General features: G+C 34.0%; 8 protein-coding genes and 3 long non-coding RNA genes across 24 annotated transcripts; 6 read left to right on the top strand and 5 right to left on the bottom strand.

The window, feature by feature from the left end:
- The first annotated feature begins 347 nt into the window (after nt 1–347).
- On the top strand, nt 348–1,129 carry LOC117781571. Its single transcript, XR_004617180.1, has 2 exons — nt 348–645; nt 759–1,129. It is a non-coding gene; the product is annotated as an uncharacterized LOC117781571 (long non-coding RNA).
- A 42,081-nt stretch (nt 1,130–43,210) lies between these two features.
- Nucleotides 43,211–54,815, bottom strand: LOC117779909 (protein nubbin-like). The gene is given in 5 exon segments (XM_034616253.1): nt 43,211–43,697; nt 44,104–44,965; nt 44,968–45,812; nt 49,213–49,257; nt 53,795–54,815. Coding segments are annotated over 4 exon segments (1,803 nt in total). The 5' UTR covers nt 53,943–54,815; the 3' UTR covers nt 43,211–43,697; nt 44,104–44,200.
- A 29,853-nt stretch (nt 54,816–84,668) lies between these two features.
- LOC117779910 (basic-leucine zipper transcription factor A-like) lies at nt 84,669–95,041 on the bottom strand. The gene is made up of 2 exons (XM_034616254.1): nt 94,842–95,041; nt 84,669–85,809 (listed from the first exon to the last, which is right to left on the bottom strand). The coding sequence occupies exon 2, from the start codon at nt 85,679–85,681 to the stop codon at nt 84,698–84,700; it is 984 nt and encodes a 327-aa protein (XP_034472145.1). The 5' UTR covers nt 85,682–85,809; nt 94,842–95,041; the 3' UTR covers nt 84,669–84,697.
- Nucleotides 95,042–138,327: 43,286 nt separating this feature from the next.
- On the bottom strand, nt 138,328–140,661 carry LOC117780549 (glycerophosphocholine phosphodiesterase GPCPD1). The gene has a single exon (XM_034617115.1). The coding sequence runs from the start codon at nt 140,659–140,661 to the stop codon at nt 138,478–138,480; it is 2,184 nt and encodes a 727-aa protein (XP_034473006.1). The 3' UTR covers nt 138,328–138,477.
- Nucleotides 140,662–145,095: 4,434 nt separating this feature from the next.
- LOC117780371 lies at nt 145,096–153,060 on the top strand. The gene is made up of 2 exons (XR_004617075.1): nt 145,096–145,167; nt 152,960–153,060. It is a non-coding gene; the product is annotated as an uncharacterized LOC117780371 (long non-coding RNA).
- A 434-nt stretch (nt 153,061–153,494) lies between these two features.
- On the top strand, nt 153,495–273,362 carry LOC117780358 (protein bunched, class 2/F/G isoform). 9 transcript variants are annotated; one of them, XM_034616859.1, is made up of 5 exons: nt 153,513–154,360; nt 154,922–157,060; nt 188,435–189,217; nt 247,859–247,910; nt 272,773–273,362. In XM_034616859.1, the coding sequence occupies exons 1-5, from the start codon at nt 154,068–154,070 to the stop codon at nt 273,247–273,249; spliced, it is 3,744 nt and encodes a 1,247-aa protein (XP_034472750.1). In that variant the 5' UTR covers nt 153,513–154,067; the 3' UTR covers nt 273,250–273,362. The 9 variants fall into 9 exon arrangements, with proteins under 9 accessions (XP_034472747.1, XP_034472749.1, XP_034472748.1 ...); XM_034616856.1 differs by lacking the exon at nt 272,773–273,362 and adding an exon at nt 261,591–262,602 and having other exon boundaries at nt 153,495–157,060; XM_034616855.1 differs by having other exon boundaries at nt 153,512–157,060.
- Nucleotides 175,125–177,160, top strand: LOC117780364 (salivary glue protein Sgs-3-like). 6 transcript variants are annotated; one of them, XM_034616875.1, is made up of 5 exons: nt 175,125–175,155; nt 175,218–175,835; nt 176,201–176,331; nt 176,516–176,629; nt 176,666–177,160. In XM_034616875.1, exons 1-5 carry the CDS (start codon nt 175,140–175,142, stop codon nt 177,005–177,007), a joined length of 1,221 nt encoding a protein of 406 aa, XP_034472766.1. In that variant the 5' UTR covers nt 175,125–175,139; the 3' UTR covers nt 177,008–177,160. The 6 variants fall into 6 exon arrangements, with proteins under 6 accessions (XP_034472766.1, XP_034472767.1, XP_034472768.1 ...); XM_034616876.1 differs by having other exon boundaries at nt 176,516–176,731; nt 176,768–177,160; XM_034616877.1 differs by having other exon boundaries at nt 176,201–176,229; nt 176,516–177,160.
- LOC117780372 lies at nt 190,289–203,214 on the bottom strand. The gene is made up of 3 exons (XR_004617076.1): nt 202,839–203,214; nt 192,414–192,424; nt 190,289–190,301 (listed from the first exon to the last, which is right to left on the bottom strand). It is a non-coding gene; the product is annotated as an uncharacterized LOC117780372 (long non-coding RNA).
- LOC117780369 (membrane steroid-binding protein 2) lies at nt 217,587–218,357 on the top strand. The gene has a single exon (XM_034616884.1). The coding sequence runs from the start codon at nt 217,720–217,722 to the stop codon at nt 218,269–218,271; it is 552 nt and encodes a 183-aa protein (XP_034472775.1). The 5' UTR covers nt 217,587–217,719; the 3' UTR covers nt 218,272–218,357.
- A 2,566-nt stretch (nt 273,363–275,928) lies between the features above and the next one.
- On the bottom strand, nt 275,929–280,986 carry LOC117780359 (solute carrier organic anion transporter family member 1A1-like). Its single transcript, XM_034616864.1, has 5 exons — nt 280,764–280,986; nt 280,508–280,696; nt 279,421–279,577; nt 278,064–279,361; nt 275,929–276,939 (listed from the first exon to the last, which is right to left on the bottom strand). Exons 1-5 carry the CDS (start codon nt 280,828–280,830, stop codon nt 276,203–276,205), a joined length of 2,448 nt encoding a protein of 815 aa, XP_034472755.1. The 5' UTR covers nt 280,831–280,986; the 3' UTR covers nt 275,929–276,202.
- A 1,396-nt stretch (nt 280,987–282,382) lies between these two features.
- On the top strand, nt 282,383–284,314 carry LOC117780366 (V-type proton ATPase subunit S1-like). Its single transcript, XM_034616879.1, has 5 exons — nt 282,383–282,465; nt 282,518–282,623; nt 282,682–282,907; nt 283,111–283,680; nt 283,836–284,314. Exons 1-5 carry the CDS (start codon nt 282,401–282,403, stop codon nt 284,051–284,053), a joined length of 1,185 nt encoding a protein of 394 aa, XP_034472770.1. The 5' UTR covers nt 282,383–282,400; the 3' UTR covers nt 284,054–284,314.
- The last annotated feature ends 4,044 nt before the right edge of the window (nt 284,315–288,358 follow it).

Genomic DNA, 288,358 nt, shown 5'->3' with positions numbered 1-288,358 from the left:
TTGATTTTGACAACTTTCATTTTCTTGTCAAAAATCATGGGAAATCGGACAAAAATGTTGACTTGTTGAGTTGCTAGGTCAAAGGTCTGACTAACTTCAAACATTCATAACTTGGTTAAAACTAAACTGATTTTCAAACGGAATTTCATTTTGATCATAGCTTGACATTTAAATTCATTCTGCATTCAAATTAAATTTAATTAAAAAAATGACAAATCTCTCAAAATTTTGGATCTGTAATGTGGATAATTTTAAGGTGTGACTTTTTGTTTTTTTTAGTTTTTTTCGACTATAAAATTGATTAAGTTGATAGAAAAGAGAATTTCAATAATTTTAAATGCGAGTTTTGTGCAGAGTAAAAGCTCGTGAGGCACAACCAACAAGTTCATGTTGCATTGCAATGTAATAAAAATGTTGTTGCTGTTGCCACAACGGAGGCAAGTTCGCGTTGCATTGCCACAAGCTGCACAAAACGATAACAAGAGGAAAACCTTTGCAAATAAAAGCAAAGAAGTAAAAAAATAAATATATATAAATAAAATAAATAAACTAAACCAAAAGCAGGCAGAGACTGGGAGACTGGACGACTGGGAGACTTGGAGGCTGGGAGACTGGGAGTCTGAGAGTCTGCGAGTCGAAGCCTGGGTAAGTGCTGCTAAATGGGTTCCCCATTAAAGCTCATTTGAAATCAGACACGTCCGATTAAAATCTCATTTCTCACCTTGTGGCTGCTGCTGCTGCTCAAATTGGCGTTGCAGGCGTGGGGCATGTGGCACGGACTTTTGTGGCAAGCGAAAAGGCAAAAGGGAAAAGGGAAACGACAACAAACAGCTGCAAAAATCATATTTACAGGCAGCCGTATCGAACTCGGCAACATTGCAACTGCAACAACGCGGCAACTGACAACTTGCAACTAGAAGCAACAAAAAACAAAAACAACTGCAAGCAACCATTGATAGTTGCCACAGCGATAGAGGAACAGCAGCACCACCATGAGTATTTCACGCCTTTAACCACTTATTAAAATAGGCAAAATGTCTATTAGCCTGCTCTGTTAACGTGGCCACCAACAGTTTGTTTGCAACACTGAACAAAAAACCAACTGCTAAAATCAATAACATTCATCTTACATATTTTGTTCTAAAAAAAAAAACACATTTTAAGACGTGTCTTTTTTTTCACTTAATAAAATCAAGATGTGTTTTTTAACTTTAAGAATTTTATTATTTAAATAAAGAAAAACATTTTTAGTTCTGAGAGCTAATTCTTGACGTAACACCCTTTTTTTTTTATCAGTGCAGTTGCTTTAGAGTTGGCTCAATGTGTGGGTTCAAGTTGGTTAACCATCTGCAGACCCACTAGAAGCTTGTCAATGCTTTGGCTCAGTGGTTGTGGTTGCAGGCATTCGTAATAATAATTTGGTTGGCCCATTATGATGATCGGTAGCTCGACATTATCTCTGATGTGATATCAATAGTATAGTCTTTTTGTGTTCTCAGAGCAGCTCGACCTTAACTTTAAGAAAACAGAATAGAAAATATTCAGAGATTAGTCAGATTTACATGATTCCATTGTCACTTGACTCTTACAACAGGAAACTGAGATAAACAACTTATGAATTGCAATGTATGATAGATATAAAATATTAAATCAACTGTCAATTTGACTTATATGTTTTATAATTTATATAATATTATTTATATAATATTATATATACATTTTAATGAAAAGTACATATCCTTCACACCGCTTTTATATAATTAATAAATTATTTGTTTTTTCAGCTTTGATTCGTCTTCCCACAAAAATACTATTTTAGTTTAGACCTAATCGATTGTTTAGTTTTAGGGCAACTTGATTAACTACACGCTTAATCTTAGGTAAGTATCTAAGAGATATAGCCGATATCTGTAATTTAAGCTGCCTTCTTCTTCATTGACTGACCGTTTTTTAATTAACTCCCCCGCAGTTGGGTACAAATTCTAATCAAAACTTATTAGGTGCGTGTTTAAAAGGAGCTTCAAGGCATAAGATGGGAAGAAGGAAGAAGAGGAAGCAAGCATGAATGAATGAGTATAAAGAAAAAAAAGAACGCACACACGCGAATGCAGCCTGGGGCAGAAAGAGAGAGAGAGAGAGGGAGAGTGTTGAGGAGGGAAGAAAGAGTGAGGGGGAAAGAAGGCGACGGTCGCGCGCATGACTCGTAAATAAAATTGTAGCCACGAGCAGTTGTTGTTGTTGTTTTAGCCATTGGAGGCTAAGCGGAAGCTGCGACCAGTTAGCCAAAGTCTTGGGCCAAGTCAAGTCTTGGCCAAGATCAAGTCTCAGCGAAAAACAAAAAAAAATTAAAAAAAGACCGCACAGCAGCTGGCCAAATGGATTGTGTAAGGTTATGGAACGGTTGCAATGCAGTACACCACCGTTTTTAGGCTGTAAATTGCTGGTCTGCTCTCTGTTATCAGTGCTGCCAGATCGCATAACCAAACAGACCAACAACAACAACAACAACAGGCTGGCAATCCTGGCAAGTGCTGCTCTACTTTGTCTGTGTGTGTGTGTGTGTGTGTGTGTGTGTTCTGTGCGTGTTCCCATAATATTTAAAAATCACAAAATTGCCCAAGTTAATTGCATTTTTTTTTTTTTTTTTTTTTGGTGCCTCTCATTGCGTGCTGGATGTGTGAACTGATAAGCAAGTTGGCCAAAAGCAGTCAGGAAGTAGCTGAAAAAATACATGTATACTAATAACATCTGTTGGGATTATAGTTTTATAGTTTATCTTGGCTTTCTACAACACATTCAACAAATGTTGGATTCCTTATTAATTTTTTAAATTTCTCCAGACTTTTTTTTTTACACATTTCTTATGGTAACATTTTTTTTTTTAATTTGGGGAACATTAATTTTGAAAATTAATTTTTGATGATAAGATTATTTAAATATGTATCAGATATTGTTGTACCAAGATAAGCTGAATCAAATAAAATTTTAAATGGATAAGCGGTCATTCAATTTACGAGCTGAAGATTTTAAGGATCAGTTTCTAATTGAGAACAGGCCATTTCTCTGAAAAATCGGAGTAAATTAAATTCGCAAATATTCCTTTAAATATACTACTTAAAATATTTTAAATAAATAAGTAAATAAATAAATTTTTTTCATTTCGAAATTTATCGATATTTTCGGTAGATAATATTAACAAGGCTGCAAGCCGGTTCAGAGCCGAGCCTCGCTGAACCGGTTCGGTTCGGGCTTTAAAGCAGCCGGATCATGAACCAACCCCTTGAAATTATTTACTTTGCGAGCCCGAACCTAAACCGAACCACTTTCCTTATTAAGAGGTTCGGCTCGAAAAAAAAATATTTACATACTATTTATGCTTTTCTAATATAACTTAACTATTTGAGACTTCGGATAGAAATAAGACGTATTAAAATCTTCAAATAAGCTTAGATAATTAGTAATATTCGTTTTTTCTTTTATTTTAAAAATTTAATTGGTCAAAAAAAAAATTTAATCAATAAAAATAAACGTGTATGTTTGCATTAAATTGAATTGGGTTCAGGGGGCACATAAACCAGTTCGCGATCCGAACCCATGTCTTGGTCTATAGTTCGAACCGACGAACCGAACCTTTATTCAAATTGTTGTGGTTTGCAGCCTTGAATATTACAAAACAATATATAATAGATAGTTTGTAAACCGTTGAAAAATGAAAGCTCAAGCTATAAATTTAAACTGTATTTGCCGTCGGTAAATGGGAAATTGAACTGCAATTGGCGACCTTCAGAATGCACAGCCACAGTGGGTCATTCATCTGTGTTGTTGTGGTGGTGATGTGTGGTGCTTTTGGCCAGAACTTGATTGTTTCACTTTCACCAGAAAGTTGATTATATTTTCGCGCGATTTTTGCGCTGAACTTTGACTTCCATTGACCTCTAGCAACAAATGCGATCTGCGAGCAAATCCAACAGCCTCAATGTCCAGACTGTGTTTGGATCTAGGTCGGAGACGGTTGTAGACTGGGTTGGAGATGGGGTTAGAGAAGAGGTTGGCAATTGCAGTGCAGGATTTGCGCCATGTCCTTGACTGAGTCCTTGTCCATTGTATCGTGTTTCCTTTTCACATTTCGCTCTGGCTCATAAAATTGAAAGTATTTAACAGTCTCGCAATGTATCTATGTATTTACTAGAGCATGTATCTATGTATCTATGTATCTGCGACTACAACAAGCTATGTGCGTGAGTTCATTGGCTGTTTTGGCATCTTGATTTTGGCCATAAGTGTTATGTAAACTGTCTGCCTTCATTTGACGCTTTGCTTTAACGGTTTTCAGTTACATTTAAACGCCGCTTATTGCGTATCTTATGGGGTTAACACACTGCCCGCCAAAAAGTTCTTGACCCTTTGTTATCGCTTTTGGACATTTGACACTGATGCCTGAGTTAATTGCCTAAATTGAATACATTCTATGAACCCAATGAACTCGAGGATTTCAGGTGTCTAAAGAGTTATATAACTGAATACCAAATTAGAAATAATTTCGGCTTATAAAGATGTAAACTGTAAATAATTATTTCATTTATAAATTTGTATAATAATATTTTTATATACATAATATAATCAATAAAGTCAAGCATTTCAGGTGGCTAACAGGTTATAAACCAAATTAGGGATACTTTTAGCTTTTTTTGTTTACTAAATTAATTTAATATTAATTGTATATGCATTTAAATTAGCCACCTTTTTAATTTAAAAGAAAATCTGGTTGATAAACTACTCAATTATTGTATTGTCTGCTATGTTCCATTACCTTCATTCTTGATCGGTTATTCTAAATTTTTACCATATATAATTTGGTGTTGTTTCTAATACGTTGAGACCATTAAAAATGGGTAAGAAGCTATATACTCGTATATAATGTTTTGGAATCTTTAAAGTTAAAAACTTAATTGTTTTTTTACAATTTGTTTTTTATTAAACTAATACATTTTCGACAAAAAATTAAAAGTAAAGCATATTTGGGAAAAACGTGGGTCTTTATTTAAACGTAATTTTTTTAGTGTGTCCTCAATTCCCTTGTTCCCTCTTCTTCCAATGGCCCCTAAGCTCTTCATAGTACTTGTAGTGTATTCTCCAGTGGTATGCTTGTTTTCTCTACACCTTAAACCTCCTGAGTTCTTCTTCTAGCTTGTGCTGCACGTTGATTGGTGACAAGAGCCGGGCTAAAACATTGTCCACTCCAGACTGCGAATGACATGGCCTTAAGGCTTTTGCGTATGCCCCAAAGGCGTTACCCAAAATGTTAAGAAGCCTCAAGTCACAGTCACAGTCACAAACTCCACAGATATATACGATGTGGATCTGTAGACTGTAGACTTGTGAGGATTGTTGTTATTGTTGTTGTTGTCTTCTGGTATGTCTCGTTGTCTTTCATTGTTCCCGGCTGTCTACTTTGATATGCATCCAATCACTGCGCTCCATTTGCTTCATGTCAGAATCTGGTAGAGCTTTAGCTCAGCTCTTGTTATTGTTGTTGTTGGTTTTAGGGATCGTCTTATGAGTACTCGTATACTCGTAGTTTATGCCACTATAACAATTGTACTTTTTCACATACTCAGGCGTTCCCGGACCAGATTCCACCATTTTAGCCGTCAGTTGTCAGCTTGTTTATTTTTCCCTCCTTTAACTTCACGTTCTCTCTTCTTTCTTTTTTTTAATGTACCCTGTGTCGAGGGTATAATAGGTTGGTGAAGACCTTAAAACGTATTTAAAGTATTTATGTTTTTTATGAACATAATGAGCTTACATCATATATAACGCTATAGTACCTTGAAAATCACTTCTGCAAAAACCAAGTTGAAAAAAACGTTTATATAATAGTAATAATTACAAAAAAGAACCATTTATAATAGAAATAAAAATTAATTATTACTCATTTGGAATAAACAAATCTTTGTGAATAGGCATAAGTATTAATATTCTTTAATATTTCTTAAATAATAATATAATTATAAATTATTGACCCTCTTTCAGTTGGAATTTCGCAAAACGCCGTCCTATTACACGTTAAAACTGTGTCAGCTTTGTTGTTTGAAAATATCAGCCCTCTAGGTCTTATGGTTTGTGGTGTGCATTAATGATCAGTAAGTGTGTGAGTAAGTCAGGACAAAGACTTTTATACCATAATAATTGTAGCGCTGGGAATTAATGATATTAGTTAAATTCAAAATGTTTAATGCAGGGTGTCTCTTAGTTGAGCACTCTTAATTCAAGTTTCATACTCGTTTCTTGACTCTTTTTTGTCGTACATTTTTATTGCATTTTTCAAGCAATTACTTTGAATATCACCAGCAGCAGAAGCAGAAGCAACGTCTCCCTTTCTGTCTGCCTGTGGCTCTGTCTGTCTGTCAAACGCACTGTCAACCACACTGTCAACGTGCGCCTCTCCAGGCTTCAGCCAATCTCCAGCAGCCGAGTCGCATTTTGTGCTGATTTAAATCTGCAGCCCGCACTTCTCTCCTCCCTCTCTGACTCCTCACTCTCTCTCTCTCTCCAGTCTCCTCTCTGCAGTCCTGCAAAATTGCGACTCATGGTAATTGCCCTGCAGCCTCAGAAGTTGGAAGTTGGAGCTCTTTGCATTATGGCTGCCGCCTTTTGACTTGAAAGTCGACTGCCGCCTTTGTTGTTGTAGTTGTTGTGGTTGTTGTTGTTACCACTGGCGTCAGCTGAAGCCCCGTCCTGTCTTTGAATGGTCCTGTCTTCGGACCGTCCCAGTCTGTCCTTTTGTCCCCCCGTTTCAACCGTTCTGCAATGGCTTTCGGGCAATTAATGGATGAATACTTTAAGTGAGTGATGGAATGACACTTTTGTGTACTTGTAAAGCATTTTTATACTCGTACTTCTCTTCTCCTCTTTTCTCTTCTCTTCTCTTCTCTTCTCTGCTCTGCTCTCTCTCCTCTACCTTTTCTCTATGCGTAAGAAAAATCCGAAATGTTTGGCTTGTATTAATTGGCGCATAGAGTCGAGCGCCAATTAGACATTGGTCCATTGGTTTTTTAGTTGAATGAATGGATGGATGGATACTATGCTAGAATTTATGAAAATTATCTGAACATGTGGCAAATCGTTTCATATTGAAGCTCTGCAGATAATGACAACTTAAGGGCAATGCCAATGACTTGTTGTTGCAATGATAAAATGGGTTTGAAAAAATTGATCTGGAATCAGGAATTAATGAAAAGAAACTATTAATAATTTAGTTTATAAAAAATAGGAGCAAAAATAAAACTAAATTTTGTAACGTATCAGTGTCATAAAAATTGTTAGTTTTACTATTAAATTTTTATGAAACTGGTTTAACGACTTTTTAGAAAAGAAAAAAAGAGCAACAAATATTTTAATGTGTTTTAAGTTCCATTTGGATTTTTTTTTTTAATTTACACGGCTAAACTATTAAACCAATTTACTCTATGTCTATTTAAGGTACCTGATAACTTGCTGAGAGACATTTTCACATAAAATGTAAAAAAAAATTTGTCAAGATCTGAATAGTCTCTCAGTTAAAATTTAACTTAACTATCATAAAGATCGATTTAAGTGTAATATCATATTTTTATATTTAAGATAAATTTTATATTTAACCAAAAGTAAATACTCCTTTCAACTTCATTATTTTGATAAACTTCTGGAATATCTTACTGTCACCTTTGTATAATTTTAATATTATACAATATTGATACAACATTAATATATTGAAATTATGCCAAAATTAAAGTCGAAGTATTTTACTATATTTTCATATTAATCGCTTTAAAATTTACTTTTATTTTTCAAGTCCTGAGTTCATTGCGTTCTTGTTTTGATAGCCTGCTTTGCATTTTTCACTTTTTGACTATTAAAAAGACAAGACTTTGTCAGTTTACAGCAGCATTCCTTGCACCAGTTTTTGCACCCAAATGGGGTTTACTAAATACGTAGTTGTGAGGAACCAAAACCCATCCCAAGTCAGCGTCATAATCATAATGAGTGCACGAGAAGAAAAAGCGCCAACATTCAATTTGACAGGTCGTGCACGCGTTTCGAAGCAATCGATAGCGATTGCGATCTTGAAAGTAGTAGGAGTGGGAGTTGGAGTGGGAGTGGGAACTGGGAATAGTAGTAGAAGAAGGAGTAAAAGAAGGAGTAGAAGCTGCAGTTGAAGCTGCTGCTCTGCATAGAGAGCCAAGTGCAGCTCAGTTTTGAGTGCTTACCATATCGAGGCTGACAATCTAGCTAGAGTGCTTACACTCGGAGAAATATGCCGTTTTCAAATTTGGTAAGTCCATATTTGAATTTATAAAGTTTTGTTCTTAAAATTTTAAGATTACTGTGTACTAAAATTCTGAAATGAAGTATGAATTGATCCAAAAATTAAATTTTTGACTGATCATTCCTATGACAGCTATGTGATATAATATTAATCCCATTGATGTAATTGATGGGAGTATATAGGATCACGCTAATTATATAATCTGTGAGTTTGGTTTAAATAATAGAGTAAAGTAACATAGTTTTTAAATTCCAAACTATTTTAAGATTTATTCGTACCAAAAATAAATTGTTTCTATCATTGACAGACTTGAATAAATACTAGACAAATCTTATTTTAAGCGTAGAAAACTTGATTTTATATTTATGGGCTTAAGATAATTTGTTTCGATCTTAGACAGACTTGAATCAATCCCAGTAAGATCTCATTTTAAGCTAAGAAAACTTGATGTGAGATTTTTTTGCTTTAAAAATAGTTAACTATGAGTTTTGACAGACTGGAATTAATCCCAGAAAAACTTAATATGAGACTTTTGTGCCCAGTTTTGGATATGGCGAACTTAGTCAGTTTTTGAGATCGTCTGTACGTAAGTATGAGTATTCCCTTATTAAGTAGGGAAATCGTGTTTATTTTTCCGAGTGTTCTTCTGCTTCAACTCCTGTTACCTCATCTTCCTGCTGCCAAGTGTAGCTGTGTCTAGCTGCTGCTATCTCAGCATCTGTGGCCTCATTACAGGCCAAAAGTCTGCCGTCTTTTGGGCCTGTTAATGGCCAACTTTGCGCAGATGTCGCGATAAATATGCGCTGATCAGTGATCACGTATCTGAAGCGATATTCTGGCTACCTTTATTATTTTCTTCTTTTTTTTTTGATACTCTTTTGTGCTTGTTGCGTGTGCCACAACACTTCTCACCCTTCTCTCTTCACTTCCTTTTCAAATTAAATAAAGAATTGTTAACTGATTCATGGCACCTACAAAAAAAAAATAGAAAAAAAAACATTATCATTGCCCAACAACAAGAATTATTAAATTCAAAACTTGAATTTCAGCTGATAAGCTGAGTTTTTGGCTTCCCTTTCCCTGATTCTTCCACTGTTATCAGCGTAAATGTTATTAATGAATTTATGTTGAACATATTTGGGTTGTGTGGTGGCTTGTGAGGAGGGGGAAGAGTTGGAGTTGTGTAAATCTATCTGATTTTGGTACATTTTAACAATTCTAATTTCCACACAAATCCACTTAACTGCACACGTTGTTCCACGTAATTTAATTAAAAGCAAATAATTATATGTACAAAGTTATCAAAGTTATCGAAAACAGTTAACCCAACCCTCCTCTTTCTCCTCCCTTTTCCCACTTATCTAACCATAAGGTGACATCTTTTTCATTTGCTTTTTATTTGATTTTTAATACGTGTTTTAGTTATTGTACGCATTATTGTAAATTTAATGAGTTTACTACACACAAACACACACTTACGTAGAGCTAAAGATACAAATACTTTGTGTGTGTGTGTAGATACAGATACAAAAGTCATTGCTGTTATTAATTTTTGTGTCATGTTGTGTGGCCGTGTTACGGTTTTTGCCTCATTGCCACTTAAATATAGACCTGTTTTTGTTTTTGTTACAAGTTGTTGTTTTTGGTGACACATTTGTCTTGATCGTAAATACATTGGTAATACTCTCTTGCTTATAGGCAAGTGCATACTTGTAGATACAAATACATATACAGATACATACATACATATTTAATCGCTTTGTTGGTCAACAGAGAAAAAAATTAATAAACATTTACGATTACGAGTGCTCACTTGAATTGGAGATCCATTGTCAGTTGTTCGCACTCTTAATTAATTTATGCGTACTGTTTTCGCATTAAAATTATCATAAATGTTTGTCAAATCATTAATGCGAAACTTATCGCTATGCGGCAGGAGGTGCAAAGTGCGTTTCAAGTATCTCAGATATAATATTAAACTAGGAATGGAGACGTGAGTTGAACATGTTCCAAGAAATGCTAAAGTTGCAAGAAAAACAGATAAGGAAGATCGTATAATTATAAAATATTATCATTAGCGGATAGTGGATAACGACACTATTTTTTTGTGAATTTCCGACCATGTAGAACTTTTAAGTCATTTGCACTTGAAAAGCAATTGTTTCATGCAAGCCAAGTAAGATCTATAAGGCACGCTCGACAGTAGGATACCCTGTGCCCAGGTACTATGTACTAAAAGTTAATTTTCAACCGATTGTTCCTATGGCACCAAATTTTTTCAGGATAAATAACACTTAAACTTAAATGCATATTCTATCAGTTTGGTTAAGAAATCTCAAAAAACAGAAAACGTTTTCATACTAAAACTTGATTTTCAACGCATCGTTCCTATGGCAGCTATATGATATAGTGGTCCGATCCAATAATAAAATCAAATCTGATCTGCGTATGGTATCCTGGAACCTACATACCAAGTTTGAAGTCTTTAGCTCTTATGGTTTTTGAGATCGACGCGTTCAAACAGACGGACAGACAGACAGACGGACATGGCTCAATCGACTCGGCCCCCTTCTGCATGTTAAACACATTCTGCCAAAAACATTATGCCCTTTTTACCCATTTTAATTGGAATCAGGGTATTAAAATGTGTTAATGGAGAATCAAATAGAGAATTTTAAATAGCATGAGCATTAAATAGTGGAAAATTATGCAGTAAGTTGGCAACAAATGTGACCATGGTGGATCAATTTGCGTAATAAATCAAATTTAAACCAATTAAATCTCTACGTGAGCATGTAAGATATAGAGTTATTAAACAAATATATTGACAATAGAGACTGTTTAGTTTTAAAATAATATCGGCTTAAATACAGTCCAAAACTTATAGCTTCCATAGCCAGTTGTGCTACCAGTGACAGCTGCGATCTTCCTGGTATGAAATGAAGTCGACTTTCCCAAGATTTCCCAGCTCGTTGTTATAATTTAATTAAAGAGTAACTCGCTGTAATGCAGTTTTAAATGGCTTCAGATCACTATTGCAATTACATTTCCGTTGTTTACTTTAATCAAATTTAAATTTGCAGCCTTACAAGTAGGCGGCAAGTACACTGAAGAAATCGCCAAGCAGTGACAGTACACAAAATTATTCAAAGGGGAAAATATTGGAATATTATAAAAAAAAAAAATGTAATGAAAACTATACAAAAAAGCTTGATTTTTTAAGTAAATAAATTTAAGCTAGTCTCAGGCTTTATAATAATTTAAGTCCCCCTTTGCCTACGCCACTGCTGAGTCGCATTAAACCCCTTTGAGTGCGTTTGGTATCAACAATTAAACATTAAATGAATTTGTTTGACTTTCGTGGGAGCGCCAGTTGCCAAGTGGCCACAGTATCTGTTGTTGTTGTAGATGTTTTTGTAGATGTTATAGTTGTTGTTGTTGCTCCTCCGATCTTTCAATTCGATTATATTGAAATAAATTAAACGTTTTTAATTGAATAATTAGCTTAGGCAACTCAAGTCGCATCCATATCGATTTCGAGTCAGCTCTCTCTCTCTCTCTTTCTTTCCCCTGCCCCCTGTCATTCCCTGTCCCTACCCCTGGTCACTTTAGGTGCCCCCGTTTTCTCCAAGTGTCGCCCGTTTGTCGCCCGATTGTTGTCGAACCTTTTGCGCACATCTGGGCGTCAGTTACAATTAACCATTTAGATTGCATAAAAAAAGAATATAAGAAAATGTTGTGGGAATTATTTGATGGGAGAGGGAAGAGGTAGGGGGACGGGATTACCTCCACTTTGTTGCCTATTGATTTGCTTTGACAAATTCGTCGAGTCGCGGTCATAAATTCTCATTGCATTTCATTTATGTAAAAGCAGTACCCTCTCCAGGGGTTCAGGGGTGTGTGTGGGTGTGTGTGGTTGTGCGACTGTTTAATTAATTAATTGGCTACGTAAAAATTCAGATCCGTTTAATAGAACATTACTGCATTGGCTGCCAATTGAGCGCATAATTGTTATGAGGGTCATTTGAATATTTCCAAATATATCCACAAAGGGCAAAAATTTGTAAATTTTCTAAAATATTTTTTTACAATAGACAGCACGAAATTCAGGAATTCTTCATAAAAAAATTTTATTTTATTTTATCGAATTACGAATAGCTGAAAATACTAAAAATCTATAAACGTTCAATTTATGATTAAATACTATATAACTTTCACATTTTAAAATTAATGCTAAAAAAAATTAGTTTAACTAAATTATTTAATTATGATCAAGTAAATATTCCACCAGCAAATAAATTAATTTTTCAGATATTATGTTAACTTAAAGTCTATGAATGTTTTTACGACTATTTTAATATATTTGCTTCTGTTCCTATCCATTATTTTCGATGTTATATTAAGTATTAAACACATCTTAAATATTTAGGAATGTCCTTATTTATCATTTTCATATCATATATACAAAATTAAAAAAAAAATTATTCTCAGGGTCTTCTTAAACATTTCCAATTGTATATAAGGTATTATACAATTTTCAACATATCATATATAACATATATATCAACACAACACTAACCTCCGCACAATCTCAACAACAGGTGGCGTCTTTCACGCAGTTTACGATAAATAATTGATGCAGAATGAGTTGAGGATAGCTTAAAAAGGAGCTTGGATACAACATTAATTGATGTTTTAATGTTATCGTGGGATAATTTTGCATTTAAAATGTGATTTATGTAATTATGTTTGCTTACATTAGGCATAATAAATATTACAAGATAAACAGCATACCAGGGACAGTCAGCGATAAGTCCACTTGAGGATGGTACTGAGAGTCTCTGACAGAGCAGCTGGGGAATCGGACATGGACGGCAGACTTGTCATTAGAACAACAACGAACAACAACGACGACAACAACAAAATTGCATATCGAGCGCGTAAAACGCATAGACAGCATACTAAAAATCTATAAACGTTCAATTTATGATTAAATACTATATAACTTTCACATTTTAAAATTAATGCTAAAAAAAATTAGTTTAACTAAATTATTTAATTATGATCAAGTAAATATTCCACCAGCAAATAAATTAATTTTTCAGATATTATGTTAACTTAAAGTCTATGAATGTTTTTACGACTATTTTAATATATTTGCTTCTGTTCCTATCCATTATTTTCGATGTTATATTAAGTATTAAACACATCTTAAATATTTAGCAATGTCCTTATTTATCATTTTCATATCATATATACAAAATTAAAAAAAAAAATTATTCTCAGGGTCTTCTTAAACATTTCCAATTGTATATAAGGTATTATACAATTTTCAACATATCATATATAACATATATATCAACACAACACTAACCTCCGCACAATCTCAACAACAGGTGGCGTCTTTCACGCAGTTTACGATAAATAATTGATGCAGAATGAGTTGAGGATAGCTTAAAAAGGAGCTTGGATACAACATTAATTGATGTTTTAATGTTATCGTGGGATAATTTTGCATTTAAAATGTGATTTATGTAATTATGTTTGCTTACATTAGGCATAATAAATATTACAAGATAAACAGCATACCAGGGACAGTCAGCGATAAGTCCACTTGAGGATGGTACTGAGAGTCTCTGACAGAGCAGCTGGGGAATCGGACATGGACGGCAGACTTGTCATTAGAACAACAACGAACAACAACGACGACAACAACAAAATTGCATATCGAGCGCGTAAAACGCATAAATTAAGAAAATGTCAGTCTTCAGACTGAAGATGCTGTGTGGCAAGCAAAAAGTGGCAACTACAGAATGCAGATACATTCACAGCTACAGATACAAACCGATATAGAAACAGAATCGTTGTCCAAGGGAGAGCTTTTGCTGTTGTTGTTGTTGTTGTTGCTGTTGGTTGCCCCGTGTGGCGTACAGTTTGTCAACGCTGTTGCATGCCACGTTTGAGTCTCATTTTACACCTGCACAAGCAGAGAGTACTTTAAATATCTCATTAGATTTGCCACAATCGGCTTAGGTTCTTAGCACAGCGTGTCAAGATATAGACAAATCAAACTAAATAATTTTGAGATCCCAGGTTCGATACCCGCAATAACTGAAAATTTTAGCTTTACGGCAAGCTGTCAGGTTTTTCAGCTTCCAAAGTTGTGTAAAGTAAGTTAAGGGAATCTGAAAGCTGGAAGCCTTGACAGCTAGCTTTGAAGCTGATATTTTATTATTATATCATTATTTAAACATTAAATAAATTTGGAATTTTTATTAATTTATATTCGATTAAAAATTGTACAAATTTTGGATTTTTAATTGGAATTTTGTAAAACAGACCATAACATTACTCGTTTTCTTTTGATATATACAATTTTTTGTAAAAATATGTTTTTAAAAAATTGTTTGAATTTATTTAAAAGCTTTAAAATATACGAAATATATTTGGATAGATACTTTTTATATTTGATCTTTTAACAATATTTTTGAAAGAAATTTTGCAATCTAAAATTAAAATATTTAGTATCTGAATAACTAAAACTCCATATTTAAGATTTGAAAAGCAGAAAATAATTTAAAAATTATTAATATTCTTGATAGTTTACATACTGCTTACATACTATTTAAGTCTGTAAGAAGTAGTTTTGCTTAAAAAAACTTTCAAAAGTATATTCGTTTTTGAGAAAGTGTATATCTAAGTCGTTTAGTTAGAGTTCTATTTGTATGCTCATCGTCTTTTGCACCTTGCAATGTAAATTTGTGCGAGTGTGTGCCTTGGATGTCCAGTTTTTATAGGGTTGAGACTCTTTTTTTTTTATTTATTTGACTTGAGTTGGGGCCTTGCATATTTATGTGGCGATGGAGGACTCCATCTTGTCGGCGCATGCAAAAGCCTCAAAAGTGGAGGCTACAAAAAAACTTGATTGATTGGCCGGCCAAGAGCCAAGGGTCTCTGTGAATGACAATGCCGCAAGGAAGCAAAGGGAAATGAAAGGGAGATAAAAGAGGAGAAGATGTAGAATGCAAAAATCTCAGAGATAAATACAAAATGGCCGAATTGCCGATTCGTACCGACCAGTTGAGACTTTGGACTGTGTCTGTTATGGCATTTCCATTTGGGAATTATCGAATCAGGTGACGTTATGAATGCACTCAACACAGACAATTATTGAGTTGTCTTGCATTCGTAATTTGTCTATAAATCGTTCGTATTGGGGCGCTGCAGTTCCTAGAAATTCAATATTTACCAATTATATCAGTGGGAAAGATAAAGATTCCTTGTCACCTTGTGAAAGGTGTCAGCGTAAACATCCATAAATAAATAAATAACTAAATAAATTTGTTTATGCATTGATAACAAATTACAACTCTCTCCTTCTCTTTCTCTCTGTAACTCGCTATCTCTTTCGAAGAGCGGAAATTTATTAATTGCTTGTTTCCCGTAAAGACATTTGAATTGAATTACGCACCTGATTATTATTACAACTACTATCAGTGGGACTTTTTCTCTATTTATTTAGGGCAATTCTACATTTTTCCCAGTTATTTTCACTTTACTTTCTGGCTTCCTTCTTAATGAAGTCATGTACTTTCTGTTATTTTCTTGATTTTTTATGCATGATATCAACATTCGCTCCCCATTTACAATCGGTCACTTTATATCAGACTTCAGTCAATTCATATTTTTCTAAAGAAATTATGTTAAAATTTAAAAGATAAGCAGACTTTGAATGATGACGACTGTAGAAATTGTTTCTACTTTCCTTGTATCGATGGGGTTGGTTTTTGTTATCGAATTGATTATTTTGCATTGGTAACACAACTCGTTGATTGCTAATTTGTGCATTTATTTCTGAACTCACAAATTCTATTATGAATGAAAGCTTTTTCTTGTCGCTTACCAATAACAAAAGTCGTCATTTAAAGACTAGTGAGTGTAATATCACTTCGGACGGCAGTTCGCGCTAGTGACGAAAGCGGTAATACATACAGCCAACAATGAAAATTTGCTACGACTGTCCGATCAGATCGAGCTATATACCAATCAAAAGGCGTAGTCCTAACTTTCAACATGGCGTACTACAACTTTTGCTAACTCATCTGGTTCATAAGATAAAGGGGTGTGAGTGGGAGAGGAGAAATTTTAATGATTCCAGCCTTTTAATGGTCATAACTATATCAAAACTGAACCGATCTTCAAGCGAAATGTCGTTTTTATTATAGTATAGCCTCTTAATTCGATCTGCACTTAATTTTTATTAAATTCATAAAAAAATAAAAGTATTTTCCCTTAATATCGAGCCGACCTGAAGTCGTATACTTAGTGGGTCAGTGGTCAATGAAATTAATCGGAGACACACCTAGTTTTTGATATGACAGAGCTGTTTCTAACCAAGAGTTATGCAACCTATGCATCGAGTATTTACTTAGCAAATTAACTAAAAAGCAAATGGAATTGATGAAAGCTTTGGATAGGACAGAGAGGGAAAGAGTGGGGGAAAGCAATTTGAAATTGAAATTCAATACGGGGGTGTGACTACGAAAAAGGCAATTCGAATACAAATAAATTGGAGGCGATAAACGTTGCAATCAAAGGTGGACTCAAAAAAAAAAACTGAAATGAGGACGCACCAATAAGGATTCGAGTTCGAGTCCTGGACACGCCATGCGATACTTTGTGACAATTAATACGCTAAACGATGCTTGAAAGGGACAGACGACAGAGTGAGAGAGAGAGAGTGAGAGAGAGACAAGTAGACGACATTCTCACGAGGACAATGATCAAACTGGTAAACCAAAAGGCGACCGCATTGAAACAGGCTGAAAATTGCCGCAGGACACGCGTCGCGCTCGTTTGCGCAACTAAACTGAAATTAGTTGGAAATTATATACCCTGCCTAATATCCTCTATCCCTCACCCCTCACTTTTTGTGGCTAAAGCGCCACGATGATAAAAAGATAAAAAATGGAATGAAATTGAACGCAACCACAGGACTCGCCTCGATAATGACTGTAATAAGGATTCAATGATTGTCGTGGATTTTCTCAGTCCATGCCAAGTAATGTCCCTGCCACCCCTTTCGTCGTAACGTTTTGATAGGGCGCCTCCTCCTTCCCCTTCAGCGGTACTGCTCTGGTACGATTCGGTACTGCTCCTGTTTTGGGGTGGTTTCAACTCGCCTTGTTAGCTGGTCCTCATCATTGGACAGCGGGCGGTTGTTTCAATTTTTTTATCTCCCGTTTTTTATGATGGTATTTATGCGCGTTTTGCATGCAGTTCGTTTGATGATGACTTTTCCGTATTTCTCCCAGTTTCCAATACATTTTCTTTGCTTTCCAGCAATTTGTCTGTTTGCCTTAAATGCTCATGGGAATTATCCATAGTTTTGTCTATCAAAAATGCAAATCATTTGCCTTACTTTGGACATCACATTACATGCCATTTAATGGTAAATTTTACTGATGATTTATGTTATAGATATTATTAGAATTATCATGGGAACTTGAGTATTTTGAATTCACAATAAGAATGTTAGCTTTGAAAATATATATTTATTTCTGTTGAATTAGCTAAAAGTTTATTATTATTATCATCCTTTTCTATATTTTTTATTTATGAATATTATCGGTAATAGTTACGGTATTGAAAACATTTAAAATGTAATAATAATTTTTCATCAATATTCCTCTTATTCAAAGTAATAAATTTAAAATACTTCAAAGGAATTGAAATTAAAATCAATACTTGAATTTCCTTTAAATAATACACAAAATATTCTTTATAATTTTCATGTTTCGTCTCTATTCCTTGGGGGAATTTTCACACTTCCTGTAACGAAAATGCAAATCATGGGTGTGTGTGTGTGTGAGTGATTCCCATTTTTATGTCTTGTCATAGTTCGAATTATATATGCCATTTAATGGTCAATTGCATTTCGAATGCCATGTAAATGTTGTATTTGAAGATTTGATTAATTGCTGCCAGCAAAGCATTTTTGTCATGTCATCTGACAGTCGCTCAGGATGGAAATTCAGTAATATTTTGACAATGCCCATAGAGTTGCCCTGTACGCACTAAACCGACTGTAACCAACGAGATCCGCACTTTAACTTTCTTTGCACTGTTACAGTAATTTGAATACGCACTAATTTGCTTAATTAAATTAACGTCGGATCTCGTTAACATAATTTGAATATGCACATAACCTGGTTTTCATTAATGGCAACTCTGGGCAGCGGCATAGGCTGAAAAGTGCTCATAGCCAACAATCATGAAGCTGTCAACAAATTTGACTTGGCTGAAAGGCCGTCGGTAATTGCAAGTTGTTCGCATGAACTTTTTAAAATATTTTTCATTAATTTTAATATCATTTTTAGTTTATGCATAACTATTTAAAAAATATAGTAATAATAAAAATAAATATAAGAACGAGACTTACAACTTTTTGTATACTTTTTAAATGGTCAACAGTTTTCAAAGAGAATGCTTACCCACAAAAAAAACCTCTAAGCGAGGTAAAAGTCTAGTGACGAAAGCAATTTCTAGACCCAAAATTTCTGATATCCAATTTTGTGACGAACAAAATTCAGTTTAATCTAAAAATTTTAAATAAAATATAAATTAATATAAAAAACGAAAATTGGCATTCGGCACTGTGAGTAAAAGGGTGATCTTCTTTGTACATAAAAATAACTTTTGCGCAGTGCCGAATGCCAATTTTCGTTTTTTATATTAATTATATTTTATTTAAAAAGATTAAACTAATTTTGTTCGTCTAAATGATATCAAAATTTCTAGAAACTTTCGTCACTAGACTTTACCTCGCTTAGAGGTTTTTGTGATATCAGAAATTTTTTGCAATTGCTTTCGCTTTTGACATTGTAACTTTATCATTAATGCAGGCAAATAGTAAAATATAAAAATTTAGTTGTTGAACGTATTTCATATTTAAAAATTTTTTCTTTAATTATAAAGGAAAACTAGGCCCCTGCTCGCTTTGCTCGCGTTGCTACAGCTGAGCATACTATACTGTCGGAGACCTCGTACTTACTATGAAATAAAAGTTTTTCATACTAAGACTTGGATTTCACCCGATCGGTCCTATGACAACTATATGATATAGTGGTTCCGATTAGAACCAACTTTGTTCAGGATATATAAGTCTTAAATAAATGCATATTCTATAAGTTTGGTTACGATATCTAGTAAAATAAAAAAGTTTTTCATACTAAGACTTAATATTGGACCGATCGGTCCTATGACAGCTATATGATATAGTGGTCCGATTTGAACCAACTTTGGTCAGGATATATAAATCCAAGTTAAATGCATATTGTATTAGTTTGGTTAAGACTTCTCATTAAACAAAAAAGTTTTTCATACTAAAACCTAATTTTTACCCGATCGGTCCTATGACAGCTATATGATATAGTGGTCCGATTTTAACCAACTTTGGTCAGAATATATAAAACCAAGTTAAATGCATATTGTATCATTTTGGTTGAGATATCTCATAAAACCAAAAAGTTTTTCGTACTAAAACGTGATTTTCGACCGATAGATAAATGTATTTATTCACTTAACAGGTAATATCTTCCGAACCCCTCAACCAAAATGTATGTTTCAAATACCAAAAAACGCGAAATTGTACGTATGACAACATATTAAAATTTAACATAAATCGTTAGAGCCGTTTTGTCAGAAATCGCCAAAATGTAAGCTAAAAAACTTGATTTCACCTGTAAAATGTTACCTGAGTACTTTAGAAAAAAAGTTTAAAGGTACGCCTAAAAGCCCTCAAGCACACCTTTCTAATGATATATAGAACATATCTGTAGCTTCTATGGTTTGGAAACTCTTGAGGTTTCAATTTTGGCGGGATTTAGCGTTTTCCCGCTAAACTAGCGGGAAATTGAAAAGTCGTAGAACAAACATTTCTAGATTTTTGAAAAGGAATCAATCCCATCATTACATTTAAGCTCCTTTAGCGCTTTGATGCAAACAGACAAACAGACAAACAAACTGACTTTTCATTTCATTTTGAGAAGTCCACTAAAATTTTCAAATTTAATTATCTTTTGAACCAGTTATCGGATTTGGGTGATTGAGGTATCAATCGACGCGTATTTTAAGTAGAATTTTAAAAAATAAAAATTTTACCAAAAGCCCCAACGGCCCCATAAGCTGCAATTATCAAAATTTTTCCCCTCCCACTTACACCCCCGTATCTCATGACCCAGGTTGGTTAGAAAAAGTTTTAGTACGCCATTTTGTAAGTTAGAACTAAACCCGTCGATCGGTATATAACTCGATCTGATCGGACAGTCGTAGCAAATTTTCCAACTTAGCTGTATATATAGTTAGTCGCCTTTCGCACCCTTCGTGCTGCTTTCGTCACTAACGCGAACTGCCGTCCGCAGTGATATCGTCTGCTAGAGCAATACAATAAAAATTAAGTAAAATCTAATTCAAAGTCTAGAAAATGGAAAGTATCATTCGCTAAAGTTTGAACTGCGGACCTCTAGCCGTAGAGCCGTTAGCTCTACCTAAACACCAACATCAAGAATATGAAACCGCTAGCTTTACAACAAAGTAAAAATATTTGCTCGAAAAAAATTTAGAACAGTATTCCCAGCCCTGTTTACAAACATGTAAGCATGCAGCGTAGAGTCTATATATAGACTTTTTCCCAGCAAACGTTTGAAAGATCATTTGAAGAAAAAACCACCAGGTTGAAAAAATCTAATTTGAATGTACGTATATTCAAAATGTGATTTATTTAAGAAAAATATGACTCAAAAATGAGTCGCAACTGATCAGAAAATCGGGTTATTATTAAACGAGGACTTCTACAGAGGATTCCATAGAAAATCGAATGTAATAAATAATTCCATAAAATGCTTGCTGGGTTTATATACGACCGAGTTTATATACGACTTTTGATAACAATGTATTGGGTGTGGCGGTGGTCGAGATCGTTGAAATGCAGTCGACATTTGATTACTGCATTATAATATTTTCTTCCATACTGCAACCATATATTAAAAATATAAAAAATTAAAAAGTTCAATATTCTGATGGGGTTTGAGCCACAGACCTCGCGCTGAAGTTGCCTAACGATCTGCCCTGACGCCAGAAGCTAAATCAACGTCGTGATAGCTAGTTTTACATACATATATAAATGAACACAGCCAATTAATCAGTAAGGTTTAGCATTAAGCTAAATTCAGTACTATGACAGATGAGTCAGATGGTTCTTGGTATCAAAACGGGTTGGGACGTATGCATCGGGGTTGTTGAGGCGGGTTCAGTGGGGGCGGAAAGGGTTGGCTGGGACCTCGTCAGCGGCGATCAAGCAGCGCTTGGCAGCTATTCCCCTGGTTAATATAATAAAAGCTAACATCAAATTGCAAAAATTGCAAATCTTCAGATCTGAAGACGCTATTCGCATTCTTAAAACAAATTGAACAAAGATTAATTATGAACCCTCTACGCGAAGCCGTAGTAAAATATCATTGGCGACCACTCGCCGACAATGGTCGAGTAACTCAATATTTCTATCGTTCCATAAAAAAATTACTGAATTATGAACTTTAACTACCCGAAGCGATATTGATGTGCACTCTGAAAAAGGCGCATATAATGCCCTTACATCTCTTCATATCCATTGAGTACAGTACAGGCAATCGAGGTAGAATGTTGAGATTCTATGGGGTCTCAGACGGAAATGCTATTTCCACGGACGGCTCGCTGATCGGTCGAAATAGTACAAGTTGGGATCGATCGCTTGGAGCGTGTACCCCTGGTAGTTGGAGAATACGATTTAGGGATGCGACTGCATTGAATTGGCAAAAATCTGGTGTTAGTTTGAATGACATAGACGCTGCCTCAAAGCGTTTGAAATTAACCGAGTACGATCCTCAGTTGGTATATGAAAAAGTCACTGATATGCTAATTAACACAAAAAATTCAATCGTATCACATTGTGAAAAGGTTGTTCTAACTGAGACACAACTCGAAGGCATAGATGTGCTTTTGAAGCGTTGCCAGCCACACTTCCACTATAAATTAGTTGGCAACAATTGTCAAAATGTTGCCCACGATATCGTGCATATGATAAAGCAACCGAGTTTCAGACCACATTGGGTTCCACAGCATATACACAATAATTAATTGACAATTGTATTAATAGTTGAAATTATATTTTTTTGATACTTTAAGTTACTGCAAATCAGCTGTGATACTCACCTTAGCGCGAGGTTAAACAACTTAAAATTTCAGTGGCTCACAGCTTATTTGACCCACTACGTACATATTACAAATTTGAAATTAATTTATCTTATTATTGGAATGACATATGAATAAAATTTAAATGCAGACTTTTCTATTAAGGTTTAACATTAATACAAAAATTGTGCATTTAATTTTGTATGTATACTATAACTAAATTAAGCAATTAAAACAAAATGTAGCTTAAAATTTACTGGGTCAAATAAGCTGAGAGCCACATTATATGTGTTTTTTTACGTCTGTTATTTTTAATATATTTTTTTGGATAGGCTTATATAAAGTGGTGGTTAACCAAAAGACTTTCAAATTATTGCATCAAATTATAATTAATTAAATATTTTAATTTGTTCTTTTTTTTACAGATCTGACAAGGAGATGTGATAATTTTAAGTATTTTGTACATATTATTTTTAGCTTGCTTATTTTATTTCATTTTGTGTCACATAGAAATGTTAAGCACAAACTGTGATAGTTGAATTGTAATATTTTTGTAGTATTTACATTTTAAATTATATTTTAGATCAATTAATATGTTTCATTTAATAACGTTTGTCACAATATTCGATAACATAAACTTTGTGGCGTGGAAGTGCTTTTGTTTCTAGACTGTTACCTAGCACAGAGGTTTTTTTTATTAGATAAATATTTTAAAATTCCAGTTAAAACGATAAACTGGTCGCGTGACTTTTGGTAACGGATATAAAGGCCAAGGAAAAACGAATACGACTACGAGTAATCGAAGGAAAGAATTCCCATTCTAAAGTACAGCTGTCAGTTCCGTTTCGATTCAATGGAACAATATGAATAATTGGCACAACCAATAAAAGTTGTTACTAAACACCCCAAAATGATTGACAGCACAAGTAACACTGTCAGTTGTTGCTGTTGTTGTTGTTGTCATTTCGAATGTCAACACGTCATATAGTAAACAGCAGGTGAGGAGGGGAGAAGTATGTTGACTTGCTGGCGGGCAAATTAATTTTCTATCGAATTGAAATAATATGCTATGTTTATGAATTATTTGTTTGTCAATTGTCAATTGTTGGTCAACGAGTGTAGACACCTGATCGATTACAATTATTCGTTTCTTTTGCTGTTCTATTCTGTTCTCTGCTGAATATATACTACATGTATATTTGTATATTATGACATATTGCATGTTTGTACATAATTTTGTGGTTGCGTCGACATGAAAATTATTATTAATATTTCCGTTTCGGGCCAGGAATATAATATGTGATATGGTCAATTGGTGGTGTGGTCAATTGAAATTCAAAAACCAGTTGGGGCGCCACCTTGCTGCCCAATTGAAATGCCAAGCTCTGCCGGCAGTCACGCCCCACTTTGGGGCATGCAACCACAACAATCCACAGACTGCACTCTTAAGAAGAGAGACGCAAACTGCAAACTGAAAACTGAGGCTGCAACAGCTTTCAATACAAATTAATTCTTTGCATATTGTATAAATTAAATTTGCTTACAGTGCCACGCCCCTTGCATGTTGTTTAGCATATAACACGCCCAACGTTTTTCTCGCTGTCTCTGTGTTGGCCAAGTTAGTCGCATCCTTTTTAGCCGCTTAATTATAGCTTATCACATTTCCATAGCCGCGCATCGAGCTCGTTTTTCATCTTTGTCATTCGCTGCGATTCACAGTCCAATAATTGTGGGTTTTGTGACCCAACACATAAATCAATAATGCTCAGTTTTCAGAATATGCCAGCTACACCCTTTTTCACTTGCCATACTCAGAAAAAATCAAGTTTTTGGTACTTCAACAAAGCATACCAAAATATAAACAATATCGAATTCTAAGTTTGAACTATTCAAAACTGTGTACAAAAATTGTATTTCAAATTCGCTTTTCGCCATCCTGAAAGCCTTAAAATTATCTTATTTTAAGTTCGCTTCTCGTAATCCCGAAAGTCTTAAAGTAAGTTTTCTCGATACTTTGAAAAATACTTTAAGTACACAAAAGTCTGGTACCAGTTTTAACATGTACTTGTTTTCTATACAAAACATTCTCATATTTAATTTCATTTCAATTTTGAAAAAAAAAACAATTTCAAGTATAAAGAATTCTTAAACTAGTTTATATATATTTTAAAATCTTTGTCCTGACTCACTCACTAACCGGCTGACTCACTGATCATTGCACAGCCAAAACCATTAGGAGGCTGATATTTTTACACAACATAGCTTTATTTTAATTTAAAAAAAATCTTAAATCAGTTAAGCATAAAAAATATAAATCTAAAAAATTGTACAATGACATATTTTTCTGAGTGCAGTTAACCAGTTAACGAACTTCTCCTTCTCCTTGTGCTCCTCACTCGACCTTGACATTCATTTGAACTCAGTCTGGAGGCGCTTCGGTGTTGGCATTAGCTTTACCGTTAGCTCAGTCCCGCATAACTTGAACGTTTCCTAATTGCATCCAGCTAACCGCACATTCCACAATTCCAGTCGATTTCTTGGCCAACGAAAAAAATGTCGCAGACATAAGGGAATGCAGCGGTATCTTCTCTCTTCCCCTCCTACTCTCTTCTATTCTCATTCCTCTTCTCTGCTTTTTTTTGTGCAGATTCTGGTTGTTTGCTATTTAAATTTTGATGGCATTGTGCACACCGCCAATCGCCGGCTGTTTGTCCGTTCAAAGCGATGCCGATCATCGACTGGGATCTTCAATATGCGAGGGGGAGGGAGGAAGAGAGAAGAGTGAAGAGAGTCTGCTGCGGAATACAGTAGCAAGGCTGCTGGGGGGACTTGTGGACGGAGCATTAGCATCGATCCATTTGATGGGACGCGGATTTGGCATTTCATCATCGCACAGCATAAAAGGCATCGGTTATTTGAACAGGGTTGTCGAGTTTTGCAAAATATCGCATTAAATAAGAGGAAGAGAAGGAAATTTGATATTAATCCTGTTCCGATTCTTTGGAAAGTAATTAAAAATAAAATCTATCATATCATATATAAATTTAAAAAAAAAATCATTTTAAGTTCATAGACAAATTTTATAGTTAGAGCTTAAAAAATGAGGAGTTTGGTTATTTTAGATTTTGATTCTGCTTTAATTTAATTCTGCTTTCGACAGCAACTCCAAAAGCTGTATATTTTTAAAATTTTTTTTTAAATTAATTTTATATACTAAAGTTGACAACCCTACGGAAATATTTGCGCCTAGCGATTTAAATTTTGGCCAAGGCAGTCGGCAACTGGCAACGGCATCTTCCACAGCAACAACCACCACAGTAAAAGAGTCCGAAACAATCGCAACAATCAACAAGCAATTCAATCCAAAATCTATGGGTCAAAACAAACTGAATGCAACAACAGCAACAACAACAACAACAACAGCGAAAAGGCTAAATATTTATGCATTTTGATGCGGCAAAATGAATGATTTGACTTTGACGAAAAGATGTCAATGCCGAAGAACAACTGAAATGGCAGAAAAGAAGAAAAACAACTAAAATAAAAGAAAATCAAAGAGAGAGAAGAAAACAAAGAGAGGAAGCTTGGAATGTTTTGAGGAGCGACAGAGAAGCAGCTTTTTGGTGGATATTAGCGCAAAACGCTTGGATCCTGCCGACAATTTAAATGCGCAAAGCCCCACACTGAAAGAAACGATCAACTTCTAAAATCAGGAACATTTGTCTTACATATTTTGTTCTTAAAAGAAGATCATATTAGGACCAAATTACTAATATTAAGAATATTAATCTAAGAAATCGAAGTTCTGACTACAAGAATAAAAATCTTAAATTTTTGAGAAAAAAAAAATGAATATGTTAGATTTTTATATGAAACCAAAGGTTGTCCCGTGGCGCTCTGGTTAGAGTCGCCGCCTGAGTGTGAAGTGAATCGCGCGTTCGAATCCCTCTGTGGCCAAGGAAAAAAATATTGAAGAAATATTAAAAAGAAAAATATACCAAAACAGAAAACAATGTATGTATATATATATATATATATCTTTTTTATATTTTCTTGAGTCTTTAATTGTTATACCAAGAGTATAGGTGGTCTTTAACTGAGAGTCTATTTGAATCGTTCTTTTTTGTTCTCAACTCATTTTTTAGACCAAAATTTCTTAGTTGTGAGACCAAAATCATAAATTTAGCTGTTTTTTTGTGTCAGTGTAGTGCAAGTCGTGTGTCCCAATCCCAATCGCAATCGCAATCCCATTGCCAATCCCATGGCCAAGAGTCAAGTTGTCCCGGTGCCGGTGCCGGTTCCAGTCCTCGAGTGGCAAACAATAATCAGGGAACATCGTTGCCCCAAGTTGCAAGTTGTGCCATTGTGGCAAATGTCGTCGGGAGGCAGCCGCTTGATGAAAGCGTCAGAAATTGATGGATGTGTGTGCTGGCAGTATAGGAATTGCCACTGTGTGTATGATTCTGTGAGCGTGTGTGTGTGTATGTGTGTGTGTTGGCCTCTTTGGCTTTGTGCCGCAACGCAAATCTTTTGGCTACCGGAATGAAGTTGACGGCCCTTTGAAGTGATTGCGGTAGCAATTTGTGCTTTAATTTCTGTGCTGGTCTGCTTAAAAACTATGCACAACTTGCAGTTCCATTGTTAGGATGCTACTCGTAATTCCCCCCTCCCCAGTGGCCCACTCTGTTCACAATTCCCAGGCACTGCCATTGCCAGTGATTGCTGTTATTTTCATATCAGTTATTAGTATTGTCAGCGCTCAAAGCGCTTAAGCCAAAATGAAAGATAAAGTTAGAATGTAGACGAGTATGCTTTATGAGCAATTACCCTTTACTTTATCTGATATTTATTTATTTAGCAAAAATCATTTTTTTTTTTAGAGATATTAGCTTTATTTAAAAAATTTTTAAGCAAATGAAATCCATTAGAAATCCATTAAACAATCTAAACGATTTTATTAATTGTTCAAAAATAACTGTCATCCAAATCTCTAGACAGTAGTGAGAGATCGTAAACAATATTCCTTGTTAAGGTTTTAAATACTGAATCCTAAAATACTCAATAAAATTTCTCTACTTCTCTCAGATCATTTTCAAGAACTTGTGTTAGACTTAGGCGTAAGAGCTCGCCGGTTCAAGTCCCGGTTCAGGTCTGGTAAGATTTTATTTTTATTTTTAATTTAATATTCAATCAATTTTTACAGCTGCTTCTATCTATATTTTGTAGACCTGACATTTACTAAATTCTATTATAGCAGACCTTATTTCATAAATTTATAGGGTATGCGAAATAGAAATTGTGTAGCAAGTGAAGTTGTCGTTCTACAAGTTGTTGTTCCACGAAGCTGCGAATTGCGAGCTGCCTTATAGCAAACACTCAACGCCCACTTCAACGCCCCATTTATCAATATTCATTTAGTGTCGTCGTCGTTGTATCAGTTGTCGTTGTCGTTGTTGTCGTTGTTGTTGTTGCTCTTCGTTGTTGATGATCATCATTAAAGCTGAAGCAGCAAACGGCAAACGGCAAACAGCATCGTCTAAATTAATTGACGGCTCATAATGACAGTTTATCTGGAAAAAATTGTTTGCCTCGAGTGTTGAGTTTTAATTAAAAATTATTGGATTACGTTTGCTGTGCGAAAAGTCACGCATTGCCATTGGGCCAAAACTCCTTAGCAGAAGTTACCACTTTAGTTACCATTTTAGTTATGCCTAAGCATAAGCCAAAGCATTTAATCATTTTAATGGCACAAAACTTGAACTTCTTTTGCTGTGAAGCGACAATTCTCAATTGTCGATTGTCAGGCAACTCATGCAGCACTTTTCCAACGCAAAACTACAGAAATATCAACAAAGGATCAAATGAATAGCTCTTAATTAACAACCATTAAATACTCTATCCGGCTGTCGATCTGTCTGTTAAAGTATATCTATTATAAGATTTGTAAAAATACATATTTAAAAAACAAAGAAATTTGTAATAGAAAATATATGATATAGGGTTTCATTATTGATCTTACATGGCATATTGATTAGTTAATTATTTGTTTAGTTTTTGTTTACTGACAGTATTTGTAAAAACATCGTAAAGTGCCTAAACAATAATTATAATATGTTAAAACCTGTTACTTTATACTTCCAATGATTATAATTATTTTGTATTTGTATTACAATCTTTATAAAATTTAAAAAAAATTTAAGTTATCTTTAAAAACTCAAATTAAGTGAGTTATCTTCTAAAAAATATTTAATTTTTATTAAAGACAGAATTTTTTTTTCCGTTTTAATTATTATTTAATTAATCTTGCAAACAAAGATTACTTCAATCGTATTATAAATTTTAATATGCATTTTTGAATCGCCTCAATTTCAATTTTAACTTGGATTTTTTAACATTTCAGCTTTGAATTTTAATTGATTATAATATTATTAAATGGTTAGTTTAAAATTAATATTTTATAATTTTTTTTAGACAATTACTAAATATTTTTTTCATTTCGACGACTGTTTATAAATAGATTCACACCATTTACCCAATACAAATCTGTTGCTGCAAGTTTTATTAATTTATCATAAGGACTCTTAGTTTTATAGGGTACATGAAAAACTCATAATTAATATGGAGTTCGCCCATCTTTGACACTGCCTACAAAATTGTCAGCTAAGCTTCCAGTTCGCTTTGCTTCGCTTCGGTTCGGTTCGGTTTGGTTCCACTTATCCAGTTGCAGTTGCAGTTTTCAGTTGCCTGCTGTGTTGACAACCTCATCATGATGGCCAGAGCTTTGCTTCTTGACTTGGTCGGAATGGTTGTCGGTTTGCCTGTTTGTTCATCAGTCTTTTCAGCCTCTTTCTTAACTTGACTTTGAGGGCTTGCCAACAAACTGTCGGCTGTCTGATTTTGATCATGGAGTCTCTACAAGTTTTTCATCTGCTCATCTTGTTGTTGTTGGTGTTGTTGTTGTCGGCTGGCTTTAAGGAAGCCATTACACGCATATATAACATCAACGATACGACAACAATTCACATTCACATTCGAAATCGTATTCACATTCACATACACATTCACATTCACAATCGCATTCGTTGTCGAGTTGCTTTTGCTACGGTTATGAACTGCAATCATTTTTGTTGGCCAACGTCTTTTTGGCCATGGTTAAAACCCTTTTGTTGTACTGCTGCCAATTGTGGTTACGCTTTGTTCTTGTTGCACTTTTGTTGTTGCTTTTATTGTTGTTGTTGTTGTTGCTGCACTCGCAATTTATTACAACAAATTTAAATGTTTGGCTTTGTGTTTGGCATTTTTATGGCGATTTTTCATTGTCATTCAATATGCAGATGGGATGAGATGACGTTGAGAGTATGAAGATGGAAAGAGAAAGTTACTGGGAGAGTGGCAAAAGTCAGAGACAGACAGAGTGGAATGAGGACAGAGAGAGAGAGAGGGAGAGAGAAACAGGGAAATAACTGACGATAAACCTTTAAAATAGATCATTTATAAATTCGAAGCAAGACATAAGAAAAAACTTAAAATATGGCCTTAATGGATTAAAATAAAAATAGAAAATATCGCTAAAATGGAAATTTTTGCTCAAGACCAAATTTATACAATAAATAATTATGATTAATAAATATTTAAGAATGTATTTTAAAACGATGATAGATGACAGTATGATAGTATAATAAATTATTAATTTCCATAGTCTGTATATCTCATAATATATGATAAAAATTTGTTTTATCTTTTAATAACTTTATGAAACGCACTTCTCAAACTACTTGAATACCTTTTAACTAAGAAAGTATGTTCCATCAATTTTAAAATGATATTTCTATGGTTCTAGCTCTCATAATTGATTTATGCCTTTTTATACCCTTTGTATCCCTTAGGAAAAGACTTTTGTTGATCTTGTAAGGGCCTTCCAGTAGATTCAACCAAACCCCATTACCACTTACCACATGTTGTACTCCCAATTCCCCAATCCTCTCTCTCAAACTAATCCGAGTTGTAACACACACAGACACATGGGCAGAGACCGCTTATTAAAACCTTTCAACACGCGCCAAATGTCATAATAAATTTCATTGAGAATATTGAGGGGGACCCTAAAAACACCCTCGCATTTAGTTAAAACGAGGCGAGATCTCATAGAATGACAAAGCACTTTTGATATGATATTACACAATAACAATAAAGGCGATCGCGATAATGATCAAGCAACACACAGAGACGGAGAGAGAGAAAAAGAGAGAGTAATGCAGACAGAGAAAGAAACAGATACATTCCACTATGGGCAAAAACGCTAGAATAGCGGTACACACGACGTAACAAGCGTAATTCTAAAGATATTCGAATAAAATTTGGGGTATATGATCTCTTCATATAGCTGTGTCAGTTTGATTAAAATCGGATCTCTATAACATATAGCTCACAAAGCAACGATTGGCAAAAATAAATATTTTGTATGAAACATTTTTTAAGTTATTTAAACAAATTTATTTAAACATTTTTTTTGATATATAGAAATTTATAATTTTTGTATGTGACCTTTTTTTATAATCTAGCGCGATTGCCCATAATGCGTTGATATTTATTTAAGTCAAACCACTATAACACTATAGCTCTCATCGGCTCAACGATCGGCGGTAGAAAGATTTTATGCCAAATATTTTTTTTTAAAGAAATTTTTAATTATTACAAAATTAAAACATGAAATTAATACAGACAACTTTAATTTAAAAAACTTTTTAGTAACGAAGTTCAGAAATTAAAAAAAATAAATAAATTTGTTGGATAATTTAGCGGGTTTGCCCACTGTGCGCTGAAGACATGCCACTCAAAAAATTTAGAGACGCCTTAAACGCAACGTTTAGCGGACAGCAGTAAGAGTAGGGGTTGTAATTTTGGGGTAGAGAAAGATCAGGGGCAGGAGTAGGAGTAAGGGTAGGAGGAGGGGTAGAAGTAGGGGTTTACCAGCTAACACCCGCGCTAAGATCGGTCACAAAACTGGAACAAAGAAGAATTGTCTGTGTAGGGTTATGGTTATGGTTATACATAGAGATAGGGGCCATGGGAAAGGGAAAGGGAATGGGCACCAGGGGTGGGGGTAAGGGTAAGGCAACCAGGTTTAGGGGCAGGAAGCGTGCCAAAAGTGCGTTGGTCAAACAGACAGCATTGTGCTGGGGGATGATAAAGGTAATAATGCTGATGATGAGCATGAGGATGACCACAGGCCAATGACGATGATGATAATGACGATGATGATGCTGCTTGGAATACTTGGAATACTTGGAAAGGTGTTTGGACCAGCCTCGAGTGTCATTTAGTCCAAGTGCATTGACGCCTACACAATGCACAATCGCGAGCAGTTGGTAACTGCGAGGGTAGCTATATAGTTTTGTTAACAGCCAGAAAAGGGCGACTATCATAAATCACAAGAGACAAAAACGAATTTCAGTTCGAATGTATATATTTTTTTTTGCACCTGGAAACGCTTGTGGGCGACCAGGTCAATTGCAGTTTGAACTCGGCTTCAACTAAATTACTCAACGCAACTATTGATGCTGCCACTGTCGCTGTCACTGCCTCTGCCTCTGCCTCTGTCGCTGCCTCTGCTTCCGTCGCTGCCTCTGCCGTTGCACGCACCATTTGACAATGCACTGTGAAAAGAGAGAATGAAGCAATTTCAAAAATTGTAAATAGACTTGATGACTTTATTTAATTTTTATTGCATTCTCCAATGCATTTTTGGCTTTGTTCATTTTCCATTCCATTGTCTGTCCATTTGGCACACTCGACACACAATTTTGCCAGCCATTGTTACAAAAATAAAATAGTTAAACAATTTCCTTCGCCTTTCACATCTTCAATCTCTCAGCAGCAATTGAATCCGACTAACGCCTGTAATTGCCAAAAGGCCAAATTTCATAAGGAGTTGAATCAGCTGGAAAATTTTATTTTAAACTATAGATAACAGAGATCTAAACTCTAGACTCTAGAGCACAATTTGGTATGTTAATTTACCAATAGCCTGTGAAAAATTTTAATTTTTCTATTGTTTATTTATGAGAATTAATAAACTTGATAAACAACACTTTAAATTTGATTCAGGGACATTTTAATTTTTGGTAAAATATCAGCTTAGTCAATGGCTTGTTCAACTTTAAGCATTCATAATTTGGTAAACGCTGAACTCAAAACTGAACCGATTTTTAAGGGGAGTCATTTTACTTATGGTTTGGCCTCTAAACTCGAACTGCATTTAAATTTTATTAAATTAAAAAAAAATTATTTTCCCTCCTCCTTTAAAATTTTGAAAATTGAAAATTTTAAATCTCAAATTTTCACATTTAATCGACTTCTTATATCGTTATAATTATAAAACAACAACACTTTAAACTTGATTCAAAGGCCTTTTGTTTTCTTGTCAAAAATCATATTAAATTGAACAGAAATTTGTACTTGTAAAGTGTCTAGGTCAAGATCCTGACCAACTTCATACTTTCAAATCTCTGTTAAAACTTGATCTATTTTCAAGCGGAGTGTCATTTTGCATATGATTTGGCTTCTTAATTTGTTCTGCTTTTAAACTTTATTAAATTTAAAAAAATATATATTTGTGTCAGATTTATTCCCTTATTAAGTGTGTAAATTTGCTTTTAAAATAATGCAAATGATGTGTATATTAAATTTATATTTTAGTATTTTCAAATACAAACTAAAAGAGCGAATTATTCTTCAATTGAAGAATATTATATAAATTGCTTAGTTGATTCCTTAAATGAGATCTCACTCGGAACACAGGAAGTAAACCGATGCTCTGTGAATATTGTTGTAACGAATAATGAACACAGAAAGTCATACTCATAACTTGTGTGTGTTGCAAGTCGGCACAATGCCACTTGGCAATTAAAAACGCAAATTTGCCATTGTCTTAATTTAAATAAATTAAATTTTATGACACTTGCAGTTGCAGTTCGATGTGGTTCGTCTTGAAAGCGCCTTTAATTGGCTTCATGTGCACCGCCAGCCTCAGCTTTGTGGTTGAGTTAAGTTCAGTTAATCATTAAATGGCCCCATCAAGTGTGGGAAGAAATTATATATCGCAGATTTTGACCCAAACAAGAAAATACAATTAACATTTAAAAATAACTATTAAAATAATGCTGTTCAGTTACTATTTTTTTTTGTGAGAATTAAAGAATTAAAATGCGCCTATGTAGCTTGCGTGTCAGTTGCAAGAGATTTCCTGCTCTTTTTAAGCCTCTTACTTTTTAAATTCTTAACTCATTTTATGTCTCTGCTTTCGTTTGTAATCCACTTGCAAAATGTTATTCACTAATTAGCACAATACATTATATATTTTATATCCATATCCATACCCATATCCATATCCGAATAATCGCAGTAGCCACTGACCATAACCATTGCTTATAGCCAACAATAATTAAAATAATCGTAACTACGCCCAGTTCGCACTTGGATTGAGAGTCCCTCTTGATTATTGCAATCATAAAATGTATATTTGTTCGCTATGATGATGGAGCTTTCTATTAACACGATTTGGCTGCAGAGATCCCAAAACAGATAGCCAACTTTATCTTAGCCTGGCTATTACACTGCTCTTAACAATTCTTGATCGTTTCTGGCATAATGCAACGCCCCCATCTGCCTAAAGAATTTTACTGTCAGTTTAAGACTTGACTTCCGCACAGTGGTGCGATACCTGATTGATTTCATGGATTAAATAGGAAAATCGTTATAAAACTTTTGTCCTGACTTACTCACTCACTGATCATTGTGGAGACCAAACCGTAAGATCTAGAAATCAGAAATATTTACAGGACGTAGCTAAATCGCATTGATTGTACCATAAGGCGGATTTTTTTAAAATTCATTGCGATTTATTTATAGTTATTATTAATGTTTAGAATTTGGAAATTTAAATTTAAATATTACGATAACAAAAGTTACCTTTTACTTTTGAATTAATATTATTGGTTTATATTTTATAATTCGAAGAATTTATAATTTTTTAAAATTATATTAATGTTATAATTATTATTTGTTTTTATTCCTATTTATTTTAGCAATGGCTTACTTTTATACAGTCTCTAATTTGATTTACCGAATTTATTCAAACACTTATCAATCTCTCTTTTATGAATAACATATCGAAAGAGTTCATAAATTTATGTAACTGTTTTTTTTATAACTATGAAAACTTAAATTTTTTTTTTGGGTACCTTTGGTACCACTGTGCGGCAATAGCATATGACTAAATTACAATAGGCAATGGCATAATGTAGCATTAGCTAGAAAGCCATAATGAAGTAGGTGTTGCTTTTGGTTGCCTCAACATTAACATTCCAACTTGCAACAAGTTGTGGCACATCCACAGATAGAAGGTAGCTGGTTCCGTTGTGGCAATCACAAGCGTCAGGAGACGTCAGAGACATTGGGGCATAATGAGGAGGCCAGAACAGAGCTGTAAATTAAATTCACAAATAATATGCACTGGGAGGCGGGTTGCAGGCACGCCCACAACCTCCACTTGCCTGTTGCCAGTTTTCAGCTGCGATTGCATGTTGCAGTTGCAGTTGCAGTTGCTGCTGTTGCAAGTGGCAGACTCACATGCAAAGTGGTTGGTGGCAGCCACAGCGCCACTTTTGCGCTTCGTCAGTCACAGACACTTCGTTATAAAACAATTAAATTCTCTTAACGTGCAGCAAGAACAAAATCAACAGAAAAAAAATGAAAAAAAAAAAAATAAAAGTTAATGCAACAATGCAAAGAGGCGAGCAAAATATTTACAAAACTAATTTATAATTAGTGTGGCCAAGGCAAACGAGCTTCTTCTTCTCCTTCTACCCACTTCCCTCCCTCTTTGCTGGCTGTATTCCTTGCCAGGAAACGGGAAGTTGCAACTGAATTGTGTTTGCATGCTCGACCTTTTGGTATAATTAACAAATTGGCTCAGCCCCGAGACCGTATCCAGAACCAGACCTCAATAACAATGCGATGAATGCTAATTGGTTCGACGGCTAAAGCATACCCGGTACCACATATGAAAGGTATCAAATATAGGGTATATTCAATTTATAACAATAAATGTGTGTTCAATTTATAAATTAAGTTCAGGTACTGCAATAATTACAAGTTTAATCGTAATAATTACATATAATCATTAAGTTTTAATTAATGTTGAGTTTTTAATTTAAAAATGGATTTTAGCTCTTTTTTTTGTTTACTGACTAGAAAAATACATATATGAATTTTGTCATAGTTAAAATAACAACATGAATTATTCAGTGAATGATTTTTTCAAATAAAAATGAACAAGACTATCACTACATAATGACTCTGGTTTATTCAGCTAAAGGGTATGCCCTAGTTTATCACTCCATTGTCTTCGCTTGTCCACTTTGAAGGGCGACATGAATATTGCATAATGTTGATTCGAGTACCTCTAATACTCGATTTTAATGTGAAACACCTGCATTTATTGACTTATTTATTTAATTTATATTTCTGACGTTTTTGTGGTTTTGTTTTTGTTTTTTTGTCGAGTACTTGCAATTGCATTCATTAAATACACGCAAATGCATTATGAGTATTACTCATGAGTTTTTCATGTAATTTAAGGTCAATATATGAACAGGTCTGTCCATCGATTGGACTTTTCTAATACGAGCACTATGTTAATATCGCATTCCGTTTGAGGGTTCTACTAAATGACTCACTGCGTTATTCCACAATTTTTCATTTTTGCTTGTAATAAATGAAGATTTTTTTACTAAAATAATGTGATAAAATATTATCAAAATACCAGAAATCATAAATTTGTAAGTTATTTTCCTAATAGCATAATTATCCTTAATTCAAATTTTGTAGAGATAATATGTCAGCAAACAGTTAAGATATAATTCGCTGAGAGTATAAAGAGTTTCTCCAGATGAAAGACAAGTGTGGAAAGTAATTAAAAACAGTAGCTTGTTGAAATAAATATTTAGTTTAGATATGCAGCTGAAGCTCAATAATACAATTTATGTGTAGGAATGCCCCTCGTCTGGAGTGAAGCAAAAAGTGGTTCAAGTTGAAGTTGAAGTTGGATTCATTCAGATTTAGTGGTAAAATGTAGGAATGGTATAAGTTAATGCAATCATGCATATTCATGTCGACAGTTGAGATGCCAACTGTGTGCTGAACTGATAAATTAAACAATCCTCAACTCAAATGAAATAAAATTGCAATGCATTGCAAATTTGTGGCAAGAAAACGCGACTAGAAAGTCGCTTGCAAATGCTAAAATGGAAACTGGTAACTGGAAAATGGTAATGGTAATGGAAAATGGGAAATGGCATTGGCAATAGAAATGTAGCTGGTTAAATTTATGCCTCGTACTCGTTAATTTTGATGTCTTTGGTGCCACCTGACATATAGACAGAAAGACGGACAAGATTTAAATGTGAAAATGCCACAATTGCCACCTCAAAGGCTATAATTCTCAGTGTAATTAAATGCAACGCTTGATAACTCAATGAATATTCACAGTTCACAGTTCCTGCAATTCTGACAGAGGCTTAGAAAGTTGCCTCTGGGAATTGCCAATTGGGGGTCGACATGTGAAAGCCCAAAGCGCCCAAAAGATTTATGCCAATTACAATGTAAGTAAGTAGCCTGAGACTAAGACTTGCTATTTACACTCTACACTCTACACTTTACCCTCGTATGCAAATTGTGAAAGACTCATAAAATAAACAGCGAAATTCTTGTGAAATCGTCGTCATTGTCGTTATTACGGGCAATTTTCCATGAATTTATTAACAGCAAACTGTTTAAAAGCTGCTTAAGTGCCTACGATCTCAGCTGATCTTCAGTGAAGCCCTATCAGTTGACTGGCTCTGACTCTGACTCTGACTGACTACAAACAAACAGACCATAAATAGTATAAATTTCCACATGACACGCGATGATTATGCACATTTAATGCAAACAAGTGAGTCCGGAAAATAGGAAAAGGCAACGGGAATAGGGAACAGGGAATAATGAAGGGGGAATGGGGAACAGGGAGCGGGTATCGTCAAGCTGCATCTTCCAACATCATTTGCGTATGCGATCGTGTTTGTCTTGGGGCAACTTGCCAACAACTTGCCACACAGCTGGCAACTTTTAATTGCTCAAAGCTTAAGCGACAATGATGTGAAGGCCAGAGGAACAACCCCTCCAGTCTCAGTTCTAAGTTCTCAGTCAGAGAATTATTCTCATTCTCAAATCGCAGTAAATTCATTTGGCGAATCGTCGGCTTTCTATTGATAGCTAACTGTGGGTCATACACTGAGAGAAAAAGACACGTGCGTAAAAAATGGATAGTGATGGCAAAAAAATTAGTTTTCCAATTTTAATGCAGAATAAAAAAAAAATCAATTAATGATGAAGTTGACAATCCGAAAGGAAATCGGTCAAGATTTGACAAAGTTGTGAAGGTTTGAAGTTCTGAAATAGTGTCTAAGGGAAAGTATGGATAAAATGGACTATGACCGTACCAATGGAGAAAATTGATAGTGAAGGCAAGAAAAAAATATTTTCCAATTTTGATGCAGAATCAAAATATACGTCAATACAACATTAAATTGACATTTCGGAATGAAATCGGTCAAGATTTGACAAAGTTATGAAGGTTTGAAGTTCTGAAATAGTGTCTAAGGGAAAGTAGGGAGAAAATGGACTATGACCATACCAATGGAGAAAATTGAAAGTGAAGGCAAAAATACAATATTTTCCAATTTTGATGCAGAATCAAAATATACGTCAATACAACATTAAATTGACATTTCGGAATGAAATCGGTCAAGATTTGACAAAGTTATGAAGGTTTGAAGTTCTGAAATAGTGTCTAAGGGAAAGTATGGATAAAATGGACTATGACCGTACTAATGGTGAAAATTGATAATGAAGGCAAAAATATAAAATTTTCCAATTTTGATGCAGAAAATAGACATCAATACAACATTAAATTGACATTCCGGAATGAAATCGGTCAAGATTTGACAAAGCTATGAAGGTTTGAAGTTCTGAAATAGTGTCTAAGGGAAAGGAGGGAGAAAATGGAAAGTGCCCATAACCATCGAGAAAATTGATAGTGAAGGCTAAAATATTATATTTTCCAATTTGGATGCAGAATCCAAATAGACGCCAAAACAATATAAAATTGACATTCTTGGTCAAGTTTTGACAAAGTTATGCAGGTTTGAAGTTCTGAAATAGTGTCTAAGGAAAGGAGGAGAAAATGGACCATAATCATGGTAAAATTGATAATGAAGGCAAAAATATAATATTTTCCAATTTTGATGCAGAAACAAAATAGAGGTCAATAAAACATAAAAGTGACATTCCGGAATGAAATCGGTCAAGATTTGACAAAGTTATGAAGGTTTAAAGTTCTAAAATAGTGTCTAAGGAAAGTAGGAGAAAATGGACTATGACCATACCAATGGAGAAAATTGAAAGTGAAGGCAAAGATACAATATTTTCCAATTTTGATGAAGAAACAAAATAGAGGTCAATACAACATTAAATTGACATTCCGGAATGAAATCGGTCAAGATTTGACAAAGTTATGAAGGTTTGAAGTTCTGAAATAGGGTCTAAGGGAAAGTATGGATAAAATGGACTATGACCGTACTAATGGAGAAAATTGATAATGAAGGCAAAAAAAATTTTCCAATTTTGATGCAGAAAATAGACATCAATACAACATTAAATTGACATTCCGGAATGAAATCGGTCAAGATTTGACAAAGTTATGAAGGTTTGAAGTTCTGAAATAGTGTCTAAGGAAAGGAGGAGAAAATGGAAAGTGCCCATAACCATGGAGAAAATTGATAGTGAAGGCTAAAATATTATATTTTCCAATTTGGATGCGGAATCAAAATAGACGCCAAAACAATATAAAATTGACATTCCGGAAGCAAATTGGTCAAGTTTTGACAAAGTTATGCAGGTTTGAAGTTCTGAAATAGTGTCTAAGGGAAAGGAGGGAGAAAATGGACCATAATCATGGTAAAAATTGATAATGAAGGCAAAAATATAATATTTTCCAATTTTGATGCAGAAACAAAATAGAGGTCAATAAAACATAAAAGTGACATTCCGGAATGAAATCGGTCAAGATTTGACAAAGTTATGAAGGTTTAAAGTTCTAAAATAGTGTCTAAGGGAAAGTAGGGAGAAAATGGACTATGACCATACCAATGGAGAAAATTGAAAGTGAAGGCAAAGATACAATATTTTCCAATTTTGATGAAGAAACAAAATAGAGGTCAATACAACATTAAATTGACATTCCGGAATGAAATCGGTCAAGATTTGACAAAGTTATGAAGGTTTGAAGTTCTGAAATAGGGTCTAAGGGAAAGTATGGATAAAATGGACTATGACCGTACTAATGGAGAAAATTGATAATGAAGGCAAAAAAAAATTTTCCAATTTTGATGCAGAAAATAGACATCAATACAACATTAAATTGACATTCCGGAATGAAATCGGTCAAGATTTGACAAAGTTATGAAGGTTTGAAGTTCTGAAATAGTGTCTAAGGGAAAGGAGGGAGAAAATGGAAAGTGCCCATAACCATCGAGAAAATTGATAGTGAAGGCTAAAATATTATATTTTCCAATTTGGATGCAGAATCCAAATAGACGCCAAAACAATATAAAATTGACATTCCGGAAGCAAGTTGGTCAAGTTTTGACAAAGTTATGCAGGTTTGAAGTTCTGAAATAGTGTCTAAGGGAAAGGAGGGAGAAAATGGACCATAATCATGGTAAAAATTGATAATGAAGGCAAAAATATAATATTTTCCAATTTTGATGCAGAAACAAAATAGAGGTCAATACAACATTAAAGTGACATTCCGGAATGAAATCGGTCAAGATTTGACAAAGTTATGAAGGTTTGAAGTTCTAAATAGTGTCTAAGGGAAAGTAGGAGAAAATGGACTATGACCATACCAATGGAGAAAATTGAAAGTGAAGGCAAAATACAATATTTTCCAATTTTGATGCAGAATCAAAATATACGTCAATACAACATTAAATTGACATTTCGGAATGAAATCGGTCAAGATTTGACAAAGTTATGAAGGTTTGAAGTTCTGAAATAGTGTCTAAGGGAAAGTATGGATAAAATGGACTATGACCGTACCAATGGAGAAAATTGATAGTGAAGGCAAAAAAAAATATTTTCCAATTTTGATGCAGAATCAAAATAGACGTCAAAACAATATAAAATTGACATTCCGGAATGAAATCGGTCAAGATTTGACAAAGCTATGAAGGTTTGAAGTTCTGAAATAGTGTCTAAGGGAAAGGAGGGAGAAAATGGAAAGTGCCCATAACCATGGAGAAAATTGATAGTGAAGGCTAAAATATTATATTTTCCAATTTGGATGCAGAATCAAAATAGACGTCAAAACAATATAAAATTGACATTCCGGAATGAAATCGGTCAAGATTTGACAAAGTTATGAAGGTTTGAAGTTCTGAAATAGTGTCTAAGGGAAAGTATGGGTAAAATGGACTATGACCGTACCAATGGAGAAAATTGATAGTGAAGGCAAAAATACAATATTTTCCAATTTTGATGCAGAATCAAAATAGACGTCAATACAACATTAAATTGACATTCCGCAATGAAATCGGTCAAGATTTGACAAAGTTATGAAGGTTTGAAGTTCTGAAATAGTTTCTAAGGGAAAGGAGGGAGAAAATGGAAAGTGCCCATAACCATCCAATTTGGATGCAGAATCAAAATAGACGCCAAAACAATATAAAATTGACATTCCGGAAGCAAGTTGGTCAAGTTTTGACAAAGTTATGCAGGTTTGAAGTTCTGAAATAGTGTCTAAGGGAAAGGAGGGAGAAAATGGACCATAATCATGGTAAAAATTGATAATGAAGGCAAAAATATAATATTTTCCAATTTTGATGCAGAAACAAAATAGAGGTCAATACAACATAAAAGTGACATTCCGGAATGAAATCGGTCAAGATTTGACAAAGTTATGAAGGTTTGAAGTTCTGAAATAGTGTCTAAGGGAAAGTATGGAGAAAATGGACTATGACCATACCAATGGAGAAAATTAATAGTGAAGGCAAAAATATAATATTTTCCAATTTTGATGCAGAAACAAAATAGATGTCAATACAACATAAAAGTGACATTCCGGAATGAAATCGGTCAAGATTTGACAAAGTTATGAAGGTTTGAAGTTCTGAAATAGTGTCTAAGGGAAAGTATGGATAAAATGGACTATGACCATACCCATGGAAAAAATTGATAGTTAAGGCTAAAATATTATATTTTCCAATTTGGATGCAGAATCAAAATAGGAGCCAAATAATGATAAAATTGACAATTCTAAAGGAAATTAATTAAGTTTTGACAAAGTTATGCCAGTTTGAAGTTTTAGATTCAGGGCAAATAAGGCTAGAAAAAGTGTTTAGTTGCAAGGTATGGAAAAAAGGATTGTTAAGCCAAAGAATTAAAGTTTTCTGTAGTAATTTCAATCTTAGTGAGAAATAAATTAATAAATGGAATTTCTCAGTACGAAATTCATGATTATTTCGCTCTGTGTATCTGCCTCTCCTTCTTTCCCTCTTTCTCTCGGCCTTCATTGGTCTTCTGCATTTCGTGTCATGCTTCGGGCTCATCTGCATGCTCATATCTTCGTCATCTTCGGCTACAATGCTCCAGTTGTCCCCTACTCTCATTGTCGGGTGTCTGTTTCTGATTAGCTCGCATTTGCGCTTTGCACGCGCTCCGAGTACTGCCCAACTCAGGGGGTTTGGAAAGGGAAGTGTAAGGGGTATGCTTACTGGGCAATCAGTAGGCAGAAATTCCATGAATTAATTTCAGTTTTGCATGTTGTTATTTATTAAAATTTTATTTTGCGTTTCTCTTTTATAGCTGCCGCTTTTCATGACGCTTCTGCCTCTGCTTCATTTTTTCATACCCTTTGTACGTACATACATATGTGCATGTTGTGCCTCAGACTCACACTCATATGCTGAGCTAGTTATTTTTCATAATTTTTTTCGTGATTCTTATCAGTCGGTTGTCTGTCTGTGAATTGGTTGTCATGGGGGAAGATGAAAGAACTTAAACGTGAATTTCATTCAAGTCGAATCTGAGCTAAAATTTATCATAATACCAACACAACAAATAAAACACTTACTTTTTTTATTTTCTTTAAGAAATTAATTTAAAATAAAAAAATTTTCTTTTAAATTTTGTTTGATATTTATTTAATTCTTTATTAATTTTTGTTAATTTTTCCTTTTTGTTTTTATACATTTTAAAATTCTATTCGTATTAGTATTAGTATTTTTTTTCCTTTTTTTATAATTTACAATTACAAATGTGTTTCTGATAAATTCCAAAAGTGTTTTTTATTAAGTTAATTTAGATTTACATTAAGATTTTTTAATTAGTTTGTTTACTTGCCCATACAACATACAAAGTACTACTAATTATATTATTTTGTTTGTTTGTTAATAGTTTGTTGTTTAATTATAATTAAAAATCATTCATTGATTATCACAGTATTCACGAAGAAATAAATATGCTTAAAAGTTGATCATATGAAAATTTAAAAATATGCCTTTTTGTTTTTCAGTTTTTATGTGAAATTATTCGCTAGAAACTGTTTTACTTGACTTTAAAAAACGACGAACCCTGTGCGCAATTGAGTCACAGGGTGGCAATCGTTTTGGGTTAGACTGTACTTAAATATTAATCATACGCCATGTGTAGAACAAGCGACATTCAAATTCAAATTAAAGCATTTATCTCGTGTATTTGCACACAAGACAAATGTTTTATTTTCTAGGCTCTCAAAATTTTGGTGTTCAAATGAACCTCAGAATTAGTACATATTGGAGTTTATTTGAACAGCTATTTTTGGAGCTATTTCCCTTTGAGTTTTACGTACTTTCATTACAATTAAATACAATAAATACCAATAATAGTTAACATAAACAAACCACGTGGTTGTAGGTGTGTGTGTGTGTATGTGTGTGTATCTAGGTGTGTTTGATTGGTTGTGGGAACCGAATCATAGTGAAGAATTAAGCTACAAATTGATGTGTTTGCGACTTTGAACCTGCAATGAAGAGCAAAATTAAATAGCTAAATTAGTAAAATGTTCAGTAAGGTAACAAAATTTAATAAAATTAATAATATCGATTTATTAATTTATATTTGGAATAAAGTAAACTTAATTTGATTGGAATTTTGAATTTAAAAAAAATTTCTAAATGTATGTATTTAAGGAAATATTTAAACAACTATGTTGTGTGAAAATTTCAGCCTCATACGTCTTATGGTTTGGGTGGACAAAGTGTTTTCTATATAAAGATAATACTAGTTGCAATTTGAAATTTAAAAACGTTTGATTGACACTGTATCTAATTTAAAATTAAGCAACTTTTGATACTAACTTAAAATTTAAAGAAATAAAATTATAGTGGGATTAATTTCTTAATATTTAATGAAAATATTTTACACACCTGCTTTTAGTTAGTTAAAGTGGGCGCCGTTTTGTATCCTGCGCCCATTGCACTGTCTATGTCCCAATTTAAGACTATAACCCGACAAAATTCCCCTCTAGTGCAACATGTAGGGCGACTCCTCGTCATCGGCACCCGTTGGGCTGTCGAGGGAGGGATTGATGCGTTTCTCCTTCTGCCGGCGATTGCAGAACCAGACACGTACCACCTCCTTCTCCATGCCCAGGCGATCGGCCAGTTGGCTGATCTCCTCCGAGGTGGGCTTCTGGTTGGCCATAAAGGCCTTCTCGAGGGCTCCCCGAATAGTTGTCTCAATCGAGGTGCGCTTCTTGCGACGCCTGCCAATGATTTCCGGCGTGCTGACTGTCGCCTGCAATGCGGCCGGATCAAAGACTCCGCCAGTGGCTTGAATTGTGCGATCCGCATCATCCAACCATTTTTGGAGCAGCGGCTTCAGCTTGCACATGTTCTTGAAGCTCAGATTAAGTGCCTCGAAACGAGAGATTGTCGTCTGGGAGAAGTCATTGCCATAGAGTTTTCCCATGGCCAGACCGACATCTCCCTGGGTGAATCCCAGTTTAATGCGACGTTGTTTGAAGGTCTTGGCGAATTGTTCCAGTTCCTCCAGATCGGTGGTCTCCTCCGGCGAGGGTTCACCGGCGGCACGTGCAGCTGCCGCGCTTGCCACCGTCTTGGGCTGCGGTGTTTGAAGTTGCGTGCCACTTGTGGGTGTGCTCGGCGTCAACATGCCACTCAATTTCAAGCTGGCCGCGGAATTTGGTGGCGTTATGTGCAACGGATGTTGCAAGTGTTGTTGTTGCTGCAACGGCGAACTTGCCGGACTGCGCACGCATTGCACGGGTGCGGACTCCGTGTGGCATGTGGCGTGGAGCTGCGTGGCTGCAACAGCGGCGATTTGCAGAGCGAGAGCGAGACGGACTCCTGTTGCTTCTGCAACGCTTGCAACTGCTGTGTGGCCTGGGCGAGTGCTTGCAACTGGCTCTGCATGAGGAACTGTGCGGCTGCCACCTGTGTGGCAAGTGCCGGATCATCCTGTGTCACACCCAGCGTGCCACTGCGCAACAGCTCCATATAACTATTAAACTGCTGTTGCAAGGCCACCTGACGTTGCTGCAACAACTGTTGCAACTGCACAAAGTCTTGCGGCGAAATGGAGCCCGTAAGCAGAGGATTATTCAAGCCCAAGCCTGCGGCGGCGAATTGAGCCTGTGGCGAGGAGAGACCCGGCAGTGCCAGCATTGGTTGCATGCCACTTGCCACTGTGGTGGCAACTGCAGCGGCGGCGGCAGCAGCAGCAATTGAGGTGGGCGTGGCCACACTCGGTGGCAACACTGGCGAAATCACCGGTGAATTCACCGGTGAAATCACTGGTGAAACTGGCGAATTAACCGGCGAATTTACGTGCAACTTGACCGAATTCGCCGGAGATTGTGTGCTGTGTCGCGAGTTGTCGCTGGTCAAGTTGAGTGCCCCACCATTGGCATCATCGTAATCCTCATCGGGTTGCTCCAACTTATACACCTGATGGTTGTGATTGTTGTGATGCTGATGATGCGCCGGATGTGGCTGCATTGACAGCAATTGACGCTTCGCCTGTTGCTGCGTCAACAACAATGCCGGACTCAACGGAGATCGACAACGATCGCTGGAGGTGCCGACACTCGAGTTGTTGTCATCACAATCCGAAGCTGTAATGAAGGAGAAAAGGAAAACAAATGTTGAATATATAGTTGTGATAGATGGAAGTAACCTAAGGGGATCATTAGAGGAGCAAATATTGAAAGAGCCGAAGATAAATAGAAGTAACCTAAAAGGCATAATTTCAGGATGAAATACAGAGAGCATTACAGAAGAGCCACAGGAACAACAGGAAAAATTACAGAGATAGGTCGAAGAAGAGATCCATGTTGATCCTAATAAGATGAAACACCAAGAAGATTCACAGGATAATCAACCTGAAGAGCCACAGAAAAAATCACAGGGAGTAAGAATATGAGAAAGAAATCTTAGGTAGAATCTAATGGAAGGTAGAAATATTTTTTTAAATTATTTTAAAATGTAGCATTCATAGCAATTATCATAAAGGAGCATTTTATATAATTCATTTAATTCTAAATGGGAATTGGATACAAAAAATGAAATGAAATATTTATAGATAGCAAATTAAATTATAATTCAATTCAAATAAAACTCTTTTTTAGTTGCTAAATACTGTCCGAATGTCGGATATCAAAGGCTTATTTCGAAAACTTTCAGCTAATGTTAAATTAAATACCCAGTCCAGCCTGTTAACCTATCATGCTATGTCCTTTGCATAACTTTAGCATGCAGAAGGAATACGTTTGCATAATTTTGTTTCAATTTCATAGTCGGTTGAGTTTTTGGGTGAAAGGCTTTCCACGTGGACCACACAAACACCCAGATAAATGGAGAGTGAGAAAGGGGAGAGAAAGAGACTCGCTTAGCTCATATTATGCCAAAATGTAGCCTTTGTCAAACTGTTAGTTTACATAGTTAGTTGCACCTATGGGTAAAAATATATACAAACAAACAAGCATTCATACATCAAATGGATTTCTCGTGTTTTCTTTTCATTTTGGCTGCTTTTAAGTGCCATTTTAGCATTTCAAATGCTTTTGGCCAACGATTTGTATAAATTTGCTATTTGTATGCATTTTATTTGTACAAAAAAAGAAAGGTGAGCAGTTGAAAAGAAATGAAGAAAAAGGGGGAGTCAATTGATTTGCAATAATATTTAAATGCGTCGCAGTTCATTTTTTTTTTTTTGTGTGCCACCCTCTGAAAATCTGGCAACCAAAAGTTGGGTTGGCATATAACCCTTTTCAAATTCAGGAGTCCCCTTTGAAGTGCTTCCTCCCTCATTCAACTTGAAATCTCAATTGTGCCATTTTCACATTTCCATTTCCCATTTCCCACACATTCTACGAGTATTCGTTTGGTCAGCTGTGTCCGTGGCAGATCCCAGCACAAAATTTTTGCATATGTTTGTTCTGGCTACTTTATGAGTTGTGGTTCAGTTTGAGATTCAGGTTCGATTCTTGGTGGTTGATGCTACGTGAATTTGATGACTTATTCGCCCAAGTGGGTGCCCCACATGGTCCATCCATAGTCATCATCATACGGCTTTTGCAGACTCAAATTTTGTTTTCTCATATGTGCTGGGGCTACGTGCGGCCATTTGGTATTCAGATGATGTGCAAATTCGATTTGTATGTGTTGTGTGATGACCACAAGCCAGGGGCGTAGTCTGAAATTGCTTGCAAATTGTGGGAGTAGTATATGGCACAAATTTCATACAGCTACGGCTAAGAACAGCTGGGTTACAATGGTGTAGCCACAGCTAGGTATAGTACTTTTAGACTGAATATGCAAACAGAGATATTTCATTTAACTTAAGCGTTATTTTGTTCACCTAGCTGAAGTATTTTCCGAGTTACAATAGATATTTTGCTTATAGAGTGGGTGGTAGGCTGAGAATTGATATAATTTCTTGTTTTGAGTGGTAATAACTGGTAAACTGCTAAAATTTAAGTTTTAGCATCTACAGAACTCGAGTTACTATAGTTAGTTTGACAATAGAGGTGGTTTAATCATGACAATTCATATAATTAGCATTGTATGGTTAGGATAAACGAAATACTATTCAGATGTTCGCTATAGTCCCAATAGAAGCTGAGTTACTTGAGGTTATCACACTAAACTCCCCTTTTTTTGACGCCTCTGCTCATTTGGGCAACCAATAAAAAAAGCCAAATGGTCAGTTTGACTTCACATTTGTGTATCCTTGTGCATGTGTGTGTGTGCTCCCACACTCGTGCATAACGGCATAATTTTTGCATAAAATATATGTAAATATGTGTTCAAGGGAGAGTTGAGCTCATGTGAAAGAAATCACAGCAACTGTGTTCGACTGCCCACACACACACACACACATATATAGTCATACACTCGCACATATAAGAATTCAAATCAAGCGAAATGCTGTCAATAATATAAAAGTAGCAAAGAAGGAGGAAAAAAAGGTTCTATTATGGCCAAAAAGGGATACGCTTGGACCAAGTTCTGTCCTGTCCTATTCTGTCCTGGACCAGGCCGTGACTAACGAAGTTCTTGGCACGTGGAACGTGGGCGTTAACATTGGCCCAAAAGTCTATAGACTTGATTATGATGTTGCCATGGAATTTGTAAAGTGTGAATTGCAAATTTTACGCAGTTTCAAGACGGAATAACGAGTTATGAATAATAATGAGTTCCATTTATAATGCAGATAAATAGGAGTGTATATATTCAAGTAATACAGTATAATATTTCAAATATCGATAACTGTTCAGCTCTCACAATTAGAACGCCTCTACAATTTGACTTTGAATTGCACCCTAAAACCTCAATTAGGTACGCCCTTAAATGACACGACAATTGTCACCTAATGCAGTCAAGCAAGAACTACTTAAGAAGCTGTTAAGTCACACACACCACACACACGCACAAGCATTTAATAAGACATCAAAATCAACTTAAAGATACACCCGATTTTCCAGCTTCTTTTTCTTTTCCTTTCCTTCCCTCTTCCCTAAATCATAGGCGATGCGACAAAAGTTTTGACAGCCATTGTACTTTAACCCCTACTATAGTTCTTTACCCCTACCCCATTGATAGCTCTACATTTACCCCCTCTATTTAGCTATAGGCCTTTCCCTATTTCAATCCCTAACCCTTACTCTAAAAACCAGATCGCAGCGCGTGGCCAACGAGTGCGAGACCTCAAATACGATAGCAAGGGTTGCTTCTCTATTTCTGACTTCTCTTTCTCTCTCTCTCCCTATTCACAACTCTCGGTTCGTTGTGAAACTGATGCCACGACACACGGCAGATGTTTCATGGACCCAAAAATATATTATAACAAACTCGTACATCTATTTTTCAAAGTGGACAAATCGTAAATCTAGACAAGGGGTTTTATTTTTCGAGAGTATTCGGACAACAGCTGATGCTTCGGCGTATGTCCTAATGGACCTAATCGGGAGTTGGGGGAGTCACGAGTCAAATATATTATTATGGAGCACTTACCGTTCGATTGCAGCGGCGATGGCGAGCGAGACAGGCGACTGATATCTGTAATAGAATAAACCGAAAGAAATTATTAGCGATGCACTTAAGTAAACTTTAGGATAATGAAAAAATATGAAAATTATGTTATTTATCAATGTTGATCAATAAAATATAACAATATTATTATTAATAAAATAAAATGATAAATATTATATATTGAAAATAAGCATTATAATATGAAATAAAGCTAATTGTACTTAGTTTTGGAATATTTAATATACTTGCAGAAAGGGGTATTAAAGATAAGTTTAACTGGGTTATACTCACTTATCCAGATAATTTATCACGGCTTTGATTTTTATAAATTCAAGTAACTTCTGCATATCATTTAGAAATTCTATAATTCTAAATATTTATCTGTCTATCTATCTGAAATCTATTACATTCATAATGCTCTTCGCTTGGTCAGACATTGTAGAGATAGTTGTAGACATTGTTAAAGAGTCAAAGTTGTTGCCACAAACTCATAAATTAGCCAGAGTCGCCTTGACTTTAGATGAACTCAGTTAAGTTGAGGACGCGCCCAGAAATCGGCTCATAAAATGTGGCCAACAAATGTGCGACGTAAAAATTTCAAATTCAAATTGAAAGCAGAGTCAAAGACGAAGAGGCAGACCAGGAGAGAGAGAGAGAGAGAGAGAGAGAGAGAGGGAAAGAGGTAGACGTTGCAAGGACCAGGTGTTCCCTCTAGCGAGCGACATAAAAATATCCTTTAATGCTGCAGCGTGTCCTGTCCTGTCTGCGGCCATTTGGTCAGTTAGCTAAAATGTATCGATATCGATTTGGGGGCATGCAACCTCCGCGCACTCTTCCTCTTTCAACTTTTACTGCCCATCCCTCTTAAGTTTACCATTTGTAGAGTTCCTGGAATTTTCTGTTTTAAAAACTGCTCAGTTTATGCCTGATACGTGTTGTCGTGTTGCAACTGCTCCCTGTGGCAAGCACTGTGGCAGTTGCAACGGCTACTTGCTTTAAGTGCATTACCATGCACTTAAATTTGGAGGAATATTTCGGTTGACCCTCTCATTTGACTCTCTTGCATTTATATTAAATTAAATGGGAGTTTTACTCTAAAGATGGGTATGCTAAATAAATTTAAATAAATTTCCGATGTGTAGAATTTTGTTTATTACGCTTTCATAATCAAGCGATTATAATTATCATCTTTTCATAATCAACTACTGGGCATAAATCAGTTGGCTTGGCTCAGGGAATACCCATGATTGGGCCTGATAAAGATTACAGACTTTGGAACTATTACATAAAATATGTGTGCTTTTTGCTGAATCATAATAAACGCTAGTTAAATCGGCTATTACTTTGACTGATATATTATTCAAGATACAATTTTAATCAGTTCTTTCTTAAGAAATCATAAATTTGACAATACAGATACAGATACCATCAAAAAGAGTGTGTGCAACTTATGGCACACTTTTAGCCAATTATGCAACAATATGAGGCAGCAACTGTTGTTGCCACACGACAAAACTCAAGTGGTCTTGAAAACTGAAAGATCTCTGCCGACTACAATACATGCAACGTGATGTGGCATATGTGCCGTAGCTGATGCAACTCTGTTAACATTTTGCCTCGTCTGTTGCCACTCGTAACCCAATCATGTTGCATTTCACTCACTTAAGGCGTCGGCGAGGTAAACTAATTTTCGAAAACTGCGCGTTAAAATGCCACATAAATTATGTAACATATTTGTGTGGAAAAGCCACCCCCGCTTGTGGCAAGCAGCGGTGGCAAGCGGCGTGTGCCCAGCACGGGTCAGAAAAGAGCAACGTTTTTATTTTCATTTGATTTAATTCCTATTTTCTCGATTTTCCAAATGAAAATTTCACAAAAATTTTACAATTGCTAGCGAAATGCAAAAACCACAAGCACCCTCTAATTTAAGGGTGGGGAGGGGGTGGAGGGAAAACTCAAACAGCGGGTGGCACAAAGAGCGAGTGTTGCATGCTGCGAGAGACGGGAGAAGGGAAACGGGAGACGTATCCATGAGATACTTTTGCACAATTAGTCAATGACCTCGACAGTTGTGTGTGTGTGTGGAGGGGATATATGTGTGTGTATGTGTGTGTGTTTGTGGCAACATCACGTGCGCAGACTGAGTATCGATTGAGTCGTCGTCGTCTTCGGAAGCTGCGTGTCTCTTGAACTCTTGACCCCCCAAAATAATGTGTGTCTGAGTGTGTGTGCGTGTGTGTGTTTGGATTGTCGTGCCTTTTGTTTCATATACATTTTCGTAGCAAAACAAAGCGCAGAAAGACAGACAGAGAGGGAGAGAGAGAGAGAGGAAGGGGAAAAGCTTAGTCTGCTTATAGACGCTAAAAAGGAATTCGTCCATTTCCGCGTAAATATTTAAGCTGCTTCTATATGTTATTTGATTTGTAGCTAATTATTTAATGACTAACAGCTATTGATGAATCAAAACTAAATATTAAACTTTTTTTCAAGTAAAAAAAAAAAGTGTTAGGTTCTTTAGTAAAAAAAATAAAGCTTGCGATTTTACAATTTTAAGCACAATTAAAGTAAGGAAATGATTTATCGAATAAAATCTAAGGCAAACAAAAACTTCTTGAATTACTAAATATGAAATAAAACTCTTTGTCCTGACTCACTAACTGACTGATCATTGCACAGCCGAAACCATTCGACCTAGAAGTCTGAACTTTTCACACAACATAGCTGAAACAATTTTATAGTGCAATAAGAAGGCGTTTTCTAAAATTCAAATTGTCAAAATTCACACATTTCAAAACAGTTGAAAAAAAGCAAAAGATTTTAAAATTAATACCATTTCAATAGTTAATTAGGCTATTCTGGGAATTGGCCCTAATGCTCATATCAATGTTGCCGTACACACGCCCTCTTTCTTGACCATTTCACACTTGTTGGCCATATCAATAGGCCCGATAAGCAGCAGCCTTCAAGTCATGTTCTTTTTTTTCTAACTCTTATCATAACTCATAATGAGCTCATTGCGAGTTTGACTAAAAATAATCCATGTTCGTACGTTTTTTTGTCGTCAATCGGCCCAGATAAATCGAAGTATATTAATTTAAAACTTATTGTCGTGTTCGAGCGAGCAATCGATTAATTTATTATAATCAACTTGCAACGATATGACGAAATTTGTTTACCCAGAATTTTAGATGGACTTTTTGGTCGTGCAGGTGTCCCAGATAAGAAACTCAGGTATCAAGATGCGATAAGAGTATATGGAAATCATGAGACATTTATACAAGGGTTGACTTATATATGCTTGTATAAAATCAACTCAAGAACTTTAAACCATTAGCTGTAGAGCTCTCGAAATCTCTATCTATCTAATAATTGCAACTATCAAAAGTACAGCTCATTAAAGCAATAAATTATCGGTTATTCAAGACCCCATTAGCCATAATACGCATATACCTTCAGGGTATAGGCCCCTCTCTCAGTGTTTGACAACATTTTACAACCAGTTGATAAGCAACTAAATTGAATACACGGTCATTTTGGATTGTGCAAGAAATGCGTCTTCAATAAATACATTTATTTTATTACGATTATGGACTGCATTTGTAGTTCCTCGTCAACTCTATAACTTACAGTTCCAATTGTAGACGTGGTACGACAAGTATTTAGCTAAGTGGGTCGATATATCTGATATTAATGATGTTTCTGATATGGACACCCGAGTCCAAGAAATTGCCAAACTCACTGGGGGGTTTTTTTTATTATTATATTTATTTTTTGGTTCCATTGGGTACTAAGAACGGAACTAGATGAGTCAGGTAATGCTTAAGTTTGCTAATGATGAAATTTTTTAAATTGCTATAGATTAGAATAAAGTTTCTGATTTTTTATCAAATTTTAATAAGCTGAGTCATTAATTTTTTATAATATGAAAGCAGAACTAATTTTATACTAAACTCTGATAGCCTATTAATGATAATATTCAATATTATAGTGTTAAAATGAATAAATGAATACTAAACTTCAGCTAATATCCTATTGAAGGATTTTTCTGCATACATTTTTTTAATTTAAATTGCTTATTAGTACTAAGGATTTATAAAATTTTTAAGACAATAGTGTAAACCACATGTTCAGTATGTTAATCAGAAAATATAGGTTATTTAAAGATTCATTCTTGAACTTAATTAAGAACAATTCTCAAGCTAATAATGTTATAATATATTTATGATTTAAATCAAAAGTCCCTCAACATTTACTCTAAAGATCTCATAGATCTTGCTTATATTAGACTTACTGTAAGGTATATAGATCTGACGTCTGCATCACATTAAATATTAAATAGAAATTAACACTTTTTTAATAACTATATCAAAATCAATCTTAAGTTCTAAGATTTCTTAGATCTTAGAATATTAAAAAGTTAAGATATATTTTATTGTATAACAATATCATATTGAAAACATAATTCAAATCAGAATTACTTCAACAACTGTCTCTAAAATACTTTTATAACCTAATAGATCATAATTGGTTACATTATAGTACCTATAAAGTATATAAAACTTACATCGATTCTGCATCATGTGGACGGCAGCGTCTCTGGCGCTGTTGTTGTTGTTGTTGTTCATGTTCATGTTCTTTAGCAAATCATGCTTTAAGGAATTGTTATTATCCTCGTTACTAGCAGTGTGCCAACGTAGCTCCGACATAACCATTTTCACAGCACAGGACAGCTCAATGTATATGGTATGTTATGGTATTAAATAGTATGTGTTTGTTTAGGATATGTTTGTCTATGTTTTCTTGCACTTTTTCAATATATTTCGTAATTGTCAAATTGTCATAAAAATCGTTCTACACTTGTCATAACACTTGCGAGAGAGTTTTCTTATTTTCCAACTATTTTCCAACTATATTTCATCAATTTTCATTTAGTTTTGAATTTATTGCGCCGGTCTGCGTCCAAACGCGTTCGTGTTTCGTATGAAACTGACAACGGAAGAAAGAATCCAATGTGTCAGGATAACTCTCTAGATCTATGAGTATGATGATGATGATGATACGAGTAATAACAATGATGATGATGTTGAGGATGTATTGCCGGTAGTACAGCGGGTACCGTCTTTGTCTGTCTTTTACACACTCGTTTCGCTCTCTCTTTCTCTCTCCGTCGTCTCTCTGTCTCAATGCCTTCTACACTCCCTTTTAGCCGGCATTGACTTGTGTTTGAGTGCGTTTTGCGTTTTTGAGTTGAAATTTAGTGTTTTTGCGCCCAAAATTCGGCAGCAGGGGAAGTTTTTTTATGGTAGAGCCACCCCCAAAGCGGTAAGGGTGGTTTTAGACTCGCACTCGTGTATATGTGTTAAAAAAAGAGCGTTAGTGCTTTTTTTATTTTTTTTTATTTCCTATTTTTTTTTTTGGTAGCTTGTTAAAACCCACACGAGCGCTGCACGATGTGCTTCTTAGGAGTCAACGCGTTTAACTGGTTTCCACGTCGGCGCGTCAACTGCACTTGAGCGCCAAAAGCGCCAACTGGCTGTGGATGTGTATGAGTGACTGAGAGTGTATATGTGAGTGTGAGCGAGCGCTAAACGAAGCCAAACAGAGCTTATGGAACGAAAGCACACGAGCACAGATTGGTCTCTCTCGCTCGCGCGCTGCCTAAGAAGGAGTGTGAGTGAGTGTGAGTGAGAATGTGAGAGGCTGAGTGCGAGTGCGAGCGTGAGTTTTTGTGTGTGTGTGTGTTAGAGCGCACGCTCATTTATTTACCGTTTGCCTGTTAGAAACGCGTTCCACAAGGCAATCTCATTCGCTGCAGAGGAGAAATGAGCAAACGTCGTTGCTTTGAGCGTTGAGTGTATTGGTGAATGAGTGAGACTGCGTTTGCATTTGAGTGAGCGCTTGTATGTGTGATTGTGAGTGTGTGTCTGTCTGATTGCTCCAACATTTTATACGTTTTAAAATTTTACTACAATGTCGTTGTTGTTATCTCGGCTCATGTTGGCTCTCGGGGGTTGGGGGCTTCGTACGTTTGTTCGGCTCGCGCTGTCGTTCGTTAAACTCTATTGTGTGCGTGTGTTTGGGTGTGTGTGTGTTTGCTGTATGCGTGCGCTTGTTTGGGGTGTGGCTTAAAATTTAAATTTAGCTTTCAAATGGCGTTGGCGTCGACGTCAACTGCGCTGTGTGTGTGTGTGTATGCATATTATTTTATGATTGGCGCACACGCCTCAAAATACGAGTCAAAACTTGCGAATGTGTGTGTGTGTGTGTGTGAGCTATGTAAAAATATTTTAAAGCTGCGTCGACGTTGACTGCAGCGCCACTCGCTCTCACCCCCACTTTTCAGTCTCCGTGTGCCATTGTCGTCTGCTTGGCGCTTTATTCTTCTGCTGCTGCTTCTGTTTCTCTTCTTCTTCTTCTGCTTTTGCTTGTTGTTGTTCTGTGCGCACTCGCATTTATTTGCCATTCATTTATGCACACATGTGCTGTATGCAGACATCTTCGACCTCCCACTCCCCACCTTTCACTCCCCACCACCCACATACGTTCCACTCGCCATCCACAACAACTGCCACCCACTTTGCTTTAGCTCTTGGGGACTTTTTTTTGTCATTTTTCTTGCCACTTCGTTTATAATTATGATTTGTTTTGGATTTTATTTTATTTATATTATGTTGCAGTGTATTAAAGGCATTATATTTATTGTAATAAAATGCAGCACGTACAAACCATTTATAAAAACAGTAAAAAATCGCCAAGTAAAATGTAAATTCCTAGTCAAGTGCATCTTATCATTATTAAGGAGTTCTATTTTTTATCAAAATAAAAATTAATTTTAATATACGAGTAGAATTTTTTCACTTGTTATTTTTAGAAAAGAACTCAAAAATAATCATTATTATTGATGCAAGTTCTCAAAATTTATCATATAATCATTATTTAGTATTGTTTATCATATAGCTTGCAATAGTTTAATTTCCTGATCAAATCTGATCTCTTTTTCACAACTAAACAATAAATAATTTTATTTGTCGCTTTAAAATTGTTTTTTGACTTTTCAACTCGCATCATAAAAAACAATTTGGGAAAACTGTTTTCCCATTTAGTTGTCAATATTCCCAGAAAACTTCCGACACAAGCAAATTATAACGAAAAGTCAAATTCCAAGGTGACCAAAAAAATAAATGTCTAAATAAAAAAATAAAATCTCTTTCAGATGCATAAACATATCTGTATAAAAAACATGCACTACACGCAGGTAAAAGATGCACAAAAAATCATAAAAAATTGTTACAAAGTCATAAAAAGTCGGTAGTTGTCAGTTGGTCAGGTCAGGTAACTGGTAACTGGCCAAGAAAATTGTACAAATGCATTTGTCCTGGCAAAGCGTTTAACGCCCAAGAGGCGCAACGTTTCCGTTAGCGATAACCACCTATAGAGAAAGGGTCTTGAAATGTTTGGTACTTGAACTGGATGTGTTAGTATACCCTGTAAGTGTAGGAGTGCAGAGAGAGGTGCTTAAATATGTGAAATGTATCTAAAAACATAAATATTTCTCAGTAGTAGCAATTTTTTTTAAATATCAATAGATTTCTTGATTCTTTAGTTATAATCCTAAAAGCTAGTCTATGATAAAATACTACATACTACTATAATATTCCTGTAAATTTCAAAGTGCATTCAGCTAAAATTTGTTAGAAATTATAATTATTTCTCAGTAATAAAATATTTTTTAAATATCCCTAACTTCTTCAAATCTTAAGTTATGTTCCAGAAACTTGGTATAAGTGGGTCATTAATAATTTACTACATATTCTAAAAATTTCAATATGTTTGACTAAGAAATAATAATAAAAATGATCAATAAATAAAGATTCATAAATTTCTCTAGCATGATTAACAATATGAATTGTAGTTATTACAGGGTATGTACGAGTCGACTTATATCTCATTGTTGCATAGTTTTTGCGCTGAATTTTTTTTACGATTCAAGAGCCGCAGCTCTCGGACTGTAAATTGCGGCGATTTCCACGTAAATCATAAAAAATGTAGATACCTTTTGTACAGGCCATACCCTAGAGCCATTCCAACAGCATCCTGCGCTGGGTCCTACATGTTAATTAGAACTGACTGTTTGACCATTTGGCTGTTTGACTGTTTGGCAATTGGCTACTGGTTCTAAACCATTTTCATCTCTCTCACGTTCACAAGGACTTGCTAAAAAGGCTTCACGGGTTTACTTTGACTTACTGACTGAAACATTTGACTTTTTTATATTTGATTTAGGCCTTGGTTCGCATATGGCCATAAAAAATATATATTTGTAACTCTTCGGGTAGAGTTTTGGTAACTGGGAACGTCCTTGCCGCGACCCATCGTAAACATTTCACTCATTGCCGAGAATTACTTAAGTCAATGTACGCAAAAGATCATAAAAGTGTTCTTCCTCTTCGAGCTGAGACTGATTTTTTATTGGGGCAGCCGGAAAATATGAAAAAAGTGGAGAAATACTGAAACTGAAACTAAATAAATTGGAAAGGGTAAAAAAGGGAAATGCGTGTGCACTTGGTAAATAAATAGATTGTTCTTCTATTTACTTCTTCTTGTTCTTTTTCGTGTAAAATTTGTTGGGAAAAACGGTCGTAACTAAAAGTGAAATGCGTAATGAAGTCATAAAATGAGTTAGGATTTGGTACATGCAGGTATTTGGAGTGCTTTGTGGGTTTGTTCTTGTGGCTTTTCATTTTAGTGGCAATAAATGTGGAAAAATTTGGAAAATGAAAACAGAATTCTCATGTGATTTCTTATCAGCGATAGGCACATCCTTATCTTATTTCATTTCAATAAATATAACAAAAAACTAATGAATGTAAGGATGCCAAATTTTTATTATTTTCCCACTAAAATTTCTTTTCTTACTTCAGAAATCAAAATGACTGCCAAAACTAAGGATTAATTCCAAAAACAACAACTCATTATCAAACCATTTTAATCCTCTATATAATCAAGCCAAGATTTGCCAAAAGATTTATATTTTTTACCTTAAAACTCGTGGGAAAAGCAAAACTATGAAAAAATTGCCCATAAATTTTCAAGAGCTGCAAAAATAAATCAAAAACCGTTAGAAAACTCAAAGACGCAATTAAAAAAATGAGAAACGAAATCAAAAGAAAGTTCCCTAAAATAAAATCCACCCCATAAGAAAAAGGTGGCTACAATTTTCATGCTAAAAATTGCATAAAAAAGCGGAAGAAAAACGCTAAAGAAAACTGCCTACCCCCAGGTTGCAATGGAACTGGAACTTGCAACGCATATGCATATGCGATAAGGTCGACTACCTGAGTCCTGAGTCCTCAGTATCCGAGAGAGTCCTGCCCGAGTGTCCTTATAAGGGACATGTCTGGGGTGTCAAATGCACGCAAAATACCGTAAACCGTAACGTGTTTTCCTCTATTTCTTTCACTTTTTTGTGGCTCGTTACCTTTCTTTGTTTTGTACCTAAAGAATATTTCCTTATCGAGAGACAACGCAATTGATTTGAGCAGTTTTTTACCCAAAAAATAATAATAAAAGAGAATTTTTTTGTAAGGACGTAAATAAAACGCTGGATGTCATTGAATGTCACCGATGCTTCATCATGTTACCGAACAAAGCCGAATCAAAATCGACATTGGATATATGCAGGCAGCCTTCGAATTCAGATTCAAGGCTGGAATAAAAAACCCAGTCCGAGAATTGTGAAAAATGAGCTCAGGATCATTCACAATTTACCCAAAAACTAGGAATAAACGCGCATCAAAATAATAAAGAAAAAAGGAATATTTGGCTCGACAAGCTGCATCGGTTTTGAACTTAGGAACCACCCTGCCAACTCCCTAACTACCCAACTAATCAAATGTAACTTGAGTTCTAAATTTTTCGCAAGTTTTCAGCAAAATTGTGACCGGGCTTAAGATGCTTAACTGCCGATTAGAAGGACGGACAAATTTAATTAATACACACAAACAGAAACACTCTGGCACACATAAATAACCGAGGGGTTGGAAAAAAGGGGTGCTTAACACCCCATTGCTAATATTTTGGAGCAAAAATGTGATTTTTATCGCGAAAATTGTTTTCGAAAGAATTTGCAATAGGGAGGGGGTGGTACAAAACGAATTTGAATGTGGAATCTGATATAGAGTTCTGTTGTATACGCTGGTGACGAAAGTGAGTAAATAAGTGAATACGAAATGAGTATTTTAATGTGAGATTGTGTATATTTTATTCTGTTTTAGTTTTATAAGCGAAATATGATATTTATTGAAGTATAAAATAGTTGTTTGAAAATTATTATGTACGCTAGTGATGAAAGACAGTTAAATAGGAATTTAATAGGATAGGATACGAAATTAGAGACTCCTACTCCTATTTTTCTTATTGCTTATTGTTCGGTAATAATTATTAAAATGTAATAATGCAGAAATTTACCAAATTATTTATTATTTGATATAAAAATACTACTATTATTTATTAAAAATTGTATTTAATACTAATTATGCTTAGCTTTTCCTATCTATGTCTTTTCCTATTCTTACTCTTAAGTTTTGGCAATGCTCACCATTTTGGTCCTGCAGCTTTAAGCATCCTTTAACATCCTTGGCACTGGCATTGCTAAAGTGTTTATAGAGTGTCAGCTCCTGTTGCTCCTCTTCTTCTTCCTCCTCCTGTTGCTGCTGTTGCTGAAGTTCGGGTTCAGTTTTCAAGTTGAAAGGCGACAACAGCGTTGCATTAAGTTGTCGTTGTTGTTGTTGCTCGACATATTCGTCAGTTGACTGCAGAAATTCATTGGTATTGTCCGAGTCCGTGTCCTGCTGCTCGTCCTGTTCCTGTTCAATTGCATTGTGTCGGTGATTTGCGCTGACATCGCGAATATTTGTGTCAACATCTTCTTCGTTATCCTCGCAGCTCGTTAGCGCCTCGCTTTTGGCCATCTTCGTCTTGGCCACGTGCTGTTGACTTTTCAATCGAGCAGACAACGTGTTGAATTTCAAATCGCAACCTAAAATGAGGAAGAAACAGAAGGAATCGCAAATACGAATCATTTTAATTAATTTTAAATTAATTTCATATTAAGAAAACTTCAATACGTATTTAAAAATCCTAATTTGACACTTATTATTAACAAAAAAAAATAAAATAAAATAATTTCCAAGTGTGTATTTTGATCCTTCAATTCGAATTTCGCAAAACGGCATCTTATTGAACGATAAAATTCTTTCAGCTATGTTTTGTGAAAATCCCAGGGGTTATGGTTATGATCAGTCAGTGAGTCAGGACAAAGAGTTTTATTAATATAGATTTAAATAAAATGACTTTTTTTTTTAGTATTTTTAGTACAAAAATAATTAGAAATTCTTAATTTTTGTTAATATTATAGCCGTTAGTTTCACTGACAAGTCGCCATTTTGTCCGTAGGCTTTGAATTCAAATGGATTACATAACGCACCAATCAGAGATACCTCGTAAAAGGGTTATCATACACATTTACATAAGCCCCGTTATGAATACCCCCCAAAAAGTCACTCGAAAAATCACAGCAACCCTTTTTTTACGGCTCGTCCGCCATTTGAATAAGCTGCTCATGAAAAACGCCTCCCCTGTGTGTCGTTAACCCACAAACAAAAAAAGGGGTTGATTTACATAATAAAAAAACTCAGTGGATTTCATTTTAATATTTCCCCCGGGTTGAAGAAACCAATCTCCGTGCGCAAACTCCAGCTAAGAGCTCGATAACATGCTGATATAAAAAATACTATAAAAAAAAGACGGTGAGGAACTCTTGAAAAATCAAGGAACCAGGTCAAGGAACCATTTCATTGGCTCAAGTGGCACGGCATGTGTCCTGATATTCCTTTTTTTTTTTGCGAAAGCTGAAAAGTGTGTTCATGCCAAGGCGTTGAAGCTTGAAATAACGGCAGGATACTCCTGCTTGAAGAGGAAAAACTGCTTAAGGAACAGTTCATATGGAAATCATTTTAATATAAACGTTTTTCAAGCGTTAAAAGTTGGGAAGAAAGAACTTTGAAGGGGGGTAAATTCAGAAAAATATATATTAAATACTTAAAGTTTACAAGAAAAGAATCATTTTGAAAATAAATTAAAATTAGAAGTGAATCATAGTCCAATGGATACATCCAATATTATAAAACCTTATATATTTCTATATTTTAGATATACTTTTATGTTTACTTTTATCTTGATAATTTTTTCTACAATAATTGCTTAAATTAATCTCTGATATCTCTTTTTCTAAATTAAGATTTTATACTTTATCGTTTTATATGTATTTCATTAGATATTTATATTTCGAAAAAAATTTGTGATCTACTTTATTAACTATTCTGTATGATAATTTTGTATAAAACTCTCTCATATTTTTTATTATGGTCTTAAGTTCCTAGACTTAATCCTTATCTATTTTGTTTTTTTCCGTCTTAACTGAATTTGCGGTATTTCTGACCAATTTCTCGCTTCACTGACCAAATTCCAAATTCGAACCTCGAGCCTATTGCGCAACCTGAGACCGATGACTTCTAAGAACGCACCGACAAGGATAATGGAAAATGGATAACCGAAACTATCAAGAACCTGTATTTGGCACTAAGCCACTAAGATAGAAAACACACCTATTAAAAACTGCAAACGAATTGCATTGTAATAAGGACGATGAAATTATTCGATGTTCTACCGTTTTGACAGAGGTGCGGGATAAGAAAATAAAGAAAGAGAAGAAGAATAAGAATAGATTTATACGAAAAGTGGCAACAATTACGAGGAAGTGCCACCCAAAAAGATTGCAGTGCAATCCTGGCAGTTGCCATAAATCTGATGTCAGTTTGGGTTTTAATTAAGTGCCAGGCGAAGAATCAAACAGAAGAAACAGGACATCAAAAGGACAACCTGCAACATCAAATATAAAAAGTAATAATAAGAAATAGTGTCCTCTCTCGGCCAGGTGTAAATCCATACAAATCAATGTAGGTGTTTCTGTTCTCCCCTCTCAGTCTGCCCTCGTCCCTCTCCCTCTGCCCGCTCTCGCAGTAGCTGCAGCGTGGGAACAGCAGCTTGCGCAAGGACAAAAAAGAACCAAGTGCAATTTTTGGCATTGTCTCTCAGTCAGTCAGTCAGTTGGACTGCACCCGCTGCGTAACGGGCTCAAAGTGTAACTGTAACACAGAGAGAGAGAGAATGGGAGAGAGCGAGACAGATGATTTGGTTACTACGCAACAAGAAGTGATTATTATTGTTGTTACTCTTTTGTGTTGTGTACAATTTATTGCATGCACATTGATCTTCTTCTCTTTCGCATTCGCTGCTGCTGCGCTGCTGCTGCTGCCTACACTCTTTTGTCACACACACACACACACTCACACACACACCTACGAAGACCGCCCAATGCATGTCGAAGTCGTTAGGCCAAGCATAACATTCATACATTCATACCTGTTACATACAAAGCTCAAGCTTTTGCGTCTGCGCTTATTTAAATAGCTGACAGTGTTGCCTGCTCTTGAGTGGCTAAAAATTATGTATTTGATGAATTTAAGGTTGAAAAACAAATGGATTAAAAGTGTTTGCTTATCAAAATTGTTTTCTTTCATTTTTATTTTCATCCAATATCTTCTTGACAAATGTAAACGAAAATTATTTTATTTTGTTTTATTAATATAAAATTGCAGAGGTTTTTCTAAAATTGTAAGTGCATTAACTGCTTAAATGGTCTATGGGTGATAAGATTGTGTGCAAATTTTCGTTATATTTTATACATACGTACTAAACAGTATTGAATAAACACTTATTAAAAACGCCAAAACTTTCGCTGTTTTAAAAAAAACCTGATTTGACGGCAAATAGCTGTTCTGACAACACTGAAAGCGCTCTTCTCCGCTTTTACTCTGTATGTGTGCTCTGTTTAATGCGCTCCCGACACGCAATCGAAGGCTGCAGCTTTTGCATACGCCAATCAACATTCCCATTTTCAATCCCCACTCTCTAACTCTCCAACTCCCACTCTCCCGCTCGCAGCACAATTAGCGCATTTAATTTGCGATGCGTTGGCGTTGGCGTCGACTGCGCCTGCTATCCACACTCTCTTTGCCGCACGCTCTCTCTGAGCATTACCCGCCTTTCTACACTTCGCTGCTCGTTTGCATAAATTTCGTGCCAGGCACAATTAGTCTGTCCGTCTCTTTTGCGCGTTTTGCATGCGCAGGTGCATCGGCTCGTGACGTTGTTGTTGTTGCTGTTGCTGTTATTATTATTGTTGTTGTTGTTGTTGCGTTCGTTTCATGCGTTTTGTAATTGCAGTTATTTAAAAGCAAACAGCAAATAAAGCAAAAGCCAAAGCATAAGCCAAAGAAATAATTGCGTAAATTAATATTAAATACATATATTTAATTTAATTTTTATTTCTATTTAAATTCAAATTGTTGAAAATTGAGTGAAAATGTGTTAGAGTTAAACAACAATAATTAAGGTGTTTAACCACTATCATTTTTTTAAGGTAACTGAATATATTAAATTTAGATTATATATTATTTTCTTAAGCAGCGCTTAATGCATTGAAATTAATTTTTTGTTCTTTTCTTTTAGTACACAAGCAAGCAAAAAAGCAATAAATGCTTTCACTCTGAGAGAGTGTAAATGCGCGAGAGAGCAAATTTGAATGTGGGTCTTAAAGGAATTTAACTTACAAGGTAAGTGCAATTTCTGTATTAGTAGTACACTAGCAGATGCCCTGCAAACAGTTAAAATATAATAACTATATTATAATATGGGCATTCTTGAAATACATATTTCATAAAATCAAAGCTTATTCACTTATTTTATTGAATTTTTTTTAAAATTCAAAAATTAAATTAAAAAATAAAACCATTTCTAACCATCTAATAATTATCTTATATTAGTAGCAAAATTGCTGCCACCCTTTAAATAAATCTTTCATAAATTCTTTGCTTATTTACTGGCTTTAATTGATTTTTTTTTTAAACTCTCTAGTTAAGGACGTTATTACTGAACAATATAGAATAAATAGTTTTAAAAATCTTCCAACTCTTTTTTTGTAATGAAACAACCCGCAACACATTTATGACTTTAATTTTTTTTTTTGCAATTTTTTACAATTTTCCAACAATTGAAACTGAATTTTTCCCAAGTATAAATTCGATTTTATGCAGGCAGCCATAAATTTTGAAGGTCCCAAAAAATACGTTACAAAAAGAAAAACGCATCAAGAGGTTAAAATGTCACTTAAGCGGATTTCCGATTTTTTTCCATAGATTTTTCATTCAATTAGTTTTCACATTTTGCGCATTTTTTAAGTAAAATTGCGCGCAAAAAAGGAAAAAAAACGAATTTTTTCATTGCAGCTGCTTGAGCAAAATTCTGCCAAAAGGGGTGGAAGCGAGAGGCGCTATAAAATGTGGGCATGGCCAACGCATGAAATTTTCAACCCTGTTTTGCATTTAACAAAACTTTGCTTTAAAAATGATAGGCAAAAAATAAAATAGGAAGAAGAGGAATCGAATGAGAATCGAAGGATGATAGAAAAATGGCAGCAAGGTGAATAATGTGGGCAAAAGGGGTGCGGTCAGAGAGGAGTAAAGAATAGCATAGAATATAGAATATATGTAGAAAACATTTTTTATTATCATTGTGCGCATCACGCAGTTAAAAATCCTGACAGGGGCGAGCCGATAAAAAAGGGAAAAGCAAAAAAGAGTGTTAAAAATAAAATGGAAACTCAGCGCGTGCGCAACGCACCTTTGACATGTTTTCAAGAGTGGCGAGCTAACCCGAAAGGATGCCGAAAGGATGCGATGAGCGTGCTGAGCATGCGCCCTGATTTTTGTTGTTGTTTTTGTAGTTTTTGCCATTCTCGTTGTTGTTGGGTAACCCAATCTCTAACGCCATCTCGCTTGCACACAAATTTTGAAGTGTGACGTCGATTTTCGAAATACTACACTCAGAAAAATACGGCAACATAAATTAATGTCCGTAGTTAAATTTATGACGGCTTATTCTTTTAATTTTATTAATAAAATTATTTTGATTACTAAAACTATTTTATTTTTTGATATATTCATAAATTAATAACTAAATTTCAGTTATTATTTAAAAATTAACATAAAATAAAAACAATAATTTTTTTAATATTTTAATTTTTAACAAAAGTTAAAAGGACATTTAAAAGGAAACGGCAATGTTATGTACTAGAAAAAATTAAATTTTTGGGATAACTTTAAGATTTTCGTGTACTTAATCTAGTCTAAATTTTTTTTCTGAGTGAACAATATTTTGTCGCTAAATGTGGCGGAACTTGAGCGTCGCATTTATCATCATTAAAGGCAGTCCAGAGTCAGATGGAATATAAATTCTCCCACTCCTGCATATCCTGTGCCACATTCTCAGCCTTTCACTTTTCGCTCCTTCATCTCTTTCTCACTTTCTCGCTGTCTGTCTGTCTCTTTCGTTGCCAAAAGGCTTGTGACTGCGGGTCAGGCAGCTGTCTCTATTTGTATAGAAATTTAATTTGACATGCAAACATGTAGAATGAGCGGGGGGACAGTGAGAGGAGCAGTGGGAAAGGAGGAGAGTGAAAGGATTCTGTCAACAAAACGCGACTTCCGATTGCCGCCTGTAATTCAATCTGAGTGAAAGTAATTTGCGACAAATTTTCATTTCTCATTTCCATTTCTCAATTTTCTGTTTTTATTATTATTCCCTCTTTTTATTTCAAAGTGAAAGCCATGCAAATGTTTTTCAGCTGCTTGTGGAATTTCATTTAAATATTAATTTTTTTTCTGCAACTTGTCTGGCAATGTGCAAAAATCGACAAAAATGTGTTAACTGAAAATGTTAACAAGCGAAATTAATGAGCCCTGAAGCATTAGAAATTATAATTTATAAGTTGCAACTGTTGTTGATGAAATTTTTACAAAAAATAAATTTAGATGCTTTTTAAGATATGTGTTAAGTGCATAATTGTAGGTTGTTTAGGAGAGGGTCTTGGAAAATATTAAAACTCTTGGAGAGACTTTACATAATGCTTATAAGCTCTGAATATTAGAAGAGTATTAACTTGGAAATATTCCATGAAAAGGTTTTTACATTTATATGATGGGAAATGTGATTCGATTGAAACTGTACAATATCATCAGCACAGAAATGTTTTGAGTTTTATTTTAAACACAACTGTATATTTTTCAAGTCGGAGATAATGATTACTTTATCATTTATATTAAATTTAATTAATTTTAGTCTTAATTGAATTTAAAAAATTGAAATACTGCTCCAAGTGCACTTTACTTTAAATTGAAATATTTCTAAGTATTTTCCACACATTCCATCCAATAATGCTCAATTTTAAGACCAATTCCACAAATATCTACAGCTGTCTATTCTTCAACAATTTTAAAATGCCCAACAAAAGTCGATTCGCAATTTTTGCGATCTTTTTTTTTAGAATAAATTTTCCAATTACAATTACAAGACTGGAAAAACTGAGTCAGACAACCAAATTATTGGCTCCATATCCGTTCGCAGTAAATGCCAGGACACAACAAATAGCAAAGGACCCACGCAGTTAAAAGAGGTCCTGGTTCTTTCCTGGTTCCTTTTCTTATTGCCTGCCTTTAGACAAAATACAATTAAATTTCGTTTAAATTTTGCCGTTGTGTATACGCTGAGGGAAGGCAAATAATTTTTGGCAAAAAAAAAAATAAAATAAGAAGAATTGAGAAAAAGAAGGTGAAAAGAAAATGCAGAGCAAGCGAGTTGTTTACATTCCCACGTCCCTTGCAGCAAGGTGTATGCTACATGCTGCATATTCAAAGCAATAATCAATAATAATAATGAGTGCTCATCAATGGGATAATGCGAAATGAGTTTCAGGTCCTTTCGTCCTCCGTTCGAGTGCAAGTAATGCCAAACGACAGTAAAAGTAAAAGTCGTCCTTATTTCTTTGTCCTGCATCTTAAATTTCTACCTGCGTTTGCCAATTTCGCTTTTGATTGCAGGTGATTGCCTCAACTGATATTCTTTTTGTCCTGCCCTCTTTGAAATGGCACTTTCCCAGCGTTCTTAGGACTCTTTAGGGCAATCTTATGCAAAATCATTGAGAAATTTGCATGGGAAAGTGTTTTGCAGTGCACTCAATCGAAAGGGAGCTGCTATTCAAGGTCTTTTTTTCTTTGGAATATGTTAAAGAGGAAAGTGCAATTTCCTGCTGACAGGTTATATAAATTTGGGCGAAGGTTGGAAATACTATGGAAGATTGATTAGTCGTGAAATATTTATCAAAATTTCACATGGAATTTACATTAAATGTTCTGTTCTGTCAGGGTTTGTCCAATTTCAAACGTTCATAACTTTATCGAAATTAGACCGATTTTCAAGCGAAATGCTATTTTGTTTGTGGGTGGACTTCAAAATTCATTCTGCATTTAAATTTTATTAAATTCGAAAAAAAAAATATTTTCGCTTCGGATCGTGGTTTTGATTTTATTGCAAAGGGTCCCCCCTTTGAAATTTTGAAAATTGAAAATTTTAAATCTCAAATTTTCCCTTTTATTCAATTCCTTTTATCATAATTAGTACAAAACAACACTTTAAACTTGATTCTGGAACCTTTTATTTTTCTGCCAAAAATCATGCGAAATTGGTAAAAAATTTGGACTTGTAAAGTGGCTTGATCAATGGTTTGCTCAACCCCAGAGTTACACAAATTTTTCGAAACTTTATCGATTTTCAATGGGAGTATAATTTTGAACGTGGTTTGAGCTCTTAAATAATTCTGCGCAAAAATTATTATTAGTTAAAGAAAGAATTTTTGTTGCTCATTATCATGGTTACGATTTTGGATCAAAGTCTCCACCATAGCAATTTTAAAAAGCCTTATAAATGTAATGCAAAAGTTTATTAATAGTTTTATTTAAAACAATTTCTTGTTGGCACTTCACTTTAAAGCCTACTGAGAATTATTTGGAGCGAAACAATGAGATATGCAAATTTAATTGAAATTATTAAAAGTTATCTCACAATTTCCTCAGTCTATCGACGCTCTTTACGAATACAAAATTCAACTCTTGTTTCTACATAAATCTTATTGCACTCGCAATAGTTTTGCAGTTGTTGTTGGAATTGTTGTTATTAATGTTTTTTTTGTTGTCGGAGTCTAACATTTCGTATTATTCATAACATTTTGCCCCACATTAGTCATGGTAATTGCGGCAATATAATTGCAATAACAATTAGTACAATTATTGCAATTTACGTTTGTTTTGTTGTATTGGCAATTTGCAAATTCGCCTCATTATTTTTACACTTTGCATTCACATAAGATATCGATAGAAAAAATTTATGAATTATTAGAAGAAAAAAAGGAAATGTTGAAGAAATAAGAAAATCAATCTAAATTTTAATTTTTAAATCAATTTTAATTAAATTAGAAAGCTTAATATTGTTGGTATTATATTTATTAAAGTTTCTTAAACTATTAAATATTATAAAAAAAATCTCGGTATTTCCTGTTTAAAGCTTTTAATAAATACTCATTTTTAAATTTATAAATAAACATAAAAATGGAGAGACACAATAAAATTTGTCCATGCTATTAAATTTAGCAGCTAACTAAAGTTTGTGTTTTAATTTGTTTTATTTTATTTAATTTTTATTATTATTTTATTTTCTTTCTTAATTTGTATTTAAAATCCTGTTAAAATGTTTCCCTTCTTGCCACCTTGCCACTTTTAGCTGCAAGTTGGTAATTGCAATTTTTCAATTTCGCTTGTAAACTTGCTGCATTTTTCGCACTTGCCGCAAAGTCGGCAATGTTGGCAACACGCAACAGGCGAGTCATAAATTTAATGCTGCCCCACCCTTGCCCCCTCCTCCCTCTCCACCCCCTGTGCCGTTTTTTGCATATTTACGAATGCAAAGCGCGCGCCTCAATTCGTTGCACTTCATAAATTTTTACTAGGCGCTGCATACAGCAGTGGCAGTGGCATAGGGATTGGCGGGGGCAGTGGTAAGGAGTAAGGGAACTGATGCAGGGGCACGGCCTGTTTTTGCAGTCCAATTGTAGCAGCTTTAATTAGCTTTACTGTTTGATGCGTGCAGCTGATCAAAAAAAAAAAAAGAAGGCTTTCAACTATGCCGCATCGTGTGGCAGCTAAAGATCAAAGCCAAGGATCAAAACGATCGACAGAGTCCCAAATCCGTTGTCCGTAGCTTGTTATGATGATTTAGCTACCTCTCTCTCTCTCTCTCTCTCTCTATCTCTGTCTCTCTCTTTGTCATTCATAATAATGCGAAGCAATCGACAACAAAAGTTGCACAAATCAAAGCGACAACAAGACACAAATGTCAAAACGAAAACCCAAAAGCCAAAAAGGCAACAACAACAACAACAACTATAAAAGCCGCTCAACAACTTGGCCGACAGCCAAGGCGATTATTCCCCCCTCCACTTCACTGCACTCCTCTCTTCCCCCAGCTTCATTCTCTGCATTCTTTGCGTTTCTTCCAGCTTCGCAGCTTCTGCCATCATCGCATTGTTTTTGCTTTTGGCCTGGTTAATTCGCTGCCTCGAGTTGGTTAACAAAGCAAATTGACACTGAAATTGTTCAATTTGATAGAAATGTCACTGAGTCGCGTTCCGCCCACTGCCATAATCGTTATTGTTATCGTTATCGACACGCAGTCATCGACAACAGCAACATGCAAATTGCAATTGACCTAAATCGACCTTGAATGGCCTTTTGTTAAGTATATTTAAGTTTATTTGTACATTTATTTGATGGCTTTGTTATGATTTCTTTGGTTGACATTGAAATTGCAACAAAATGTAGCTTTTGTAACTGTAAGAAAAATTGTTTAACCATCTTTATACCATTTATACAAATATTTAATATAAACCCATGCATTGTTTTAATCAAAAAATGTATGATAACATTTAAGTTAGTATACGTTTAATCAATTTTCAAAATATTTTTGATGTTTCATTAAATTTATAAAATATTTTTTACTTAGTCTACCTATTTCTTCTATTGTTTTTTTTTTATTTACTCATTTGTATTCATTTTATTAATTTGTTCAATTTTTTTTTTTCTAAAAGGGCTTATATCTAAAAGTTTCAAGCAATCAAATTTAATAACATCTCTCTTTATGTATTGAAAATTGTTAATTATTACCACTTTTATAATTTCGTGTGTAATTTGTGAGTTTCAGCAATGGTTTTGGTTGCTAATTTAATTGTTTTAAATATTTTTTATTCGTATTGTAATTACTCCACAGACATTGCGATGCATTACAAAAAAAAAAAACAGTTCGATATTAGTAATTAGACGCATTGAAATTACAGTAAGCCAAGCTCTACGCTGATGTAAATTGTAGCAAGGAGCAACAACAATAGTAAAGCAACAGCAACAACAACGGCAACTGAACAAACACGAAATGTACGCAAATAAGCCAAAGGCAAAACAAAAGTTGTAATTTTTCAATTGAATGCACAGCTCATGTTGTTGTTGTTGTTGCACGCATATTTGCAGTCAGGGTTGCAACAACAACAACAAAAAATATTAACAGCAACAGGCGACGGGGGTAATTAGCATGCACTGCGATTAACATATAATTAATTGTAGAAAAATGCCAGCAAAAGGAAAAAATTATATTACGCTGTGCACTCCTACTGAAAATTGTTACAACAACAAAAACAACAAATGTTTATCAGCATTGGCATCGCTATCGCATGCAAAATACATTCTCTGAAATAATTACAGAGCTCACCGAACAGTGCCGAAATATGATTACTCTACATTTGTAACATTTTCTCATATATTATATTATATACGCAATTTCTAGCGATAAAGCTGATAAATGTGTCTTTTATGGAATCTGTTGTTCTTCTTCTTCTTTGACTTTGATTATCTACTTATTTAAAAATATTTATAGTATATTAATATATAGACGTTGTCAATTAATATGTGAGCTTTCTATAAAAAGACGATTTTTTTATTCTTATAATTATATATAATATTTCAGAATATTTAAATAATGTTATGCCATTCATTCGTATGTGACAAGAATAGCATCCTTTCAAAAATTTAAAAGTAAAACAAGATAAACACGGACAATACCTCAATCTACAATATTAACTAACTAAATCTAAATTTTAAGAAGCAAACAGCTTATTAAAAAGAAGACCTCCAACTTGTAGAGTATAGAAAACAACAGCCAGGTGCAGTGTGCACTAATTAGTTGCACAACAGACCGAAAAAACAACAAAAGATACGCAAATATTTTTTGTGCAGCTTTCATAAGTTGGAGCCGCCATGCGGCAGTAATTGAAACTACAAATGCGACGTTGGCAGAGGCAGCGCTGTCAACGTCGACAGAGTTACACGCAGCATTACAGTTTGTCTCGGAGAGTTCAATTAACGCATTTTCCTAGCAAATAACTTGTTGCTGTTGGCCACTTAAGCGCTCAAACAGGCCAGAACGTCTGCAAAAACGAAAGACTCAGGCAACGAACTTGCCGCCTATAGACTATAGTCTGCAATCGATAGAGGAACAGCGAGAGTTGGAATTGCAATTGGATTCGGATTGTGAATCGAAATCGGAATAAGTAATGTTTAGCAATGTTGCATATGCAAATTTTGCTATAAATCAACTAATTCTATGAATAGCCGCAACACTTGCCACAGAGTTGCACTTGCTTCCCGCTGTGTTATCGAAATGAAGTTCTCAACAGTTGGTCGCTCAATTAGCCGCCACTCTCGCGGTGCCCCACTGCTGTAAGTTCTACACTGGAAAAATAACAGACAACTTGATTGATCCGATTTTGACCAAACTTATTCAGGCAGTTGGGTTGAGATAGCTATAAAACTAACAAAGTTTTTCAAAATAGGCAATTATCTTAATGTGTGAACTTTGAATTTGATGCCCTTGCAATTTGAATTTCACAAAACGCCGTCTTATTTTACGATTAAATTGTCTCAGCTACGTTACATTATTCATAAGAACTTGTTTTATTCCAAATGTTCTCAGTGTAGCTTGTCGCTTGCTTGCTTGCTTGCAAGTTGTTGTAGTTGCTGCTGCTGCAAGTTGTCATTGCCAGGGTTGGCGCTGACGCTGCAGTTGCAGTTGGAGGTGGCAATTTATGTGGCAGCTAGGCGCACATTACTGTTGTCCGTTGTGTAATTAGCAAATGCTTAATTATAGTGCACATATCGTCTCCTTTCTTTACTCGTTTCTTGAGCTCCTTTTTGGCTTCTCTTTGCTCTTTTGGCTTAACTAATTGCTCTCGCTGCAAAGACGGCAACTTGCAACTTGACTAACCGACTGACTGACGGTCTGATTCACCAAATGAGTGAATGTTGCTGCCACAGACTGACACAATTGCCTGTCAATTGTAATTAGTTGTGCTTTTTGAACATTGCCTAGTGAAATATGTACGTAGAGTTCTCAGAGCGTTGTTATGCCTAGGGCTAGTTAAGTATTTATTTAATTTTCTTTTATTATCTGAAAATTAAGAGTAACAGTTATACTGCTGCCATTTATGAACTATATGATATATGAATTTTAAACAGTTTTATTTTTTTGGAAAAAAAAATAATTTCCGTCCATAAATTATGATTCTGGGACCTTTCATTTTAATCATATTTTGCATTGAAATTGTATTAAATTAAAGAAAAAACTATATTTCCTTCAAACAAAATATTTTTTAAAATTTCTGAGTCAGCCATTTAACGTTAAGCAGCGACAACTATAAATTAAGATTCGTTTTTGGGGTAGATTTTCTTATAAGCAGATCAATCTGTTTTTGCTTATTAACAGCAAGAATTCAGTTCACTTCCAATCAGAAGAATTAAGAGTGAAAAATATGAGAAGAATAGAAGAGGTGGCATTTTAAAAGATTTAAAAGGTAATAAATAGAGACAAATTTCTTTAAGTGTGAGTCTTTAGCATGTATTTAAACGTATCGCTTTTCATGCTTGTTAAAATATGAGCAGTTAAAAGTAATATCGCACATGAGAAATAACCAACTCAAGACTTGGCCAAAAAGCCGACAGCTTAATGGAAAAATTGTCTGGCCATTTGTCTGCAATTCCATACAGGTGCAAAAATCAGCTAATAACTCTTTATAACGCAGACAAATAGCAACAACAACAACAACAATTTCATGCAGAGACATGATTCATCAGACAAAATAACAACAACAACAGCAACAACAGATTGCCATGAGGTCTCGTGACAGCAATTGCCGACAGCAACATCAGCAATTGACAGCACAGCAGCGACATCTAGTGGCGAATGGAGTGTTAAATAACAATTACAACTTTATGAAGTTATTTGCGTTTATTGTTGTTGTTGTCATTGTGTTTATAGCATTGAATAAAATTTACAACTGCAGAGCAAAACTGACAGTGTAAAGAGAAAAGAAAAGGAGGGGAGAAGGAAGAAGGAGAAAACATAAGATTGTACACTGATAATAAATTGTTTCCAAAATCAAGATTTTGGTCTAAGAAATGCGTCGAGAAAAATATATTCTTAAAGTTAAGAAACACATATTGGCTTAAACATTTTAAATAAGACCAAGTTCTTAATGATTAGATCAAAAATTCTTATTTTTTCAAGACCACACACATTTAAGTGTAAGAATAATTTTTCTAAAATTGACCAATAAATAAATTAAAATAAGACAGGCTTTAAATTTAAAATATTTCTGTTGTTGATTTTATTTTGATATATTTTTTTCTGGCTTGATATTTTATAAACATTGCGTGAATATTTTTTCTCGGCGAGAGTGTTGGGTTTTCAAAGAACAATATATATAGGATATATGTTCTTGATTTTAAATGTTGACGTGTTTTTCAGTGTAGAGAATCTTTTGGCTAATTAGTGCAAAACAGAAGAGCAAAGATCGTACAAAAAGGTTTCCAAAACTAATTTCAGATATGCATCTGCTGTGTTAGTTGTTGCTGTTGCTGTTGTTGTTGTTGTTGGCCAACAGCACGCCCTCCATTGTGGCCAAGACAGAGGTCGCAGCGTACGTTAATACGGGCCAGGCTTCTGTTAGCCAGATCGAGTTGAGACTCAGCTGAATTAAAACCAATCACAGCAACATGCAAAAGAATCTACAGCAACAGCAACATGTTGCTGTTGGTGCTACACCGTTTTTTCTTAGGCAGCGTAAAAGTTATATACAAAAGTAATATTCGTCATAATCATAATGATAGGCTTTCAAAGCGTAAAGCAACGGCAACATCTCTGCAGCAGCAGCAGCAGCATTGCAACAGCAACATCGCAACAACAGCAGCAGCCGCCATGCCAGTTGATTATGATGATGACTCGCGACTCGTCCTCCGTCCTTCGTTCTTGCAACACAGCAACAACAACAACAACAACACGGGCAACAGCAACAGGGGGTGGGGCAGTGTGGCAGCAATGGGGCTGCAATGGGGCACGGCTGTGAATGTGAAGCTGGCCAAGCGAAGCAATTCAAAGTCGTCAGTCTCAACGTACGACGTCCGCACGATCCATGCAAATTAAATGAAACGTACGAAGCTAAAGCCACAAAAAAGTTCCCATGACTCGAGGAGGCAACAACAAATGTTGCTGATGCTGCACAAGAGTCGGGCACAGGTCCAACGTGCGGCCGCCTCTTGTACCTTGTTGCTCTTATACCCTTTCGAAGGGTATAACAATATTATTACACAATTTACTGCTCATTGGTTTAAAATATTAAATAATTTAATAATTGTCCTGACTGACTGACTGATCAGTGCACAGACCAAACCGTAAGACATAGAAGGCTGAAGCTGCCACACAAAATAGCTGAGGAAATTTTGTCGTGCAATTAGACGACGTTTTTCGAAATTCGAATTGCAAGGAGTTCAAATTTGCGGTCATAGTTCACACACTTGGAAAATTTCTTAGTATGAAAAACTTTGTTAGTTTTGGCGCTATCTCAACCAAACTTACAGATTGTGTCTCTTTTGCCATATCTTACACCCTGACCAAATATGATTTAAATCGGATGACTATATCATATAGCTGTCATAGGAATGCCGAATCGAAAATTGAATACAATGCTCTGTAAGGGTATCAAATCTTCATAAACAACTTTTCCTTCTTGTTGTATTTTTTCTTTCTTTTTGCTTGCCTCATTTTCCCATTCATGCATTCAATTCGCTCTCAATATTGTTGTTGTTGCTGTTGTTGCTGCCCGCGTTCAAGTGTCATAAATCCTTTGGCTTAATAATATGCACCTTGCCACATGACTGTGCCTCTTGCTATTGCTGTTGCTTTTGCTGTGACCGTAACTGAAGTTCAACTTTTGCTGCATATGATTCCACATGTTGTGGCTCATCTTTGACTCTGCCACATCGTCAATTATGTGTTTTGTTGTTGTTGTTGCAGCTGCTGTTGTTGGTGGCATTTATGTGGGCCAATTGTGGCACAAATTTATTTACACGTTGTTTAGTTTCAGCCACAAAATGCGGCTAATAAAACACAAATTGGACACGTCAAATACACAGTTAGACAACTAACTGAAAAGAGGATAATGCTGCTGCTACATGTGGCACAGTGAACAACTAACTTGAGTGGTACAAATAAATTTAATTTTAATTTATAAAAAATCTATAATTTAAAATCTCTTAAAAATTTTTTTCTCATTTAATTTTTGATAAATAAATAAGAATTGTGGTCTAAAAGAGGATGTTATTAAAATTATTTTTATGTTAAAATATTATAGTAAAATATTTTAAATTATATATTTTTGGCTATAATTATTTTGCTAGTCCTATCAATTTTTATTTAACTATCTCTTTAATTGAAAGATAGATTTATAATTTCAAGACTATATTTTATAACGCTTATTATTTTTTTAATGACTGAAAATGCTTTTAAAGTGCTTTTGAAAATGTCATAAATATATGTATAATTGATGTAAAAACTGGAAACAGATTTATGCATTTAACATGGTCTTTAGGCCATTTATAAAGCTCCAGTTGGGCCAGTAAATCCGCCCATTTGCTAATGAAATGGTGCAACAGATGATGATGCGATGCGATATTAAATGCATTTGCAATTCCAATGTTAATACCAATGCCAATTCCAATGCCAATGGCAACGTATCGTCACGTTTGGGCAGTTAAATTTGTTGGCCAATGACCAATAACCAATGGCCAATGGTCATTGGTCATGTTGCAGGTTGCAGGTTCGGTGTTTACCATAAAAAATGGTAAATCTGTGCTACGTTTTGTTTATATGAATTAAGAATTTGGCGGGCCATGGCTGGCGCTTATGACTTGTGGTGGTCTCTTGACTTCAGTTAAGTTCACTTCACTTAAGTTCAGTTCCTTTGTGCCGACTCATTTCCAGGTAACTGCAAACATAACTCATACGCGGCATGGGCCGCCTCAATTTAATATTTGCCACAGACTGCAGAGACTCTTGGAGCTGTGAGTCCAATTAGCAATAATAAAGTTGAGACGTGATATTTCATTTTAAGAAAATTTGCCTACGTACCATAAAAACGACCGGCAGTTTCCACAGAAAAGGCAGCTGGCCAAATTATATGCATAAATAATAATTTGAAAGAGCCAAAGAACCCACAAAAAAGAGCAGGAAAAAAAGAACAGAGCAGAGACAATGAAATAAGAACTATAAATTTGTTTGTTATTTTCCTTTTTTTTTTTTGTATTTTGTGGAACGTGAGCCTGGATGCCAGGATATGTTTTATTATATATTTCTTATTTTTGGTAACCCTATCATTACCATTTCCGCTTTTTATTATTATACCACATATATAATACCATATCGTATGGTGCCAAGCTGCGCCAGATGATCATACTTAATCATAATTTAAGAAAGAGTAAGACTAAAAGAGAGAGAGAGAGAGGAAGATAGGCATTCAAATTGCCCCATGTTGTTGCTTGTCATATGAAAATTGCAGCGCCATTATCCAAACTCATCCAGAGATCGAATTTTCGAAGCGGATATGTTGTCTGAAAATTTGCTAAAATTATCAGCGTGTTTTGGCAATTTCAAGCGCTTTGGCCATATTCAAAAATTAATTGACTTTTTGGGCGAAAAGGTTCCGCGTAGGCAAATTAGCTCAAGTTGTGGTTCTGTTTTAGGTTCAGGTTCAGTTTCCTGGGAACACAATTAAGCCCAAAGGCGATAGAGAGCTGCCCCTGTTTTACAGTTAGCTCGGAAATTGAGTTTCGGATTCAAACTCTACCTGAAAACAATTTGCCTGAATCTAGCAAAAAGAAAAAAGCTAAAGGAAAAAAAACAAAATAAAAAAGATTAATGGATTCCACCGATTGCGATTCCTTTTTGGCTACAAAATTCAGTGGCGATTGCTTGGACAGTTCTTGGTATTAATTTCAAATTCATAATACACATGAACATTTCATTTCGGGAGCCACAAAAATGTTGTGTCGGCAAAACTCCTTTTAAAAAGGCCCCCAACAAAAAATATTCTGGACAGCATTTAGTTGCGCCCGATTGACCTTCAGCATTTTAGAAGGCGCCGAGCAGCCCGAGGAGCCTGAGGAACCCTCGGGAACCCTTTTGACTTGGCTATAACCACATGACGTCTGTTGTCTGTCTTTTCCCCCCCTATTCTTTCCTCTCCTCACACTTGCTGTTCTTTTAGGCTTCCTTAACTCTTTGTTCAACTCGCTTTGTGGTTATAAAATTGTGCCAACATTTTTATTACTTTTCAACACATTTCCGAAAGACTTTGCCATGTTGTGTTAACCCTAGCACTTGTTGTTGTTGTTGCTCCTAAGTGTTGTTGCTGTTGTTGTTGGGCGCCAGTTTATTGACTTTATTGCCTGCTGCGTGGCTAATTTTACGTCAAATGATTGATCAGTCAGTTGGCTCGCATATAGCAGGTGATAATCTGTATGTTGAGGTGCCAGCACAGTGTTAACCAACTAAAACGAACTGATCATTGAATGAAATATTTATCTTATCTATTTTCATAAATTTTAAATGTTAACCGATTATACGATCTTATCTGAGTTTTAAATTTAAAGATATTTTGTCTTAGTTAACTGAAATAAATATGAAGACATATGAACCTGAACTTTCTATTTGAGGTGTAAGAAATTCAAGAATTTTTCATTTTATAAAATAAAGAAAAACTTCTTAGAATTAATTAAGCTGTAAGTATCTTAATGATATTAAAGAGTTATGATTTTAACCCATTTTTAGGAAAGACTTTTTAGTTTTGAAGAAAAAAAGATCAATGACTTGCATAAATTTTTTATCAGTGTAAGTTTTTCTTTCTTTAAAGGTTCTTCGATTATAATTCTTAAAGTTTATAGTTAATTGAACTTTTATAGGCAGACTTTTCCAGTTGAGCTTAGACTAGAAAATTGCCCAAGAATAATATTCATCAAGTAACCATTAAGCTTTTAGACAAGTTGCAATCATTAGGCAAAACTATTACCAGCTAAAAGCCTAGTTGAGGGCATTTTGAAGATGCAAGTTGCAAGTTGCAAATTGTTGTTGTGAGGCAAGTTCAATGCTCAAAACCACACAAAACCATAGCACACAAAACCAAGCAGTTCATCAACAGCCATTGCCCCAACACAGCAGCCATTAAGCAAGGAGCAAGGAGGCAAGGTGGCAAGGTGGCAAGGGTGCAACAAGGGGCAAGAAGGGGCAGCAACTACTTAAGCGAAACCTAAGACTGAGACTGAGCTTGAAAGCCTGACAACTGTCAGAATTTAATGGCGGCTTCAATTTTTATAACCAAAGCACGACTACCGTCAGCATTTGTGGCAGCAACAGTTGGCGGCAGTTGCAGCCACGTTCATCAAGTGCAACAACAACAGACAAGTTCAAGTGCTCAACTGGCGCAGAGATTACAGACAACCAATCTGAAGGCAAAGAAATGCAAACGAGTTGAGAAACTTTCAGTTGAGTTGAGTTGAGTTGAGAGCATGCAGCAAAATGCAGATTTCCGCCGCACGATATGGCGGTATATGGGGCAGGACAGGGCGGGGTGTGTTTTTCAAAAGAGAGACAGAGAAACAAAGCGACAGAAACAGAGAGAGAGAGAAAGAGTTGTATGTGTGCAGCATGCAACATGAGTTCCCACAGTCGCGTCTGCTGCTGCGGTTGCTCTTTGGCAACGCCTTCAAAAACTGATGACGTTGTAAGCTACACTCAGGAAAAATATTTTTATTTCTAATTTAGATTTTATAAAATAAATATATAAATAATAGATAGATAATATAGCTTGAAAACTTGTCGTGTGTCACAAGAATCCCTCAAAAATAGTAAATGTTTCTTAAAGCTTGTTTGCTATTATTCCATATTTAGTTATTTTCCCTAAATTTAAGTAAAGTTAGTGAGAGCTCAAAAACCAACAAAGTCTTTCATACTTAATAATTTTCTAAACGTCAAAACACCATATTATTCCACTATAAATTGTCTCATCTATGTTATGTGAAAATTTTAGTCTCCTAGGTCACGTGGTTTGTCATTTTAGGCAGTTTTTTTCTGGGTGTAGTTGATGCCACATCTTCAACTTCAACTTCGACTCCGACTTCAGGTCGAGCTCATATGCATGCCAGCTCTTGGCCATAACCATCAGCATCACCAGCTCTTTTCCTTCTCTTCTTTGCTCCCCCCTTTTATCATCATCTTTTGGGCTGCGTCTGCAGCGTCGCTTATCTCGCAAAATTTGATCAACGTTTTCGCAATTCGGGAGCTCCGCCCCGAAGGTATTTCCATAAATATTGCTCTCTTGCCAACGTATTGCCTTTTTACTTTTATTAGCTGGCCATTTGTTGTTGTTGTGGTTATGCTACAAATAAATTAAAATTATGCATGCTTAGGCATCGGGCCTGGGAACTTTTTTGCTTTTTTCTCTCATCTTTTTATTTTTTTTTTTTTTGCCTCATGGGAAACTTGCTTTATTTTTTGGCAGCAAAAATACAAATAAGACTTAAGCGTTTTTTTTATGTGTGGGAGTTTTATTTAACTGGCTATATAGTTAACTACTTTAAGTACTAGCTGCATTTGAAAAATAATAAATAATAATAGTGTTGGTACTTGTAAATTGTCGGGTATTTGACTGGAAACAGTAAAAACAATTTTTAAATATTTTAAAAGTATTAATTAAGTTGAAAAGATTGATTAATTAATTGTAGTATTATAAAAATTACTCGCATTTTTAGTATAATAATGATGAAGATATACAAATTGCACTTATAATTAAGAAAATTTAATAATTTATATTAATCCTATCCTATTCTTTTAGATTTCTAGCTTAAAGATCTTCATCAAAATTGAGCGGCATTTTATATTAAATATCCTTTGTATCGATATATAACATATTGCTTAAATGTTATAAATTTTATGCTTTATCTCTGTAAGAGGTATCCACAAATTGCTATCTTATAGTTGTCATTATTCATTATTTGTACTTTTCGTCTTTTTCTTAGAGTCTATTCAACTTGGTTGGCAATGTCCGTTACTGACTGAACAACTGAGAATCAGTTCAGGTAGCTCAGAAACCCATCAGTCAGACCTCAAGCTCTGATGATGCCAAATTGCTACTGCACTCTCAAGACGTGGGCTCATCTTCATTTATCATTTTTAATAATAATCAAATCACAAAAGCAAAAGGCGTCAGCCTCAGTCTGTCAGACAGACAATAGCTTCTTGAGAATGGAGAATGGAGACTCGGGACTTGAACCTCAGACTGCAATCAGCGGCAAGTGAGGAACAAAAGACTGAGAAGAGCGCAGAGGGAAGAGAGTTCAAAATCAACTTTGGGTTTGAAAAGTGCGCCAGGGTTATTAAAAAAGAATTTGCATAAGAGACGAGAGAGCACGGCACGAGTTCTCAACTCAAAACCACAAGGATTAAGCAATAAATAACTGAGAGAGAGGCGAAGAAGGAAGAATGCGTTACACTACAAAAAAACAGATCTACTTCTAAAATCAAGAACATTCGTCTTACATATTTATTCTTAAAATAATTCCATTTCAAGAGCAAAATTCTATTGCTTAGAATATTAATCTAAAAAAAAAAAGTTCTTTATAAAAGAATGACAATGATAAATTGTTTAGAAAATATAATAAGCTAGATTATCGTGCGAAATAATAGTTGTCAGGTGGCGCTCTGTTTCCAGTCGCAGCTTCTGTTTGCATAAAAAAAGGGAGGGTTCGAATCCCGCTCTGGCCAAGGGAAAAAATATTATTTTTAATGATTAATTTATAAGAAATGCATTTCTTTTTATCAGTGTAGTCTGTCAGTAATATTCTATGAAATTATATTCAAATTAGTTTGAAGTTTGCCGTCAGAGAGGCCTTTACAAATGCTTTAATTATGGTATAGAGTCAAATACAAAAGCACTTGAAATTATGCTAAATGCCAATGGAAGAGGAGTGTTTAACTGAACTGAACTGAAAAGCTGTAAATGTTGCTGCCACACAATGTTGCTTAGGTGCAGTGGCAGCCACAACGGCGCTCATCAATTATCCACGTGCTTACAGCTTTAGCTATTTGTTAGATGTCTATGTTTGAGAGGGGGAAGGGGAAATGGAGCTTACTTTTGACACCTTTTGCATGCCCCACAGAGGCAACACCTCTGACGAGATTATAACAGTTGTACGCTTAGTTATTAATGATTTGCCTTTTCAATTTGAAGTGTTACAAAGAGGTTTCTCCGACTGCATAATTAACATGGCCTTCATTGGCACATTTTTATATTATGTTTTCAATTTTATTATGGGATTTCTGATTGATTCGGAGAAAGTGCAAAATATTATAAGGAAAAATATATTTATATAAAAAAATTATAATAAAAATGAATTAAATATACAAAAATTTTCGGAATTTATTTTAAAATTGTTCTCTATGGTTTTTAAAACAAGTTGAAAAAAATATATATTTACATCGAATTAAACTGTTTATATAATCAGTTATCAAATATGTGAATTTTTAGTTTAAAATTTGTACTCCCTTTTTTTATATTAACAAATTTTTGTACATAAAACACTTTTTAAAAAAAATATGTTTATGAGAGTTGTTTGAATAGAATGTTTACTACAAAACATCAGTTTTCTTAAGAATTCATTCATTATTTCGTTGTCCATTTTATTTCATTTGGTAAACTGAATAAAAATGGAATAAATTTTAATTGATTGAATGCTCATAAAATGGCACGAATTGTAAATTGTCGGTTAGCCTTAAGGCTAACAAATAAATCTACATAACGACTTTGCCATACGATTGTTATCGCTCTATATAGGGTGTATAACATGCGATATTTATTTAAATGATATCATTTCCTGAGCTGGTTTTCGAAAACACCTCGCGGCATGTTGTGCTATGTAAATTTCTGTAACTGTGTGTGTGTGTGTGTGTGTTGCGGTGTCCGTCAACAATCAAGTCATTTATCAGACCAACAAATATTCAAAACGTGGCCATAGAATGCTCATATTATGCATGACGATTCGGTTTCATGCCATGTCAGGTCTCCTCCGATAGCCCAAAACCAACAAATATTGCGTGCAGACATAAGTAATAATTTCGTGGAGAAACAAAGAGTGGAAAGAAGTGGAAGAATCAGGGCCAAAACGAGAGGAAACAGAAGTCAAGCAGACGATTGGTTGATGAGAGGTCTGGCAATATCGCGTTGGCGGTCATGAATGCTAATAATGATATTTCAGCTGAGACCAGGACGGAAGTGCAGCAACTTGACTCAACCAACAACAACAACAACACCAGCAACAGCAACGTGTCTGCTGATGAGGCTAATGATAAGTATGAAAATGAGTTCAACTCACAGATGACACGACACAGTCCGAATAAGGCCGATTGAATAGAGTATACAGCTGGACGGTGAGGCGGGCTATGGACAGGTTAAAGGGGCCTGAGGAGTAGGTTGTAATTTTATTTATGAATGAAGCAAAAGGCCGCATAATAAATCAAAGACACACACGTTGTCAGAGCAGCTCAAAACAGGAGCGTGACCAGACAGGAAATGGAAATGAGTTTGCAATATTCAAAAAATAAAAGTGAAGGCGATATCAAAGGCTTTAGAAATATGAGCAGTTTTAGTTATAAATTTAAATTATATTAAATGTATTATAAAAAAATTTAAAAAATTTAAAAATTAAAAAAATAAAAAATAAGAAAATTAAAAATAGAAATGGATACAGACTTAAATAAGAGTTCAAATAATGATAAGATTGACACTCCGCAAAAAAAATTGAATAAGATTTGACAAAGCTAAGAAGGTTTGAAGTTCTGAAATAATGTCCAAGGGAAGGATATGAAGAAAATGGACAAAGTGACCATATCCATGGAAAAAATTGATGGTGAAAGCAAAAATATTATATTTTCTAATTTTGATGCAGGATCAAAAAAGACGTCAAAACAATATAAAATTGAAGTTCCGGAAGGAAATCGGTCAAGATTTGACAAAGTTATGAAGGATTGAAGTTCTGGAATAGTGTCCAAGGGAAAGTATGGAGAAAATGGACAGTGACCATACCAATGAAAAAAATTGATGGTGAAAGCAAAAATATTATATTTTCCAATTTTGATGCAGAATCGAAAAAGACGTCAAGGAAGTATAAAATTGACATTCCGGAAGGAAATCGGTCAAGATTTGACAAAGTTATGAAGGTTTGAAGTTCCGAAATAGTGTCTAGGGAAAGTATGGAGAAAATGGACAGTGACCATACCAATGAAAAAAATTGATGGTGAAAGCAAAAATATTATATTTTCCAATTTTGATGCAGAATCGAAAAAGACGTCAAGGAAGTATAAAATTGACATTCCGGAAGGAAATCGGTCAAGATTTGACAAAGCTATGAAGGTTTGAAGTTCTGGAATAGTGTCCAAGGGAAAGTATGGAGAAAATGGATAGTCACCATTCCCATGGAAAAATTGATAGTGAAGGCAAAAATATTATATTTTCCAATTTTGATGCAGAATCCAAATATATGTCAAAACAATATAGAATTGACATTCCGGAAGGAAATCGGTCTAAATTTGACAATGCTATGCAGGTTTAAAGTTCTGAAATAGTGTCTAAGGGAAAGTATGGAGAAAATGGATAGTCACCATTCCCATGGAAAAAATTGATAGTAAAGGCAAAAATATTATATTTTTTCAATTTTAATGCAGAATCAATACATATGTCAAAGCAATATAAAATTGACATTCCGTAAGAAAATCGGTTAAGATTTGACAAAGCTTAGATGGTTTGAAATTCTGAAATAGTGAACAAGGGACCGTATGGAGAAAATGGAGAGTTAATACTGTTGAAAATTGAAACGATTTTAAACTTGTAATAATTGAATAAAATTAAATGATAATATCCACAAAATATAAATTTTCTGAAAATGTGCGCAAACTTTTTAAACAGCCCTCGTTCAAGTCAAACTGTCTGCAGTATTTCTGAAATATATGTATGTATGTATGTAAAGGCAACTTCAAACTTACCGCCAGCATTTTGCATGTTGTTGTCATCATCATTGGCAACGCTTGTTGCTGGCGCCGGCGATGTTGCTGTCGTTGTTGGCGATGTTGCCGCCGGGGCTGCTGTTGTTGCTGTTGTCGCCTCGGGCGCTGCATCATTTTGCTGTAATGCGACTAATGAGGCGGCAAAATTGACGTGTTGCTGTGGCGTGAAGCTGAACACAGATGCAACATCATCTGCCGTTTCGCGTGTTGCGCCTCTCGATGTTGTTGTTGTTGCTGTTGCTGTTGCAATTGTTGTTGGCGTTGGGGATGGCAATGGCGATTGAGTTGTTGGCTCGTTTTTAATTGCTGACAGTGTGGATGTTGCTGAGGGGCAACGCTGCTGTTGCTGCTGCTGCCAATACTCGGCGGTTATCAAATGTTGCAGACTGTGCGTAGGCAAATGTTGGCCAAACAAATTGCTCAGATGTTGCAGAGGCGAGTTGTTAGCCACATGTTGCTGCAACAGCTGCTGTTGCAATAGAAGTTGCTGTTGTTGCAGTTGCTGTTGTTGTTGCTGCTGCTGCTGCTGCTGATGATGATGGTGATGAAGATGATGATGCTGCTGTTGTTGTTGCTGATGATGCGCATGATGATGATGATGGTGATGATGATGATAAAGCAATGTTGCTGCTGCAACGCTGTCTGTGGCATCGCTATTGATTTTATATTTGCTTGTTGTTGTTGGCGTTGACATTGTTAGTGCTTCCGCTTTTGCCAGCTGCTGTCGACGACGATTGCTGCTGTGACTGTTGCTGCTGCGAATGCTGCTGTTGTTGCTTTGATTTGTGTTGAAAAGCGTACAAGCGTTTTTGTATTCAAGTAACATGCTAGCAACCTGCTGTCGATGCTGTCGATGCTGTTGCTGTTGCTGATAGTAGTTTGCTAGCAACAATGGCATAATCAATGTTTACATCAAACCGTGACAGCAGCAGCATACACCCCACCAACATACAACTAGATAGCAACACCAGCTACCACATTCAGTTCTCAATACAAATAATCAACTCCACCTTAGACCGAAGCCACCTGCAATTAGTCAACATCAATTTAATTAATATTTGTGTGTTTGTAGGTGTGTGTGCGAAATTTGACCACGAATTGGACCCCCTTCCAGAGCACATTTCGCAAAAAGCCGACTTATTACACGATGAACTTATCTCAGCTATGTTGTGTCAAAATTTCAGCCTTCTTGGTCTGACCGTTTGCGCAGCATAATGAAACCTGCTTCTCAAGCTTCAACAATATTATTTTAAATGCAAAGATCTCCAAAAATTCCATTCCAGTCTGGTAATCACATTTTCGGCTTAAAATGCCAGGAAAATAATTAAATTTACAATATAATATACAAAACAAAAAAATTAAATACTTATACACCAAATAAAATCCAGCAAACTTCAAGTACTTTCAAGTGATCGGCAAAGAAATACCCTAGAATCAATTTTTTCATATCCGAATAAATAGCCCAAAACGTATAGCTTCATTTATTTATTTAGAGAAGTTAACCGTCAGAAACAAGCTTTATTTTAACTCATAAATTCAAGAACAATTTCAAATCAAAATATGTTGCCTTTAAATATATAAAATAATAAATTTAAATTTAAGTTACAGCAAAAACAAATCAAACACATTTTTAAGCGTCAATCACCACAATAGTACAGTCTTTTAAGCAATTGTTCAAATATTGCAGAGTATATTCATAGAGTAAATATGCAATTTATGCAAACTCATTGGGCGCACAAAGTTTGATGGACATGTGAAATTGCCAATAGCTTTAGTTAATCATCTCAGACGACTTTTTGTCATTTTAATTAGTTCAATTTAAGTTTGTGTGTGTTTTTCGGCCTATGCCTTAACACACAACACCCAACAAACAACTACACATTTCATATTTTCACTTGCCAACAACAACAATTGAAACAACAATGACAACAACGGTAACAAAAACTACAACAACAATAACAACGTCATGATTTGACGGTGAATTATAATCAGAAAACGCCTAATCATTCCTACTTTTGTTCAGCTTATCGAAGCAATCGAAGGCGTTGTACAGTGGAAAGAGAGGGGGAGGGAAAGTGGGGTGTTGGGCAAGAAGAAGAAGCTGAATTTGAGACTGTCGACAAACGATTTGAAGGTAGCTGTGAAGTCAGGCAATTGAACCGAATATACATATTCGGCAACAACACGAAATCTTTTTGATTCTCTCAAAAAAACATTGTGAGAAATTATGAATTTATTGAAAATTAAATTGAAAAAGCAATATTTATTCTAGTATTTTATCAAATTGTGGAAGTACAATCTAATGTTAAATATTTTAAAATATTACTGATTTTATATATTTAGTTTTTTTTTTAGACTTTAACTTTTTCGATTGCTCTTTAAGATAATTTATTTACCAATCAATTATAATGACTACTGTATTTTGAATTTTATTTAGATTACATTTTTCGATAAGATATACCCAAGAAACCAGAATTAAATTATTTTTCTTTTAACTCTAAATTTGCTTTTACTCTAGAATTTCTCTAAGTGCATCAATTGATATGGCAACTACATCTAGAAACGTCGTCGCAATAAATTCCTCGGCTCTAGGCACAAAAGTCGGCTCATAGAGAGGGGCATTATAATTACAAGTCATCTACCTGATGTTTTTGACCATTTAAGCCACAAAACACGAACAAAAAGCTGTCGAACAGTAGCTAAGAGAGAATGGCTGAGAAAGAGAAAGAGATGGAAGACGGGAGAACCGCCAAACTGTAATCATATAAAAATAAACAATAATCACACAATGAATACATACAGAAGATAGCAACAAATTTCCATTCTTGTATCGACATTAGGCCGCATAATTGTTAATACCATTTAAATGTCATGTTCTATTATTACTTGAATCAGTTCACACTTCTATTCAAGGGAAGGAAGAGCAAGAGAAAGAGGTACATAGAGCTGATATCTTACAAGTGCAGCGGAAATGTTGAGAAATGACAAGGCCCATTTCTCTTTTTTATTAGTTTTTTTTTTTTGGTACACGCATATGTATCTCAACTTAACTAAGTTGAGGAACTCTATAATGCGCTTATATGAGACTTGGAAATTTCATTCAATACTAGTAAAAATATTGGGAACGAACTGTTGACGGTTTACAGTTTAAGCAGCGGAAATATTTGGACATATAATTAATGAACTTAAATTTTCAAAATGAAGTCAGTCTTAGACTATGAATCAGCTCTTTAAATTCCTATAAATAAATAACTAAGTCAGCAAACATTGGTTATTTTAATGAGAATGTTAAATATCTCAGGTTTTTATAACATATTCAAAATATTTATTATATGTGTGTCAAGTTTATTTCAAATAAAACTAAATATTTATGCCTACTTTAAAGAGAATTTCAAATAATATTAAATAAACAAAAATTGGAATTTGAACGTATTTAGCAATAATATCAATTTCATATGCCTATGTATAACGCTGTCTATAATTTAGCAAGCCCAATTACAAAATACCAATTACCAATTACTAATGATAATTTACAGGCCTTGTTATCCATTGACTACCGTATGACTTGCATTTGCCTTGAAGATTTACCATAAATTTATAGCGAAAATTGTATAACACACTCGATCCAAGTGTCTATAGTTGTATGTAAATATTGATAAGATGCATGGACAGGTAAAAACTCGTGCTTCGGCATGAAAAAAAGGTGTAAAGTGTGAGGAGCATTTGATTTGTGTGGCGTGACGAAGACCTTCTAACAGCAACGAGGTCTCACAATGTCCAAAAGAGAGTTCAGGGGAAGTACGAGTACTCTGTATATATTTATGTATTTTATTATATTTAATTTTTTTCAGGGTGATACATTTAGTTGGGCTTATAGCGCGTATCTTATTTATTATATAAATAACAATAAACAGAAATACTTGTATTTACTTTGATATTTTTAGCATGCTAATTGAAGTTTAGTTTAAAGTCCACGTACTGCGCATAAATATTAAATATTAATTATATTTAATGCAAAACCAAACAACATTGCTTGGCAGCTAGCGCCAATCGATATATGTCAAATTGTATTAAGCAATTTCAAAATCTCCTCCTCTTATGAATAATGGGACACCCATTTGGCGCCTCATTCGTTAAGTGCCAGAGCTGGGGGATTCCTTTGGCTTATATCGGACTTAGAATGCGATCCACATTAATTGACAAAATTATACAATTTTGACTTAGTAACTAAGACAAATTAACCCATTTACAGTTCATCAGCTTTAGAAAATAATGCTAAACAAATTACTGATTGCCATTTGTCATTGGTAATTGGGAACAAAAATTAAGAAACAATTTTCGATGTGCATAAATTAATATGGTTTGTTTTCTTGCAGAATTGGGAAATGCAGTTAAAAATAGATAGAAATTTTTTAAAATTGCAATAGCTATGAATTGAATTGCATTTCGTTACCATTTGTGTAATATTTTTATTATCTAAAAATAGGAAATTAACGACCAGAAATGAAACTGTATTCATAATTTCATATTTCCAAACTGTCACTTTAATATATATATATATATATATATATATATATATATATATATATATACATATACATATATATATATATATATATATAAGATATATTTTACATCGAGCTTATTTAACTAAATCATTAAATATTATTTTCTGCTCATATAAAATATATCCTACACCGAGCCTATTAATCACAATTTCTCTTATCTGCAACCTTTGTTTAGACCATCCGAACTTTTTTTTTACCTGAACACCTATCAAGAAACTATCTACTTCCTGTTTTCTTATGGACTTACCCTTTTTACAGTATTTCAATTTTCACCTGACACCTGCAACTTCAGCGTCATCACCAATAACATCATCATCATCGATGTTTGACTCATTTCCATGCGATATCTCGACACGTTCCGGCGCCTTGATAACAGACCCACTTAAATGGTGCTAAATATTATTATTATCGTGTCCAGGTCTGGTCAGATTTTACTGCAATTGGTTAATGAATGGCACTCGTTGTTTTCCTGTTGTTTTCTTGTTTTTGTTGTTTCTTCCATGCAACTTGTGACAGTTTTCCAATTGCTATTACTAACTATATTTATTGAAGGCATTTTCCTAGAAAAACACTTTGGGCCAATAAACGATAATCACATGGTACGCTCAGTTATCAAAACAAACTACGTTTGAGTATCATGAATGAGCGAAAACATTTATGAATTGCGAATATACCAACTAAAATAAAATACAATGATCTCAATTAATAATTATGGTATAAAGTTCACGAAATTATGGCAAAGTAGTTACTTGTTATCATCAAAAGGAAATGTGAAAGGAAATGATATCATTTCATGAAGAATCAGAAGTTCTGCTAGAAATTTATGGTAATTTTTAGGATCAAATGATTATGAGGCACTGTAAAACTGTGACACTGGACTGTCACGCAGTGTGAACCTAGCATATATTCTCTATATGTGTATATATTTTGGTTAAAACATTTGTAAATATTCTCTGAAATGTACAAAACCTATTGACAAGATATGAACAAAATACTTTTTTTGAGCACCTATATCTCAGAGACTGTAAGAGCTAGAGACACCAAACTTGGTATGTAGGTTCCTCTATATGGCAAGCAGATAAAATCGAACAGAATTTTGATCGGACAAATATATCAAGTAGCTGCCATAGAAACGATTAGACCTAAATCTAGCTTTAGTATGAAAAACTTTGTTGTTTTTCAAGAAGCCAAATAAATGGCTTATTCATTTTGGTTGGTCTTGTCTCTTCTGACCAAATTAAGTTCAAATCGGTCCACTTTATCATGTAGCCTTCAGAGAAAAGATTGGTCGAAAATTCAGTTATAGTATGAAAAACTTAAGTTTTTGTGAGATCTTAGCCAAGCGGACAACATTTGGCTTGCTCCTATGCATTCTGACTGATCAATTGAATTAAAGAGGACTTTAAAAGGCTGTCTCAACATTGTATAATCATAGTTCGCTTGAATTCTGATCCTAACCTTGCCCAAAACAATTGAACAACTCTTTAGTCCAATCGAGTGTAAACGTTTTCAGGCACCAGCCCCCACAGTACAATCAAAGTAATCGAAAATTTGGACTTTGATCGAATCAACTTCAGCATCAGCCCATATAAGTTTGTTTACCCCCTTGTCAAAACGAAATAACCCAAAAAAAAAAAAAAAAAATGAGTAAATAAAAAATTCCAAGAAAAGTATTAATGTGGAGAGTACAATAAATGAAATCAGGTGTATTTAATAAATTCTAATCATAAGTTTATTAAATTCGCAAATTATATTTTGTTAAAGCATTATCTGCTTCCGATTGTGAGTGTGAATAGGTCGAAGTGAGTGTTCAAAGAGATTAGATGAGTACATACTTACTCCTCAGATACTTAGGTATCTTTTAATGTACTAACGGCGAGGTGAGTTCAAGAAATTTACTTATCTTAAGTCCGAAATCAACGAGGACCTCAACTTGTTTCATATATATTTATGTTTTCATGTTTAGACTCGTGTATCTTATCAAAGTTGTCGCCAAGCTACAAATTAAATGACGACATATCGCTGACAAATCCACGATTATAATGTACTCAACGGAATATTGTGAATCATATTCAAATTACATACCAAACCGTTGATAAGATTTCAACTGCCACGATATGAATGTCTAAAGTTTAACCATGAAATCATTGTCTATACTCACAAGTTAACACTATTTCATTTATTTCAATAAGTGATTTGACTATGCAAAAGTTTTGAGTAGATAAGATATTATTTGAAAAACTAAAATTATGAGTTTAAATGAGTAAAAACATTATTGCAGATTGCATGGGAGTTTTTTATACATGTTTGAGATATAAATTAATATTAGAATATATAATTGAAAATTTTAATATAAATTTATATATTTTATGAAGAAGACTTTCTGAAATTTTTCTCTTTTTTATTTCCTGAAGACGATTAATTAAGAAAATGTTCTTTAAAATTGAGCAGACTTCTCAAGGCTCTGTTAAAAGTAATAAGCAGGAAAATATCACTAATATTTTTCCTATATTCTAGGGTATTCCTGCTTCGGCTTTGCCTATCATAAATATTAATTTTGTTTGATTATTTTGTTTTTCAAGTGTCAATTGGTTTTTTGTTACGAACGTCAGTCGATGATATGCAAAGTGTTTGTTAACGCACTTGGTTCTGGTTGTTGTTCTAATAGGTTCTATTGTTGTTGTAGTGGGTCTTATAGGTGGAGAGCATTATCTGGTATTTTGCCTTCGTCCCCGTCCTTGTTTGGTTGTAGGTGTCGTCTTATCAGCCCATGACAAACAAATTGAACTCATTTCTTAAAACAGCTTCGACGCAGTTGTCTGCTACAGTAACAGCTCTAGATACAGCTATAGACACAGATACATACACTCATAAAAAAAGTCAAGATATCCGTACTTAAACAGGGGATATTCAAGTGCAAACGATATGATTTAATTCAAGTTTTGTAAAAAAATCTTGTACTATTTCCAAATTGTATCTATTTCTAGTACAAAATATTCTTATAATTGAATTGAAGCAAGTTTCAGGTTTAATATATGTTAAATTTCTGTTGTTTCTTGAAGAATCTAAACGAGACTATCATATTTTATTTTTGCCATAATGTTCAACTGTCTGAATATTTAAATGAATATCGATTCATAATTAATTTAAGAATTATAGTACACATCAATTTTAAAAATGTAAGAACAAGACGTTTTAAATTCAAGAACGGGTGCACCTCATTTTGGAGTGGCATATTTTTCAGAGTGTACAGCTACAGATACAGATACTTGTATAAATATTCCAATAAGTCGCAACGTTGTCTTTAACTGTCGTCTGTGGCTAATCAGTTCATGTACATGCAGATACCGAATATGGTAAATGGAAAGCATGCAAGATAAAGAGACGGCACCGTAGAAGTGTAACCTGTACAGTGCAACGTGCAACGTGTGGCATACATATAAAGCACCTGGGGTACCATTTTTATCTAATTAGGCTAAGCAGCAAGCAGGCAACAAATATTTATTATTGTACAAACAACAGGCAGTAAAAAATTCAATCACTTGATCGTTACAGCAAATGGCCTGGTATCTGTATCTGTATATCGGTAAATGTATCTGTATCTCTGTTGGCTGTATCTATATGGCGCATATAGCCAGATAACGGCATTTGAATAAGGTAAGGAAATGCAGTTCACTTCCAACTTGTCGCTACAAGACACATAGACACACTCACACACACACACACACTTGGTGCAGTTGTAGATACAGATACTGACAACGTCTTGCACTCAATGCGTATCTGTATCTTTGACGCGGCGCACAAGTGTTATGCTAATAAAACAAATCGAAGTCAATTTATCAGCAAGACATAAATACATATACAAATATATATACATATTGATATATTTATATATATATATATATGCCATATTTACATTAAACAAGACGATGACGACGACGACAATATTTAAAGTGTAAATCGATCGGTTTTTTTTTTTTGCTTACACTTTATTTTGTTTTGTTTATTGTATTTATTTCAATTTCAATATTATTTATCACCCGTTGTTGTTGTTGTGGTGCTATTGTTGCTGGTGGTGGCGCTGTGCACCACGGCATTTATTGGTGCCACATTGCGAAAGCCACTTCAAAATTTGTGCGCGTAGTGTAAACTTTGCTGCAGGTACACGTAGTTTCGGCTCACACTGTTTACACTAGACTTATAGCACACTATTTACACGCTGTCCCCTTATTTTACCCCCTTGTGGGTTTATTAATTTGATATTTTTCCTTCATTTCTGACATTGGATTTTATTTTTGTTGTGATAAACATTTTGGCACATTTTTTTATCGCTTTAAATGGAAATTCTATGGAAAATTAATATGTGTAATACATAGTTGAGGTTCTTGAGAATTTTCCTAAGATTACAGGCACCAAACATAAACTATCAATAAACTAATATTGTTTATTGTAAGTCATATCAGCTATATAAATATAATTACGCAACTTGATTTGGTTGAGAACGCTAACACATTTATGTATATTCGAAAGCATTTAAGATATTATTTTTTCGCAATTTAAGATTTTTTCTTTTGTTTTTTAATAACTATTATTAATTTCGGAAACACTATTTGAACTATTTCCGCACTGACAAATACATTAAAAAATCTGCAAAAAAGAATTTTCTTCTCAGTAATTTTATTGTAAATATGACAATTTGAAATATTAATAAGGTTCATATAAGAAAAATAAAAAGACAATTTAATGGAAAGCAGGATAGAACAATAAAACAATTGTGCGTCTACAAATTGATATACTCTTTACTTTTACACCATTTGCTTCTCTATGCCAGGACAAAAATCCTAATACTAAATCTGTTGAAGTAAACAAAAATATAGACTATAACCAAATGATGTATTAATATCTCATAAAACTAAAAAGTTTTTCACACTAAAACTTGATTTTTGCCCTATCGGTCTTATGAAAGCTATTTGATATAGTGATCCGATTTAAATCATCAATCGGTCAGGATACATAAAATAAAGTGAAATGCATACTCTATCAGTTTGGTTACGATATTTCTTAATACAACACAAAAAATTTTCATAATTAGAGTTGATTTTCGCCCGATCGGTCCTATGACAGCTATATGACATAGTGGTCCGATTCGAATCAGCTTCAGTCAGAATATATATAGCCCCAAATCAAATGCTTACTACGTAAAATTTGATTCTAGGAATTTCAGAACTAGGAACCAAGCTTATTTCAAGGTGTACTTGAAACTAAATTCTTGAAAAAAAAGAATTACAATAATTTATTTTTTAAAGCCTAGCAAAATTTAAAAAAAAATTTAATATTTCAGAATTCCAGAACTGAAAGCCCAGCTCAGTTCAAGATGTACTTAAAGAATGCATTCTTACTAAATAAACTAGAACAATTTTCTAAAAATGTATTATTCTAACCGTAGCAATGTATTTAAAAATGTTTTACTCTTCATAGCATTTAAATTACCTTTAAAAGATATAATTCCTTAGTTCTGAATTTTATATTTTTTAGTTGACAGTTGTTTAGAATTATTTAACAAACTTTAAGCGCACTTTACATAATTCTTTGCCAATTGGCAGGCAATTATATTCAGTTGTATCTTTGATAGGTATACAACACGAATAGTTAGCACATACAGTTTTAATTTAAGGTTTTCTAAACACACGAGATACTTTAAGCAAAAATGGAAGTTTTCAAAGCACACGAGATACGAGATACAGATACTGTAAGCGATATTCACGTTGGCCGAAAACGCGCAAATGCCGTCGTTAAATCGCAAAACTCAAATTTGATATTAAAGCTGAAACTTCAACTGAATTTGAAGCTACCTCAACTCGATAAAGCGGCAAGTTTTTTGTTGACGTGTTGTAGGCGATGTTGTTGCTTTAGTTTAGTGCAAAAAAATTGAGAACGTAACGCGCGCGCGCACTTGAGTTACAAAACACTGAAACTCAACTGAACGGAGTATCTTAAAGATGCGCAGATCAAAAGCGCAGTCTGGCCAAAACAACGCGGCAACAAGTTTTGCGATACAAAAAAGCAAATAAACAAACGGCGGCAACTGCAGCAACAGGGCGACACAGCAACTACAACAACAGCAACAACAACAACAATAGTAACATTGCCTTGTATCTGTATCTGTATCTGTATCTACACAATGCGTTGGAGCATGCAATACGCGAGCGGAGCAATTGCAACCTGTCCGAGAGAGTGTGATAACACAGGCGCACTCTCTCGCTCTCGCTCTCTTTGCCAATTTGCAGCTGCTCTCACGCAGACCAGTGCAAAAGTTGCGATCACTCGCTCTCTTAGGTTCCACAAAAGCTGCACAAGTGTGCGAAGCTCTCGCTCTCTCGCGTTCACTCTCGCGCGTGACAGAGATAGCAAGTGAGTCGAACGCCCGCACTGATTTACGTTACACACACACACACACACACACTTATGAATTATTCAAATCAGCCAGACATTTGTCTTGCTCGCACTTGCGTTCGTTCGCTTTGTTTTGTTTCGCTTTATTTAAATTTATGATTATCGGCGTTTGTTTTGTGTGTGTTTGTGTATGTGTGTGTGTGTTTAATCCAATTGGAGGTGGAGCAGGCGCTTAGCATGCTGCTGTACTCTTCTAGCCTTTGCTGTGGACTTACCTTTGCGAACGTGCTAAAGTATCTCATAGATACTTTATCTACGCCTGCACATAAGTCTCAATTCTGTCACAGCCGTGCATATTTGTCGCCTTATCCAATTGGATTTGTGTTAACTTTAAACTGGTTCTCCTTAGCTGCCATTGGCACAATTAGATTTGTATTTTTACAATTTATTCAAATTGGAATACCAATTTATTAATTGTAATTGAATATAATGCACTAGCCACATTTACACTTTGTTGCTGAACATTTCACGTTTTGATCCTTATGCTACATATATTTATTAACCTAAAGTTTAGCTTTAATCACACTGATTTGTTACAAAACTTTTAAAATTAAGTTTTTATTAAAGCTACCTTTTACTTGTATTATATGTTGCATTTTTACTATGCAAGGTTATTTTAAAAATGCTGTTAAACCTAATTATTACTAAAAATTAAAAACGTTTTAAATGCTGAGTAAAATGTATGTAAGTTTTGTTACGCATTTCATTTGTATCCACAAAATATTTCAATATGTGTAGTGCAGTGTTGTCCAAAAGTAGGATAAAGTTTAAAAATTAACATATTTTATTAGAAAACAATTTTAAACACTTAAAGTTTAAGGTTAAAAAAAAAACCTAAAAAATTAATTACTTTGTTCTTAATAAATAAAATGAATGGTTTATTTTGATAAAACAAAGATAAATTTTTTTTGAAAAAGGCAGTTCAATCAATATTCTGTATAAATGTATCTCAATGCAATGCAATCCTTTCCATTTATGGTCTTATAGAGACTCTCACAACATACTCAACTTAACTCAGCTTAGTTAGTTGATCTTAAGACAAAGTCAAGTTTTGACTGATGCTCTCACGCTGTTCCTACACTGAACACACACTCAAAAAAAAAATTAATCAACAATTAATCGACATAAATTGCAACAAAGCTGCGGACTCATCTCAGAATTGAAGTTGTGCCAGTTTAACTGCTCAAGCGATCAGTTTGATCAGTTTCGTGGTATAACAAAGACAATGCCTTTGTTGTTGTTGTTATCGTTATTGTTTTTATGTATCTGTATCTGTATCTGTGGGCACGATCTGTGCAGATTTTGCTTTTGATTTTATCCGCTGACACAATTCCGCCAGCAATTAAGTGAATGAGCCAAGCGGTGCTTCGGTGGCTTCAGTGGCTCAACTTTTGACTCAGTCTTCGGTCAATTTGCCGGCTTGTGTTTAAGGAAGCTGTCAACGTGACTGCGTGCATAATAATGTGGCCAACAATTGTTTACCATATGCAGCGATCGATGGCATTCCAAGCTGTCCACTTGGGCTTATTAGCCTGTCTGCCTGTTTGCATTTAACAGTCGGTATTTTCTCTCGCTCTTTGTGCCACCGACGATCAACGACAACCACCGAACATCGACCACTGACCACCAAGAGGGGGCAACATTTGCAAAATTCAATTTCAATTTGAATGCGTCGGCCAAATTCCATACATTGCTAACTTGGCCATTCAAATATTGCCGACATTGTCGTCATGGCTCTTGACTCTTAACTCTCGACTCTTGGGTTCTTCTTTTGGCTTTAAGTCAGGTTTTAAATCAACAGACAAATTGTTGATTATTAAGATGAGAATTAATTTGTTTTCGGTAATCTAAAAAGTGATAATTAGGATTAAGAACCGTCTAGGTATGACCAACTTTAAACATTCATAACTTGAAGAAGCTGAACTCATTGTCAAGCGAAATGTCTTTTTGTATATGGTTTGGCTTCTAAATTCATTCTGCATTTTAAATTTATTTAATTTGAAAAAAACAAATATTTTTCCTCAGTAGCGCGGTTTTGATTTTATTGCAAAGGGTCCCCCCTATGATATTTTGAAAATTGTAAATTTTAAATCTCAAATTTTTCTTCATCAATTCCTTTTATCGAAATTAGTATAAAAGAACACTTTAAAAGTGATTCTGACACCTTTCATTTTTTTGTGAAAAAACATGAAAAATCGGAGAAAAATTTTGACTTGTAAAGTGGCTAGATCAAAGGTTTACCCAACTTCAAACATTCATAACTTGTTAAAAAGTGCACCGATTTTCAAGCGGAATGTCATCATGTTAATGGCATAATCTCTTAATTGATTTTTATTTTAAATTTGATAAAATTCGTCAAAATAACTTTTTCCGTATTGTAACCTGTTACCGAAGTAGTTATTTCGGAACGTACCGATATTTTTTCTGTTTGATAGCCGGATTTAAAGTTATCATTAGTTTAAATTGTTTAGTTTTACACATTTTTCGAGCCTCGTTTGGCGCTTGTTCAGCATAAAATTGCAAACACATTATTGACACATCATTATCAATCAAAGCTATAGTCATGTCTGGCTATGAGGAAAGTGGGGAAAATGCTTCCGCAAGTTTTTCCAATGATGGGGACTCCAAGTACCGCTTGTCTTGTCGTGGGCCTTTTTGCCAGTTCTTCTTCTGTATAGATATTTTTTGTATTTAATGGCCATGATTTATGGCAGAATTCTTCATAGGCGGCCGTTCTGGTTGGCCAAGTGCCACTGCACCATGAAGCAGCCACAGTAGCTGCCACAGCTGAGAGAAGAGAGTGAGAGAGAGAGAGAGAGATGAAGAAGCTACCGCAATTGCAAAGACACAGACAGAGTTGCTGACACGCACAAACCGAGAGATACTCACACTCTCAGATACAGATTCAGATACAGATACAACTGCTTGGCCAACTTATGCTTTATGGCTAATATGCGATGCTAGTTTTGTTTAACATAAACTGACTGATTTGATGATGGCCATTTACATGCCATAGAAAACTCTTAAGAATTTCATTTCAAATTTTTATTTAAGCTTTTACGGCACGCATTTTAATTCGCAATTATTTTCACAATTTTATGCTTTTATTTCACTTGTTAAGCCAAGAAAACTCGTAAATGCAATTAAATATTATAATGGCATTTGGATTTTAAAAAGATTTTATAAATGCAGCTATGATTAATTGATTTTATTTACATTTGTGAGTTAGCAATGGGATTTCTTTCATCATCATAGTTTTTTCGCAAAACTTTTCATTTATCACATACTTTAGGTTGGGATTAAGAAATGTTTACCATGTTTATTACAGATATTTTGAAATTTATATTTTGTATAGAATTTCCACATTTAGGGAAATTTAAAAAAAACGTCAATTCCAACCAAAAACTGAAAATTTATCGAAAACTCACAAAAGATTACAAAAAACTGAAAATATTTGAATCAAATACAAAGTATTAAAAAATGCATATATGAAAAATATTTTAAAATTAGATGCCACAAAATATTTTCTCTGGTCTCGAGTTTTAAGATCTAAGAGTTTTAACTGTTCGCCGTGAAATCAATTTCTGTTTTTGTAGCGTGCGAATGCCTTCGTTTTTTGTAATTTTCTTTAAAATAAACCATTGCGCAAAATCAACCCTAACACTAAATATAGTGTTTATTAATAGTTTCGCACTTGTTTTTTTCACTTTGAATGCGTACGAGTTTCAATTTGGACATTAGAGAATGGCCCATATTTAAATGAAATAAGGGCGACGCTGATTCAAGTTATTCCATCTTTTGAACTATTGTCTTATCTTTAATTTCTCTTAAGCTATTATTGTATACGAACTTCTGAAACTGCTCAACGCTCTCAGCATAAAACTAAGATGGCCAACAAATATTGCAGTTCACACTTTGAACACGCAACTGAGTCGCATTTGAGTCACATTAATCTTGTACGCACTTTAGCTGAAGTCAAAGCCTGGTTAAGAGCACTAAACCAAGTTAAATTTAGCATTTTAATTGAAATTCAAATGAGAGCATTAAGAGGTATTTGAAAGGGGCTGCCAGTTGTCAGTTGTTGGCACTTTTAATGAGTCTCTAGCCCGAGGTGAGTGTTGTCAAATTGCTGGATTATGCAAAAGGCCAGAGAAATAATGTTAACCAACTTTAATTGTCGCAATGCAACTGCAACTGCAAAAAAAAAAAAACGTAGAAAATGTGTAGACATGAAAAATGCATAAGGAAGAGAGGTAAAAACAAAAGAGAGTCTTGGTAATTAGCCTTTTGGTTGGCCAAGTTGTGGAGCATTACAAATGAGGCGTTGGCGTGCGCCTCTCCAGACTTTTGACTAGACTTTTGCTTGATTATTATGATTATTATAATGATAATTTCAATTAGATTCGAGTTCGCATTTTAGTTGTTTTTTTAAGCAAACATTTACAGTCATGTAAAACATTAATCAACACTACCTCAGCCTAGTTCAGAGTGATCTTTATTCAAAATAAATTGCACCTCCAGAAAGTGCTTTTTATTTTTATTTTACTTATTTACTTAATGTCAACTAAGTGCAGTTGAGGTAGAGTAATTTAATATTTAAATAATTAAAATTGGGTTTTCAAATTTAAAATTAATTAATAAAATTAAAAATTAAAACTGAAACTGAAAAGAAAAAATTAAATTTAATATTGAGATGCATACAAATCTGGCATATTCAAAATTATTAAACAGAATCGAAAATGTACACAACTTTCTCATTGAATTAAAAATTTTAACATGTGAATTTTATGTTTTCTCAAAACACTTTCTTGATAAACTGTATGTGATTCGTCGAGCAAATACGTGATAAACATGCTAAGCAATAACAAATACATTTAATTAGCATAAAATACAACTCGTAGCTCGACTCCGCCCCAAAACGAGCTCAAAACGAATCCAATTTCAATTCCAAGTTGCATTGCAAGTGTTGCCCAACTGGCTTCAAGATTTTGATCGTTTCATTGAGATTTAAGCCCGTCCCACTGCCAACAAATTACTTATGCTAGATGATCTGGCAGTATTTAAACATTTACAAACAGTTTTTAGATATGCATCTCAACAGCTCTAATTACTTTCAAAGATTTTCAAACAATTTGGCGCCAGCTTGAGTTTTGGGTTAATTTTCTATATTCATATCTGTTGATCAGAGAATCAGGAAAATTATAAATGTTGTTGGGGTTGCAGTCAATACTCGTAGTTGTTGCTATTGAGGTCCATTTAATAAATAAATAATTGATGAGCCATTTCAACAGTTTAGTTTAAATTGAATGCCTTTTTCAAGTATGAAGATAAATAATCTGCATCAATTGAAATTACTGTAGGGCATATTTGTTCATTTTGTAATTTCAATTTGACAATATCTTTAGAATCAGTAATTAAAAGTTCGCTGTTTATTTTTCGAGTAATCAAAAATTATTTCTGTTTGATTACGAGTGTGAGAAAATAGTTTGAAACAGTATTGTATGAATCTGAAATAACTCAATCCTAACACTCTATTTAACAATCAAAAAATATACATAATTAAATATTCCCTGCAATTTAAAGATTTAAATTTTTTTAAATTCACTCACATCGATCGGTTGTAAAAGTATTTATTTCGAAAATAATATAAAATAATTAATTTTATTTATCTTTTCAGCTGCTTGTGATTTCGATGGGTAAGCTTCCTCAACTTAAGTCTGTTTTAATCATTTAAAGTCAAATTAAATGTGGCAACTAAAATTTAAATAGCCACTCTATTACCACACACACTCTAAGCTTATATAAGTAGACTGACTTTTAGGCTTTGATGATGATACAAATTAGGTGATAGGTAAAATAATCTATGCATTTTGTCGGCAAAGTCTTTTGAATGCTAAATGGACATAGAAATGGCCAAAATTCATGTCTTTGGCGTTGCAGGCCTGCAAAAATGTTGTACGACAAGCGCCAAGTTTGCCACAAATCAAAGACGTTGTTGTTGTCGTCGTTGCCAATGATGTTGCCACTGTTTGTTGCCGTTGCTGTTGTCCGTACCACTTGGACATATATGGCAAAATTAGTGGGATGCTTGAGTTACGTTGCATGCCTGATAAATGGGGAGGAAGGTAAAGAGTTAACAAAAGTGTTGCCGCCAGCTTGGCAACGTCTGAAGCTGGTGTCGCCTCCGTTGAAGGTGTCGTCGTCATTAGCACAATGTTCTGCCAGTTGGCGACAGTTGACACAATTAGTTGGCTTCACATTTCAGTTAACTGCAAAAGATGTTAACTACGAAAATTTTCGAATCATTTTCAATAGTGTTTATGAAATTTTATGCACTCACCTCGCACAGTTTGCAAGTCCTCCCCATGGAGCAGAAGCTGTTAATGCACTGCAAAAAAAAAAAACCGACAAACTTCTAAAATCATATCATATATAAAATCAAATCTTACATATTCTGTTCTTGAAATAAGACCAGTTGAAGTCCAAAGGCAGATTCGAACCTACAACAACACAAATAATACAATTTTTAAATCTTTTAGAACCTATTTTTATCAGTGTGAAACTGAAACATTTCCTCACGCCAATAAACGCACAATTATCATAAAAATAATCACATAGTTGGCCGGAGTGTTAGCTGCATTTGGTCATAACCAGACAGGGGGCCAAGATAGAACCGTTGGCGGGTACAGCTACAGCTAACAGACTCTGGCACTTGGCGATAGTCGTTGTCTGGATTATCGCCTTTTAGACACATCTCAGCTGGCAAGTTTTTCACTCCTTAGCTCTTTTCATATTCCTTTTTTTCTCTGTTTCTCTCATTGTGACGACAATTGCCGAGTAATTGCAGCTGCATAATAATTTTGCTCGCACAACTCGACAACTCTGGCAGTCGGCAATCCACAGTTGCCAAGTCTCTCGCTTGTGCAATTCAAGTTTTTTGCTTAAGTCTTTCGTTTGCTCCTTGGAGGCGGCTCACGTTAATCCATTTAATCCGTTTTTGGCATTAGTTAGACGAGTTGCCTGCGGTCAAATATAAAAAATGAATATCATAATTGATTCCATTCGAAATAGAGCTGTGTGAGACTTGTTCAATACCCAAAAAAATTAATTAAAGCAATAAACATTAAATTAACACAGCGTGCTAATGAAATTGAGAATGTCATTAATATAGAATAAATACTAGTACAAGGTAAAATTCAACTGACTTTACAAGGCGCTTCAAAAACATAAATTGCAAAATATAAATGTATAAAAAAATACTGCTTATATGCAATTAATATTTAAAGAGTTGCTAAATGTGAGAAAAAATAGATAGACCCAATGTCTCCGATAATATAAATAGTTTTTATTTAAAATTATATTATTTTAAAATCATATTTGATCAAATTTAAATTTTCTTCAACTTTCATTATTTGTATTTATGTACATAAGCTTGACTTTTTTTAAAAGCTACTATATATAAATATTAATAATAATGATATTAATTAAAGTAAAACTTAGCTATTTATACTATTTTTCACGGTCAACACATTAAATGCAATCAATATTCAAAAGTGGCCTCCACCAAAATGGCAACAATCTGTCAGATGCTTTTCAAAAAATACAAACAAGAAAACGAGTTGACTAAATGCTAGAGACAATTTATGTTATAAAACGCTATAAAAATTGCTTTATGAACACGTTTCAATTGCCAGTTGCCAGTTGGCAGTTTGTCTGGCATGTTCGATGTCATGTAGAGCCGATTCAAAGCCCGAACCGAACCGTTGTGATCCGTTCCGTTGATGAGGCGAGTGGTCAACTTCAACTTTAAGTTAAACGGCAACTGCATGCAACTCTCCCAAATCGCAGAGCAATGAAATCGATCATTTTCCCACGATCAGTGTGTGTTGGCTGTCAACTCTGCCAGCAGTTTCCCCTCCACCCTCCACCCGCCACCCTCCATATCTAGCCAGTGTCCACTCTTGGCCAACTGACTAACTCCGAGGGAGCAAAAAATATAGCTATAAACTTGCCCAAGTCAGCCAATGGGCAGGCATTGCTTAGTTTGTATGTGCTGCTATGTAAATGCTATAAAAGGATTTTGATTACCAGCCCAGACCGGGACAGAAAGACAGACAGAGAGACAGACAAAGAGACAGAGAGACAGAGAGACAGACAGACAGACGGACAGACAGACAGACAGACGTCTGGCGACGAGGTGTTTGAATTCTATTGGGGCCATAACCTGAAACGGAAGCCACCTTTCACAATCGATGGATCCATCGATCCATCCATCGATCCATCGATCGATCGCCTCGGACCTCGAACATGACTCAACCATTTCCATTTCCATTGTGATTGCGATCAATATCGCGAAGCTGTGAAATTAAACGAATTTAAATGTTTTTATTATTTTCGTTGTACTTTGCCGTCGTCGTCGGTTAATTGTTAATTGCGTTTAAGCCATGAACAAACAGTTTTCATTCAGCTTTCAACACTATTCAACACTGCCTATGAACGCGTCCGCTTTATTCTAATCAGCGCTGTGCCCCACGGGGGCACGAACCTCTACCTCTGGTCTTACGCAGCCAACATGACGTGGCATAGTTGTGTGTCATGTGGTTGACGGTTATACTACGTATTAAACATTAGACATGTGGGGTGAATTGATTTTTGAAAATGTTAGATCAAAGATCAGATCAAGATATGGAAATCTAATAATGTTGAGAAAAGCTAAGAGATTTATAAGAAAATGTTGAAAATCCTAAGATTTTAAAAATTACAATACAAAAACTAACTTTAATACTTAGTTTTCGATTGAAAATATAAATATATTAAAAAAAATTTTAAATTCAAATTTTTTTTTTATCATAAAAAAATCAAAATAAAGACTGGTACTGAAGTTTTCAAGAAATGTTTAAAATAAACTTAATAAAATAAATTATATAAATAATAAATAACGAACATTTCTAACCAGCCTGAGAATTTTAAGATGCTGTAGTTTTAAATTGGAAAATTATTGACTATTGTGGGAAAATGTCAGCCTCTAAGTCTTATGGTTTGGGTTTGCAAAGATCAGATAGTCTGTGAATAAGTGAGTCAGGACAAAGAGTTTTATATATATATCAATAAAGCTCTAACTCTAAAAGTTCTCAATTGTAATAAATCCAAACATATGTTTTTCTCGACTACAGGGTATTTTCAGCGTCTATTTCTCCTGCAAACTGCCAACTGTTAGCTGATCTCAGTTGTAGCGGCTGCTGCTGTTGATGTGCGTCTGTCTGTCTGTCAAGCGGCTTAATTGAGCATGCAGCTCAGTTCTTTGACATGTTTTCTATTTGTCTAATTTGTTAAGTTGCCTTGTCTACAGTCTCGGGTTTTGGAACTGGGATTTTGGAGTGGGACAAAACGGAAATGATATGCCAAAATAATAAAAATTAAACTTAAATCCGCTGCTGGAAGATTTCAAATTTCAAATCAGTCAGAAGCGTGGCCAAAACTAAGTCACTGAGACTCTTAACAAAATATTTAAATTGAACTCTTGAGCGCGTGTTCAAACAATGCACACTTATTAACCAGTACTGGGATTTGTTTTGGACTTGGATCAAGTGTGCCCATTGTTGTTGTTTATGTGGCACCGTTTCGTGGTAGGTAATATTTGTCGTGGCTTTCGAGCTAATTTAAATAATTGAACTGAAAACTTGGCTTATTGAAATAGAAATGGAAATTTTTGATACTGAATTGAAGTTAATAGCAGGGAACAAAATTAGTTGTATCTTTGTCCGAAATAAATATATATTAACAGCTTACTGAAATTGTTAAGCAATGAAACTAAAAAAACATACATAAAAATAAAATCAAAAACCTGTTTATATTAATATTAATACTTTACCAATGATATTCAAAAGTACCTTTTATTAAAAACTATTTTTTTCCTACCTCATGGGGTGGGGAAAATGTATTTTTTTTTTAAATATTTACCAAGATTTAAGAGCCATACTCCTTTAAACTTCATTTTATTATCAAGACCAGTCTTCACCTAAAAAAAACATACTTATTATTATTCAAAGAAAATTATATTGCACAGGTTAAATATAAGCTAAGTGATTTTTTATTGTAGTCCCTCTAAGAATTTTTCCCACAGTTTCCTGTCAATATTGTATTTTTCATCAAAATGTTTTTCCGAGCACTTCCCATTGCCGTAGTTCTCTATTCCATCTGCAATTTGTGACTGAAAGGTAGTGCTAAAAAACGCTTGAACCCCTTAAACAACCCTTCTAAAAAAACAGCGCACTTTTCAACCCTTTCACTTCCAATGGATTTCTACTTTGCATAAATGGAAACATTTGTAACTCTTTAATTTAGAACACTTCCAACCCCAGTTGATATAGGAAATTCATCAGCTGCACACCAGATGGCGCTTGAGTGTGTTACGTTTCGCTGTGACTGGTTAAAAAGAAAATTTCTAGGATTTTGTTATCCGCGCTTTTCCCATCAATTAATCGCAAAACTTTTGAATAATTTATGTAATTAATACCCCGCTAAGTTGGTCACGGCACAGCTGGCATTCGAGAAAGAGATAGATAGAGCAAGCGAGAGAGAGGCTTACAATAAAATATTTTAAATAATTCCGTAATCTAAATGCAGTCATCGTCAGCAGAAGCTGCAGAAGAAGCTGTGACAAACAGGATGCGTACAAAGAAATTCTAAATACCAAAGAGTCGGTCGAGCCAGGCACAAATCACAAATTGTCACGTTAATAGTTGCAACAAACCCCTCCACCCTCTTCCTCGCTACACTCTCTACACTCTTCCTCCCATCGCATCGTTGTCACAATCATCATCTTGAAGATCTTAAAGATCTGCTACCTTGTCGCATCCGTCTAAATGCAATGTAAATTTTTTTGTGCGCGCCATTTCATATGTCAAGACAAGAACAAAAGCGGAGAAATACTCTTCACTCAGAAAAAAAGCTGAACTGCTAAATGCAAGAACATTCATTCTACGTATTTTGTTTTTAAATTTAGACTCTTTTATGAACAAATTACTAATACTACGAGAATTCATCTAAAAAATCGCAGTTCTTACTATAAATAAGAATAATTTAAGAATAAAAATCTTAAATTGTTTGGAAAATATGAATATGTTAGATTTACATGTAAGATTGAAGATTGCCCGAATCCCACTCTGGCCAAGGAAAAATTTATATAAGTGGATATATATTAGTGAATATATAGCTGTCATAGGAAAAGTCAGTTCGAATTTTAAAGTTTAAATCAATTTATACCTAAAATAAGAATTTTAATAGGCTGTCATATTTTTCTGAGTGTAGTTGCAAGCTCAAGTTGCAAGTTGCAGTCGTCTCAGCACGTTTCGCTGATAATTTATGAGACGCCTTATTAACATCAGTCAGTCAACGGGGCAACATTGGCTTTCCTTCTTCTTTTCTTCTTCTTGGAAAGCCTTTGCGGATGCATCTCCGCTTTTTGTTGTTGTTCTTCTTGTTGTTGTTGTTGTTGCTCACATATTTAAGGCTCATTTTAATGTAATTTCTGCTCTTTAATTTGTAAATTATTTTCATGTTTATCATAATTTATCGTTTTTCTTTGCCAAATGCATCACTGCATTCGTCAGATACATTTCTTTTGCCTTACGCATCATTTTCAAACCAATGCAATGCATTCGCAATGCAAATCGAGTTTACCAAGAAAAGAAAAATAAAAGCCCAAACATTCGCGTCATTCTATGCAAATCATCAGGCGTTGCATGTGCCTCGTTTGGTGGCCAGTCCAGAGAATTGGCATTTGCATAAGTATGTTGCCAATTCAATTAAATGCCAAGCTGGCCGCAGTTGTTAAGGCATTCCAAATGTTAATTCTCAAGTGCATTTGCTTATAATTCAATACAAACGACATACAATTTCAAGTAAATATGCATTTCATGACTTTTTAATACACTTAAAAAATTATATAAAATAAATAGAAACAGGTACATAAAGTAACATAACGTTTTTTTATAATGCATAAATAAATAACAAATTTAAAATAAAACATGTTTTTAAAGTTAACTAGAAAATTTTTGAATAGTTTCAATTTTAAGAACAATAAAAATAATTTTCAAAGTCAACTTAATGTATTTATAAGCAAATTAACCATATAATAACAAAATGTTCACACAAAAATTGGTGATTTATGCGAAATTAATAGGAGGAATATTTTAATTAGATTAATTTATCGCTATCAGCATAGTTTATATACCCTTTTTCCTTGTGGTAACATTCAAACAACATTCACATTTAAGTACAAACCGAAACAATCGGTTCAATGACAAGTTGCACAAATATGTTGGTTTTTATATATATATTTGATTGGCTTTGTCATGTGGAATACTGAGACAGAGATGGAGAATGAGACAGAGATGGAGACAAAGACTTCAACTGCGACTGCGAATTGTTTGCATAAATTTGCTTTATCCATAATTGTGCATTAACAATTATCAATTGTGTTTAAGGAGAATTCGAGTAGCTGAGAGCTGACTTGTATTTATAATTGGCTTGAGTGAAGCTTAAAAGGATTTCTAGACAATTAGTGGCATGATTTTTCATAATTCTCAAAACCAAATTAGCCGCATGACGCCATGACGAATCCCTGATAAATTAGCCAAGTCTGGCAAGTTCTCTTTCAGGCCAAATTACTGTATTTAAAAATCTTTAATAAGCGCAAAATATGGCACAGGCACTCGACAGACAGACGGACCGACTCAGATTCACTTTAGATGCACTTTCAATGCCCCAATGAAGAAGAGATGAGAAGGAAGAGATGGAAGAGGTAGAAGAGGCAGTAGAGGCGTCTCCGGGTGTTGCAATCTTGAAAAGTGCCGCCATCAACAGCACATCACTTTTTTCCGCTTCTCCTTCCTCATCTCTGTGCAACACAGTAGCTGCCACTGACTTCTGCCGCATATTTAAATGATGAGTGTCTTTTACCTGATAGCTATGGATTTACCCTAACTTATTGACAGGCCCGCAAATTAATGTCTGACTAAAAAGCATTGGCATTCACATAAGCATTAGCATTATCATCAGGTCAGCGAATGTTGCTCGTAATTGCTCACAGCTGGAAAACTATTTAATTTTTTTTGTTTTTACTTCACTTTAACAATGAATATTTAACTTGGCTCTGAATTCATTTAGCTAACTTAAGCTTACTAACTGGTTAGGTAATAAAATGTTAAATTGTTTTATGTTAACTTTTTTAATTAACAATTACGTGTTTGATTAATATCTGTGGTACTTCATTAGAAATTATCACTGAATATTAAATAGGTGTATGATTGAAATTTGATATAGAGATCAGTGTACACAATTATGAAAACTGTTGAAATGAGCGTTTAAAAAATTAGTGCTACTATTTTCAATCGTTTAGTTAGGATACTAATATGTTCTTTTAATAACACTTAGATTTTATTCTACAATTAAATTAAAATAATTAAATATTAATGAAAATCTTATTAGGTAAGCAAATGTCTGAGAAACTTTAACAAACATTTGTATCAAAATAAAATCGATTTAAGTATTTTTGCACACTTTTAAACTAAAGAAAAGAAACATTTTTTGATGAAAAATAAAATTTTATTTTGAAAAATTCGTTTTATTAACTTTGTTATATTTTATAACTCAAATAACATTATGACACCTCCAAAAGTGAACTTTACGCTTTTCAAATTACAACTGGAATCGTATAATTAATGCCACAATGATAAATAAATACAAAAAAGTGAGTAACAATAACCTCGTGATTTCTAAATAATTATGCAGATTTTTGCGGGCAATTATTACGTTACGTTAATAAACAGCAACAACAACGATTGAAAACAATCTTAGCAATTTATTCAAACACAAAATTGTTTTACTGAATTACAGCTGCACTCGAAATGACACAGAAGCTGGCGACAAAGCGACAAGGCGACAGTCGACTCTCGATTGTGGCAGCCACGTCCTCGGGGCAAGCAGGCAGCTGTCAGTCATTCAGTCAGCCAAACAGTCAGTCAGTCAGTCAGTCAGAAAGTCAGTCAGTCAGTTGGATGTTTTTGACCAAATCGTGTAAAAACCGTTGAAACAACTACGCGACACGTCCCCAATTTTCAGCAGCTGAAGTGCAGCAGTTGCAAGTGCACCGCATCCCCTTCCCCTTCTACCCTTGCCACGACTGTGGCAAGCTGTTATGTTGCGTTTACGCCTTTTCTGTCACCAAACTTAAGGCAGATTTTTGTTCGCCACACTCATAAAAATTTTTTCTAAAATCGAAATTTTGGTCTCACAAAATTCTCAAAGTTAAAAAACATCTTGGTTCTAAAAACATTTTAAATAGGTCCAAGTTCTTATAACAAGGTCAAAAGTTCTTGTATTTTCAAGACCACAAATATAAGTAGAGGAATAAATGTGCCTGGATAAGACAGAATTTTAAATTTATAATATTTTCATTGTTCTTTTAATTTGATATATGCATACACACTTTACTTAATCTGGCTAGGGATTTGTGTAAATAATCTCCTTTAATACATACATTTCTTTGGACACAGCGGGATTCGAACCCGTGCTTCTTTCTTCAATACGAAAATCTAGCATACTAATATCAACAATTTAAGATTATTGTTCTCATATTAAAAACTCTGATATTTTATCGCTATATTTCTAGTATTAATAACTTGGTCCTAAAATGGTCTTATTTTAAGAAAAAAATATTATTGATTTTTGTAGTGAGTAATTTTTTACAGTGTAGTTACCTTACAGCCCGTTTAATTGTGGGCAATGCGAATCGTCAGTTGAGTTTTCTGTGGAAAATGTAAATTTCGAATATGCGCAGTGCATTTTTCCACAGGCTTGGCGCGAATCTTTTTAATGAGGCAACCCTGGCAGCTGAAAACTGAAAACAGGCAACGAGGCATTTGCATTTTGATTGACAGCACTGGAGATTGTTGAAATTGGACAAGCAAATGCAATACTTGAACACGTATTTGGCAAATGTGTTAATGATTGCAACAGCAACAGCAAACAAATCAAAAGTACAAATATCAATTGAGATGACTGTAGTAGACTGTGAGATATCCTTCAATCTCAGATAGGCTCTCAATCTGTTATTATAATCCATTATAATTGCCATTGTATTTAATAATATTCAAATTTTGTCATTTATCGCATTAAGATCTCCAGATTAATAAAGTAAACATTAAATAATCGATTTAGCATATAAAAATATTTGCAGAAAATTTAAAACTATTCAGAACTTCTAGTCCTTCAAAATAAAATTGTATATAATATTTTTTTAAATTTAACATTCTTATTGTTCGTGTGGCAACGCTAAAAAGCTTGTGCTAACATGTGGCAACGCTAAAAAGCTTGTGCTAACATGTGGCAACGCTACGTGCTAAAATCTCTGCACTTCTTCAAGCTGGCAATGTACTAAAAAACACACAATCAAAGGGGTTAACACAGTCTATCAAAAGCAGGGGTAACAGGGCGTAAACTTCATGTCAGCAACTCTTTTTTAACACATTTTTTATATTCACTCAAAGGGTTGTTCAGCACAAGACTTATAGCTGCTGTTCTTCTTATACCATCACTAAAAAACACATTCAGCTTCCAGTTGAACTCTGAGCTGACATTTGTGCGCATATTCAAATTTTTCGTTTAAAATTGGAAACCATTCCAAGGCGAAAGGAAGAGTATAAAAGCAGGCGGGAATTGTGGCACTTGCCTCAAACGGTTGTCGACAGTCCACAAAATCGGTTGCAAGGAAAAATATCTGCATTAATATACATTTGGATTCGCTGACTGGGATTACTTATTGGATATACTTTTAAAATAATATTAACTATTTTTATTATTTTAAAAAAATTATTTAGTACTATGAAAAATTCGTTGGAATTATAAAAAAGGTTTTAGAATAAGGAATCTAATAGAAAATTGCGAAACTTTTGTCATTTCAGAAAATCAAAAATAGCTAATATATTTTAAATTTCGGTGTACTTATGAAATAGTTTAAGGCAGTTTGGCAATCAGGGAATATTATTTGATATGTGTAGAGTAAAATAGTGAGAGATATGTGCATATATTTGCATTGTATAGTATTTGTTATAGTATTGTTGATGTTTATCTGTTGTTATTAGTCGTAATTTGTGCTACAGCAAATTTAATAACCCGCAGCAGCAATAAAATGCAAACGCAGCTCAGTTTCTGCCTCGTTGGCGGCTTTAAGCAAATACAAAGACAAATAGAAATACAAAGACACGTAGGTGTAACATTTATAAGACTTACTCCATATTCGCAAGAAATACTTTAAGTATGAAATAAACTCAACGATTTGCGTGTCAATTTGCCAACAGAGGCGCAACATGGCAAACAGTGAGTGCAACTGCAACTTGCAACTGTTTATGCATTTTGTGCAGGCGAGTGCAACAAATTTAATTGTAGTGATAGCTGCCTGCAAATCAGACATGCATTGGCAGTAAAACACTAAACAAAAAAATACAGAAATACAAAAAAAAAAAAAAAATACAAATAATAATAATAATTTAGAGACTAAGACTAAGTGGCAATAAAAATGCACAACACCGAAAATGCAGTTCAGTTCAGCCAACCCATGCAATGATATCATTTGCTCATTTGCTGGATGCTTTTTAGCCAATTCACCTGCGTGTTGTTAATTAAACTCATTAATTTACCTTACTGTCGTATGCCAGGCACACACAAACACACTCACACCACACATAATATACCAACAATAAGTCACATTCACAGACATAGTTCTTTAAGCAACAAGGAAATAAAGTCGTTAACTAATTCGAAAAAAAAAATACGTAAAAAAAAAATAGTGTGATACGCAAACTGCACTCGAGTATGTTATTCGACTAATTTGCTATTTATATACTAGTAATCAGTTTACTTTTTTTACTTTTTGCTATATTTAATTTTCCTTTATTTTCATTTTTCCAAAACAATTTGTTGCTTTTCAACATAACTCAAATTTTGCAGTTGTAAATGCGTTACAAAAACTCAAATTACAATTATAAACAACAAAAAATAATTATTTAGCAATGAAACTTGTAAATGTAGATACCCTGTAATTCGCAAATTAAACATTTATTATAAAAATTATGGCTCTTTAGTAAAATATTCTTGATTATGAAAATGATAAACGAGAAATAGAATTTGAATACAGATATCACACTACTCCTTGATCAGTTCACAAATATAGGGTATAAATATACACATATTTATGTATACTTTACAATCTTTATAAACTCATTTGATGTTATATTGTTTTGTTTTTTTGGCGCGTTCGTTTCTTAAGTCTTTTGTTGGGCCACTTGCAGTAAACGGCGCATAGAAAAGATTTCATTTGATTTATTTGCAACAGTCATATGATTTTGCCATTCATAATCCGCTTGTAGCTTATTAAAATGCACAACAACTCCAACAAAAATTTGCCATGAAAAATTTGCAATTATGATAGGAAATTCCAGATAAATAAAATTTAACAAACATCTTGGAAAGTGCAATGTTAAGATATAGCCCTTCTTTCAAAGATATATTGTTAGTGCTTCTTATTTGCAATGCTTTGATAGGAATAATAATACCGGAACGAATATCGAAAAATATTCTTTTTCAAGACAATGTACGGTTTCGGTACATTTATCCGTGTATTATTTTTTTTTCTAAAAAACTTAAAACTTTTATAACTTTGTCAAAACTGGACCGATTTACAAGCGGATTGTCATTTTGATTATGGTTTGGTCTCAAAACTTATTCTGCATTTAAATTTTTATTAAATTCGAAAAAAATTATTTTTGCCCCGGATCCAGGTTTTGATTTTATTTCAAAGGGTCCCCCCTTTAAAATTTTGAAAATTAAAAATTTTAAATCTCAAACTTTCACTTTTAATCAACTCCTTAAATCATAATTAGTATAAAACAACACCTAAAACTTGATTCTGGGATCTTTTATTTTCTTGCCAAAAATCATTGTTAATTGAACAAATATTTTGACTTGTAAAGTGGCTAGATCAAAGGTTTGGGCAATTTCAAGCATTCATAACTTGTTTTGTTTTAATTTTCTTCTTTTTGAAAGAAGTTCGAATTCACCAAAAAAAAAATTCAGATCACATCATTTGCCTTTACATAAAAATTTAAAGTGTTTGATTAGAGTAACACTTAAAAATACTCCCATAGGCAAACCCAAAGCAAATTGTGAGTTGGGAAAACGAGTGTTGAACATGAGGTCGATTGTTAAGAAATAAGCTATGCAACTTGCCACTTATTTAAGGCAATTCAATGCATAGCTAAATTGCGGCACAAGTTACAATGGACCCCGTTGAACATTCTGAAAAGAAAACGCTGCGAAACAATGAAGGAAAAAGCTATACAACATGCCATTAGACCGCCCAAGATGCATATCTTAGCGTATATATACTGTACTTAGTTAGTTATATAGAAGGTAATACTAGGCGTATAAAGTAGACATGAAAGAAGACATCAAATTATGCAAACGATCAAAATTGACAGGCACTGTAAGAAGGTCACAAATTAAATTAGCCTTATTTCTTATTAATTTAAATTTTGCATACGCTGATCACGCGACTTAAGATCAAGTTTATTTATATGTAAAGTCTGAACATGTTTTAAATTTACACTCGAGAGGCTTAGCCACGCCTTAAACAGACTAAACCTGGAGCTTATTTGAATACTTAAGAGTCATTCAATCGGTCTTTATGAGCCACAAACATGCAGAATCTCTTCAAGTTAATCTCAGGGGAGTCTGAGTATAAAAGCTGCTACCTTTTGGGTAATAAACACATTAAAACTCAATTTGTTTTTAATAAAATTCATAAAGAAGAAGAGGAAGTAGATGGGGAGAATGAGATTTGAAGGAGGTAGAAAAATTGCATCTTTGTTGCACATGAAGTTTTGCAATTTGCTAGTTTTGCTATTAAACTAAAGCCAACATATTATTAGCTGGCTTAATAACAGCTTGGCGGCATAATTTAATATAAATTTTTGTAGCCCCGTCTAGTTAAGAGTAGTTCACTTCAAGTGGTTCCACCTCTGCCTATTTATTCTCTCACTCCACTTGCCACATCAACAAACTGAGCTGCCGATTCGCCTGGCATCACACTCATGTGAATAAGTATGTGGTCAGGTGCCATATGTACGCGTATTAGCAATTGTTGGATTATAATTTTGTCTGATTTAGTTGTGACTGGGCGTGGCAATTGAGGTAATCACATAGCAGTAGTAGTAGTATTTTTAGTAGTATTACCAGTAGTAGCTGATTTATTTAGTAGCACATATTTTGCATAAAGCCGGAACTTATTATAGTGCGAGCATATCATGCAAGATACTAGAGTAGCTACGAATAAACAAGATTTTCAGCAGATTAATAGATGCACAACTTTAGATGTGTATTTATTGTATGGGCTATAATTAAGAGCAAATATTGTTTACTTAGCTACAAAAATATCTATCATTTGCGGATAGATATGCATCTTCTTAAAACAGAATCCATAGTAGTAGTGGAATTATATATATTTTGTCAAATTAGTTGTAGTTTAAGAATTAGGTTAAGAGAAAATCCTTGAAGAATAGTTAAAAAAAATTAGTTCATCGTGTGATTAATAACAAAAATATTTTCTTAATGAATTCTTAAAAACTGTGCTTTTGCGATAATCTGATATCAAGCTACTTAATATTGTCTTAAAATTAAATCTGATAGAGAACTTTTATATTGTAAAACCAGCTCAAATTCTATATTGGTCTATTAAATAAATGCATATAGATACCATATGCTGTTGCGATAAATATAAAATGCAAATCTGTTGTCTGACTAGGTGCCATTAACATGCGTTCATTGCATAAATTTGTAACACTAATCTTGATATTACATAATTCAATATGTTGCAAACGAATGCAATTAAAAGATAACTCACATCCTGAGACCCAGAGACTCTAAATATTGTAGATCGGAGACGAGATCGGAGACGAGTCGAGACGAGAGGAGACGAGACGAAAGACTCTGAATTCGTTCGTGTGGCGCTGATCATGCAAATTTACTAAAGTGTGAAATATTGCAAATGCATGCAGACAATTCTTTTTTTTGTTGTTGTTGTTGTTGAAACTGTTGCACTGCATGTGGCATCGATGTTGCATCCAGACCAATAAATTAACACTCCATTTCTATACACAACTTGTGGCCTCGCATGCAAACGCTTTTCAATTGTTTTTCCCCTTTATACAATTAGCTATGCATAAATATTTCATATTTGTTACAAATTCCACCTTAACTCGGGGCACGCCATGGCCATGGACTCAACTCAACTTGTGGCTAGAAAATAATATACGTGTATTGAATAGGTAGCACTTTAAGCAAAATAAAGTAAAATAAGCAAGTGTGAATGATATGTTCTGATATGAGATACCCAGTAGCCATATACCAATCATTTTAATTCCTGTATCGAAATACTTTATATGCAATTGATGAATGAATGGCCCAGAATTTGACCCTTTGCCATTCTTGCAAAAATCTTGCAAAACTCTCTCTTATTGCTGACAAAATTGTCTCAGCTACGTTGTGTGAAAATTTCAGCCTTCTGGGTTTTATGGTTTGGGCTGCAATGATCAGTGAGTCAGCGAGTGAGTCAGTGAGTCAGGACAAAGATTTTTTTAAATATAGATTGATGAATGTAGAAAATTATATAAATTGAGATGATCGATATTATTTGTTCATTTGTATATTAAATAAATATCTACATTTATTTTTAAATCTTATTTAGATATTTCTAGTATCTATTTCGATTATTCGTACAGGTTATCTCTGATTGTTTCTTACATTTTCTAAGTATATAATTTCACATCAATTTTTTTACAGATAAAATAAAAATAAATTAAAGAAACAGATTTAAAAGAATTTTGATTGTTAAGCAACATCAACAAAAATACAATAATGAATGAAAAGAAAATACAATTGCAGTTGGAGAAATTAGTGAAGCTTATCGGATGCCAGCATCGACAGATCGACAGATTGACTGAAACTTCCGCAACTCTTGGCTTTCGTCTGCAAAGGATACAAGTAAAATAAGTAAAAGTATCTGAAAGTAACGTTGACAATGGGCAAACAGACAATGAGCATTAGCATTAGACATATGTCTGTCTCTCTGTCTGTGTGTTTGTGTATCTGTGTGCGTGGCGATTTCAATCCCAATCCCCTCATACTCACACTGCCGTAAATAATAAAAGAAATCGTCTTAGGCACGCATTTCAGTCGGCTGATGGACACAGGACACAACAGGACATCACTTTGAATATAAAGCAAGCGAATAAAACACACACACACACACACACACACACACATGGACAACATCAATGGTTGAACGTGTGGCATAAAAAACACTTTTAGGGAAGAGGGAATTGGGAGTAAGAGGCAAATAAAAAAGAATTTCTTATTACACTTATTTTGCTTATCTGCAGCAAAACATTCGTTCACACTTACACACACACATACAAGAGATGATGGCCGGGTGGATTGCCACACATACACACACACACACATACACACACACACACACAAACACACAAACAGACAAACAGAGAGAAAGACACAAATCCGCTTTTATATTTTCAACTGTCAATCGTTGTCGCAATTTCGCCCTCAGTTTTCAGCTCACTTTTGTAGGTGTTGGAATTATAATCAAAGTCTACTTGCCACCGCCTCTCCTTACCCCCCACCCCCTTCCTCCCCACACACTCACACAGCTTTTCCTCGCTCTCGACACTTTATTTTATTTCTGGGCAAATAAACATTCTTCTTTCTTTCATTTTCTTTCTGTTTTATTTTTTTTTATTCTTCACACAAATTCTAAAGTGAAAATTCCATTGGCAGCTACAAAAAATGCTTCTTAATGCCGTTTTCACGTGACTGACAGGCGAGTGAGTCGAGCGGAGGAGGGGAAAGTGGTAGGGGTTGGCAATTTATACTCCTCTTGGTTCCCTTTCTATGACCTGTGAGTTGTCTATTATTTTGTAGCTTTTTGATGTTCTCGAATCAGTTTCTTTGCAATTTGTTGCATACTTTGCGGCGTTTCATTTACTAAATTAGTTTTAGTCTCTGGATTAGATATCAAGATTCAACTAGAATTGAAACTGTGAGTAGAGCGAATTAATCTTCGACTATACAGAGTGTTTTTTACATCAATAGAAGAACTTCTATGGCTAGGTGATGTGACATCAACGTTTTCAATACAACTCTAATTCATTGTGTTGATTGGAGAAATAAGAGTATAGCAAAGAAATAGCTCACAATACTGTTTTATGGAATGGATTTTAAGTCTTTAAGCTTATATTAAGACAATTGACTTGAAAAACATACTGTTGGCTAAAAAGATTTGTAGAATAGAGAAAGAAAATCACATTCCATTAATATTAAAACGAAGTACAGCTAATGAAATGACATTAAACTAGAATTTAAAAAAAAATACTTCTAATATAATAAAGTCCTAATATCATTATCATAGATAATTTTTTTACTTAGAAAGGTAAACTATGTAGCAACTGAGATGTGATTATATTATTATTAATATTTTCATTATAATGAAAATGTAATGATATTGCTAATGGACACAATTCTGTGTGATGAACAATAATCTCCGTACTTCTCCTCAACTTCAACTCTAGACTCTAGAGTTGAACTTAATTCAACAACTAATAAAAACTTAATGAAAAAGTCAATGGAAATACTAATTTCATTACATATTTCATTGTGTAAAATATAATGCTGAGAATTACAGTCACACTCGGACAATTTACTCTGAATTTTCTGGATTCTTAGAAATCTTACACACACATGCACCCCACACACACACACACAAGAACTTATGCAAATTGTGGCATATTTAGTTTTATGGCAACGCAGCAAATAAATCCAACAATAAGCGTAAATCCCAAGCGAACTGAAAGTAAAACAAAGACTAAGGGTAGTTTCATGCTAATGAGCTGAGGGGTGGAGGGTAGAACAGCACATATTATATTGTGAGCTTTACCTTGACTAGAGCTTTTGCCAAGCGCAACAATGAATCATAAGCAGCTCCACGCCCACATCCCCTCGTTCCCCTCAGCCCCTGATCACCCTATCCACCCCTCAGTTCGCACCCTGCTGTGCTCAACCTGCCCAAGCATTATTACTGCCAACTTTGCAGAAAATTCGTTTGGAAACATTTCCTGCTGCTTCTTCTTCTAATTCTAATTTTCTCCTGCATGCATAATAATAACAGTCATAAAAATTGCCAAAAATATTAGAAATCTTAGAAATCAGACGTACGAATTATGCATACAATCATCAACATAATTTTGAGCTGGCAAACTTTTATGAATTTACGACTAATCAAATGCATATAAATTTTACTAGCCAAGATTTATGTGCGCTGATTTGCAGAGTTGCTGCTCACAAAATATGCGTATATATATCGAATGCCTTTCTTATGTAAATAGCTGCCACCCTTAATTTAAATGCAAACGAAGCAGGAGAAGGGGTAAGTCAATGCTCCTACCAAGGGTTGTTCCTCTTATTTTTTAGCCGCTTTCTGTTGAGCCAACCAAAATTCAAAAATCAAAAGAAAAAACTTTACATTTTTCAAATGGCGGCATAAAAAATGGAGCCGAGTTGTTGTCCCTTTCTAGCACATGACGAGAAAAGCAGCAACAGGAGTCGTAAGTAGCTTAAAAAAAGGCAGGACAATACTGGGTATTATTTTTTATTGGTCGTTGCTTTTAAAATGTAGGCGTGTTTACAGATACCAGGTTATTTAATATAAATGTGTGTGTGTGAGTGTGTGTGTGTGTGTGGGTCGGCTCATAATTGTGATGGCCTATGCAGGACAGAGGCGCCCTCAGGATACGGACAGGACTCCAATGAAGACCGAGAACAGTGCAATCGAAGTACGCAAAAGGCAGAGGCAAAAGAAAATCGATTTTGTGTCACTGCCATTGCTTCGTTTTATGTATACAGTTGGTCAAGAATGTGTTTTGACAAATCGAAAAGTTTAGTTAACTAATTTTGCGAAAAATATACATTATTTATGGATTTTCAACAAATATAAAAAAGAAATTTGTCGAAGTCAAAAAACAAACATGTGAATTTTGTAATTTGCCCAAATACCGACTTGACTCACTGTATATGCAGTACAAGCACAAAGGAATAGTCCCTCCCAAACTCTCCTCATTCCTCTTCTCTGCTTACGCTTCTCTGCCTCCTTTGAATGAGGTAAAAGTTTAGCACGAAGCAAAAAGTTTTGCCTGCTTTTGTGCGCTCCTTTTTATATATCGGTTTCTCTTTCTGACTTATTCTCCATCTCGCTCGCTCTCTCTCTCTCTCTGTCGAAAACTTTGCATGTGAGTTCTCTGTCCATTTGGGGGCAGGGTGGAGAGCAGACTGTGCGTGTGCGATAAGAAATAAGAGAAAATAAGGAAAGTCCAAATAACTTTCATACAAAATATTCTCAATTTTCTTGGGGTTGAGTTAAGCTCATGTTGCATTTATACAACATACAAGTGTGTGTGTGTGTTTGATGTCTGCGCTGTTGCAGCAGTATATCCGGTGTCTAACGTAGACAGACTTTGACAGGGGAATAAACTAGAAGGGAAGAAGAATGCGACTAAAGAGATATGTGTATAACTTTTGTCTTCTTATTTCTATGCACAATTTACTTAGAAATCAGAGTCAAAAGGTAAAGATTTATTTAAATCTTTGAATATGTGTTTTATAGTATATTTATAAGTAATTTTAATTATAAATATTTTTCAGATATGTGATTCAACAATATTTAATTAATTTCATAAAAACTGAGTTAAATTTTGTTTCTACACAAATAATTATTTGTTTTCATTACAATATATAATTAAGTTCTTTAAAACACAACTCACCAGAGTTTAAATTTGTTTGTTATAAAAATATAATTATTTTTTACTTTAATCAAATAATTTTAAATGAACTAAGAGACTTTTTTGTATCAGTCATTTGCATAAAAATCAATTAATGAGTTCTTAGCAATGATAATTACAATAAATACGCAATACGCGATTTTGTAAACAAAAACATTAGAGAAGCAAATACCAATAATTTATGTTGCATGCTTTTAGGCTAAAACTAGGCACACAAAATGGGAACCAATTGAATTTTATGCTCGAAGGTTACATAAAAATTACATAAAATTACACAAAATTACGGACTGATGACAGGCTTTTAGTGCCCATGTCTGAGATGGCCAACGGTAACGGTAAACTCTGCTGACCACAGTTCAAAAAACAAAAACAAAAACAACAAAGAGACAAAAAATAGAAGCCTGACCATAAAAATCTACAGATGCATAAAAACCTCTTTCGATTAACATAAAATTAGCATTTCAATTCAATTTATTTTTATATATAGCTTGCCACAAAACATTGTGGCAAAGTGGGCGGAGTATGGGAAGAGGAAAAAGGAAAGGGGGAAGAGGGAAGGCTGCACAAATGGGTTGAAGTTATTTACGCGGCAAGAACAACAAGCCACAACACAAACACATTTACATTTCTGGCCGCTAAAAAATTCGCACAAACAAATGGAAAGGGAGGAAATGGGGGAGGACTGAGGGGTAGGCAAGTTTGGAGCCAAAATTCATGTGTTTTGTGGGTGCTGGGAAATGTAAGTGGTCATAATAATAAAAATAATGATGCCCGCAATAAAGCTGATTCAAGTCCTCGCACTCAGACTCCTTCGTCCTTCTTTTTCCTCTACTCTTTCTCATCTTCTCCGGCTGCTCTCGGTTATTGGCTCTAGCTCCATAGCTTCGCTGGCGATTTGCGTAAAAAATGGCAAAAGTCCTTGTGCAGATAAAAAAGAAAGAATCGTCGCAAACAAAACCAACAAACACAGGACACAAGGCAGAAACTTCGACTTGGATTTTCTTGCGAATCAGCGAATTTTTCATGCTGCAGCGATTATTCACAACGGGAATTAGGTCCAGCGCAGAATACACTGAACAAAATTCGATAGATGTTTGAACCTATTATTAAATTTGTTGATGCATAATTAAATTGGTTTGATTAAATAATTTTATTTATATCTCAAAGTTCGTTTAAAAAACAAAAATTTTGAATAGCATATTATGTGCAATAATAAAAGGTATAAGACTTAAGGAATATTATATTTTCCCAATTTTTATATCCTAATAACAGAATTCCAAAATTTTGTTTTTCTAATTTGTATTTCAAATTAAATGCTTTCAGATTGGTTTTTCTCTTATAAATTTTCAAATTTTTATATTCTGAGTAATATTTTTAGAAATACGTTTAGGGAATCAAAAACTAGCAGTGTATTCAGCTTTGTCGCGTTGAATTCATTCACCCACTCATACATTCTGCCAAGTGTCATAAATTCATAATAACGCAAATAAGCACCGGCAAGGGGCACTACAACAATTACAACAACAACAACAATAACTACAACAACTAGGGGAAACTTATCGAAGGCATTGCATCTAAATCGGCTGAAGTACCGCGTCACCAGCAACAGTCCAAAAAATAAAAAAAAAACAAAAAAAATACAAAAAAAATGCCATCGGCATGCTGCCAATAACAACATCGATACCCGCAACTGTTTTGGTATTGGATGAGTATCTCTACACATTTATATATATATATGGGTGTGTGTGTAGCGGCAAATACGTTTTTTACGACTTTATGCTAAGCACTTTTTATGCATAAAAAAGAGCAGAAAACGAAACGCGAGGGAAGCAAGGCAGCAACCACCGCACCACAAGGAAGGGAAGGAAGGAAGAGTGGCAAGTAGGAAGAGGAAGAGGGGTAAACCACCATACAGGACACTCAGCTCAGAGCCATTGCTATATCCCCACATCCAGGACGCAGTCAAGATCCTTGCCCATATAGCCATAAACGTTATTTTGCTCTCCGACGGCCCCTTATTTATGCGTTTTTTAGTATGGAAAGCAAATACTCAACACACACACGCACACACACATATGCTGTTATCCTTTCAACAGAGTCCTGAGTCCTGTGTGTCCAGTGCCATCATCGACATTTGTGCCATGTAAAAAGCAAAAAACAAGACGAGCAAAACGCGATTTCCTTTTATGCTTCGGGTAATATATTGAAAATAGCTGTCGAGTGTAATAAAATGTGTGTGTGTGAGTGTGTGTGTTTGTATGCATATCAATAAAAATGCCAAATGTGAAAGCAGCAGCAACGGCAACAACAAAACGCAATTTGTTTACTGCACTGTGGTCAAAAATCAATGTATTTGATTTGATTAAAAATTAACTAAATTAAAGACAGATTTTTTTATATATTTATTAATATTTAATTTAAATTAATATTTTTGGAGAATCTATGACAATGATTATCATGTGGCTTTAATATCCCAATATTTAATTTGATAAATTCGATTGGCTTACAAAATATACTTAATTTATGGATTTAAAATACCAATTTGAATGTATTAAATAAACATGAAACTTACTTTTTTACAAAAATTTAGCTTATCCTATATATCTATATATTTGTATACATTTTCGAAAATATTTCATTTATATAAATTGAAATGTTACATCTTAATAATTTTTGGACTTACGGCATCAGATAAAAATAATTAAGATATATTTAATTACTTACTTGTGAGATAACAAACTCATTTTTAATAGATACACATCTGGAAATATTTGTAAAGGAATCTTAGCTTTTGTACCACTGTTTCATCAGCTGAAGAGTGCGCTGACCAGACCCTCAGACATTATCATCAGCATCGTTCATCTTCGAGGACAATGTTTTTGAATTGAGCTCAATGAAATTGCATCGATGATTACTTATGTTGATTTTTTGCTTTGCTCTTCAATTTCCAGCATCAGTTTTATTTTATTTCATTTTTTTTATGTTCATAAATAAGAAATACTTAGTTTGGAATAGTGCATGGAAATGCTATGCTTTGAATAATTTATGGATAGATGCCAGAAAGTCGTAGAGCTAACAAAGCAACTCTGTTGATGCGTCATGCAATGCAATAAATTTACTTCTTCTTTCATCTTATTCTTTAGAATCAATGAATAAAAATGCTGAAATCAGCAGAAATTCATAACAATGTAGAGTAAACTGATAGAGTATAATCATAAGTAGAAGTAGGGCTAGAATACTAAAAGTATAAACTGAGGACATGTTACAATGATCATTTGAAAACATTCATAGCTAGTTATTGATAATTATTGTAGTGAAATAATTTCTAATCAAAGGAAAATTTAAATAATATTACATTCCATGCTTTAAATCTCTTAATTCCTTCATCTAGATATTCATCTAGATAAATAGCAGATATTTTATAGCTGGGAACTCAACTTTAATATTCTTAGATACAATGAAAGTGTTATTTTATGTTTTTAAATTTTCACACACTCTTAATATTTTCCAAGCTACATAAGCCGCCCATATACATATATACACACACTTCCTTCCACAGACACACACACATATGCTAGTCACACGCAACTAATACAAAATAGATTTAAATTCCATTTGCCGGCATTAGCACTCAGGTCACAACGGTTACAGGACTCGAAAATCCCCTAGAGTAAGATATTAACGCAAAAAAAAAAGAAAAAAGGAAAATATGCGACAAGGGCGTTGAGAAATTTACTTTTAAAGTATTTCTCTAATAAATGCATGGAAATTACAAGCACAACATGCGTGTGTGTATGTGTGTGTGTATCTGTGTGACCTCACGCACATGTTTAAAATACTTTTCCCTACAAAAAAAAAAAAAACCACAAAAACTTTATTTTATCAAGCAAAAAAAAAAAATTGCACAAAGAAAATAAATTTACAAATAAAATTCCGCACGGAGCTGAAGGAGGTGGAGAAAAGAAAAGACATGGAATATTTCCATCATGTTGCATAGAGGGTGTCTGGCTGTAAATCCCGCATGATAGAATACCAGAGACAGCAGCACCACCAAAAGAAAAAAAAACCCACCCTACCACTTGATGCTGATGCCAGACGCACACACAAGGGACAAAAATGGAAGGGCAAAAAAAGTATCCGAAAAATGGGGAAAAAATGAATAAAATGTAAAAAATAACCTCAAAAAATGTATAATTTTTTATGCCTGGGCCAGAGGCGAATTGTTAACAGTGTTGTTGTTTCCTTCTCCCAACGCCCGACGACCCCGTGTCCGGAATTTGACATGTTATTATGCTGAAATAATTTTATAATTTATTTATTTTTCTCTCTACTACATTCGTTCGTTACGCCTGCCATCAGTCCATGAGACAGGCGTAAGCTTTGCCAAATGTTATGCTTCGAGTATGGTTTCAGTATGGGGAATTCCCCCCGAGAAGGATATGATTTTACGTTGCAAAAATTGGACATTGGTCAGCCCTTTTAGCTCTGGCATTTCCTGAAGCGGATGGTGACATCAACTGACATTTTTGGTATTTCCTGTCGGTATTATTTGTTGTTGTTGTTGTTGTTGAAAGGAAAATAAATGAATTCATCTAAAATGCCATATTTCAGAAGTGCATGAATGAGTAATTGTTGTATCAAGCACAAGATCCTAAAAGTGCTGAATAAAATAAGTATAAACATTGGTATATTGTTGGTATATTTTACTATTTACAAATTTGTTTTAATTTTACTAAAAAATTAGTAAAAGGGTATATTTGTTTGTTTTCGTTTGAAACTCATTTAAAAATAATAAAAATTAGTATCTTAAGCTAGAATCTTCAACAAGCTTTCTGATTCATTTTAATCAGTCTAATTCTCAGTCGAGTCAATGCATTCGCTTAAACAAAATTGATTTTCTTGTTCAAAATGTTGTGTATTATTTAATATTTCAATACTTTGCAGCTAATCATCAAAAAGAATCAACTCTACTGAGTTGAACCTAACTGGAAATATGGTCAATTTAGTAACCATAACTTTTGAAATCAAATTAGGGGCAGTACCCATCGACTAGAATATTGAATAGAAATCGAAATGAAAGCTAAACAATTTATACGCAACATTACGCAATTGAAAATCGAATTGTGTTTTCATTTTATTTCATACACAATTCGGCAAATTAGATTTTACAATTTTTTATATGCCTCAATAAAAAGTCGAATTGAAATCCGAATACAAATATTGTGCCCTCGAGCACAATAAAATTGGTTTAGAAACTTTCTACAGAGACAGATGAAGTATATTTGATTACATGTTGGAGGCGGTTCTAAGGGGGAGGGAAAAAGACTTTAAGTGGATGCCACAAATTTACATAAAGCCAATCAATCATGGCATTTGCCAACGTCAACGTCAACGTCATGTTGAGATTTCATTAATATCAACTTGGTGGTTGCTCCACCTTCTCCTCTCCTCTCGACCAAGATTAGCATTTCGTCGCTCATACGCCCCGTTTGCCCGTCTATGTGTGGCTTTGATTGCGACTCTGTTTCTGCTTCTGTTTCTGTTTCTGGCCCTGATGGGGAAAAAATGAATAAAATGTAAAAAATAACCTCAAAAAATGTATAATTTTTTATGCCTGGGCCAGAGGCGAATTGTTAACAGTGTTGTTGTTTCCTTCTCCCAACGCCCGACGACCCCGTGTCCGGAATTTGACATGTTATTATGCTGAAATAATTTTATAATTTATTTATTTTTCTCTCTACTACATTCGTTCGTTACGCCTGCCATCAGTCCATGAGACAGGCGTAAGCTTTGCCAAATGTTATGCTTCGAGTATGGTTTCAGTATGGGAATTCCCCGAGAAGGATATGATTTTACGTTGCAAAATTGGACATTGGTCAGCCCTTTTAGCTCTGGCATTTCCTGAAGCGGATGGTGACATCAACTGACATTTTTGGTATTTCCTGTCGGTATTATTTGTTGTTGTTGTTGTTGTTGAAAGGAAAATAAATGAATTCATCTAAAATGCCATATTTCAGAAGTGCATGAATGAGTAATTGTTGTATCAAGCACAAGATCCTAAAGTGCTGAATAAAATAAGTATAAACATTGGTATATTGTTGGTATATTTTACTATTTACAAATTTGTTTTAATTTTACTAAAAAATTAGTAAAAGGGTATATTTGTTTGTTTTCGTTTGAAACTCATTTAAAAATAATAAAATTAGTATCTTAAGCTAGAATCTTCAACAAGCTTTCTGATTCATTTTAATCAGTCTAATTCTCAGTCGAGTCAATGCATTCGCTTAAACAAAATTGATTTTCTTGTTCAAAATGTTGTGTATTATTTAATATTTCAATACTTTGCAGCTAATCATCAAAAAGAATCAACTCTACTGAGTTGAACCTAACTGGAAATATGGTCAATTTAGTAACCATAACTTTTGAAATCAAATTAGGGGCAGTACCCATCGACTAGAATATTGAATAGAAATCGAAATGAAAGCTAAACAATTTATACGCAACATTACGCAATTGAAAATCGAATTGTGTTTTCATTTTATTTCATACACAATTCGGCAAATTAGATTTTACAATTTTTTATATGCCTCAATAAAAAGTCGAATTGAAATCCGAATACAAATATTGTGCCCTCGAGCACAATAAAATTGGTTTAGAAACTTTCTACAGAGACAGATGAAGTATATTTGATTACATGTTGGAGGCGGTTCTAAGGGGGAGGGAAAAAGACTTTAAGTGGATGCCACAAATTTACATAAAGCCAATCAATCATGGCATTTGCCAACGTCAACGTCAACGCCATTTTGCATGTTGCCAGCTCATGTTGAGATTTCATTAATATCAACTTGGTGGTTGCTCCACCTTCTCCTCTCCTCTCGACCAAGATTAGCATTTCGTCGCTCATACGCCCCGTTTGCCCGTCTATGTGTGGCTTTGATTGCGACTCTGTTTCTGCTTCTGTTTCTGTTTCTGGCCCTGATCCATGAGCTTGCATAATAAACGAGTCCGGGGCCAAGACTCGAAGGGTGTCATGATGAATGATGCGCTGCCTTGACTCTCTACACTAATAAAAAAAAAGAGCCAACTTCTCAAATCAAGAATATGTAACATATTTTCTTCGTAAAATAAGACTATTATAATACCAAATTACAAATACCAAGAAAATTAATCTTATAAATCGCTGTTTTTAATATAAGAATAAAAATCTGTACATAAAACTTTTTGTCCTGACTGACTGATCATTGAACAGCCCAAACCATAAAACCTAGAATGCTGAAATTTTCACAAAACATAGCTGAGACAATTTTACCATGCAATCTTGAGTGTTTAAGAACTATTATTTGTAGTACTTATATTTGGGTTCTTGAAACTATAAGAATTTTTGATTTTATTGATTTAAATCAATTTTTTTTCAGTGTACTTAGTCTACTGTTTCGGCTACTGACTCTGTTTTCTCTTCAATTCTATTCTCTGCTGTTTCTGTTCTGTCCCCAACAAAAAATTCTGAAATTTCGCATCATTTTTCATGCATTTAAAAAGTGGCCGCTGGTCAAGTGTAAGGCCCCTTGGCAGCTGCAAAACTGTTCAAATTTGATTTACTCACTTGATTACATGCTCGCTACCAATGTGCCACTCTGCCACACAGCAACTTGCCACTTGCCTCTGCCACTGATTTAGCTCTGGGCCAATTGTCGAATGTCGTGTAATTTGCGTAAAAACGTCATATTCATATTCAAGTTGATTTTGATTGATGAGCATTGAGTTCAAGTGCGCATTCCGCCTCAAGGAATGCTACACAAAATGTTTCAAAGTCTAAGAACAAAATCAATCAAGTTTTAAAGCAAATGAAACAATCTTGTCAAAAAATACATTAAATAAAGCTTTGATTCACTATGAATACTTTAAATTCATGATTCTAGCAAAACTATAATAGTTTAATATTTTAGAAAAATTTTAAAAATAATATTTTTATAAAAATTTATAATATTTACTATTTGTGTTCATTTTTTTTCAAAAATTTTGTCATTAATTTGTTTTGTTTCGAAGTAAAGAATAATTTAAGAGTATTCTAATTCCATGTTTGGGCTAAAAATTGAACTATTATACAGAAATGTTAGGCTCAGGATAGGTTTCAGTGTCAGAATTTCTAATATTATATAGACATAACATCATTCTACCATTATCATTCCACCAATACTATCATTAGCACCTTGCTCAAACTCTTTACAGCCATTAATGAAAATCAAAAGAAATCTTCAGAAATGCTGAAAATGAAAGTTTCCCAGAAAAATGGAGTGAGATGTGGGCGTGGCAGTTGCAGACGAAAGTCAATAGAAAAGAAAAACGCAAAATGAAAATGAAACGTAATTTAAAATTTAGAAAAGAACAAAAATGCCAAACTCGTAAATCCAAAAGAAGCAAAAAGGACACACGCCTGATTGGCACGCACACGCCACACACACACACACACACACACACAGACACACACACATATATACACTCATACTCCCACACTCACACTCTCCCTAAACACACAAAGCTCCAACACACAACACAAAGTCAAATATTTGATGTTGGCGCATTTCAGTTTCAACTTTTTCACTTTTTAATCCCTGTAAAGTTGGTTGACGGGTATTAGAGGCAAAAGAAGAGTATTCTTTTTATTAAGATTCCCTGTACGAATGTCGAAAATATATTACTCAAAATACAAAAATTTGGAAATGAAAATTAGAACACCAAATTTGAATGTCTGTCATGAGGCAATTAAAATTGGCAAAAAAAAAATATTGGAAAAATAAAAATTAGGAGAGACGAAATAAAAATTTGGAAAATAATATTGGAAGCAAAAGGACATAGCATTTTGTCGAAACATTTATCATAAAATCAAATGGGTATATCTCATAATGTCTGCTTAAAAAACAACAGCGTTTTACAGGATATTTTCCAGTCGTTTACTTTGGCTTTAAGCTTTCTTAGTTGTTTTTTTCTTCATTTAAAAAAAGGAAAATCTACAGCCCCAAACTGAGAGCTTCATGCAACAATGTAATGAAATTGACTAGTGTGTGGGAGTGTGTGTGTGAGCTGTCTTATCTGCAGGCCAAAACCATTCACATTCAGTTCCAGGCACTCGTGTGTCCATTCATGTCTGTGCTAATTTCTAAGCATTTTCCTTTCGACAAGCAGTTTTCCAGGAGAGGAGAGAAGGGAGCAACAAATAAAATCCAAGTTGATTTCTAACGCATTTAAAAGGCATTTTGATTAGTCGCAAAGTGGCGCGTGGCATTTTTTATGTATTTTTATTTTCCAATTGAAGTTTGAATTCCGCCTACTCTAAAGGTCTGCAGATATTATAGTTGAGCATTTAAGCTGTTTATTTCACCTAATTGTGAGGTTTACTTCAGCCCTTAACACCAGGAACAATAAATTATGATAAATAAATTTTAATTTCTAGATTTCTCTTCAATAATAATCATCAGATTTGAGTAATTTATGATAATTGTTTTTAGTAAAAAAATAATAAAATAAGACTCATAAAATAATGTTTAATCCTTCAGATTTATTTATTTTTTTTCCAATACGACTATTACTTTTGTTTAAGAATTTAATCTTGTTGTAAATTTAGTTTTTTTAAAACTAATGATTAAAAATAATAACGTTGAAAATACAGAGATTGTGCAAAAATAAAGATTGTAGTGTGAATCATTTTTGTTTTAGGTACATTATAAGTGGGTGTCTTTTTTTTTTATGTCGCTGCCTAGAACATTTTCAGAAATGCTGTTTGCCCTCAAGACTTGTGATCTCTTTTTCTCCCCCTGGCGAGACAATAGTCTTCAAATTTCTTTATTTCTTTATTTCTTTAAATAAACGTCTCATTATTAGCGCAAAATGTCAGTGCCACGCCCATTATCCCTCCTACGCTCCTTTGATTGTCCACGTGTCAGTTTGGTTTTTCTTTTTCTCTGAAATTTTTTTTTCTTTGGATGACCATTTCGTGTACCTGTTTTCAGATATTTCAATGCCGACATGTGTCCAATCAGTGGCAACGTGCAGTCAACCATGACACCCCTCAGCACCCTCCTTGTCCTGGAGATTTTTGCAAAATTTGTAACATTTTATTTACACTAGAGGGACAGAGAAATACACATACAACTAACAACTAACATACCATATAGCAGGGCATTTCTTGTTCGTATTTGTCTTGTGTCAACATTGTCCCCTGCATATAAAGAAGCAACACACAAAATACAAAATAAACCCACAAAAAGTTCAATTTCAATTTCAATGCTGATGAACATGTTGGCAACTTGTTATTTTTCTTTTCATGTTTATCTAGCGTTCAAAATTTATACAATTCCAAATGGGCTAGATAAATATTTGGAAAACCTCCTGAGCGCAGACAGCCAAAGTTAAAAACCAACGCTAAGCATAAGTACAGTTGTGAACAAAACATTTAAAGATTGAAGAACTCATCAAAAGAAATATATATTGTTAACATATCTTATAGGCAAATAAGAGAATATCAGAAGGAGTATGTTTTTAAAATTCAAAGGTAAATTGGACAAAAGTTTTGACTTGTAGTGGCTAGATCAAAGGCTTGACAAAGCTCAGACATTCATAACTTCGAAAAACTGAACTGATTTTCAAGCGGAATGTCATTTTGCTTATGTTATGACCTCTTATTTCTAACTGCATTTAAATTTTATTAAGTTCTAAATAAAATTATTTTCGCTCTGGATCGAGGTTTTGATTTTATTGCAAATGGTCCCCCCTTTGAAATTTTGAAAATTGAATATTTTAAATCTCAACTTTTCACTTTTAATCGACTTCTTATATCATAATTAGTATAAATCAACTCCTTATACTTGATTTTAAGACCTTTCATTTTCTTGTCAAAAATCATGGGAAGTTTGACAAAAATTTTGACTCGTTAAGTGGCTAGATCAAACGTTAGACCAACTTCAAACATTCATAACTTTGTAAAAGCTGAACCGATTTTCTAAATGAATGTCATTCTGTTTATGGTTTCGCCTCTAAATTAATTCTGTATTTAAATTTTATTCAGATCGAAAAAAAATTTCAATTTTATTTGCTAGGTCAAATCACTGTCCAACTTCAAACTTTCCTAAATTTGGTTAAAATGGTTTGAGAAATGCCATTTGATAAATAATTGAATCATAAGTAAGTAATTTTATAAAATGGGGGTTCAAATCAATTTCTCAACTTTACCAAAGAATATTAATACATTTTCAAATCTTTAAAAATATATACTTTACACTATATCTTTCAAGTCCAGTTAGTTTGTTTTTTTTTTCTCAACACAGCAGTCCAAGTTTTTTGAACAACAGATCAGCTGATTCTAGTAAATATATGTAAATAAATAAATGTAAATATAAAAAAAATATATATATATCTAAGGTATGTAAAATCAAGAAAAATATTTACGTACTTATTTTTCTTCAAAACCCTTTTCCTTTACAAGTCGTTACCCATATATCATTTATCAACTCCCTACATTTAACAGCCCTGGAACTGTCAATGACTGAAACATTCATAATTTCATAGAAATTAATATGAAATCAATCAAGTATTGTACTCATTTTCATTTTGCCGCATCATGTGCGACATTCGACTGGCGATGATGGGTTAATGTTAATGAAGAAGTTACGCCAGAACGAAGAAGAGTTAAAGAGGATCGCAATTTGGGAACAAAAAAAAAGCGCATATGAATTTGTGTGGCATTTTTGTCATGCTCATCAGCTGGCGAAAAGTTTTCTTGGTAATTTGAGCGCACACAATGGCGCATTAACCCCTTATCGCCGAGAGATGTCCCCATTCCACCCACACACATCCGATACATGGGGCAACTTGAAGCACAACGCATTCATTAACTACGCACCTCGTAATTAATCCTTGGCAGGCGTCGTCCTGAGTCGCCCTGAGTTGTCCTGAGTCGTACTGTGGCAAGCAACCCTCCGCGGGCAGGAATTGCATGTTGTAAATTCGATTTTCGTTTGTCATGACAACCCTTGGCAACTCTAGTTGTTGTAGGAGGGTTGCAGCCACCTCGTTTGAATGCAAAACTGCTTTTGGTCATTAACCTGTCTCGAGCACTTTGCAAACTTCTATTTCTATTTCTCTCTCGGCTACAGCGAAATGCTTTCAACAAAAGTTTCCAACCCTATGAAACCAGAGTTTCCACACATTTCCACAATGTCATGATGCGGACGCCATGTTGGTATTGGGATTTTCGCCGTAGAAAACTTCTTAATGAACTTTAAGCAGTCGCAAAAGGGGTTGAAGAACGAAATCATGGAGTTAAGGGGATGCTGAACTCACATGGAGGCCATAGTTTCAGTAGTTTCAATTTACACAAAAGGGTTAAACAAGTGTTAAGCGACACAGAAATGAGTTCATCAATCATATCTTTACCGAATAGCTAATATGAAATTATTTATATGATGATGAGAGACGAGCTAATGGATTAACAAAGAGAAAAAACGTCTTAATTAATAGAATGAAAAAAGAGAGCAGAAATATAATTTTTTAAAATGCATACTGTAACAAACAATAAAGTTAAGAACAGTTTAAAAACAGTTTCGTATCAAGTTAAGAAAAAAAAAAGGAAACCTAATCCAACTAACAACCATTTCTCCTTATGTTCTAAGTAAAGTAACCCAAACCTAACTAATCCCAACTCAATTGCTTCAGCTGAAACACGTCGCAGCCTACATAGATAACAATAATAGCAAAAAGAGTGACATTTCTACGTATAAATAAATCCAATAAGAGTTATAATGCCTTGCAAATATCATAAATATCAATATGAACGACATTTGAGGATGCTTTTCCAAGTTTTTTACTTTAGCAGAAACAAAAAAAAGGACAAAAAGTAAGCGCATTAAATTTTATTGATATAAATTTTATTTTAATGGTCAGGCATTGCGGCAGGATAACATGAATGTCCTATTTAAAGGATTAACGCCTTGAGTTATGAGCAGCAGGCCGGAATTGGCCATTGCACATAAAATATCCTGTGAATTTGCTTTTTAAGTTAATTTTATTTTATGTGACTCGTCGCCAAAACAGAATTGTCGAGAAACGCGTTCAGTTTTTTTAATGGTGATTTATACAGAGTATTTTTGTATACCCTGTAAAAAAATAATGGGAAATAATGGTGTCTTAGAAGATTGAGAAACAGAGAATGTAAGATGAGTCGAGGCTGATTTTAACAAAGTTAAAAATTTTATATGGGTTAATATCAATTAACTTGACAGACGGACTTTAATATATACTTTCCCGATTTTCTGTACATTGATACTTTACGATTTGAACTTTCTATCCTCAAAATTTCATAACAATCGGTTAGTAAATTTCGATAGTCATCGAACATCAATCGCTGAGTTTAGTTTACAGATTATATTGGTAATTTTTTCAATTGTATTTACAGGATATCTTTTAGTCTCGCTTGCCTCGCATGTCTTCGTTTTTTGGTGGTCCTTTCGTTTTTTATTGGCCATCAAAATTGATAAACGGCCAAAACCAGGGACGGAGAGAGAGGGAACTGGAACCCTTAGCCTGAGTTGAACCGACTAACGTGTTACATATTAATTGCACATTATTTATCGCTGGCATTACGAGTAGCTACGACAATTTGGGCCGCAATTGATACGATTTCATTTTCGATTTCAAACTAAATTAGACACAAGACGAGAATCAATTTCAAAGCCCATTTAATTTTCCACGTCAAGCATTCGAGTTACTAAAAAAAAATAGATAAGTTATCAGTCTGCTTCGGCAATCTCAGCAAATCTCAAGAACAGTCGCTTAAAGGACTTCATCTTGAATAGAGTAGTCTAAAGGCAAAATTGCAGCTCAATTGCAATCATATTGATATGGATTTATAAGTACATACGAGAATATTATTCACTGAGTTTGGGGGTTAAGGTCGCTCCAACAACAACAATCATAAGTAACACAATTGTTGCCACTTTTACCCTAACTTCTTTTACTCTTGCGCTTCGAAAGTCAATCATTTTGGTTGCAATATGCGATTTGTCAGCACAAGAGTAAAATAGAGGAATATTTTACTTTATTATAATTTTTTAGTAAATTAGGAAATAGGAAAAGTTCTAATATTTTCGTTAATCACACTCTAAACGAATTTTATTTAAAAATGGACTCAAATACTTATATATTTTGGAATTATACAAAAAAAAAAGATTTTTTTGCAAATAAATTCGTTTTAAGAATGTAAAGGATTATAATCAACAAGTTATTTTTAAAATTTTTAAAAAATGTTTATGTTTGGATTATAATCTTAAGGAAATCTAAAGTTATCAGTTATATAATGCATCCTAATCTGAAATATTAACACAGGAAAATATTTCAATTTTCTTTACCTACAAATTGTATATATTAGTCAATTATTTTTTTTAAATCACAAGAGACTTTTTTATTCCGCTTTGTATCAACTTTATGTCTCCAATGTTTTTTTTTGGCATAATAGTTCGTATTAAAATTTGATGTTATGAAAGATCTTCAACATTATTATTAATTCTACTTTGCTATAATTTTTTCTGTTATTCATCAAAGATTAACTCCTAAGTAGCGCATTGAATTTTCCACTTTAGTTTGCCGAACTTTTAGCACTGCCTTTGACAGCTCATGCCTATAGATAGATATCGTTTTTATCTTTCGTCAGGCCGAAATCTATTAGACTCGGACAGAAACCCTCTTAGACAAGTACAAGCTCTCACTGCAGCTCTAACTTACTGTCTCTGTCTCTGTCCCTGACTCTTTCTCCGTCCCTGTCTCTGGACATGTCCTTGCACGTCGCCTGCATTTCTAAGTTTGCACATTTGTTTCCTTTTGTCGCTTTTTCGTTCTTTCCTTCATCTTTTTGTGCCGAGCTCTTCTACATATTTACAATTAATATTCAAGCAACCTTTCTGCGCACTGTCGACAGGAGATACCAAGTCCCAGTTCCCCCTCAATCCCCCTCTATCTCCCTATTTCCCCCCTTTCCACTTAGTAGTTCAACTTGTGCTATGTGTTTGGCTTCACGCCCGTCATTTGATGGGGTGCGAATTGAGTTCAGGGTGCGATGCTGTTGCTGATGTTGCTTATCCTCAATGTCCAGTGTCCAGTGTCCTGAGTCCTGAGTCCTTATTCCTCACTCCTCTGTCTTTGTCTAGTGTTGCTCTGGGGTTGGAATGGCTATTCGCTCTGTAGCCGCATTAAGTGTAGACATTATTCATTTTTGATGATGAATTTCCATGTCTCACATGTCTAGAGTTTTTTCTTTTCCTCCCCTTCCCCCTCAAATCTCTCTTCAAACGAAGAAGCATCATTTCAGTTACTGTAGTTCTCTGTGTGAGTGTGAGTGTGTGTGTGTCCAGTAATAAGTAATAAGTGCAGAGTTGAGCAAGAAAATCCAAATATCTTGGATGGGGAAGGCACATGAAAAAACTTTTAGTTCTGTTGCTGTTTGGCATACAAATGAGTTAAAGTTACATTGTGAATCAAGTGCCCCTTTTCCTTAAGGATTCCCCAACTAAAGTGAAGTGAAAATGAATGGTTATGGCATAGCCAGAGGGCATAATGTTAAAGAGTCATAATTTTAGTAGAGATCTCGAAATAAAAATTTAGATATAAAAGGTTTTTTTTAATTGGAAAAAGAGCTGAATTAAAATATAAAGTAGATTATGTAGATAAACAGAGAACCCCTTAAGGATATGCAAGATAGTTGAGTCATCAGATCGAAAGATTTAAATTAAATAGATGAATTGGAAGAAGGAACTTCTTAAGACAGATCACAGAGGATCCCAGATCCTAATGAACAAGTATAGATTATTTAAAATATCTTTCTTTAGTGTTAAAATATTACGAAAAGTGAAAGTGTTATATACTACAAATTTCTTAATAGTTTCTAGTTTCAGTAAAAATACGAAATACAAATAATAATATCAAAATAATGCCAAAATCATTGACATTTTATAAAAAGACAAACAAGGCTAATCCCAAGATGCCAATTGTATGCTATTTTTTGTGTTGCCAAACCAAACGAAATTTCTGGCCTAAAGCAATTCTTTGGAAATGTAAGCATAAATCTTGTGGCTCTAATAGGAATTTGTAAATGCGAAATGTTTATTTTTATGCGTTCTCAATGGCAAATTCAAGACACAAAGAGAATGTGAAGAGAAAGGCAAATGGGGGAAGAAGAGATGCGCTCTCTGGTAAGAGAGTGGGAAAGAATAGAAAGCAATTTCCATTTCGAGACACAGACAAATCCCCAACAGCGATTTGACCATTAAAATTGTACCCACAGGACAAGGCGCATAAAAAAAGCGTAAGAATGAGAAGTGGGGGAAGAGGGAAGAGGGGGGAGGAGCAGAACACTGTTGCTGCTTGAATATGAAATCGCTTGGAAAATGGTCAAAGTCTAGGAAAATTGGCATTAGAAATCGGTGCAAGACAACAACAAGAAAGCAAAACAAAAAGAGTTTTTCGGTTTGTTTTTTGGGTCACATTTGTGTTCTCGTTAACGTTAAGGGGGTGGGTATTGAAGGGGCAGGGGGTATTACGGGGAAAGACACTTTCTTACGTGTTGGCTGGCCATATTTTAGAAACTAATGTGACATTTCGATTATTCGATTGGATTTAATGTGTTTTATGAGTTTTACACGTTCCACATTGCGTGTGCATGTCTTTGGTGTGTGTGTGTGTGTGTATGTATGTATGGCAAGTGATGACAACAGTTACAGTCAACATGGGAATGAATAGGCCTAAAGAGGTTGTAGCATTGATACACTGATAAATGCAAGGGGCGTAGACTGTGAAGCTTCTTAATGGTGATTGGAGTTGGAAAATTAAAAACAAACGTAATCTTTAAAATGTAAAAATAAAATATTTAAAAGGTTTTATAAATTAACTAGAAATTTTCAAATGTAAAATTTAAATGTTAAATAAATAAAAACCATTTGGCATTCCACAAGGAAATCAGTTAAATTTTGATAAAGTTATGACAGTTTGAATATTTAGGTTTAGATTTAGCCAAGGAGCTAGGTGCAGACAAATTGACAGTAAGGGCTAAAAAATTATAGTTATAATTTTGATGCAGGAAGAAATTAGAGGTCAAATAATGATAAAATAGACATTTCGCAAGGAAATCGGTTCAATTTGAACAAAGTTAAGGCAGTGTTAAATTTTAGATAAAATGACACGGGACTAATTAAAGTGCCAAAGCGCTAAGTAAGAAAGAAATAGACATTGATGAAAAAAAATTAATTTTTTAATTTTGATGCAGAATCAAATCAGAGGTCAAATAATTTAAGAATTGACACTCCCTATGAAAATCGGTTCAGTTTTGACAAAGTTATGGCGGCTTAAAGTTTTTATAATAATAGAATTCATCTCTCAGTCTTGATCAACTGCTTTGCTGCACTGCTCGCACTTGTCAAGGCGTTAATGTAGTGCTTTTCTTGTTATTTTTCTTTTTGACTGGTTGAACTACACATAATTTGTTTTCTATATTGAATACTGTGTAACATATTATTCAATATTAATATTATATTTCACGGTTCGGATTTTATTGTCCGCTACTGCAAGTACTGCAATAAAACGTAGGGCCTCTCAATTATAATAGAAAATCGTTACATTTACTTCATTTTCAAATAAATTTAAAAGAGAACTCGAGGATCATTTGGGGTATTTTAAAATCGCTTGCGGCACTTAAAGATTCTTTCCATATACTGCGTGGCGACAATTTCACCCCGTGTCGCCGGTGAATCGATGCAACAGATAATTTCCTGCAATACTTCGCCCTGCTGATCACGTTGATCGATCCGATCGAATATTATAGCAATTGCTCCATATCGTTTGAACTTTTCGCGAATTGCTTCCTTATTATTGGCCGATCCCCAGATCGTGACTTGCATATGAAGCTCACGAATCAGGCCGAGAGTGAGAGGTCTCTTTAATAAAACACTACTGTAGAGACTTAGCCCAAAAAACTCCATGCTATGTGAGAAATATACGGCATTATCCAGTACGCCAACACGCTGATCCAAATACTGAACGGATTTATCAATATCCACGATCTGCAGCAGTACAGGATAATAATTCTGTTTATAGCGTACCATCTGGCAAATATCCGCATCGAAGCTGGAGAAGAAAATGCGACGTTTTCCAGCTAGGTTAAAGACGATTTCGAGAATTGTATCCACATAAATATTGCGATCGAAACTGGGCTTAAAACTATTTGACTCCCAGCGTTGATTGCTTTCCTGTTGAGGCCACTTGATTTCGATATTAAAGCCCAAAGTCTCTGGCAAACCCGAATTCTTCAAGTCAAAAAGATCGCTGAGCAGACAAAACGGTTGTTGATCCGCTAAAAACTGTTCGCAACTGATATTGCAACCCTCGATGCCGGCAAAACGTAAAACACTCGCCAGTTTTAGATCATCATAGGTCATCGATTGTATGGGCATTATTATATACTCTCCACGCTTCACTCCTCCCATTGAAAGTAACTTGAGGCGATTAAATCCCTCGTAGGGAAATACAATTACATCATTTGTATCTGCCATATTCTGTAGGGTTGCCACACAATTCTGTGCAAATTTTAGCGAGAAATCATGAAAGACAACGACCTGAGCATCTTTAGTCAACATCACATCCAATTCAATCATACCTGCATGATTGAGATGGGCACGTCGAAAAGCGTACAGTGTATTCTCCCGATAAACATGATCGTTTAATCGATAAGTTGGTCCCGTGCCCCGATGTCCGACCTCCATAACCGAATGTCCGGTACGCCAATAACGAGCAAACGAACGTCTTAAATCGCATTTGATCGTAGGTAAAGGTCGAATAATGAGATATTTTAAGCTCATCTCGATCAACGGACGATGTGTGGAAGCACATGCGATCTTCAAGCGCAAAGATCCCTCGGAATTAATCAGTTGTTTAGGATAGATAAATCCATAGCCATAATGATAAGGTGGCTCATCATGGGCAGCCTTATTCGCAAACGTATAAAGATCGAGGCGATACAGAGTGCTCTCGGGACTGTAGATGGTACAGTGAAACAGTTGTAGATCCTCGGCACCACAACGTGCCCCACTGGGCACCTGAAAGTGCAATTTGACCGCATGCTGCAAGTTGACCACCTCCGTAAAAGCCAACTGGGTATTTTGTACGGTTTCCTTGACGGTATGTGTATTAAAGATACTGACGGTCGTCAATCGTACAGTCTCCATGGATCCCATGGCACATTGATCGAGTTCCGATTCAAACATGGGCTGTAGGTGCACATAAAGTAGGCGTGGCGTGTGTTTCAGCCAGATAAAGGGCGCATTGAATATCTGAAATTGTACAAAGGTCTCATTTGTGGTCCAACCTCGGTCGACTTTATATTCAGCTCCCTCTATATTCTGCACTCCAAAACAATCACATTTCTTTAGCAAATTGTGGCAAGTTCGTATGACTCTCGGCACTGGATGAACCTCCCAAAATCGTATGATACTCACATCCAATATGGGATCAATGGCAACAATACAATATCTATATTCAATATCAAAATTACGTGGTATTCTTATTGTCGCGGTAAACTTGTGCGCTCTATAGTTATCCTCACAATAAGTCGGAGATTTCTCCATCATAATGAATTCCTTGGGATCCCAATTTCCCAGCTCATCACAATTGCCACTGATTGCCGCAAACTCATTTTCCTCCAAGGGTTTTCTCACGATCACACAAAAGGGCCAATCCGTATAAGCCGGCAACTCCTCTTTCTCAACGTTTCCAGTCTCCGATTCGGCTCCAGCATTCGGATCCTCTGATTCAACTTTAGGAACACACTCCTCTCTCTCATTGGCAAAGAACCAGCGATGCATAACTCTCTATTAGTTGGAGCTTTTAATTTGGCGACTATTTTCAATAGTTAACTAAAACTAAAATTTGTTAATCAGTTTGATTTGTGTCAGTTGAGATTACTTTGTTGATATTCTCCGAATAGAGATAATTTGATTTAGGAAAGACATATATCTCTTAAATATATACAAAACTTTTTTTAATTTTAAATATTTTATTCAGACAAATATAACTAAATTTATAAAAGAAACAAGTGGGTGGATATCCTGACCCCAGGTACTCTATACTAAGGTTGATTTCCGACGAATTGTTCCATAAGTCAAACTTTTTCATTGGATAATGGTGATTTGAGCCAGGGAAGTTCGACTGTATATTGTTATATTTAATCATAAATTATTTGCATATTTTAACTAAAAATTAATTAATAATACAACATAATAATTACGATATGGTATTTAATATTCCCTGGAAATTAAAAAATGAAAATTAAAAGTAAAAATAAATTAATTAATTAAAGAAAAATATTTCCCCTCTGAATCTTGGTTTTGATTTTATAGCAAAGGGTCCCCCCTTTGAAATTTTGAAAAAAGAATATTTAAATCTCAAACTTTCACTTTTAATCAACTCCTTATACTATGATAAGTATAAAACAACACTTTATATTCGATTCTGGGACCTTTCAATGTTCTGTAAAAAATCATGGCAAATTGAACAAAAATTTTGACTTGTAAAGTTGCTAAGTCAAAGATTTGACCTACTTCAAACATTCAAAACTTTGTCAAAAATGAACCGATTTTCAAGCGGAATGTCATTTTGTTTATATTATGGCCTCTTAATTCATTCTGCATTTAAGTTTTATTATACTCGAACAAAAAAATATTTTCCCTCCGGATCGTGGTTATAATTTCGAACCAAAGACCCAATCTAACTTGATTCTGAGACGTATAATTTTTGTTTCTTTTTAATCATGCGAAATTGGAGATTTATAACTATTCTGAATAACATATTTCACATACATGTGTGATTAGGACTTTCTGTTGCCATTAGTAATGACCTCGGCTTATCTAACAAGTTGGGAAATTATTACTCGAGGCAATGTGCAGTCAACTTTACAGTCCTCACCAAAATTCGATTCACAGTTCATTACATTTCATAATTTTGTGCCTTGTAAAAGAGAAGAAATGTTAAGGCTGCTTTCTGCACAAATGCCAAATGTTCAAAAATCCCACGCGCCAAAACAAATGAAGGAGAAGAAGGAGAAAGAGAAGAAGAGGACAGGCGGTCTGACACATGTCGATGTCGAGGGGTTGGGGTTTTGGCCAAATCTAATTGGACCCGTGTCGTTTTATGTTTGACATTTTGCCCTCAAAAGGAAAAAAAAATATATAAAAAAAATAAGAGGGAAAATTTTCTATTTAAATTGTTGAAATCCGCTTAGGTCCTTTGCAACGCTTTGCTATTTGTATTTTTTTTATCCTTGAACTCAAATTGGCTCTTAGGCCTTTTGGGCCACGTTTAGTGTTGAATTTCGGCCAACTCCAATCGTAAATCGAATTGTTTAGTTTCTCTGCATCTACATCTCTTTTTAAGCTTAAAAGCTACTTAAGAATTAGAAAAACAAATGGAGGAACTTTCTCTCTCTATAAAATGATTATTAAGGGGCAAGTTATCTATATTATTGGGTTCTCTTTTAAGTGAGAGTTAAGCCCGAAAGTTGCTTAAAATATAATATTCATCTGTCTACTTTATTCACATATCTAATGTATTTCCATAGAAATCGATAATATGCAAATACTTAAGTCAAGTGTGGAGTGGGAGACAGAATATCCTTACCCACTCACACACTCACACACACACACACATACATATAAAGAGCGCATAAAACAAATAGAAGAACGTGGAGTCCTTTGTCCTCTCCTTAACCACCCAAACACTCACATACTCTCACACGCACACACATAAACTAAATAACTAAATACGCATTAGCATCCTGTCGGATTTTCCTTTATTATTGCTGCTCCTGCTCTTGCGAGAAAGAAGATGAAAATACAAGTTGTGCGTTGCACAGTGGAGCAAGGGTATATCAAAAAGGTTTAAATAAAAAAAACAATATTTTAGATAAACTTTAAATTTATTTAAAAAGGTATTATTTTTTTAAATTGCATAATACAAATTATAAAAACAAAGTATAATTATTTCCATCTCTTTAAACAATTACTTACATAAAATCTATTGCAGGTGTACTTAAAATTTAATAAACATTTAAGATCTATTAATTTGCAACATACAAATAGTTTACATTCAAACATTATTTACATTTTTTCAGTTTGATGTTTTGATAATGTGCTGTACATTTTTTTTTTATACTTTTTATATTGCTTTCAACATTACATATATGCTACATTTAAGTTTAATTTGAATGACATCCACTATTTTTTTTAGTATTGTGCCTGTTGTTTGCAATTTTTTAGATTTTCGTTATTGTACGCAATATTATTCAAATTTTCTCTATTTTTTATATTACAAATATTTATTTTATTATTTTTATTAATTTGTAGAATACAAATAGTTTAGCAATAATTATTCACATCACTTTTTACCTTTTTTTTACTTTTTAAATGCGTTTTTCAGATATTCTTTTAATGAAATCAAATTTATTTAAATATAACATAAGCATTGCACCACTGTGCCACTGGCAAAACTTAGTGGTCCAACTTGGAGGAGTGGCGGGGTGGAGGGGTGCGAATGTATGCAGAGTGTGACCGAAAGCATTATTAATAGAGAATGTTGGCAACTCGCTCTGTCTCCCTCTCTTTCTTTTACACACAAACGCAAGCAAGCATATACAAGCAATAAGGACATTCATCTTCATAATTATAGGCAAACGGGGGAGAAAGAGAGAGGAGAGTGAACAAAAGTTTTGCATACGTCTGTCGTTGAGTGCGTGTGAGTGTGTCGTCTTATCGGCATATGTATGTGTGTGTGTATGTGCGCCTAGTCTGTTATTTTATGGAAATGACAGTTAAGCTCAGACCAAAACTGGGCGCTGGTCACCCTAATGGTCACCCTTATGTGCGTGTGTGTATTTGTGTGTGCGAACCGGCGTCGAAATGCAATCAAATGGAAATTGTTAAAGAAAGCAAAAATGCGAAACGAGAAACGAGGAAATAGGAACGGGAAACGGGAACTCAACGCTAGTGCTGTCAACTTTACAGTCGCCAAAAAAAAGCTGTTCTTAGTGGAAAGTAGATTTAAAAAGCTAAGATTTGAGTCAACAAAATAATAATGATAATTTTTGCACGTTTAATTAAATTTCTATTAAAAATTTTTAATGATTTAAGATTTGAAATTAAAGCTGATAATTTTAGTCACAATTATTTACATTTCTGTTAAAATTTTCTATGATTTCATTGATTTCCACATAGTTGCAATCATTTTCGTCATTTGGATTTTTATGAGGTATTTGATAGTTCAAGTTCATTTTATTTGCTCTACGCAGCCCGTAATAAGGCGAAAAGTAAGTCAAATATTAATTGATTAAGCCAGAGGCTCCGCTGCCCCGCTGTTTTTTTTTTTTCATCAATGGGACTTTGAAAAAAAGCCAGATTTGACGGGAAAGCGATGTTCTGGCAACACTGTTCATGGCATACGCTCCACAGATCCCCCTCACCAAAGCCTACGATGCTATGGTGCTGGCAACTGTGTATGTGTGAGGGGTGCATTACCTACACACACACAATTTCGCCATTTTGCACTAATTACGCAGAAAACATGTCATTAAGCTGCTGTTGGCCATTATCCTGATTTTGTTGAGTTTTTCCTCATTTTTTTGGCGTTGCAATTTAAATGATGCCTTTATTGCGGGGGTGTTGCAGTCTTCAAAGAAGTTGACCGACGTCGTTGTTATTATATCGGCTTAATTCTAATTCGAAACACGTTCCTAACCAGACGAACACAGTCGAGTGGTCAGCAGTGTATTTGTATGTGTGTGTGTGTGTCTCAGGGGTAAATTGTCAATCATTAGCACGATATCCTAGCTCAAAATTATTTAACTTAAATTCACTTTTAATTTAATTGATTACTTATTGTATTTCAAAGAGCTGTTATCAAGGCAAGTATTTTGATATTGGTTTTTAAGGCAAAATAAATTATGATTTACTACAATTGTTACACTTTCAAAATTTTAATTTGACCGCCAATTTGCCAACGGCGCTGTTGAGTTGCTTAACAGTTAAGCAGACCGAACGCAGCGTAAACGTATGTTGCCACACTTTTAAAAATAGTGGCGCCACGTTTAGTCTGGTTTGCAACACAGATATGCGCCATCTATGGTTTTGTATTAAAAGTAGACAGCCGACTCAAACGAACGAAATGAACTGAACTAAATGACCGAAACTTCGTTCATTTGTTCACAATGCTATGTAGTTAAAACGAACTAATGCTGAACGACTCGATACTCTGGCAGTAGTGTCTATCGCCCGACCGCCACAATCTGTCGACCGTTCGGAGCCTGCCGTAAAAATTTCAAGGTGAAAAGATTTGTAATTGCAAAATAGCAACAAATACCGCAATGCACAAGCAATAATAAGTAAACGGCAAGCATAAAAGGAATAAGCACACTAATCTATATATAACGAATTTCGCACACACAAAACAGCAAGCCGATTCATACATATATAGAAAAATGTGTAAAGTGAGTGCATGTGTGTGTGTGTGCGTGTCTCTACATTTGTGAGTGAGTGTATGTGCGTGCAAATTGAATAAGAAACGGGCACAACAAAAATAGCGAAAATGCTAATAAATTAAATCAAATATCATGTAAAACGTAAATAATTAAATAGGAATTAAAGTGTAGAACTGTTAACAAAAGTGGTTTGTTTTTTTATTAGACACAATTGCTGAACGCCGACGACAGTGTGCGTGTATGTACATATATATGCATGTGTGTATACATGTATGTGTGTGTGTAGAGTGAAAAAACCTTAAAATTTATTTGGAAGCCATTTGTCGTTGCCGCAAATTGTTTAATACCCTTTATTGTTGTTGTTGTTGCTGTTGCCCATGTTTAAAGTGGCTTTGGCCTTTTCATTATTTCTTTGCTTTTTTATTTTTGCAAAATCTTTTTTTTTGCAAATCTGCTTTGCACGAGCTTCGTTTACTTAAAATACGCTCTCTCTCTCTCTCTCACACGCGCTGCTGCTACTTTGTGGCGCTCTCTCACGATTACACTCTCTTGTGGCGCTCTCTCGTGCTTCGCTCTCTCGCATTCGTTGCGCTCTCTCTCTCGCTCATGTCAAAAGTTTTTTTTGTTGCTTCCTTTTGTCCGATTTTTATTTTAGTTGCAAAACGAAAATTCAACATATTCCTTTATTTCTTTTGTGTGGCGTTCAGTTTATGTTATAATTTCATTGAATTGAAATGCATAAAAATGCTGGACAACTGTAAAATGCAATGTGTAAGTTGTAAAGTGCCTAAATAGTATTAAAAAAGTGAGACAGCGACGTCAACGTCGCAGTCGGCTGCACAGTGCAACAAATCGATGTGAATGCTGTCAAAAGCAGCAAAGAAAACCACAAAACAAATCAAGATAAAGTTTAATAACAAATTGAAAATGTGTTGTAAAGCTAGTGAACAATAATAACAAGAACGTAATGCATTTAAAGTTTTACAAGTCAGCGATTGTGCGTGTGTGTGTGTGTGTGTGTGTGTGCAGCTACATCTGCGTCGACGTTGACGCTGACGTCGATATCCGCCCATCCTTGCAGCTGTTGTTGTTGGTGTTGTTGTCGCTGTAGCTGCAACAGAATTAAATGCGTTGTTGTTGTTACACTTTTCGTTCACTTTCGCTTCATTTTCGTCGCGTTGTTGTTGTTGTTGCTGCTGTTGTTTGTTTGCACTTTGTACCTTTTTTACTTGTTTCTTTCTTACACATGTGGGTATAGATTTTTCCATTCTGATTGGATTTACAGTTACTGGCATTGTTGTTGTTGTTGTCAATCTTGTTGTTGTTAAATACGCAAGAACAGCTGTCAAATGAATTTAGTCATTTTGTTTATAACTGAATCAGCTGTTGCCACATTGTTTACACTCCGAGTCACTTTGATAACTTCATATTAATAATTAACAATAATTCCTATTGATGTAATATTATATTATATGCCTAAAAGTTGTCAGCTTGAATTATTCTATTATAAAATATGTATTTTAGTGATGTAAAAATACATCGAAATATCGACAATTCGATTTTCGCGGAAGCGATTATCGAGTACTTTAACTCGATGATTTTTTTGACGATCTATCGAGTTGATTAAATCGAATTCCAAATAAAAGCAACAACTCACTGGGAATTGTTTATCGTAGTTAATTTGTAGAATTGAGTTTGCTCGTTCGATTTTTATTGAACGACCTTAACAATAAATAATCTTCAAAATTTATAAAGTTTGAATAAAGCATGAAAACGATACAAGAAAAATAAGATTTGTAACAATTGCGTTTTCAGAATAAAAAATTTTTTTTTGAGAAAACTCGATATTTTCAACTCGATCTACAATTTTCCGATATGCCGACAACTTGTTACTTATTTTTGGCGAATTTCTATTTCGATATAAAACTCGATCTAATATTTGGATTTACATCACTAATTTATTAACTTTATTACAGTATTTTAACAATAAAACGGAAATCGATTATAAATCAATATGTAGTTATCTAGTTATTTTATTATCGATTTGTTTTTTGTTTATTTATTTAGAATTTATTGAATTTTTAAGTAACTAAAGTTTAAATGCAATGTTACTGGTTAGTTATTAGTTATTAGACTGAAAAATAGTCCATCATTTAAAATATCAGCTATATCTAAATAATTGATAAATCCTATAGTTTCACTATCAATCAATTAATATTATTATTTATTAGGCTGAAGAATAGTTCATATTTTAATGATAAGTTTCTTAATAATTTTTGACAAATATTAAATATCTAAATAATTTATCATTAAATCTAACTTTACGTTTCTTTATTTCATAAAAATTTTTATGATAAATTTCTTGAATACTATCAACAAATTCTTTTAAATCAATATCTTAATACCTTAAAAACCGATAAATAGAAGGAATTAACAATTTTTATATTTTACTTTAATTTTTCTTAATTTCTTTGATGTAACTTAAATAAATTTCTTAAAAAATAATCTAAAAAATCTAGAAATATAGGAAAATAACTATTTCTTCAACAAATCTTAACAATTATTCATTTCATTCGTGTCCACTATAATACAAATAATAATAGTAAATAAAAATAACTATTTTCTTATTTTACTGGACGGATTCTTAATTTCATTTTTATACATAAAGTTTTAAGAACTCGCTAATTGGAATATTCTGAGCACTCCAATGTCGCCGTATTGTCTGATTGGATATGCAGAGATGTCTATGATTAACCTTGAACTGTTGTTGCTACAGCAGCGACAGAAAACAGAGTCAGAAGACTCTCTCCCTCTCTCTCTCTTTTTTTCGCTCACTCACAAAGTTGTCTTGTCTGCATCTCATATTTCAATTCTTCCTGATCGGGGGTAACTTTTTATATATATGAACGCTGTCTCAACATATTCGATTTCTGTTTAGAAATTTGATATGTATCGATAACTGTTTAATAATCTTTTTGCAAGGTGACAACTCTATGCAACCAACTGTCATTTGTTGTTCATGTTATTGTTATGCGTCTGCAGTCGAAAATTGTTGACTAACGAAAATTTATTGCATATAAAAATAATTTTTATTTATTTGGTTTAGTTGATTTTTGTTTGCATTTGTAATTGAACATAGAGTGCGAGATTTGTATCTTTTGGATATGTTTTATCTTGTGTCTTTCATCATCTCCTTTTGTTCCATTTCTTCCTCAATTGTGAGTCATTTCTTTTGAGTCTTTTTCGAGTGATTCTCGTTTTGTTTGATTAAATTGCATTACACGCCTTTGTCAAGTTTTGATTTTGATTTTGCATTTCATTTTGACCTTTTCCCTTTTGCTCTTTATCTTCGTTGTCGCTTCTTTGCTATCATCAATATTGATTACCGGCAGCTGTCTTCTTCCTCTTCTTCTTCAGTGCCAAAACCAAAGAGAGCTACAAATCGAGAGGACAGAGAGAGAGCGCGCGTTTTACGAGTGCCGACAAACGACTCATGCTCTTCGCGTTTTGCACTTTGTGCTCTCTCTCTCTCGCTCTCTTCCACTTGCTCGTTTTGCCAATTTTCACTGTTTGCTTGCTATGTTGGTCCCTCCTCCACCACCGCTGCCCTTTGCCACCCACTTGTAGGCGCCCACGTTGCACAGTGCTGAAAATCGCTGGAATTGTTGAAATTAATAAGTTTATTTATTTTTGTATTTATTTATTGTCAACTAAGATCATTTGATTGAAATTAAAAAACAGTTGTGAAAAATGGCTTTTAATTAAAAGTTAAACTTTTAAATTAAAACGGAATTGATAAAAAAAAAACAAATTAACAATTGAATAGTCCACCTTTTATATAACTTTTAAATAGAATAGATTTCACTTGTCCGTTTAATTCTATGTGTAACTTTCTATGTGTAAACTTTTTTTTAAAAAAAGTGTTTAGACAAAATAAAAATTCACTTATATATTTATTTTTTATTTATAAAAATAATTAAGTTCTATAAAATTATTTGTTTTATTTTGAACTGGTTATAAAAACAATAGACAAGAATAATAAAACAAGATATAAAAAAAAAACACAAAATAACAGAAACTTTTCTTTTGAAATACGTTACTTTAATAAAATCAATTTATGTTTGTTAAAAATTTGGGAGTTTTAAAATTATAATATAATATATAGATAAATATAAATATCGGTATTAAAATTATTCCATAAATGTCGTTAAGTTGTTTAAAGTTATCCTATTCGAGATTTGAACATTTTTAATTAGTATCAGCTAATCTAGCGTTTTTCCCCACTGTGTGTTGCTGACTGCGTTACGCGTGTCACAGTCTCTGATTGTGTGTGTGTGTGTGTGTAGGCAGGAGGCCAACAGGCTGCCTCCCTCTCCCCCTCTCTCTCTGCCTCTTGTCTTTCTCTTTTATTTTCTATGGGAAATTGTTGCAATTTGTTTAACGCGCATTTACTCTCTCTCTCTCTCCATATGTAGTTTTTCGTCTCTTTCTCGCTCTCCCTTCTTTAATTTTCTCTTCTTTGCTTCTGACTGTCTGTTGTTGTTGTAGTTGTTCTTCATTATATTTTTTGCTTCATCGATTTTATACTTGGTCGTTGCAATTAGTTCCTCTGCCTCTGTTGCCATTTTTCCCCACTGTGCTTTGTTCTTGTTGCAGTTGCAATTGTTGCTACTGTTTTTGTTGTTGTTGTTGCCTTCTCTGTTGAGGCAGGCGTCATTTTCCATGGCAAATTGTATCTGTTGGACACACAGATATAGATACGCATATGTAAGTGCATTTGTTGCACCTGAAAGATAAATGACTTTATTATGGCCCACTGTGCCTATAACCCTCTTGATGTGGCATGTTGCATAAATATCTCAGTTACCTTCGTTTATCAAAATCGTTTCAAACCAAGGCTGCAAACCGGTTCTGAACCGAACAGCTCTAAACCGGTTCAGTTCGGGTATTTAAGCAGTCCGAACCGGAGCATGAACCAAAACTTTAAAATTATATACTCTGTAAAACCAAACCTGAACCAAACCGATTTCCAATAAAAAGTTCGGCTCGAAGACAAAAATTATAGACTTTTTATTAGTGATGTTAAAATACATTGAAATATCGACTGCTTGATATTCGCGAAAGGGAATCTATCAAGTTGATACAATCGACTTCCATTATAACATCGAAAACTAAATGATTTACAATCAAAACTTTTCTTGGAATTTAGTGCTTATTCAGAAGTGAAGTGAATTCAATCGCTCGAAAACAAACAAGTTCACTTAAATTATATTATAACATAATAATTATAAAATAATAAGTTAATTGAAAATACTTTAGACTTTTATAGAATTTTGGTTTTTTTTTTTTAAATTTACTTCGTTAAAAAAAATTAAAAAAAAACTATATACAATAAAATTATTTAATTTGCATAAAATTAAACCAAGGTTCGAACCCAAACAAAACCTCAGTCTTGCTCTATGTTCGAACCATCGAACCGAACCTTAGCCAAAATTTGGTGGTTTGCAGCCTTGTCTCAAACTGTAATTATTTGCATTCAAGACTTTAAACTGTTTAACATAATGTATGTTATCGATAAACGATATTATCGATTAAATATACAAATTTTGGCTTTCTAATATTTATTTTCAAATTAAATGCTTCCTCAACTTGCTTTCTTAATTTTTATTTCAAAATTTTCTGAATATTCTGAATAATATATTTCAACATTCTTATAGGGAATCCTATTCTATGTGTATTTGATTTACAATACAATAAAGATGTCATCGGGCTACGATTATTTATTAATTATAGACGTGAAGGATGTTTCAAAACAATGGGATTATAATTTACTAGTTTTATTAAGATATAAAAGCATTCTAGATTTGTAGAAATGTTCTTCACGTTTTTTTTTTTCGATTACCTTATTGACAATAAAATAGAAAACGAATATAATTTATGAATTTCAAGCAGATAAACCCACATTTTAGTTTTGTTTGTTTCTCAACTTAAGCAAAATTGCCAATTGCGAATTCACTGATCTTAACCTCCATTCTCCAGCAACTACAACAACAACAATATTTGTAAAATTGGTACCTGTGCAAGAACAAGGCTAATAGACTCTTGACAGCACCTGCTGAGTGCTCTGACCAGTGTTGACCTATAACTGATTTGTTGTTATGTTTTCTTATTTTTTTTTATTGTTTCTGTCATTTGAAAAATGTCGTTTTTTTATGTTTTTTGTTATATATTTTTTGGTCAAAGAGTTGCTTCAAGGTCTTGACTTTGCCTTCGGGCTTAAGGCACACGCAAGAGTTCAAAACGTCAAGCACACGCTTAAAAACACACACACACGCACACACCTACAAAAGTTAAGCAGTTCAGGCAATTTATGAATGATCGTCAAAGCTTACGGCTATTAACAAATACAAACATAACGCCTTATTGTTTTTTTTTTGTTGACTTTCTCTGCAATTGGGTATATTACTTTTTAAGAGAAAACTTTTCAGAAAAGATTTAATTTTAGCTTTAAAATAAGATGTAGATTTTATAATTGAATCTGAAGTTAGTAAAAGATGAGTAAATTTTAGATTATTATTACATTTATATATATATATTTATTTTTCAACTAGATTATATCTATAATTCCGAATCCATAAGAGTATTATCAATTCGTGTGTGTATTTCTAACTTTTCTGTTGCTTGTTTTTGGCAATCGCCAATTGCGTTTTATTTCCGTAAACGAATTCAATTAAATCATATATGCAAAACAAATGAAAGAAAAATTGTCGACAGAAACAAATATTTAAAATAATGAAACTGTTTCAAAATAAATAAGGATATGAAAATAAAACAAAACGAAAAGTCAAACAATTTGGCAAACGACAGTGAAAAAAAAAAGAAAAAGGTCTAAGCAAAACAAGAGAAAATGAAGCACTTAACTAATTCAACAAACTACGACGCACGACGGATCAATAATAATAATAATATTAAAAAAAAATATGAAATCGAATCGATAAAGAAAACTCAAAATCCTCAACTTGATTATTATCGTGCTGATCATCGTCAAAGTGAACTACGCAGTTATGAAATCTAGTCACTACAGATACAGATACATTTAAAGATACAGATACAATAAAAAATAGCTATAGCTTAAGCTAATATGCTATAGACATAGAGAACGGATCGGTCTTTGCTGGCAAAAAAAGATACAGATACAAATGTAGCCGAGAGCGAAATAGAAGAATAATAAGCTTCAATTTTTTATCTATTCATTATTTAATTTTTCTTTAGTTAGTATCTTTGTTGTTTGCATATCTTAAGTCCGCATGCATTCAAAATTGTTGCAGTCATATTTCGTTATTAGCACCTTGGATGATCAACATCAGAAATAGCAGTTTCTAAACAGTGTAGTCTGCTAGCTGTTTAGGAAATTTATTAACTTGCAATTAAATGTAATAGATAAAGCAAAGTGGAAAGCATTATTTTTCTACATCATTTTCGATTTCGGTTTCGATTTAATTAATTAAACTTTATATATAAAACTCTTTGCCCTGACTCACTCACTGACTGATTGACTGATCATTAGCTATAATCGTAATGAAACACACATTTTATTTTAATTGAATACTAATACTTGTAATTTTCTTTATTTGCAGGAATTAAATTTCTACAGTTTACTGCATTGCTAGTAAACCGGGCACAAAGAAATTGAGTAATAATTCTACGAGACAAAAACCAAACAAAACAAAAATTAATATAAACATATGGAATAATTTCGAGTGAAAAGTTTTTAATTTCATGCTAAAATTAAATTAAAATTCTTAGTTAAATATTAAACCCATATATAAATATTATTATTATTATAAATAACATAATAAAATTAAATATTTGTGTAACATTTAAGTAAATAATATTTAATGATAACAACTACAACAACAGCTGTGCTGTGTGTGTGTGTGTATGTGTTGCATGAATGAGTGTGAAAATTGAAACGCCCGCTAAGCAAAGTCAAGCGCTAGATGGCGCTGCTGGCAACGCTGCCGGCTTATGTAGTTATTGTTTGTGTTGTTGTTGCTAATAAAACGAGGAAAGGCAAATTATAGAATTTCAAAAAAAAAAAGGAAAAAAAACCAGCAGCAGCAACAAATAAATTTAAATTTATTACTTAGCATAACAAAATCAACACAATAATAATAGCAACAACAACAACAGTTGCTCTCGGTTTTCGGTTGTCGTCGTCGTCGCGTTCGCAATTGTCGCGTTGTCGTCGTAATTTGTCAGTTCGTCAGGGTATTGCACCTGAAACGGTTGTCGTCGTACGTTCGTTAGGGTACTGCAACGGTCGGTATCGCACCTGAAACAGTTGCAACCTGTCGGTATTGCAACTGGAACGGTTGTGTTCGGCAGTTCGTTAGGATACTGCACCAGGAACGGTCGCTATGTATCGTCGTCGTCGCCTGGCGGCCGCAAGTTTCATCTTTGAAGTGGGCAAATCGACAGCAGCAACAATTGCAACCAAACAGCAGCAACAACAACAGCCACAACAGCAACATACAGTGTTTAGCGACAACGGCAACAACTAGTTGCACAGATATAAGCAAACCAATAAAAACAATTATAAATAAACAATTTGACCATATTTTAAACATTTATTAAAAAACCAAATCAAATACCTTTTAATTATTTCCCAAAAATAATCCAAGTATTGTCAGCAATCTGGATTATTTGCTGAAAACTTTGCGCACGCTGAAATCCAATTCGATTATGGCCGAGAATCAAAGCGCTGCCAACGAAGATTCCGGTCAGCAACAGCAACAACATACACAGCAGCAACAAGTAGCAGTAGCAAGCGCAGCAGCAGCAACAATTGCTAATAGCGGCCAAGCAAGCGGCAGCAACTCGGCCGCCTCATCGCCCGAAAACTCGCAAGAATCCCACAGCATTGTAGCAAACACAGCAGCAACAGTAGCAGCAGCAACAACCACCACAACAACAGCAGCCACACGCCGGCAACAGTCCACTCAGGAACAGCAGCAACGCGCCAGCAGCAACAACATGTTTGATCGTCACGTTAATGCCAAGTTAAAGCCAACAGGTGGCAACCCTAGCGGTGGTGGTGGCAACACAGCGCCAGCACGTCGCAATTCCATACAAACAGCAGCGCGTGGTGCTAGCATGGTCAGCACCACCAGCATTAAGAAACCACCGCTGACCAAGGTGAATTCACTGGGCGGCACCGGGCACCATCATCATCATCATTTGCACAGCAACAACAGCAACAGTAGCAGTAACAACAGCAACAACATACAGCGCACTACCAGCGAAAGTTTGCGTTTAAATGCGCTCAATCGCGGCGCTGCTGCAGCTGCTGCTGTCGAGGCAGCTGCAACAGCAGCGGCAGCAGCAACAACAACAGCTGCTGCTGTGTCGCGTGCCGCAAGCAATTTAACGCTTAACAGCAGCGCCTCGAGTGTTTCATTGGCGCCCAAGTCGAGCAGCAGCAACAACACGGCGGCAACTACTACCAGCAGCAACAGCAGCAGCAGCAACAACAGTAGTAACAACAGCAAGGCCAGCTCGCCCAATAACAATGGTGCAACTGCAACACGTGGCAACAGCCAGCAGCAGCAACAGCCAGCACCGCAGCAACATCATCATCATGCGCACCACCATCATCATCAACATCATCATCATCATCATCAGCAGCAGCAGCAAAGTCACAGTCAAGGACATCAGCCAACAACATCAGCAACAGCTGCTGGTGGTGGTGTTGCAACTGCTGGCGGCAACAATCGCAAACCAAAGACGACTTCCTCATTTCAAATCACCTCCGTGACGGTGGGTCATGCCAAATTAAATGCCGCCGGTGATACAGGCGATGAAAGCGCCGATGATTTGGATGAATCTCATACAGACGACAATAGTCGCATCACCGATCTGGAGAATGAGAATGAGACACCGTCAATGTCCGAGGATACATTCTCCAAGGAGGAAGTGTATTACGCCAACAATGCATTGAGCACCACAGCACCTGTAATACCCACCAGTTCACAGTACGGACTGGTTGTGATGGATCCTCCTGCAAATCAGCATCAGAGCATGCAGAATGTACAGCTGAATGTTGGTGATAATATTATCAATGTGGTCACGCCTGGGAGCAACAAAAAAAAGGACGACTTGAAGGAGCAACAGCAACATAGGAGTGAAAGATTTAAGGTGGTTAAAATTGAGTCAACGGAACCATTTAAACGTGGTCGTTGGATGTGTATGGATTACTTGGATCACTCCAGCGTCGGAGCGGCCAACAACAATGAAAAGACTGCTAACACGGAGGCAACAGCGGCAGGTGTTGCTGCTGACGATGCAACATTGCCGCCAAAGACAACACAGAGCATGATACTGCCGCCAACAATGTTACATGAGAATCATGTGGAAGCTGCTTCAGCAGATGCCAATTGGAATTTTGCCGAGCATCAGCAACAGTCACAGCAGCAGCAGCAGCAATCACAGCAGCAGCAGCAACAACAGTTGCAAGCGACAGCAACAGTTGCTGCGGCACAACAGCTAAGTGCCACGCCCAGTGGTGTCATGACAGCACCTGCCACAGTGGTGCATGGCATGCAACAGTTTGTTGCTGATGCGCAACACCAACATCAGCAGCAACAACAACAACAGCTCTATGATAGTGTTAATGCCAATGCTGCCACGCCCTCTGAGGGCACGCCCCATGGTCAAACATTGCCGATGGATTATGCAACGGCAGCAGCACAGCAGCTGCAACAGTCGCTGCAGCAATTAAAGCAACAGGAGCAACAGGCAGCAGCAGCAACAGTTGCTTATTTGCCAGCCAACAGCAGCACCAGCAACAACACCAATACCACTACTACTACTAACAACAACAACAACAATGCGACAGCAGCAACTGTTGCTGTGAGTGAGCCGCAGCTGGCAGCAATGAGCAGCAGTTATGTGGAACAGCAACAACAACAACAACCATTGTCGCCGGTCTCACAGACGCCACAGATCGCGCCCACATTTGCAGCTGTTGCTGCCGGGCAACAACAGCCGCCGCCGTCGGCAAATTTCCAGCTGGAGCAACAGCAACAACAGCAGCAGCAACAACAGCAGCCAACATCGCAAATTGATGGTGTTGCACCAGTGTTTCCAGCAGCAACAATTGCCGTTGCAGCCGCAACTCCAACATCACAGACTTCAAACACTTCCACAAGCATAGCAGCAACAGCAGCAGCAACCACCTCAGCAACTGTTGCAGCAGTAACTGTACAGACTCAGGGACAAACATTGCCATTGCTGTCGCACGTGAGCAACTATGAGTCATCAGCTGGCGCTAGTGCAGCAACAGCATCAGCTGCCGCTGCTGCTGGCATACCAACATTGCAGCTGCAAAGTGCACCGGCAACAATTGCTGATGTGCAGCAAATGTTAGTCCTGGATGAGCAATCACAACAGCAATCAGCAGCAGCAGCAGCAACACAACCCCAACAACAGATTCCGCCAACAAATATCGCGAGTGTTAGTGCCAATAATAATAATGTGAATTTAACAACAGCAGCAGCAGCAACCACAACAACAGCAACAGCAGACGCAACATCGCTCGCTTTGAGCGATGAACAACAATCGACATCAACGGCAATAGCAGCAGCAACAACTGCCGCCACAGCAGCAACAGCAACATCGACAGCAGCACAGATACAACAGCTACAACAGCAACCAAATGCAGAATCCGAGACTGAAAGGTAAGTCAACATATTTCATTTGTTCTTTTTTGTGAAGTTGTTAGGTTAAAGCTTTTTCAAACTGTCATAACTTTCCTAAAACTGAACCGATTTTCAAGCGGAATGTCATTTGGTTCAGGTTTTGGCCAATTAATCCATTCTGCGTTTAAGTTTTATTAAATTTGAAAACATAATATTTTTTTTCCGGATCGTGGTTTTGATTTTATTGCAAAGGGTCCCTTCTCTTGGAATGCTGAAAATTTAAAACTTTAAATCTCAACTTGTCACTCTTAATCAACTTCTTATATCATAATTAGTATAAAACAACACCTTAAATTTGATTTTGAGACCTTTCATTTTCTTGTAAGAAATCACACTAAATTTGACAACAATTTTGACTTATAAAGTTGCTAGAACAAAAGTCTGACCAACTTCAAACACTCAAACCTCTTTTAAAACTAGACCGACCATCAAACTGAATGTCATTTTGATTATGATTTGGTATAGAATTTTATAAGTATTGTAAAAGATAACTAATCTTTCTTTTGAAAGCGAACATTATTTATTCTCCTATTCACTTTGTTGTTAATGAAAATATTTTTTTTTTAAATTTCATTTACTTGAGTACAGTTTCGTGATGAAAAATTCCTTTCGAATATATGCTTCATTATAAAATCAAAAGCGGCGCTGATGAATTGAATTAAATTATGTATTAGCTGTAGCTTCCCAGAAGTGAAATCACAATCTTTAAATAAACTGAATGATATATCAATTTTTGTAAAAATTTTTTAACAATAACGAACTCAAAAGATGCTCAATATGCAGAAGACTATCGGGAAAAGTGTACTGTCGTGATAATACGATTATTAAATTGATAAGTAGAACATATGTATACTCAATCAGTTCTAAAGAAAACCGATCAATAAGTATTAGTATTGGTATTAATATTGAGCTAAGTATAAGTATTATTATAGGTTTGTGCTAGGTGTTTATATTGATGCAAATTTCAATTGATTTCATTGAATTTAAATCAAAGTCTTAATTATTTGACGTTCCGTTTCGCTTGTTGATAAACATCTCTCAAATATTTCTTCCACTTTCATTCACAAAAATTACATTTCATATACTGAGCGACTTTGAACTTTGCCTTGGGCTTTAGTAGCGTCTCTTCTCGCCTCCTTTCCCCTTCACTCTCTCCGGCTCACACTATCCGTCTTTGTTTCTCCGCCTTATCGCCGGATTGTTTGAACTATATGTTTGTCTTTCTACTTTGTTTTTAATCAATTAAGTTGAACGCAACTATTTATGGAAGTCGGATTGTCTTATGAACATTTCCAAGTTGCCTATTAATAGAGTCTAAGGTAAATAGCGGTTGCCCGCTGTTAAACGAATCTCATCCGGAATTTTGAACCTCGTTTGAGGTTCGTTAAAGTGCAAACACGCGCCACGTTTTCACGTTTCCATTATCGCCAATTTCTTCCACTCGAACCATTTTGTGCCAAATTTTTATTCGGTTTATATATTTTGGTTTTTTTTCTCCGTTTTGTTTCTTTATTTCTTCTTTTTTGCGCGTTCGTTGACTTGCAACGGAGCAAAAATATCATCATCATCAACAACGACAGCGAATCCCTCATTATAATAATTTATTTAATAAAAATTCATCAATGAAAATTAGCTGAGAAATGTTGTTGTTGTTGTTGTGTAGGTGGGACAGATAGAAAAGGGTGTACAGAGTGCGAGAGAGAGGGGAGAATAACATTCATGACACAAAAGGTCGCTTTAATTAAGCGCACTTTAAACCATTCAAAAATTTCAATTTCTCAATTGCTTGAATTACACTAGAAAGTTCAAGTGCATTTAGTTTTTTGCTGATTAGATTAGAAAATTTGGGTTTGTAGACTGTTGATACAATTCTGCAACCGGTTTAACTATGGAAGAACAAATTTTCATGCGAAACTGGTTCAAAAAACAGTTAAACATTCTTTAAATTCTTAATAATTTTAATAATTAGTTTAGATATTTTTGTTGAAAGAATAATTTTAAATTTATAATGGAATGATTTAAATTAATTAAGATCATTTTTTTAAATTTATTAAAAAAACCAGTCAAATTAAAACATTAAATTAAGGGTATAGTTTAAGTCTTAAATTAAAAAATAAAGTAAAATTAATTCATTTGCATTCAATATATACAATTAGCCTATACATAAACCTGCTATCTTTTCATTAAAGTCTGGAATATAATTTATCCCACAAAAAAAACCTCTAAACGGTAAAGTCTAGATTTCTAGACCCAACATTTCTGATATCAATTTTGTGACGAACAAAATTAGTTTAATCTAAAATGTTAATAAAAATATAAATTAATGTAAAAAAACGAAAATTGGCATTGTGCACTGTGAGTAAAAGGGTGATCTTCTTTGTACATAAAATAACTTTTGCGCAGTGCCGAATGCCAATTTTCGTTTTATATTAATTTATATTTTATTAAAAGATTAAACTGAATTTTGTTCGTCACAAAATTGATATCAGAAATTTTGGGTCTAGAAATTGCTTTCACTAGATCTACCTCGTTTAGAGTTTTTTTTGGATATCAGAAATTTTGCAATTGCTTTTGCTTTTAACATTGTAACTTTATCATTAATGCAAGCAAATAGTAAAATATAAAAATTTAGTTGTTGAACGTATTTCATATTTAAAAAATTTTTTTTCTTTAATTATAAAGAAAAACTAGCGGGCTCCGCCCCCTGCTCGCTTTGCTCGCGTTGCTACAGCAGCATACTCTACTCGGAGACCCAATTTACTATGAAAAAAAAAAAGTTTTTCATACTAAGACTTGATTTCACCCGATCGGTCCTATGACAGCTATATGATATAGTGGTTCCGATTAGAACCAACTTTGTTCAGGATATATAAGTCTTAAATAAATGCATATTCTATTAGTTTGGTTACGATATCTAGTAAAACAAAAAAGTTTTTCATACTAAGACTTATTATTGGACCGATCGGTCCTATGACAGCTATATGATATAGTGGTCCGATTTGAACCAACTTTGGTCAGGATATATAAAACCAAGATAAATGCATATTGTATTAGTTTGGTTAAGATTTCTCATTAAACAAAAAAGTTTTTCATACTAAAACCTAATTTTGACCCGATCGGTCATATGACAGCTATATGATATAGTGGTCCGATTTGAACAAACTTTGGTCAGAATATATAAAACCAAGTTAAATGCATATTGTATCATTTTGGTTGAGATATCTCATAAAACCAAAAAGTTTTTCGTACTAAACCGTGATTTTCGACCGATAGAATAATGTATTTATTCACTTAACAGGTAATATCTTCCGAACCCCTCAACCAAAATTTATGTTTCATATACAAAAAAACGCGAAATTGTACGTATTACAACATATTAAAATTTAACAAAAATCGTTAGAGCCGTTTTGTCAGAAATCGCCAAAATGTAAGCTAAAAACTTTATTTCACCTGTAAAATGTTACCTGAGTACTTTAGAAAAAAAGTTTAAAGGTACGCCTAAAAGCCCTCAAACACACCTTTCTAATGATATATAGAACATATCTGTAGCTTCTATGGTTTGGAAACTGTTGAGGTTGGCGGGATTTAGCGTTTTCCCGCTAAACTAGCGGGAAATTGAAAAAGTCGTAGAACAAACATTTCTAGATTTTTGAAAAGGAATCAATCCCCATCATTACATTTAAGCTTCTTTAGCGCTTTGATGCAAACAGACAAACAGACAAACAGACAAACAAACTGACTTTTCATTTCATATTGAGAAGTCCACTAAAATTTTCAAATTTATTTATCTTTTGAACCAGTTATCGGATTTGGGTGATTGAGGTATCAATCGACGCGTATTTTTAATTAGAATTTTTAAGAAATAAAAAATTTTACCAAAAAGCCCCAACGGCCCCATAAGCTGCAATTATCAAAATTTTTCCCCTCCCTCTTACACCCCCGTATCTCATGACCCAGGTTGGTTAGAAAAAGTTTTAGTACGCCATTTTGTAAGTTAGAACTAAACCTGTCGATCGGTATATAACTCGATCTGATCGGACAGTCGTAGCAAATTTTCCAACTTAGCTGTATATATAGTTAGTCGCCTTTCGCACCCTTCGTGCTGCTTTCGTCACTAACGCGAACTGCCGTCCGCAGTGATATAGAATAGAAACATAAAGACATTTCTTACAAAATGTGGACAAATGATAGCCAAAAGATTCTGTGCTCTGTTTGATCGAGTTAATCTCAAAAATGATAAGATTTGTTTTCAGTTGTCATCTTGTTCTCTTGGAATTTTATGTTAATACTCAGAGTAATTGTACAGTGTAACTCCCCCTATTAAGCATTTGGGATATTACTAAAGTTATATAAAATTACTTGTCATCGGTTTTAAGTTTGTTGGCGACAGTTTTTATTTTTCTCTTTTTTCATAAAGCGATGCGATGACTAATTTGTTTGTGCCTTTTATGGTAGGGAGTGTGTTTTTTTAGTAGGCAGTGTGGATGACTCATTTGAGTAGTGTGTTTGTCTGTGCGGCGATAAATTGTTAATTAATTTATTAAATTCATACTGGGAATCGAGCGCAAAATAAAATTATTAAAAAAAAAACAAAAAGCATTAAGATGTCGATCAATCGGCAATTAAAACATCCAGTTACAAATATCCAGTTTTCCCAAATCCCTTTCTTATAAAAGTTTAAATTTTTCAATTTAAATGCAGAATCAAATTAGTGTCGATTTTTCATGAAAATTCTATTAAAATAAATCGATTGTTCGTCATAAAAATAATCTATTTAAATTAGTTGAAAATAGCATCCGCTTAAAACGAGTTTTTCATTTTTCGATGTATTTTTGCATTACTTAAATTGATTAATGCATCTACAAATGTGGTAAAGGCCAAGATTAGTCAAAGACAAGGATTTTATTTTATCCACACATGTGTGTAAGTAGTTTATAAGCACTTATAGAGTATGTATGTATATGTAAGTATGCAGGGGGAATAAGGAGAAGGGGAAGGGAAAGGAAGAGAGAGGCAGTCAAGTGAAGAAGAGGCACGACGTCTTCTCCGTCTTCTCCTTCCTGCCTCATGTGGCACGTCAGAGCCACAAAGACAAATGCAACTGGAAAATGTAAAGCGGCAGGCAAATTACAATGAATTATGTGGCTTGGTATTAAAAATAACCACAGTCAAAGTCAGCAGCAGAGTAAGAAGAAGCAGAGCACACTCCTCTGCCCTGACAACACGTCGTATGAGTAATGCGGCAAATGTCTGTCTGTCTCACTGTCTGTCTGACTGTCCGGCTTGTCGACTTAGCAACAGCTTGCTGTGTAATGCATGTAAAACAACAGCAGCAACATTACCGACTGTTAATGTAATAACGGAACGACTAGCAGTTACCCTGGAAGCAAAATGCAACAATAGTAACTATCTCTTAACAGAGAGAAAATATTTTTATTTTGATACAATGCAATTTAAAAAAAACAATAAAGTAATAACTAAACGATCGACAGATACACTGAAAACAAAGTCTTGTGCACTTTTTTTTTTTTTTCAAAATTATAATTTTATTTTACGTTTAAAAATTTTTTGTTACTGACCTTCTAGTTTATACAGCCCTCTCTGGTGCATGCTCTGCTTGAAGGGTATGCAAATGAACTGGGCCTGCACTTGACAACTCTGCTGTTATGTATTTAGATATTTTCTTTGCCTTTTCTACTGTTGGTGAAGTTGCTGCCAAAGCAAACGGATAGACAATTTGTCCAGTTTTTTTTTCTTTTTTTCGCTTCTTTTCTTTTTTTATTGAAGCACTGCCGCCTGATTGATGCAATGTGGCAAGTTCACTGTTGCAAGTGGACTTGCGTCACGAACTTGAAGTAGAAGTGAGTAAAACGAAGGAGAAGGCGAGGGGCAACTCTTCAATGACTGGTTGATTGTCGGGGAATGTGCTGCTTCTTCTCATACCTTCGTCTCTTTCTTCTTCCTGCTCTGTCTCTCGCTTCTCTAATGAAAATGAAAGTCTTTCTGAATGACACTTGGCTTTATACAATGTTAAATAAGTGCATTGTGAAAAAACATTTACTTGATTTCCGAAGAGGAGAAGAGCACAGAGTCAGAGCCAGATTAAATTGGAGTTGGTGGGATTATTCAAGCGGACAATTGGATAACCAATGGTCAGCAAAATAAATAAATTTATAGGAAAAATGTCTGGCTGATTTTCTTGATTAAGCTTAATTAATTGAGGGCGCGAAAAGATGATTAATGTAAAGTGAGACTTCTAGACAACTTCTCAAGTTTTTTCTCAAATAGAGCTTTATATAAAATCTATGTTTTTGTTGAGTTTAATTAAATCCCTTTCATATTACAAATGATATGACAAAGCACATTTCATCATTTACATATTTTGGAATGTTAAACGTTTCGAGTCTGTCTGTCTGTTTGTCATCGCCCTGTTGCTGAGCTCATTGAGCTGTCGTTTTAATTAACCAAGGAAAATAAATGGCAACAACATATACAGTATACAAAAGAATTACCCATAATTTCCAGAGAAATACCATGAAACAGTGTGTGGCAAATAATACTCGACGATACAAAAAAAAAGTAACAAGAAAATAAGTTTCCTGTAGGTAAAATGTCAATAATTGCTTTGCTTATTATAAAGACTTTGCTCATTAAATTAATCTGACAATTTGCAACCTTTTAATTCTTCTAATAGTTTTAGGAGCATGTAATAGAATAAAATAAGAATATTTTCGAAAAACCTTGTTATTACCATTTTATTTTATTTTAAAATTCGATGTTTGTTTTAATTTGTATAATTTCAACTAAGAGCAGTTGATCTAATACTGTATAAAATTTTAAGTTAAAATTAATACTGATAAAATAAACAAAAACCAAAAACCATTAAAAAATGTAAAAGTGTGGGAATCTTAAGAGATTTTTCGGTGTCTAATAAAATTATATCTGCTCTGATTTATAAATTGGCTAATGATATGCCACCCAATTTGGTACATTTAATGTGTATAGGGTATTAAAAACACAGTTTTGTGAAATTGCCCCAGTTTGTTTGACGCATCGTATACGTAATCAACCTTTTTTTTCGAATGTCTAACACGCGTCTTTAAACGGTCTGGTCTCACTCACTTATTTTGTGTATTTCACAGTCCTCCTCTTTTTTTTCCTTCATTTATGAGTTGCGACCTTTTCCGCATTTGTAATTTATTTAAAAAAAAAGCAAGAGAAGTGAAACAAACACATACACATGAGTAATTATATATTAAATGAGTGATATATGCATCTACATATATATGTGCATACGTTTGAGGACTATCGACAGATTTACTGCGATGGAACGCACGATCCCCAAGTCAACGACCCGCCACAAGAAACAGAAAGAGAGAGCAACACAAAGAGAGAGAGAGAGAGAGAGATATGTGCGTCATATGTGTCGTTGATAAGGCTACGATTGCAAATAAACTTTGCTAATCCCTTTGCATGGAAATTGATTACCTCAAAGAAACTCAACTCGTGCTAAAGGCGAGGCCCAAAATCGTAAATCGTATTTAGTCATATGTCATATGTGGTGTTAGTTTGGGAAGGCGGCTGAAATCAACTTTGAGTTCGAGTTCAGTCCGCGTGGCACTGACCAACTTATTTCTTTTTGAGCGTGTAATTGAACTTTTTTCCGAAATGAGGAAGAAAATGGAATCCACCCATTGTATGACAGACACCCTGTCTGTTTCATCAATTCATTTAGGCGCCATTACTATGCATAAACAGCACGCGCTGTCAACGAAAAAGTCATAAAAACCAAAACATAGATAGACATAGCGATAGAGAAAGAGAAGGAGAAGTAGAATGAGTATAAAAAAAAAGAGAGAGAGAAAAAGAATCAAGTTGGAAACAACTGAAATTCGCAACGTCGCGACGTTGATATCTATGTCAAAGTCATATGGCTGTCAACATGCCAGGCAGCGGGCTACCTTAACAGACCCTTCCCTTTCTTCCCCTCTTCTTCTTCTTCTTCATAAAGAGGCCCCCCCCCTCTAAATGAAATAGAACAAGAACCGGCCAAATTCTTAACACCTGTCCAGTCTGCTCAAATTTCCAATGTCAACACTAGTTGCGATCACATGGAGTTTCCTAAGAAATCTAATTTAATAGTCGCAGCATAATTATTGCTAAAAACCTGAAATAAAGTTCAACTTATAGCAGAAATAATAAGAGAGCTAGAATTATTAATAAAAATTCCTCAGATTGTGAATATTTTTATATGATAATTTAAATTTTAAGAATCTTAGAAATAATGATAGTAAGAGATCTTTAATATATATTTTTATCAAGAAATGCCTTAGATTGTGAATATTTTCAGATGATAATTAAAAGTTTAAGAAACTTCGAAAGAATGAAACAAAGAAATAGAGTTTTTATCAGAAATTTCTTAAATTGTGCATTAATTTTGTATAAATATTGTAGTATAAGTACAGAACTGTCGCAAAAATAATTTCGAATAATTGCATATTGAAAGTAATTGTACAAAAATTGAGGCAACCTGTCAGATATAGAATAAATTTTGAAAATTGTTTTCATGTATGCTTCTTGGGATAATTGTCGAACTTCCACAGAAAATATTGAAAATATTCATAAGTATATATATATATCTAAGTATATATTTTACTGTTTTTGTGGCAAGGTCGTAAACATTTCATGTGCCAAAATATGCCTTGACTTCCTTCGCAGTTCTGTCAATGACGCCATTGTCTCTAATTTTTATTATTGTGTTGTTGCTGTTGATGGTTTTTCGCATGGTTTTGACCTACAAAGAACTGTATGTGGTGATTAATAATGTGGATTATTCCCGAAAATTCTATTTCTAATGAAAGAAATAGAAAAAACTCAGATACTCGAACTTTTCGTTCCCGTTTTGCTGGTTTCTTATCTCGAAAAAGTATGTGTGTGTGTGTGTGAAGAGCCAAAACCACTTGTTTATCTAAATTATCTGGCATAGTGTGTAGCTATTTGCTTGAACCAAATTGAATATGAAAACTTCAAGAAACGCAAATTGAAATTTGAAAAAATTTAATAATTTCATATTAAAATGTTTAACAGCTGTGACAATAGCGAATTTAAAGCTGATCGAGAGCGAATGTTGAGTAAATTAACGTCATAAGATCTATTAAGAACATGTGGAAATAAGAAAATTAAAATACGCACGTTTATGCAGTATAGTTTAAATTTGGTAGGTCAAAGGTCTGACCAACTTCAAACATTCATAACTTGCTCAAAACTGAACCGATTTTTCAACGGAATGTAATTTGGTTATGGTTTGGCCTCTAAATTCACCCTGTATTCAAAATTAATTAATTTCGAAAAACAATATTTTCCCTTGGGACCGTGGACCGTGCAAAGGGTCCCCCTTTGAAATTTTTAAATATAAAATTTGTGCTTATTTTTTTTAAGTTAAGTTAATAAGCAACAGGATGGCTTTTAATACAAAAAATATTTTTAAACTGGTAAACTTCACTTTTACTTGAGTTTTTAATAAAAAAAAAACTTTTTATGCTCGTATTCGGATTATTCAACAATCAGCAAAAAGTTTTGCTTAAATAAGAACTCTTCCATAAAAAGTAATGATAATAATTATTTATTATTATTATCACGTTATCACATGCCGCCTTCAACCGCAAAATGTTTTCAGTGTGTGCCTGTGTGTGTGGTAGAGTTAAAAATCGTCACGAACAGTTATATCAGCATTTTTTGATTGTTTGACTAAGATTAAAAGATGCGTGTGAAAGTGTTTGCACAGTGGTAAGAATCTGACAAACGTGGGAAAAGTTCAAAATTCAGAAAATACTCAAAAGCGGAAGCTTTCAAAATATTGATGTCTGTTTTAAATAAACTTATTGAACTTGGGAATACAATATAACATATGTTATTCGTACCCAGATGTAATTCCCAATAACTTATTTCCTTATACGTAATATGCATTTCTAAATGATTTGTGTTGTCTCCTTTACACCTAGAAAATAAGCATAGCTGAGAGTGAGTGAGAGAGAGAGAGAAAGCGAGAATTCCCCACCCGTTCCCCCCACCTCATTAACAGTTGTGTAAGAGCCACGCTTTCCGTTAAATGAGCTTCGCCTTATGCGCACTTGCATACTACGTACTATAAGTGTATTGTAAATGTATTTGCACATGCATACAGTACGCCTAAAAGTGATTTGACAAAATTAAAAATTCACTTATTTATTTTTTTTATTTTTAGAATTTTATATTATCCAAGAACCATATATTAGAATATTTTATTATTAAAAAAATAGTATTTTGACAAAATTAAAATTGACTCTTTTTTTAATTGCTAAATTCAACGAAAATTATTATTGTTTTTTTAACTTGCTCTAAGAACCATATACAAGTAATAATAAAAGCTTAAAAAAACTGCTTGCAAGAAAAATTTCTAAATTTTGTATTTTGTCACAGCACTTTCTTGACCAACTGTTTGTTGAGAAATTCAATGCGAAAACTAACTATAGAAATACGTAGTTTTGCTTTACTCAAAACCAAACAAAAATGTAAAACGCAGTGTGACCTTCAATGTAATTTGATGCTCGACTTAAACCATAAACACGGTTCACATTACCTGAGGTGGGATGAGAAGGCGGAGGAGGAGGAGAAGGGTGGTTGGGTGAAAGCGAGGGTAGGGGGTGTTCAGCTAATAACAAACAACTTTCGAATTGATGATGATGTATATACACAATTATTCCCTGGCCATGCAATATTTTAAAATATTTGAAAGCAAATACGGCACTAAAATTTACTAATTAAAACAAAAACTAAGATTTATTGTGTATATGATGTAATTTGAATAAGTAATCGATACTATCGATTGCATGATTCAAATCTTTATATTTTATATTTCGAATAATAATATGTGTCATTCTAGAAAAACAGTCATTGAGAAAGTGTGACACTTAAAATGTTTAAGTTTAAAAAATAGTAAACAAATATAAAATAGAAAGATTATGAGAACTTTAAATAAATAATATGAATTATATGTACATAAATATACATATATAAAAATCATACACAAAAAAAAAATTCTGTGATTCTGGGATAAAATCAACCCAATGCGGTGTCAGAAATACGGTTATCCTGGATTTTATTGAACCAAGTATTAAATGCTGGATTTGGCTGGATATTTTGATTTTCAGGGCTCTGTAAGATTTTACTTATGTTACATAGATCAAATATTTGGGGCTTTTGTGACTTTGGTGTAGGAAGAGGGCGTCTCAAAGATTTAAAACAAACTTGCCCTGCGTGGGGTATATAGAAATCTTTGACACACAGATGTTGTTGACACACAGTTGGTTGCTGTATCTCTTATAGTCCCTGAGAACCTTTTGCTCAACAGACAGACACACATGGCGATATCGATTCGGCTGTTGATGCTGCTCAAGAATATATATACTTTATAGGATCGGAGATGCCTCCTTCTACCTGTTACATACATTCCAACAATCACAGTGCTAAAACCTAGAAACTTTTGAACCTATTGGCAATTCTTTTTAGTTCCCCTTAAAAAGAGTGTGCAGCTTTATAAGAGACTCTTTTTTTGGCTCTCTCTCTAGCAAATACAATAGTTGCTTCTGCACCGCACGGACAAATACAACAAAAACAACAACAACAACGATAATAATGATGATTACAGCACACGCCTTTGTCGTCGCGGCGTCTGAAAGGCGTCTCGTCACCAAGCACAAATACAAACACATACATGTACATAGATACACATGGATATGTATGTATGCATGCATTTGTTGAAGCTTTTTGCATTTGTGGTTTGTGTTGTTGTTGTTGATGTTGATGTTGCATGCAGCGATCGTTGAGCCGGCGCACATTACAACAACAGCAACACCAACAACAAATGCTTACTTGCTTGTCTGCTTCTCTGTCTGCATTACGCTCTCAGTTAACCAAGCACTCTCTCTTTACGGCGCTCTCTCGCGCTCTCGCAGCCATGCACACAAATACACATGCGTTTGCCGTTCATTCGTTTTGTGTGTGTGTCTAAAAATAGACACAAATATTGATGTAGATTTTTATACGGACGTCGACGTTGCTTGTTGCTATTATTATGATTGTTGTTGTAGTAGATGTTGTTGTTGTTATTGCTATCAAGCATCGCCTATCAATGTGCGACTATTTGTTGTTGCTTTTATTATAATTATGCTTATTGTTGTTGCCTCAAAATAACAACAACAACACCAACTTTGCTGCGCGTGTCTGTTTTTTTTTTTTTGTGTCGAAGCGCCGCACTGTGGGCAATTAGGGCGTTAAAACGTGGCAAAAATCGTTTTTTCGATGGAAATGCATTCGATAGAGCCGTCTTTAAAGATTTCAATGTCCCAAATGGAATTTTTGTATATTTCAAAAAAAAAAAAATAGTACTTATATTTTGATAATTTTACACGTGAAATGTGCACAAAATTTATTTTTATTACTTTGAGCAACAAAACTGAATATCTCAGTGAGCCTTTCACACTGTCAGTAATTTCAAAGCTTAAAAAGCTTTCCATAACATGCTTTTCAAATTTTTAAAATAAATTTATTGGTTCAAAAGATATGAATTTTGCAAAAAAAAATAATGAGACATTGTGCCACTGTGTGTCGCACGCTTGCTTCTCTCACAACTCTCTCCCTCTCGATTTGTCTACACATCTCTCTCCAACTTTTCGCTTATTGAAAAAATAGTATTTAATTTTAATTCATGCTTTCGCTTCTCGCACTTACTCTCTGCTCTTGTCTTTCTTCTCTTCTCTTGCTCACTTTTCAATTTGCAGCAGTTTTAAAAATTTTCAAATTTCTCTACGAAAAAAGTGTTTGTTTTATTTTGCTGTTGTTTTTGTTTATGGACATTTTTAGCATCTTTAAACTTTTATTATTTTTCATTGTTGTTTTGTTTGTGTGGAGAAGGAGAAGAGGGAGGGGGCGTTGCATGTCTGCACTATGTTAATTTTACTGTTTGCTGCCGGCGTCGCAGTCAACGTCTCTGCAACAAAGTTGCCTTTTGTCCGTCTCTTAAACTGAAATATATTCGAATTATAAAAGTTTTAAAAGAACCAAAAATGTGAGAATAATACAAAAAATAATTAAATGTGAATAGCTTTTTAGCCGCATTCTTTTAAAAAAAAAAATAACAGGAGGATATCAAATGTTTTGAAAAATGAAAAATCATCTATTTTAAAATTTTCTGTTTTTTTTTTTTTTTTTTTATAATAATAATAACTGACAACCCTGTCCTGTCGAGTTTCTTCATATTTTTCCTATTCTATATCTTTCTTTAAGCTTATCAAAAAGTATTCAACAAATTTGCCAATCTAATCAAATCTTTTTATATACATAACACAGAAATTCCATTTCTTGGTTTTCTTTTTCCGTATTTTTTGACTCATTTAATTGAATGTTAATATGCTTCAATTTAAGACTGATTCATTTAAAAGAATTTCTTTGTTGCCAGGCAGAGACGATTCTAATCTTTATCGCAATTCAAGCACACAACCTGCCCCACTGTGGAGCAAACTCAACTGAACGCGACGGAAAAAAAAATTATTCACACAAAAATGTTAAACAGGTGTTTCCATGTGCAAAAAGGGAATACCTCAGATTACGTCGGTGAGGTCTTTCATTAATATTTGCTGTTGTCTTGTTGTTGTTATTGTTGTAAAATTGTGACAGACGGCAAACGGTGTTTTTTCTATTGATTTAATAGCAAATGGACGAACGAAAGAAATGATTGATTGTTGATTAGTTTTGACTTTCGGCTGTTTGAGATTTGCAAGTCTAATTTAAGCAAAATCACCAAAAGAGTGTAGAAAGTATTCTTTTTCTCCCTCACTCTCAAAACAGAGAGACCGACAACGAATAGAGAGCAATGAAAAAAAATAAAAAATAAATAAAAGTCAAAATTTATTGATAGACGTCAGTTGGCTGGCTATTCAATATAGAGCACATTCTAGCTGAGCGATTTGGGAGGTTGAGGTGAGACAGAGAAGGAGACGAGATGTCATAGGGGTAGGAGATGGTTATTTGGGGATTGGCGCACGAACCGAGGACAGTTGAACGGAACCCCGAGCACATGATTTAAATAAAAACGTATAACAAAAGAATCTCAACAAAAAGAAAAAGGAAAATATCAAAACAAATACACAGGAATATGCTTTGTATATAAATTTAATTATGTATTTCTTTATATATGTATATTATGCTCATATATTTCGAGCCAAGGCGTTTAAAAGATCTACGAAATTGATTCCCTCAACCTTCACCTATTTTTTCTCCACTTTCTTTCAATTGTATCTAATGTCACCACAGTGTGTGAATATCAATGTACAGAAAAATACGAATTCCAATTTTTCAGTTTGTATTTTCTTAATATTTATTTCCTAATGTTGGTCTTTCATAATTTTTGGCTTACTCCGTATAATTCACTTCTATGATTTTCCCAATTTATGATCCTAGCAGTATTTTTTTTTTTTTTTTTTTTTGTAATTCCTTGAGAATATTCGGAATTCGTTTGATATACCAAAAAATACATTTATTTCTTAGACTATTTCCTTGCTGCTTAAACACCTTTATTGTCGTTTCCTTTTGTGTTTTTCTCATACTGCTGTCCTTTGTCTACCCTCTACTCGATATTCTAGGCGGAAATTTTGTCCCATTGTTGGGTGGTATTTCCGTTGGTCGAGTTGTCGGTGGTTTAGTCATTTCCTAAGGCTTCTGGCTTGTAGAATATGGCACTTGAACATTTTGCCACCGGGTTTCTCAATCGAAAGATGCGGCAGTCGGATAAATTAGCTTTTAAGCTTGTGTGTTTATTGTTGTTGTCCTGATTGACCACAACCTTGATATTGTATATGAAAATTAAATGCGGCAAAAATTGGCATTTTATTTTCTTGGCAACCATTAATTAATTCCATAGAAACTGCATTAAAGGTGGATTACCGGATCTTAGCGTTTAATTTTTTGTAGTATTACTATTATTTCTATTCAATGATATATGTCATTAATCTGCGTTCCATTTAATTTAATCATTTTGGCACGTGGCATTGCAATTATTTGCCAAAAACTTTTTCCTTTGCATGCTCAACTTAATTTGTTATTTATTTAGACAACAAAATAAAACCCCCTAAGAAATAGTTATTCAGTCGGTTGGTAAACAAACGCCAGAAATCGAACCAACAAACTTGGGGCAACTTGTGGAATGGTGGGAAAAACGAAGAATTGGGGAAAGAGTTCCACTTACTGATAACTGTCCCGGAAACTTGTTTGTCCTTGAGATTTATACGTCTTCATTTATTAGGGAGTATTACTTTATTGCTCTTTGAAAAGTATTATAAAAATATTAACCATTTTTAATACATCTATTTTGGATTTTTCTAAAAAATCATCTGATATCTAGCTACATTTTCAACTTGTTATGTGTACTTACAAATATTTTTAAGAAATTGCATATTTGTTGGTATTATATTTCAGTCAACTTTTCTGTTTTATTTAAATTCTTTTTTATTGAACACACTTAAGGGCCAAAAACAAAAGGGTGCCAACAACCGAACACTTTTCCCTACTGTCTTGATTTTCCTAAAATTCTCTGTTTAATTTAATTTCAGCTCTAATTTTAATTTATTTTCTGATATTATGTGTTTTTATTATATGTCAAGTGTCAGTTTGAAACAAATTAAAGTAACCGGTGGGCTTGGAACTTGGAGGTGGGTTCTGTTTACGTTCAGCCGGTAACGACCTTGACAGCAAAAAAAACTTATTATCGGGTATGTAAACAAACAATCACAGAAAGTTGATTATGGATTTGCATTTTATGGAGAGCACACATAACAAAAAATGTACGTAGTATTTTTAAACTCATAGGAAAGTTACAAGAAAATGAAAATCAATAAAAAGTCCGTACAGACAGAGAAATGGGAATGGAAATGGAAATGAAAATGAAAATGGGGGAAAATGTCAAATAGTGCTGCAAGCAACGCTAACTTGAGTGAAAAGCAATACCAACTGAACGTGAAAGTTGTTGTACAAACAGCTCAAAATTTTACACCGTTTTGGCCATGTTACGAACGGTTACCGCCTTCTCTCTTTCATTAGCGTCACTTTGACGACTAACGACTGACGACTGTCGGCGGGGGCGTTTAAAAAGCAAATGTTGTCACTTTTCAGTTATCAGTTTTCACATATAAACAAAAGCCTGGAAATTAGCTGAGATTAAGTTTTTGCAGCTGCTGCTAATAAAATTTCAATTGAACTTTTCTAACTTAAAACACATTGAGTAACAATTGTGATTACATGTGTTTTTATTTATTTTGTACCTGAAGAGTTTTTAGGTCAAATTCAAGATAGGAAAATACGACTGATAAAGCCGTAAAGTCAAGTAAAATAATAATAATAATTAAAATGTATAATTTAAGCCGCTTTTCAATCTCTTTATAAAAGTTGGGTAACACATATTTTGTCTACTTCTAATTATTTTCTGAACTGACTCTGAATCTTAGCTGAGACAAGTAAAGTTCTCAAATTGAAATGTATATACATAGACAAGAGATATATCATAATTCAATGACTCAAAATCAAATTCTTCCGAATATGTATTAAATGACAGAATCTTGCGGAAAACGATTGAAACTTGTTCAGTAGAATCTTGACTGATTGGTAGGAATCAGTTTCTTCAGATATTCGTCTGCTAGCACTAGCTTTAGAGGCACGTCGAATTGACGGGATTTCTCCTCATTAACGTCTCTTTGAACCACACAAATCTAAAAAAATCAGTCGAATCTACAAGTGTGCGAAAAGCTAATAAGCGTGTCGGCGACAATAAGACTGCCTAGTGACGTATGCAGGTGGTTTTAATACATATACATATATTTAGAATATATGTATATATGTGTCTGCGGTATCAGATTCTCGTTGGCATAAATGTGCGTGACAAAATGCACTTCTTATCACGGCGCCTTTGCTTTGCGTAGCCTAATTTGCTTGGGGATAAACGGAACGAGCGGAAAGAGAAAGAGTAGAGAGTTTTATATGGAATTTGCCGCTGGGTCGTTGCCATTTTCCATTGTATTTTCGCACCTAATTACGCCCCAAACTAGGGAGAGATGGGTGGTTAAATAAGAGGACTGCTTTATTGTTTGTTAATTCATTAAGCATATTTGTTTGCATAAGTAGCAGGAGATAGAGAGGTAATGTTGTAGTTGGTGCTGTGTATCATCAGATAAGGGAACGGGAAACGTTTAGAAGAACCAAGTGGGAGCTCGTGTCATTGGCTGCTTATTGATTGTCTCAATCCATTAAACAATTCATTGTTTCCTTCATTATACTGACTCACCTTTGTTTGCCTTATTGGCAAAGCATTTCCGTTTTACAAGCCTCAAGTTGTCCCAATCAGATGTTTAAAAAATATGAAGGAAAATTTAATGTTAATAATAATAACAAAGATAATAAAAACTCGTTTTTAAAGGATATTTATATATAAATTTCATTAAAATTAAGTATAAATTTCATTTATAAATTTTTCATACAAATAAATTATAAATAAATAAATTAACTTCAGAGTAACTTTAGCACTTGCCTGCTCCGATTACAACTGTTTATCTTTCTAAGAAAAACACTGCGATTTTTTTATGTGCTTAATGGGCAATGAACTCAGGTCTCTCTCTATTTCTCTGCCTTTATGGTGTACCACCGCAGCGATGACATAATATGCCATATTGATTTTAATTAATTTGAATAGTTTTATGAAGTCAGCAGCAAAAGTGTGTACTCAGTACTACCATTTGTAAAATTTTGCGAACCATAAAATTAATTGGACAAGATGCGGGAAAACGATAAAAATCTCGCACATCAAAAGGACCATCAAATACCGATAACCAGATACCACACTCACTATCTAACCGACATTTTTCGATAAGACGCCGAGATACAGAACAGGATGGGTCTACCATATAAAAGTGTCAAATTCATTTGTGCAAAACTCAGTCAATTATTTTGAAGGCTTCAACAACGACATTTATTCAAGATGAAGATCCAATATGGTATAAATTATAAACTCAACCAGCTGGAGAGACTTTCCTTAAATTGTTCTATACCCTTGCAGTCCTTTTGCCCCTTGTGGCTCTTTTAGTGGCCAACACCGGAGCGGCCAACATTAGATCCTCGGTAAAGACCGTTAATAATGACCTATATCGTCGGTATGTCTGTGCCAAAAAGCCCGATGGATTTCGTACTCTGAGACCTGGCAGTTGCTCACAGTTCTTTGAGTGTCAGGCTGGCGTTGCCATTCCCAAAACTTGCCTCCGTTTCTTTGATTCTAAGGCCCAGAAGTGTGTGGACTACAACATAGGCTGTGTTGAGGTTAAACAGACGACGAATAAGAAAGATATAGAAAATATAACACCACCATGTGAGACAACCACGCCACCGTGGGAGGAAACAACAACCACTTGCTCCACTCCGGCTGAGAAACCCACAACAACCACCTGCTCAACTCCGGCTGAAAAACCAACAACAACCACTTGCTCAACTCCGGCTGAGAAACCAACAACAACCACTTGCTCAACTCCGGCTGAGAAACCCACAACAACCACCTGCTCAACTCCAGCTGATAAACCAACAACAACAACCTGCACCACTCCAGCTAAAAAACCAACAACAACCACTTGCTCAACTCCGGCTGAGAAACCAACAACAACCACTTGCTCAACTCCGGCTGAGAAACCCACAACAACCACCTGCTCAACTCCAGCTGATAAACCAACAACAACAACCTGCACCACTCCAGCTGAAAAACCAACAACAACCACTTGCTCAACTCCTGAGAAACCAACAACCACTTGCTCAACTCCGGCTGAGCCCAACAACCACTCCGCTGCAGTACCAGCAACAATACACTTGCGCCATCGCGGAGAAACCAACAACTGCTCAACTCGCTGCAAACCAACAACAACCACTTGCTCTCCAGCTGGGCACCAACAACAACCACCACGTGTACAACAACTCCTGCCACGCCACCAACAACAACCACTTGCACCACTCCAGCGGAGAAACCAACAACAACCACCTGCTCAACTCCGGCTGAGCAACCAACAACAACCACAACTCCCGCTGCAAAACCAACAACAACCACTTGCTCTACTCCAGCTGAGATACCCACAACAACAACTTGCTCAACTCCGGCTGAGAAACCAACAACAACCACAACTCCCGCTGCAAAACCAACAACCACTTGCACCACTCCAGCTGAGGCACAACAATCCTCTGCCACGCCACCAACAACAACCGTGCGCCACTCCAGCGGAGAAACCAACAACAAACCACTTGCTCTACTCCAGCTGAGAAAACAACAACCACAACTCCGCTGCAAAAACAACAATACGCTTGTCTACTCCAGCTGAGAAACCAACAACAACCACTTGCACCACTCCAGCTGAGGCACCGACAACAACCACCACGTGTACAACAACTCCTGCCACGCCACCAACAACAACCACGTGCACCACTCCAGCGGAGATACCAACAACAACCACCTGCTCAACTCCGGCTGAGAAACCAACAACAACCACTTGCTCAACTCCGGCTGAGAAACCAACAACAACCACAACTCCCGCTGCAAAACCAACAACAACCACTTGCTCTACTCCAGCTGAGAAACCAACAACAACCACTTGCACCACTCCAGCTGAGGCACCGACAACAACCACCACGTGTACAACAACTCCTGCCACGCCACCAACAACAACCACGTGCACCACAACACCTGTTGGAACGTCAACAACAACCACCTGCTCGCCACCCACTACAAAGCCGTGTGCGGAGCCAACGACAACCGTCTGCCCTACACTAGAATCAACCACAGCAACAGCTGCCTCATGGTGGAGGTTGTGGTAGTAAACTCTAAATTGAGATAAAAGTCGATGTAAACTCTGGACCCATTTGAGATCATATTATAGTGCATATGACATCTATCCATCTCCTATCTTTGTTTCCTTGCATAATTAAAATATTTTTAAAAATGCTGAGCATATAGAATTGAATTCTTAATTCCGGACTTTTATTTATCTAACTTAAATTAATCCAATTAGAAATAAAATTGAAATTCTGGAGGTTAAGCCAATCTTAATTTGCATATTTTTAATGTGATTCAGTTAACAAAAATCAGAATACATCGTAGAATTTTTGGGGAAACAACATTTTATTAGGCAAACAACATTCAAAATAGAAAACAGAGCAAAAAGTCAACGTCATAAATTTGCAGGTATAAAAAATGTTTTTATTTGTAATGATTTATAGGAATTCTTAATGAAGGGGTTTATTAGATGCCGTCTAGACAGAAATTGGCAGATGTGACTGTAAATTCTCAATAATTTCTTGATAAAAAGAATTGCAAAAGTAATCTTTCAAAGTGAGAGATAGATACTACAATTTCTACTGACATTGTTGGTTAGATATTTATCATACTCTTTTTTTTTTGACACTTCCAAAAATTGTCGGAAATGATTCTACGGCTAAATGGAATTTCCTGTTGTGTTTCAAATTGTACAAGAACTTAGCTATTATATAACAGAAATAGTGGCATATGGTAAACGATGAATGTAAGATGATATATATAAATATATATGCCTGAAACACATTATTTTTAGTAAGAGCAGAAGTATTTTAAAAAATTATCGAGTGTAAATTGTAACTCACCCTTTTACAGTATTTATTTTCCGGCATATTTATTCTTAACATTCTAAATTTAACTTATCAAGTATCTTAAATATTTTGAAATTCGCTTTATTTTATCTGGATCAAAATTGATCGTACTTAATTTTTTATTTTTGCCACTTTGGAAAGTGTTTGATTCTAAATGTTAGCGCATCTGTGGATCGCACCGACACGTGCGAACTAGACCAAATGAACTTGCAAACTTCAACACTAAATTGAGATTCACCTTTTCATTCCGGAATACTGTAATTTGAATAAGTATGTTTTTTTTTTTTACTTCATTTAAAATCTAAAATATTTCGAATTTCACTTTATTTTATTTCTACTGTACCGCCTTTCTATGCGCTTCTCATTTATAGATGCTTATTTTTTCTTTTAAGTTTTGTTATTGTTTTTATTTAGTTTCTTGTTCAACGTCTCGTCGCTAAACTAGAGATTTTAACGTATGTTTGTGTGTGTGTGTGTGCGACAGTGTATGTGTTTGTGCCGATACATGAATAGTTTAAGCCGGTTTTTTCTTTGTCTACAGCTTGTTGCCGTTTTTAGCTATTTTGCCGGTTTCATTGTTGTGTTTGCTTTGACTGTTGTTTTTATTTTTGTTGTCGTTTATTAGTCATCATCAAGCAAGCTTAACCCCTCCCCTAGCCCGCCTCCTCGTCCCCAACCCACCCTACTCGCTGACCACCCAACACAAGAGGCGGCCATATAAAAAACTCCATTAAAGTCTCTCTCTCTCTCTCTTCACCGCACTGCGTCTCTTGCTCACTCCTTTTAGTCTTTGTTTGGCAGTTTCGAGAGTAAGTTTTTTTTGACTGTATATGTGTGCGTGTATGTGTGTTTGTGACGACACAGCTGACGCTGACAACAGCTGTTTTCTTGAGGTTGTGTTGTTAGTGCTGCCGGCTGCGTTGGGTGACAACGCCCACGTGGCATCCACACATTGCATCCTAAAAATTCAAATTAAATATTATTCTAAAATGTTGATGCAGAATCATATAGGATGCAAAATAATGAAAAAATTGGCATTCCGGAAGGAAATCGGTCACGAATTGACAAAGTTATGAAGATTTGAAGTTTTGAAATAGTGTCCAAGGGAGTGAAGAAAATGGACAATGACCATACCCATCGAAAAAATTGATAGTAATGGCAAAAATATTATATTTTCCAATTTTGATGCAGAATCAAAAAAGAGGTCAAAACAATATAGAATTGACATTCCGGAAGAAAATCGGTCAAGATTTGACAAAGTTATGAAGGTTTGAAATTCTGAAATAGTGTCTGCGGGAAAGTATGGAGAAAATGGACAGTGACCATACCCATCGAAAAATTTGATAGTGAAGGCAAAAATATTATATTTTCCAATTTTGATGCAGAATCAAAATAAACAGCAAAACAGTATAAAATTGACATTCCGGAAGGAAATCGGTGAAGATTTGACAAAGTTATGATGGCTTGAACTTCTGAAATAGTGTCTGCGGGAAAGTATGGAGAAAATGGAAATTTGATAGTAATGGCAAGAATATTATATTTTCCAATTTTGATGCAGAATCAAAATAGAGGTCAAAACAATATAGAATTGACATTCCGGAAGATAATCGGTCAAGATTTGACAAAGCTATGATGGCTTGAAGTTATGAAATAGTGTCTACGGGAAAGTATGGAGAAAATGGACAGTGAGGGCAAAAAAAATGTTACTCACCAATTTTGATGCAGAATGAAATTATATGTTAAATAATGATAAAATTGGCGGAATGCATGGAAATTGGTCGGTTCAGTTTTGAAAACGTTGACAGTTTGAAGTCTTGGATTAAGTGTCAAAGAGCAAAATACGGGGAAAAAAAAATAGACAGTGATAGAAAAAAAAATTTACCTGTAAAGTTTTATTGTTAATGAAATCTATTCAATTAAATCAATTGATCGTAAAAAGAAATCGATTTAAAGTATTAGCTAAAAATCGCCTCTGTGAAAATCGAATTTTAGATTTTTCGATGTAGTCTTGAATCAGTACATTTTCAATGCAATACCGTAACTGATGCATCAATTGTAATGTATTTGAGGGTAGTTGCATAGCAGTCAGCTTTTTATTTATTGCATATTTCTTATGTATTAGCGTAACTAATTAATAAATTGCTAATTGAATTGAAGCACTTTGCAAAGCGGCGCCTTGACGCTCCATTAATTTCGCATTAATTTTCTTCACACGCCAAAATGTACAATTAATTTTATTTACTTTGCCTACCGATTCTTATTGTTGCTGTTGTTGTTGTAGTGCCAATTTGATTTAGGCACATGCATTTGTCACGCTCACACCTACAGTTAGTCAATAAAGTGTTTTGACAACAAAAAGTATCACACATTGGGTGCTTATTTTTTAAAATATATAAATTTCGATGAAAATTATCTTTCTTTTTCAGTAATAAATAAAAATTAAATAAAAAAGCAAGTTAAATATAAATTTATGAAAATATAATTTTTTTTTCAAAGAATTTGAGATTTAATAAAAACACTTTCTTGACTCACTGTTCATACACGCGTAAAAAAGACAAGAGCAATATTCCCAGCTAAAATGCAAAATTAATGCAAATAAAACAAAAAAGATACAGATAAAAATTTGTTGAACGTCAAGCGCCGCGGAAAATTAAAAATACTGAAACAACATGAAAAAAGCAACTGCAACAACAACGAAAATAAAAAACCATATGTAAATTAAGCGAAATTTTGTATGCAAGTGATCTTTGTTTTATTTGTTTTCAATATATCCTGAAACAGTTGTAGGGTATATTTATTAAGCTTAATAAACAAAGTATAAATTGGTTTTTTATTTTATTTTATTTAGTTTTTTGTTACCCTAAGAGTTTCTCTCACTATCGATTACAGTTACTATGGAAATTTCAGAAATTAATTAATTTGATTAATATTCTGAATACTCTTTTTTTTACTTACTTTTTTTCTTCATTTTGATATATCGATTGTAGTTTTTGTAATTATTTCATTTCTCATTGCCAAAAACGAACGCAGTCGCCCATGGCCAACGCCAGGGGGCGCTGCAGTGTCGGCGGCTTCCGCACAGTGTAATGTGTGCAACGTTTGGATTATAAGAAAAAGCTATAATAAATCAAATCAACAACTACACAAAAATAAAAAAATCCAAATTGATCATTGCAGTTTTCGCCGACAACATTTTTAAATACGATGTATGACAAAATAAAGGTCGACGCTCCGCTGAATTTGGATTTATCTTAAATTTATCTAAAAGATCATCAAGCAATTTTGTACTAGTTTAATGAAAGCGGAATGATTTATTTTCATAGCCCATATTTGCTCTTTATTGTGACGATCATTAAAGCAACATTTTCACATTTTCATGTTGATCAACTGAAAAATATGCTTCCTGATTCTGTGTCTTGACATTTATGGCATTTTCATGAGTATTCTTAGTATATATAATTATAGAGGAACAGGTTGCCACTTTTTGTAGCTCCTATGAATTTCAAATATTTTTTAAGGAATTACAAAAAGGATTTTAGGAGTCGAAAACAAGGATTAATGAAAAAAGATCAAAACTTATGAAATTGAAATAAAAAGATATTCCGATTTTCTACAGACCTAATCAATTTAGATTTGTCTTAAGTTTTATCTTTACTTTATTCCTAATTATTTATTCCTAAAACTGGAATTTCTTTTTAAGGCTTCCTATTATTTACTTCCAAATTAAATGCTTCCTCGATTTGTTTTTCTAATCACGTATAATTTCCAAATTTTCGTATTCTGAGTAATATTTTGCGACATTTGGATAGAGAATCGACATTTTCAGTCGTTTTATTTTTAAGTCAAATTAATGATTAAACCGAAATTACAACTAACAAAAGGATTGTCACAATCATTAATTTCTGGAATTTAGTCTATTTTACTTTGAGGTTTCGGTGGTTAACTGCGGGCAAGGGGTAGGGGAAAGTGGAGGTTCTTATCAGTGTGATAACTGCAACCCCATCGATTATGCGTGTCTTACGTGTGTGTGTGCGCGGAGGGGGTGTGTGTGCGTGAGGTGTTCTTGAATTTTAAGGTCTTTTGCAATGTGCACTTGATAACATACAAATGACCTGAAAGTACTGCAGTAATTGGCAGTGCTAGACTGGCAGTTACCCTGTAGCTGTTTTATTATTATTATAACGTTAAATAAAATAAAATTAAATAAAATATTTCCATAGTAGTATATTATTTTTAGCAGTCACTTGATCAAAGGCTCGACAAACTTCAATCATTCATAAATCTATCAAAACTTGACCGATCTGCATTCAAATTTAATTAACTTCGTTCAAATAATTTTTTTTTTACTTGCAATTGCCGACTGTTTTATGACTCGTATTAATATAACCTTTATTGAACGGTTTTGTCGGGTATTTGTCGCTGTCTTTTTTTTATCACTTGGCGCCAGGGTGATTAAATTAAATTGAGGTGACTATATTGTGGATCATGAGTGTACTTCTGTGTGCTTGTCTGTATGTGTGTATAAAAATACACTCATGGTTAGATAATTAAGTAAAATAAATAAATAATAAAATTTGATTTCAATCTATAAATTAATGTAGTATAATAAAAATTATTTGTTAATTTTGATTATTTTTTATTTTATTTATTAATACAAAGATTTAAAAGTAGTCTCCAAAAATTGAGATATTTAAAATCAAACTAAAAATTATTTTAATTAATTAATTAATTTTAACTTTTTGTGGAAGCTGTTTCTCTTTGCCATTTGACAATTTGTTGTTATTGTTATTGTTATTGTTGTGATCTGTTAATTTGCTTAATTGATTGACAGCAACAACGATAAAAACAACAAACAACAAATTGAAACAAGGCGACGGTCAAGATGCCAAAAAAGAATAGAAAAAAAAGAAAAGTAAAGAAAATTTGCAAAAAGTCTAAAGAAAACGGGCGACAACCAATAAATAAAATAAAACAATTTTCAAAACATTTAAAAATAGTGCGCAAATTGCTATTTTTATATATTATAAACGACAAAAACAACGCCAACTTAAAAACAATCACAATAACAAATGATAACTCTCTCTCTCTCTCTTGCTGAGTAATCAACAGTTATGTCTCTCTCTCTTTGCCTCTTATTAGAATTACAAGCAGTTACACATGTGATTGATTCTCTCTCTCTCTCTCTCTGTCTTTCTGTTGTTTATCTCTAATTGCATTTTTCAAGAGTTTTGTTGTTGTTTTTGCTTCTCCTTCTTTCATCTTCTGCTTCCATTCGCTTTTTATTGTTGTTTTTATTGCACATTATCGTCATTTTTGTATTTGTTGCCATTTTTCGTTGCGCTCAATAAGGAGAAAAATTAAACAAAATAAAACAAGCAAAGCAAAACAAAGAATTAGAAAACACATTTTTTATTGCGTTGCGGGTCTTTTTTGTTTTGTTTTGTCAACTCAAAGAGAAATCTGAGCAAGCGACAGATACTTGATATATAATAGATACAGATTCAAATGTATCTTATGGTAAAAAGATACAAAATATTCATAATATGTTATGGTTTTAAATTTAAAAATTACTGTAGATCTTTGAAAAATATTGCCTAAGATTTTAATATAATTTTTTTCTATAATACACTATTTATATTTTAAGTTTCGTTTGTAATTCAAATATTTTATTTAAACTCATATTCTGTATTTTTGGTGCGTGTCTTAGCTGCCTTTTTGTACAGTTTTAGAGCCGCTGCTCACAGCTAAGTTGTTATATTTCGTTTTGTACCCAGCTTTGATCGACAGTACAAATTATCCAAGTTGTTTCTTCGTTAAATGTACCCATTAAATTTCGTGTCTTGACTAAACTGTATAAAGCTGACCAATGACTCTGAAACCATGCTGCACATTTAGTACAGACACATAATTTAAAAAATTTCTTACAAAAGTGCAAACTGCTTTTGAAATTACCCTAAATACCCATGGCTTGGGTAAATTTCACTGTTTTGGAACTTATGTCAGTCATTAGTGACTTGGCTAATTTCCTAAAGCAGCTTACAAATAACCCAAGTCAAGTGTCTTAGATAAATGTATCCTTTTTTTTTTGACAGTTTAAGCTTATACACTTTAGTCAAGACATGCACCGATAACGTAAGCAAGCAGTGCACTGCCTTACCGATACTGCAGTCAAGCAGTGCAGATACATACGTTACCTTTTAAAATTCAATCCAAACAAATTGTATCTAAATTTGAGCTTTTATGTATTTATTTATTTTCTTCTCTTTGCAGGTAAGCTAAAATTAAAAACCAAGCACAATTTGCTTAAATATCAGAGTGAGTAATTAGTGTACCTTAAATATTTCCCTTTCCCACAAAAAACAATTCTAAAATTCTTAAAAAAATCCTTTTCACATTTCGCATTTAAACAAATATTCATGCACAATTTGTATTGTAAAATCGAGTACTAACATAATGCATCAAACATTTGTTCAAGTTACACAATAAATAAATCTTTGTTGTTATCGTTATTGTTATCGAAACTATTTGTGGTCTCTTTCTTTGCATAATCTCTTCTCTTGCTCTCGCTCTTTCTAAATCTATTTCTATCTCTCTTTAACTTGTGTGCTGTCAATTTAAAAAAAAAACTTTTAACATGACTTACGATAATACCAAAAAAAAAAATTTTTTTTACCTAATTCATAATTAAAGGTCAAAGTCTAAATGCTCTTTAGCTATATAATAATATAAAAAATATATATTAATTTATATATAATAGTATAAAATATATAAATATATTAATAATATAAATATCTATTATAGGATTTATAAATATATTTTTATTGAATCTGTATATTAAATAATATTTGACATATTTGCTGCATATTTTAACATTTTTTTTTTTTGTAGTTTTTTTTTATTGCAAAGCTAAATTTTCGTTAAAAATAAAAGTTAAAAAACTCAGCAGTAAGCAATGGAAATGTTAAGATAAAAATGCAATTTGCATTTGCATTGAATTTTATACTATTACATTTTTCATGCTCAATCAGAAATTAAAGTTAGAGTAGGAGAAGCTTGACTTCATTTCGCTTTTTGCATTTTTCTCTTGATATTTTCTTTTAGCCACAACAACAACAACAACTTGAGTTCCATTCACCTAATTTCATCTTGCTTTGGCAGAGAAAATGAGAAGAAAAAATACAAAAATTTTATTTCCTTGTTTTGTTGTTGTTGTTGTTTTAACTACGACACACTGAACAACAATAACAAAAACAACAAAAATGTGCATAATGTTTGCATTGTTTTGTGTGTAGAAAGAGGGGAGAAAGGAGGAAAGAAGAAGAAAAAACAGAGAGGGAAAACATGTGCGAAACTCGCATGTAATTTGTGCATTAAACTTGCAACAACAACAATAACAAGTAGCATAAACAACAACAATACACAATTACAAGTTTGGTCACAACAATTGTTAACATATTTTTCGTTGATTATTATGCAACAGAGATATTAACAACAAATGTTGTTTTGTTAGATTTTAAATATTTAATATGACTACTAAATTCGTTTGTTTAATTAGAGCACAAACTAACCATAGTTATATTGCTGTCTCTTTTACACCAAATAAAGTTTTTCACTGAAAAATTTAAAACCACAAAAATATTTCCCTTTTAACGGGGCTAGTCGAATATAGAATACCTTTCAGATTGTCTCTTAATATTATCAAGCGGAATGTCACTTTTTTCATTGCTTGGCGTTAAAATTCATTCTGCATTTAAATTTTATTAAATTCAATATAACAAAACTTTAAATTTTGAAATTTTAAAAATTGAAAATTTTACATCTCAAGTTTTTACTTTTAGTCTACTCCTTAAATCATAATTAGTATAAAACAACACTTTTAATATGATTCTGAGACCTATAATTTTTCTGCAAAAAATCATGATAAATTGAACAAAATTTTGACTTGTAAAGTTGCCAAGTCAAACTTTCGACCAACTTCAAACATTCATAAGTTGGTCAAAACCTAACCGATAGTCAAACGGAATGTCCTTTTGTTCATGGTCTGGTCCCCTAAATTTATTTTGCATTCAAACAAGAGGTTTTTTTTTCGTAAATTCAAACTTTTAATTCTTAAAGTAAGGAAAACCTTAATTTTTGTATCGATTATTATAATAATCGGCAACGAAGCTACCTTTTTGTTGCAGTTATTGATATTTTTGTCTCGATATCGATAAAGTTGACTGTGTGATGTCTTAGCTAATATACCCGACAATTGCATTCGACACTAAAGTGAAAAGCGCGCCAAATGAAAAGTTGTTGTTGTTGGAATTGCTGCACTTATATCCCGGATGTATGCGGCGTTGACTGAGTGCTGCTAACAGCAATGGTTGCAACTGCAGCAGCAACTATTGTTGTTGTTGTTGTTCCTTGCCACAGCTGCCAACTGAAAATGGGGGAAAAGTTGTCGCAGTCAATGTTGTTATTGTTGCTGTTGTTGTTGCTGTCACAAAATCTTTCAGCCTGGTTGCATTTTATTTATCGTTTTGCTCGTTGTGTTTAGATTTGAGTTTTGTGGCCAAAAAAAAGCCTCTGGAGAATTGCCCGCAAGTCTTTGCACTTAGAAAAAAATCAAGACTTTCGTACTTAAACAGTGAGAAATCGTATTCAAGTACAAGTCTGTAAAAGATTTAAATTAACTAGTTTAAGTACACAAAACTTTCCTATTTTTAGGTACTTTTCCATCGTGAAAAAAATATATTTTTATTACAAATAAATCTTAAACTTTCTATTAAAAAAAAAAAAACTGTTTGTCCTGACTCACTGACTGACTGATCATTGCACAGCCCAAACCATAAGACCTAGAAGGCTGAAATTTTCACACAACATAGCTGATACAATTTTATCGATAATACAATGGCAAGGGGTCAAAGCTCATTGAATATTTTGTATAAATATCTCTGTTGTTTTTGGAAGTATTTTAACGAGACACAGATTTTATTTTGTCCAAGGTCTTCAATATTCTGTGTAGGCTCGGTAAAAAATCTGACTATTATTTAAGATAGCTGTCAAAGGAATTATCAGTCAGACAGAATTAAAAATTTAATATCGATTCATGTTTAATTTAAGATTTTTGGAACACAACAAACTTAAAATATAAAGAACAAAACGAAACAAATTCAAGTACGGTTCTATCTAATTTAAACACGGCATATATTTCTCTAAGTGTTATTGCTGGTTACAAGAAAAACCGTTGATGGAAAATGAAGATGGAGATGAAGATGTTTTTATTAAGTTCGTCAACGTGGCGACTTCAAAAGGCGCCTGGCGGAAGCGAATCTTTGCTGAATTAATTGGCAGCACTTTTTTGTTGTTGCTGTTTCTCTCGTTTTCATTTTCATTTTGTTGCTGTTGTTGTTGTTGTGTTGCATGCACCAAAGTCGTTTGACAATTTCTCATTTCGCTTTTGCCTTGTTATTTTTATATTTCAATCGCATAAATTGCATTTTCATGTTGGCGTTGCCCATTTGCAACAATCATCATCATGCATGCCACATTCATCAGTGGCAGCTTCCCATTTATTGTTGCTGTTGCTGTTGCTGTTGTTGTTAATGCTGAGAACTGGAGCGCATCGGCAAATGTTGCCACAATTGTTGCATAATAATTTTGATGTCGCGTTACGATTTGCACTTTCGATTATTGTTAACTAAAAATGTCTTGTTAGAGCATCGATAGCATTATCGAAAATTTAGCAAATCGATGGAATGGAAAAGGAATCAGTAGGATGATGCGTTTGATAATGTGATGATACAGCGAAATATAAGAATTGATAAAGCTATCGATTGTTAAGCAAGTTGGCTAGAAAAGAATTTGGAAGCCCTATACGAAAGATCAAACATTTAATGTTATCGATAGCAAGGGAACTTATCGATAACAATAGAGCATATCGATAACTATCGATATCCATGAAACTTATCTATAACTATCGATAATGAGTGAACTAATCGAAACCTATTGATAACCAGTGAACTTATCGATAACTGACATGTTAAGCTCTGTAATCTTTTAGTTTTATTTGAAGTTTATGTGGTTTTTGGCATATCTTATTGTTTGAGACACTTGCGCTCATAATTACAAACTGGTTAAAGCGCATTTTCAACTCTCGAGAGAGAAACATTTGCGAGTGGATTTGTTTTATTTGTTACAATTCATTTCATTTGCCTGCCTGAAATGTACACTATTCAGATTCAGAATCAAATTCACGGTCACAACCACGCCCACAAATCCAACCCAATGACGTTGTTGGCTGTCGTGACACATTTATCATTCTCTTCCCCTCACAACCTTTACCCCTTACCTCCCCCCTCCCAGAAATTCCCAATATTGGCAAATTGACATCCAAAACAAAATGAAAAATAAAATATCTAAAGTTTTCAAATGAATTGATTTTGATTTCGAATTTGGAATCACTTCTCTTTGAATTATATACATATATATCTTCTGCTTTTTTCCCCCTTTTCTCTCTCTTTCTCTTTTTCTTTTTTTATTTGGTAATTTTGCGCGCTTCACAACACTAAAAATATGTATAAATACCCAAAAAAACAAAAAAAATCTCAAAATTTTAAATAAAAAAAATGAACTCAGCTTTGCTGTTGCCACGTCCACTAGCAGCAGCAGCAATCGCAAGCGCGCCTTTAGCAATCCTCACATTGCCACATGCCACATGCCACACATGCAACCGAATCAGCTTTATTACTACGATAAATCGCGATCGGGACGCAGCTCCTTTTGTCTGAACGAATCGTTGTGGCCCAACAGCAACAACAGCAGCAACACAACAGCAACATCAGCAACAGCAGCAACTGTTGCCAGCAGTGAGGGCAACCTATTTGCAACATCAACAACAACAACAATGATTAACAACCAGGAGGATGATCCCGATGAGGCAGTCGATCAATTTTCACCAACACTGTACAATCGTTTGACGGGACAGCCGATAACGTTAAGTCGTGCGATTCCGATACCAAACAGCAGCAGCAGTGCCGACAATAGTCCGCAACATCATCATTATTATCATCATCTGCATCATCATCATCAGCAGCAGCAGCAACAGCAACAACAACATCATCAGCAACGTTCTTTGAGCACAGGTTGTGCTGCACCAGCAACTGTTGCTGCCGTTGGTTACATGGCTTTCAGTGCGAGTCCAACAACGGGATTTGTTCACGCCTATTCACCGTTCTATGGCAGCTCACCGGATACTCCATGCCAAACACCAATGGGTTTCTTTAGCTATGATCCGGAGTTTGGACCGGGTATACATCGATTGCAGGTGCCAAACAACAGCACCAACAACAATAGCAACAACAACAACAGACGCAATTCGAGATCGTCGCTGGATTGTGCCACAGTTATGGCCGTCGACAGGTCGGTGTTGTGGGTTATACAGTGTTTTCTTCTTCTTCTTCACATTGTGTTTTCGTATTTCCATATTTCTCTGTCTCTCACTTTCTGTCTCTTTCTCTGTGTTTTTACTAAAAAAAATATATGTTGCAAGTCAGTGTTGCACGTTGATTTGCTATGCACCAAACATAAAAAATTAAGACCACGCATTTACTATACATCCTTATGTTTAAAATGGATTTATTGCACGATTAAATTGTTTCAGCTATGTTGTGTAAAAATTTCAGCCCCCTAGCTCTTATGGTTTGCGCTGTGCAATGCTCAGTCGGTGAGTGAGTCGGGACAAAGAATTTTGCATACATATAGAGACAATATATTTCCATGTGTTTACACAATTTCATAAAACTAAACTATTAAAATAAAAAAAAACATCATGTTTTCAATTTTAGATTTTTATTTCAAATAATACATGACTTTCCGTTTTATAGATTTAAATTCTCTTTGGAATTTTTTGATTTACTTTTTCATTAAATTTATCAGAAGTTTTTTAAGATGTTTAAAAATATTTGAGGTATTGATGTTGCCAATTAAAAATTAGATTCTTTTAGTCACAATTCAGTAAAGATAGATTTAATTCCTTTTTATAGATTTCAATTCTCTTTGAATTTTTTTAATGTGATTTTTCATTTAAATTTATCAGTAGTTTTTAAGATGTTTAAAAATATTAGAGGTTTTGATGTTTCCAATGAAAAATTAGTTTCTTTTAGTCACAATTCAGTAAAGAAACCAAATTAATATTTCGCATCCTTTTCTTTAATTCGTGGCATTGAAAAATGTCAAAAATTATACTTTATACTCTTGCTTACTTGACATGCACTCAACTTTCGCAACCTTTTTTTCTCAATTTTTCTTTGGCAATAGCTTTGAGAAAACGGCTATCTTATGCTGTCATCGCGTTGAGAACTACAAATTTCCGGTCTTATCCGAAACTGATGATGCCGCATTTGTCATGTGATTGTGATTCATATGCGAATCGCGCAGCGAATCCTTTCAAGGCGAAACGCAATTTATTTGCACGATACCCAAAGGAAGCCCTTGTGCTCTTTTTCTTAATTATAAAAGTAGCAAAGGGAAAGAAAAAGCACCGTTTCCTCACTGAGGAATTGGTCCGAAACTATTCAATCAGAATTTACGCATTTAAAATCTTGGCATGTCCATGCAAAATATAAAATAAAACTTAGGATCTGCGGGTTTTTGGTGAAAGAGTGTGTGTGTATCTGTATGTGTGTAGTGCGTTTCTCTTGTGCTGCTTAATGTCCAAATGATGTCATTTCTAACTTGGGATTTTTTTTGTAATGCTTCTTCAGCCATTCTTTGAGTTTCTCGCGTTTCGCATTTCTTTCACTTTATACTCTTGCAGAGGGTATTGCACTTTTGCCGCGAAGCCTTTTCGGTTCCCCATAAAATAATATTAAGTCAAGCAATAAAATTTTTAAAATTTTAAAAATTTCCTAACTTGTAATTCGAAGCCGTTGATCGAGCTTAAAATCGAATGTAAAATTAATTCTTTTAACAAATAAATTAATTAATAAATATTCAAATTTTCTCGATTGATCTTCAAAAAATAGTTGATATCGTTACATAATGATATTTTATAAAATTTCGGCAAGGGTATTCGATTTTTGGCGTGTCAAAGATAAGCTTTTTTTCTTCGTTTTGGATTGTATAATTTACTCCTTGTGAATGATGTCGCTGATGATGATTCGTAGTGAAAAAGCAATTTATGTATGAACTGCGACGCAGTTTTCGCCTGGACAAAACGACGCAATAGTCAAGCCCCAAAGTCAATGCGGAAATGTGTCCCCCAGGCATAATTGGAAGCCACACAAAAGGGGCTTAGAACTCCCAAAAACTAGAAAAGTATATTGCGTGTTGTCCGATAAACACCAAAATGCGACCAAAACCTTAACTTGACACAGCTCCACATTCCTCTCTTTCCCTTCCCATTCCCTCTCCTCTTCTAATTTTTATTGCCAATTTAGTTTCGGTTGGCCTATCTTGCTGTGCTGTCTTGGAGGCGTTTTCTTTTTGGAATGCGTAACAAATTAAAAAATAAGTCGCAATGGCATTTTAATGTGGTTTATGTTGTGAAATAGTGCAAAATTGATATGGAGAACTGAAAAATAAATAGTATAGGCTAAGAGACAATTGTTTGTTAAAAGTTTATTTAAACAAAGGGAAATCTTTAGGGAATATTCTAAATAATTTTAAATTTTCTTTTAATACTTTTTAATTCTGAATTTCGTTTTCTTAAAAAAAGACTTTCAGTCTTAACTTATATTAATAAATGCTGCAGAAACGCAAACTTATCTGTTGTAAAATATATCAAATATATTAAAAATATTATTTTTATTATTCGTATAATTAAAGAAACAGTACAGTCTCATTGAACAAATGCAAAATAACATTTTAATCGCCAAAGCTTATCGCAAAAATGAAGCAGAGGCGAATGCACCCAAAAATCCAGCTGAGTAATTCATTAAATTGTACTCGGAATATATCTGCATAAATATAAGAAGTCTTGGCGATAAGTTTTCGGCTCCATCAAGTGAAAAACTCACTCAATGCAATCGCTTGTCAAGTTCAAGGTTAAAAAACCCCAAATTGCATTTTTTGAAAGACAAAGAAAAGAAAAAAATATTTTTTTTTTTTTGAGTTTTATTTATGCAGCGCAACGAAGTCTGCTCGACTCAGAAACTTGTATAGCAAGTTATTGAGTGTGGTAAAGGGGAAAGAATAGGAGAGTAAAGAGGGGGTTACACACACACACACACACACACACACACACACACATAATGTTTGTTTCATTTCATTTGCTGCCTCTCAAGAGACTCCTCAAAAAATAACCATAAATATAAGTGAGCTGCGATTCATCGTCGACATTTGGTAGACGCTTGGCTGTTTCGATGATGTCAGCCTTTATTTTTGGCCACAAAAAGCCGCAAGCCTTAAAAAAAAAACATGCCAAAAATAATATTCAATGAGAGCGCTACAAAAAAAATAAGCAGCCAAAAAACACACAAAGCAAAAAAGCTCAAGTATAACAAACAACAATTACGAGAGTCTTCTTCGAGACATGGTCTGTTGTATATGTGTTTCTTGTGACCACCTTTGGAACCCATAACTTTGCCCATGGGTCTTGAACTTGTTTGGCGTTCACGGCGTAAAGTTCTTGCCAAAAAAACACAAGAAGAAACCCAAAGACAGACAAAAAGCAGAGCTAACCGTTTTAACTGTGGCATGTCGAAGCACAAATTACCCTAAAGCGTGCTTGCAACACGTTTCTCATGTACATGTTAACGTTAACATGCACTTGTATTTGACTTGGAGTCTATTTTCATATTATTAGTTAAATATTTTATATAAAATTGTAAAGAAATAAGTTATAGTTCAGTTTCTACACATGTTAAGTGTATGCAGTATTGCCACTTAGCTGAACAATAAAGAAATAGCAACATATACTATTCCTCCTATTTTCACTCTCAAGAGCATATTTTATATTTAAATGATCTTTGATTTTTATGCTTTTACTCTCTCAGAAGAGCAATTTATTTTCCAATCTACAAGTTAATGTCTTAATGTTTCTGGTTATAATAGGCTGAGCTGCTATTATATAATACCAATAAAATGAGCTTTTCATGAGCTTTCGCTGTTTTTATTTTACTCTCGCAAGAGATCAATGTGTAAATAAAATAAATTTTGTGCTCGCATTCGCAATCATTTCAACGTAAGCTTACTATTTATTTTTTTACTCAACTAATTGTTATACAAAATAATAAACAATTGTGTCGAGTCTTGACTGTGATAAATGCTTATTTTAATACAAATCGTCATGGTAATTACAGCAAACTTTGTAACAAAATTTATAAGCCCAATGCAAGGGTACACAAAACATAAAAACGCCACAAAAAACCACAATATTTGTTTACCTTGACCACACAATTTATCAGCGTCTGAGTCTGCGGTCTTCAACTGAAACTGAGACCAAATCTGCGGTCTCTGGAGTCTCTGGGGTCTCTGCATTCGCTTACTTATTATCTTGAGTTTATTTTTGGCATGCTGAGAGCAGCTTTCTATTGTTTACCAGACTCTTATAGGCCGGCAAAACAGCTTGAAGAATTTGCTACACTTTTTTCTTCATTTTTGTTTATTTTATTTTATATTTATTTTTTCTGTTTTGCTCTCTCTTTAAACGATTTTTTTGTGAATATTTAATGCGACGCCCACTTAATCTGTACCAATTTTTTTTATTTGCGGCCGTCGCAGCTGTTCTTTTTGGGTCTAGTCATCATTCTCGAGACTTTTATGTTGTCGTGACAAAAAATAGTCTATCGATAATTCACATCATTCTAACATTTAAATATTGTTCTCATTCAGCACGATATAAGTCAGACAATTTTATAATGTGTGTTGGGTTTGTTTGCACATCATTTATTACCATTAATAAATTTTATCAGGGGTGCCACAGAAAGCAAAACCAACCGAGAATCTCCCAAATCTCCATACATTTTTTGGGAGATTTTCGGTTGGTTTTGATTTCTGTGGCACCCCTGTATATGTGTTTATTATAATATTTTAAAATGAGTTTCTTATCAATATAAATTTATCGCACTATTAATAAAAGTTAATAAAATAACATATGTGTATATTATAATAATTTAAAATTTGATTATTATCAATATAAATTAAACTTACTATTAACAATAATAAATAATATTATATTTGGGTATATTTTCATAGTTTAAAAATTGTTTTTTATCCATATAATTTTATCTCGTTACAGGTATGTACAATTTTCTTATGAGGGTTCAACAAATATACGACTTTTGTCGGGTGAGTTTACTAATATTTAAATAAAATGTTATCAACTTTCAAAGCTCTCCAAGAAGTAATTTAAATTTTAAATATAAATAGCTGCCAATATAAGTCTGTAAGCAAACTTAAAGAAATTGGTCAAAATAATTGCAATGCTTTTTATAAACCCAAAGTTAATTGAAATAATTAAAAACTTTAAATTAATGCAAGCTCAGCTATTAATTAACCAATTTTTTAATAGCAATTGCCTTGAAAGTTTTAATGCAATTTGCCTATCAAAACGAAACATAAACTGAAAGCTGACAAGACACAAAAATTGCAAAAGACGTTGGAGCTGCTTTGTCGTTTGTAAGTTGAAAATGTCAAAGATTTTCCAAATGAAATGTGTTTTTTTGTTGAGTTTTTGATATGATTTTCTCGCATAAGGCCAAAAACTGTATTATAATCATATGAACATCAATCAAAGTCGAATCGTAAAGATTACACAAGTCCGATGACGCAGCTGAAAGTGAGCTTGTAAATCAAGTTTCAGAGTTGTGGACGAATATAATTAAGAGTTGACTTTAATAATAATGCTGAATAGTTGTATGAAATTCAAATACACCCACTAATAGAAAAGGCAGACGGTTCATGAACTATAATAACAATGATCAGTTAATAAGGAAGTAAATAAGAGAGAGAGAGAGAGAGAAAGATAAAACCATAAGAATTAACTGTCATTCAAGCAAATCGATGTGATTACATTAGCATTAGACAATAGCTGCGAATAGAGGCGACAAACTAGACAAAAGTCGACTGTGAAAAGACCAAGAAAGCAATATAAATAATAAATAAAGCTGACAATAACAACAACACGACAACTGCGACGCCACAATGTCTGGAACGTTCAGTGTTCACTTTGGGAATTATTAATTTCCACACCAAAGCGACTCACAGATACAGATACGGTTACACGGTTATACTTTTTGCATTTGCAATGCGCCGCAAATTGCATTTAAATGGCCGCCACTTAAGCTGCCAATAAATGAGGCAACACTGGCTGAACAATTGGCTTAAAAGTGGCGGAAGGGAAAGGGTATCAGTTTTCACTAACCAACGACACGTGTGCCTAATTTTTTGATTTACTGTGAAACAATTTACTCTTTCATGTGAGAGAATTATTATAAAAGCTCTCTCATAACAGAATTTATGTAAAACCTCTTTCACTTACACTCTTTTGAGTACAATTTTTTTCCTCTTTTTTTTTGCATTTGTAAACGTTTTACTGGCTGCATTGTTTTTATAAACCTATGATTAATTTCTTTGTTCTTTTAAAGCGCCTGTTTCCACTTTTATGTTATAACCTCATAACTTTTATTAATTGTCGTAATTCTATTATTGTTTTTCGTATTCTTATGAATTTACTGCAAAACAAAATGTAATTATTACAATCGCTAAGGAAAGTACGGTGATTCCATCGTGTAATAATTTGCGTTGAACTTTGTAACTGACATTGAAGTGAATCAAATGAAAAGCACTTTTTTAATGTCAGCTGTAAAAATACCCTGCTAATTGCAGGTTTAATGATCACACTTGACTTTCAATCGACAACTTCAATAACAGATATAAATGTACAAATAAGTGAGTGAAAATAATCTAGTGCTTCTTAAAACAACGTAATTGATGTGGTATTTAAAGATAATTAGCTTAAGCTATAAAATTAAAAAAAATCATAAATACAAATATATTTGTTATTACTAAGAAAAAGAACGATTTAATGCCTATGCGTTTGTTTTTAGTACCGGGACCAGCATAAATAACCGAAATAAATTCTTTTTCAAAGGTTTGACCAGGTTCAAACTTTCATAACTTTGTCAAAACTGAAGCAATTTTTAAGCGGAATGTCACTTTGCTTATAGTTTGGACTCTAACTAATTCGAACTGAATTTAAATTTTATAAAACTCGAAACAAAAATTATTTTCACTCCGGATCGTGGCCTTGATTTTATTTCAAAGGTGAACCGATTTTCAAGCGAAATGTCATTTTGCTTATGGTTTGGGCTCTTTATTCGAACTGCATTTAAATTTTATAAAACTTGAAACAAAAATTATTTTCGCCCCGGATCGTGGTGTTGATTTTATTTCAAAGGGTCCACCCTTTGAAATTTTGAAAATTGAAAATTTTAAATCTCAAATTTTCACTTTTAATCAACTTCTTATATAATATTTTGTTTAAAAAAACACTTAAAACTTAATTCTGTGAATGATTCAAATAATCTAAGGCCATTGTAAAGGTTATATATCTAAATCATAATCAAGTTGTTAATGCTTATTATAATTAAAATATAATACAAAGGTTTGCACCTAAAAAGTTCTTTAATATATTAGCCTAATATAAATTAAACTTTGGCGCTGTCAAGCGACATTTGTTTGAGCCAAATCTTTGTTTGACCCTTTGTTTTAACTTTTGCAAAAGCCAACATTTAATTACTTTGCCAAGCAGCCACGTGGCCAATGTGTACACACAGACACACTCTTTTTGTTAAGCTGCAAATTTACATGGCCAGCAAAAGCAATTTTAGCCATTTTTGCTGCGTTTATTTGGAAAAGCTAATGAGCTGGCGGCAAATGGGGGCCAACCCTCTTTTAAACAGTGGCACAGTGGGTGAGTACACTCTGAAAAATATGCCATCCAATATTGATTGAATTTATATCGTTTTGCTCTTAAAATATTAAGATTGCTGTGTATCTTCTTCTACAGACTTTTATTAAACCCAAAATGTACTTAAAGTATCCCAGAAAATTCTCATTTAAGATTTCTGGACTTGCGAAAAGCAAACTAGAAATGAGATTTTTGTATTCAGCTATGAATATAGCGAATTCGGACAGCTTTTGAGCTCGTTGGTACTTATTCGAATATTTACTGTTTAGGTACACAAATCTTGTTATTTTTCTCAGTGTAGGTGCGGTGTGTGGGGCATTAAAAATAAACCAAAGCTGTTGGCACATGGTGTGCTTCATTAGTTTCCACAAACAAAGGCAAAATCAACTAAGGAATTAAAAGAACAACAAGCAGAGAGAAACACAGGTACAACAATTTCTAGAGTGCTTAAGTTCATTATGGTATCGTGTTTCACTACAAGTTGGGTGTGTGTGTGTGTGCTCGTATGTTGTATATGACCAGTCTAAATAAACCCCAAGCGACATGGCTAATATGACAAATGACGGCAGACAGCTTGGCGACATGGCAAAAACTGTAAAATGCAAAAAATTAGAAATGCATTTTGAATTTTCTAGTTAATGCATGGCGTGGCAAGTCACGCTATTTGTGAAGTATCAAAGAAATGAGAAAATTTAGCATAATTTATAAAAATTATTGTGCAAATCAAGGGAATAAATTAAGAGTTTTAAGACTATCACAAAACGTAAATACACTTTGAATTTGGAAATTAGAACGTTTATTTCTTGAACGTCGACAGAGTTTAAAAAGGGGGTCATAAACCACATGAAAATTTACAACATAAATTTAATGAGGGAAAATGTTTTACCGCCCATTTTCGTCATAATTACAGACGAACGTTGTAAGTCGGAGGTTGCCACTTGCCACATGCAACTTGCAAGTTGCAACTGTCACGGCTGCAACAAGCCGCCAAATGGGGCAGGCACAAACTTCAAAGTGTTTCATGCGAACAAAACCCGCGAAAAACACTAAAAGTTATTAGTTGCAATTTGATTTGATGGCTTTTCTATCTACAGTTGAATTTAACTATGTGCGAATTTGTAAGTGCTTCCAGCCAAAAATAAACCAAACATATTGCAGCAAATAGACCGACAGACAGACAGACAGACTGTCTGTTGACTGCCACATGTGGCATGTTGAGCTAGATTATCGTTATGATCGACCCACAAATTGGTTTGTTTATCTAACTATAAATTTTGGCAGTCGCTACGAGAGATTCATTTTATTGATAAAATGTGCAATAAATTTAAAAATGTAAATTAAAAATTAATTTATCTAGTTTTACTTCATAAATAATATCGATTTATTAAATAATGCAAATCTTTCAATTTAAATTAATAAAAATTGAGTAACAAATCGGCTTTGAGTAACAATTTGGTTTTGTTATGACTGCTCAAATTTTGTATTCTATTTTTTTATTAGGAGGAAAACTGGAGCAATGAACTGCAGTTAGTGGCTTCCCTCTCTGTCTGTGGTGTGTGTGTGTGTGTGTGTATTCATATTTGCATTTGGACACTATGTATTCGACTTATTGTTGTTGTTGTTGTTTTGTATTTGACCGGAACTATGAGTTCATAGTGCCCATTTACGACAAATGGAGGAGGCAAAAGGAAAGAATAGAAAGACGTCATGAAAAATGTAAACATTCCAAATGTATATCAACAACAATGAAGAGTCCTGCTAACCCACAAAATTGGAGGTGATTGCACTTCTGCACTGATAAAAAAAATGTTTTGAAATCAAGACTTTGGTTAAAAATGTATTGGGAACTTAACACCAAAAATTTACTTTAAAAAAAATAAAGACAGGATGAAAATCTATAAAATTATAGTTTTTTTTTAAATTTTTTTTTTAAATATATAAATTTTTTTCTGGCTTGATATATTACTATAATTAATATATTCCAACAATTTAAGAATATTATACTTATATTAACTACTGCAATTTTTAAGTTAATATTCTTGCTATGTGCTTGATTTTAGAAGTTTTTCTATTTTTTTTTTTTTGCGTGTACTGGGCATAGGATTCAGTTTGACTTCACCTGGCTATTTCTTGTAATTTACCTGACACGCGATGTTACTCCAAATGTACAGCAACTTTGTGGAAAATGTAAAATTTTCCCGGAATGCATTCATTGTTGTTGCGTGTCAACAAACTGCAGTTTTAATGAAATGCATTTTGAGTAGTTTTGTAGGTCTTTATTCAAGCAAAACATATAACTTATAAGTGACTGTGGCTGTAACTGCGTCTCGTATTTAATTAACCCACTTTTAATAATCCCAAGGGTCTGAGGTTCCCAGACTTCATATTGACCAAAACAATAACAAAAGAAACTGCAACTACAACAACAACAACAAAAATACTCTGTACACTCAACTGATTCATTGTTCAGACAATATTTGTACAGTCGTAATGTACACAAAATATTATCTTCATTATATTTGTCCATTTGCTTCAAAAACAAAAGCCTACAGTTCTGGACAAAAGAATAGAACTCAACGCTTAGTTTAAAAATTAATAGGATTTAAAAGCTTTCGATCTAAATAAAAAGCATTTCTTTTCATATGTAAAAACCCAATTAAAAAGCCTTCTGCTTGAAAAAGTAGCGTCTCTCCTTCTCCTCCTAACATTCAAGCAAAAAAGTATAACTTTAAACTTTTATTTGGTTCAAAGTGGCTATACAAATTATATATTTGTTCTTAATTTTCTAAATAATATAAATTTTAAAAAGCTTTACCCGGAGAGCTTTTAAAAACTTACTAATACTGTTAAAAATTCAATCTAAAAAATGAAAACACATTTACTATGGCTTTGCGAATACTTCAATAAATTTAATATTAAATTCCCACTGAACTTTCTTTAAAAAGACTTAAATGTTTTTAATTTTCTTCTGTCCTATACTGTGCCATATGCAAAATTGCTGTCATTGACACCTGAAAAAGGCAAGAAAAAACAAAAGAGCATTACAATGCAATGCATGAGAAAAAAAACTGTTGTCGCCCCGACTCAAAAAGATCAACAATTTGCTTTGTTTAACTTCAATATTGATAAATTAATGCATTTGCTTGATTTACAACGTAAAATGCACAAAAATAAAACCGAGTTAATATCTTATATTTTTGTTTTGTTTGATTTAATGTGTTTGATTAATTTATTGGCAGATTTTTTTAGCTTCCCCATGGCCATGTTAATTAAAATAACTCGTTTTATTTCGTGTGGTTTTACATAATTTAATTCAACTTCGTTTGACTTTGTCATTGACACGAAGCGAGCCTCGGGACGGGCCCCGAAAAAAGCAACAACTATGTTGTACATCCGACTACGAATTCAAATTTCTGTAATAATAATAAGTTGTCAAAAAACTTTCACTTTCGTCAGCTGCTGTTGAATATTGAAGTACGCGTAATTACGGGCTTGTACATGTTGTTTAAGCAATCTCTCAAGTGTCGACAGCAAAGCCTTAAAACTCAAAATTAAAAAAGTGTTATAAATAAATGTGACACACACAATGTACTTAGTTCTCGTTTCACTCGGCTCTCCACTATTTTTGATTATTTTTCAAATTGTTGTTTCCCTTTCAGCCTCATTGAATCCAAAAAATAAATATAAATTTCCATGCCATGTTTTTTGCAATAATATCCTATATAAATATGTGGGCGTTGCGTGGAAATATGCTGACAACGTTTGTGCTAAGATTTATCGAAAATTAAAAGAATAAATAAATATTTAGTATTTTCGTGCTCGTAATTCTTGGAAATATTATAGAAAGCAATCTCGCACAACATAAAGCTCTTTAAAATGTTGTGTTATTTTTTGTGTCATTCTCCGAGCTCATTTATTTTTTGTAACATTTGAAGTAATATTTATGCTTATCACTCACATAGATAGTAGAAGTTGTAGATAAGATGAGTTATTGCTATATGCTGAAGAACTTTTTAGATTGCCCAACAAACTGTCAAATTGTGTTCCATTATTGTATTGACAGCAGTAAACTTTGTACCCTAGTAATCGCTTTTTATGTGTAATCATCACTGGTCGCGTTCAGCAGTAAAATTTATTTCCTGATCAGGTATACCAAAAATATTATACGTAAGATGTTGAAAGCCTTGAATATAACTTACAATGCCATAAAACTGGAAAATTGAATTACGAAAAAAGTGGCTGAATTTCGACGACCATCTTAGAAAATGAGCTGGTTATGTCTAAAAGCGACGATATCTAAAATAGCTTTTCTTTCTATAATTTGTAGATGCGAGGATTATAGCAGAAATAAAATTTTTTTTCGAATTTAGCGCTCTTCCCAAATCGCCGACCTTATAATTTGTCTCAGCTATGTTGTGTAAAAATTTTAACTACCTACGTCTTACGGTTTAGGCTGCACAATGCTTCGTCGGTCAAGACAAAGAGTTTTATATATATGCAGGCCTGATCCGAATTCCGAACGTTTTCAAAAAGTAAAAACGAAACGAAAAGGAACGTTTTACTATTTGCTGTTCCCATTTCCGACCGAAATGGACTTGGTTTTACTTTTCGAAGTCGCTTTCGAAAACGTTCCGATAGCAGTAAGTCATCGACCGTATCAGCTGTTTTAGCTAATGAAGAAGTAGAAATTGATAAAAATAATATAAATTGCTAATTAGTTGCTTGCATTTTGCATTAAATTTTTTTTGTCACCAGCTGAATGCGCATTTTGACATGAACCAGAGTTGTCATGAATTCAAAAATAAAAACATTCAATCCTCAATTTTTCTCTTAAATCCGATTAGAATTACTTAAAACTACTTTTAAAAATTAATTTTAAATATTTCATGTTAAATATAGCATATAGAAGCTAAATTAGACACAAATTTCGTTGTTCGAATTTTATTAAACAATTGAAGTAACTCTTGCAGCTTTTGATTGCAAGAGTTAGTATCGATAGCATAAAGTAAAGTGGAATTCAAAACAGCTCGGTTTAGTCATTGTCTATCGAATTTGTTTTGTATGCAATATTTTATAGATGTTTATTAAAAAATGATTTTAAAATATACGATTCAAAATAAACGATTCAAAAAATGTTTAAGTTATTTGAATTTTCAGTTTATTGTTTTAGGGAATTATTTTATTGCTTTATGCAGCATTTACTTTTGATTTCGCTTGCTCAACAGCACACATTTTGAAAACGACAATTCTTGTCGATTTGCGGAATTCAGAACAGCAATCAAATCGATTTGCACAATTTCACTCGTTTTCGAAATTTGGATCAGGCCCGAGAGATTCAAAATTAAAACGCTATTGTATTCAAAAATAGTTGCATGTAGATCCCTTTTCCAATTCCACTCTCACCTGTTAAGAGTTAATCTTATGCAAATTTTTTAAATGAGCACCGCTCCAATAATTGATGAGTGTTTGTTTTGTCAATTAAAAATTTCTTTTTTTTGCACATGGCTAAAATATAAAACTTAACTAATTAGCAGTTACATAGTGTATAGGTTTACATCATTAATATTTAAATCACATTTCAACTTATAAATATAAGACAATAAAAAAAATATTAATAATTTATAAAATGTTTTCTTTTGTCTCGTAGCTGATTTGTCTTTAGATTGTTGAATTCAAATCACATTTTGTATAGGAATATACTATTTTCAAAAAGTAAAACGGGCACACTGCCAAAAGTGTTGTAACTCTTGCTTTATTTCTGAATGAATATTCATTCTTTGTTTTTTTTTTTTTTTTTGGCTAGTGTGCCCTAATTTTTTTTTTGTGCTCCTACACAGACAGAGCACAGTGAAGTCTCTATAGGACGGTCATGGCGATGAACATGAGCAAGACGATTATGAGCCAAGGGCAAATGAACATCAGGCAGGCAACCTCAAACATTTTAGCTGTTGGCGGGGTGGCAACTCTGCTGCTGCTGCTGCTGCTCCTGCTGCCGCTGCCGCTGCTGCTGATGATGATGATGTTATAGATTTCAGGTGTTTAACAACTGTTGCAGTTGCTTGTCTTTTGTTGTTGTTGCTTTTCTTTCAGCTGATTTATTTTTTTTTTTTTTGGCTATTGTCTGTGCACTTTTTGCTGTTTTCACGCTATTATTTGTTTGGCTTTTTGTTGTTGTTGTTAACACAATTTGCTCTTTTTTCTTGAGCTTTGTTTGGTCTACAGTCTAATACACAAAACACAACACAACGTACGACAGTCACTGTCACACTGAACAGCCAAATCGCTCGCTTGAGTGTCGACTGCTCTGCTGGCTTCACTGTTTTTGTTTTTGCTTTTGTTTTTGCTCTGTTGCTTCGCCGGTTTGTTTGCCTTGTTGTCGTTATTGCTGCTTATGCTTATACTGCTGTTTGCTTGTGCATCTGTGTGTGTTTCTGTTACAGTCAATCAGCCGCTCTCGCTCTCACATCACTCTCTCTCGTACACCTTTAAGTTGTGTGCTTTTCAGTGTTGCCAGAACCGCTTTTTTCTCGTCAAATCTGGCGGTTTTTTTTTTTAACTATTTGTGGAAACAGATAGCAGTGTTCAATTTTTTAATTTTTTCCCGTTTTTTTTTTACCTAAACTCTTTTGGAATTACTAGGATCAGACGTCCCACCAAAATGTACGTAGCCCAACAAAAAAAACTTATTGAGATTATATATCTCACTGAAAATGATTACTGGGTTTATATGATAATATGTCAAAGGATAAAAGGACGATTTCTGAGTGTCCAAATAGAATTACGATTTTTAAAATAATACTCCGTTCGGAAAGGCATTAAAAAAATATATATATGCAGTATGTACAGTTTGGATCATAGACAATTAAGGGAGTTGTATGCGCTCACAATTTTAGTGACAGCTCTGGGATTTATATTAAAATAAAATGTTTAAGTACGATATAAAATATTTGGAGTTGACAAAAAAATTGATGGAAAATGTATTTTATTTTTTTAATCTTAAGCCCACCAGCCACAGCTGTTTTTGGTTCCCAAGAGTTGGCAGCACTGAAGTTTTTGTTGTGTTTAACTCTTACGCTCCGATCGCTGGCGCTCTCTCGCTCTCTCTCTGGGTTAATAATTCAGGCTCTCTTTGCTGTCAGCAATTAATTTGCGTGTTTTTTTGGTCAGCAGTTTTTGTAGGGAGGTTTGGACTCTATATAACTGCAATAGCGTTTTATTTCATTGACCTCGACTAAAGGTGTTGCCACTTCCAGATTGTTGCATTTTGTGTTGGTTTGCATTTTTGATTGCGAGCTTATCAAGCGTTAAGCTCAGCTGCGACGGATTATCACTAATGAACTTTTCAGCTGAGCTTTGACTTGCCTTCGTGTTCGACGCATCGACTTTTGTAGAATCGATATCTATAAAAATATACAAAGCTCTTTGTCCTGACTTACTCACTGACTGACTGACTGATCATTGCACAGCCCAAACCATAAGAACTAGAAAGCTGTAATTTTCAAACAAATTTTCTTTATAGAAATGTCAGTCCTTTCAAACTTTTAGCAATAGAATTCATATGCTTCTTTTAAATTCTATAATTTTACATTCTCTAATAAATGTCTTAATAGATTATTCTTAAAAACTTTGAATTCAATATATTCCCCTCTCCTTCAAGTAATTCCTTCTCCGATTAGTTAAAATTGGCGCCCTTTAAATACAGTGAGCACTATCAATGCCATATCTTCAGCATACTAAAAGTACTACAATCAGAAGTATCTTATCTTTAACAGAAAATTTTCCACTGAAAGCCAATGAATTGAAGTTGTTGAACAAATTCTGTGACGACCTTTTAGGAAACTGGTCCGGTTCATAGCAGCCCAATTGCATATGGAAAATTACAACCAGCAGACAAGCAGTTTCTTGATTTTGTTTTATTTTTATTGATTGTGCCTTTAGCTTGAAAGTAGTCTTCAATATGCTCCCATTAATAAAAGCACAAAGCAATCGACGTTTAATCTTATCAGAGTTCTTTACCTACATATATGTAGGAGCTGATTATAGGCTCTATATACTTTACTTATGTATTTTATTTCTTTTTCTCATTGCGTTCAAATCAGATTTGATTGAGCTACTTGAAATTCGTTAATTGTGCTAAAAATATAAATGAGCCATAAAGGCAACACACCAAATAATAATAATAATTAGATATGAACACAGCTCGAATCAATATTTTAGCTATATAATAAATTGATTGTGTTAATTAAAGATTTTAAGTACTTGAGTAGCATTTTAAACTAATGTTCAATTTCTTTTATTTTCATTGCAGGTATGTTGTGAATCATTTGCCAGACATGTTGTCAACAGTTTTATGTTTAACCGTGTTTATTAAATATTTTAGAGTAAGTATAAAATATGGTTGCAAAATATCTGCAATACTGTTAAAGAAGAAGTATAATCACAGCTTTAAATTTTTGATAGCATTATATTAAAAAAAAATATTTCTTTTTTATTTTCCTTAAATTAATAAATTTCAAGTCATATTTTTTGATGATAATATATTTCAAATTCAAATTCAATTTGGGAATTATAATACAACTCTTCTTTCTCAATAGTTTTTAAAGAGATTTGAATCCCAATATATTTTTGGGACTTTTTGAAATATGAAATACGTTAAAAAGATTATCTGAAAACCATTCAGTCTCCAGATGAGTCTTGCAATAATTACATAATAAACTTACATGTTAACTATTTTATGAACCATAAACTCTAAGATTTTAGCAAACTTTTTGAAAAGCTCAACTTGAAATTTAATCTATCAAGGAAATTTGCTGAAAGTTAGAATCTGTTTTTTTTTTTTTTGCTGTTAAGTACATTTGGATAACTGTCCAACTTTGTGAACAGTTGATTGTTTATGTGCTTTGTGGCATGTTAGCACACACATGCATACACATGTGTATGTATGTAGGTCATGCTCTAGTTAAGATACCCTAAGAGTTAAGAGTAAGGAAATGAGAAAAGACATGCAATCCACATAGTTCTCTCAACATAAAGATGCTGGTGATGATGATGATAATGTTGATAGTGATGAATGTGACGATGAAGAAGTTGTGAAAGAAGAAGTGACTTGTGCTTTATAAAATTGATCTAGCAATTTCTGTAATATTTATTTGATTTAATATTTACATAACGTTTTTGTTGAGGTCCTTGCACAAGTACCTTAAAATTGTGCGCCTCGTTGATTATTTATATAAATTGGCGTTATTAGTTAGACAGTCAGTAAAATTAGGACAACAGCAGACAAACGAAAAACAACAGAAGAGAGCGCAATGAATGTGCCTCTCTCACTTTCAGTTTGTGCAGCGTTCATTTCTGCACAGCTGTCTCTCTCTCTCTCTCGCTCTCGCTCTCTCCGTCCATTGTTGTGACTGTCCACCCACTTTGTTTTTGTAGGACACCTTAATTTGTATTTGTTATTTAAGCTAAATGAATGCGCAGGCGCCTCACATAACCCCTTTTAATGTGTGCTCTCCGCTCTCTCTATTTATGTATGTATCTGCGAGAGCGAACGCCAAGCATTGTCTAATTAGCGGGAGTGGGAGAGAGGAGTAGCCTGCTGCTTAGAAACGAGCAGCAGCGTCGCACAGTGGAGCCATTACTTATTATGTGTTGCAAGAATCATATATTTTGCAGCAGCTAAGTTATTTTAAAAATTAAAAAGCTTTGACTGTTTGAATAGGGTGATAGACCCAGAGGGCTATGCAGGTTTGTCGGTCAAAGCTGGAAGTTAATTTCAATCCATATTTATATTTAAAATTTAAAAATTTTCAAAAAAGTAATTGTGTTGTCCGAAATATACATTTTAATCTTATTTAATTTTTTTATACAATATGGCTTAGTATATAAATAGTTTAATTAAACTAATTATATAAAACAACAATGCGAAACGTTTTTGGCACGCTTTTCGGCCTGCAGTCCCAGTGTGCGTCGGTTTTTGCAGCCAACCACCCACACACACATTCACACAGTTACAGTCACTCACATACACACTTAAGCACTTAACAGAAATTGCAACATAAAACTCTTACGCTTTCTCTCTGCCGCTCTCTCGCGTTTACGAAAGGTACGATATAAAATGAACTTGCAGCGAGAGAGCACAACAGAGAGAGATAAAGAGAGAGCGTTTAGAAGTGGGAGAGTGCTTTGCGCTCATCTGCATGAAACGGGAAAAAAAGCTACCCTCAACTCAGAGTGCTGCGAGGCTGTCAAACAAAATCTACACTTTGGCTTCTTTCTAACCAATCCAACAACCAACGAGCAACAACAAAACTCGAGAGTTATCATAAATATACAAATAAAATATATATTTTTATTTTCATTAATTTATATAATTATAAATTTGCTAAAATATATAATAAAGTAACAAAAGAAGAAATTCTTATCGCGGCTCTGCAGAATTCGCGTTTCGTGGTGTTTGTGGCAAATGCGGAAGTTGTCGTCAGTCAGCTCGTCAGTCTTCATCGGACATTGCGAGTGTGCAACGCAAATTGTTGAAATATTCAAACAAAATAAAAATCAAATAGCATAAGAATAAAGTGCTTACTAAAAAATAAAGAAGAAAAGAAAAAAGTGTTATATAAATATATAAATAATCAAAAAAAATCAAGAGCTAGTTTTGTTTATAATCAAAAAAAAAGAGGGAGAGCTAACCAAAATTCAGAAGCAAGCCCTAAAAATCCGTTTCGTTTATCCTCTCACGCTCTCAGTGCGTGTGTGTGTGCGTGTATTGGTGTGTGTGGTACACGTGTGTGTGTGTGTATTGGTGTAATTAAACGTGCAGAGTTTTCTCCTCCACACACTCCACTTTCTACGCTCCACAGATAGTTGCGAGTTGCCAACTGCGCGTTGCCAACTGCAAAGTTCAGTTCAGAATTTCGCGCCTAATTCTCGTTTCTCGTTTTTATCGCTTCTCATTTCTCGGTTTTTGTCTCGTGCAACACATACAACAACAACATTTCATTCATGGAAAACAAAAACAATCTAGAAATTGCTTTTAATAACGGAAATATATTTATTAAAAGGTAATGTGTCCCTTCATTCAATTTATTATTATTGTTTTTATTTGGATTTAAAAGTAATGATTCTAAAAATTGATCAACAATGTTTTAGATTTTTATTATATTTATTAATTCAAATTATTGTTTTATAATCCTTTTTTTTATTTTTTGATACATTGTTCAATAATACAAATTATAATGCCATTTATTATATTTATTAAAAGATAATGTTGTTCTCCATTCAAATTATTATGTTTCATTTTTATTTTTTGCTTGATTTGTTGATATTAGAAAAAAAAAACCAAAAGACACCTGTACTTTTTTAAGTACGGGGTCTAATTACCAAAAGAATATATAAATATAATCAACAATAATTATGGCATTTATTATTTTCACATCAACAATAATGATTGGCAATTGAGTTTGGATATTTCATAAATAGCAAACAAATTGTATTTTTAAACCAACATATCTTCTCACAACATTACCTACAATGGAACGAATTCCTTAATAGGTTTTAAAATGGATTTAAAATGGAAATTTGATGTCTCAAGGCTACGCATGCGCCGTTAATTCGAGTCCTTGAATTGAATGTCAACAATTATTATGTCATTTTATTAAGGCTGTCAAAGCCTTCAATTGGCCTTTTTTATGCAAATCAAAAGTTAAAAAATGTAGTCAAAGCTTTTAAATAAAGATATTTTGGAATGTTCCTTGAAATGGAATAATAATATCTAACTATATTTAGATATAAATCTTATTTCGTGTAGACTTTAAAAAACAAATAAATTAAATATAAAATATCAATAAATAAAATTCAATAAATAGGATATAAAAATGGTTTGATACTGTAGCTATAATCTACAACATTTTAACTAAATTTTGATAATTATTACAGAAGTATTATTTACCAAGTGACAAATTGAGCTCTTTAAAGTATTTCAATAATAGTTATTGCAAAAAGTACTATTTTTCTAGTGAACCCAACTCCTCTTGTTATTTATCGAAAACAAAGTTTCCTCTAAGGCTCGACTTTAATCCCACTTGAACTAGCTCTGCACTCATTATCATGTTCTCAGGCCTCCTCCATAAAATTCTTTTCTATGCCCTTCCGAGTAAAACATACAACAAATTGATGTTGGGCGTCAATTTCTACGAAATGAACAAAGTAAGCTAAAGGCAAACATTTCTCGACAAGACGAATGGAAACTCAATGTCAGGATTAAGTGTCCTTAACATAGTACGAAATGTTTCTCATGTTTCCAGCAGTCATTCTCCGTCCCTTTCATTCTTTCTCTCTGATTCTCTGGCGTCAATCAATAACCTTTGCATACTTCTAGGCTCAGGGTCTGATAAATAATGCGATAGCAAATTGCTTTCCCAATAATTCAGCTTGATCTTGAGGGCACTGAGAACTGTCAAAGGTCTCTCGGTCACTTAATTTGTATATAAACATTTAAGTCAACAATATTTATTTGTTTTTGTTTTTTTTTTACCTGCCCATTGATTTTCTTAATTTTATTGATTGGCGTTGTCTTCGAGTCTTTCGTATCGTGGTTGTTGTTGTCTATTGTGTTCTCATTTAGGTTTTCTTCTGTTTTCGTTTGAAGGAAAAGCAGCTTCGACTATAAATTACCTTAAAAGCATATTCTAGAATTTTTTTCTCAGTGTTGCCAAAATTACATTTAAATTATCAATTAAAATAATATAGAAATTATAAAGAACAACCAAACACATGTTTTACAATGCCTACAAAACGATCGCTAAACTAAATTGTTTTCTAAAGTTTTCCAATTTACGAAATACATTCAATTTCTTCAACAGTTATTAGTTAAGGTTTTTACCTTTCCAAAGGTATGAGCAATAAAAAGAGGGGTGCCAACAACCGAGCACTTATCCCTAAAGAAATATGATATTATTGTTTCTCTTTAAATAAAAAAACTAACACTTAATGACTACAGGGTATAAATTCAAAGACATTGCCTCAAAGTCTTTGCCGTTTGTTGTCGTCATTTTTGATGGCTTCGTTTCGATTACGCAATGCTCACTTGAAAGTTGCTTTTATTCATTTCCCATTGTGGGTTGCCAGCAGCAACAACAACAAAAGCAACAACAACAACAACAAATACAGGAACAACCCCTTGAATTTTTGCTGGTTACGTTGCTTCGACAGCCGCATTGGCGACGCCAATGTTGCGTATACGCAATATTTGTGTAAATCTAAGCACATTTTTTCTTCGCCGCACATTTTGGGGGTGACCTCAACCTAAGTCAACACACCCCGAAAAGAAACCAACAACAACAACAACGATGACAATAATCATTAGTTTTTCACGATTCATCCAAAGCATTAATTTGCTTATTTTTTTATATTTTATTCGCTTGAATGCAATTTGACTGTTGTTGTTTCTGTTGCCTGTTTTGGCATTTTGGAAAATGTATTTGAGATTTTTCTATGCTGATAATTTAGGCGGCGTTTATTATAGACATTTGTGTCTTTAGATTTATGAGACAAAACACTTTGATGATGGGATCCAAGTTAGCTAAGCTCCATTAAGATATATAGATATATACAGCTTTAACATTAGCCATAAGTTAATTTATCTAATAGCCATTGGGCAATTAACAAAACACGACTTTGCTGTTGTTGTTTTTGTTGTTGCATATTGAATGCAAAGTCTGACGTCAGTTTGGGAACTTTTGTATAATAATTCTACAAATAATGGAAACCCATCAATTGGTATTTATTGACTTGAAGATTTGATCAATCAGCAAACTGATAGAGATTTTTGCGAATTTCAGACAAACTGTAAAGAGAGGAGTTCGGCGAAATCAAGTACTTAAAATAGTTTAGCTTTTAATCTTATATATAAGTCACAACAGTATTAATTTATTTGGGAGAAACAATGTTTTATTTATTAGAGATTTAATCAATCAGAAAATATAGAGATAATAATTTCTGGAAATTTACAAAGAGCTTGAACCAAATAGATCAAATTCTTCCTAATAATTTCACCTCTAAAATTTCTTTATTAAATTTTACAGTAACAAAGACTTACTGTAAATTCAGCTTCAGAATTTTTGTTTTAAGTGCCTCGAGCAATAATTAATTAATTGTTAGAAAACTTTTTAATCCACCAGTTTCAATCTACAACAAACTCATATTTCTTGTAAACACTTATTTACCAACTAAATTTATTTTCATTGAAAGAAAAAAATTTGTAGAAACTTAATAAATCTCCCAGTCTTCAGAAATTAGTTGACATTTTGCAAACTGAAATTTCAATACAAAAATTGCCTGCATTACAAAGTCAAAATTACGTATATTATGTGATTTATTGCGCTAAGTGCACAATATATTGGCCATGAAATATTTGATGGACACACTTACACAGGAAAAGTGCGACCACTTGACTGAAGTTTACCGACAAAATTGAAAATACCACAAATATAATATGATAAAGTTAACAACTATTTTTTTCTTTCTTTTCTATTCTTTTTGGCCCATATTTGCTGCAGCTGCAACAAAGTATAAATATGCAATATAAAGTACCTCGCAATTGAAACTTAATCTGTATCTGTATCTATGAATATATCTGCATCTAGAAATGTATCTGGCTGTGTTTGCTATGTTGCAACAATGAACTTAACTCAAATAACGACAACTGTTCGCAATGTAATGTGTGTCGTGTTTCTTCTCCCCAAATTCCCGATGCGCACCTCGTCATGCCCCAAAAGCAGCGCCCACTTTTTTTCCTGCTCTTGCCACATGGTGTGGCACATTCTGTCTCTGTTTCCAGGTCAAGGTTGTGCTTGACTGTGTGGCGAAACGAATTTTTCTTATTTTTTGTTGCTTCTTTCTTTGCTTTTATTTTATTTTAATTTTTTTCTCTTTTGTTTGCCGCTTCTTGTTGTAGTTGCAGCAATGCGCTTTTAGAAAGTTGACGAGTCCTTTTGCTTCGTCCTTGCTGCGTTTTTATAGCGCAATGACGCGTATTCAACGCAATGTGTACACTGAAAAAAAGAAGATCGACTTTTTAAATCAAAAACATTTATATTGCATATTTTGTTCTCAACATAAGACCAATTAATCTTCTACTATACATGTACATATACAACTTTATACATAACATTTTTTTATGATTTGCAGAAAATATTTTACATAGTTTCGATATTTATGTTGAATTCATTTCACGTTGACTGAGCTCAACGCAATTTCCTTTCGTCCTCGCATATCCTTTATCCCCTTATATCCTGTCATGTCATTGTTTTTTCCCTTTATGATGTGCATAAATTTTACGCTTCATTGCGTTTATTACTCATATATATTCTACGAACGCGTATCCTTGAAGCTTATGCGCAAATTATGCCAAGGAATAATATATTGAAGCTCAAGCTGAAGAATTTACATACTTTGTTTAATTTTGCTTTAATTTATTTATCCTAACAGAAAATAGCTGCTAAGCTAACTACTACTATTCTGGGACTAAAGCGTTACTAACGGTACTAGCACCGGAACTGTAACAAACTTCAAACTGTCATAACTTTGTAAAAACTGATCCGATTGTCAACCGGAATGTCATTTTGTTCACGGTTTGGTCTAAAAATGCATTCTGCATTTAAATTGTAAATAAATTGAAATTTAAAAAATATATATATATTTTTTTTTTTTTTTTGATTTTATTGCAAAGGGTCCCCCCTTTGGAATTTTAAAATTTTAAACCTCAAATTTTCACTTTTTATCAACTCCTTATATCATAATTAGTATTAAACAGCACTTTATTTTTGATTCTGGCACCTGTCATTTTTCTGTACAAAATTGCGCTAAACTGGACAAAAATTTTGACTTGTAAAGTGGCTAGAGAAAAAAGGTTCGACCAACTTCAAACATTCATAACTTCGTCAAAACTGAACTGATTTTCAAAAGGAATGTCATGTTGTTCATGGTTTTGCGTCTTAATTTGTACTGCATTAAAATTTTATTAAGTTGAAAAAATAATTTTTTCTCCAGATCTTGGTTTCGATTTTAATGCAAATTTTAAAATCTCAAGATCTCACTAGGTATACACGAATTAATATGGTTGTATGTAAAACGTCACCGAGTCGAAGAAATTCATAGAGTTTCGCATCTTGTTTTTATATTTATATATCTGATCTTATTGGTCTTGACTGGTTTGAAGGTCCAGCAGCTGTAAGTGTTCTTGCCGCATAGCTTTCACTTTGATACGTATACGTAATATTTCATATTTTTTAAGTGCACGACCTTGTCAACTGAGAGGCCCGGATTTCATTTTCATACTTTGTGTAAATTTCGGTTGAATAGAGCATGTTTTGTGTTTCATGTTATGAATACATTTTTCGAGGGGAAAATGACATTTGCACATGCTGTGTGCTTCAGTTTTGTGCTGCCCCAAGGTCTTTTCTAAACAACTCCTGCACTCGAAACACTCAAAAACCTTAGTATACATCCCACTCATTACCTACACACACACACATAGAATAAGTGAGAGGGAGAGAGAATGGTCTCGGGTCTCTCAAGTGGCTCTCAGAACGTGACTTGTTTTGAACTTAACTGGGCGGAAAAGTCAAAGTCAGGGTCGTCAGTTTCATCAAGAGCATAAGGGCCTCAAAAATATAAAAATACTCGTACTCGACTGGCTGTATGATATAGTAAGTCTCTTTTCTTCCTACCAACCACCTGAGTAAGCATATCAAGTGGTTTTTTATTCAACCTGGCCTTCAGTTTTCCCCTTCCTCTAAGTACAAGTGTTTGTGTGTGCTTTTTAGGCCTCATTCGTATAACACGCATTTAATTATGCATCTCAAGCACGTGTGCTTGTCTTTTGTTTTAATTAAATATTATAATTAATATAGCTAATAGTTGTGTATAAACACACTTACTAAATTTATAAAGCAGTCATCTTTAAAATACCCTCTAAGCATAAGTAGTATAAAAGTGGGCATGATAAAATTGTCAAAAATAGAGCAAGCCTATTCAGATGAGTTATCAAGCCAACTAAATCAATTTGGATTAATATAAAATTCTTAATATCACATTTTATTCCAGAAAATATATCAGCGGCATGAGTTTTAAGTTTATTTAAATTAATAATGATCTCATTTTAATATTCTGAAAATTTTATAAGAATTTGTTAAACACCGTAGTTATGAAATGAGTTTTTGAGTCTGTCTATAAGGTATCTATAGGGTATCTCTGAAACATATATTTTTCTGCAGCGTCTTTCTAGTTCAATTATCAAGTGGTTACTGCTGTTATGTTGTACTGATGTAAATGTCGCTTGTAAACAAACTACACACACCCACACACATTTAGAAGAAGAGACATATAGATAGAGAGAGAAAGAGATAGGCACTCCAGCTCGAGTTGTCATGTTTCTAGGAACTGTCAAGCAACTGTCAACAGTCAACACTCGCTGCTGTCGACCGACTGCCACATCGCCACAATGACACACTAACAGATCTATTTTTTATGTTGACACAAACACATGAATACATATGTATTTATGTTCATTTAAATAGTGTTTTGCTGGAGATTCGCTAGTGGTCTTGTTTATGCCACATTAGGGTGACTCAAAACATAAATACTAACACTACTTTAACTACACTTTAGCTAGTTTCGCTTGTATATTAGTAAATTTTTTGTATTTATTCATACATGTAATACGTAAAAGCTTTTAACTTTGGAAAAGTGTGTGTGCAAAGCTGCAAGGACATGAATGTCTGCCAGTAACGTCAAACACTATTCAAACAACTTACGTTTGACGCTAGGAATGCTTAAACCTCTCAACATTACACAATTTTCTGCATTATTAAAAGTGCACATTTGTTGGGAATTGTATAGGCAACTGATGTACATTGTTCAATAATGAAATTACAATGCTGGAGTAAATTTTTCTTCACTGTTAAAAATTAATTTTTTTTAGAAATAGTACAGGTAACAAATTATTTAACGAAATACACAGATTACATAATTTTTTTTAGGAATTGCAGCTTTCTAGGTCTTACAGTTGGGTCAGTCAGGACCAAGAGTTTTATATATATAAGAAGGGAGGGTATATTTCCGATGTCTATTCCTCACTCTTTTTCTACAAGCGTCTCTCTCATTTTTGGCACTTGCAATTAAAAAATCTGATTGGCAGTCAACTAACCGGAATGTTAATTAAATGTTATGCCCAAATGAAAATGTCACTTTATAATGACGCATGCAAAGCCAACCCCAACACACACATACATGCACACGAATTAAAATTGGCCAAGTTTTTGGATTATTGCTTTTGTAATTGAATTTTATTGCAAATAATTTTCGGTTATTTTTTGCTTTTTAACCTCACAAAAATCGTATTCTTAACCATGTACATTTTTTTCGGCTAACAGTTGCAATGCAGTAAAAAAGTGCTTATAAAACGCACGACTAAAACACACAATAACAAAAACAACAACCACTACAGTAAAACAATAACAATTGCTAAAACGTCAAAATAAGAACAACAATAACAAAAGAGCAACTGCAAATTGCATGTGAATTTTGCCAGCATGGCGGCAAAATGGCTGCGTTAGTCAGCAAAATGGCTGCCAATATGGCGACCGGCAGCGGCACAAGCAGCAGCAGTAAAGCAGCGCTGCAACAACACCAACAACAACAGCAACAACAGTTGCAGCAACAACAACAACAACCACAGATCAACGGCCTTATGGCTGCCTCCGTCATACAGCCCGACTATTTACTGAATAATGATCGCGGTTTATTTAAGGTTTATTGTTTTATCAAAGATTTTATTGGGTAAGTAACTAAAGTGCGAGTTCAGCAATATTTGCACTTCTGATAGATTTTTATACGTCCTTTAAGTTGCATATTCACAGTGGAACATTTACTGTAAATATCATACAAAAAAAATAGTACTGCAAATGTGAGATGCAACACATAAAATTGGCTAAGAAACGTATGCTATCTCATCAACATTTCATAATAAAAGTATTAATATTTATTATTGATCTTATTATTTTCAAATCACGCAAAAAGTTTTTTTAAACTTTTTAAATTTATTTTAAAGCCATATAGAAATATTCCCAACCCATCTGAGAAGATTAATATATTTTTTTATCTAGATAAATAATTTATATCAAGTTTCGGTCAGACACTTACAACTACACTTTTTCACCGTCGGTGAATTTGCCATTATTGTTATCGGGTATGACACATTTAAACCAAAAGGTTCAAACTTCACCGAGAACATTAATATAAACTTTTTATATGGGTAAAAAACTTATATTAAGTTTAAACATACAGTTTTTCTCCGTCGGTGAATTTGTCATTCACAAAATGTGCATCGCAATTCGGTTATTTGTTTTCACAGATCGGATCACAGTCAGAACAATTTCAAATATATATTTATATAAATATATATATATATAAATATATATATATATTAAATTTCAATAACTATAAAAATGTTATTAAGTACACAAATATCGAATAAAAAAATGCTACTGCAACTCAGTGTAAACATATTTGTATTTGTACACGGTTTTTTTGGCTTCCCCTCTAGCACTTCTCCTTCCTCCTGCTCAACAAATTTCGACAAATGCAACACCCTGTATACAAATTATTTATATACACATTTGTTTGCCTTCCATTTACTGGCGCTTATCATTTTTCACTCTTGCGCTGCCTTTTTTTAAGAGTGTGTGATTGTATTCGTGTGTGTGTGTGTGTGTATAATTCATATTTAATCAACTGATAACTGCAAAAATGTACAATGTGTCTGAACATTGTCAACCAGCTGCTGCTGCCTGCTCCAATTGCTGTTCTCCTGCTATTCCCACTGGCATTATCACCTGCTATTTTGTACTTAGAGCTGATTTGAGAACTGACTTTTCATTTGATATTAGAAACGACACTTGATATCACTTGATACGAGCTGAAAATGAAAATGCGGCATGTTTGTTATCACTGTCAATATTTGTACATTTCGGCATATTTCGCAGCTGTCAACTGTCGAGCACCAAGAGAAAAACAAAGCAAGTCTGATCGTTTAGCAGATACCCTGCAGACAAGTACACAATAATTTATATAGTATCAAATATAAACAAAGCAATTATATTATGAACTTTATAAAAATATTCTGAAATAATACAACTTAAATGTTTGTTTAACAATTAAATTTAAAAAAAATTTTAAATAATTCAAATAATAAATCCATATAAATCTCTTATAGTATATATTAAATGCATTTGGAAATTTTGCAATGTGCATTAAATTTTTACTTTTAAAGTTTTATATTGATTTATTATTTATAATTATTTATAATTAATAATATCAAAAAATAAGAGTATGATAAAGTTTAAAAATTTTTAAGGTGTACCCATTCAATCAGATAATTTGTTTTATACTTGAATCTTTTAAGCGCTGATTAAAAATTAGAATTAAATTTAAAATAAATGCGACACGACATTCAAGAAAAAAAAATAATTAGATTGTTTAATTTTTAGTTAAAACATGTATCATTTATTTTCCGGATTATACCCTTTAACAAGTATTTCTTCGTACACGGTATAAGACTATATTATATTGCACAATTTGCAACTGCTTGAATTCAGAATATGATTATAAACAGAAAGGCAACAAAATGTAAATTTCCTTGTTTATAAAAACACACACAAAGTTGGCCTTGAAAATACTGCGACAATGTGTGTTTTAACTAATTTAAGTCATATATCAAAAGGTGTTTTAAAACAAAAGATCGCTCTCTGCCAAAATAACTAAAAATTTAAAACTTTCCAAATTAAAAAAAAAAAAGAACTAAAAGTTTTTAAAAGAAATGGAGGATACAAATAATTTAAGTGTGGTTTTGGTTTTTCTGTTGATTGTAGTTGGCTATTTGTTCATCTTCTATTATCAGAAGGTGCGAAAGACGTATGTCAAACAGCCGGAACTAGAAGAGTGTGAAAAAAACATGCCAGAGTTGCCACCAATGCCGTTTATTGAATTGACCGAAAAGCAGCTTTTGGAATATGATGGAAGTCGAGCGGATGGACGCATTTTGATAGCATTTAAAGGAAATATTTATGATGTATCCAATGGATTGGAAGAGTTTGGCTCCAAGGGTGCTCTGGGCTGTGTGGCTGGCAAGAATTTTACAGAGTATCTAAATCACACACTGCCAGCCACCGAGACCAAAATTGATTTTATTCAACGCTGGGAATTTCTACTAGATAAGAACTATAAAAGGGTTGGCGTACTTATCGATGACAATGGCAAAAAGGTCCACGATAATGATGATAATCAGGGGGAAATAACTTTAGATGATGGCGAGCAGGAAATTAACGAAACTTTCAATAATATCTCGGATGATAATAAATTGGGAGAGTCTAGCATTGAGACTATAATTAATGAAAGCGTCATTGAAGTTAATGACAAGACTATCAACTTAATGAAGGACCATTTGCCCGATGAAATGCTGGAGAATGAGCTGCCTCCAAAATGCTTGAATGAAGAATTGATATAGAATATTAATTGGATGAATCGGTTGGTTTTTGTTCCGTTTTAATGTTAATGGTTGAAACAAATATTAACACTGTGGAAATACCAAAAGTATTTTAAAGAAATGAATAAATCTACCTATAATATACGCATGCTAAAGAAATGTTTAAAATTCGAATTTATATAGAATATGATTTATATAAATCATTAATCTGCTGGTTTTTTTTTTTTGTTCTTTTCTGTTTGTTGATATAAATATTATGATTGTAAATTACAAAAAGTATTTTAAAGAAATGTCTAGAAGTCAATTTACTGAACGTAAACTCCCTTTGACATTTCAAAAATAAGAAATTTCCATTATAAACACTCGACAAAGATAAACAAAGAAACGAAATGCAGAAAATACAACAAAATTGTTGTGTTGACTCATCCAAACTACTGAAATATTATTGTAAATATAATATTTTATGGCAAACAGAATAAGAAGGAAAATAAAAGCAAAAATAAACCTTAAAGTGACTGCCATAAGTGGAAATGTACATTTTACAGCCGAAACTATTTCCGAATCAGATCTTTACATTTTCATTGACAACAATTTTCATTTTCGGCGGTGCGAAAAAATTGCATTCGAGATCTTGGCTCGCCGCCCTGAATGACGTCTTTTGGCACACACTGTAATTTGATGTTTATTTTTAATTTTATTGGGGTTTCATTTGACTGATTTGGTTCCGTTTCTTCTCACGTCAATTAATTAATTCTACACATACATAAGTATATTATCATTATATAGGTATTTTATTAAGTACTCGTACATCATGAGGTGAGGCTTTTGCGTCTTTGAAAATTAAGCACGTTAATTGACAACATTTCATTTAGTTTTAATTTGTATTGACATACGCAAAATTGATTCAATTTGAATGCTATTTATAGATTATTATTTACTTTTGCCTTTATTTGCAGGTGAGCGATAACATTTTTCTGACTGTGACTGTCACTAGCCTATGCCTAAAATACCATATACTACTGTGTCCAAAAAATAAGGTGACATTTGATTTTAAACTGCGCGCTTTGAAGGATTAGGAGAATTCTTTTTGTTTTTAGGTTGGTAGTACTGTGAGTGACATCTATGTCAAATTTCATGTGAAAATATTCATTACTGTTTGAGATACGCGTCGTTTTGTGAGCTGCTAAAAGTGAGTTTCTCGTTTTTTGCAATGTCGAAATTTGTTGAGCAAAGAATTTGCATTAAATTTTGTTTGCGGAATCAATTTTCTGCTGCGGATACGTTGAGGATGGTGCAGAAAGCCTTTGGTGATGAGGCTATGTCTAAAAAAAATGTTTACAAGTGGTATAGTGAGTTCAAAGCCGGTCGTGAACGTGTCGAAGACGAAGAGCGTCCTGGGCGACCATCAACCTCAACTGACGAAGCTCACGTCCAACAAATCAAAGATTTGGTGTTGAAAAACCGTCGATTAACGATTAGAGACCTTGCTGATGATGTTGGCATATCAAAAGGCTCAGTCAATACCATTTTGAAGGATGTTTTGGGCCTCAAGCGCGTCAAATCTCGACTGGTACCGAAAACATTGAATTTTTTGGAAAAAGGGCGTCGCGTTGAAGTGTGTGAAACGATGCTTTCCGACTACCAGGATGTCATGAAACGGATTATAACTGGCGATGAGACTTGGATCTATGCTTACGACCCCGAAACAACCGATCAATCGAGCGAATATCGTGCCAAAGGAGAGCCGAGACCAAAAAAATCGCGCCAAAGTCGCTCCAAAATCAAGGTCATGTTGACTGTTTTCTTCGATTATCGTGGTGTTGTGCATTATGAGTTCCTTCCACCGTCAAACAGTCAACAAGGAATATTATCTGAGCGTTATGTGTCGTTTGCGTAACAGTATCCGTCAAAAAAGGCCAGATTTGTGGAGAGACAACTCTTGGTTTCTGCACCACGATAATGCACCATCCCATACTGCACTCGTAATTCGTGATCATTTCATCAAAAACTCAACCCATATCGTTCCGCAACCACCGTATTCACCTGATCTGGCACCGTGCGACTTCTGGCTGTTCAGCAGGCTCAAAAGACCGCTCCGGGGACACCGTTTTGACACGATAGAGGAGATTCAAGCCGCAACGAAGACGGAACTAAAGGCCATCCCGGAAAGTGACTACAACCAGTGTTTCGAAAATTGGAAAAAACGTTGGCAGAAGTGCATTGTGTCGGGAGGGGATTACTTTGAAGGGGATGAAATTGATTTGGAAGAATAAATAAAGAATTTTCAAAATAAATACAATGTCACCTTATTTTTTGGACACAGTAGTATATCAGGGCAGTAAGTAAAATTTGTAATTGCAAGGTTTAATTTTTTGAAAATTCTATTTACTTCTGGGAAATTAATCAATTCAAATCAAACTAATAATTCAAGTTAAATCAAGATTTTAATGAGTTGCTTTTAGACCATGCTTTACTATTTTAATTACAAATCAGTCGATTACACTGACCATGTAAATTACATGTCCATGTTAATGTCCATGGTTGTTTGCTCAGACTAATCCCCATTTTTAATCCTCTCCACAAACTCACTTTAGAATTTACACACACTTGAATAGTGTTGATATATTCTGTACTTGTACTTGTTTGTATGTCCAACAGCTTGATATGGTTTCATAAGTCCCACTACAGTGAGTACTCGGTGTGTATGGACAGAGAAAAGTCTCGTTGAGATGCACACACACACACACATATTGAAACTTAATTAAAACCTCTGTCTGGGGCGTTAAGCAAATATCGAATCTACTTGTTTCCCCTGTATTGTAAGAGCTGCAAAAACAAAGCACGGAACGTGGTTAGAAAGAGATATAGACACAGTAAGAGTGAGAGAGAGAGAATTTTATACAAATGTCTAGCAATAAAAGAGTCACAATTCAAACTTATCTAGAGCTTATCAAATTTGTTGATAAGGCATAATAAAAAAATTCAAACTTCCTGATCACATAATTAAAGGCCAATTAGACATAGTAGAGAGTGTTAGCAAAAAAGAAGACTGTCTACAAATTGAGTGTAATTTTGTTGTGATTGTTGTTGTTGTTGTTGCTGTTGTGCTTAGGTGCGCAATTTGTGAAACTGTCTAATGAGCCAATGAATTCAGATATTACGTATACGCGCAGGTGGCTTGCTGCTGCAATTTGCTTAAATCAAAAGCAAATTATTTGCTGCATTTCTTTTATTTTGCTTTTGGCTTTTGCACAGCCATAAATTTTTCACGCCAACTCAACACTTGACGCTCTGCATGCAATTAGTTGCAGTCTCTTTTCTTCTCTCTTCTCCTTCCTTCTCTACTCTTTCATATCACATAATTTTTTTGGCACATAATAAATGTCAGAATGTTTTCATCAACAGGTTAAAAGTATTCACATAATCGATAATAATCGTCAACTTGTATATATGTAACTGTGTCTCTGCCTCTGTCTCTGCTTGAAAAACCACGTATTTTAGTATTATATATTGTTCATTTTATTGCAACATTTTCAAATGACGTCTTTGTCATGGCTGTTGTTGACTTGTAATCAGACACACGCTTTGCTAGTCAGTCGACTTTAGTTAAACTAAATAAACTATAGACTTAATAAGTATTATGAACTACTTATAATTGAAATTGATTATACATTTTTCTATCCTAAAAAAAGAAAACAACTTGAATTCCATTTGTATAAATCCTTGAAGACAACAAATCTATTTATTTAAATAAATTTTTTTTTATTTAATTCAGTAGCTATGTTGTGTACAAATTTTAGCCTCCTTGATCTATCAGTCACGACAAACAGTTTAAAATATACAGATTTAATCTCAACTAAGAACAGTTGATCTAGTGATATTAAAAATTTAATATGAAGTTATTTATGAAAAGTAAGACTTTAAAAGGAGGGCTTCTCAACTTTATATGCGACAGATCTTCTAAACTCAAAATAACAAAGAAACCAGCTATCTCTTATCTCTATCTATGATTCATATCAGCTTATATACTGAAATTTTCATAGTAATCTCAAAATTCTGCATTTATTCACAAACAAGAAAAATACAATTGCTCCTTTTTATTTGATGTTTATGTGTAAAATTAACAAATATTTGATAAATACTCAGAAAACCGCAAATAACAAACAAAAGCATTATAAGGTCCGAACGATAAGATATAAAAATGATATGGGCTCCAACTGCTGAATGAGTTAAAAGGTCAATAACGTTTATGATTCCGACTTGTTTTGCAGTCTGTCCCGTTACAATTCACAATTTAAGAGTGTTTGATAACATCGACAAAAAATAATCTAGCTGTCGATATATCGGTAAATATAATACATCAAGTTGCAAATATAAACTTATTTTTTTTGAAAATATGTAAAAAAAAAAATTGAACAGTAATTCAAAAATAATAGATTTTGAAATTTTGATACAGAATCAAATTAGAGCTTTAATAATGAAGAATTCATTATGAAAATCTGATAAGTTTTGACCAAGTCATGACACTTTAAAGTATTTGAATAAGTTTCAAGGGCATAATATGGAACATCGGACAAATGAATACAATTTAAATTTTTATATTTAAATGCAGCAGTTAAGCTGTCTATTTTCATCACCAAAATTGATTTAACCTACTGGATTGAGCTTTAAAAATAAAAATAATCAAGTTAAGATAGTTGAAAATCGTTTGTCGAAAATTGGCAAGCGTTTAGAACTGAAGATGTTCAACAATTTAATTTCGCTTGAGTTTGCATAACTTAACAAGTTTAAACACTTTCATATAATTGATGATGATTGCTTTTCAACCAGCCGGCAGACTTTTTTGTTTGCTCAAGTCTTTATATTTTTTTTAAACCATAAACAAACACCACACACACACACTATAATATTCAAATAAATAGTAATTATCATATCGCGATTAGATCGCAATGTGATAAGGTTGTTTGCTAAATTTTTTCCCTCCCTTTTTATAACTTCTACACAGAAAAAAATCTTCCGAGATTCCGGAATAAATTCAATTCAATGCAGTTTCAGAAGTCCGGTAATTCCAGATTTAATCAACTACAACTAATCAACTAAAAAAAAAATGATTCAAGCACGATTTTTCTCAGCAATATTTTGATTAAGATTTTCTTTTAGTTACATCAAATATTTAATGCTTCTTTGACTTTTGATCTGTTGAGTCGTCTTATTCGCAAAAACTTTTAATTTTAACTTTAATTTTTTCAAGAATTTGTAAATTAAATTTATTTAGAATGAGATTTTTTTTCTGTGTACAACTTTTAATCATTGTTGTTTTAGTCGTAACAACTACGAAGCTGTTCTTATCGTTCGTCGACGTCGCTGTTGCTGCCGACGTCGCCGTCGCTGTCGCGGCTTATCGATAATTTTTGCTCTTAATTTGGCTTTTTTTCCTAACAATTTTGTTGGCTATTTGCCGCCAGCCTTAACTAAAAGTCGAGAAATACAAATTGTTGTGTAGGTTTTTGAAAAATATATTAGATTGCTTGCAAACGCAGCCGCAAGCAGCGCTGCCAGCGTCGCAGTCGTCGTTGTTGTCGTCGTCGCAGACGTTTTTGGATTTTGTAAAAATCAGTTTTCGGTTCGAATTCAGTAAACAAAAACTTGTCGCTGGCGCGAGACGCGAGAAAAGAGAAATACGAATAAAAAAAGAAAAAAATTGTTGTTATTGTTGTTGCGCTATTTGTTTAAAGAATTTGCTATAACTTAAGTTGAATGTACGCGCAGATAAAGATACAGATACAGATACAAACAGCAGCTGAAAAATAGCTCTCAATTCTTCGGGTTCTGTTGTAGCTTTCGAGTGGCCGACGAACGATGACGTGTGTTAATTGTTGTTGTTGCTGTTGTTGTCTGACGCCCTGACCTTGTTACTGTCGTCTGTCTGTACTTGTTGTATCTTTGTATCTGTGAGATTGGCTCTTAGTTTAAATTGTAGCGCCGCCACGTTGCTCATTTGAAAAACTTACCAACTTCAGATACATATGTATGTATTATGTATTTAGATACACAATCTTTATCTATATCTCTATCTATAGTTGTAGTTGTAGCTGTATCTGTATCTCTTTCTGTGTATCTGGACACAACGTAACGGAAAGCACACACACGACGAACTACACAATATTTAAATATAGGCTAAAAATAGCAAAAATACAAAATCAACAAACACACTCATACAGACACACATACACATACACATACACATACAGACACACAAATCGACGAAACGAAGAAAACGCTACGAATTGTAGTATAAATTTTTAAGTTGTTTTTTTCTTCTCCTTTTATTGTTGCTGATGTATTTCTGTTTTGTGGGCTTCCACAGTTTGTTTTACATTTAACGGAGTCGTTTGTTTCTATATATTTTTGCAATAAAAAAGCAATGCTGGAAAACAGAAAACATTTTAAAAATATTGAAAAAATTTAACTTATTAAATTTGAAGTTCTTTTTAAGCTTTGCAAATTGAAAACTCAATAGAAATATAACTGCATTACATTTAATAAAATATTTATTGATTTTTAGAGACTATAGTAACTTGGAAAGTCTTAAAGCTTTTCAGCTGAAGCTATTAATGTTGTATCTATTACCGTTGCAAAAGAACTTAAAGAAATTTATCTCAAAATACTTGAAAAACGTGTTCAAAATGTTCACATAAGAAGAAAAAAGTAAACAAGTAAACAATTTGTTTCTCATTGCGCGGCTGCTGTGTATAGTTTTTTTTTTTTATCTCAAATTAATTTGTTAATATTTATTTTTAGTCAACGTGTTTAGCGCTTGATTAATTGCAAATAGACGCGCTCTCTCATTCGTTCTCTCTCCTCTGTCACTTTGACTTGGATATTCTCTATAAAAATAATGCTAAATATATGAAAATTTTAGTTGTTGCCATTTGGCACGACGCTAAACAACAAGTTCCAGTAGCTCGTGCGCTCTTTACAATATTTGTTGCATATTATTTATTTATTTATTCAAATAAAAATAAAAATATAATTGAAAATTTAAAATACACTGAACAATTGCTTAATATACACGATTCGTGTTGTTGTCGTTGTCGTTTTGTCGTCGATTCGTTCAAGTGCATATTTCGCATTCGTTTTTGGATATTTGCTTAGATATTCAGATACATTTTGTACGCGTTCGACGAAGCGCAAAACAACACAAAATCAAAATAAAATTCAACAAAAATTCGCAAGCGGTTTATTTTATTTTTTTAAGTTGTTGCTCGCTTTGTGCTGATTGAATAATAATTAAACATTGACTTTATATAACAGTTAATAGGGCGTGGAATACAAAAAAAATAACTTCCAAGAAGCAAAAATTACAATAAGCCATAATTTTTGGCAGTGAATTAGCAAAAATAAAAAACACAAAGAAAAATCAAACAAACACTCAAGAAAGGGGAGAAAAAACGCAAGCCAGACAAAATACAAACAAATCGTAAAAAGTTTAAAACCAAAAATCGTCTTAGACACAACAGAAGCGTAATTGTGCCAAAAATAACCACAAAACAAATAAAAATACAGAAAACGAGTTCAGACAAAAGCTTTGTTCAACTATAACACACAGCTGTGAATACTATACTTTATTATAATAATAATTGTTATTATTGTTAAAACAACAACAACAAGTCGTAATCATGCTCAAGTATCCGCGCACCTCTTCATCCACCTCATCTGGATATTTCGATGACGACGAGACCCTAATGAATCCGTATCAAACCCCACCCTCCTCTCCTCAATGTGTGCCACAGTATTTACAGCGTCACATGGTGCGAATGTTCAGCACTGAAGAGTAAGTACATAAATATTCGCAAATATTCAGAAACAAAGATAAATTGTTTTCATTCTGCATTTAAAATACGAACAAAAAAATTATCTTGTCAGTAATCATGCTTAATTGCACAAAAATTTTGAATTGTAAAGTGGCTATATCAAAGATTTGCCCAACATTAAGAATTCATAACTTGGTCAAAACTGACCCGATTTTCAAGCGGAATGTCATTTTGCTCATGGTTTGGCCTCTTTATTCGAACTGCATTTAAATTTTATTAAATTCGAAAAATAAATTATTTTCGCTGCGGATCGTGGTTTTGATTTTATTGCAAAGGGTCCCCCCTTTGAAATTTTTAAAATTGAAAATTTTAAATCTCATATTTTGACTTTTAATCAACTCATTACATCATAATTAGTATAAAACAACACTTTAAACTTGATTCTGGAATCTTTAATTTTCTTGTCAAAAACATGCTTAATTCAACAGAAATTTTGACTTGTAAAACGGCTAGATCCAAGGTTTTCCCAACTTTAAGTATTCATAGCTTGGTCAATACTAACCCGATTTTCAAGCGGAATGCCATTTTGCTCATGGCTTGGCCTCTTAACTCGAACTGCATTTAAATTTTATTAAATTAGAAAATTGGTTTAAAATTTATTGAATAACTCTTATTTGTGACATTTAAAATAAAAATCAAAAATAACATTTATTTTAAATTTTTATTGAATAAATCAAGAGTAAGTGTTATTATTCAACATTTAAATAAAAAATTTTATTGCTCATGCCCATTTTTTTATAATATTTAACTATTTTTTTATTTTTCCTATATCTAGTAAAGCGATTTTTAATTCCATTTTTGAAGACTATGCCTTGATATTGACTAAATGTCAAGTTTAGCACGTTAACGCTATATGCTAAACATTTCAAAACGATTGAATAATTCACTTCCAAGTTATTCAATCGTGGTGGGTGTCAAGTCGAGGTATTTCACCTTTAAGTGTCTAAGGCTAATTAGTTTGCAGTATTTTCCAGTTCATATGCATATGTAAATTTATTGTATATTGTGGCATTTCAATGTCTGGGTAAATGGCAACTAAATATCTAATTTTAACATATGCTTGTCAGAACTTTGACCATAATTTACAAATCAGCTGTTAGGCCAAACTCAAAACAAACTCATTCGACATGTAAGATTTAAATTTCAAAAAGTTACTTCAAGAGCAAACAGAAAACTTGTTGCAATTTTTTATCGTGTTAGCTCGCAACTCTAAAATGTTTATTACAAAATCATTTTCCAGGCAATTTGCATAATTAATTATTTTATTATACAAGAACTAAACAAAAAAATGATATTCAAACGCGACTCGTTTTATAGAAATGTGCAAAAGATGCAAATTTCTCACTACTGAAATCGAACAGACTGAGAAAAAAACAAACAAAACCTTTCAAGAAAAGTCGCTGAAAAATTAATAAACAGAAAAAGAAAACTAGTAGGGAAAAGCTGCAATCGAGCGAATTCGACTGTAAGACACCATTATTATACGCACATCAGGTCTGAAATACTTATCATGTGTGTCAAAAATTAAAAATAAAATTTTCTACAGACTTGTGAATAGAGTTTATAACCGAAAGAAAAAAATGAATAAATCGTGAAAAAATTCACATTTTCAATTTTGATGCAGAATAAAATTTAAGGTCAGATAATTATAAAATTGACATTCCGCGTGGAAATCGATAAAGTTTTGCCAAAGTTATGACAGTTTGAAGTTTTAGATAAAGTACCAAGGGGAAAATGGACAGTTATGGTAAAAATATTAACTTTCCAATTTTTATGTAAATTTGAGTTGAGTTGAGTAGCTTTTTTTTTCATAAAAATCAATTTAATTATTCGCTTGATCTTCAGAAAATAAAATCGAGTTAAAGTAGTTGACAATAGTTTCATGTATTTTTGCGTAAGTAAATTTAACATACCAAGTAGATTCTTTGTATTTTTCAAGTACTCGGTCTAAATATGTAAAGAAAATAATCAAGAAATAAATATTCGCTTAGCATTTAAATAGCGGAACTGCAATCTCTAGCCACGCCTCTTTCAGTCTATCTGCCTTGTGGCTCATGTGGGTGGCATTTATTTTTCATTTGCTTTAGAGCCACGAGCGACCCTTCCTCTTTCCCCTTCCCCCTATTCACCCCTCTGCGAGGGGAGTGTTGGGTCATTTAGCTTATCGCCCCGAGTTCTCCACTGCATTGAAATTGCACACTCGCAATTCGCTATAAAAACTATATTCACAATTGCATAAGAGTAAAGAAAGAGCTGAAGAATTATTATTGGATATTATGACCATCGTAGAGCCATAGAGCTGTAATTCTTATTTGGGTATAATAATAATAATACCATGTATGTTAATCATTTGATTGTAAGAAATTTATACAATTAATTTCTCAGTTGGATTTTAGTAAGGTGATAACGATAAGTGTTTATAACTGTACTTAGGAATTAAATACCCAGTAAATATTTACTTAAAAGGGTTGTACGATTGACAATATATATTTGGAATTTGGGAAGTTAACTGTATAGTATTTGAAATAATGGTTTTGTTGCATTTAGAGGAGATGGAATACGAATTTTTAATCTTGTCTTATATGGAATATGGATATATTCCTAAGAATCTTTAGTCAATAATAAAGTTTCCTTGCTCCACAATAAATGATGTCTAAATTAAAGGTAATTTTTTATTCATTTAATGCATGTAGCTGCTTGTCTGGCAACGCCATTAACATCATCATTATCAGTGGGCTTTGAGACTCTGTTGAACTCCAGTTAGACACGCAACTTGAGAACAACAAAACTTTTGCTAGCTTAGCGCCAGTCTACACCACCACCCCCTATTTCCCTCCCCTTTACCAGAGAAAAGCACTGAGAATAGGAGATAATTAGGCAGGTTGTCTACTTGTTTTTTTTTATTTATCAATGAACTGCCTTGAACTGCACAAGTTGGTGACGAAGACAAAGCCTCTTCACGCTGATTATCGTTGCCAATCTTAGACAGAACTTTACTAAAAAGAAACAACAACAATAAGTAACAATTACTACAATCGACAACAAAAGTAACAACAACAACAAAGTAGGCAATGTGTATTTTTTGAGTCAACGTCTCGTTTTCAGACCAAAAGGTAAATGCACGCTGCGTCTAAAAAGGGGGACACACGACCTTTGACCTTTTCGTGTCGCCGCCGCAGTTTTTTTTTTTCGTTTGAGTTGTTTCCATTTGGACTCTGTGCCTACAAATTCAACGGTTGAACAGAGTGCGTTCAATCGAAAAAACAGCGTGAAAACGCAAACACATGTTTCAACTAAAAAATAAATAAAAAAAAATAGCTTCGAGTTCCCTTTTCTATAAATATGCTATTGATTTCTTTTATTCATAATTAAATCACAACTAGTCAGGCGTATAGTTATACGGAGTTTAGGATATGAGGAGAAACACATCCATTCGACCTTGGAAAAGGGGTTAAAGTGGTTTAATTTTAGTGGTATCTGTACTTATCTCTGTCTCTCTCTCTCTCTCTCTTTGTGTTATCAGTATGGTTTGTATAATTAAACCAGACTATTACCTCGAAACGAGGTAGTAAAAAATCGACATACTGTACGTTTGGTTGAAAATACCCAGAAACTAACAATATTTTTCATACTAAACAATTCACTCGAAGAGTGATCTTTGACCTCAGATTTGACCGCCTTGCAGGTCGAATTTTTCAATCGTCTTACCTACGTTGTTCAAAAAGTTCAGCCTTCTAGGTCTTACGGTTTGGTCTCCACAATGATCAGTCAGTCAGCTGTGGTAATTTATTTACTTACAAAATGGAAAACAGAAAATCATCGCCACTGTGGAAAATCGTCTGATAGTTATTTGATAGTTTAATATTATCTTTAACTCCCCAGATTTTTAAGCCATATCAACCCCTTGACCTTTTGACAAATTAATAAACATTTGAGATTAAGTGCATTTCAATTTGTGCTTTTAACTATTTAATTTAATGTGTTAATATATATTAATTTTGAGCGGAAAACAAAAAGAGTTTAGATTAGCATTTATTTTGTTTTAGCACACCTGAAATATATTCACAGTTTAAGACGCAGCCTGCAAAATATTTTTCATGGTCAATTCAATTTGCATGTGTGTGTTAGTTAAACGTATGTGTGCATGTGTGTGTGTGTATCTAGAAGTATATTTATGTATATAAAAACCAAAGAGGTTTGTATTTTTTGTAGGCCTGCAAAATGTTTTTTCTTTTTTTTTCGGTTTTTTTCTTGTTATTTATTATGTTTTTCGTTTCGTTTTTTACTCTATGCAAACAAATTCAAGCGTAACTTTTATCGAACTGTCTGCAAAGGTGAACAACAAAATAGAGAAGAAGAAGATGTACAACAAAAATATATTTAACAAGTTTATTTGTTTGTTTATGTTGAAATTAACTTGGCGAAAGAAGAAGACGCCTTTTGTGTGTTGCCGTCGTAATTAATTAACATCGGGCAGATGAAATTTATTTCTCATTATTTTTACTGGTTTCGCACAGGATACAATATTTTTTAAACACACTTGAATACCCTGTATGTGTAGTTAGTAGAGAACTAGTTCTGGTAAAAGAGCAAAACTGAATCGACTTGGCTGATACAGTATGCTGTTCAATAAAAAAAATAAAGAGTACGCTGTTCTCATCTTATTTTCCCAATCCTTCAGCGCAATTGCCACTATTCAATGGTTCTCGCGGAAAGGGTTTGTCAGCGTTGCCAGACTGCTCAACGCTGTCTGGCTGTTGGAATGCAACTGGGTCAGTACCATGTTGGAGTCCAGCACCTTAATTACCCTCAGAAGGAACTGTGTATGAAGCTTTACGGTTGCGCATTTACAATGCTTATCAGCAACGTTCCAAGCAATAAGGTCCATAGCTTACAAAACATATTTCCCTTACAGATTCAGTCGAGGCTTTATTGATGAGAGTTTAAATATGCGCAAACTTAAAAAAAAAAAACGCTTGTTTAGCGGAAAATCGCTAAAATCCGCTTAAATTGACACTTCTACAGTTTCTAAGCCACAGAAGCTACAGATAAGTTCCATATATCGTTGGAAATATATTTTTAAGGGCTTTTAATAAATTTTAATTTTCAATAATTTCCTTTTAAACTTTATCAAAATCCCTAATCATTTATAACTTTGTTCAAACCTAACCGATTTCTATCTGGATGTCAATTTGGTCATTGTGTGACCTCTAAATTGATTACTGTCCCATTTTTTATACTTCCTACCCTTGACACTTCAATTGAAACAAAAATTTTCCCAAATTATCCCCCCGCTGTTTTAAATAATTCGGCTTCAATAACAATCTTTATTTCTCTTCTCTTTATGAAAAAGAGAGTAGATTTTCAAACAATATTACAGGGTATACTTTAATCGAGTTCCGGCTTTACCTAATGACCTTCTTAATGCCTGGCCACATGTGTTGTGTGTGCTTTTCACATTAATCGACCACATGGCCCCCAGGAATGAGCAGCTGTGTTGCCTGCCCCAAAAATATAATAATAATGGGCATAAATACGGGTATTACAACAACTGGCGCCCCATTTTCAATTCCATTTTGGCATTAAGTAAGGCAATTTTTTTTATTATTGTGTTCGATTTATGATTTATGCCTACCTTCTGGTTTTGTTGATTTGCAACGACTTTTGTTATTGTCTATTTCTTGCCAAAAGCAGCAAAATTAACAAAACAAAACGAGTAAAATAAGCGTTGTTTACATTTAACGAAAATCTATTGATTTCGTTCATTTATCTTGTGTGTTTTGCGATATCGAATTATTCGGAACTGCGCAAAAAGTTTTTGAATATCTTTATAAATTATATATAAATTAAATGGCTTCAAAAAAGACAAATAAGAGTTATTCCCTGTAAACCAAAACAAATTGAGGAATGTTTGAAAAGATTGATAATTTATATCATACATTTTAATATATTTTTTACAAGCTCGAAAATACTTTGAAATCTATATATATATATATATATATATATAAAACTCATGTCCCGACTGACTGATCATTGTGGAGAACAAGCCGTAAGACCTAGGAAGCTGAATTTTTTACAAAACGTAGCTGAGATGATTTGATCGTGCTTTTAGGAAAATTTGACCTGAAAGTCGGTAAAATTTTCTGTCTTTAATGTAAATATTTTATTTTAAACCAAATATATATTAAACTTAGTTTTATTATTTTCATATAGACCCTAGCTCTTGGGTATCTTTTAGTTAATTACTCTGGACCATTTCCTTATTGATTTTTTTTTTGCTTCTGCATTTTTTTGGTTAATTTATCACAGTTTGACATTGAACAAATGTCAAGATTAATACACAAAACTCGGACACTCAGTTTCCCCGGCAAACAATGTTGTTTTTGGTGTTCAATTGCTGCTATTGTTGTTGTTGTCACCCACCGAGACGAAAAGTGTTTGTGAACAAAAGATTTTGTTTTTTTTTTTGTATAATTTTGTTGTTTAAGTTAAAATGTCTTAACAATAATTGAAATTTTTTGTTAAGTGCGACACGTGGCATGTTCATTTACAATGACCTTCATTGTTTTTCCCAGTCTCATTACTAAAAATACCACAGATTGAATTGCTGAAATAAATAAATGTATGTTTAAAACTCAATTTTTAATTATAAGTAGTATAAAGGTCGATGCTTAATTTAATACAATTTTCCAATATGGTATAGTATTTAAAAGATGAAATCATTTATAAATTTAGTTAATCATTAATAATCAAAGCTTATCAGGCTATATGATGTAATTAGACAGCTGTAAAATGCAATTAGCTATTTTCATAAATCTCAGTACGTCATTCGTTATTGGTATTCCTGTTTATAGCTCTGCGATGAAGCCATAGATGATTTCAATATGAGTTTATTCTGTTTCCCAATCTTAATAAACTGGAAATCCCAATACGATAATTTCTATTTTAAATAAGTAATGTTATATTAAATAACAATGATTTTTGTTCTATTAAGAGTATAGTATAATTGGAAAGAAATTTTCGTGATCAATCTTTCAGTTGAACAACGGCTTTTATTTATTTATTTATTTATTACATGCTAAATGCAATAATTTTCAACTTAAGTTTTAGAATTATTTTTCTTTGTATATTCATATCACGCCTCAGATGGAAGTTATTACAAGAGGTAAATGAATAGATTTGCTTAGAGAAACACGTTCGTACATTTGCATATTGCACATTTAGTATTTGACGAGGGGCGTGGCAGTGTGAGATGGGCGGAACCAGCTTGTCTAGCATGTGAAAGGCGGCTGATAGGAAGCGATAGGTGGGTGGTTGAAAGGGAAGGGGGAGGTGGTACAGTGGGTGCTGTGGGTCATAACGTGCCTTGACCAACAATTTACGACGCATGCCAATTAATATTGCTAAAACGTTTCACAACTCAGCTGTTGATAACGATTAATAACCTAACGTTGTGATGTTGTTTGTTTTAGTAAAACTCTTGTTGTTTCCGTTGCTGCTGTTGTTGTTGTTATTGTTGATTAGCTTAAGACGCCAAACTGTCTTCCTGGCAACATTTGCTATACTTTAATGTGAGTCTTTGTATAGTTTTGAGTTATGATGTCATTTCAGTCAATGTGCTAAGTAAGTCGCACCAATATACGAGTAATTACTCATAATGACACTGAAAACTGAGTCAACGTCAGGCCATTTAATTGCGAGGGTTGGAGGAACTTATAGTAAGCCTACAGTGCGAGGGTTACATTGACTCATGGCTGGAGTCAATGAATATTAAAATATTATAAGAATTGAAATTTTAAACTTCTAATATATGTAGAAACCAAGGCTGAAAACCGGTTCTGAACCGAACCTAGTACAGCCGGTTCGGTTCGGGTTTTTAAGCAGCCTGAACCAGATCATGAATCGAACCCTTGAAATTATTTACTGTGCGAACCCGAGCCTAAACCGAACCGCTTTCTAAAATAAAAGGTTCGTTTCGAAAAAAAAAATTATTATGAGTCTTCGGATTAAAATAAGTCATATTTAAACCTTCAAATAAATTTAAATTATAATCAAAATAAAAAATTTTATTACAAATATTACAATACAAATTTTTTTTTATAAAACAGAACCAAGGTTCGAATCAAACCTTGTGTTTAGGGGGTATATAAACCAATTCGCGCACCGAACCGATGTCTTGCTTTATGGTTCGAACCGCCGAACCGAACCTATAACAAAACTTTGGAGGCTTGCAGCCTTGGTAGAAACAATAAACATTTTAAATTTATAAAAATTTTCAAAGAAAAAAGTAAACCTCATACTTGTAATAGATTAATATTGGATTTTGAGATTCGCTTTACTTATGTTTTTTCACACGTGACGTCAGTGACCTAAAAACAAAAAAATAAATACAGCATATTGTTTCTTTTTTTTTTTTGTTTGTGGGCAAATATTATGCTTTTATCTTGCACTTCGTTGCCTTTTTTATGACTCAATTAAAAAACAAATAGACGGCGAGTAAACATACTCATCTTTTTCGGGATTCGGTTTTACCCTGAGATTATATGCGGAATCTTTCAAATGTCGATGACGTCAGTCAACAGAGTCAATGAAAGATTTATGTTTGCTTTATAAAGATGAAAGCAGATGTATAAAGTTTTTTTTTTCTTTTTTGTATTTTGATCATGTCACCAATGCTAAAAGCCAATTTTGGGCGAATGTGATAGATCGACTCACTAATTATTTAAACGTTTTTTCTTGATTTGAGTTTATATAGATGGATTTACATATATATAGATTGTTTAACTGATAAAAATAATGCATGTCTTTATTTACGTTATTGATTCATTAGTGGAAGGTGAAAGGCTAAAAACCCCGTCAAGATCAAGCTTCAGTTACATTTGCGTCATTCCGGAGTTGTCTTCGACCTTTTAAAGGAGTTTATTGCACTATATAATTGTTTATATTAAAATTTGTGTATTTTAATTATGCTCGACAAGGAAAATATTTATTGTGTATTATTATAAATCAAAGAATAGAGTAATTTAAATACTTTCATATTTTCTTTTGGCTTAAAATAATTATATTAAAATCTCAATTTCACTGGTATTATGCTTAGATTTTGGATATTTGGTGCTTAAAAAAATGTTTAAATCCTTAAAAATGTTAAAACATGCTTAATAGGCATTTGAATTGAACTTGACGTGTTTTTGTTGCCTTTCGCTTTTTAGCATGAGGTGAGAGGTCAGCCACGCCCCGCCTTTATGGCCGCCCACTAATGAGGCCACAACAACAACAACAAATGGCACCATTGTTGTTATTGTTGTTGGCATCAAATTGCATGCAACTTTGTGTCTGAATGCATTTAATAGAAGTGAAGAAAAAACGAAAGTTGAGAGAAGCAAAATAAAAGGAAAAAGAAAATGAAAAAGATATATGCAATGCTGGCTCACGATTTTTGTTTGAAGCTCCCAGCGGCAGCATCGGATAATTGGCCGTTTAAAAGACGTTGTTGTTGCTGTTGTTGTAGTGTTTATGGTTGTTGTGGTGGCTAATGTTTCATAACAACGAAGAAACAACGAAACAATGCATGGAAATGGCTGTCAGCGGCAGCAACAACAAATCAACATACAACAACTTTTTAGCTGCTGTTTTTTGTTGCACATTTTTTTTTCTTCTTACTGTTTGTGTGTGTGAGTGTGTGGGTATGTGGGTGTGTGTAGGTGTCTGCTAATTGATGGGGCGTGTCTCAGCAAAATGTTGTTTTGTGCGAAATATAAAAATCAACACTTGACGCCTTTTAACGGCCATTAAAAAAAGGCAACAACAACAGCAGAAAACAACTCAAAATTGGTTTGCCCAGCAACAATTACAACAACAACTACAACAATGACAGCAACATTAACATCAACAAACAACAGCCGCACGCATTGTCAACAACAACTACAGATACAATTGTATCTATAAAGCTTGTAAAAAAAACATAAGCCAGTCAAATTTGCTTTAGCAATTTGCCAATTGTTCAACTTGTGAATTGTAACATCAACAATAACAACATGTTGCTCCCTTGGACAGAATCTCTATAATTATACCGATAAAAAAAAATAATAAACGTTCATCTGATCACAAAAATCGTAAATACATCTGAAAATTGAAGTGAGATTTTTATAAACACTATTTGTATCGACTGCAACTCATCCACTAATATTAATAATCTTTTATGACATAATCAATTTCAAAATAACACCTTCCCATAAGCAAATTTTGTTCCCATCTCTACAAATAAAATATAGATTTATATAAGTTTTTTTTTGTGGTTTTTCTTTTGGACCGAAAGCGTTACGCACCTTTTTCATGTTAAGTATTTTATAGCGTGCGTTTTTTCTACATTTAATGGGTTTTCGAAATTGTTGCTGGCGTTGCCAAAGTCGTAAAAAGTAGAAAGAAGAAGCAAAAAAAAAATGAAAATTGCTTGAGCTTTGCGAAAGCTACGTATAAATGTATCTTTGATTATGTATCTATTTATCAATCTATTTAGTTATAAATAATTAAAATTAAATTTTAACATTTCTTTCTCTCTTTTGCTTGCAGGTGAGTTATTGTTGTCTTACAAAAGCCAAACCAACAAATAATAAATAAAATAAAATGTATGGTAAGCTAGATGTAAGCAGTTATTTTATTAATGTGGAGTAGTGATTTAGTTAAAAACCGAATTGTTAAATTCAAATTGAAAAAAAAAGTTGACTTCCTTCTCTATCGGCAAGTAATACATCGATTTATATCGATATTTAAAAAAAAAAATGGTCAGTAAAAAACTAAAACTAAAAAACGATTTGATGCAGAATTAAAAAAGAGGTTAAATAATGAAAAAAATTATATTTCACAAGTTAATCGGTTAATTTTTAAGAAAGTTATGACATTATTTCTAGAAAATCGATTTAATTAACCCGATTTATCGTTCAAAACAATAATCGAGTTGAGGTAGTTGAAGATAGCTTTTGACATTTATGCATACATTTCAAGTCAGGAGACAGTAATAAAGTTTCGGAGCTTGATAGAGAATCAGCTGATTTGTCTGCAGGTTCTTTCTCTCCGCCTCCTTTTCCCCTTCTCCTCCTGTTCCCCCTGTGAATACTGTCTGTCTGCATAAAGAAAATTTCTAGACTTTTAGACATTTGATTGGGGTTGGCGTCAGCGTTGTTTAATAAATAAAAAAGTTTTATTACGCTTATTACAAAAAAAAAAGAGTAATTAAGTTTTTGAAAATCTAGTATGATGCCTGTCATAGCGAAAACGTATGTAATCACACTGCGCTCTTCCTCTTCTCACACTAGTTAATTGCGAGGTTGCTTCAGTTTTTGGACTAAAAGTGTGCTTAGGCGCACCAAGTTGCATGAAAGACCGAGGTAATTTCGTTGGAGAATTGATAAGCAAAGACTCCTGTAGTAGGGAGATGGAAATCTAAATGAGTCCAATTTTAGTTAAATTCCATCAAAGTTGAAAAATTGCCTAATTTTAGTGATTTTTTATAACATTGCTAATATAAAAAGTAAACAAGTGCAGTTTAACTAGTTTTTCGGCCATTTCATAAAAAATGACCCAACTTTTTAGATGAAACCAAAAACATAAAGATCGGTTGCAAAACTTGTCACCAAATCAGTTTTAAAGTTGTCACTTTTTGTAAAAATTGCACATTTGGGCGTGCATTGAAAGAAGGGTCACGCCCACAATTTCAAAAATCTTTTGGATTTGTAATCTTTAAAAATGTCTCTATCGAATGCATTTATTACTTTTACAATCGTTTTTATCGAAAAAATGATTTTAATATCGCCCCCACCCCTTTATGTCCCACTGTGCAACGTGGCAGGTTGTCTGGCTAAAAGAGAGCCCATTGTCATTGTTGTTGTTCTTATTGTTGTTGTTTTTGTTTTTGTTGCTGATGCTGCGTCGCTTCACTGAATTTCAAAAGTTCTTTTGCCGTTAAACGTTAAACTGGTCCGCTCTCTCTCTCCCTCTCACTCACTCTCTTTCTTTAATGCTCTCTCGTTGCTGACAAGTTAAAGTTTTGTCTGGTTTCGTTCTCTCTCTCTTTCGCTTGCATTATTCAACTGAAAAGCTTTTAAAGCAGCCATGTTGCTTTTTGTATGTTAAATATGTTTGAATGTGTGTGTGTGTGTATGTGTGTGTGAAGAGAGTGGTTCTTGTCAGCAGAAGTTCTTTTTTGTATTATTTACCTGGCTGCAGTTCCATAAGATTTGTATTTGGGCATTTCTCGTTGTTGTTGTTGTTGTGGTTTTGCTCGTTTGTTTGTTTACATGCGTGTTTTTTGTTTTGTTTGTTTTGAGCACGAGCCACAAACGTGGCTGCCATGTGCCTGCATACAAACATAATTACATATGTAAATGCATGCATACATATGTGTGTATACGTTTTGTCTGCATGCTGCGACTGTGTGTGTGCCGATTAGCTTTCGTTAAGTTCAGTTCAGTTAAGTTGAGCTCAGTTTCTCATGCTGTAACTTCCAACTCTTCTCTAAGCTTTGCTTGAGCTAACGCTGCAGCAGCGCTGCTGCTGCGCTGCCCTTTGCTACCCAGCGGACTAGTGCTGCCAACTCAGCTATTTTAACGCCAGTTCTGGAGTTTTTCGATCCCAACCGTGGGAAATACTGTGAAAGGGCTGCTAGCTAATTTTTAAGTCCATAAAAATTACTTTTAACAACAATTTGATTTTTAAATTTAAGTTTTTATATATAAATTAAAATGTTAAATAAATATTTTGTTAATATTATTTAAATTAATTAAAAATAAAAACTTATTATCGTTACGGTCGCTGCTTTTTTCTAGCTATTTTTAAATGTTGCCATAGCCTTTTTAGGCGCTGCAGAGTAGTGGGCAACACTATAAAACTTTTAACTTCAGTCGCGGTCAGCGCAACTTCAAAAAGCAACCACCAAAAGCTGCCGCCGCTATCGCTGCTCTGCTGCTGCGCTGTCACTGCTGGCGTTGTAACCTGGTTGTCGTTGTCTTTGCATTGTTGTTGCTGGGCAGAGTCAGTCAGTCAGTCAGTTACTTAGCTCTCTCTCTGAACGTTCAGTTATGCTGAGCAGCTCTGGCGCAGCAAACACGAAAATAGCAAATATAAAATAAAATCACGATAAAATTAAAGTTGCTTTTGTCAGTGTTACTTTTGTTGTTGCTTCTCGGCGTCATTAATAATTTGTTGTACTTTGTGTGTTGCGTGTTCGCTTAAGCAACATTATTAATATTTTTGGTACAGTGCAATTGTTTCAGTTTTGTGTGAGAAAATATCAAGTGTGTCCATTGTTTATAAAACTGTCAGATAAACAATTATTATACACACACACACATGCATATTTAAACCAATAAAGTTGCTTAAAGTTTTCAACAAAAAAAAACGAATCGCGCGCATTTTTCATATTTTCACTGAGAGCGCGACACAAAGAGAGCACGAAAGAGAGGGAGTGTGTTTGTGTGTGTGTCAGTGCTGAATTTGAGTTCGAATCTGAATTAACTGTGTGTGTGTGCTGCGTACTTAACGCTCTGCTGAATTGCAGCTGAGTGAGAGAGAAAGAGAGAGAGAGAGGAGCGCAACCAGCATAAAAATACTAGAAGAGCGAGAGAGTAAAAGAGTTGTTGTTATTTTGTGTTATAACGCAACAAAGTCCAAAAGAAAATACATAAAAGCTTTTTGAGGCTTTTTCTCAAGCATAAAAAAGTGAAACTCGTTAAATAAAAAAACAAAATTGTGCAGAATTTGAGAAAACTTAAAGCACATAGAGATTGAAAAAAAACCTAATTTACTTTGCTGTTCGTAAAAAAGAGGAAGAGGCGAATAAGACAGCAAAAAAAAAAAACAACATTTGCAACGGCATTTCTTCTACATATGTACGAAGTGTGTGCATTAAAGTGAGAGCGCGAGAGTAAGAGAGCCAAAGCAAAAGAGCGGGCATATTATAAGAATAATTACATACATAGATACTTACTTACATGTATATGTATGTATGTAAGTATGTGCATATCATAACGGTTTAACTGTAACCACATAACGGTACAAATAATTCGCATTTTTGGCCAAATTCGATAATGAAAACTGAAGCCGTCTCAAATAATAATAATAATACCAATCTCAACCACAATAACAATACCAATACCAACAAAATGGACTTCGATATGTATCCAAGTATTTTGGGCAAACAACAAGATCCCGTTAGGGAAGTTGTTATGAAATACATCGATTACTTTCTTCCAGAATCCGAGTGAGTATATCTATGTGATACTACAAATAATATATGAAAAGAGATTGAGATTCTCAAATTTATTTCGAAAGGATATAACTCCCATTTAAAAAAATGTTTTTAAATAATTAATCCATATCTGATTGATAAAAAGGATTCTCTATGCGATTGTCGAAAAATATATATCAGAATACGAAAATGTGGGAAAATAAAATTTGGGAAAATAAAACTATGAAGTATTTAATTTAGAAATAAAGTTTTCATAGCATTACTTAGCGAAATCAACTTTAAAGTTAAAGATTACGATACAAAAATTTGTAAGAAAAGATTTTTCCTTAAACGAAGCTGTTTAAAGCCAGACTTAAGAGACAATATATGTAGGATCAGCATAGGATACAATACAATTTAACTACCCTTCAATTTGTAATCCATTTCCAGGAATTATTATTACATGCTTGATTACTAAAAATTTCACAAACTGCATTTATAAGCTTGTAATAGCCCTGTATCTGTAGGGTAAAGGGCACACAAATCAAAAGCCTTATGTTTTTAAACAAGCTTTTGTAATTTCAGTATTTGAAAAGCTTTTCGTGTTTAGTTAAGATACTTCTACATATAACTTGAAGTTTTGACAACTAAATAAATGTCTGTCAACTGCTTTTACCATACTATAAATGTTGTTTTTCAATTTAAAAGGAAAACAATCTGTTTTTTAACCTGTCACCTGTCTGTCCTCCGTTTACAGGTAGTCAGACCATAATAAGACAATCCAAGCGACAGTCAGGCTTAAGTAAATATGTGTATAGAGATTGTACTACATATATATCTGTCGCTGCTAATTAGTTTCTTAAATCCACAGTGGATATTGTTATTGAACTGTTGTGCGATCGGTTGCTATTTATAGCACTCGACAATTTATGTCAATTATCAACTGAATATTAGGCATAATTTTAGCTTAAAATTGTCTAAATTGGCGTTTTGATAACTGATCAGGTGTCTAAAATGCGATAACTATAGTCAACAAGGCGCCTCGATATATAGGTTAGTTATCCAGATAGTCTATATACGTACATATACATACAAGTTGTTGGGTAAGGCACAATAAGTTTGCTTGACTTGTATCTTGTATCTCATAGATACAGATACAGATAGATACAGGTTATGCACGTTGAGCTTCCTGTGTAAGTCCGCGTTCCGCATTACATCAGCGTCAAACGCATCGCACTATGGCTCGTTACAGGAAATCAGGTGGCAAAAATCGGTAATTTTTGAGCCCAGTGTGATTTTAAACTTAAAATATATATTCAAAAATTGAAAAAAAAAAAACCTCACCCTTGCAAAACTCCACACGACACAAAAATTTTACTTAAAATTTAAAACTTTCTGCATAAATACTCGAACCGAAATTTTGATCGAACTACGTCAAAATATTTGACAAAATTTTAAAAAATCGAATTTTGACCTTTATTTTTGCCAAATCAGCCATAGTACAAAGTTATTTGATGAATTTTGTGTTTATATTTAAAATATTTTTTTTTATTTATTTGTTTTTGTTGTAGGCTGACCCCATTGCTCTCGGCCCGTTACGTCCAGTTAAGCAACTTGTTGCAAGTTTGGCAGTTGAGTTGCCAAGTGGCAGTTGTAGTTGTATCTGTATCTTTAGTTGTAGCTGTATCTGGATCTTTAGTTGTAGTCTGGCAGAAGAAGCCTGCCAAGTTGGCGACATTTTAGACACTTTAAGGCTTCCTAAAACTTATCTCGCTCTCTTCAACTCTTTGACTCGCTCTTCGACTTGCAAACTGGTTACAAACTTGAGGCTTTAACTGTATTCACAGGATCTACATCGATTGGTCTTGTTGTTTTTGTTGTTATTGCTCTTGTTTTTCTTTTTTGATTTGTTTTCTTTTTCGCTTTTCATTTGAGTTTTTGAATCGTTTTCATATCGTTAAATGATTGACTTTTTAATTGGGTCAGGGACAGCAAATGAAATGGCATTTTAGATTAATCATTTTTAAGCGCTTAATCAATGTGCAACTTTTCATTTTTATACCCATTACTCTAAGAGTAACAGGGCTTATTGTATTGGAGGGCAACAGCAATCATTTGTTATCCAGGCTTTTCAATTTTTAAGCTCCTAATTGTATGCTGTGAAATAAATATATTTTTATTCAGAAACAGGTATTTTTCAGTCGGTAACTCGACTACTACGTTCTAGTTTTAATATTGTGTGTGCTGAAAAAACAATGTAATATCTGCACAGGAAAGAAATAAAACGAAACTTGAGTTGTTGAGCTAATTGAACATTGAGTTAAAAGTATTTCTCCAAACATTTATTCTTCCATTTTTTCACAACAGTTAATACTACTTAGTCTGAGTTCAACTTTGTATGCAAAGCGTCACCGACTTCCTCAAACTTTTGTGCCCTACAATAAAATAATTTGATGATGCTTTTCACTTCCTGAAATCGTAAGCAATGCAAATAAACACTTGAGCCAAATGCTCTTAAAGCTATCAATAATATCCCAAGAATGTTTAAATGTGTATAAACAGTACGTCAAGTAATTACTTTGATATAGAAAATATTCTTATATGAATTAAATTTTTAATAAAAATAAAAATAAGGGAAAAATAATAAAAACCAAGAAATATGTGTTAAATAAACAATTTAAAAAAATATAATTATATAATATATTTTAAAACTAAATAAATACCAAGAAAAACAAATTTTTTTTCCCAAAATAAAATGTGTGAATTTTTTATTTTGTCAAAACTATTACTTGACTAACTGTATTCAAATCTTACACATAGTATTGTACAATTCAGTTGTAGAGTTTGCAGTTTTTTTTCATGCTGACATTAACATAATTGCTGTCATTTCAATTTTTCAACACAAAGTTATTATTCTTATTCATTGATTGTGTTTATGCAACGTCAGCAGTGATGAAAATTTTTGAAATGGGGAAAAGAACTGGCAACAGCAATTTGAAGTGGGAACTGGTAACTCAAAACTTGGACTGTGGACTTGGAAAGAGGGTGAGGGAAGAAGGGACAACTGCAACATCCGCAAGTTTAACATATCGGAAATTGTGTCTGGGTGAGAAAAATAAAAAAAAGGAGAAGGCAACTTTGTTATTGTTTATCTTTTGATATTTGAGTGGAATTTGTGAACCAAAATAGACCACAAAATGCCAAAGAGCTGCGACACTAAAAACGCAGTCTGGCCACATTGGCAACGTGCCAGTAAATAAGCGGAAAAGAGAGAGAGAAAGGAGTGTGATTCAATTCGATTAATTTGCCTTGCAATTGGCGTGTAATTAATTTGCAGTTTCAGTTGCATTCAAAACAATAATAACAACAATCACAACAACAGCAACAGAGCCACAGACAGACAGACTGACTAAAATTGCATTGGCGTCACAAATCACAGCTAAATAATATTACGTATACGACTTGTTGAACGTCTTAAATAACCAGAAAGAGAGCGACTAGAATTGCAACTTTGTTTCTTGTAAAGCAGTATTTAAATATCATTGATTAAGTTTATTTTAATTTCTGATGTAAATCCAAACCTTAAACAGAGATTTATATCGACAATCGAAATTAGATAATCGACTTTAGCAAACCACAAAGTTATAGGTTTAGGATGGTGAAGTGGCAAGAGTCTAATCACGAAAAAAATGGACAGTGATGAAAAAAATATAGTTCAGAATCAAATTTGAGTAGAGTTGTCAATTTTTATGACAATCGATAGAACTATCTTGGTTAATTGTCAACAACATAATCGAGTTAAGATTGTTGAAAATGTCTCCCGCGGAAATTGAGTATATATTTTTTTAATGTATTTGAACATCACTAGCTATAATTCGTTCACAGCTAAAAATAAATTATGTAACATAAATTTGACTTGTTATTTTTACTATCCTATCCTATTATTTGTGGATGACTTTATTAATCTGCAACCCAACGAAGCGTAGGGTATTAAAACTTTTTTTTTTTTTTGGTATATCTAAGGTTTCATTGTCTGACACATTTAATAGTAAGCGATATATTAAGTTTCGCTTATCACGTGATTTGAGGTTCAAGTAGCAATTGGAAACGTGCCGCAACAGAAAATAAAACTCCTATGCTTGCAGCAAAATTCAAATAAAATGAAAAACCAAAAAATCAACGCAGACAGCAAACAACAAAATGACATCATTGTTGTATTTTGTTTTTGCTTGCCGTCATCGCATGAACTTTAATAAACTTTGCACATTTTTTTTTTTTTTGGTCTTGTCTTTACTTGTTACTCATTCATCACGCTGCGCTTTGCTGTTACTATTTGACGTAGCTGTCTTCTCTTGTGCTTCTGTGACGTCAGCAGCAGATTTAATTATTCTGTAGCGTGTTGATTACTACCAACGATAATGATAATGATACACCTAATACTGCTAAATCTAATGATAATGATAATGCTATTGATGCTGTTGACGTTTCGAATTTGGGGTGTTGATAGTTCAGGGCGAAAGATCAACGAGAGAATGAGATTTGTCAACAGATTGTCTATAGTTGTCTGAGTGCAATCAGCTATTTTTAAAGTACTAGCAGTAATTCTTAATCAGTTCTAGCATTAAACAACCCTTGTGTTTGCTCAAACCTTTCAGATTTTAACTAATTTTCTGTAGATAAAAAGAACATAAAATAAATACTTAATGTATATGCTTTTAGTTATTGACGTTTCGTTTTTATTTGTTTTTTAATTAAATTTTATCAAACGCGATTTACAATGCCATTGACCGTTGTCCGCAATGCCAAGTCTACATACTGTATATGGCAATATACAGTATACGAAAATGTGCGAGAATTAAATACAAATAAATATATACATATAGATATATACAGGAGTGTGTATTTATTGGCGTTAACCAAAGAAAGAGAACAAAAGTCACGCCATGAGTCATTGTACTCTATATGGGGTCGTCCAGGCTGTGGGACTTTTACTTTTTATTTTTTGGGGCGATGTGGGCACATGTCATACACTCTGAAAAATTATCAAGATTTTCGTACCTTAACAGGGAACACTTGAATTCAAGTGCAACTCAAGCACATTTTTCTGAGTGTAGAAAAGCATCGATTGCATCCCGTCTGTATTGTGTTGTGTTGTGTTGTATCTACAAGGGCGGTCGGTTAAGAAACTTTCGCGTTTCGTCCTTGTGATGTCAGGCAAGTGAGACTGTCGGACCAGCTACCGTCACAGTGACAGTCACAGTCACAGTTCCAGCGCTCGGCCTGTAACCCATTAAAATGCATCATCATTCAGACATTTTTTATGGTCGCTCGACTTTAATTATTTTGCAAGCTCACAAATCCATCCGAATAAATAAGTTGTGTCTCAACATCGTCAACAACAACAACAGAAAGAATAATCATGAAAAGTGAATTTTATTATTGTTTCGTTTCATGTATGTGGATGATATTCATTCATTCGACAGCCATAAATTTAATAATTAAGTTATTTTTAAAGTTAATACGCGCATTTCATGTTATTATCAGACATAAAATTCTACAAATTGTATATGTAATTAATGCAGTTAATGGAAAATTTAATTATGTCAATGTACATGAATACCTGGAAAAGATAAATGAACCTCTTTCTTAGAGAAATATACAAAAAGTCATGTTTTCACTCTATTATCGTTTGATTTTATTCAAATATGGTCTTTCAATAGCATTTCATGCATAAAATATTTTATGACTCAATCCCTACTTATCAACTTTAATTTTGTGGAATGTTATTTTACCTCTGACATACACTTGGAAAATTGCAATGTTGCCATGCGAAATAGAATATTCCCAACTCGATATTGACTCATCGACTTGTATCAATCCCGATATCTATGGAAGCCATCTTTATGATGACACATTATTTCTTTCATTTCTATAATTAAAGATTGCATGACACCTCAACACATTAATTGTTGCGCCTTTCATTCTATCTGAGCTCATAAATTATCGATTGACTACAGTGGCGAGAGCTGCCAATATACTGCGACTTTAACTAACTATTGACCATGATCTATAACCCATTAAAACGTGCGCTTAGTTCAATGTACCCATTTCAACAAAAAATGCTAATCACAGTCTGACAGTCTGTCAGTCTAATCAAGAATATTGTGATTATTATTATCGCTTGGCAATTGTCAAAAGTCCTTGAAAGGTTTATTTCAATACACCAAAAAACCAGTCGTCATTTAACTTTTTTCTTCTCTCAGGCAAAACGATTGCTCAAGGTGAACAAATCTGCCAACTGGGCGAAGTTGTTAGCCATTAAGAACTTAGCTTTAGAGTCTTAAGAGTTTTAGAGTCTTTTTAAGTCTAAAATTATGTTTTAAATACTTGCCTATTGAAGTAGTTTTTTTGTAGGGTGTCATAACTTTGTTAAATATAATGTGACATGCTGATATGTTAGTTAATATATTTAGAAAATTAACTTTGACCCCGATTATATTACAACGATATTGCAAGATAAAAATGTCTCAGCTATGTTGTGTGAAAATTTTAGTCTTCTAGGTCTTATGGTTTGGGCTGTGCAATAATCAGTCAGTAAGTGAATCAGGATAAATAGATATATTTTGATTTATATCTACAAATACATTAAATTAATTTAGTTGAGAATTTATAATGGTATCCTGTTTCTTAAAGTCATCAGTAAGTATTGGAAATGATTTTTCCATGGCTGCTAAATTTTTACTTTATGTAATCAACAAATACAATTGCATAGTTATTTGTTTTTGCTGCTGGTTTGATCCAGTTTTTTTTTGCATATGTAACAAAATTAAAAGCGACTCGAACAATGGTATAATATACAATTTGTTTGGTCACTCAATAATTAAGGAAATGTACGTATTTATTTGCAACTGCTCCACTGACATGTTAAAAAGAATTTGAATAATTGACAGACCGTTGCCGAGGGGATAGAGAGGCTGACAGACTGACAGACAGACTAACGGACAATTGGACCGACAGATAAAAACTATTCAATCATTTTAATGAGCCAAACGAATTATCGAGACTCATTAGGGGTTTTTTTTTTGTGTTTTTAATCATGCTTTGCCAACACATTTGATGGCGCGACTCTTTTATTATCTCTTTTTTTTTATCTCACAAATTTTCGGCAATTTTAATGCAAAATGCTGACAATTTAATTGCGCATTTGACATTGCATTTAAATGGGGTCTCTATTATTTTCCGACTGTGCCAAAGTTTGCAAAAGTGTAGGAAGTTTTATTATCATATTGACCTCAATCCCGGCAAGGTCAAATTAAATAAACCGCATTTTATAAGTATCTCCAAGGGGTTAGACAAATCTTTTAAACTGATTAAAACCGCATCCCAAATCGCTTGATGTGCTTTTAATTGTCTGACACTGATGCTCGACAATTATTAAGAAATCGACTATATTTTTTATTTAACTGATTTATCTCATACTAATATTTCATATTTTCTATTTTTTTCTTTGTAGTGCATCTGGAACAAGTGCAGTTGCGATTGACAACAAAATCGAACAGGCAATGGTAAGTTTTTATTTTTATTTGTCATCATCATTTTATTTATAGCTTTCAGTCCTTGTCTTTTATAATCAAGCCTGTTCCGAATTCCGAACGTTTTCAAAAAGTAAAAACGAAACGAAAACGAACGTTTCACTATTTGCAGTTTCCAATTCCGAACGAAATGACAGTATGTCATCGACCGTATCAGGTGTTTTAGCCAATGAAGAAGTAGAAATTGATAAAAATAATATAAATTGCTAATTTAATTCTGCAAAATGCCGGCAATTATGGTTATTGTATGCTTGCATTTTTGTATTAAATTTATTTTTGTCACCAAATGATATCGACATAAACCAGAGTTGTCATGAATTCAAAAATAAAACCATTCAACTTTTCTCTTAAATATGAGTAAAATTACTTAAAACTATTTTTAAAATTAATTTTAAATATTTTATGTTAAATATATATTTTGAAACCGACAATTCTTGTCGATTTGCGGCAATTTCACTCGTTTTCGGAATTCGGAACCGGCCCGAATATTTAATTTTCTGTAAGAACATGTGACTTTTTCTCTCCCTATATCTCTTTGTCTCTGCTTCTCTTTCTGATAAGCAGAAGCAAAATAATCTTTATAATGTGCAATGTTGTTATTTAAAGGCAATATAAGAAAAGTCCTTATCAGAACTGTAGCCGCGAACGTTTGACCGTGAAAATGAAATAAAGAATAATAAAATAGAATTAAGTAAAAATTGTTCATCAGTGTGGACATTGAGATCACAGATAATGGAATAACTTTTGTATCTATGATTTGATTTTTAGCAAATTTGGGATCTGGTAATTGTAGATTTTTTAGCATAATATATGCTCCTATATTTAGTTAGTCTAAACTCAATTCAAGTCTGAGCACAATCCAACAGAAGTTGGTTTTTTCTTAAATCTTTCGATTGCCACTGCTCCAAAAATAGCTTGTAGTACTTCAAATCTATTTGAAATACATTTGCAGAAAATGCTTTGGACATAATAATACACTTGAATGGGACCGGCCAAAGACCTCCGAGTTGAACAACACTCAAGTGGACTTATTCTCCTCCTCATGCTCGATTCGTGATTGTCCTTAGGAGTGCAAATTTAGTTCAATTGAATTGATGTACTCGGTAATGTCAATGTACAAGTGCGCAGTTATTTTTAGACTCAATTAAAACGGCAACGATGAAAACTGAAAGATGCCAATTGATATTATTTGATTCCCTCTCTCTTTCTAACTCGACACTCTCTATACCTCATTCTTTATGTTTTGGCAGAGTGCGTTGAAATCTCCAACAACAATTTCTTATTGCTTTCAATTGAATTGCGCGTCAACTTGTGGGCGGCATTTGGTTGAGCCTGAACTCACTCCCCATTGAGATATATTGAGATAGAGCCTTGATTGTTATTGTTGCTGCTGTTCTTGAAGTGACATAATGGTCACTTTAAGCCTTGACAAGCACTTGTTAATTAAAAGCTATTCAATGAAAAAGATTATATAACGGAATCTCATTGTTTTTGCGTTGGTTTTGTTATGTGACCCCAGTCAACTTTTATAGACTGACTGTGAAGTCTAAAAATTTATTTCGAAACGTTAAAGGTACATAGCAAAGTTAGGCACACATATAAAACAATTCGATTTAAAACTCGTAACAGTGTGACGTTAACAGTTTATAATAACAGTATGACATTAAAGCAGGCAGAACTTTGTTGTGTAATGACAAAACTTTGTTTGCTTTTCAAATGTTTAACAGCATCCTCCCGCTAACAGTAGCCTTTGTTTCAAAATTAAAATTTCTAAATTTAACAGCTTCTTAGTAAAGTTAACAGTGTGACAATGCAAAGTTAATTACTTATACGACTTAATTTCGGTCTTAAATGAATCCATTCTTCAACTACATCTACTACATATACATCTACAATCTATATAGAATATTCATTCACGATTTAAATCATATGTCACAATTACTTATCATGGTGTTTTTATGATATTTATACGACCGTAATTCAACAGTAATTACAAATTGACGCAAATCATCAATAAAACAAATGGTCACTTCACTTCATTTCCCTGAGCTGAAGAAATTGCAGCTCTTAACTAATCTTTAAAACGATTGAAACACAATTTTATGGCCTTTTTATGAAGCGATCAGAGACGAGTGGTCAAAGAAACCAAAAAGCGATTGCCACATTTGTGTTTAATATTTATTTGGTGTCTTTTATGACGGATCTGGTGCTGGTTCTTTCAACTTGTTGCATGCAGTTGCAGCTGGTTGGTGTTGCAGTTGTATGTTGTATGTTGTTTAAGTCAATCAACTTTTCCTTTTGAAATCAAATGTGTCACGCTCCAGAGAGCAACTGTTGAGGCTCTGTTGTTGATGTTGTAGTTGTTGTAGTTGTTGTTATTGTTGTTTCTCTCTCCCCGCATGATGACAACCAAGTCGAAGATGACCATTATTGGTCATTTGGGTCAATTCAATTGCTCTGCACTTTCATCGGGCCAACACAAAAAATAAATAAAACGAAGAAGCAAAAAAGAAAAAACTTCATTTATCAAAACAAAACTACCATTCTGTTTTCTGTTGCCTTTCTATTCGTCTGAGAAGTTTCTTTACATCTGTGAAAGTAATTTTCATTTGTTTCACTTTTCTCGTTTTCGTTGTAACAGGATTTATTATAAGTGTACTTGTGTTTCTATTGCATTTTGACCTTGCTGTAAAATGAAATAAAATCAAATAAATATAAAATCATTTTAATCGGTCTCTAGGCTCCACCCTCTTATCAGGCTTGTTGTTTACCAAATGGCAGACATTTTGCTATGCTCTCACATTGCTTATCGCTCGCCACTCGAAAATACCATAAATGGCTAGCCAAAGCAAAAAACAAAATAATAATAATAGTAATACAATACACACACATTCATCATGTAATCACTTCAAGTACATTTTTTGAAATAATAATAATAATTATTTATTTTGATCAAATGGCCAAAGTCGAGTCAACTCTCACCTAAAAGCCCAAAAGCCTTTTCTTCGTCCGCCTTCAAAATGAAAGTCATCGATTTATGCATCATTATATCGATACTTTGAATCAAGTGTGGAGGACTATCCACCTAAAAATAGACCTGAGACATGGAATGCGCTTAGACAGGTGTATAAAACGAGATAGCGAAAGCGTTACATCTATAAAAAAAAAAAATAATAATAATATAAAAGCATTGTATGCTTTGTCTTTTTATAGCAAAGTAGATTAAAGCGCAGATAAGCTCTGTTAAAATCTGCGAGAATATAACAATTTTAATCTGTTTCAATTTGCCAATCGGTTTGAAATTTACAGAATACTGAGGTGTTTAACAATTTATGGCATTTTATTTACTTTAAAAAAAAAGGAAATTGAAAATACGATTCTTATAAAAAATTCTTAAATTTATTTTGCGTTCAACTCGTTATAGCATTTTATATTCTTCAAGAATACAGTAAAATATCTCGTCATCATAGAGTTTATAGCTTGTCAGGGGCGCAAAAATAAGAATGTTCTTTGATAATGATTTACACGCGCTGAAATGACATTTGTTTTCTGTAATTTATGTGCAGCAGATACTTTTCCTGTATTACAAAAACAGGAACAAGCAGTTGCAATAAAATATATATACATATATATATATATCGTATAAACACACGCCCTTCGAGTGGGCGGAAGTCTGACAGCTTGTTCCTTAAACGACGCTTTCGTTATTAATAAACAATATACAATTTGTTATTTAAATAAACATTTTGCTTATCAATCAATGCAGAACGATAATGACGTCACTTTTTTGCGCATTAATAAAAAGTTTTTTTTGTTTGTTTTCTTTTTTTGTATATTTTATTTTGGAATATTTAGAAGGCACACGACTCACAGTTATGTGTAGAAATATGTGAACAGATGCGATAAGAAGGAACAAAATAAACAGACAATGTGTACTTTGTAGACGGAACTAGACATGGTACTCGTACAATTGAAAGTTATCAGCATGAATACAATCATTTCGCAGATGTGAATATGTATTGTGAGTGTTGTGGTACTCACACGTTCCAATTATGTGAATTATGCTAATCTCGTGCACATTGCACACACACTAATTTATAAGTATGTACTCACATCTGAAATCTCTTCAAATAATAATAATATTTTAATCAAAACAAAACAAAGTCTAGGCGCCACTTTGCTCTGACATTTCAATGATTAAATGATTTTCTTGCAGTTGATAACGTTTTTAGGTTATTCTAATATTTATTAATTGATTTGACAACACTAGGAGGTAACAACAACAACTAAATAACAGTTGATAAGTCTGTTTAAATTACAGAAATCGAAGAGTAAGTAAATATGGTAAAAAATAAATCAAAGAATTCTCAGGAAACTTGCACTATACCTATTTATCTGTTGTGGTTCAAATTATGTGAGATATATATTTTATAATGATCAACGATTAATACCGAAACCGGGGCTGGAACCTACGATCAAAACTAACCGTTTCATTTTTAGTATAATACTATATTCGGATCCGAAATAAATTCCTTACCAAGATCCGAAAACGGATCATAACTTTGTCAAAACTAGATTTATTTTCAAAGGGAATGTCATTTTGTAAATGGTTTGCTCGCCAAATTCATTATGCATTTAAAGTTTTATTAAATTAAAAAAAAAGTATTTTCCGTCCGGATCGTGGTTGTGATTTAATTGCAAAGATCCCCCCTTTGAAATTATGAAAATTCAAATTCGCAAATTTTCACTTTTAACTTGGCAAAACCTAACCGATTTTCAAGCGGAATGTCATTTTGACCATAATTTGGCCTCTAAATTTATTTTGTATTCAAATTTTATTAAATTCGTGAAAAAATTATTTTCCTCTAGATCTCGATTTCGATGATAAGGGTCCCCCCTTTGGAATTTTGAAAATTCAAAATTTTAAATCTCAAGTTTTCACTTTAATTCAACTTCTTAATTAGTATAAAATAGCACTTTAAATTTGAATCTGAGACCTTTCATAATTTTGTACAAAATCAGGCAAAATTGGTAAAAAATTTTGACTTGTAAAGTGGCTAGATGAAAGGTTCGACCAACTTCAAGGATATTCAAATTTTACTTTTTAAGCATATCAACTAAATGTCTTTAAAATTAATTTCCCAAACAAAATAGGCAAAATACTCGAAATACTGTCAATCTATTGGAGGTCTTTATTTATTGATAATATATAAAAAACTTTTTCATATTCTTCAACGACCTTTTTCACTTTTAAGCTTATCAATTTGTCTAAATTCAAGCAACAGGCCAATTATCAAATTTCCTCAATATATGACAGCAAAAAAACAGATATTTAACAGTTAAGGAAACAACTTGAAAACAACAAGATAAGATGAATCGAGCAAGAGTGTGTGTAAGAAAGAGAGAGAATCAGACGATAATGCAACTTAATGACTTAATGACATTTATGGTGTTAATTTTTCAGTGCTTTTAAGCCTATTTAACTGTCTCCGCTGCGGGCAAAGGGCGCGGTTTATAGAAGTATTATTTTTCAACTTGGAGTAAAAGCAACACCAAAAGCCATAAACAACAATACATACAAATCTATGGGGTAGGGGAAAAGCAATAAACGATAAGATAAAAACACAAAAATAAAAACACGTTGGCCAGGTTGTGTTCAGCTCTGTTCAACTGCCGGGTTTTTACCACTCTGTGTTGCTCTATTTGTGCAAGTGCTTTTGAGTCTCGAAAGTGAAAAACAAGAATTTGTAGAACAACAACAAATTGTTGCTAAATACTGTATTTTTATGCTCCGCCAAAAGATAATAGACAAGTGGCTTACATAACAATGTTGTTATGACATCTGGCGAACATATTTGCTTATTATTAGAGTAGATGGAAAGGCCAACAGTTGTCTGGCAAAAAAGTATTTATTTACTGTTGAGACATGCGCTTGGACACGAAATCAAAGCTGATATGCTGTCACAATCAAACCATTTATTAGTCTACTATCTGTATCTGTAGTTAATGTTAAGTAAGGGCCTCCTCTATAAAAATCCGGACACAAAGTTAGCTAGTTTTTTAAAACAATTTAAGTTTTTTTCCAAATTTGAGTATGCACGATTGTTATCGATGATTATGCCGTGCTTTATGCAAAGTTTCGATAAAATCGTTGCATCTATTGCAGAATGGTAAACAATGGAAAAGGCGCAACGTGATAAAATTGTGCACAATTTCTTAGAAAATCCCGATTGGTCACTTTCAAAGATCGGAAAAACTTTGAAAATCGCCAAGTCAACCGTGTGTGATGTTATAAAACGTTTTAAGGAGACTCACACTACAAATAGAGCCAACCACCAAACTTTAAAACATGGTTGTAGAAACCGTTATCTAAGAGCAAAGGTAATAAGATCATTGCGAGCAAATCCTGAATTGAGTGACGGTGATAGAGCAAAAAGACTAAAAACAAGCGCTTCCACTATTCGACGAATACGACTTTCCGAAGGTATAAAGGCCTACGTATGTGTAAAAAAATCCTAACAGGTCGGATAAACAAAATTTAAACGCAAAACACGTGCTCGTTTGCTCTACGACCAAGTTCTTACCAAATTTCAAGGGTGCATAATAATGGATGATGAAACGTACATCAAAATGAATTTTAAGCAGCTTGCAGGCCGAAAATTTTACTATGCCTATAAACGTGGATGTGTTGCCTCAAAATTTAAAAATATACCGATGGACAAATTTGGAAGGAAAGCTTTAATATGGCAAGCTATCTGTAGCTGCGGTCTGAAGTCGCGCTTTTGTAACAACATCATCAATGACGTCAGAAGTGTACGTGAAGGAGTGCATGCAAAAACGCCTTTTGCCATTTATACATATGCACCGATCACCAGTAAAGTTCTGGCCTGATTTGGCGACGTGTCACTATTCAAATACGACGAAGCTGTGGTATGAAGCAAACCAGGTCGATGTGCTACCGAAGTGGCTTAACCCACCTAATTGTCCTGAGCTTCGTCCTATCGAAGATATTGGGCAATCGTTAAAGGAAAATTGAAAAGGAGTGGTAGTATTGTCGAAAATGAGAAATCAATGCTGATTGCCTTTAACAAATACGCTGCGAAAGTGGACAGAAAATGTGTGCATAAGTTAATGTCAAACATTAAAAAGAACACTCGCCATTTTATTCGCTGTAAACAAAATTGAATAATTTTTTGTAATAAATATAAATGCAAAGCATCCTCTTTAGATTAAACTTTATTTCATTAGAATCGAACAACAGGTAAGAAAGTTATAGCCTGATTTAAGTGTCCGGATTTTTATTGAAGAGGCCCTTATCTGTAGCTTTTGCTCTAACTGCACACCAGTGGTGTCATTTCCGCTTTTTTCCCGTCAGATTTGGCTTTTTTTTTTAAGTATGATTGCTGGAAAAATTTGAAAAACAGCGGGCAGTGGGAATTCTAGATTTTTTTGTTTGCAAATTTAAGCAGCTTTTTTTATTTCACTTTTTTAATTTTTAACTTTATTAATTTAAAACAAACAACACATTATTTTATGAAAATCAGCTTTTTTCTTAACTTTTCTCCCTGGGACTCCGCTATTTTTTGGTTTTTTATTTCGTTGATCCAGTTTTTTTTTGATCAGACAAAAATGACACCACTGCTGCAAACTTTGAACCAGTCGACTGACGTCACTCGCTTTATGGCTTAGTCTATAGTGCTAATTAGTTGCGGCACTGACAGAGGCTTAGACACTGCGTGTTTATCATTCGATCTGACAACAACAACAGCAAAATAGTAGCTAATTACATATTGAGATCCGCTTATTAGAGACGGACTCGTGAACCAAAATAATCGGATTTAGTATGGGCAGAAAACATTGCTTCAAGTGAAAGTTAACGAAGAAATGTAAGGTTCGCTCAAGCGAGGAAAAAATAAGAAATAAAAATGCAATTCATAAGAAGAGAACAAGTTAATTTACTAGACACAAACAGCTATAAATAATATTGCACGATCAAATTATCTCAGCTATGTTGTGTGATAACTTCAGCCTCCTTGGTCTTACGGGTTGGGCCGTGCAATGCTTAGTCATGAGTTGCAAAATTTATAGCATATACTCAGAGTAAGGATGGTATTATAATCAGGCCTGTTACGGTTTTCACTTTCGGCAAGATTTGTCGGAAGTGAAAATCTTTAGCCTGTTCTTATATCAATTTGGAAATATTTTGCGTATTGAATTCATTGTGAGCTGGTGAATTTAAGTCCAATAAAGTGATAAAATATAATTTTAAAATGCTTAGCCCAAATGCAACGTTAATAATTAAATTTTTTAAGATCCGATAAAATAGGAAGTGAAAATGTGAATGTGAATGTGAAGTATATTAAAATCTTACAAATTCAAACATAGAGATAAAGGTTTTCGATCAAATTGCTGACGTCATTGGCGGCAGCTTCAGATTGCAACACAAAAGCGGAGGTGCAACATTTGCTTTGTTGCAGATGCAACTCTGAGTCAATTGTGCACTATTAAGAACTGAAAAACTAATAGAAGTTCTCCATAGAATTTGACATTTGATGCAGCTTATTATTGTTAATGTTTTTGGAGGTCGGCGACTTTCAATTCGTGTGAAATGTAAGACAAGTGTCAAAGTGTGAGTAAAGCGAAAATTGGCATAGAATTTCACAACAAGTTTTGCTGATGAGCTCACCTTGCCACTGAGGAGTGGGGAAAAACCTGTGACTCAGTCATGCAACAATTCGCAGGAAAAACGGCTCGATGCTAAACTTTGTTGCAATTAAATGCATCGTAAATGTGGCCAACAATAACAACAGCAACAAGAACAACAATTAGGTGTCGACATGCCACTTTTGTCTTACCACGAAATGGGCATGAGATACTTTAGCTATTTAGTTGTTTCGTCTAGAATTTTCATTTCACATTCAAGGTCATGTGTCTTTTGTGATGTTGCCAAAACCGAGGCACCCCCTTCCCACCCCACGCTAAAAAAAAACATGTTTAGACAATGTGACGACATTGTATCTTGTACTCACAGATACATACATATTTACTGGCCTAGACAGCGTCGTTTATCGATAGCCTTAGATGCAGTTTTGCCGTCAACGTCGAGTTGAAAGTGGGTCAGTTTTATCGCCCAACTGTATTCACAGTATTCACAGTTTGTGCTTGCTATGCACTCACTTGCATTCGTTTGCTATTTGTTGCTAAGCGGACTCAACAAAACTGTACTCGTTATGTGCAAAGTGCGCTCTCAGCAACACTCGCAATTCTCTTGCTTTTTCTTACGAATGCAACGTCCTTGATTAGGCAAACCACTCCCAATAATTGCACGCTTATCAACACTTGTTTATCAACACATAAAAACCCTAGGGAAGCAGAAAATATGTGCTTTGTTGTGGGGCTGCTTATCGTTCAGATTTATTAATTTAAAGTTAGTTAAAGCTCCACTTGAACTCTCTTTATCTCTCTTTTACATACAGTATGTAAAGTAACTAAGCAACTGAAAATTCTTTAATTTAATTATATTTTGCAAAATAAATACTTATTTTGTAATTAATTTAGTTTTTACAATTTTATTACAGTTGCTTATGGTTCTTTAACAAAATTATAAAGATGTAATAAGATTCTATGGGTTTAAATATTAAAAAAAAAATAATATTGTATTTGTGAATTTGTATCTGTGTGAAAACAATTACTTGACTAACTGCATGTACGTGTTTTCATTGTCAAGACAATTACTCTACATACTGTATGCATACTTATTCTCAACAGCTGCTCTCATTTTCACTATATTTTATGCCAAAATTAATTAGACAGCTTCAGCAAATGGCGACGACAAGAAAACAAGGCAATTTTCTACACTGATAAAAAAAAATGTTCCAAAATCAAAATTTTGGTTTTAGAACTAAGTTTTTTGGTCTAAAAAATGCGTCGAAAACATAAAATTCTTAAATTAAGAGAACACATCATGATTTTAAGAACATCTTAAATAAGACCAAGCTCTTATTTTAAGAATAAATGTTCCTAAAATGTAAATCAAAAAATAAAATTGATAAAATTATTCGTTATATTTATAATTTTTACTTTAATTTATTTATTTACATTATATTATTTTTTTTTTAAATTTTATAAATATTATTTTAATTTGTTACGAGTGGGATTCGAACCGCCGCCTACTGCTTCACAACTGAAGCGGTCTCTCTAACCAGAGCGCCACGGGGCCACCATTTCGGTACGAAATAGTTAACAAGTTAAGATTTTTATTCTTATATTAAGATTTTAAGATTTTTTAGATTAATAATTTTAGTTTTAGTAAATTGGTCTTAAAATAATCTTATTTTAAGAACAAAATATTTAAGATGTATGTTCTTGATTTTAGAAGTTGTTCATATTTTCAGTGTACCGTTTTTATTCTTTTGCCAGTTTCCTGCTGCTAAAGCTAAATCTTGACAGACACGGAACTAGAAAGAGACGAGTATTAAAAATATCACAATTGATTTACTCGAATTGCCAAAAACAATTTGTGCCAATTTTTGGCAATCATTTATTTAAAATTATTTGCCTAAATTAAAAAATAGCAACAATAGCTGAACGCGTAAACAAAAACCGGCTAAATCTCAAATGATCCACACTTTGTCTTTCAGATACACATATGTATCTATAGGTATCTATGTGTATATTTTTGCATGTATGCGTATATAATTTATGCCTTATTATTATTGTTTGTTTATATCATCAACAATAAACAGATTTATGCAAATTACAAACCGTAACAAACAATATTTTCGCATATGTGAATAAATTTTTAACCAATTCGATGGCGCCTGAATACAAATTAATGTTAAACAGGTCTAAGAAAAGGGTTAAAACATACCGAATTGCAGATGCACTATGATAGCAAATTGTAAATGTAGATAAGTTAAAATAAATAATATTATTTTAGTAGATGGAGAAGAAGACTTTAAAGTGGGAAACTTTTCAAGTTTTATCTCAATTGTTTTTGTAATCTTATAATTATAAAAGTTATCTATATATATAAAACTTAGTCCCCACTCACTGACACAATAGCTAAGACTAGCCTGAAACGCTGCTCAACTCTGAACTGAACTGTGTATCAAATAAATTGATATATTGACACAATGACCTTTGTGCTATATATGTATTTACGAACTTAAGCGCTGATGTCTTCCGTATATTGTTAATTGCATGCGATTTGAGATATAAATCACATCAATTATGCGTTTGTATGAGGAAACAATCTTAAATGGGTTTCTAATTCCGATGTCTGAACTCTGAATAATATTAATAGTGTTTTTAATCATGACCAAAATGACCTTTAAAAGTGTTTTCAACTTTTATGGAATCAAACTTGCCCAATTTCTGTTTTGCCATTGATTTAATGCAAAAAACCCAATAAAATGGTCGTCAAGTGGGCGTGTCTCTCTCTCTCTCTCCCTCCCTCTTTCAGCAACGGCAGGTGCAATACTAAAGAGTTGACAAATTTCTTTTTCTTTCTGTCCCTCTCACAAAATTGTGCCACTTAACAACAACTAGAAATGTCAATCAACTGCCAACTGTCAACCTGCACTTGATATACCCCCAAAACATACAACAATAGCATTTACAGTCACTCACAAAAGTTTTTCCACACTTGAACAAAAAAAATTATACATGTATGCCAACATATTATATATATTTTAATGTTACGCCTTATTTGTTGGTTGCCAAGCGCCAATTTGTTGTTGCTTAAAAATCAACTTATATTTATATGTATAAATATAAATAATAATACTGAAAAATGACAAAAACAGTTGTTGACCTAATTAACTTTTTGGCATTCGAAACACTAAAAAAACAAAATGCGCTAAAAATCAGCTCATAACAGATGTCTAAAAATAATTCAGCAATAAATACATAAAAATATGAAAATATATAATTATTTCTCAGGTTAAGAAACCCATCAAGAAATAAGGTATGAAAAAGTAAAACTGAAATATAAATAAAGAGCTGTAGAAAAATTCTAAAAAGATGTGTTTGATTAAGAGTTCTAAGTAAACTTTAGATATGTATAGTATTTAATATAATAAATATGAACATTAGTCATAATCTGAAACGTCTTTGAACATGGCGAAAAAATAGCCTAACTACATTCACTTATAGATGGAAAAACAAATAGTTGGGTATGCGATTTATTAAATATCGTATATAAAAATTGCAATAAGTTCTTGGAGTGGATGTCAATTTTTGTTTTTGGGAGCATTGCATTAAATCTTTCGACTATTATCGGTAGTACAAAATCAATAGCAGATAAGTTTGTGCAATTTTCCTAGAGTTTCCGCCCACTAAACCTCCTTAACTTATTTTAATTCTTTGTAGGGCATTGTGGTTAGACTTTAAAAATTTCTCCATATATGTTTATAAGTATTATTCAAGTGCCTTTTATTTTATTTTTTTTTGCAAATGTCGTAGTCCGTCGCCAACAACTAATTGAAATGCGTTTGTTCATCGATTCAAGTTTTATTGAGTTGGGGACCAGTTGAACAAGTTGCGGGTCGAAAGTTGTTGTTTTTGTTGTTGTTGTTGTTGTTGTTGTTGTTGCGTGTGCGTGGCATGTGTCTGGCGACTTTTTGGCCGAGAGACTCGAGAGACACACCTACCTGAGTAACCTCGTCCCAATGTACGTTCGGGCCATATATACAAGTACAATATATATTTGGCCATGATCGCAAACACCAACATACGAATACGAATATGAAACGCGTTTGCCTTTTTTGCATATTTCGATCTCGATCTCAATTTTTGTTGTGCGTCTCTGAGAGCAACGTTTAAAATTAGATGCTTTTGCAATACGATGATTAATTTTGTATGTCTTCTTTCATCACGTGTTGCCTGTTTGTGGTCGTTGTTGTGTTTTTTTATACTTAAGCATTTCAAATTGGCATCAATATGTCATCTAAAATTTTGCAAATTAGGCCTACAAAATTGTTTAACATATGCGCACAACTTTGGAAAGTTTTTAAATGCAAATAAACCGAACAAAATATTACACTTGCAGAGAATTAGAGACTTTCCATTTCTATTCGCTGAGTAAGTCAGGACAGAGAGTTATAGCAGTAGTAGTAGTCCTAGAAAAATCAAAGACTTTTGTAACGGCTAAAGATATACATAGTCCTCATCTGACATTAAATCTATAAATTATATATGCTTATTATAAACTTTATGAAATTACATAGAAATGCCTGCTTGTGACATTTATACTTGATGTATGACTATATAATAAATATATACATTTTTATCATTTCTATAAAAAGTGCACGATTCTCTATATCTCAAGAAATTCTATATAAACTGAACACAACGATTTCTCGTTCATTTGCTTCCGTGTTAATAATTTAGCTTAGAAAAACTAAATGGGAAAAAGAAAACAATATTTTGCCACGTTCAATTTGCTTGATGGGAATTTTATAATTAGTCTTCAGAGGAAATTAATAAAAATGAAAACATTTTTATGATCTCGGTCCCCAATGGTCTCCTATATCATCAGCTGTTGACAGCTTAGTGTCTAATTTTTCTGGGAATTCTTTAAGAATATATAATCTACATTTTGTTTATTTATTTTTGATACATTTGCCACACTCTCTTCTCTTCTCTTTGCAGGTAAGCAAACATAATCAAAACAATAATAAATGAAATCACACATGGTCTGCGTAAGTCAATTAGTTTCTTATAAAAGATAGCAAATTGAAATTTTTCCAGACAATTGTCAATGCTCTCAATGAATTTCAATAAAGAATAAAGTAATATTCCATAGAAAAGAAATCAATTGAATAGTTTAAAAAGCAACGAGAACTATGAAGTTGATCATTAGAGAGGGGGGATCGATCAAAACAACATAAAAATCTGTAGACGATTGCCAAAAATAGCTATAAAGAACGCAGCAAAACAAAAGCAACAAGAAACATAGGGAGAATGATAGAATAACAAGCAAAACTGAAAACTTTGGCTAGCAAAACAAAATATGTAATTAAAATATTTCGCATTAACTATGCGATGAGGCGATGAGATGGTATGACATGCGAGGGCTGTTTAAAAGATAGTTGATTAGGTGTCTCAGACGAAATCCGAATATATTTAAAGATATGTAGGAAAAAGAAATAAAAATGTAGGATGTCAAAGTAAGGAAGAAAGATGAACATTAGAACGGTTAGTTTTGTGACAGCCCTCGCGTATATCATCAGATCATCAGACTTCCACACTGTAAATAGGGTCGAATATAGTATGAAATAATAGGAGTCTCTGCTATTGTGTTTTCGCCTTCAATCATTGGCCTTGAATAATTCATGATAACTCTTCTTTTTCCTTTTATTTTCTGCCTTCTTTTTGCTGTTGTTGTTGTGTTTGGTGAGCCTTTTGTTGTGATTATTGTGGTGCCCTGTTAAAATTTTCATTAATTTTTCAGCGCGTTCTTTGCATGTATTTTTCATTCCTCTTTGGCAGCTTATTTGTTTACGAACTATTTGCGTTAGCATAGAGCCCAAAGTTGAAAGCGAAAGAATGAATGACAGAGAGTTAAAAGAGAGATAGAGAGAGGAATAACGAACGGGAAGTATTTGGGGAGTGCTGTAATGTGATAAGCAAAGCTCTTTTGGGACCATAAATAGTGTCGTAGGTAAGAGAAAAAAATAACTTGAATCGTACCATATCAATTAGAAGCTCTTTGAATTGTTATATAACAGAACTATCACATATTTAATTGAGTTTTATAAATACCTTTAAGGTATTATTTTATTTAAAATTGATTTTTTTTTAAAGAGAATAGTGAGTTATTTTGTTCCCCAACTGACGTAAAAAGAAATGTTATTAAAGAATTATCTTAATTAAATATTTTAAATGGTAATAATCAATAATTAAGTAGTAAATAATTAAGTAGTTGTTCTAAGTTATTTTTCTTAAATGTCTCTTAAAAATTTGATATTAAAGTCAGATATTTGATTATCTCATTACCATTACCTGAAACCGCATTAACAGCACATCTGCTATTTTATATAAGAAAAGCATACATGCCTGTAACATTTTACAGCACTTTACACTGTAAAGTTTACAGTCTATGAAACATTTTCCAAAATGTAAACCTCATTGCACTTTAGAGCTCCGTACATTCCACATAAAAATGACATCACATAAAAAGGCTCATAAAAGTAAATAAATAAAAAATGCATCTATCAGTTAACTGGCAACTGTCGGTCAAACAAATTGAAACGCACTAAAATAAATTACAAATGCAATTAACTCAAATCGCCAATCCGTTGAGATTGTCTGTCTCTGTATCTATGTATGTCTGTTGCAGTTGCAGTTGCAACACAAATAGTTGTTGTTGTCTGACATGGCAGACACATAAAGCGATTTACGATTTGCCTTGTGACTAGCAGATTGCGGATTAGCATGTGGCACAGGTAGTAAAGTAGACTCCGTACAATTGAGACAGAGTCGGAGACTGAGACCCGAACTTTTCTTCTACTTCTGTTTCAGACGAGACCCGCTAATTGCATTCGAATGCGCAAATTAGCTGTAAACGATGCCTGATGGCTAATTCAAAATTGGTTGAAGGCGCCGACAAATGTGCCACGTGTGGCAATTAACTCTGTTTCAGTGTGTCCCCAAAGCAAACGTTGAAACGACGTTCCCTGTCGTTCAAATCCGAGGTCACACACACTAAAATAGCAGATCATAAATTTGGTATGCTCTACAGTGAGAGTATTATCGATCAGTGGTGAAAGATGTAACACATTGAAAGATAGTTCTTTTAATGCATAAAAGAACAGTGATGGCAAAAAAGATTTAATATTTCAACTTTGATGCAGAATCAGAATTAGAGGTTAAATAATGAAAAAAAAATGACATTCTGCAAATAAATCGGTTCAGTTTTGACAACGTTATAGCCGTTTGAAGTTTTTGAAAAGCTATTATATTTCTATGATTATTTAATAGACTATTTTCTCGGTATCTGAGAGAATCTAGCAGTTCTCTAGAATGTATCCATTTGATACAAATGTCATGTCCAAAACATCTGCTCTCATTTGTTTTATTGGCTACACGTTTCTAGCCATTAACTGCGCGTCCTTTCTGCACACAACCAACGAAAATGATTTTTATACTATATCATTTATTTAGCTGTGTGTTTATTTTTGCGCGTGTCAGTTGAATAAACTTTCCCATTGACCTGAATTTTTGTATTTTAAAAATAAATGAAAATGAGAATGCTTATGTTGTTCATTAGTTGTATGTACATTTGATTGCAGTTTCAATTTATTATAATTCTTAAGCTAACTCGCTTATCCTTGTAACCATTCCATTTCTTCGTATTGTCTCAAGTTTTGGGTTAAGGCCAAAAAGAACCTGAAAGTTTTCCATTCTATTGAATTGTGAGTGTCATTTGCAATTATCAAATGTTCCTTTGTATTTTGCCGCCATTTTTTCCTAATTGAATATTTGTGAGTAGTTTTCTTATTTCGGCACCGATCAACCTAATTTAGAACTGTCAAAGTCTTTGGCAAATAGCTTTATCCCCCACAATACGTAGGCTGAGCTGTCAAATCTACTTTCTATATATTATAGATGACCAAAATATATGTTCATATTGGTTTTTCTAATATTCTTGGCACGCTTTTCACAAACATTTTCAGGCGAAAGGAAAAGTTTTCTTTTTCTGATCACATCAAAATGCGTCACCTTTTCCGCTTTTCCACTTATGTTCCCTTATTTCCTCCATTTCCCACCAAATGTCGCGTGGGTGGCACATAACTTGTAGTTTCAAATGCAATTTAATTGCACACAATTCGCAGAGCACTTGCTAAATTCATAAAAACTAATTACCCAATTTCTTAGCTAGATTTGATTTTTGAATAAACATGTGTACATGAATTAATCAAATTGCATTAAAAGATCACTAATTGACATGATCAAGAAGTTTCTATCTCTTTTTTTTTTTGAAAAATATATTAAATGTGAGATGCGAAATTGTACTTTTTTCCAAACGGAAAAAATGTAAGACAATAGAATGTATTATTTAAAGTTTTTCAAATAAAACAGTTTCCACAATTCTTTTCATATTTGACTTTAATTTTTATTTCATGCAAGAATTGAATGAAGAACGTTTTATTTGCTTCTTTCTTTATATATTTCTCATGCTATCTTTTTTATTGTGTCGCAGTCTTCTTTTTTTGTTTTGCCAATATTTCTGTTCAGGGCTGTTCAAACTGCTGCTATTGAGCTCGTTTAGCATTTTATTAGTATTTCCTTTGATTGGCTCTTTGATGCAAATGTTACTCGTAGATACAATTGGCTTATTGACTGACTGCATGCAGCAGCTGTTCCTCTGTATCTGTATCTGTGTAATATAGTAGATATGAGAGTAACTGAGTATCTGAGTTCTGTTTAGTTGTTGCTTAATAAGGATGGCTTTATCTAGCGATATCTTATAGATACACAAAGCAGAAGCACCTCAGTTTAGTTTATTGATGATCCATTCTAATTTCTATGCAAATATCAATTGCAGATCTATTTGTTATGGTCAAATATACAAGTGTATTTTAGGCATGTCAAGATACAAATTCAAATATCTTTTTTCAGGTATATTTATGTGCTACCTGAGATAAACACAAAATTAGCATACACGACCACGAGTGTGTATTTGTGTGTGTATATGTGTGTGTGTTTAGCATGTGAAACTCATTCCCAACTCAAGTCTGTTTACCTGTTTTTTGTAGGTAAACAAATGTGCTAATTGTTGATTATAGAACTAAACAATCTCAGTCGACGTTATTGTGAACTGTTGTGATCTATTTACCTTTGAGTTAATCACGCAAATAGTGTGTGCAGCTGATAAGCTGATAAGCTTGCCAGACAATCGGACTAGTTGATAAGACTCTATGATTTAAATATATTTACTATTCTCACTGTTTCTCAAATTTATGCGCGATCTTTGTGCTTGGACATTTTGTCGTATTTGTGTGTTATTTTGATTTGTTTTTAATGAATTTCAATTGCCGGCCATTTAGCGGAAAACACACTCGATATCGATACGTCAGCAGTCCAATTAAAAAATGAGACTCAAGCACTTGCCCAAAATCAAAACAAACACTCAAGTATGTCTCTATTTCTATTTGTCGTTATCTGCCCTCTCTTTCATTATAAATGCTTATGCATACTGATTTAAACAAGTTCGAGGCGAAATTCTCGACGATTAGACATTTTCAACTGATTATAAGTTTTTTCAGTTTGTTCAGTTCCGTTTGCCTGATTGGCTTGGCTTTACTGATAACGACAGATGAAACTGTCAAACCGATGCCAAATTCAATAAATGGCACAGCTGTCAATACGTCAGTACATCAAAATCATCTCAAATGTCGCTTTGTGGCTTCTTGGCAAACGTTTGCCATGGCAAACGCATGGAAAATGAAAAAAAAAATTTGTGACAGGTGCCTGATCAAAATAAGAGAAAGATAGGAAAGAGGAAGAAAACAGATGAACAGTTATGGACAGCTCACAAATTTCATTTATAATAAGAATTTTTAAAATAGAAATTGGTTTTCTTATTTTGAATTTACTTAAAGAAGTTAAAATAATATCTTGATCTTTATCAAAATTTAAAAAAAAAATTCCCTATTTTTTTGATCTAAATAATAATATGTGTATTAGAAATTATATTCAAGTCTGTATTTTGAAATGTTTTCAAAAAATTTCTAAATTCTAGATATATTTTTTCAAGTTTTTATTTATTTGCAGTCCTTAAATTACTTGACTTACAAAACGAACTCAAATACTTGATTTTTCGACAGTTTTCGTTTTATTTGTATTTGTGTCTGTTCTCATGAGTCGCTGTCACTTTAATAGCGTCACATAACAACCCTCTTTGTTCAACTCATTTATAAATGGCATAACCTAAACCTCATTACAATTGTTTACCACCAAGTTTTAAAAACCTTTGCACATTTGCACAATAATTATAGCATATATAACACTGGGAGAACCCCCTTTTCTGAACAAACTAAACTACGGCCCTGGGTTAACCTTCACTTGGGGAGACTGCATGTCTACGAGAATGTTTTAGAAGCACATTTGTTTATTTGCTGTTGTACATTTGTGTGCTGTAAATGAGTTTAGTAAAATTCATGATATTTTCTATTGATAAGACAGAATCCGTTGCTCAATTATCTTATCACTCGTCAGTCTCAAAGTCCATTCAAAGAGGCTGCAATCCATTAATTTATATACACCGCAACGCGCCGTAATGCGATTCAGAATCTGAATCGGATTTAGCCGGAATATTGCCTACGTTAATTGGTCAGCAGTACAAGTTGGCAACGCGGAATCCATTAAATACACCTACAGTTAGTCAAGTAATTGATTTGACAAAGCATAAAATGTAGAGACCCTTTTATTATGAAAGAATGGATTTTAAGATTACATTTTTATAATAAAAAAATTTTTTTATATTTTAAAAAAAGATTTTTTTTTTTGACAAAATAAAACGGAATTTTACTCTTTGTCAAAATAATTACTTGACATGCTGTATACAGATTCTCGAGATTTTCATCTCCTCCCTTGCTTTACACGCGTTGACCGCGTGCCAAATTCGAATAGAAAACAGAACAAGAACAGAATGTTAGAAATAATAGAAATTCTATTGTAATTTTCCAAACGATGCAGTCACTTTTATTGCAATTTTTATATATAGTATATATATTTTTTTTGTTTGTAAACAACAAATAAAATTTCCACACGCTTTTATAAAAATAATACATTTTTTTAATCACTTGTCAACTATGTGATGCGGGGGAGGTTCTTGCCTCTAGGGGCTTGTGCTCACTTAATTGTAGAGCTGCCCTCCGTACTTACCCCCTTTTTTACTCATTTTTTTACACATTTTTAAATAAATATTTATAGTTAATAATTATTATCAGGGGTAGTAAATAAATTTGAGTGTATATTTTTAAATGTAAATAACATAAGTAAATTCTGAAGTTAACATGATATGTTAAGCTTAACCGCAGGATTTTAAAACTTCATATGGTAAGGATACATTGCTAATGATAATTGTTTGTTGAAAAATATATAAAGTAAAGTACTTTTATTCTGAAATGTTAGATCTATTGTTACCCACTTTTAAGCCCTAATTACCGAGAGTTGTTATCATCTTTCACACTATAAATGTTTATGCTCTTATGTCATATGTTAAAAGTTTCCTTCTACGAATTCTACGCAGTTGTCAGTTTCGCTATCTTTGATTTGGTTTCTGGTCACACACAGAGCAAGCAAATTGTTCAGATGCGAGAGTTTTTACTTACTACATATGTATGTGTATAGTATTTGTTTGTACAAATGTGCATTTAATTATTGTTGGTTGTTGTTTGTTTATTTGTTTTCCTTTCATAATTTATTACATATTTGTTTACTTTATTTATTTTTTTTTTTACAATTTGCCGCCTTAATGCGGATGTTTTTTGTACAATTCGTTGCCGGCATTTTGTGCTATGGGAAATTTACAGACTTGTGTTTATGCATTAAATGGAATTGTATTTGTATTTGTATCAGTATGTGCTGAGCTTTGGCTGAGCTTTGGGGAGTAAGAGAAGAAGAAGGTTTCTTCGACATGCGCATGAAATCGATACGTTCCATGTTCCCATGTGTTGAATTTGAACACAGTTGTTATTGTTATTGTTTTTAACAATTTGTTTTGCAAATTTGCAAGCCCTTGAATTTGGTGTGTTTACTGGTTTGTTGTTCTCTACCCAAAAGCGGAAACAATTGCCTCGATTATATAAACTGCATTTCAATTTCAACTCAAAACAAACTACGATGAAAGTGTTTTTTATATTTTTAGTGCTCTCAGCATAAAACGCAATGCGCAAAAGGTAGAAAACACCACCAGCAATAACAACAACACCAACCACACCACCAAATTGTTGTTGTTGTTGTTGAAACCACCGCATGCTTGCTTGAAAAAAAGTATCTATAAGAACGCGTAGTGGCATTTGCTCACTGAGGAGTTGTTGTTTTTTATTGCTTTTATGATAAAAATAAAAAAAACAGCAATAAATTGTCGTAAAGTTTTTGCGACGCGGCGCAAAAGTGTCGAAGAAACAGCGAACCAAAAGAAAAGAAACAAAACGAATCGAAAAGTAAAAACAAGAAATACGTATTAGCACAAAATTTGTCAAGCCGAAAACGAGTGGCAAATGCTTTGTATAAAATATATGTACATATATAGACAATAAAAAAATAGTTTATTTATTAATAATGAAAGAAATTTGCTCATGCGTAGTTTTTGTGGCTGAAGTAAATAAATACATAAATAAATAAAAGCATGTAAATTATTAAGATGAGTCGCGTCAAAACAAACAGAGAGCAAACAGGCCAACAACAGAGCTGTCAGAAAATACTTATAGATAAAGATACACACCCGTCTATGAGATACACACACACACAGCTGTAGCTGTCGCAACATGGCGCGCACTCCCAAAAATAAAGCGACAGATACAGGCCGCTCTCTCACATACGCTTTCGTGCGCGTGCTCGCTCTCGATCTCGCTCTCTTGTGCACACACTCTCTTTCTGTCTCTCTCTCTCTCTCTCCCCCTTGTGGTCTCTCAGCGCTGCCATTTTATATAAAATCGGACGATAATTGCGAGCAGACGTTCAGTCGCCAGTTCAACTCGCAACCCGCAACACACTAAGCAAAATTCTACATAAAAAAAATAAACTTTTTTATACAATAATATAAATTGCTAATAAGTTAAAAAATACATGTGCAAAGCCAAAAAGAGACTTTTTGAATTCAATAAATTCAAGACTCCAATTAAATAAATAACAGAGAATAAGCATATTCAATAACGTTAAGCGTCAACTTACAAAAGCAAAGAAAAAGCTCTTGGCAAATGCAAATGCAAAAGCAAAAGCTCTGCGCCGGTCTCAAAAATTACCAAAAGCTACGCAGCGAACTCAGACAGTGCTGAACTCTTAACGTGAAAACACACAGCGCAAAACCAAATCGGAAAAAAACGGACAAGAGAAGCAAAGAAACAAGCACAAAACAAAAATATCAATTATACTAAAAAATTATAATAAAGAAATATCAATTATAAAGAAAATAAAAAATCTTTGCAACTGTGATATAAACTAATCATTTTATTATAATTAAAGTGTGCGACAAGTGTACAAAGAAAATAATCTGAAAACTGAAATACTCTATAAAACAGACTGAGTGAGAAAGAGAGAAGGAACACAACAGTGAAATACCAAATATTAGTGTGTAAATCAACAGAAAAAAAAAGGAAAATAAAATGATGGGCACAATGTCACTACGTCAGCCAGAAAATTGGCTCTACGAGATTTGGCAGAAGGGCTACGACAGTCCCTGCTATGTGATGGTCCCAAATGCAAAAGTATGTATCATCGAAAACAGAAAAAAAAATACATAATATATAGCTGGGGAAAATAAATAGCACCAATTTACAAAAAAAAAAATTATTTATTTACAACGATTCTAAGAAAAATTATTACAATTTCTTTATATACGAAAAGTAAAATTCGGCAACGTTTACAAAAACTAAATACAATAAAATGTATAACCATTCCAAGTTAAATTATTATTACTTTCTTAAATATAAATTTTTGTTAATATCGCATTTTAAACTATATGTTTTTTTCATCTGTAAGACAAAGAACTGGTGCTATAATTTTGTCCACAACTGTATGTATACAAAAGAGCACGAAAGAGGGAGAGTCAGTGAGAGAGGGGAGTAGGGAATATTTCACCTGCAGTTCTATTGATTTTTGTGCATATATTAAATATATAAATATAACGGAAAAAAAAACCTTTTAGCCTGTCAAACGCATCTCAAAACTGTCAATCTCTGTGATTTTTGGCTTTTTCTTGGCTTAAGCTTTTTTTTCATGTCAAAAATTCCTTTGTACAAGCAAAAAAAAAAATAAACGGCATGAAAAAAAACAAATGACAGAAAGAAAGAAAAAACAAAAGTAAAGACAACAAAGAGCACATGGAACAAGTAAAGACGCCTTTAAGTCGCCATATTTGTATGCGTGTGTGTGTGTGTGCGAGCAAAGTGCAGCAAAAAAAAAATAGAAAAAGAAAAAACAAGATGAGTTTTTAGTGTCTACCTCTGAACCACGAACTCAACTTGAAACTCAACTCAACACAATTCAACTCAACTCATCCCCCAAATATTTTAACATTTTTTTCTAACATTTTCTATTACATATTTAATTGATTTTAGAATAAATAAGTAATGTTAATGATGTTCACACCTGTCTGTTGGCACATTAATTATTTGTATATCCCCAAAAAAAAATGGCATAAATAATAAAATTTATATATATTTGGGCTATAAATATTAAATGTCAAGTCAGTTTGAACCAGTTTTATACTCAATAAATTGATTAATATTAATCACCTTTTTCCAGTTTCTTTTTTTATGCGCAGTTTGCAAAGCACTAATTGATATATGTATTATATTAAAAACATAATAAATACTATCTATATTAAATATACATATATGGAATACAGTCTTTGTTTTTTTTTTTGGGCTTCATTGACAGATTTATGCATGTTTCAAAATCCCCGAAAAATCGCATAATGAAAAACGTGCAAATATTTATAGAAATTTGTATTTAGTGGCGCGTTTTGTTGATTTGACAATTTGACCATTTGGCAATTGGCCCGGCCAAGAAGAGCAAGCGAGACGAGGCGACCATGCCTCATTTTGTCATGCCTATAATTCTACATTTTATTTTGTTTTTTTACGACATTTGATGACTAAGAAAATCGCACACGAAACGCGCATGAAACGCGCGCGATTTGCCAACGTGGCAACAAATAAAATTGTCTAAGCAATTTTTAACTCTTTTTCTTGTTATGGGATTCCCACACTTTAAATGTGCAACTCTTTGTGGCAATTTCCGAGTGAAAATCAGGACAAATCATTAAATTTGATGTGAAAATTGGTTAAAAGTAAAATGCGTGTATTTATAGAAAGTAAATGAGAAAAAGAGGAAAATGCTGTCATCTTTTTATTTCATTTACGTATAAAGAGAAGAAGCGACAAAACTCACCTGTCTCTGTTTTTTGTGTTGCACGTGCCACATGCAACGTAAGCGCTGCCAATGCAAGTAAAAGAGAGAGCCAGAGTGAGGGCGACAGTTTAAGCAAAATCTATCATTGTTTTTTATTTAACTGTTTCGACTTGGTATTTAGCCGTCTCTTAACGGCACTTCCAACGTTTCATGCCACACGGAGGCACGCGTGGCGTGTTGTTGCCATTGGCAGTGGCAATAAAAGTGGCAATAACATTGGCATTGACATTGGGCCAACAAATTATCCCCCCACCCCCATGAAACACGCCACTTGCTGAACAAACATCGAAAATGATTTATGAATGAGTCGTCATCATACAAAAACACATAGTAATTAAGTGCGTTGCCATCGATTTCTACAGTTAAAATGTTCTACAGTTTAAATTTAGCGCCATTGTTCAATTCATATCGATAGACATCGTATTTATGGGCAGCGCACTGTTGCCACTGTTAACTAACATGACTTACGCAGAGATCACAGGGATAACAGTGCGCTGTTATACAACATGTTTGATCTATCGTTCGACACTTTTAACTCACAGACTTATGCAAAGAGCAGACAACAGGCAACAGTGCACTGTTATGCAACATGCTCGATCAAAACACTCATGTTTTTTTTTCTTGTTTAATTACAAATAACAAAAGCAATGTTACTAATTTTATATTTTTGCATTATTTATATTTGCAGGATCTGGTCAAATCGCATCTCATGATTGCGGTGCGTGAGGAGGTTGAGGTGCTAAAAGAGCGCATCTCCGAGCTAATGGATAAGATCTCCAATCTGGAGCTGGAGAATAACATACTCAAGTCGAACATGTCGCCAGAGACGCTGCAACAGCTGCAAATGCAGCTGCAAATCGCTGGAAGTCAGCAGCCAGCGGCGGTGGCAGCGCCGCCCGCAACGCCAGCAATTCAAGCGCCGCCGCAAACAGCATCGGCGGCAGCAGCGTCGGCGTCGACAGCAGCGGCTACAAGTCCAGCGTCAACAGCAGCGCCAGCGACAATTATTGCTAATGGCAGTGCTGCTGAGAATGGCAGCAGCAACAGCGGCAGCGACGCAGCTGTTACAGCAGTCACAGTTGTTGAACAGGCAGCTGCCAACGGCAGCAGCGGCGTCGGCGTCGCAGCAACAGCGGCTGTTAGCACAAATGGACCAATGTCCTAAGCTGTCTGTTAGTTTGTTTTACTCGTAATTTTTAAAAAATATCCAGAGCAACTGGAATGTCGAAATAATGAGAATGTCAACTTAAACTTTGTCCAAATTTGTTGTGGCAAGAAATTTGAGACAGAGCGAAAAGCGATAGCAGCCCCCTCCCCCCCGCACCCTCTATAACAGCAATGGCAACGGCAACTTTAACAACATCAAAAACAACAAAGTATTACAAAAGAGTAACAGGAGGAGGAGGAGGAGAAAGAAGAAGCAGAGAACATGCTGCTGTTAAAGCTGCGCGCTGTTAAAGTTGCTGCTGTTGTTACGGTTGCTGTTACGTTAGCAACTGCTGCAGACGCCATTTTGTTAATTTCTCGATTGTGATATTTGTTTAACACATTACTTCACACATACATACATACACATATATACCCACACAGACACACGTACATACATACAATATACATAGACATAGCTGGATAGACTGCGTGTGTTAACAGTCTGTTAACGAGCGCTCTTCAGCAGCGCGCGCTGCTGGGCAATTTAACATTCACATTTCCGTTAACATACAACAATTTCTGTTATTTTAAATGTAATTTTAAACGCTCTTTATTTTTTGTTTATTTGTGAATTAAAATTTGTTTCATGTTATTAACGCTCGCAGAAAGTTGGGTAAATTAAATTATATGTAATAAAAAAAATACACAACAACAAAATTGGCCTCAAACACATACTTAAAACAATAGAAGTAGAATTTGAGCCATCAAGAAAAATGTAACAACAAAGCTAAATGATTAAATGATGATTAAATATTTGGCAGGTGGATTGAAAAAGAAATGTAGAAAAATATGTGATAATTTGCATTGTGCATTGTAAATTGTAAAAAGCAAAAAGCAAAGCAAGAAAATATCGAAGCAAGCGCTAAGAAAAAATAAAAAAACACTTGAGAGTCAGATCAACAGATTTCAACAATTTTTATTCAAATAAATCTAATTGTTAAAAAAAATATTATAAAAACACAGACACTGATTATGAATACATAAATATGTAAACAGCATGCTGCTATTTTTATATAATTTAATTATTTAATTAACAATTCTTATATAGTAAAAAAAGAAAGCCAAGAAAATTGATAAATTAATCAAAAATTAAAATTGTGCATTTTTCAAATTAATTAAAGAAATCAAAACAAAAATGAGAAATAAATTTACACAAAAAAAATCACGCTTAGAAAATGTTGTAGAATATTATGAGATACTTTTTCACACACACACCAACACACATACAGGCAAAACAAACAATATAATTAATTTAATTGAAACAAACAAAAAGAATACAATTATTGTAAATATATAAAAGTATGTGTGACAATTGAAAACTTATTGAAAAAAAACAGCAATTGAAAATGCGTGTGAAACTTTAAAAGTATGCACCAACCCTCCCCTAAATCAACCCCCCCCCCCCCATACCTACATATAAAACATGCAAGAAGAAGAGATGGAAGATTGAAGATAAAAGATACTGGCTGAATAATAAGCCTAATATGAATTGTATATTATTAAGCAAAAGTCGTCCTATTTTTTATTGTTATTGCAAATATTTAGTTAAAAATTAATATTAAGTTCGAATTTTTGTAGATTTTAAAAAGAAAATCTGTTGTAAGATTTCTGTTACTCTCACTCTCTGCCGCATAGCCACAACTACAACAACTACAAAAACAAAAACAAAAATAATTACAACAACAGAAGAGCATTAATTAGCTGAACTGAAAGCAAATAATTAGATAACAGAGAAAGTGTGTTGATCACCTGCCCCGATTTGAAGTGCGCCCCGTAGATGCCACAAGCTTTGTATGTGCAACACTTGCAATTTGCAACAACTCAACTCGCCACCTGCGGAGACTCAATTTGTCTAAGGTCGGCTGAAATAATCAGAAAATATATAAGAGATGATAGTTATTAAATAATTAAACTTTTAAGATACTCTACATGAAACGCACAAAACTTGACAATCTACGGGGCACACGATCGTAAGATCGTCAGGTGGCAACCCTGTCGCAGCCATCCAACTAAAGTAATTGTTTTAAAGTATTCTTTTGTTTTCTTTTTTTTATTTAAGGACATTTGTCATTTGTGTTTGCTTTACATGTTTGATTTTTGCTCCCCATGATTGATTTAGACGCGTTAAGTATATTTTTTAAGTCTAACTATTAATTTATTAATTAGTTTGTAAGAGATCAACAAAAGATTAAAACAAATAAATCAAATGCAAAACATATATATTAAACTAAAGGAAACAATATAACTATAATAAACACCAAACAAAAATACAAAACAAACCAAATCACTTTTCATTGGGATTAAATGCGGGATTTCAGATCAACTCGAATACGAAGAATTCTTGCGATCTCTCAAGTGACTGTTTCACTCGAGAGTAACTCATAAATATTCCACTCAAGCGTAAATCATGGATATATTTTTACTCAATTTAAATATGACAATCAAAATTTGGCTGATTTCTGAATAAAGAAAATTCGCTTAAATCGAATTTTTACTTGCTGCTGATATTTTTACCTGATCGAATTCAGCTTTTGAAGAGACATTTTTTGAAGAAAATGGCCAATATATCAGGCAAACAGAATCGAATAAAGGCAGCCAATCGTAACACCAAAAAGACGAAATAAGGAACAACATATTTGTATTTATTTGTAAGTTTGTGTTTATTTACTGTTTTTCGTTTAGTTTATGTTTGTATGATTATAACTATTCTGTATTTTAGTGCTAACTCATATAAGGATATCCAATTACAGGATATCTCTTTGTCCAGCACTTGTAATGACATGAAATGTATGGATACAGTATTAATGCTATAAATAATCAAATGTAATTGTTAAGAATACAAAACGCTGAAGTATACGAACTAATGTCTACATATTAAAAAGGAAAGTAAAATACATTTGTGCTTATCCTTAAAAATCTGTTTCAGGACTTTGGGGTCTAAGATGTAGATCTTCCTGTTGACTTGTGACAGGAAGTGGAGAAACCACACTGAAATTTCCTGCCACATCGTGACCCTCCTCCTGCTGGGTGGTGTTGGGTAGCTCCTCCGTCAAGGGCTTGGCAGGATTAAAGGACTTAAGGGTGCCCAGCTGAGCACGCACATCCGACTCGGACAGATGATGCAGTGGGACATTTGCAGGTACCGCCAGGCGCTTCGGACTTGTGCTGCCGTCGTCGCGCTTACGCTTGTCGGGCGGAAAGACGACCTGGGCATAGGTGACTCCGCTGCCATTCGGCTCCACAATACTCTGGGCTCCCGAGGAGTCGGTGAATGAGCTGGGATGCCGGAACACGGTCGTCTCGGGTCGCAGCTCAAGCGCCTGTGGTGCATCCCGACGATGCATCGGCGAACCCGAAGTTGCCGTGGTTGCCGTAACCGGACTGCCTCCTCGTGGCAGTGTCGAGGCAGGGGCAGACACTGAATCCTCGTGTGGCACGGGGGCATACAGCGAGGGTGTGTAGTCATTGTCGGTGACCTTGCAGTTGTAGAGATTGAGACCCTTGGCATAGATGAAGACCAGCACGTCAAAGAAGACGGCAACCAGTATTAGACTGGCGGTCAGAATGTCTAGGATGTTGCCGTGCTTGGGCGTCTCCCGCAGCAGACATCGCTCGTAGTTTGGCGCCCAGTAGACGCAGGTCGTGCCTGTCCAGAATAGAACACATTATCATTATTAGTTATGGAATACATAATCATTATTAGTAAACATGTGAAAACAACCATAGAAATTTATATAGAATTAAACTATATCATATCAACTATGTTAACATGAAGGAAAACCTAAGGACAATCCCTGTTTATAACTGAAATCCTAGATTTGAATTCAAAACACTTATATAAAAGTTGTTATCTTTAAAAAAAAATTACATTTCATTTACAATAGAGAACAAGTTTGGGATTATTTTGGCAATTTGCGAAAAACAAGAGAATTTTTATAAATTAAACATGCTTTACCCATCAAATTAAAAACAAATCTCGCTGCACTGATTTCATTTTGTTTCTGTTTCACCTTCTTCCTTCTTCACAGTCAGCAGCAGGGCAGAGGCAGAGACAGAGGCAGAGGCAGCGCTGCTGACTTCGGATATGCACAAACTCATACGAGTTGATTGTGCCTATTGAGCTTTTTATTTAGCACAATCATTGTTAAGACAAATGAACAAAGCATGAATTAGCTCAGAGAGCAAAAAAAGTTGGCACATTTGAGTGCTTTTAAATCAACGGTGAACACATGTGCGCATGCAAGTTTGATCGTTTGAGCCGTATGGCAAAACAAAAGCACAAAGCCGTTCTCTGGTGTGTACGAGCATTAAGCTCAGGAGAGCAGCTGTGAAAGATTTGATTCTCGCGGAGTGCACAAAGCTTTTATTGGAAAGAGCTTGCATGCATGCGTGCTATCAAGCGTCTGTGGATCTTGTGGAAGCTAAGAGTGCTGCCGAGAACAAGCGCTGCTCTGATTGGTCACAAGTGTGTGTGGATGTGTGCAGCTCTCTCCTCTCAGAGCGTGTAAAGCACTTTGCCTTGTACAAATTGGATAGCGATTGAATAATACAGCAAATTGTTCTTTTGCATTAATGCTAAATATCGTTGAAAGTAAAATTCGTTTTAATAATGTCACTATGGAGGGCAAACTACAATTAGTCTAGGCCATTTTTCGTAATACGTTTCCATAGATGTCCACAAATAGAACGAATTTAGGTTTTCCCATTCATAAGTTGACAAAGGAGGAGTTTATAGTTGATGCTTTATCAAAGTGACTAAGGAGGACTTACGTGTGACCAGATCGTAGCTGAGATGTGCGGGAACATAGGCGAAAAGTCCGACGATCATCAGCTCGAAGGCGAGGGCGAGAGTCTTGTCCTGGGGCAGGACGGAACGGAGGGTGATGAGGGTCTTGCCGATGACGCTGATGCCGAGCAGGAAGGCGGCGGAGATGCTGAGCACCTGGAAGATGATGATCTTGTTCTGGCAACTCTCGGCACTGCAGGCACCAGGAGTGGCTCGGGAAGTGCCCGCATTGTTGGCTGTCTGATCTCCCAGGCAGCTGCATCCCTCGTACAGCTCGAAGCTGTTGATGGAGGCTTTGCGGGTGCAGCCGGCGTAGCAGGGCGAGAAGTAGGTGACGGAGCTGTTCTCCGGGCAGACGGGCATGAAGGCGGTCGGAGTGCAGAGGCATTGACTGGCGCAGTAGGGCTGGGTCAACTTGCCACCCACAACTCCGGCAATGGCGCCCACATCGCACTGTATGAAGACGTAGCCGACAAAGATAAGGACCAGTTTGAGGCCCAGACTTATGTTGATCCCCGCTATGGTGCGGGCCGAGAGCTGTGCCTTGGATATGACCAGACCGGCGACGAGCATGCCCACAGCCATGACTGGAGGCTTCAGGAAGTAGGCCACAAAGGCGGATCGCCACTCCTGGGTGAGACCGTCCTGCTCATTGTACGGCAGAAAGAAGCGACTCTGCAGATAGTTCTCCTCCTGCAGATCGAAGTTGAGGACACCGCTTTGCAGGAACATAATGCTCAGCAGATTCAGCATGAGCAGTCGATTCGAGAACAGTCGCTTCAGAGATGGCCAGAAGTCCGTGTCATCCAGGTAGGTGGAGAACTGGCTGCCAAATCCGCGCAGATTCGTCTGCTCCATAATCCGCTGAGCAGCCTGGTGTATGACCGTCTTGGGCAGACGCTTGGGGAAGAGTCCCAGGAGCACAGCGCCTACAAAGATCAACGGCGCCAATATAATCCAGCCGAGCCACCAGCCCACATTGGTCAATCCCACGCCCAGCACCAGAAACGAGCCCACCTGCTGTCCAATTGCCCGTGCCGCCAGGATGACGCCGATCACAGCCGGACTGTCCTGCGACAAGGAGTTGTCATCAATGTAGCTGACTCCCAGGGTGTAGTAGGCCAAGGATCCCATGCCCAGTGCCAGCTGGAGCACAAACAACATGGCCAGTGTCAAGGTGCTGCTCTGTGCCTCCGTCAGCGTCAGCTTTTGGAACTGTGCCAGCGATGTGGCACACAAGTTGGCATCCACCAAGGCATCCTCGGACTTGGCACCATCGGCACTGACAACAAACAGATACCCATTATTCAACTGAGACAGAGAAAGGCAGCTCCTACTCACAAGTTCATTATGGAGGGGATTACGGCGATGACACAGGCCACCGACTGAAGCATTAAGGTGCCCACGAGCCACTTGATCGGGTGATAGACATCGGCCCAGTAGGCAAAACCCAAGGCGAACACAGCCTGGAAGAGTCCGCTGCTGACCAAGAGCCAATCTACAAATTGAATACAAAACACAATTATTCGTATGTCATCTATGCATAAAGGATAAATGAGATTGGAAATATGTAGCCACTATAGACATAGATTAAAGGAAACCTTTTAATTGCCACGTTTTCTTATAATTTTCTATTAAATTAAATTACCTTAAAACCCAAAAAGCGAATTAAATTATTGAAAAAAAGACAACGAGTTTAAATAGACAATCTGAACAATCAAAACAGCGATTTGAATTTAAAAAAAAACCTGACAAACAAAGAACTTAATTATTTACAAACTTTACTTAAAATTCCATATTCGCCAGGGGAATAGTTTAAAAAATCAATACGTTGTAATAATTGTAAAAAAATGCTTTAAATTTTATAAATATGAAATTTGAAAAACAAATAAAGTTGTTGAAATAAACAAAAATGAAATCAAATTATGTTTTACCTATATGTAGTTGTTAATTTAATTGAATTCAATTAGTTTTTTTTTTCCTTTTCTTGTTACTTGTAACTTAACAAAACTAATGTAGCTAATGGAGTTTTTTTTTAACCATTATTACTAATCATCAGGCAGAGATATACATATATATACTATACCTATGACAATTCTGAGTAATCGTAATTCTAAACGTTTTAGACAACTTTGATGAATATGTGCTACAACTTGGCCAATTGTTGTTATGATTACACATTTTAAAATTCTATAAACTACTACGAATGCACACACACTTAAACATCTGGTGACACACTCAGTCACACACACACACACACACACACTTAAAATCATAAACCATATCGCAAAACTGATAAAGTTCTCTATCTGAAAAGACCTCAGCCCCATTCGGCCATTGAGGCAAACACCTACCAATATAGAAGTTATTTGTTGTTTTTCTACATTTGTTGTTCATTTATTTTTGCGATAAGTTGTGGCTTACTCACCCACTAGGAGAGGATTGTAGCCGTACTGGAAGGCGGCCTGTTTGGCCGATATCCGGAAGTACAATTCGCAAGCTCCCTGAAGTAAACCGGAACTGAGGAGGACTATAATCAGGGTCCGGAGACGGGCGTATTTTTGGCAGGCGGGGCCACGACACCAGCCCAGTCCGATGATGCCACAATCGACGCTGTCTGCGGGGAGAAACACAGGAAATTTAAGATTAGACGGCTTTCAACTGTGGGCCAAGTTAACACAAACCGTCCGGAATGTTGTTGGCATTAACCGCTATCTGTGACAAGTCCGAATTTCGCGTATTCTGCGCCATTTTCTAATTGCTTATTCGAAATTCGATGTTTCATTCGTAATTTCCACTCTGTGAATAGTTTAATTTATTTTTTAATCGTTATAATTTATTAAGTTACATATTCGCGCGACTATTCGAAGCGATTGTCGTTTGTGGACTGAGCACAGGTGAGAGAATACCGCTAGGTGAGCGCACCTTGCCTTTTGATAAGCATTCGTATTTATCTTATCGCTATTTTTATTTCATTTCATTCCTTTTTTATTGCTGCCTGAATTCAAACTTATTGCTCACTTACGCACGGCAACATGTGACCAAGCCCAGCAGCATGTACCCAAGCAGCTAATCTGCAGAGCAGCTCATGCGACTGTCATCTCTAATGTTGACAGCCGCAAGCACAGCAGCATGTTGCTTAACCACTCGATTTGTTGCTAACAGCAACACAAGGCTTGGGTTTCAATTAAAAGCATGACAAAATGCTTACTGCCATGCATTTACTTTTTCAAGGGTTCGTTTAACAAGCAAATTAAACTCTTTATGGAAAATAGAATATACAGGCCTGTTCCAGTTTTCACTTCCACTTTTATAGGACTTATTCAAATGTATTTTCTGACATTGCATTTATGCTAAGTACTTAAAAAATATATTTTATCACATTATCAAACTTAAATTCACCAACTCAAGTGGAATTCAATACGCAAAATATTATCAAATTAAAATTAACATTGAACAGGTTAAAGACTTTTACTTCCGAAAATTCTTGCCAAAAGTAAAAACTGGAACAGGCCCGATAAAAAAAAAAATTTAACATCTTATTCATAATAAATTGTCAAAATACCATTTTTATGGTATAAATTGTGTATATTTGAAAAAAAAATATCCAATAAAATCTAAATAATATATTAATGCCCAGTTCAGACGGGCACTTTTTAACCGACACTTTTTCACCGACACAAAATTGTGCCATTCACACAAATCACATTGGATATCAAACAAAAATCCCAACGGTTTTCGTTTTCACAGAGTCTGGTCACACTTTGAATAATTTCATACAAAAAATGCTTTAACTTATTAGGCATTTGACCGACACCGAAAAACCGGTGAAATGGGACGTGTTCGATTTTCATTGGTGATCATCGGTTTTCGACCGACGATGTCAAATTTCATTAAATCATTAAAAATTTATATCAGTTTGACGGTTCGATTCGGGCTTTTGAGCAATCCGAACCGGATTATGAACCGAACCTTTTAAATTATAATTTCTTTTTTTAATTTACTTCGGTTTTAAAATCAAGTAATATTATATCCAAAAAAAATTTTTTTTTCCATAAAATTTAACCAAGGTTCGAGCCCAAACCTTGGGCTTAGGAGGTATATAAGCCGGTTTGTGAACCGAACCCAAATCTTGCTCTATGGCTCGAACCATTGAACCGAACCTTTACAAAAATTTTGTTGTTTTCCAGTATTGGTTTCAATACAAATATTTTCATAAAGCAAGCCTTGTTATTATCTAGAAATGTGTCTATTTAAAATTCAAGCAAGTAACTTTTCTCTTGGGTTTTTCAGCATGGATATAATCAAGTTTTTTGTAATTATGACAACTCTGGTTGGAGCAGAGCTGCCCATTACACCTCCCGCTTTCATTTGGGGCGTTGATTTGTAAGTCTTGCCCCATTAATTCGCTATTGTTATTGTTACATGCAACACGCAGACCCAAACCTCCGAGTATTTTTGAATTTGTAAACACCAAAATGCTCTTCGATATGTTGCGGCCGTTGCAAGAGGAGCATATGATTATTGTCTATTTTGCGAGCGAGGTAAGTGGCAGTTGCAAGTTGCCCAACATTGCCTACCATTAAGGATTCTTCTTTTTAGTTAACTGCTAAGGATTTTAGTTGCCTGGAACCAAATTGCTTTGAATTTTTGCGTCAGGTGAAGCCATTTAATTTCTACAGCCAGGTGCATCGACCGTTACTGGCATTGCAAAGGATGTCGGAGGGATCTGTGATCTGGGAGGAGAGAGAAACATTGCTGCAACTCCCCTGTCAAAGGAATAAAATACACGCCTACAATTTCACCGATCGCGATTTACAGGATCATGGTGAGTGAGTCTACAAACCAAAACTATCGTTCAAAAATGTTTTGAATAAAATTGAATTGCATAAATATGAATGGTATGCAAGTTGTTTTTTTTTTCGTCTAATTTTACTTTGTTTCATTTCCTATTTAAAAAGTAATGTATTGAAGTCGAATATTGTAAAAGGAATCAAGTCTAACAATAACAATTAAATTCTATCTTTGCAGACCAGCTAATGAAAGCTGTTTCCAACAGTTTGGCATTATGTCCGCTCTTGCAAATCTACACTGCTCACTCGGAGGAGATTTGGGCCATGAAACGCCGTCATGATCGCTTCTACCTCAAAGGCAGTCGACGGCAATTGGCTAGAGAGGCTCCCAATAATCCTGCTGCTCTTCCAACCGTATTACGCCACACAACGGGCCTCATTTCAATTGGGAAGATTGTTTTGGCCGAGGAGGTAAAAAGAGGCTTAATCGTCAACTATAAACGCTCCGAAGTCATCATAGTCGACGAGGCCCCTTTGCGACTGAATTTCGTGGACGATACTAATATACGCAATGGATTCGTGCTGACAATTAGCACCTCGATGGGTCCCCTCTATATAGAGGTACTGCCCACAATGGGCAACTGGCGCATCTCTCGCATTGTCTTCATCGGCAATGTGACATTTATTCCCAGAGACTTGCTATTCTATAGCCAAAAGTTCAGTTTATGCTGTCGATGCTTTACTACATATTCGGAACTTGGAGCACGTCTCAGCTTGTACATGTTCCACATGGATGTGGTCTTTAACAGTGAGTACATCTATACACATAATATACACACTATTTATTTAATGAAGTTGCCATTTCATTGGCACTCATAAAGAAGTAGTCATAGTGAAATTTCATTTCACTAGCATTGAAAAACAAATGATTATAACTAAACTAACTATTTTTTTTCCATGCAGAATACTATTCAGCATTGGATCCGGACTATGTACCAAAGGAATGTTGGCTTTGCGAACAGTTTCTAACACCCGGACTCACCCAGGGAATTTTCTCGGCTTTTATACTGCTTTTAATACTAGCTATAGGTACGAGCATGCTCCTCAGTATTGGACGCAACAAAAGATTCTCCTCAGCCAATGAGCCCGAGCTGTATGTGAAGGGCTATGCCGAACGCTAAGTCTGAGTGTCGGCTGAACTTCAGTGTCAGCCCTCGCAAAGCGAACAAACGTTGCACATTCAGATAATTCACTTGCTTACAAATCTAATCATGATACCGAGCCACAAGAGAGGGAGGACAACTGGAAAGAAAGAGCGGGAAGGGGAGGGATATTAATAGTAATAGTGTCATTGTCGCATTTGTTATTGCTATTGTTATTGTTGTTTATTGTTGCACTCTTCATCTGCGAATAACCCGAATATGAACATAAATATGAATATATTTGCTCGTTATTTGATTTGATTTGATTTGCACGTGGGCCATTGAGTACTACGGGTCGTATGAGTAACTCAATTCTTCAATTGGCCGCTTCAATCGCTCACAGTATTTACAGCGCTTATTTGCTGATAATGATAATAGCGTATTATCGAGCCACAATTATCGCAACGCTTGTAACAACTACAACACCAACAACTATATCACCTGGCCAACTTATTTTTCGAAAGTTTTGAGCCGACAGTTTGATACGCGCCACCCGGCTGCACGGTTCTAATTTCGCCGTACATCGTTCTCTACGCTCACGTTATTCGATTCCTGATACCACAATTGTCAGTTAAAAAAGGAGCTGAGCCAAATTGATATATACATAAAGTGTTTTCAAGTGCCGATAAGATTAATCATTATTTGCTTGCCTTGTGATAAAATGTAAATAATATTATTGAAAAAAAAAAGAACAACAAAGTGTGTCGGTTTAAGTTTTACCTAGTTGTCAGAAGGTGAAGTGGCCTATTAAATAAATATTCTAAGTATTTAAAACGAATTAAAGCAATTACTCTTGCTAAGTGCATTCAGATTTTGTCACTTTTTTACTGAAGTATTGAAAAAGATGTTTTAGATCCCATAAAGTATCTACAGTGAAGAGCTTATATTTAATCTAGGCTCATTGAAATAAATTAATAATATTAAATTGTATATATATTTAGTTTATTAAAATTTATATTCTGCAGATATCTCGATCAAACTTTTCAAATTCCAGTCCTAATATATTGCACAATATTTAAAGAACACAAAATTTAATAGAAATAAGTTATTATTACTTAAAATAATATATAGCAGCAATAGTAACATTCTGATAATGGGAGAAATGAACTGTGAGGGAAAAAAATTTTATTTTCCAAATTTAATGCAGAATCAAATTAGAGGTCAGTAAAAGATAAAACTGACATTCCGAAAGAAAATCAGTTAAGATTTGAAAAAGTTATGAAGGTTTGAATTTCGGAAAAAGTGTCTAAGGGAAAGTATGAGGAAAATTGATAGTGAAGGCAAAAATATTGTATTTTCCAATTTTTATGCAGAATTAAAATAGAGGCCAAAACAATATAAAACTGACATTCCGCAAGAAAAGTTATGAAGGTTTGAATTTCGGAAATAGTGTCTAAGGGAAAGTATGGAGAAAGTGGACAGTAACCATATCCATGGAAAAAATTGATATTGAAGGCAAAAATATTATATTTTCCAATTTTGATGCAGAATTAAAATAGAGGCCAAGACAATATTAAACTGACATTCCGCAAGAAAATCGGTTAAGATTTGACAAAGTTATGAAGGTTTGAATTTCGGAAATAGGGTCTAAGGGAAAGTATGGAGAAAGTGGACAGTAACCATATCCATGGAAAAATTGATAGTGAAGGCAAAATATTATATTTTCCAATTTTGATGCAGAATTAAAATAGAGGCCAAGACAATATTAAACTGACATTCCGCAAGAAAATCAGTTAAGATTTGACAAAGTTATGAAGGTTTGAATTTCGGAAATAGTGTCTAAGGAAAGTATGGAGAAAGTGGACAGTAACCATATTCATGGAAAAAATTGATAGTGAAGGCAAAATATTATATTTTCCAATTTTGATGCAGAATTAAAATAGAGGCCAAGACAATATTAAACTGACATTCCGCAAGAAAATCAGTTAAGATTTGACAAAGTTATGAAGGTTTGAATTTCGGAAATAGTGTCTAAGTGAAAGTATGGAGAAAGTGGACAGTAACCATATCCATGGAAAAAATTGATAGTGAAGGCAAAAATATTGTATTTTCCAATTTTTATGCAGAATTAAAATAGAGGCCAAAACAATATAAAACAGTCATTCCGCAAGAAAATCGGTTAAGATTTGACAAAGTTATGAAGGTTTGAATTTCGGAAACAGTGTCTAAGGGAAAGTATGGAGAAAGTGGACAGTAACCATATTCATGGAAAAAATTGATAGTGAAGGCAAAAATATTGTATTTTCCAATTTTTATGCAGAATTAAAATAGAGGCCAAAACAATATAAAACTGACATTCCGCAAGAAAATCGGTTAAGATTTGACAAAGTTATGAAGGTTTGAATTTCGGAAATAGTGTCTTAGGGAAAGTATGGAGAAAGTGGACAGTAACCATATCCATGGAAAAAATTGATATTGAAGGCAAAAATATTATATTTTCCAATTTTGATGCAGAATTAAAAAAGAGGCCAAGACAATATTAAACTGACATTCCGCAGGAAAATCGGTTAAGGTTTGACAAAGTTATGAAGGTTTGAATTTCGGAAATAGTGTCTAAGGGAAAGTATGGAGAAAGTGGACAGTAACCATATTCATGGAAAAAATTGATAGTGAAGGCAAAAATATTATATTTTACAATTTTGATGCAGAATTAAAATAGAGGCCAAGACAATATTAAACTGACATTCCGCAAGAAAATCGGTTAAGATTTGACAAAGTTATGAAGGTTTGAATTTCGGAAATAGGGTCTAAGGGAAAGTATGGAGAAAGTGGACAGTAACCATATCCATGGAAAAAATTGATAGTGAAGGCAAAAATATTGTATTTTCCAATTTTTATGCAGAATTAAAATAGAGGCCAAAACAATATAAAACAGTCATTCCGCAAGAAAATCAGGTTAAGATTTGACAAAGTTATGAAGGTTTGAATTTCGGAAACAGTGTCTAAGGGAAAGTATGGAGAAAGTGGACAGTAACCATATTCATGGAAAAAATTGATAGTGAAGGCAAAAATATTGTATTTTCCAATTTTTATGCAGAATTAAAATAGAGGCCAAAACAATATAAAACTGACATTCCGCAAGAAAATCGGTTAAGATTTGACAAAGTTATGAAGGTTTGAATTTCGGAAATAGTGTCTTAGGGAAAGTATGGAGAAAGTGGACAGTAACCATATCCATGGAAAAATTGATATTGAAGGCAAAAATTATATTTTCCAATTTTGATGCAGAATTAAAAAGAGGCCAAGACAATATTAAACTGACATTCCGCAAGAAAATCGGTTAAGATTTGACAAAGTTATGAAGGTTTGAATTTCGGAAATAGTGTCTAAGGGAAAGTATGGAGAAAGTGGACAGTAACCATATCCATGGAAAAATTGATAGTGAAGGCAAAATATTATATTTTCCAATTTTGATGCAGAATTAAAATAGAGGCCAAGACAATATTAAACTGACATTCCGCAAGAAAATCGGTTAAGATTTGACAAAGTTATGAAGGTTTGAATTTCGGAAATAGTGTCTAAGGGAAAGTATGGAGAAAGTGGACAGTAACCATATTCATGGAAAAAATTGATAGTGAAGGCAAAAATATTATATTTTCCAATTTTGATGCAGAATTAAAATAGAGGCCAAGACAATATTAAACTGACATTCCGCAAGAAAATCGGATAAGATTTGACAAAGTTATGAAGGTTTGAATTTCGGAAATAGTGTCTAAGGGAAAGTATGGAGAAAATGGACAGTAACCATATCCATGGAAAAATTGATAGTGAAGGCAAAAATATTATTTTCCAATTTTGATGCAGAATTAAAATAGAGCCAAGACAATATTAAACTGACATTCCGCAAGAAAATCGGATAAGATTTGACAAAGTTATGAAGGTTTGAATTTCGGAAATAGTGTCTAATGGAAAGTATGGAGAAAGTGGACAGTAACCATATCCATGGAAAAAATTGATATTGAAGGCAAAAATATTATATTTTCCAATTTTGATGCAGAATTAAAAAAGAGGCCAAGACAATATTAAACTGACATTCTGCAAGAAAATCGGTTAAGATTTGACAAAGTTATGAAGGTTTGAATTTCGGAAATAGTGTCTAAGGGAAAGTATGGAGAAAGTGGACAGTAACCATATCCATGGAAAAAATTGATAGTGAAGGCAAAAATATTATATTTTCCAATTTTGATGCAGAATTAAAATAGAGGCCAAGACAATATTAAACTGACATTCCGCAAGAAAATCGGTTAAGATTTGACAAAGTTATGAAGGTTTGAATTTCGGAAA

This window comes from Drosophila innubila, assembly GCF_004354385.1.
Source record: "Drosophila innubila isolate TH190305 chromosome 2L unlocalized genomic scaffold, UK_Dinn_1.0 4_B_2L, whole genome shotgun sequence".
In the NCBI taxonomy this organism is placed as follows: domain Eukaryota; kingdom Metazoa; phylum Arthropoda; class Insecta; order Diptera; family Drosophilidae; genus Drosophila; species Drosophila innubila.
The sequence above is the reverse complement of the archived record's forward strand: the minus strand, read 5'-3'. Positions and strand labels throughout refer to the sequence as shown.

Bases quoted from the DNA above. Each gene is read 5' to 3' on its own strand.
- LOC117780359 (XM_034616864.1), bottom strand. From the start codon at position 280,830: ATGGCGCAGAATACGCGAAATTCGGACTTGTCACAGATAGCGGTTAAT. The intron at 279,578-280,507 runs GTGAGTAAGCCA...TTCAATTTGTAG, and splicing joins CTACAATCCTCTCCTAGTGG to ATTGGCTCTTGGTCAGCAGC. The intron at 279,362-279,420 runs GTGAGTAGGAGC...GTTTGTTGTCAG, and splicing joins ATCCCCTCCATAATGAACTT to TGCCGATGGTGCCAAGTCCG.
- LOC117780358 (XM_034616855.1), top strand. From the start codon at position 154,068: ATGGCCGAGAATCAAAGCGCTGCCAACGAAGATTCCGGTCAGCAACAG. The intron at 157,061-188,434 runs GTAAGTCAACAT...AAATGAACTCAG, and splicing joins GCAGAATCCGAGACTGAAAG to CTTTGCTGTTGCCACGTCCA. The intron at 247,911-272,772 runs GTAAGTTTTTAT...TTATATTTGCAG, and splicing joins ACAAAATCGAACAGGCAATG to GATCTGGTCAAATCGCATCT.
- LOC117780549 (XM_034617115.1), bottom strand. From the start codon at position 140,661: ATGCATCGCTGGTTCTTTGCCAATGAGAGAGAGGAGTGTGTTCCTAAA.
- LOC117780366 (XM_034616879.1), top strand. From the start codon at position 282,401: ATGACAACTCTGGTTGGAGCAGAGCTGCCCATTACACCTCCCGCTTTC. The intron at 282,624-282,681 runs GTAAGTGGCAGT...TCTTCTTTTTAG, and splicing joins TTGTCTATTTTGCGAGCGAG to TTAACTGCTAAGGATTTTAG. The intron at 283,681-283,835 runs GTGAGTACATCT...TTTTCCATGCAG, and splicing joins CATGGATGTGGTCTTTAACA to AATACTATTCAGCATTGGAT.
- LOC117780364 (XM_034616873.1), top strand. The intron at 175,836-176,200 runs AACCCACAACAA...CTCCGGCTGAGC, and splicing joins TTGCTCAACTCCGGCTGAGA to AACCAACAACAACCACAACT. The intron at 176,332-176,515 runs AAACCAACAACC...ACTCCAGCTGAG, and splicing joins CAACCACAACTCCCGCTGCA to AAACCAACAACAACCACTTG.
- LOC117780369 (XM_034616884.1), top strand. From the start codon at position 217,720: ATGCCAGAGTTGCCACCAATGCCGTTTATTGAATTGACCGAAAAGCAG.
- LOC117779910 (XM_034616254.1), bottom strand. From the start codon at position 85,681: ATGCCATTGTTGCTAGCAAACTACTATCAGCAACAGCAACAGCATCGA.